At 45.2% G+C, this 268268-nt stretch overlaps 2 protein-coding genes, 3 long non-coding RNA genes, 1 pseudogene and 2 gene segments (V, D, J or C); 3 read left to right on the top strand and 5 right to left on the bottom strand.

Moving 5' to 3' along the window:
- LOC138920979 (ral guanine nucleotide dissociation stimulator-like) overlaps window positions 1-1522 on the top strand; it is a 6874-nt gene extending 5352 nt beyond the window's left edge. The window contains exons 9-11 of the mRNA XM_070252758.1: window positions 62-94; window positions 466-587; window positions 793-1522. Coding sequence (XP_070108859.1) covers window positions 62-94; window positions 466-587; window positions 793-994 — 357 coding nt within the window. The 3' untranslated portion in view covers window positions 995-1522. The remainder of the gene's footprint in view (window positions 1-61; window positions 95-465; window positions 588-792) is intronic.
- A 41368-nt stretch (window positions 1523-42890) lies between these two features.
- LOC138921115 (rho GTPase-activating protein 20-like) lies at window positions 42891-92077 on the bottom strand. Of its 2 annotated transcripts, XM_070253496.1 has the most exons (21): window positions 91878-92077; window positions 90770-90937; window positions 84016-84165; window positions 82994-83035; window positions 82273-82357; window positions 78207-78284; window positions 75877-75943; window positions 73291-73446; window positions 70394-70563; window positions 68858-69019; window positions 65980-66089; window positions 64414-64603; window positions 62907-63204; window positions 60566-62007; window positions 58736-58940; window positions 56494-56615; window positions 54484-54589; window positions 53494-53578; window positions 49897-49985; window positions 46947-47108; window positions 42891-43282 (listed from the first exon to the last, which is right to left on the bottom strand). In XM_070253496.1, the coding sequence occupies exons 1-14, from the start codon at window positions 91940-91942 to the stop codon at window positions 61859-61861; spliced, it is 1890 nt and encodes a 629-aa protein (XP_070109597.1). In that variant the 5' UTR covers window positions 91943-92077; the 3' UTR covers window positions 42891-43282; window positions 46947-47108; window positions 49897-49985; window positions 53494-53578; window positions 54484-54589; window positions 56494-56615; window positions 58736-58940; window positions 60566-61858. The 2 variants fall into 2 exon arrangements, with proteins under 2 accessions (XP_070109597.1, XP_070109596.1); XM_070253495.1 differs by lacking the exons at window positions 42891-43282; window positions 46947-47108; window positions 49897-49985; window positions 53494-53578; window positions 54484-54589 and adding an exon at window positions 55284-55629.
- LOC111774580 (uncharacterized) lies at window positions 92069-107813 on the top strand. The gene is made up of 5 exons (XR_002809579.2): window positions 92069-92245; window positions 92338-92413; window positions 96080-96198; window positions 105831-106026; window positions 107563-107813. It is a non-coding gene; the product is annotated as an uncharacterized lncRNA (long non-coding RNA).
- Window positions 107814-113899: 6086 nt separating this feature from the next.
- LOC138921116 (immunoglobulin lambda variable 1-40-like) lies at window positions 113900-117966 on the bottom strand. The segment is given in 3 exon segments: window positions 113900-114356; window positions 117428-117703; window positions 117812-117966. Coding segments are annotated over 3 exon segments (348 nt in total).
- Window positions 117967-127064: 9098 nt separating this feature from the next.
- On the bottom strand, window positions 127065-140246 carry LOC138921117 (uncharacterized). The gene is made up of 2 exons (XR_011433401.1): window positions 140022-140246; window positions 127065-127878 (listed from the first exon to the last, which is right to left on the bottom strand). It is a non-coding gene; the product is annotated as an uncharacterized lncRNA (long non-coding RNA).
- Window positions 140247-145399: 5153 nt separating this feature from the next.
- On the top strand, window positions 145400-151178 carry LOC138921114 (uncharacterized). 2 transcript variants are annotated; one of them, XR_011433399.1, is made up of 4 exons: window positions 145400-145602; window positions 146666-146774; window positions 147761-147976; window positions 149004-150358. It is a non-coding gene; the product is annotated as an uncharacterized lncRNA (long non-coding RNA). The 2 variants fall into 2 exon arrangements; XR_011433400.1 differs by having other exon boundaries at window positions 145433-145602; window positions 147765-147976; window positions 149004-151178.
- A 7623-nt stretch (window positions 151179-158801) lies between these two features.
- Window positions 158802-159346, bottom strand: LOC138920978 (immunoglobulin lambda variable 8-61-like). The segment is given in 2 exon segments: window positions 158802-159205; window positions 159301-159346. Coding segments are annotated over 2 exon segments (450 nt in total).
- A 15295-nt stretch (window positions 159347-174641) lies between these two features.
- On the bottom strand, window positions 174642-212835 carry LOC138921001 (cGMP-specific 3',5'-cyclic phosphodiesterase-like; annotated as a pseudogene).
- Window positions 212836-268268: the final 55433 nt, after the last annotated feature.

Raw genomic sequence — 268268 nt, 5'->3', positions numbered from 1 at the left:
ACGGGGGCTAGTGCTGGCCAAGGGGGCTGTTTCTGATGGACTGCGGCTGTCTGCTTTCCAGGGCAATGTGCTCAACTGTCGGAAATGGAATGAAGTAAGCGGCTGTGGCCTCCCGGTGGGGAGGGTGGGGGTTGGAAATCAGAGACACCCCGCAGTGGGCAGGACCCCCTCTGGCCCAATCCCCAGGGTGGAACATTTATTTGCACAGTTCGATATACAGAGCTAGGGATCCTATGGCATTGGTGGGTGGGGGAAGGGCTGGCATCAAAGACTCCTTCCTGGAGGAGGAGCTATTTTGAGCCAAGTGTGAGAGCAGGCAAGTCCTGACTGGAATCACAGGGAGGGAGGGTTCCCAAGTGGGCAAAGGCCCCAGACTGGCCCCTTGCCCCCTTCCTCACCCCTCCACGAGCCCTTCAGGGTCCCCCACTCAGGCCCTGTAGGCATCCTGTGCTTGCTCTGTCCTAGCAATTCAAACTGATGGAGGAGATCGAGCTGCTCCAGGAGGCTGCAAATCTGTACACCGTGCAGCCCGACGAGCACTTTGGGGCCTGGTTCCAGGCCGTGGAGCCCCTGAGCAAGGAGGAGAGGTGAGTCGGGTCAGGAGTTGGGGGAGGGCAGGGCAGACTCTCTCTGCTGACCAGCTCCAGAACCCATGGCCATGGCTCCATGGTCAGCCTCAGATCTGGTTGCATGGCGACCCCTGGGGCCCTTCGACTCCAGCTGCTGTCAGGCTCCAGGATGCACATGTGATGTGTGGCTCCTGAGAGCTCCCAGCTCTGCTCTGTCCCGTAGCTACAGCCTGTCCTGCCAGCTGGAGCCCCGATACCACTGGGTCAGAAAGATTCGACTCTTCTTCAAACACAAGAAGAACCGCTCAGGGCAGAATGAGTGTCTAGACCGGCAGTGGCTGAATCCACGGGCTCAGGAAACATTCAGGCTGAGTGTGGGCCTGGGGAGGCAGACAGCTGGCCCTGGGTTCCAGCTCCACTGCTGAGCAGTCCTGTCCTGGGCGGTTGCACTCACGTTCCTGGGATTGGTTTCCTCCTCTGTGAAATGGGTGACTCTAAATATCAGCCCCTGTGTCAGGGACAGATGGGGTGCTGTTGGCTGACTGAGCACTGAGCACAGGGCTGGAGCACAGAGAGCAGTGGGGGCCGGGATGGGGTGTGCACTGTGGTTCCAGGGCAGGCCACTCAGGAAATGCCTCTCTTTCTCCAGACACCAGACCCCCAACCAAGGGCCCAGTGGTGGTGGTCGATGACCCTCCTGAGACCAGCTGAGCTACAGCGGGGACACAGCATTGACACTCAGGGTGCACAGGGCCACCTCCCCTGATTCTGATGAGGAGAACTTTGTGATCCATTTCTTGGGGTCCCCTGTTGGCCACGAGGGAAGGCACCAACCCCTCTTCTCCCTCCCCCCTTTTGCCCAGCACCTATTTCCCTATTTGGCGGGGCCTTATTTTGTTGTCAATGGTAAATGCTCCGTTTGAGTATTATATTAAATTGTTGCTTCTTTCTAATCCTGGGAGTGGAGGTGTGAGTCTTTCGCTCGCAGCACTCATGGAAACCAGATCCAGAAACTCACATTCCTCCTCGAATTTAGAAATCTCCCAGAGTGAGCAGCTCAGTTTATGTGGAGAAGGGAGAAGTGCCAGTCCCCTCCCTGGCTACTGAAGGACATGCCCAAGTCCCCCTCCCGCTGAGGACAGGATCATTGCAGTGTGGTTCACCCTGTCCAGGAGCAGAGATGGCCCCTCCGACCTCTTGGGACTAAGCGGTTGGAGGCATTTTCTCAGCCAGAGCCACAAGCACTAAGCTGGGCGTGTCTGTCAAACTAGCACGTGCCTGTCCCTAGCACACGTCCTGCCCAGGACAGTGGCTGCCTTTCGACACCCTGCCGGAAGAGGGAACATTTTCCCGGTTTCTCTTGCACACAGATTAGGACCTTGTTTTCTGATTCAGTCTCCAGAATGGCTTCAGCTCTAAGTGGGGAAAATACCATCAAAAGCTCAAAACGTGCACATAGAGAGGACGAGGCCAGAGGAAGGTCCTGTGGACATGGACCATGGGCAGGCAGGACTCTGCCTTCTCGGGCCCACTAGGGGCTCCCTGGTCACCTCTGACCTAGACTGGATCCCCCTGGGCTTCTGGTCCCTGACGCCGAATACCATTTCCTGCTTGTTGTCTATCCAAGGGGAAAGCTGTGGGATGCAGCTTTTAGGGCCTCAGCCAGGTCTCCCTCCAGAAACCTAGTGCTCCCAACAATCTGTTCCAGAAAATATCACCAGAGTCAACACTTTCCAACTCATCTTATGAGGCCAGCAGTACCCTAAAAGCAAAACTAGAGTTTAAAAGTAGGGAAAACTTGAGAACAACAAGTCTCAGAAATGAGCAGTTACCGTTTTCTACGAAATATTAGAAAACTGAAGCCAACAATGTAAAACAATCATACACCAGGACAAAGAGGAAATTTTTTCAGGTATGCAAGGTTGTATCAGCATTCCAAAATTAAATCAATGTGATCCACCCTGTCATAGGCTAAAGGAGAAATTTATACATATATGTCAGTTGGTATGTGGGGGAAGTCATCAGATAGTACATATTAGATATGTCAGGTTCTTTCTCTATCAATTGCACCTCATTAAAGCTCTTACAAAAATGAACCTAGATATAGAATTTACACTTTCACAAACTTTTAGTAAATGGAACAGAGACCTAAATGTAATGCAAAACAATGCAACTTCTAAAAAGATTATGCAACAAACTCTAAGTGGACTCGAATCTGGAATTATGTTATTAAGATACAAACTGAAAATATAATCTATGAAAAAAAACTGATGTTAGACTTTATTTATTATTTTGGTAAGGAAGGTTGACCCTGATCTAACATCTGTGCCGATTTTCCTCTATTTGGCCTGTGGGATGCTGTCACGGCATGGCTTGACAAGCTGTGTGTAGGTCTACACCCAGGATCCGAACCTGTGAACCCCAGGCTGCCGAAGTGGAGTGCGTGAACTTCACCACTGTGCCAGTGGGCCGGCCCCAAGTTAGACTTTATTAAATTAAAAACTCCTGCTTTGTGGAAGGCAAAATCGATGAGTCAAAAGACAAATTACAGACTGGCAGACGATATTCGCAAAACAGATATATGATAAAGAAACTATGTCCAAGATATATGTAAAGAATTCTTAAAAGTCAACCATAACAAAAAAATAAACAACCTTATTGAAAAATGGGCAAAAGACCTGAATATATCCCTCACCAAAGAAGACATACAGATGGCAAACGAGCCTGAGGACAGATGACCACCGCCACAGGTCATTCGGGAATTTCATATAAAACCTCAATGAGATACTTCTACACACCTATTAGAACTGATAAATGCAGGAAACTGGAGCCCGGTTCCGGTGTATCTGACAGTTGGTTCCATGGTGTCTGGCAGGTGGTTCCTGTGTCTCTGGCATATGGTTCTGGTACATTCGAAAGGTGGTTCTGGCATGTCCAGCAGGTTGCAACAGTGTGTCTGGGACCTGATTCCATCCTGTCCGGTTGATGCTTTCAGAGTGTCCTGGCTTTGTTTCCGGCATGTCTTGCAATTAGTTCCTGCATGTCCAGTGGGTGATTCTGGCGTGTCTGGCAGATTTTCCAGCCTTTTCCAGAAATTGGTACTGGCGTATCCAGGACCTGGTTCCGGTGTATCCGGCAGGTGATTTTGGTGCGTCCGGCAGGTTGTTCTGGCGTGTTAGGATGGTGGTTCCAGCTTGTGTGGCAGGTGTTTGTGGCATGTCCAGCACCTGGTTCTGGCATATTTGGGAGGTGGTTTCAGTGTATCTGGTACTTGGTTCTGGGATATCCAACAGGTGGTTCCAAAGTGTGTGGCAGGTGGTTCCTGTGTGTCTGGCATGTGGTTCTGGTAGGTTCGGAAGATGGTTCCAGCCTGTCCGTTAGGTGCTTCCAGCATGTCTGGAAGTTGGTTCTGGCGTGTCAGACTCATGTTTCCAGTGTGTCCGGTGGGTGCTTACGGTGAGTCTGGTGGGTCATTATGGGATGTCTGTGTGGTGGTTCCAGAGTGTTCGGCGGGTGCTTTTGGCATGCCTGACGGGTTTTTCCAGCATCTAAGGTGCCTGGTTCGAGCATATCCAGCAGGTGAGTTCTTTCTCAGCTTCCTAAGGAGCTGGAAGCAAGACAGTTTGTGGCTTGTCTCCCCTTGAGGGATGGAGGCAGTGCTTTGTGCAGTCCACCTCTCGAGCAATATAGGGCATGGTTGAGAGCAAATGGGCCTTTCTGACATAGGGTCTTTCTGACACTCTCTCCACGAGTGCACAAGGGTGGTTGGTTAAAAGTCTCTTGTCTCTATCCTCCTAAGCTTGTGGAATCACAATCATATGGGCCTTGGCCCCATTGCTTAAGGGGAAGATGTAGCCATTACCCCTGAGCCGGGTTGGCAAGAGGGAAATGTGGCAGAAGCAGAAGTTCTAAAGTAGCGAGTTAAGGGCTGGGAGGAAATGGCGTTCAACTGCCTGTGTATGAGAGGTTCCCAGTATGCTGTAAGAGCACTGTGGAAAGCGACTTCTTTCTCAGCTTCCTAAAGAGCTGGAAGCAAGATGGTTCGTGTCTTGTCTCCCCTTGAGGGATGGAGGCAGTGCTTTGTGCATTCCACCTCTAGAGCAATGTAGGGCACGGCTGAGAGCAAAGGGGTTTTTCTTCCATAGGTGCTTTCTGAAACTCTCTCCTCCAGTGCACAAGGGCGGTTGGTTAAAAGCCTATTGTCTCTCTCCTCCTAAGCATGTGGAAGCACAATCATTCGGGACTCAGCCTCTTTGCTTAAGGAGAAGATGTAGGCATTTTGTCTGAGCCGGGTTGGCAAGATTGAAATGCCCCAAAAGCAGAAGTTCTAAAGCAATGAGTTAAGGGCTCCAAATAAACAGCATTTCAGGTGCCTTTGTATGAGATGTTCAAGGTACACTATAAGAACAGTGTGGAAAGTGAGTTCTTTCTCAGCTTCCTAAAGAGCTGGAAGCAAGATGGATTATTGCTCATCTCCCCTTGAGGGTTGGAGGCAGTGTTTTGTGCCTTGCAGTTTTAGGGCAATGTAGGACTCTGCTGAGCAAACTTGGCCTTTCTTCCATAGCTGATTTCTGAACACTCTCTCCACCCATGCACAAGGGCGGCATGAGAGGTTCCCGGTATGCTGTAAGAGCACTGTGGAAAGCGAGTTTTTTCTTAACTTCCAAAGAGTGGTTGGTTAAAATACTATTGTCTCTCTCCTCCTAAGCATGTGGAAGGACAATCATTCATGCCTCAGCCGAATGATTTGGGTAGGTCTCGTGTGACCCACCTGCCTTAAATGCTGGAACCAACTGCTGGACACTTCAGAAGCATCATCTGGAAACAGTGGAACCACCCACCGCAGATGTGAGAATCAGGTCCAAAATGTGCCAGAGCACCTGCAGGACACACCAGAACCACCTGACTCAAACGCCAAAATCACCTGCCAGATACACAAGAACCACTTGATGGACACTCCAGAATCACATGACGCGCATGAAAGAACCATCTCTCAGAGTGCCAGAACCATGTGCTGGAAACGCCAGAACCACATCACTGACAGACATGAACCACCTGCTGGACACGCCTGAACCATCTGCTTCACTCACCAGAATCACCTTCTGGACAAGCCAAAATCACCTGCTGGATACACTGGAACCAGGCCCCTTAGAAGCCGGAAAAAGCCAACAGACATGCCAGAAGCACCTGCCGCACACTCTGAAACCACGATACAGACATGCCTGAATGACCCACCATACACACCAGAAGCACCCACCAGACACGCCAGAACCACCTGGAACCACCCACCGGACACACTGTAACCATGACACTGACATGCCAGAACAACCTTGCAGACATGCCAGAAGCACCCAAAGGACATGCTGGAACCATATTCCGAACATACCAGAACCACATGCTAGACACACAGGAACCACCTGCCAGACACTTTGCAACCACCTGTTGGATATGCCGAGACAACGTACCAGATACACTGAAACCACCTCCCGAATACACCAGAACCAGGTGCTGGCCATGCCACAAACACCTGCCAGACAAGCCAGAACCACCAGCCTAACACGCCAGCACAACCTGCCGGACATGCCAAAATCACCTGCCAGATAAACTGGAACCAGGTCCTGGATATGCCAGAACTAATTTCCAGAAAAGGCCAGAACAACCTGCCAGGCAGCCTGGAATCCCCTGCCAGGCATGCGGGAACCAAATGTCAAACACGCCGGAACCAACACCTGGACACACTGAACGCACCAACCGCACACGAAGGATTCAGGGTCCGGACACACGGTAGCCACCAGCCGGACATGCCAGAACCACCTTCAGAACATACTGGAACCATATGCCAGACACACAGGAACTACCTGCCAGACACCACAGAACCAATGGTCAGATACGATGGAACCAGGCACCCAGTACGCTGAAGCCACCTGCTGAACACGCCCAAAAGCTGTGCTGGACATACCAGATCCATATGATGGATACACCAGAAACAGGTCCAGCACAGGCCAGAACCAGGTTCCAGAAACACCTGAAACAGCTGCCGGACACACCTGAACCAGCTGTTAGACCAGCCTGAACCACTAGATGGAGAATCCTGAACCACATGCCAGGCACACCGGAACCAGGTGCCCCACACGCCAGAACCACCTTCTGGACACGTCTGAACCACCTACAAGGCTTGTGAGAACCACCTGCCGGATACAGCAGATACAGGTGTCGCACACACCGAAACCTGGTGATGGACATGACTGACCACCTGCAAGACATGCCAGAACCAGGTGCCAGACACACTGGAACCACCTGCCAGACACCTCAAAATCCCCTGCTGGATATGACAGAACCTTGTGACACAAACGTCGGAATCATCTACCAGACATGCCAGGACCACCTCTTGGATATGCTGGAACCAGGTGCCTGATTCACTGAAAGTACCTGCCAGACACACCAGAACCAGGTGTCAGACACGCCTGGACAACCCCCAGGACACGTCAAAATCACCTGCATGATACCCTGGAACCATGTGCTAGACATAACGGAACCACCTGCCAGATACACCAGAAACAGGTGCAGTACATGCCGGAACCAGGTGCCCCACACGACTGATTCACCTCCCGGACAAGACTCAACCATCTGCCGGACATGCCGAAACCACCTTCTGGGTGCGCTGGAACAATCTGTGTGCAAGCCTGAACCACCCGCCGCACAAGTGTGACCCATGTGCCTGACATGCTGTAACCAACTGTTGGACATGTTGGAACCATCATCTGGACACTCTGTAACCACTCACCACAGTCGTGAGAATCAGGTCCAGAACGCGCCGGAAGCACCTGCAGGAGAGGCCAGAACCACCTGATCACACGCCAAAATCACCTGCCGAATATGCCAGAACCTCTTGACGGACACTTGGGAATCACATGCAGGGCATGCCAGAACCACCTCTCAGATATGCCAGAAACACGTGCCAGACATGATGGAACCACTTTCTGGACAGACCTGAACCACCTGCCGAACACACCAGAACCACCTGCTTGACTCACCAGAGCCACCTGCGAGACATGCCAAAATCACCTGCCAGATACACTAGAACCAGGCCCCTTAGACGCTGGAAAAACCCAACAGCCATGCTGGAACCAGCCTCTGCACACTCTTTAACCACCACACAGACATGCCAGAACGACCTGCCAGACACACCAGAAGCACCCACCAGACACACCTGGAAACACCTGCCGGACACACCGGAAACATGACTCTGACACACCAGAACCAACTCCCACACATGCCAGAAGCACCTAACGGACACATCAGAACCATCTTCCAAACGTACCAGAACCACATGCCAGACACACAGGAACCACCTGCCAGACACTTCGCAAACACCTGTTGGATATGCTGAGACCACGTGCCAGATACACTGAAACCAATGGCGAATACGCCAGAACCAGGTGCCGGACATGCCACAAAAACCTGTCAGACAAGCCAGAACCACCATCCTAACATGCTGGAAAAACCTGCCAGACATAAGAAAATCACCTGCCAGATACACCAGAACAAGCTCCTGGATACACCAGAACCAATTTCTGGAAAAGGCTGGAACAACCTACCAGACAGACTGGAATCCCCCACTGCACATGCGGGAACCGAATGCCAGACATGCCGGAATCAACACCTGGACACTGTGAGCGCACCAACCACACGCAACTGAATCAGGTCCTGGACACACTGTAGCCACCTGCCAGACACGCTGGAACCACCTTCAGAACATACCGGAACCACATGCCAGAAACACAGGAAACACCTGTCAGACACCATGGAACCAACTGTCAGATACGGAACCAGGTGCCCGGTACGCTGAAGCCACCTGCTGAATACGCCAGAACCATGTGCCACACACGCAGGAACCATGTTATGGATACGCCAGGAACAGGTCCAGCACAGGCCAGATCCAGGTGCCGGACACGCCTGAAACAGCTGCCAGACACCCTTGAATCACCTTCTAGACCAGCCTGAACCACTTGACAGAAAATCCATAACCTTGTTCCGGTGTGCCCAGAATGTGGTTACGGTATCCGGTACCTGATTCTGCCATATGTGAGAGGTGATTCCGGCATGTCTGACAGTTGGTTCCGGGATGTCAGGCTCATGCTTCCGCCGTGTTTCACGGGTGGATCAGTGCTGTCCAGCACGTGGATCAGTTGTGTCTGGTGGTGGGTTGCAGCATATCTAGGGGTCGTTGCAGTGTGTCCAGAAGGTCGTTCCATCGTGTCCAGCATGTGGTTCTGGCGAGTCAAGCAGGTGGTTCCAGCGTGTACTGCAGGTGGGTCAGGCATGTCTGTCAGCTGGTCGAGGTGCCTCTGCCAGATGGTCCAGGCATGGCTGTCCCCTGACCCAGGCATTTCTGAAATGTGGTTCTGACGTGTCCGAATGATGTTTGGGCATGTCCTGCATGTGATTCAGTCCTCTCAGGGAGGTGCTTTGGGGTTGTCCGGCAGGTGGTCCGGGTGTATCCAGGAAGTGGTTCGGCATAGCCGGCGTGTCCTTTGAGAATGTGTAGCCTGGGGTTCTGGCATATCCCACAGGTGGTTCCAGCGTGTCTTGCACCTGGATGTAGCATGCTCGGCTTCCAGCATGTCCACCAGATGGTTCCAGCTCATCCTAAAGGTGGTTACGACGAGTTCATCAGGTGGTTCAGGCTTGTCCATCACTTGGTTCAGTCGTGTCCAGGACCTGGTTCCAGGATGTGCGACACCTCTTTCTGGTGTATCCAGTAGGTGGCTCCAGGGTGTCCTGCAGGTGGTTCAGTTTTGTCTGGCACCTCATTTCAGTGTGTGCGACACCTTTTTCTAGCACATCTGGCAGGTGATTCTGGCATGTCTGGCAGGTGGTACTTGCATGTCTGGCAAGTGTTTTGGGCATGTCCAGCAGGTTTTTCTGGCCTTAGGGCACCAGATTCCGCCATGTCCAGCAACTGGTTCTGGCATATCCAACAGGTGTTTCCGGCATGTCTGGTAGGTGTTTGCAGTGTGTCTGGCAAGTGGTTCTGTTACATTGGTAAGGTGTTTCTGGCATGTCTGGTAGGTGTTTGCGGTGTGTCTGGCAAGTGGTTCTGTTACATTGGTAAGGTGTTTCCAGCATTTCCAGTGGGTGCCTCCAGGGTGTCCAGCAGTTGGTTCAGACGTGTGTGGCTGGTGCTTCTGGCGTGCCTGTGTGGTGGTTCTGAAGTGCCTGGCTGGTGCGTCTGGGGTGTCTGGCAGTTGATTCCCACGTGTCTGGCAGGTGATTCCAGCGTATCTGGCAGGTGGCTATGGTGTGTCCGGGACCTGATTTCGTCATGTCAGGTGGTGGTTTAGCATGTCTGGGTGGTGGTTCTGGCATGTCCATCAGTTGATTTTGACATTGAAGTTGGTTCTGGTGTATTCAGGACCTGGTTATGGCATATCCAGCAGGTGATTTCAGCTTGTCCTGCCTGTTGTCTGGCGTGTCTGGTGGGTGGTTCCAGCATGCCCGGCAGGTGGTTGTGATGTGTTTGGCATCTGCTTCTGGCATATCCTGCATGTGGTTTTACAGTGTCCGGCACCTGGTTCTGCCATGTCCGACAGGTGGCTCCAGTGTGTCAGGCAGGTGTTTCTGGGATGCCAGGCAGGTGGTTCTGGTGTGTCCGGCTCGTGGTTCAGCTATGTTTGGCAGGTGGATCAGTGCTGTCCAGCAGGTGGATCAGTCATGTCCGGTGGTTGGTGGCAGCATATCCAGGGGTGGTTCTAGCATGTCAAGAAGGTGGTTCCGTTGTGTCCAGCAGGTGGTTCTGGCATTTCCAGAAAGTGGGTCCACTGTGTGCAATGGGTGATTCTGCCGGTTCCTGCACGTGATTCCAGCATCTCCAGGACCTGATTCTGGCATCTCCAGTGCATGGTTCCAGACTGTCTGGGTGGTGGTTCCGAGGTGCCCAGCTGTTGGTTCCAGCATGTCAGGCAGGTAGTTCAGGTTTTTCCAGTGGATTGTTTCAGTATTTCCAGTGGGTAGTTCAGGTGTGTCTGGCAGGTTGTTCAAGCATGTCTGTCAGCTGGTCCAGTTGCATCTGGCACTTGGTCCTGGCATGGCCGTCCCATGTTCCAGGCATTTCTGAAACGTGGTTTTGATGTGTCCGAAATGTGGTTTTGCCTGTCTGGCATCTGATACATTCCTCTTCAGGAGATGTTTTGGGGGTGTCCGGCAGGTGGTCTGGGTGTTTCCAGGAAGTGGTTTGGCATGTCTGGCATGTCCTTCAATTATGTCTTGCCTGTGTTTCTGGCGTGTCCAGCAGGTGGTTACAGTGTCTCTGGTACCTGGCTCCTACGAGCGCAGCAGGGGCTTCTGGCATGTCTAGCAGGTGGAGCCACCTGCTGGAAATGCCAGAAACAGGCACAGCCGGACACACCAGAACCACCTTAAGAATGTACCAGAACCACATGCGAGTCACACAGGAACTACCTGCCAGACACCATGGAAGCAACTGTCAAATATGCCGGAACCAGGGGCCCGGTACGCTGAAGCCACCTGCTGAATACACCAGAACCATGTGCCGGACACGCTGGATCCATGTGATGGGTACACCAGAAATAGGGCCAGCACAGTCCAGAACCAGGTGCCGGACACACCTGAACCACCTTCTAGACCAGCCTGAACCACGTGATGGACAATCTAGAACCACATGCCGGGCACACCAGAACAAGTTGTCCAACATGCCAGAACCACCTGCTCGACACTCCTGAACCACCACTCTGTCTTGTGAGAACCACCTGCTGGATACACCAGAAACAGATGTTGCACATGCCAAAACGAGGTGCTGGACATGACTGAACCACCTGAAAGACATGCGAGAACCAGATGGCAGACATGCTGAAACCACCTGCAGGACACGTCAAAATCCCCTGCCGGATACAGGGAAACCATGTGCCGCACACGCCAGAATCACCTACCAGACATGCCAGGACCACCTGTTAGATATGCCAGAATCAGGTGCCTGATTCGTTGAAACTACCTGCCGGACATGCCAGAACCAGGTGTCAGACATGCCTGGACAACCCACATGACACGTTAAAATCACCTGCATGATACCCCGGAACCATGTGCCAGACATAATGGAACCACCAGCTGGACACACCAGAGCCACCTGCCGGATATGCCAGAAACAGGCACAGCACATGCAGGAACCAGGTGCCCCAGATGACTGATCCACCTGCCAGACAAGTCTGAACCATCTGCCGGACATGCTGAAACCACCTTCTGGATGTGCCTGAACCATCTGTGGCACACGCTGGAACCACCCACCGGACATGTGTGATGCACCTGCCTGACGAGCTGGAACCAGCTGTCAGACACATAAGGACCATCATCTGGGCACTCTAGAACCACCCACCACAGACATGAGAATCAAGTCCAGAATGCGCCAGAAGCAACTTCAAGACATGCCAGAACCTCCTGACTCATATGCCAAAATCACCTGCCAGATATGCCAGAACCACTTGACGGACACTCTGGAAGCACATGCCAGGCATGCCTGAACCACCTCTCAGATATGCCAGAGCCATGTGCTGGACATGCCAAACCACCTCCCAGACACACCTGAACCACCTGCTGGACATGCCTGAACCACCTGCCAGATATGCTGGGACCAGACCCCTTAGACGCTGGAAAAGCCTGACAGACATGCTGGAACCACCCACCGGACACACCAGAACCACCTGGAACCACCCACCAGACACACTGGAACCATGACTCTGACATGCCAGAACCAGCTCCCGGACATGCCAGAAGCACCCAACAGACATGCCATAACCATCTTCCAAACCTACCAGAACCACATGCCAGACACACAGGAACCACCTGCCAGACACCAGGGAACCAACTGTCAGATATGCCGGAACCAGGCGCCTGGTACCCTAGAGCCACATGCCAAATATGCCAGAACCATGTGCCGGACACGCCGGAACCATGTCATGGATACACCAGAAACAGGTCCAGCACAGGTCAGAACCAGGTGCCGGACATGCCTGAAACAGCTGCTGGACACACAAGAACCACCTGCTAGACCAGCCTGAACCACTTGACGGACAATCCAGAACCACATGCCAGGCACAACAGAACCAGGTGCCCAACATGCCAGAACCACCTGCTGGACATGCCTGAACTACCTGCCTGTCTAGTGAGAATCACCTGCCAGATACACCAGAAACAGGTGTCGCACACACCAAAACCAGGTGCCGGACATGACTGAACCACCTGCAAGACACGCCAGAACCAGCTGCCGCACACACTGGAACCACCTGCCGGACAATTCGAAATCACCTGCCGGATATGCCAGAACCATGTGCTACACATGCCGGAATCACCTACCAGACACGCCGAGATCACCTTTTACTATCCCGGAACCAGCTGCCTGATTCGCTGAAAGTACCTGCCAGACATACCAGAACCAGGTGTCCGATACGCCTGGAAAAACCACAGGAAGTGTGTAAGTCATCAGCATGATACCCTGTAACCATGTGCCAGACGTAAGGGAACCACCTGCCGTATATGCCAGAAACAGGCACAGCACACGCCGGAACCAGGTGCCCCACACGACTGATCCACCTGCCAGACGAGATTGAACCATCTGCCAGACACTCCGAAACCACCTTCTGGGTGTGCAGGAACCTGTGGCACACGCCGGAACCACCTGCTGAACTTGTGTGACCCCCCCCCACCTGAGATGCTGGAACCAACTGTCAGACACGTTGGAACCATCATCTGAATACTCAGGAACCACCCACCTCAGACGCGAGAATCAGGTCCAAAACTCACATGAAGCACCTGCAGGACACACCAGAATCACCTGCTTCACATGCCGAAATCACCTGCCTGATATGCCAGAACCACTTGACGGACACTCCGGAATCACATGCTGGGAATGACAGAACCACCTCTCAGATATGACAGCATCACGCGCCAGACATGCTGGAACCACCTCCCTGAAAGACATGAACCACCTGCTGGACACACCTCAACCACCTGCTGAACATACTGGAACCACCTGCTTGACTGGCCAGAACCACCTGCCAGACACACCAAAATCACCTGCCAGATACCCTGGAACCAGGCCCATTATACACCAGAAAAAAGTGACAGACATACCAGAACCACTTGCTGGACACTCTGGAACCACCACACAGACATGCCAGAACAACCAGCCAGACACACTGGAAACACCCACTGGACACGCCAGAATCACCTGGAACAACCAGCTGGAGACACTGGAACCATGACTCTGACACACCAGAACCAACTCCCGGAAATGCCAGAAGCACCAAAAGCACACACCAGAACCATCTTCCAAACATACCAGAACCACATGCCAGACACTTCGGAACCACCTGTTGGATATGCCGAAACCACGTGCCAAATACCCTGAAACCATCTACCGAATACACCATAACCAGGTGCCAGACAAGCCACAAACACCTGCCACACAAGCCGGAACCACTAGCCTAACACACTAGAACAACCTGCCGGACACTCCAAAATCAGCTGCCGGATACAGCAGAACCAGGTCCTGGATATGCCACAACCAATTTCCGGAAAAGGCTGGCATAACCTGCCAGACATATGTGGGAACCAACTACCAGACACGCCGGAACAAACACCTGGACACTCTGAAAGTACCAACAGCACACGACGGAATCAGGTCCCGGACACACGGTAGCCAGCTGCCGGACACGCGGGAACCACCTTCAGAACGTGCAGGAATCACCTTCAGAACATAGTGGAACCACATGCCAGACACACAGGAACCAACTGTCAGAAACACCAGAACCAGGTGCCCGGTACCCTTAAGCCACATGCTGAATATGCCAGATCCATGTGCCAGACACCCCAGAACCATGTGATGGGCACACCAGGAACAGGTCCAGCACAGGCCAGAACCAGGTGCCGGACACACCTGAAACACCTGCCGGACACACTTGAACCACCTGCTAGAACAGCTTGAAACACTTGATGGACAATCTGGAACCACATGCCCTGCACACTGGAACCATGTGCCCGACACGCCAGAACCAACTGCTGGACGTGCCTGAACCCCCTGCCATTCTAGTGAGAAGCACCTGATGGATACACCAGAAACAGTATTGCACACACCAAAACCAGGTGCCGGACACGACTGAATCACCTGCAAGACATGCCAGAACCAGGTGCTGGACACACTGGAACCACCTGCTGGACACTTTGAAATCCCCTGCTGGATACGCCAGAACCATGTGCTGCACACGCCAGAATCACCTACCAGACATACCGGGACCACCTAATGGATACGCCAGAACCAGGTGCCTGATTCCCTGAAACTACCTGCCTGACATGCCTGGACAACCCACAGGAAATGTCAAAATCACCTGGATGATACCCCGGAACCAGGTGCCAGACATAACTGCCTGACACGCCAGAGCCACCTGGCAGATACACCAGAAACAGGCGCAGCACACACCGGAACCAGGTGCCCCACACGACTGATCCACCTGCCATACAAGACTGAACCATCTGCCAGACATGCCGAAACCACCTTCCGGATGCGCCGGAACCATCTGTGGCACACGCCAGAACCAGCCGCCGGACATGTGTGACCCACCTGCCTGACACGCTGGAACCAACTGGCGGACAAGTTGTAACCATCATCTGGACACTCTGGACCACCCAACGCAGATGCGAGAATCAGGTCTAGAAAGTGCCAGAAGCACCTGCAGGACACGCCAGAACCACCTGACTCACATGCCAAAATCACCTGCTGGATATGCCAGAGCCAATTGACGGACACTTTGGAATCACATGCTGGACACGCCAGAACCACCTCTCAGACATGCCAGAACCACCTGCCGGACAAGCCAGAGACACCTGCCTGACACGCTGGAGCAATCTGCTGGACGTGCCCAAATGACCTGCCACATATGCCAGAAGCAGGTCCTGTAAAAACCTGCCGGACACGCTGGACCCACCAGACGGACACGCTGAAACCACCAACCCAATATTGGCGGTCCCGCATCTGGTTCCACCATGTCTGGCAGGTGCTTGCGGCGTGCCAGGACCTTATTCTACTGTCTCCTGTGGGTGGTTCCAGAGTGTCCTTGTGGTGGTTCTGATGTGTCTGGCAATTGGTCCCAGCATGTCAGGCAGGTGGTTCAGGCGTTTCCAGGAGGTGCTTTGGGGTGTCTGGCAGGTGGTCCGGGTGTGCGTGGCACCTGGCTCCGGCGTGTTCAGCAGGTGGTTGGGTCATGTTCACCAGATGTTTCTGGTGCATCCTGAAGGTGGTTATGGAATATCCGGCAGGTGGTTCAATCATGTCCAGCAGCTGGTTCAGTCTTGCTCAGCAGGTGGTTCAGTCGTGTCCAGCACCTGCTTCTGGCATGTTCAACACCTGTTTCTGGCATATCCGGCAGGTGGTTCTGGCATGTCTGGTAGGTAGTTCAGTCATGTCCAGCAGGTGGTTCAGGCTTGTCCGTCACTTTGTTCGGTCATGTGCAGCACATGGTTCCAGTGTGTGCGACAACTGTTTCTGGCATATCAGTTAGATGGCTCCAGCATGTCCGGCAGGTGGTTCACTCATGTCCAGCACCTGGTTTCTGCATGTGAGACACATTTTCTAGCCTATCTGGCAGGTGATTCTGGTGTGTCCGGCAGGTGGTTCACACAAGTCTGGCAGGTGGTTCCGGCCTGTCCAGCAGGTGGTCTGGCCTTAGGGCACCAGGTTCCACTGTATCCAACACCTGGTTCTGGCATATTCGTCAGGTGGTTTCAGTGTATCCGGCACCTGGTTCAAGCTTATCCAACAGGTGGTTCTGGCGTGCCTGGCAGTTGGCTAATGTGTGTCTGGCATGTGATTCTGGTACGTTCGGAAGGTGGTTCCGTCATTTCCAGTGGGTGCTTCTTGCGTGCCCAGCAGTTGTTTCTGGCAAGTGTGATGGGTGGTTCTGGCATGTGTGTGTGGTGATTCTGACATTCCAGATCGACATTCCAGGCATGCTGGAACCAGATCCCTGACACACAACTACCACCTGCTGGACACACCTGAACCACCTCACATCCTAGTGTGACCACCTGCTGGACATGCTGGAGCCACATGCTGGATATGCCTGAAACAGTTTTTGCACATGCTGAACCCAGGTGCCGGACACGACTGAAGACCTGCCAGACACGATGGAGCCACCTGCCTTATACACCAGAAACATGTGTTGTGCATGCCAGAACCAGGTGCTGGACACTACTGAAACACATGCTGGAAAAGCGTGAACCCCCTGACAGCCTTGCATGAACCACCTGCCAGACACGCTGGGACCACCTGCCTGATATGCCAAATACAGGTGTCAGACATGCCAGAACCAGGTGTTGAGCACGACTGAGCCACCTGCCTGACCAGCCTGAACCACCTGGTGGGCACGACAGGACCAACTGCCTGATGTACCAAAATCTAATTCAGCATGCACTGGAACCATCAGTTGGACATGCCGGAATCACCTGCACAGCACGCCAGAGCCAGGTACCGGACACTCCAGAACCACCTGCTGGACACACTGGAACCACAGGCCAGACATACTGGAACGACATGCCAGACATGCAGGAACCACATGCCAGACCAACCTGGACCACCTGCCTGACACCCGAATGCCCTGCCCAGAGAGGCCTGAATCACCTGCCAGACATGCCCAACGCACCTTTCGGACACATAAGAACCACGTTTCAGAAATATGTGGACCTCAGAAGGGCCATTCCTTGACCACGTGCTTGATGCACCTGGACCAGCTGACAGACATGCCTGAACAACCTGCCGGACATGCCAGAACTACCCACTGGACACACCGGAACCATCCAACAGAAACACGTGAACTGCCGGGGTCCAGCCCCAGCCGAACAGGGTCTCCTGAGGGATGGACGGCGTCGGCGAGGGAGCAGGCAGTGAGACAAGGAGTTTAGTGTCCAAGTCTAACTTTATTTTGTGTATGTATGATTTATATAGGGCTCAGGGTATGCAAGGATGATTTCATGAAACAGTCCCAGGACATATCTTTGGCTCACGTAAGCGGGTTTTTGCAAGGTAGACAATAGTCCTAAGAGTAATTGATTGTAAGGTAGACAATAGTCTTAAGAGCAATGGATTGTGTGCAGGCCTGAGGGGAGTCAAGCTTCTGTAATTCTGTACTTCAAGGAGGCTACCCCCAGCGGCCTCCTGACTCAATGGGCCGTGGCAACCACCGTCCTCCCAGAGAGATCTGTGGGGGCCACAGATTTCTTTGTTCCCTCTCCACTCCCATCGCTTCACCTGACCAAAGGACGGGTCAGAATGTTCTTTCCCTAGAAGATGTTTTTCCCCAGAACTTTCCCTAGAATATTGTATTGTATCATTCTCATTCCCAGGGCCAGGCTGAATTCCCCTGAAACACCACCAGGTGTAGAACAGAGTAAGCAGAAGCAGGAAAGTCAAAAGTACCAGGGAGACTTTTTGCAAGGGCAGTCTGGTAGATTCCCTTGAGGGTCGCCGTGAGTCCCCTCATCTCTCTCCTGGACCGTGTCACAAGGCAGAGGCTTAACTTGTAGGCTGATGGCTCCTGGCAGTGAACCATCTGCCTGACACGCTAGAACCAAATGCCAGACATGTTGGAACCACCACCCAGACACTCTGGAACCAGACATTGGAGACTCCAGAATCAGGTGTTGGACAGGCCGGAAGCACCTTCTGGACACTCTGGAATTACATACAGGAAGTGGAAAATCACCCACCGGACACAACGGAACCATCTTCTGGACACACCGGAACCAACTGACTGACAGGCTGGAACAACCCCCGGATATGCAGAAACCAACCGCCGGACACGACTGATCCACCTGCTGGATAGCACTGATCCACCCACCAAACACGGCTGAACCAGCAGCTGGACACACCGGAATCACCTGCCTGACACCCTGGATCCACCTGCCGGAATCTCTGGAACCACCTGTTGGATATGCCAGAACCAGGTGCCGGACACAGTAGATCCACCTGCCAGAAAAGCGAGAACCACCTGCCAGACATGCCGCAGCAGCCTGCTGGACACACTGAAATCACCGGCCAGATGTGCCAAGACCAGGTCCCAGATATGCCATAACCAAATTCCGGACAGACTGGAAATACCTGCCAGAAATGCTGGAACCACCACCTGGACATGCCGAAACTACCAACCCATCCCGATGCAATCAGGTCTCGGACACGCTGTAGCCACTTGCCGGACATGCCAGAATCACCCACTGGAAATGTAGGAATCCACTGCCAGACACCCCAGAAGCAAACACCGGACACGTTGGAACCACACGTTGGATATGCCAGGCCCAGGTGACGGAAACACCAGAACCACCTGCTGGACAAGCCTGAACAACCTGCCAGACTTGTGTGAATCACCTGCTGGTCATGCTGGTATCAAGTCTAGAATGCGCCAGAATCATCTTCCAGACAGGCCAGAAAAACCTGCCGGACATGCCAGAATCACCATCGGAAACATTGATACCACCAACCAGACATGACAGAATCAGCTCCTGGACACGCCAAATCACCCACCAGACATGCAGGAACTAACTGCCAGACACCCCGGAAGCACCCACTGGACACGTCAGAACCACCTTACAGACATACCGGCAACTCATGCCAGACACACAGGAACCCCCTGCTGGACTCACTGGAACCACATGAATGACACATCAGTACCATTGGCCAGACATGCCGGAGCCACCTGCCAGACAAAACTGAACCACCTGCCAGACAAGACAGAGCCACCTGCCGGATACGCCTGAAAAATTTGACAGACACTCTGGAACTACATGCTGGGCACACCGGAACCACCAGTCAGATATGCCAGAACTGGGTGCTGGACACGCCAGAACCACCTTCTGGACAGGCCTGAACCACCTGTCAGAGAAGAATGAAGCACTTGCCCGATACGCCTGAATCACTTGGTGGACAGTCCAGAACCACCTGCCGGGCACGCCAGCACTATCTGCCAGATAAGCCAGAACCAGGTGCTGGACATGACTCAACCACCTGCCAGGCAACCTGAACCACCTGCTGGAGAGACCTGAGCCATCTGCCGGACCCCCTACAACCACCATCCAAACGTGCTGGAACAATGTGGTGGACAAACTACAACCACCTGCCAGACACACAGGAACCAGTTCATGGGCATGCCAGAAACACCTGTTGAACAGGAAGTAAGAAGCCGACAGACAACCCTGATCCAGTCAACGGACACGCTGGAACCACAGGTCAGACAAAACAGAATCATGCTCCAGACATGACGGAACCATGTGACTGAAATGCCAGAACCACAAGCCGGACACGATGTAACCAAATTCTGGACACTCCTGAACAAATCATCATACATACCAGAACGAAATGCAGGACAACAGGGAATGACATTCCAGACACAGAAGAACCACCTGACTGACAGGCTGGAACCAACTTTTGGACACATCGGAACCATCATCTGGACACTCTGGAACCACCCACCACAGATGTGAGAATCAGGTCCAGAACGCGCCAGAAGCACCTGCAGGACATGCCAGAACCACCTGACTCACGCCGAAATCACCTGCCAGATATGCCAGAACCACTTGATGGACACTCTGCAATCACACGCAGGGCATGCCAGAACCACCTCTCACATATGCCAGAACCATGTGCCGGACACACCGGAACCACCTCCCGGACAGACCTGAACCACCTGCCGAACATGCCAAATCCACGTGCTTGACTCGCTGGAACCACCTGCCGGACACGACAAAATCACCTGCCGGATATGCTGGAACCAGGCCCCTTAGACGCCGGAAAAACCTGACAGACACGTGGGAACCACCCGCCGGACACTCTCGAACCACCACACAGACATGCCTGAATGACACTCCAGACACACCTGAAGCACCCACTGGACACGCCAGATCCACCTGGAACCACCCGCCGGACACACTGGAACCATGACTCTGACACTCCAGAACCAACTCCTGCACATGCCGGAAGCACCCAACGGACATGCTGGGACCATCTTCCTAACGTACCAGAACCACATGCCAGACACAAGGAACCACCTGCCAGACACTTCGGAACCACCTGTTGGATATGACGCAACAAGGTGCCAGATACACTGAAACCTCCTGCCGAAGATGCCAGAACCAGGTGCCGGACACCCCACAAACACCTGCCACACAAGCCGGAACCACCAGCCTAACATGTCGGAACAATCTGCCGCACACACCAAAATCACCTGCCAGATACACTGGAACCACGTCCTGGATATGCCAGAACTAATTTCCATAAAACGTGGGAAACACCTGCCGGACACGCCGGAATCACCCACCGGACATGTGGGAACCAACTGCCAGACACACCGGAACCAACACCCAGACACTCTGAAAGCACCAACCCGACACAATGGCATCGGGTCCCGTACACACAGCAGCGACCTGCCGGACATGCCGGTACCACCTTAAGAATGTACCAGAACCACCTGCCAGACACACAGGAACTACCTGCCAGATACCATGGAACCAACTGTCAGATACGCTGGAACCAGGCACCCGGTACGCTGAAGCCACCTGCCGAATATGCCAGAACCATGTGCCAGACATGATGGAACCATGTGAGGGATACACCAGTAACAGGTCCAGCACAGGCCAAAACCAAGTGGCGGACACGCATGAACCACCTGCTAAACCAGCCTGAACCACTTTATGGACAATCCAGAACCAGTTGCCCAACATGCCTGAACAACCTGCTGGACACTCTGGAACTACCCGCCGGACATACGCCCAGCGTCCACCAGAAACGCCTGAACCACCTCCCAGACACTCTGGAACCAACCGCTGTAAAAGTCGGAACCACTACCTGGACAATCTGCAAACACCTGCCGGAGACACCAAAATCAGGTCCCGGCAGGTGGTCCAGGTGTGTCTGGCACCTGGTTCCGGCGTGTTCGGCAGATGGTTCCGGCATGTCCACCAGATGGTTCTGGCGCATTCTGAAGGTGGTTACGGAACATCAGGCAGTTGGTTCAATCATGTCCAGCAGCTGGTTCAGTCTTGTTTGGGAGGTGCTTCAGTCATGTCCAGCACCTGCTTCTGGTATGTGCAACACCTGTTTCTGGCATATCCAGCAGCTGGTTCAGTCGTGTCCGGCACCTTGTTTCTGTGTGTGCAACACCTGTTTCTGGCGTATCCGGCAGGTGGTTCTGGCATGTCTGGCAGGTGTTTCCCTCAAGCCTGGCAGGTGGTCCAGGCATGTCCATCAGGTGGTTCCGGTGTGTCGGGCACCTGGTTCCAGCACGTCTGGCATGTGGTTCTGGAATGTCCATAAAGTGGTCCTCGCTGGTCCAGCAGGTTGTCCAGGCTGGTATGGCAGCTGCTTCAGGCTTGTCCAGCACCTGGTTCTGGCCTTCCCTGGACTTGTTTCTGGCGTAACCAGCAGATGGTTCCAGCGCATCCAAGAGGTGGCTTGGCTGTGTCCGGCAGATGGTTTCGGTGTATTCAGCAGGTGATTTGGACGTGGCCACCGGGTGTTTCCACCATGTCTGGCAACTGGTTCTGGCATATTCGGCAGGTGGTTTCAGGGTATCCGGTACCAGATTCTGCCATATGTGAGAGGTGATTCCGGCATGTCTGGCAGTTGGTTCTGGGGTGTCAGGCTGGTGATTCTGCCGTGTTTCACAGGTGGATCAGTGCTGTCCAGCAGGTGGATCAGTCATGTCGGGTGGTGGGTTGCAGCATACCCCGGGGTGGTTGCAGTGTGTCCAGAAGGTGGTTCTGTCGTGTCGGGCAGGTGGTTCTGGTGAGTCAAGCAGGTGGTTCTGGCATGTACGGCCGGTGGGTCAGGCGTGTCTGTCAGCTGGTCAAGGTGCATCCAGCAGATGGTCCAGGCATGGCCATTCCGTGGTCCAGGCATTTCTGAAACGTGGTTCTGACGTGTCTGAATGATGGTTTGGGAGTGTCTGGCATGTGATTCAATCCTCTCCGGGAGGTGCTTTGGGGTTGTCCAGCAGGTGGTCTGGGTGTATCCAGGAAGTGGTTTGGCATGGCCGGCATGTCCTTGGAGTATGTCTGGCCTGGGGTTCTGGCGTGTCCAGCAGGCGGTTCCAGTGTGTCTGGCACCTGGCTCCAGGGTGTTTGGCAGATGCTTCCAGCATGTCCACCAGATGGTTCTGGCGCATCCTAAAAGTGGTTACGATGAATTCATCAGGTGGTTCAGGCTTGTCTGTCACTTGGTTCAGTCGTGTCCAAGACCTGGTCCCAGCATGTGTGACACCTTTTTCTAGCGTATCTGGCAGGTGATTCCGGTATGTCCGGCTGGTGGTACACGCAAGTCTGGCAAGTGTTTCGGGCGTGTCCAGCAGGTGGTTCTGGCCTTAGGGCACCAGATTCCACCATGTCCAGCAACTGCTTCTGGCATATCCAATAGGTGGTTCCGGTGTGTCTGGCAGGTGTTTGTGGTATGTCTGGCAAGTGGTTCTTTTACATTAGTAAAGTGGTTCTAGCGTTTCCAGAGGGTGCTTCCAGGGTGTCCAGCAGTTGGTTCCAGCGTGTGTGGCTGGTGGTTCTGGCGTTTCTGTGTGGTGGTTCCAATGTGTCTGGTGGGTGCTTACAGGGTTTCCAGCAGTTGTTTCCCACATGTCCGGTGGGTGATTCCAGCGTGTCTGGCAGGTGGCTATGGCACGTCCGGGACCTGATTCCGTCATGTCGGGTGGTGGTTTAGGCATGTCTGTGTGGTGGTTCTGTCATGTCCGGCAGTTGATTTCGACATGTACGCCAGGTTTTTCCAGTCTGTGCAGAAGTTTCCTCTGGCGTATTCAGGACCTGGTTCTGGCATATCCAGCAGGTGATTTCAGTGTGTCCAGCAGGTTGTTTCGGCATGTCTGGCAGGTGGTTCTGGCATGTGAAGCAGGTTGTTGTGGTGTGTTCGGCATCTGCTTCTGGCGTATCCCACAGGTGGTTTTACAGTGTCCGGCACCTGGTTCTGCCATATCCTACAGGTGGTTCCGGCATGTCAGGCAGGTGTTTCCTGGGTGTCAGGCAGGTGGTTCTGGTGTGTCCGGTTGGTGGTTGAGCCGTGTTTGCCAGGTGGATCAGTGCTGTCCGGCAAGTGGATCAGTCATGTCCAGTGGTTGGTTGCAGCATATCCAGGGGTGGTTCCAGTGTGTCAAGAAGGTGGTTCCGTTGTGTCCAGCAGATGGTTCTGGCGTTTCCAGAAGGTGGTCCACCGTGTCCAGCAGCTGATTCTGCCAGTTCCTGCAGGTGGTACCAGCATGTCCAGGACCTGATTCTGGCATCTCCAGTGCATGGTTCCAGAGTGTCTGGGTGGTGGTTCCGACGTGCCCAGCAGTTGGTTCCAGCGTGTCAGGCAGGTAGTTCAGGTTTTTCTGGTGGATGGTACCAGTATGTCTGGTGGGTAGTTCCAGTGTGTCCGGCAGGTTGTTTAAGCATGTCTGTCAGGTGGTCCAGTTGCATCTGGCACTTGGTCCTGGCATGGCCATCCCGTGTTCCACACATTTCTGAAACATGGTTCTTATGTGTCCGAAATGTTGTTTGGGCATGTCTGGCATCTGATTCAGTCCTATTCAGGAGGTGCTTTGGGGGTGTCCGGCAGGTGGTCCGGGTGTTTCTGGCAAGTGGTTCGGCATGTCTGGTGTGTCCTTCAATTGTGTCTTGCCTGTGTTTCTGGCATGTCCAGTAGGCAGTTCCAGTGTGTCTAGCACCTGGTTCCAGCGTGCTCAGCAGGTGCTTCCGGCATGTTTAGCAGATGGTTCCAGTGCATCCTGAAGTTGGTTACAGTGTGTCGAGCGGGTGGTTCAGGCTGTTCCGTCACTTGGTTCAGTCGTGTGCAGCACCTGCTTTCAGCATGTGTGACACCTGTTTCTGGCATATCCGTCAGATGGCTCCAGCGTGTCTGGCATGTTGTTCACTCATGTCCGGTACCTGGTTTCGGCGTGTGTGACACCTTTTTCTAGCATATCTAGCAGGTGATTCCAGCATGTCCATCAGGTGGTTCGCACAAGTCTGGCAGGTGGTTCAGTTGTGTCCAGCAGGTGGCTCTGCACTTAGGGCACCAGGTTCCGCCATGTCCAGCACCTGTTTCTGGCATATTCGGCAGGTGGTTTCAGTGTACCTGGCACCTGGTTCAGGCATATCCAACAGGTGGTTCTGGCATGTCTGGCATGTGGTGCAGGGGTATCTGGCATATGGTTCTGTTATGTTCGGAAGGTGGTTCTGGCGTGTCCGGTGGGTGCTTCTGGCGTGTCTGGCAGTTAGCTCTGGCATGTCTGGTGGGTGGTTCTGGCGTGTCTGAGTGGTGGTACCAGTGTGTCCGACGGGTGGTTCTGGCATGTCTGTTGGGTTGTTCTGGCATCTAGGGGCCTGGTTCCAGCATATCTGACAGATAATTTTGGCCTATCTGGCTGATGGTTCCAGCGAGTCAAGCAGGTGGTTGCGGTGTGCCCAGCAGGTCGTTCATGCGTGTCCAGCAGGTGGGTTCAGGCCTGTCCAGAAGGTGGTTTCAGCACTTCCAGCACCAGGTTCTGGCATATCTGACATGTGGTTCCTGCATTCCCGGCATGTGGTTCCACATTGTCCATCAAGTGGTTCATGCGTATCTGGCAGGTGGTTCAGCTTGTTTGGCAGGTGGTTCTGGCATGTCCATCCAGTGGTACTGGCGTGTCACTCAGGTGGTTCCAGTGTGTCAGGCTTGGGGTTCCTGTGTGTCAGGCATGAGTTTCCGGTATTTTTGGAAGGTGGTTGTGATGTGTCAGGTGGGTGCTTCCAGGTTGTCCGGCTTTTGGTTCCTGCATGTCCGGAGGGTGATTCCAGTGTGTCCAGGACCTGATTCTGTATGTTGGGTAGTGGTTTTTGCATGTCTAGGTGGTGGTTCCGGAGTGTCCGGCAGGTGATTTCAGCATGTGCAGCAGGTTTTTCCAGACTCTGTGGAAGTTGCTTCTGGTGTATTCAGGACCTGGTTCTGGCGTATCCGGCAGGTGATTTTGGTGTGTCTGGCAGGTTGTTCTGGCCTGTCTGGCAGGTGGTTCTGGCGTGTCTGGCACCTAGTTCTGCCATCTCTGGCAAGTGGTTTCAGGGTGTCTGGCCATGGTTCTGCCATATCCGACAGGTTGTCCTGGTGTGTCTGGCAGGTGTTTGCGTGGTATCAGGCAGGTGACTACGGTGTGTTCAGGACCTGATTCCCTCATTTCAGGTGGTGGTTTTGGCATGTCTGGGAGGTGGTTCCTGTGTGTCTGGCTGGTGATTTAGGCATGTACCACAGGCTTTTCCGGCCTGTGTGGAAGTGTGTTCTGGTGTGTCAGGCAGCTTGTTCTGGCATGACCGGCATTTGGTTCTGGAATGTCCGTAAAGTGGTTCAGGGTGGTCTAGCAGATGGTTCAGGCTAGTCCTGCAGCAGTTGCAGGCTTGCCCGGCACCGGGGTCCGGCCTGTGCTGGACCTGTTTCTGGCGTATCTGGCAGATGGTTTCGGCATGTCCGGCACAGGGTTTCAGCTTAACCGACAGCTGATTTGTACTTTTCAGGCAGGTGTATCTGCCATGTCCGGCACCTGGTTCTGGTGTATTTGGCAGGTGGTTTCAGTGTATTTGCCACCTGGTTCCCGCATATAGAACAGGTGGTTCTGGCATGTCTGGCAGGTGTCTGGCATGTGATTCCGGTATGTTCAGAAGGTGGCTCCGGCGTGTCCAGTGGGTGCTTCTGGAGTGTCCAACAGTTGATTCTGGGATGTCTGTTGGGTTGTTCCGGCATATAATGGCATGCTTCTGGTGTATCCAGGAAGGGATTTCGGTGTGTCTGGCAGGTTGTTCCGGCAAGTCAACAGATGGTTGCGCATGTCCAGCAGGTGGTTCAGGCCTGTCCAGAAGGTGGTTCAGGCCTGTCGTGAAGGTGGTTTTGGGGCGTCCGGCACCTGGTACTGGCATATCTGACATGTGGTTCTTGCATGCCCAGCATGTGGTTCCAGATTATCTGTCAAGTGATTCAGGAATATCTGGGAGGTGGTTCAGTCTTGTCTGGCAGGTAGTTCATCTTTGTCCGGCAGGTGGTTCTGGCATGCCCTGCCAGTAGTACTGGCGTGTCATTCAGGTGGTGCCAGCATGTCAGGCAGGGGGTTCCTGAGTGTCTGGCATGAGTTTCCGGTATGTCTGGAAGGTGGTTCCAACGTGTCAGGTGAGTGCTTCCGGGGTGTCCAGCAGTTGGTGCCCACATGTCTGGCATGTGATTCCGGTGTGCCCTGAATCTGGCTATGTCGTGTCCAGGACCTGATTCCATCATGTCAGATGGTGGTTTTGGCATGTTTGGGTGATGATTCCAGCATGTGTGGCAGGTGAATTCAGCATGTCCAGCAGGTTGTTTTGACGTGTCTGGCAGGCGGTTCCAGATTGTTCGGCATGTGGTTCTGGTGTGTCCAGCACCTGGTTCTGGCATACCCAACAGGTGGTTTAGGCATGTCTGGCAGTTAGCTCTGGCATGTCTGGAGGGTGGTTCTTGTATGTCTGGCACCTGGTTCTGGCATATCTGGCAGGTGCATTTGCATTGTCTGGCACCTACTTCTGCTGTATCCGACCTGTGGTTCCAGCTTGTCAGGAAGGTGGTTCTGGGGTGTCAGGCAGGTGTTTCTGCTGTGTCCAGCTGCTGGTTCAGCCATGGTTGACAGGTGGATCAGTTCTGTCCAGCAGGTAGATCAGTCATCTCTGGCAGTTTGTTGCAGCATGTTCTAGGGTGGTTCCAGCATGTCCAAAATGTGATTCCATCGTGCCTGGCAGGTGGTTCCAGCGTGTCAGACAGGTTCTTCTGGCGTGTCAGGAAGGTGGTTCCATTGTGTTTGGTGGGTGATTCTGGCAGTTCATGCAGGTTGTCCCACCATGTCCGGCAGGTGCTTCCGGCATGTTCGGGACCTGATTCTTGCTTCTCTGGGGTTGGTTCCAGAGTTTGCAGGTGGTGGCTCCCATGTTTCCAGCAGTTGGTTCCAGCGTGTCAGGCAGGTGGTTCAGGCGTTTCTGGTGGATGGTTGCGGTATGGCCAGAGGGTAGTTTGGCAAGTCTGGCAAGATGTTCAGGCCTGTTAGTCAGCTGGTCCAGGTGCACCTGGCACATGGCATGGCACATGGCATGGCCGACCTCTCCAGGCATTTCTGAAATACGGTTCTGATGTGCCCAAAAGATGGTTTGGGTGTGCCAGACATCTGATTTGCTCCTCTCTGGGAAGTGCTTTGGGGGTGTCCAGCAGGTGGTCTGGGTGTTTCCAGCAAGTGGTTTGGCATATCCAATGTATCATTTAATTATATCTGGCCTAGGGTTATGTGCCGTAACCACCCACAAGACATGTTGGAATCACCTGCTGGACACATTGGAACCACCTTGTGGAGATGCCAGACCCACCCCTGGATAAGCTGCAACCAACAGCCAGACTCGACTGACGGCTGGAACCAAGCTCCTTATACGCCAGGAAAACTGACCACATGTGCCAGAACCACCTGCAGGACACACTGGAGGCACTACAGAGACACACGAGAACCACGCAAAACACACGTCGCAATCAGGTAGGGGACATGGTGCAACCTCCTGCTGAATGGTCCGGAACCACCTGCCAGAAATGCTGGAACCAGGTGTCCAACACGCCAGAACCACCTGCTGGACGTGCCTGAGCCACATGCCCGACTTGCAAGAACCACCTGCTGGGCACACTGGGACTGCCTGAAGTATAATCCAGAAACAGGTATTGCACACGCCAAAAACAGGTGCAGGTAATGAATGAAAAACCTGCAAAACATGACAGAACCAGGTGCCAGATATGCTGGAAACACCTGCTGGACGCGTTGAAATCCCCTGCCAGATACACCGCAACCATGTGCCGCACACACCAGAATCACCTACCAGACATGCCAGGACCACCTGTTGGATACGCTGGAACCAGGTGCCTGATTCGCTAAAACTACCTCCTGGACATGCCAGAACCAGGTGTTGGACACGCTGGGACAACCCACAGGATGCGTCAAAATCACCTGCATGATACCCGGGAACCATGTGCCAGACATAATGGAACCACCTGCCGGACACGCCAGCGCCACCTGCCAGATACGCCAGAAACAGGCGCAGCACACGCCAGAACCAGGTGTCCCACATGACTGATCTAACTGCCAGACAAGACTGAAGCATCTGCCGGACATGCAGGAACCACCTTTAGAATGTACCAGAAACACATGCCAGACCCCATGGAACCAACTGTCAGATACGCCGGAACCAGGCACGTGGTACGCTGAAGCCACCTGCCAAATAAGCCAGAACCATGTGCCAGACATGCCGGAACCACTTCCTGGACAGACCTAAACCACCTGCTGTGCACGCCTGAACCACCTGCCGAACACGCCAGAACCACCTGCTTGACTCACCGGAACCACCTGCCAGACACACCAAAATCACCTGCCGGATACACCAGAACCAGGTCCTGGATATGCCAGAACCAATTTCTGTCAAAGGCCAGAACAACCTGCCAGACACGCCAGAATCACCCACCGGACATGTGGGAACCAACTGCCAGACACGCCGGAACCAATACCAGGACACTCTGAAAGCACCAACTGGACACGCCGGAATCAGGTCCCGGATACACAGTAGCCACCAGCCAGACACGCAGGAACCACCTTAAGAATGTACTGGAAACACACACACAAGACACACGGGAACCAACTGCCAGACACCACGGAACCAACTGTCAGATACGCCAGAACCAGGCGCCCAGGATACTGAAGCCAACTGCTGAATATGCCAGAACCATGTGCTGGACACTCCTAAACCATGTGATGTATACACCAGAAACAGGTCTGGCACAGGCCAGAACCAGGTGCCGGACATGCCTGAAACAGCTGCCACACACACCTGAATCACCTGCTAGACCAGCCTGAACCACTTGATGGACAATCCGGAACCACATGCCAGGCACACTGGAACCAGGTGCCCGACATGCCAGGACCACCTGCTAGACCAGCCTGAACCACCTGCCAATCTTGTGAGAACCACCTCCTGGATACACCAGAAACAGGTGTCACACATGCCAAAACCAGGTCCTGGACACAACAGAGCACCGAAATCACCTGCCAGATACACCAGAACCACTTCACGGATACTCTGAAATCACATGCCTGGCATGCCGGAACCACCTCTCAGATATGCCAGAACCATGTGCTGGACACGCCGGAACTACAGGTGATTTTGGCGTGTCCAGCAGGTTGTTCTGGCATGTTAGGCTGGTGGTTCTGGCTTGTCTGGCAGGTGTCTGTGGCGTGTCCGGCACCTGGTTCTGGTGTATTCAGCAGGTGGTTTCAGTGTATCTGGCACCTGATTCCGGCATATCCAACAGGTGGTTCTGACGTGTCTGGCAGGTGGTTCCTGTGTGTCTGGCATGTGGTTCTTCTACGTTTGGAAGATGGTTCCGGCGTGTCAGTTGGGTGCTTCCGGCATGTCCAGGAGTTGGTTCTGGAGTGCCATAGTCATGGTTCCACCGTGTCCAGAAGGTGGTTCCTGCATGTCAGTCAGGTGCTTCCAGTGTGTCCTGTGGGTACTTCTGGCATGTCCTGGCCCTGATTCTCGAGTCTCTGGTGGGTGGTTCCAGAGTGTCCCATTGGTGGTTCCAAGATTCCAGCAGTTCGTTCCATCGTGGCAGGCAGCTGGTTCACCCATGTCCAGTGGGCGGTTCTGGCATCTGCAACAGACAGTCTGGAAAGTGGTTTCGGCATGTCTGGCAGGTGGTGCAGGCCTCTCTGGCAGATGGTTCAGTCTTGTCCCTCAGGTGATTCAGTCGTGTGGGGCACCTGGTTCTGGCGTGTCTTGCAAGTGGTTTAATCATGTCTGGCACCTGGTTTTGGCATGTGCGACACCTGTTTCTGGCGTATCTGGCAGGTGGTTCTGGTGCATCTGTCAGGTGGTTCTTACAAGACTGGCTGGTGGTTCAGGCGTGTCCAGCAGGTGGTTCTGGTGTGTTGGGCACCTGGTTCTGGTGTGCCCAGCATGTGGTTCCGGATTGTCTGTAAAGTGGTTTAGGCTGGTCTAGCAGGTGGTTCAGGTGTGTCCAGCAGGTGTTTCAGGCATGTCCTGCACCTGGTTCTGGCCTGTGCTGGACCTGTTTCTGGTGTATCCATCACATGCTTCCGGCGTGTCCGGCACATGGTCCTGGTGTATTCAGCAGGTGGTTTCAGCGTATCAGGTGCCTGGTTCCAGCGTATCTGACAGTTGGTTCCATGGTGTCTGGCAGGTGGTTCCTGTGTGTCTGGCACGTGGTTCCAGTATTTTCTTAAGGTGGTTCCGGTGTGTCCTACAGGTGATTCCTACATGTCCTGCAGTTGGTTGTGCTGTGTCCCGGGCCTGACTCTGGTATGTCTGGTGGGTGGTTCCGGTGTGTCTGAGTTGTGGTTCAGGCTGCCCGTCGGGTCATTCCAGCTTGTCCTGCATGTGGTTCCTGCATATAAGTGGCCTGGTTCTGGAGTATCCGTCAGGTGATTTCAGCACGTCCAGTAAGTTGTTCTGGCGAGTCAAGCACGTGGTTCTGGCATGTCTGGCAGGAGGTTCAGTCATGTCCGGTGGGTGATTCGGGCTGCTCCGGCAGGTTGTTCAGGCTTGTCCATCTGCCAGTTCTGGTGTTCCTGCCAGCTGGTTCTGCTGTAATGGCAGGGGGTTGTGGTGTGTCCCGCAGGAGGTTCTGGCATGACTGGCGGGTGATTCTGGTGTCTCAGTCAGTTAGTTCCTGCATGTCAGTCAGGTGGTTCTGGCATGCCCAGAAGGTGATTCCATCATGTCCAGTGGGTAGTTCCGGTGTGTCCAATGAGTGGTTCCAGCATGTCCGGAAGGTGGTTCCATCATGTCTGGCAGGTGATTCTGGTGTGTCCCGTGGGTGATTCAGCTGCGTTTGGTGGGTGGATCAGTTGTGTCCAGCTGGTGGATCATTATGTCCTGCATGTGGTTACTGTGTGTCCGGGGCATGGTTCCTGCTTGTCAGAAAAGTGGTTCCATCATCTCAGGGAAGTGGTTCTTGCATGTCCATCAGGTGGTTCTGGCATGTCTGGCAGATTGTTCAGGCATGCCCGTCAGGTGATGCAGGTGCTTCTGGCACCTGCTACAGGCGTGGCAGTCCCGTGGTCCAGGCATTTCTGAAACGTGTTTCTGACATGTCAGAATGGTGGTTTGGGTTTGTCTGGAGGCAGTTTGGAAGTGTTTAGTAGGTTCTTCAGGCGTGTGTGGCAGGTGGTCCAGGTAGGTATGGCAGGTGGCTTGCTGTGTCTAGCATGACCTTCCTGCATATCTGGTCTGTGGTTCCAGCATGTCTGGCTGGTGGTTAAGGGTTGTCCAGCAGGTGGTTCCAGCATGTCCGGGTGGTGGTTCCCTCCAGTCCAGCGGTTGGTTCCGGCGAGTCCAGCACCTGGTTCTGGCATATCTGGCAGGTGGATCCTGCGTGCCAGGCAGGTGGTTCCAGATTGTCCCTCCAGCAGTTAAGGCATATCCGGCAGGAGGTTCCATCTTGTCTGGCTGGTGGTTCCAGAGTGTCCAGCATGTGGCTGGGGCAAGACCGGAAGGTGGTTCTGTCATGTCTGCTGGGCAGTTCTGGCATTTCCAGTGGATCATTTCACTATGTCCGGCAGATAGTTCAGGCGTGTCCAGCAGGTTGTTGAGGCATGTCCGTCAGGTAAGCCAGGTGCACCTGGCACGTGTTCCAGACATGGCCATCCCGTGGTCCAGGTGTTTCTGAAATGTGGTTCTGACATGTCCAAAAGGTGGTCTGGCTGTGTCCAGCAGGTGGTTTGGGAGTGTCCAGCACCTGGTTTTGGCATATTCAGAAGGTGGGTTTAGCATATTTGGTACCTGGTTTCAGCATATCTGGCACCTGGTTCCGGCGTATCCAGCTTGTTGTTTCAGTGAACCAGGCACCTAGTTCCAGTGTATCCGACAGGTGGTTCCCATGTGACTGGAATTTGGTTCCTGCGTGTCCGGCAGGTGGTTCCGGTGGGTCCTGCAGTTGGTTCTGGCATGTCTATAGGGTGGATGAAGTGTGTCTGCCTGGTGATTGAGGCATGTCCAGCAGGTGGTTCAGGCTGGTCTGACAGATTTTTCAGGCTTGAGTGGCAGCTGGTTCTGGCATTCCTGCCACCTCATTCTGGTGTAACCAGCAGGTGGTGCCAGCTTGTCCCTCAGGTGGTTCCAGCATGTCCGTTGGGTGATGCCTGCATGTCAGTAAGGTGGCTCCAGTGTGTCAGGTGGTTCCGGCGTGTCTGGAAGGTGGTTCTGTCATGTCCGGTGGGTGGTTCTGGTGTGTCTGAGGAGTGGTTCTGGCATGTGCAGAATGTGGTTCTGTCATGTCCAGAAGGTGATGCTGTCATGTCTGGACTGTGGTTATGGCATGTCCGTTGGGTGGATCAGGGCTGTCTGTCAGCTTTTCCCTTCCTGTTCAGCAGGTGGTTCCGGCGTGCCCAGGACATGGTTCTGGCATGTCTGGCAGGTGGCTCAGACCTCTCCAGCAGGTGGTTCAAGTTGTCCGGCAGGTGGTTTAGTCGTGTCTGGCACCTGGTGCTGGCTTAGCTGGCAGGTGGTGCTGGCGTGCCTGGCAGGTGGTTCTGGACTGTCTCCCAAGGGATGCAGGTTATTGGGCCCCAGCCAGACACGATGGAGCCACCTTCTCGACATGCCAGAACCACCTTCTGAAAACGCTGGAACCATCCCCAGATATGCTGAAACCAACCACCAGACATGACTGATCCACCTGCTGGACAGCACTGATCCACCTGCCAAACACAGCTGAACCACCAGCCAGACACACCAGAACCACCTGCCTGAGACCCTGGAAACACCTGACAGTCACGCCGGAACCTCCTGTCAGATACAGCAGAACCAGGTGCTGGACACCATGAAACCACCCACCGGATACACAAGAACCAGGTGGTGGACATGCCAGAACCACCTGCCAGACAAGCCAGAACCACCTGCCAGACACACCAGAATAGCCTGCCAGACACGCCAAAATCAACTTCTGGATACCCCAAAACCAAGTCCTGAATACACCAGAACCAACTTCCACACAGGGTGGAAAAATCTGCCGTACAGGCTGAAATCACCTGCTGGACACGCCAGAACCACCACCCAAAGATGCCAAAGCCGCCATCCGACATGACAGAATCAGGTCCTGGACACGCTGTACCCACCTGCTGCACACGCTGGAATCACTCACTGGACATGCGGGCACCAACTGCCAGCCACCCCGGAAGCACCCTCCTGACACATCAGAACCACCTTCCAGACACACTGGAAACTCATACCAGACACTCAGGAAACCCCTGCCAGACATGCTGGAACCACCTGAATGACACGCCAGTACCACTGGCAGGACATGCCGGAACCACAAGCCAGAGAAAGCTGAACAACCCGCCAGACAAGACTGAACCACCAGTCGGATATTACTGAACCACTTTACAGACATCTGGAACCACATGCCGGGCACGCTGGAACCACATGTCAGATATGCCAGAACCAGGTGCCAGACGTGCAGAAACCACCTTCAGGACAGACCTGAACCACCTTTTGCACATGCCTGAACAACCTACTGGGACACACCGCAATCATCTGCTTGACTCGCCGGAACAACCTGCTGGACACGCCAAAATCACCTGCCAGATACGCCAGAACCTGGCCTCTTTTACGCCAGAACAACCCAACAGACATGCCAGATCTACCCACCGGACACACTGGAACCACCACTCAGACATCCAGAACCACCCTCCAGACATGCCGGAACCAACTGCCAGACACTCTGGATGCACCCACTGGACACCCCAGAACCACCTTACAGACGTACCAGAATCACATGCCAGAAACACCTGAATCACCTGCCTGACACACCGGAACCACCTGTTGGATATGCCGGAACGAGGTGCCAAATACACTGAAACCACCTGCCGAAATCACCAGAATCAGGTGCCAGACATGGCAGAAACAACTGCCAGACACGGCAGAAACACCTGCCAGACACGTCCAAATCACCTGTCAGATACACCAAAACCATGTGCAGGACATGCCAGAACCACCTGCTGGATACACCAGAAACAGGTCCAGCACAGGCCAGAACCAGGTGCCAGACAAGCCTGCTGCTGCTGCATGACTAGCCTCAACCATCTGCTAGACCACCCTGAACCACTTTACGGACATTCTGGAACCACATGCTGGGCAAGGTGGAACCAGCTGCCTGACATGCCAGAGCCACCTGCTGGACACTCTTGAATCACCTGCCAGACTTGCATGAAGCAACTGCTGGTCACACCAGAATCACCTGCCAGAAATGCCAGAAACAGGAGTCACACACGCTGGAACCAGGTGCTGGACACGACTGAACCAACTGCCGAACAAGCCTGAAGCACTTGCTGGACAGGACTGAAATACCTACTGGATATGCCGGAATGACCTTCAGGACACGTTGGGACCATGTGGTGGACATGCAGGAACCACCTACTGAAAAGCCAGGTGCTGGACACACTGGAATCGCCCACTGGACGTCCCAGAACCAAAGTCCAAACATTCTAGAAAGGCACACTGGACATGCCGGAATCAATGCTGGACACACCTGGACCGCCTGCCAGATACCACCAAAGCACCTCCTGGACAGTCCTGAATCAGATGCTGGACACACCCAAACCACCTTTTGGACACGTCAGAACCACGTTTCAGAAATGCCTGGACCACGGGATGGCCATGCCAGGACAATGTCCCAAATGCAACTGAACCTGCTGACAGACATGCCTGAACAACCTGCTGGACACACCTGAACTACCTGCTGGACATACCGGAACCATCCCCTGGAAACGCCTGAACCACCTGCCTGACATGCTGGAACCAACTGCTGGACACATCGGAACCACAACCCGGACACTCTGGAACCATGCACTGGAGATGCCAGAATCAGGTCTTGGACACGTTATAAGCCCCTGCCTGACACGCTGGAACTACCTGAATGACACGCCAGTACCCCTGGCAGGACATGCTGGAACCACCTGCCAGAAAAGACTGAAACACCTGCTGGATACGCCTGAAACACTTGATGATGGACAATCTGGAATCACATGCTGGGCACGCTGGAACGACATGTCAGATATGCCAGAACCAGGTGCTGGATGCGCTGAAACCACCTTCCGAACAGGCCTGAACCACCTACTGGACACACCTGAACCACCTGCCTGACACGCTGCAACCACCTACTTGACTCACTGGAACCACCTGCCAGACACGCCAAAATCACCTGCTGGACACGCAGGAACCACCACCCAAACATACCAAAACCACCACCCAACTTGATGGATTCAGATCCTGGACACGCCATAGCCACCTGCTGCATGTGGTGAAATTACCCTCTGGACATGTGGGAAGCAGCTGCCGGACACCCCAGAAGCACCCACCGGACACATCAGAACCAGCAAACAGACACGATGGAACCACCAGCCACACATGCTGGAACCAACTGCCAGACACACTGGAATCACCCACCAGACATGCCGGAAGCACCTTCCGAATGTAACAGAACCACTTCCCAGACACACCTGAACCACCTGCTAGACACACCGGAACCACCTGTTGGATATGCTGGAACCAGGGACCAGATACACTGAAACCACCTGCAGGATATGCCAGAACCAAGTGCTGGACACAGCGGAACCTGGTGCCCTAATGCCAGAACCGCCTGCTGGACACACCCAAAACACCTGCCAAACTAGCGTGAACCACCTGCTAGACATGCTGGAATCACCTGCCAGATACGCTAGAAAAAGTTGTTGCACACGCCATAACCAGGTGCAGGAGATGACTGAACCACCCACTGGACACGCTGGAGCCACCTGCCAGATATGCCAGAAACAGGTGACGCAAATGCTGGAACCAGGTGCTGGACACGACGGAACCAAGTGACGGACAAGCCTGAACCACCTGCTGGACACGCCATAACCACCTTCAGGATGCACCGGAACCATCTGGTGGACATGCCAGAACCACCTGCCAAGCATGCCGGAGCCAGGTGCCAGACACGCTGGATCTGCCTGCTATACAAACCAGAACCCCAGACCACACATACTCGAATGACGTGCCAGACATGCTGAACCACTGGCCGGAAACACCAGGACCACCTGTGGGACACCCCCAAAGCACCTCTTGGAGAGGACTGAATCAGATACCAGACACGCCCAAACCATCTTTCGGACATGTCAGAACCATGTTTCAGAAATGCCTGGACCACGGGACGGCCATGCCTGGACCATGTGCCAGATGCACCTGGACCAGCTGACAGACACGCCTGAACCACCTGCCAAACATGCCATAACCACCTGCTTGACTCACCAGAACCACCTGCCGAACACGACAGAACCACCTTCTGGACACGCCACAACCACTGCCAGATATGCTGCAACCCACTGCCAGAACGACTGATCCACCTGCTGGACAGCACTGATCCATCTGCAAAACATGGTGGAATCTCTGGTCTGACACCCCGGAACCACCTGCCAGACATGCTGGAACCAACTTTTGCATATGGGGGAACCAGGTGCCGGATACACTGAAACCACCTACCAAATGCACCAGAACCAGTTGCCAGACATGGAGGAAACACCTGCCGGCCACTTCCAAATCACCTGCTGAGTACACCAAAACCATCTGCCAGACACACCGGAACCACCTCTTAGACACACCGGCACCATCTGCCAGATACACCAGAAACAGGTCCAGGACAGGCCAGAACCAGGTGCCAGACAAGCCTGAAGCAGCTGCCATACTAGTCTGAACCACTGCTGGACCAGCCAGGACCACATTACAGACATTCCCAAATCACATGCTGGGCATGCTGGAACCAGGTGCCCAACACGCCAGAACCACCTGCTGGACACGCCTGAACCAACTGCCAGACTTGAGTGAAAAACCTGCTGGACATGCCAGAAATACCTGCCTGATATGCCAGAAACAGGTGTCGCACGCACAGAAACAAGGTGCTGGACACAACTGAAACACCTGCCGGACTCACTGGAGCCACCTGCCGGATATGCTAGAAACAGCTTTCTCACATGCCAGAAGCAGGTGCTGGACACGACTGAACCACCTGCCGGACTCACTGGAGCCACCTGCTGGATATGCTAGAAACAGCTTTCTCACATGCCAGAAGCAGGTGCTGGACACGACTGAACCACCTGCTGAACAAGACTGAACCACCTGCTGGACATGATTGAACCACCTGCCAGATATGCTATAACCACCTTCAGGATGAGCCAGAACCATCTGGTGGACTTGCCAGAACCACCTGCCAAACATGCCAGAACCAGGTGACGGACATGCCAGAACCACTGGCTGGACATGAGGAATTACAGGCCAGACATACTGGAAGGACACGCCGGACATGCTGGAACCACTTGCCAGACACACCCGGACCACTCACCAGACACCCCCAAAGCACCTCCCAGAAACGCCTGTACCACCTGCCTGAACCAACTGCTGGACACCACCACAAGGACACTCTGGAACCACCCACCGGAGATGGCAGAATCAGGTCCCAGCACACCAAAAGCACCTGCCAGACACGCTGGAACCACCTGCAGGAACTGCCAGAATCGGGTTGGTGGTTTCGGAGTGTGCAGGTGGTGGTTTCAGTGTGTCTGGCAGGTTTTTCCAGGACCTGGTTCTGGTGTATGAGGCAGGTGATTTCGGCGTGTCCGGCAGGTTGTTCCAGCATGTCAGGCAGGTGGTTCCGGCTTGTCCAGCAGGTGGGTCTCTCGTGTCTGGCACCTGGTTCTGGCATATCCGACAGGTGGTTTCATCATGTCCAGCACCTGGTTCCGCCGAATCTGACAAGTGGTTCTGGTGTGTCTGGAAGGTGGTTCCTTCGTATCCGGTGGGTGATTCCAGTGGTTCCAGAAGGTGGTTCCAGAGTGTCCGGCAGGTGCTTCCGGTGTGTCCAGGATCTGATTCTAGTGTCTCCAATGGGTGGTTGCAGATTGTCCGGGTGTTGTTTCCAACATTTCCGGCAGTTGGTTCCAACATATCAGGCAGGTGATTCAGGCGTTTCCAGTGGATGGTTCCGGTATGCCTGGCAGGTAGTTCTGGAGTGTCCAGCTGGTTGTTCAGGCATGTCTGTCAGCTGGTCCAGATGCATCCGGCACATGGTCCAGACATGGCCGTCCTGTGGTACAGGCATTTCTGAAACATGGTCCTGAAGTGTCCGAATGGTGGTTTGGGCATGTCCAGCAGCTGATTCAGGCCTCTCCAGGATGTGCTTTGGTGGTGTCCAGCAAGTGGTCCAGGTGTGTGCAGCAATTGGTTCCTGCATGTCCAGCATGTCCTTCCAGTATGTCTGGGCTGTGGTTCCGGGGTTTCCAGCAGGTGGTGCTGGCGTGTCTGGCACGTGGTTCCGGCATGTTAGTCAGGTGGTTCCGGCATGTTATTCAGGTGGTTCCAGCATGTCCACCAGATGGTTCCGGTGCATCCGGAAGGTGGTTGTGGTGTGTCCACCAGGTGGTTCAGGCGTGTCCAGTAGGTGGTTGAGGCCTGTACTGCAGGTGGTTCCAGCGTATCTGGCATGTGGTTCTGGAATGTCCGTCAAGTGGTTCAGGCATGTCCAGCAGGTGGCTCAGTCTTTTCTGGCAGGTGGTTCAGTTTTCTCTGGCAGGTGGTTATGGCATGTCTGGCCGATGGTACTGGCATGTCATTCAGGTGGTTCCGCCATGACAGGCAGGGGGTTCCTGTGTGTCTGGCATGAGTTTCTGGTATGTCAGGAAGGTGGTTCCGATGTGTCCGGTGGTTGATTCTAGCATGTCCAGCAGGTTGTTCTAGCATTTTATGGAAATTGGTTCTGGCATATCCAGGAACTCTTTCTGGCGTGTCTGGAAGGTGATTTCGGCATGTCCAGCAGTTTGTTCTGGCATGTTAGGCAGGTGGTTCCGGCTTGTCTGGCAGGTGTTTTTGTCGTGTCCGGCTCCTGGTTCTGACTTATTTGGCAGGTGGTTTCAGTGTATCTGGCACCTGGTTCTGGCATATCCAACAGGTGGTTCTGGTGTGTCCGGTATGTGGTTCTGGTACGTTTGGAAGATGGTTCTGGGGTGTCTGGTGGGTGCTTCTGCTGTGTCCGGAAGTTGGTTCGGTGTGTCTGGTTGGTGGTTCCAGCATGACTGAGTAGTGGTTCCAGTGTGTCCAGTGGGTGGTTCCAGGTGGTTCCGGCGTGTCTGGGGTGTGTTTCTGGCGGGTCTGGTGGGTGGTTCTGATATATCTGTGTGGTGGTTCCACTGTTTCTGGTGGGTGATTCTGGCATGTCTGGCTGGTTGTTCCGGCATATAAGGGGCCTGGTTCTAGGGTATCTGGCAGGTGATTTCAGCATATCCGGCAGGTGGTTCAGGTATGTCTGGAAGGTGGTTCCGGCGTGTCCGGCACCTGGTTCTGGCATACCTGACAGGTGGTTCTGGCGTGCTCGGCATGTGTTTCTGGAGTGTCTGTCAAGTGGTTCAGGGGTATCCGTCAGGTGGTTCAGTCTTGTCTGGCAGGTGGTTCAGTTTGGTCTGGCACGTGGTTCCAGCATGTCCGGCCAGTGGTACCAGTGTGTCATTCAGGTGGTTCCAACATGTCAGGCAGGGGGTTCCTGTTGTCTGGCATGAGTTTCCAGTATGTCCAGAAGGTGGTTCTGACGTGTCCAGTGGGTGCTTCTGGGGTGTCCGGTAGTTGGTTCCCCCATGTCTGGCAGGTGATTCCAGTGTGTCCAGCAGCTGGCTACGACATGTCCAGGACCTGATCCAGTCAAATTGGGGTGGTGGTTTCGGCGTATGTGACTGGTAGTTCCGATGTGACCGGCAGGTTTTTCCGGCCTCTCTGGTTGTCGGTTCTGGTGTAACCGGGACCTGGTTCTGGCATATCCGGCAGGTGATTTTGGTGTGTCCAGCAGGCAGTACTGGTGTGTCCAGCACCTGGCTCCGGCATGTTCGGCTGGTGCTTCTGGCGTGTCCACCAGATGGATCTGGTGTGTCCTGAAGTTGGTGATGGCGTGTCCTGCAAGTGGTTCAGTCACTTCCAGCAGGTGGTTGAGGCTTGTCCGGCAGGTGTTTCACTCGTGTTCAGCACCTGGTTCCGGGGTGTGCAACACATGTTTTTAGCATATCCAGCAAGTGGCTCCAGCATGTCTGGCAGGTGGTTCAGTCATGTCCGGCACCTTGTTTCAGCATGTGTGACACCTGTTTCTGGTGTATCTGGCAGGTGGTTCCCACGTGTCGGGCAGGTGGTTCAGGCGTGTTCAGCAGGTGGTTCTTACGTGTTGGGCAGCTGGTTACAGCGTGCCTGGCATGTGGTTCCAGAATGTCCGTAAAGTGGTTCAGGATGGTCCAGCAGGTGGTTCAGGCTCATCCAGGAGGTGGTTCAGGCTAGTCCAGCAGCTGCTTCGGGCTTATCTGGCACCTGGTTCCACCCTAGCTGTACCTGTTTCTGGCGTATCTGGCAGATCGTTCTGGCGTGTCCGGGAGGTGCTTTTGGTGTGACCAGCACATGGTTTTGGCATATCTGACAGGTGATTTGGACATGTCTGGCAGTTGGTTCCGCCATGTCTGGCACCTGGTTCTGGGGAATTTGGCAGGTGGTTTCAGTGTATGCAGCACCTGGTTCTGGCATATCCAACAGGTGTCCAGTAGGTGGTTCCAGGGAGTCAAGCAGGTGGTTGAAGCATGTCAGTCAGGTGGTTCAGGCATGTCCAGCAGGTGGTTCAGGCCTGTCCTGAAGGTGGTTTCGGCACCTCCGGAACCTGCTTCTGGCATATCGGACATGTGGTTCCGGCATGCTTGGAATGCGGTTCTGGAGTGTCTGTCAAGTGGTTCAGGTGTATCCAGCAGGTGGTTCAGTCTTGTCTGGCAGGTGTTTCAGTTTTGTCTTGCAGCTGGTTTTGGCATGTCCGACCAGTGGTACTGACATGTCATTAAGGTGGTTCCAGCTTGTCAGGCAGGGGTTCCTGTTGTCTGGCATGAGTTTCCAGTATGTCCAGAAGGTGGTTCTGACATGTGCGGTGGGTGCTTCCGGGGTGTCCAGCAGTTGGTTCCAGCATGCCCAGCAGTTGATTCCAGCGTGTCTGACATGTGGCTACAACATGTCCAGGACATGATCTCGTCATTTCACTTTCGTGGTTTTGGCCAGTCTGAGGGGTGGTTCCGGCGTGTCCGGCAGATTTTTCTGGCTTGCCTGGAAGTTGGTTCTGGCATATCTGGCAGGTGATTTCAGTGTGTCTGGCAGGCAGATATGGCGTGTCAAGCACCTGGCTCTGGCATGTTCGGCTGGTGCTTCCGGCATGTTCACTTGATGGTTCTGGCGTTTCCTGAAGGTGATGACAGCGTGTCCGGCAAGTGGGTCCCTTGTGTCTAGCAGGTGGTTGAAGCTTGTCCAGCAGGTGGTTCAGGTGTGTCCAGCACCTGGTTCCAGCATGTGCAACAGCTGTTTTTGGCATATCCGGCAGGTGGCTCCAACGTGTCTGGCAGGTGGTTCAGTCATGTTGGGAACCTGGTTTCAGCATGTGCGACACCTGTGTCTGGTGTATCTGGCAGGTGGTTCTGGCATGTCCGGCACCTGGTTCTGGTGTATCCGGCAGGTGGTTTCACAGTGACCGGTTCAGGTGTGCTCAGCAGTTGGTTCTGGCGTGTCAGTCACTCGGTTTTAGCGTGCTGGGCATGTGGTTCTGGAATGTCCATAAAGTGATTCAGGCTGGTCCAGCAAGTGGTTCAGGCTAGTCTGGAAGGGGCTTCACGCTTGTCTGGCACCTGGTTCCGTCCTGTGGTTTTCCTGTTCTGGAGTATCCAGCAGATGTGTCCACGAGGTGGTTCCAGCATGTGTGGCACATAGTTTTGGCGTATCTGACAGGTGATTTGGACATGTCTGGCAGGTGTTTCCACCATGTCCGGGACCTGATTCTGGCATATTTGGCAGGTGGTTTCAGCGTATCCAGCAGATGTTTCTGGCATATCCAACAGGTGGTTCCGGTGTGTCTAGCAGCGGCCCAAGATGTGTACAGGATAGTGGCAAAGAGTGTGGGCTTTGACTTGGGTTTTAATCTCTACCCTGCCACTGTTTTAAATCCAAAGGTTGAAGGCCATATATGGCCTTGGGCAAGAGACGTAATCCTTCACAAACCTCAGTTTGATAACAGTCTCTTCTCCATGGAGTTTTAAGATAAATTATATTACAGTACCTGGCAAATAGTAGATTTTCAATAAATGGTACTTTAAAATACTAATAATGACAACAACAATAATAACAATATCCTTGGATCTACCATTAGAAATTATGAGCATTTTTAGTTAAAGTATTGAGACATCAAGAGCAAGAGGTATTGGTATAAAAAATTAGTAAGAATGACAAAATTTAACATTAGTTGGCCACAAGTATAAACTGTGGAGTCTTTCTAGAAAACAAATATAGAGATGTTTCCCAATCAGTCTTACATGTTTAGAGGATGAATAGGCTCTCACTTAATCCGGAACACAGTCAGCCATTGCTTTGGATCAGCATTTTCCCCCTTAAGTGTCCATTTGGAGACTTAAAGAAAGTAGAACTCACTCAAACTTTTCTTTTCTCATCCACTTATTGCTGCTTTCTTCCAGCAATAATTAAAAGCTGTTGATGATTCTTCCCTCAGAAACTGTCTGAGAAAACATAGCAGAAATACAATAAATATGTTAATTGGCATTTTTATTATGTAGATGTTTTATATAAGGTGACAAATATTTTTCTTTTATGCTGCTTTAGAACTCATAAAATATGATTAAAAACACTGTTAAAAAATCTCTGTAAAATTTAAACACACATCTCCAAAATCATCTCTGAAAATGTATAAATACAGAGTTGACAGACTGCAATTATTTACAAGTCACACACACATACTGACAAAGCCTGGGAGGAGCTGGGTGATCTGACAAGATCGCGTGACCCTTTCTTGTGTTTTAATTTCCACCAGCATTGTAATAATGGTTTTTATACAAAAAAATCGTTTAAAAATTCCTGCAAATAGCTCAATCTAATTATGTCCCTGATGATCTAATTAAATGTTAAATTTTCAGTTATTAAAAACCCACATCATTCTTTAAAAGAAAATGTTTTAATTAATTGCTGTATATGTTTTATGTTTTACATATGCTATATATTACAAATTAATCACTCTCTTCGTATTAGCTATTTAAGCTATTTCTAATTTTCCTATTATACATAATCCTTCAATTAACATCTTTTAAAAGGTCAACTTTTGTTCAACTTCTCTTTTATGTCTCAACATTAGATTTTTATTTCCTTGGTCTTTACAATGGAAGACAGGAATGGCACTCTTAAAAACTGAAAGAAGTAAAGATGCCTGTCAAACAATGCAAAATTTATACATTTCCACCCCTTTCTGTCCTTCCCCACCACTGCCATCTCCACATAAGTGTGATCCCTTTCAGTGTGTCCAAGTTTCTGATAATTTCTTAGGATACAATCTGAGACAGGGCAGTTACTGAGTAAATTAGAAATTATAGAAACATTAAAGGAAATTATTGGTGGCAAAATAGAAAAATTCAAATCCTATATATATGGAAATAAGAAACATTTACATCAAAGAAAACAAAGATAAAAAGAAAGTCAATGGAATGGGGTAATGCTTGCCATTAGTATGTCAGAGGGAAGTCTGGTATCTAAAATATAGAGAACTGCTGATAAATATTTTTGGACAGTAACTAGGATCTAGTGGATGAATAAATATTGGCAGAGGAGAAAAACGAGAGCTGGAGGGAAAGGAACTTGCCCACCTTCTGAAGGAAAGTAGACTGTGAAGAGCGTGCTGAGTCTGTGTGCTTGATTGTGCCGTCTTGCACTCTCTCTTATTCAGGGTGATGAGTATTTTGTACACGAAGTTTAGATCTCATGAGTAAACATAAAGTGTGATGTGCACTGATAGAGAATAGATGCAGGAAATGGGATGGAATGGAGCAGGGTGCTGGAATATGTATATACAGTGTGATGTGCACTGATAGAGAATAGATGCAGGAAATGGGATGGAATGGAGCAGGGTGCTGGAATATGTATATACAGTGTGATGTGCACTGATAGAGAATATATACGGGAAATGGGATGGAATGGAGCAGGGTGCTGGAATATATCTTTAAAGTGGTTTTACTGTACCAGAGGACATGATTGTGTTTGCGACTCTGATAAAGAAATATTTTGAATGATTTCTTCTTTTGAAAGACAGCGTGCTCATTACCATTGCCTTGTCACTCTTGCTAATTTTTGTTGGTGTTTCCTTCTAGTCATTTCCCAAGTATTCCCGAGAAATGAAAAATCCACTTTGTGCCGGATTTTTTTTGCATCGCCTGCTGCATCTGACAGGCGAGCTCCGCGTGGAGATGGGGGCGAGGTGGGTGGGGTCGTGTGCAAACAGCAGGACGGGGGCCTCTCTGCAGGGTCGACAGCTGTCAATGCTGCCCAGGGACATGATGCCCCAGGGTCACATGGCCTGGGAATAAATACTGAGCCCCTGGAGAAAGGAAAATGGACAGGAAGCGGCTCAGGTTAATAGACCGACTTATAAAAATCAGATGCATCGAACGCCACAAGTGTCCACAGCTGCATAAATGGAGGAACAGCACACAGTCCGTTGTGGAGGGAATATTACGCAGCCGTGAAAAGGAAGGAGATTTTTGACATGGGCTCCTTTTCATGCCTGCATAATATTCCACTGCACAGATGGACCCTATTTTGCCCATTCGTTTTTGGTCTCATTTATTCCTCCTGCAAACAGCAGCTAGATCACCGTCCCAGGATGCAGGCATCTGTTTTTGTGCTTTCGGCACCGAGGATGGAGTGTCGGTTTTTGCACGGGGAAGGAGACAAGCAAATGTGGGGACCAACTGGGCCCTTTTGATGGTGGTTTTGAGGTTGGGAGGCAATGCTGTCTGGGAGTCGGTTTGTGATGGGTGATTTGGGTCAGTCACGTCCTGCGCTTCTGAAGGACGGTGGTCGGACCTCAGAGGTGGAAGGAGGCAGTGCCCACCATGCCCTGTGACCTCCCCACCACCAGGCTCATCAAAGGGGGAAGCGGCCTCTGACTCAAGACCCGAGTCATCCTTTGAATCAGAGATCAGTTTTTTCTGAGGAAGAGTGGCCCTGAACTCACATCCATGCCCGTTTTCCTGCATTTTGCATGCAAGATGCTGCCTCACATGGTTTGATGAGCAGAAGAGGCTGGAGGGACCCGACCCCATGACCCTTCACCCCAACCAGCTCCGAGTCCCTCCCAGAGCACCCCCCGCCCCCGCCTGCCTGGGTCAGTGTGCAAATGAGCCTCACCTGCTGCGTGGCCCGTGAGGCCCTTTGATGTGTGGCCGACACCGCGGGACGCTGCCCGGGAAACGACTCAGGAAACGGCAGGCGGCTTAATTGAGGTGAACATGAAAGCCACTGCTGTGTTAATTGGGGCTGCTTGGCCCCCAACCGAGTCAGGACTCACATCTTTCACTCAGCAAGCTGGGCATTAATCACCCCCGGACACAGAGCGCTCAGCCGGGGAGCCCTGGGGGGGGGCCGGGTGTCATCGGCCTAGATATAAAGGAATGGGGCGCGAGCCGAGGGCGTCTGCGTATCAGATGCCAGAGGGAAGATGGGGTTTAGGGGAATCGTTAGTGGGGGGCAGTTGCCTCCGGTCCCCCCACCCAGGTCGTCGGCCTGCCCTGTCAGGGCTGCCTGGGCCGCTCAGGGGCTGGGAGTCAGGCTGAGGGGTGGCCAAGTCTGCAAAGCGGGATTGGATGGGTGAGGCAGAGTGCAGGTCTGGAGAGTTCCAGGTGAAGGGCCGTTCAGGGGCTTGAACCCCAGGGATCCGTCCTACCCCATCCTGGAGCCCAGAGTCTGAGGTCAAGGGTTGCAGGGCTGTGCTCCCTCCGGAGGCTCCACGGGAGGGTCCCTCCAGCCTCTTCCAGTGTCTGGGGCTCCAGGGTCCCTGGGCTGGTGGCCGCCTCCCTCCCGTCTCTGCCTCCGTCCTCACGGGGCTGCTCCTCTGCATCTGTGCCTCCTCTTCTCATAAGGACCCCAGTCCCGTTGCATCAGGACCTCATTTCACCTCCTTAAAGAGCCATCTCCAAATCCTGACATGTGCCAAGGTCCTGTGGTCAGCGCTCCTGCCCTGTTCCAGCCTGCAGTGCCTGGTCCACTGGGATGGGGAGGAGATGTCCTAGTTAGGTGTCTCAGGGGAGCTGATGAAAATTCATTTCAAGGGCATTGTGGTTTAGAGCGAGTCCCATGAGCAACAGACATTTTCAATATCTCATAGTAGCAATAACTTACTTTGGTTTACCACTTTCAAAGGGGAAATCTGCCTGTCTTTCTTCCTTTCCCCAGATATTATCCAGCTTTGTAATGCAAACAATGGCTCCCCTGTTGTTCTCACTGAAGCGCGGGTTACAGTGGAAGGCGACATCATGCCCTCTCTTGAAATCTCAAGCAAGCCTGTTTTAAACCAAAGACCAGAGTTAGTAAAATGATTCAAGCTGTGCATTTGTATCAAGTGAAGAACATGCAATTTTCTAAAGAGCAAATCATTGTATAAATACCTGACAATTTTCTAAACAGAAATCACACTGACGGTACACTGGGCCAAGGACTGGATGTAATACATGAGCATCTGACAGGAAGCAAGACAACGTGCTGAGTTTTTTGCCTCGTTGTCTTGGTCATGTCATTCTAGTCAGCTGTCATTCCCCCTTTACCACCTCTACCCATGAAAGGTCTTCAAGGTTTTCTCACAGAGGTTTTCGGGTCACTTTGAGGGCACTTTATGCTTACTTTGCAGAGAATAACGGTTACCTCCTTCCTGCCCTGCCAGCCTGCTTTTAATCCCTATTAATGGCAAATAAGAGCTTTCAAATACTCGGCTTCCTCATAGTTAACCAAAAGCCAAGTCCTGACACAGCAAGAGCTAGACAACATCGTTAAAGTTCAGTATTCCGATGCTAAGTTGTAAAGTCGTGACAATAAATGTGGTAAACATTCCATGATGTCAAGTGGAACTAATGAAAGTGCTGCTTGGCTTTTTTTTTTTATTCAAAGATTTTATTTTTTCCTTTTTCTCCCCAAAGCCCCCCGGTACATAGCTGTATACTCTTAGCCGTGGGTCCCTCCAGTTGTGGCATGTGGGACACTGCCCCAGCATGGCTCGATGAGCAGTGCCATGTCCGCGCCCAGAACTCGCTCCAACGAAACACTGGGCCGCATGCAGCAGAGCGCCAGAACCTAACCCCTCGGCCACGGGGCCAACCCCACGAAAGTGCTGCTTGGCTTTTTGACCCCAGTTCCTGCACTTGGATGTCAAGGCAAACACAAGTCCTGGCTGTCGAATCACTAACTCTTTCCCTCAGTGTCTCAGCGAACCCCATAGAGCACTGACAGAATCAGCATGTGCTCTGGTTTTAAAGCAACGTCTGCACTCTAGACCTTTTAACAATGATTCTCTGTATGTTTTGATTCACCCAGTAATGAACACATACATCACACTGTGTCTTCCAATGATTAAATTCACAGGGAAAAGACCAAGATAGCCAATGGCAATAGAATTTGTATTTGACTGAAAATCCAATGCCTATATTTCCTCTGCAGTGAAAAGCAAGATACTGTCATCTCTACTGCCTTCAGTGTTCTTTTTTTCTTGTAATTCCTCACATAGAATTTGCAGGACCAAGCAATAATTTTTTCAGTTTAGACCACCTTAACCACTTCAACCAGAATTAGTTCTGAGTGGCCGCAGTGTCAGTCTGCATCTCTAGTGTTCCTGGAGCTAAAGTTTCCAGTGCAATAACCCTAAATAAAGCAAAGATATCTATATCAGTGTGGTCCTGCATGAGATGGGTCATACAGGGAGGAGAGCAGATATTAACAAATCATGAGTGCTGTGTGCACAGGGTAAGGTGTGCTGGGTCCTACCTTATGTTGGGAGGAAAGATGGACGAGGACATAGGCAGAGGGTATATATGTTTTGTACTTTGCTGTGAGGCAAGCTTTATTGTGAAGGGAAGAACTGTGCCATCAGAAGCTGTACAGGCTGTGTGGAAGTAGCAGTTGGCTTAGGGTGGTGACCTTCATGCGGAACCAGAGGAAGCTGGCTGGAGGTTGGAGTGAGTGGGCCATTTGGATGTAAAATGATCAGATCAGAGCTGAGTCTATCTCCTGCTAACAGAGGAGGTGGCTCCCTTTGACTCACCAGGAAAAAGGTGACAGACACTCATGGAGTCTGTTTGCAAATTATTGAATAAACCTGTGTGCACAGCTTGACTTTGTGCCTTTTGTGTCCTGGTCATAAGACCCAGAAACACAGATGAATTAATGGCTGCAGTAGCTTTAGTGGTACCACTGACCTCAGGGACGGGCGTACTGGACAGCTTCAGGATATCCTTAGCCTTCTTGTTTTACACGTAGGTATAACCAGTGGTGATCACCAGGCCCAGGCATCCCAGGGCAGCCATGGATCAGCACGGATTTACCTGTTAGCTCCAATCTTACCCCATCCTAGCTCACCTCAGTCAAACCAGTTCCAATGGCAAAGGTTGATTTATTTTGAGGAAGTCTTGTAACTTGAGGGATCTGTTCAAGTCTTCTAAGTATATAGAGTCTGCTCAGAAAACTGGGGTTCTCCATCCTTCCACTTGTCAGCTGTAGACCAGGCTAACACCATAGGAATCTGTGACCCTGCTGTTGCCCCCACTATGAAGATAGAAATGGCAGCTGAGCTCGCAAGGTCCGAGACTGCACTGTGACCTGCACAACTGCGGGGAGGTTTGTACGCACATCAGGACAGAGTGGCATCACTTTCAAGCGCTCAGACCAACTCGGAACAATGTCCAGTGGGGTCTTTTTGTTTTCACACCTTGTTTTTGATGGGCATGTAGACATAATGTGCATGCTTGGTTTTTTACACAATGTATGGCTCAGAGGTGGAGAGACAGCCAGGCATCACATTACAAAAGCTCCATGTTTCCTTGAGCTCTAAGGCTTTCACTGCCAGGAAACACCAACAGAATGGGTTTCCTGCTCTTCCTCTTTGTCCTCAGAAAGTAGGACTCTGTTTTATTCTTGATTCTTCTGGTTTAAGATTCAGTGAGGGAAACGTTGTCCCCGTATTGGGAATACATATTGATTTATAGGATAATCCCGTACTGTGGTATAGCCAAGATTCTAAATGTGTAGTTTTAAAAATTCTAAACCAATCAGCAAATACGACAGACTTGCTAATCTTGCTGTTCACCTGTTTGCATTGCGCTTCACTGTGCCCAGAATTGTTATCAGCATGCAAGGTGTGACTCCTCCAGGCAAAGGCAGGTCACAAAGCACAGTCTGGGAATAAAAAAATATACATGTGTTAAATATTCCATTTGCACTTTTGGTATCCTCTTAATATGTTGCCTCTATGAATCATTACTGTGTTGTTTTGGTAGCAAATTTTCATTATTTAAAAAAAAATTTAATTTATGTTTTTATTTTTTATCATTTTAGTTGCAGTAACATTGGATTATAACATTATATAGCTTTCAGATGTACATCGTGATATATTTCAAATTCTGTGTAGACTGCATCATGTTCAACGCACAAAAATGAATTATAGTCCACCCCCTCACATGTGAACCTAATCACCCCTTTTGCCCTGCTCCAGCCCCGATTCCCCTCTGGGAACCACCAATCCAATCTCTGTTGCTAGGTATTTGTTTGTCGTTATTTTTATCTTCTGAGTGAGATCATACGGTATTTGACTTTCTCCCTCCGACTAATTTCACTCAGCATAATACCCTCAAGGACCACCCATGTTGTCACAAATAGCCGGATTTCATCATTTCTTATGGCTGAGTAGTATTCCATTGTGTATACATACCACATCTTCTTTATCCATTTGTCCCTTGATGGGCACCTAGGTTGCTTCCATGTCTTGGCTATTGTGTATTATGCTGCAATGAACATAGCAGTGCATGTATCTTTATGCCGTTGTGCTTTCAAGTTCTTTGGATAAATACCCAGCAGTGGGATAGTTGGATCATATGGTAGATCTATGCTTAATTTTTGCAGGAGGCAGAGGAAATTCCAGGCCTCAAATGCAAGGGAAATGCATGCATTTCCCACACCAAGGGCCCCCCAACCTGTGCAGGGCTGGCTGCATCCCCAGATCCCTCCCCACGTTCCCTGCTTCTGGAGGACTCTTCCAAGAGAATGGGGGCCATGAACAGCAGCCAAAGCCTGATCAAGTCAGCGGGGACTGAAGGACAGTCTGGCAGCAGAAAAGCCATGCTGGCTTCCAGGAGATGGGCTGGGTGGGTGATGGGAGGAAGCCTGGTCTCTAGGGAAAGTTGCTTCTCTTCTCCAAAGCAGGTATGTGGAAAGTAAGATGCCTCACAGGCCAGGCCAGGGCCACATGGCACTGCTACCGCTCCGCACACTGTCACCACTGTGGCGGAGAGGGATGCTGGAGCTCATGCCCACAGAGACCCTGAGTGCCTGTGCACAAGGAAGGAGTGGAGGCACCAGGTTTTCTATGTCCCGGTGTGGCCAGGACAGCGGCACTGCTCAGGGATGTCAATGCTATAATGAAGTCTGTGCTATTTATCTGGCTACTCAGAAAGGGTTTTCAAAGCAAGAGGAAAGAGGAAATAGGGTAGGAAGGCAGGCCCGGGCCAAGCGGCCTCCGTCACCTCCATGGAACCTCTCTGGAAGGGGTTTCATCGACAGCCTTTCTTTCTACTTCCTGGGCACAGAAACTGAGCAGGAACCCAATGAGAAGGAGGGTTCTGGCCTGGAATGGGGTGTAGCAGCTCCCCATTGGTTTGATCTGAAACTCCCAGGCCATGGAGACAGAGGCCAGGTATGGGGTCTTGGGTTCTTGCCTTTACGGGGGCCCCAAAGGCTTTAGGCTTCCCCCTCAGCTTCCTCTGGTGCACTAGAATGACTCTGGCATCAGGCTGAGGAAGGGAGGCTTTCTCAGAGATCAGCAGCTCTCCTCTGGAAAGGCCCCACCTCACCCCATGAGACTGACTCACAGCAGCGTGGCCCTGATGAAAGTTGACAGCTTCCAGAAACCAGCAGCCTCAAGGTGATGCTCTGAGGAGCAAGGGGCAAAGGAAAAGAGACTCTGCCTGGTTGGCTTCTGCTGGGGCTTGGGAGGGGTTGAGTGGACGAGGCTGGGACCCCAGACCGCCCGGACTCTAACAGACCCTCAGGGAAGTGGGGGCTCTTCCCACCCTGTGATCACATGGCTCCTGCTACCAACAGAAAAGGTGAAGCTTGGCCAAGGCCAGCATTATTTGGGGGAGGGGACGTCACAGGAGAGGGAACGGCTAGGGAGCAGGAGCACCATCAAATTCCCTGGTCTGGGCCGAGCGTGTCTCCTGCACGTGCAGTTGCCTTATTTGGAGGCAGGAGGTCTGCTACGGCACTATTTCCAAGGTATTACTATGGAAACGCAGCGTAACCCTGAACGCTGTTATTCTGCCTGGGAGTTTTTTCTCTCAAACCAGCCAGCTTTGGGGGATTTGCATGTGTGTCTGCTGTTCCCCAGCAGGAAGCTGTTCAGTCTCCAGGAACAACTCCCATTTGATTTTGCCAGGGACACTACCTTCCAGAGGATGCTAGCCTAGGACTCCTTGGGGAGGGTAGACAGAGGGCAGACAATGACCATCAGCTGAGAGCAGGCCCAGAGCTGCACTCTACTAGTAGGAGGGTTTGTGCAGCAGCCCAGGGCAGGCAAATCCAGGGGAGACCCGGGGGGCATAGAGGAGAAGGGGGACCCAGTTCCACCCAGGCTGATCTCTGCCACTCAGTGAAGGAGAGAGCACCAGGAAGGACTGCTGAACCCTGGGGGTAGCCATGTTCTGCTATGCCTGGACCTCTGCCAGGCTCTGGGCCTTGCAAGATGCCCAAGGGACCCCCAATCTCCACTCTGCTCGTTCTCAGGGTTACTGTGAGGCTCGATCAGGCAAGAACACTTGGTAACAGTGAAGCCTGAGCGCAGAGGAAAGGAATAACATTTACTGAGCACCCACACTGGGCCCAAGACCTCCTTTCAAGCTCACAAATAATCCTATAACCGGATCAAAACAAGCCCATTTTGCAAATCAGTTCACTGAGGCTCAGAACCTTTCCTGGTGCCCTGAGCCCCTGGACACTGGCTGGGGAAGAGAAGGAAGAGGAGAGGGGTCTTTGGGGAAGGACTGGACCTGGTGGGACCACCCCAGCCACCTCCCACTCTGGTCACATGGGAGTCAGAGCAGGGGCACAAAAATCAAGACCAGCACCAATTTTTTCCATTTATGGTCAAGGCCCCAGAGCAAGAGTGGGGTCCCCGAATTGCCCTTCACTTGGCTCCCCTTTCTCAGCCTGCTCTCTGCAAGAGCATCTCTGTGTAGAAAGTGGAACCGAGCTGAGTCCTTCCTTGGACTGTGGCGCATGAGGAGTGTGTGCAGCCAGCAACCCCTCCTGGCATGCTCTTTGCCTCCCAGCAGCTGGAAGGACAGCCAGGAGAAGAGACACACGCTCTGCTACTGGTTCTCAGCACCTGCCCCCTGGCTGGAAGCCTCCTGGGGCAGCCCCAGACCACACAAGCAGGCCACCCTGTCCCTGTAGTGGGTCCTGCCCTGTGGCTTGAAGAGGAGCATGCAGATTGTAGCCCACAGACCACTGGAAGGGTGGAGACAACGTGCAGGGCTGGTGACCACCTCAGCCCTGACCTGACTCCTTCCCTCACCCCTAATTTTAGGCTGGGTCCTGAAGCCCTTGAATCTTCTGGGGTACTCTCGCTTTGCCCCAGCTCCTCATCTCTGAAACCACAAAGTGGACACCAACTGGCAAACCCACTGCCTACCTGTGGCGTGGGTGGCTCGACTTTCTGCTTCTTCTTCTGGTTCTGTTTGTTGGTCCTGGGATAGAACATGAGCATCTCCAGCCACCTGGGGAGAGAAGAGAGGACCGAATCAGACACCTGCTCTCAGGAACTAGGACCATTTCTTTTTGGGTGGTCCAGGCACCAGGCTCAACACTTCCGGACTGGAGGCACCCACCCAGTGGCCAGGCCTTTGGACACCCAAGCAGGGCAGAGCACTGCCCAGATTAGAGCCTGCCACTGCTGGGGCAGGAAGCGCCAGCAGCACAGCCTAGGACAAGCACTGTGCCAGGGTGGAAATTTTCACTCTCTTGATTGTGCTGATGTTTTCAAAGGGGTATAAATTGTCAAAAGGTATCAAATTATGCATTTCAAATATGGACCCTTTATTATATGTCCTGTCCGTATTAATTAGAAGAGCTATAAATAAAACAAATAAGGTGTTGGCTTGACTTCTGGCTTCTGGTCCATGATGTTAGGAGCCTGGAAGTCTCCACTCCATCCCCAAACACTAAACAGCTGAACAAACTGAAAAGGCTCCAGCTGTTCTTAGGTTCATAAGAGCAGTGAGGTCATAGGGCAAATTGCCGCCCCCAGATTGGGGAGACTCACAGGTGAACACAGAGAATCACAACTGAGCCCCCGAGGGGACCAGTGCTGGGGCAGGGAAGCCTAACCTGTAATGGACAATCTGCAGGAGGCCCAGTGTGGACAAGTGTGGACCCTCAGAGAGTTAAAACTCCAGGAGGACCTGGTCACAGGGGCCCAAACTTTTGTGAGTTTTGCCTCCAGCAGCTGGACCTGCTTCTTACAGTGAATGTCTGAGAAAAAATATTGTGCTTCTCACAGAGGAAAGAAAAAATGAACAATTTTGAAATATGCTAGAGCATTCTGTTCTTAAAAAGTCTGCTCTAAGGAGAAACTATTTTACTAGAACCTGACGTGCTAAGGTTTGACCAGGGACACACCTACCTGTGGGGACTCCAGCCCACTTCAGCCATCCCGCCCTGCCTACGTGGAGGACGCAGAGCACACGTGACGTTCTCTAAGCACATGGATGTGATCTCTTCTGATGCCTCTGGGAAGGAATTGGGTCCAAAGTTACCAGAAATGAAAGGAGAACGAACATTTATTGAGTATCCACTAAACGTCAAGTAGTTTATTAAAATGTCACCCCATCAGATCCTCTCAACGCTGCATTTATAAACACTGTACATCTTTTTCAGAGAATACATTTAGTGAGATATTAATTCTTTCAATGTCAAACAATTCTAGTTTTCATTTCTTCGAAATTATCTAATTTTGAAGTTTGATATTTCATGTACTACTCCTTCAGTTATATACTCTAAGCATTTTGTGATCACCAGAAATTGCCCAGTTTTTTTTTTTTTATTGTGGTAAGAACCCTTACCCTATGGTCGGCCCACTTAACCAAGTCATAAGCGCACACTGCAGTACCGGGAACTCTGGGCACAGAGCTGTGAGCAGCTCTCTAGAACTTACTCATCTTGCACGACTGAAACTTTGTGCCTGTCGGACAGCAGCTCCCTCTTTCCTCTTCCCCCAGCTCCTGGCAATCACCATTCTCCTCTGTTTCTGTGAGTTTGACATTTTTTTCTTCTTTTTTGGTTTGGGGGGGTATTTTTCCAGTTTTAATAGGGCATCACTGCCAAATAAACGTGTTATCTCTTTACAATGACACGATTTGATACATTGCAAAAGGATTCCCCTCATCAGGATAAATAATACATCAGTCACCACACAGGTTTCTCTTTTCTTCTCTTTCTTTTTCTTGGGAGCATATTTAAGTTCTCTCTTTGCAAATTTCAATGACACAATGCAGTGTTGTCAACTATAGTGAGTTGAACCGTTTCAGATAGCTCGCATAAGTGGAATCACACAATATTTGTCCTTCTGTGACTGGCTTATTTCACTCAGCACAATCCAGCGATCCCACTTTGGGGTATATATCCACCAGAATTGACATCAGAATCTCAAAGAGACATCTGCATTCTTGTGTTGACTGCAGCCTTGTTCACAAGAGCCAAGATATGGAAACAGCTTAGTGTCCATCGACAGATGAATAGATAACGATAATGCCAAGAAATATTACTCAGCCTGAAAAGAGAAGGGTATTTTGCATATGCAACAACATAAAGACATTTATTTGACAAGCGACTGCAGACTTCTGTTTGGGCCAAATGGTGTGAGCCCCATGCAGCCTCTCTCTCTCAGATGACAAATGAAACTCTGGCCAGAGAACAAATAATTGCCATCTGATTTTCTAAATTCACCAAGTGAACAACTCCCAGTAACTTGAATCCTGATACTGACCAGGTCTGAGACAGGTTCTGTTGGGGTTTTTACATAAAACAATATTTATATATTACAAATGCTTTAAAAATGTACGCAAAATAAATTTGAAAATATGCACCAAAATACGGGCAGAGCTTAATAAATGGTTATAAGGCAGTCCCCCTATTGACCACCACCAAGGTCATTCCTGTCCTCTGTCACATTTGTTCAGTCTTAGTTGTACAGGAGACTGCAAATTAGTACTTCCTGTGTCCCTATGTTACTGTCTCTCTAGGCATTTCATTGTGTGGAGTTCGTCAATGTCTCTGGAATGAATCATGAGAAGAATATTATTTATTGTATTATGTAAAGAATGACACTGAAATGAGTCTGACCGAGCTGGTGTGAACGTTATGCAGCATTTTAAATGCCCTTTTCCCTCAGCAGTGTTATCTGGGGCAGAAGGAACGGGCAGAGCAGCTGAGGGGATTTGGAATTAGAGAGGAGCAGGAGGAAGACAAAACTTCTCCAGTAATCTTTGCAATTTAACCACCACATTGGCGTTCTCACACCGTGAAATCAAATATGATTTTATGTTCATTCCAGGATTGCTAGCACATCGTTTCATAAAATGTGCAGGGTTATTGTTTCCTTTCCCGTCATCTGTATTTGAGAGCCCCAACTCACCTCAGACAAAGGTCCATACTGAATTATTCTGTGTCTTCTATTAAACAAAGGATTCTTTGATACAGTGCAGAAAAATATGTACTTTGATGAGCACGAAATTTGAAGAGAAGGAGCATCTAAAACTTAAGAGGAAAAGGAAGAATTAGAAAAAATAATTGAATTATCTGAAAAACACAAATAATATCAGCTTTCATAAGTCACTGTAAAATATAGAAATAAATGACTAATGACATACTACTTATAAATAGCTACTAAAATTAGGACATTTTTAGAGCTAACGCATTTATTATATATTCCATCACGAATAAGTTGGGAGGCCATAGTAATGAGCCAGGACCCCTGACCTCTGCAGGGAGCCCTCACCCAACCCCAGAAACTGTCTCAGACACTCTCAAGGCATCATGGGTCAGCATCATTCCTTCCTATAGGGAAGGTGTGGAGCCAGTGGTGAATGGAGGGATTGGGAAGCTGGATATGGGAGAAGAACCCGGGGCTCAGGGGCCCTTCACAGAGCAGGAAAGTGCAGGGAGGAGCTCCCCCTGGTGGCTGTTGGATGATGCTGCTTGACCCAGGTCAGAGCTTTCCCTGGGCTGTGCTGTTTACATCTGAAGGACCACGCTGATGCACACTGCCCACCATGGGCTAGAGGATCAATGAGTCCTGTTTCAGTGGGTCCAGTAACTTCATTTTCCTCTCCCGCAGTGTGTCAAGTCTCCACCGCTAGAAGCTCACAAGCTCTCTCTGCGCTTGGGGCGTCTGGCATGTGGCTCAGTGCGTCTTCATATCTGCTGTCCCCCAATTCTGTGTTCACCATCGCCCAGAGATTCCAGTCATCTAGTCTCAGCCCAGATGCCCCCTGGGGTCAAGGTGAATGTTTCTGCATATAACACGGATGGTACTTGCACCTATGCTCTGCTCAAGTGATACCGTTCCTGATGGTTTGGGTTTCATTATTTTCCTAGAATCAGAAAATGAAATTGCCCTACATCCTCTCTTCTTTTTCTCTCTCTCTATATGTAACATATAATATACAACATATATAAGATGCAACATGTAACACATAATATGCAATATGTAGCATTTCATACATTATAATGCATTTTACATACGAAGTTCTCTCCATATAATACATTACATATATTTATGTTTTTATATGTAATTTTATAATATGCATATTAGTTTAAAATAAATATAAATTCCTTACTTTATATGACTGTTTGATGTAGCTAATATATTTTTAATCAAGTTCTGTAGTTTTACTCAGTGTGAGGGCTGATAGAACAGGAACGTTACTACAATGGAACCTCCTTCCTATTTTAGGGCTCTTCTCCCATTGCTGTACTAAAAACTCTCATAGCCTGTGACTGTAATGTACTGGGCCCTAATCAAGATTTTTTTAAGAGCTCCATGGAATTATTGAGTGTTAGGTGTCTAGGATCTGAATCCAAAAGAAGAGATGTTTATCCAGAACTTTCCCAACCAAGGAACCACAGGGAAGAGCAGGAGACGTTGTGGATTGACCTGAGGGAGGTGAGCACTGAATGAGATGGCATTGAATGTGGAGATCGCTGTGGGTGGTATTGATGGATACCTGTGCAGTATTGTCATCCAGTCCGTGAACATGGCTGCCCTTTCACTTATTTAAATTCGTTTTTTTCAGTAATGTTTGTATTTTTCAGTTTACAGCCTTTACTATTTTATTATTTTTGATGATTTTGGAAATGGAACTGCTTTCTTAATATCCTCTTAATCTTGTTCTTTGTTGTTAATTAGAAAACCAACTGATTTTTGTAGAGTATTACTACCCTTAAGTCCCGTAGGAGATACCAGATAGAACCCATTAGGGGTTATGATAGGAGTTGGTTTTCCTATCTTGAAACAGTAGGATAACAAGTATTGAGGCAGGTGGGAATATGAAAATGAAGCACTGCCATCCATGAGCAGTACAATGAGTAACCCTGGATCCACCCCTAAAGGCATTGAGGAAAAGTAGGGATTTTCCTGAAGGTTTAGTGGAGGCCAGAGAATAGCTATCACAAAGTACACCTGAGAGCAAAGCTTCTTCAAAATCCCCTTCGAGTAGCTCTGTCTTCCTAGATTTCCATTCCTTTTGGCAGCTGCCCCAACTCTCTCTTCTCCCTCTCTGCTCATTTTCCCCAGTCAAGCTCATTTCTCTCTGCATCTTTCTTCTCCAAACCCCCTCAGCTTGCATATCCACCCAGTGATAAATACCAAGCCCCACCTCGTGGTCATCCACTCCTCTGCAGCTTCTCAAGGTTGCCCCAGGACTCTGAAGCACCAGCATTCTTTCCATCTAGCGTCACTTTGGAACGTGGTTAGTGACGTAACTCATCGGTGAACAACATGGGCTCTAAATTCTGACTTCATCTTCGCAAACCGGGTGACCCCAAACAAACGATATCCTTCCTCTGGAGCTGTTTTCCAATCTATAAAATAAGGATAATATAAGTACGTGGCCAGCATGATTGCCGTGAGTATTAAATGCGATGATGCCTGCAAAATACCGGTCTGTAGTGACTGTGCAGTAACTGTTAGCCATCAGTACTATTATTCATCTGCTGGAAAATTCTATGAGGTCAGTAGGGCAGTGGTTCCTGTTTTGATATGAACAAAGCAAGGACCCCAGTGGTGAATTGATTTGCTCAAGGTTGTACAAGACAGGCAGCAAAGCCAGAGGTCAAATCCCCTCCCTTGAGTCCAGAGCCTTTGGATTTCTGCCCAATTTCTTGAGGTCAAGACCTGACAAGCAAGTGCTGGTGAATGGGGTCCCCCACAGCTTGGATGCTGTTTAAGTATTCTGAGGAGAGGCGATACCCCTTCCTGGCTTCAGTTTTCAGTGCCAACATTAAATTATGATGATGTATGACATGAGATTGTGTCCCCTGCTGGCCCCTGAAAGTTGCATTTCTTCTGAGGGCAACTACAGAGGATCCATTTTGCTGTTCTCAGTATGTCTGGAGTGACCTACTCTAGTCCCTCTGCTTGGAACACAAAGCTCATTGCCCTCATGAGCCATTTCTCACAGCAGCCACTCAGGGACTTCCTACATACTTCTAGTTTGCCTGGATGGTGCCCCCCGTTGGGGTGTCATCACTTCATTAAAATACAGAATTAAAGTTTGTCACTGGACACCCAGCCAGCTGTCAGGATCCCCCCCTCCTCCTGCCAATGTCACACACTTGGTACTTCCCAGTATAGTGTGGTGTTTAGGGAATTCTGGAGTCAGACAGATATGAGTTCAAGGTCTAGGTGTGACACTAAATGTGGACTTGGTTCAATTTTTCAGCCTCTCTGAATCTCCATTTCTTCATCAGTAAAATGGGTATTTGGATAATGAAAAGCAGGCAGTTAATACTTCCTCGGACTCTGGTAGTTCATGAGACTGTGTCAGTGAGCTATGACTACACTAATGTCACATAACAGATAACCATAAACCTTAGGGGCACATGACAATCAGCAATCCACAGAAGAACAAATGTAGGTAGCCAACCCAAATGTGGACAGACTTCCCTGCATTAGTAAACAAAGCATGTCCAATTAAAGAAAACCCAAGATACCATTTTTCATCTATACTTAATGGGAACTCTTTAAAAGATAGACTTTACTTTTTAGAACAGTTTTGAGATTGATAGAAAATTTAAGAAAGACAGCACAGAGAGTTCCCATACACCTCTGTTCTGGTTTGCTATTACTAGCATCTTACCTCAATCGGGGATATTGGTTACAACAGATGAAATTATACAGGTTCATTGTTATTAACTAGATGTATGACTGTTGATGTTGACCTTGATCGCCTGGCTAAGGTAGTGCTTGTCCGTTTTCTCCACTGCAAAGTTACTGCCCCCTCTTTCCCTACTGTGCACTTTAGGAAGGAATTCCATGCACAGGTCTCTCCCTGGTTGATGCCCCCTCAGCTCTCAGGATCAGGGCAGAAAAAGGAAGATGTGCACAGCTGACTCTCTCCCAGTTCAGGCCTCATCCTGATGCAGTACCACGTGACCTATATAGTGAGGGGTATGTCTTCAATAGCAAATATTTACTGAATACCTACCTGGTGTTGAGTCTGGTGGTTGGCAGTGGAATGCCAGGCTGTACTAGACAGCCTCATCCCTGCTCAGGGAGCTTGCCCTGAAGTAGGAACATTAGGGTGGGAGGCAGACATGGGGCCATCCTTCCCCAACTTCACCACTGGAGACAGGGAGGCCAAAGAGGACACTGCTGCACTCATGGGTCTGTGATGGGATGAGCGTTGGTGGGATGATAGGAGAGCAGGGAATCAGAGGCAACACGAGAGCTGAGGGCACCTGGGAATGACGTGAAGAGTCCTCGGGTTTAGGTGGAGATGTAGAAAAGTCCATGAAATGATATAAACAGAGGAAGATGGAGATAAACAACATGACCTGGGAGAAGTGAACTACGAGGGAAATGAGATTAGAATTCAGGAATTACGAGACCCTGGCAGGGCAAGTGCCTTAGGAATCCCAGAAGATGTGCTTTGGTTTGTCAGGTGGAGGGGCTTGGTCATCGGTTGAATGTGATCTACTGAGGCTGCTGGAAAGGAAGACAGGGAGAGGCCACATGTCAGCAGGGTGAGAAGTGAAGGGTGGGTGAGAGAGTTGACAGAGGGAGGACAGATTCCCCTCCAGGAAACCTTGCATGGGAAGTGTAAGATGGAGGAGTCCAAATCTGGATGTCCTTCACTGTGTGTCATAAAAATAGAATAATGTTAATTTGTAGATTTTTGTCACAGGAGAAGATAAATTCAAAGCTTATAGATTGATTACCCTTTAAAACATTAACTGTTTATGTCCAACAAAGAAAATTTGCTTCTTTGGCCCCAGCTTGGTGCCATAAAAGTACTATACTCAAAAACATTCTTTACCACCTTACTGGTCTCCTCAGTAAGATGAGTTGAATAACATTTGGACTCAAGTTTAGACTCTAGTGTATGAGATTCATGTGTTTAACTTTGTGAAAATTGGTCTCTTACAAGTTGGGAGTGTATTTCCTGAGATGTCTGAGAGGATCCTTCCATCTAATCTACTGACCCTGTGGTGACTGAGGACTGGAATCTTCAAGCTCAGGAATTACTGTTCTTGAGTCCTGAGGTGATTCCCAGGAGCTACGAAAACTTTCCTTTTCTGACCCTGTATTTTTCTAGAAATTCACCACCCCCACACACTTTTTTGTTACAAGGGGCTGAAAATGATTTCGGGGGCATTAGCTGACTGGTGTTTACGTGATGAGAACATAACGGAGGTAGTAGAATTTTGGAGAAAGCGTTCTTGGTGGGATATTACAGGAAGGAAAGGAAAGGAAAGTGTCGAGTATGATTATGGAGACTCTAATCTTCAGTGACTGAAAGCATTGCAGACAGGGAGCTGGGTGGACCCACGCCACGTGGGGCCTCGGCGTCATTCTGCAGTTGTGCCTTTTTGTAAGTCACTATCACTCTCACTGGCTTGGATTCAACAGGTTGCTTGGTTGACACTCCTGAAATGAAAAACCAACGATTGTCTTAGTATAAGCATATTCTCAGATACTAGACTCATCTCATTGCGATGAAATGGATTTTCCTAAAGACTTCCTCAGAGCATTGAGGTAAATGTCTGAAACCAAGAAATGTCAAAAATAGGAAGGGGCTCATGATACAGGCCCCCAGGTTCTGAATCTAAACTCTACCTTCTAGAATGGACTCCTGCCCGTTAGCTGTGATTAGCGAGGCGCCAATAATACCAGCTCTAGCATCAGGGGCACTTCTACTAGCCTTCTTAAATACTTTTTCACAAATTTATTTTACATCCATTATCTTACTTAATCTTTACAACGCTCCTAAGATTTAAACATTATTACCCCCCACAGTTTAGAGATGAAGAAACTGAAAACGAGCTAGAATAATTGGACAAAGATCAAACAGCCAGGAAATGGTAGCACAGGAGTCTGCAGTACTCTGAAAGGTTGTCTGACATCAAGTCAGCTCCTTTTTTCTCAATGATGCTGCTCCTCTTAATCTGTTTCAACGAGCACTGGAATTCCTCGGTGCTTCAGGGACCACTGAGCAGCAGCGCCTCGGGGCCCTCACTCTGGTTTCAACCAGAGGACGTCTATTATACACATAATAGATTTGAAGTTTTGTTTGAAAATGTTCCCAGACACTCTATTATCCCATGATGTCTCCTAAAGCTGTTACGAGCTGCACCAGCAACTTCTTGAAGTCAGAGACCTCGACTTCTTCTTTCTTTGGTCTCACAACAGTGTGCAACCCTGCCTGAGCTGTGAGCCAGCCTGTGGAAGGAGGAGCAGATGGGAATCACTGCCCTTGGGATGTGCTCTGGGATCCCCCGTCTAGGTATCTCCCATGACCCCTGGCGGCCTCGCTGCCTGTTTCTCACCGAAGTCAGTCGAAGGATCTGCAGGCTTCTCGCTGCCATCACAATGCATGGAGCTCTCCCCCAGGAGGGAAGCAATGTCTTCTCCGAAGTCAGTCGAAGGATCTGCAGCCTTCTCGCTGCCATCACAATGCATGGAGCTCTCCCCCAGGAGGGAAGCAATGTCTTCTCCGAGGTCAGTCGAAGGATCTGCAGCCTTCTCGCTGCCATCACAATGCATGGAGCTCTCCCCCAGGAGGGAAGCAATGTCTTCTCCAAAGATCTGGAGGCAATTCTCAATCAAAAATTGCACAAGAGAAATCTGCAACACAAAAGGGTAAAAACGGGGTGTTCTTTTTCATATGGCATAGTTATAAATCACATTTCATACATGAATCTTGGCTCTAACAAAAATTGTGAAAGAATACTAAGAAAAATTCAGAGAACCAGTTTTCTCTAAGAACGAACTGTGATACTTTCGTGAGTACTTTGGGCACAGGTTTTAAAATACTTTTCATCAGTGGACTAAAGGCATAATTTGTGGTCTAGTTTGAAAGCTAACATTTTTATATCAATGGTTACATCTTGAAAACAAAGGCAATTTTCAAATGTAACCCACATAGGATGTTTGGGGGAAGATGTATAGTCTCTTATGAAATTTTATCTATTCATTTTCATTAAACATTTTTTCCAGTTTTGTTGAGATATAATAGACATATCGCATCTTAGGAAAATTTATAAAGCACCCAATAGACACGGATACGTGAAATTCATTTGTAAGTTTAGGTGCTGCTTAAACTTGGGCAGCAGAGATTTCTGTGGGTTTTTGTGAGGGAAGAAAGCAGCTGGAGAGACACCATTCAGTTTGTCTGGCTGCAGCCCCTCCTCTTGCATTGCCTGCCCCACCCTTACTTTCTGGGAAACTCTCTTGGGAAACAGCTATGATCTTCTTGGGCATGTTGTAGCTCTGATAGGATGTTCTGGAATCTTTTACTAGTTTCCTCACCCTATAGCAGAGGCAAAATAGTAGCCAAGTATTTTTCTGAATGAGCCAAAGCTGGCAGAGGAAGGCCAAAGTGTGTGGAGCCATGGGTGCTCATATTGCCCAAGCTGCCTAGGATGTGCCAGTAATGACCAAAGGAGCTGGGTGTTGTCGGCATCGTGTGATGAAGAAACCATGGCTTGGAAACTTTGCCCAGGGTTACACATCCCTCAGTGATTAGGCTGAGAGTTGAACCTTGGCTTGTCACACTCCAAAGCCCAGGTTCTTTTCTGTCATATCGGGCCACTCCTCTCTCTGCTGTTCAGTCCGTCCAGAGTTTAGTCTCATGGACAGGAAGGGAGGAGAGACTCAACTGCTCACAGTTCCCCCTTAACAACCCTCCTTCCCATCCCCACAGAGGAGGATAAATGACTCTGCCACTCAACGGATACACTTTCAAAAACTGGTCTGTCAGAGTTAACACCATCCATTTTGGGTTCCAAGTGGGGACTCTGACCCCTAGGGCACGCAAATGAGAGCTTTCATTACCTTTCTTGTGATGTCACTTTCTAATTCTGCGCTGCAGCCATTGGGCAAACAAAGAATGCTTGGGGCTATGCAGGTGGCTAAGTTGTAAGCTGTCATCTGATTGACGGACGAATGCTGCTGAATGTTGTGCAGCACTCCAAAAAGATAGCGCAGGAGCTCTGCATTGGCTCTGGGCAGCTCATCCAAAAGCCTAAAGACACAAAAATGGACCTTTAAAGACAGCACGTCATTTTGCTCAGGAAGTTGGAAATACAGAGAAAGGGAACAGAGGACTTCTTTGTAGAGCAGGCACAAAGCCCAGTGAACATGCACGAGAATGCAGAAATGGCCCTCCTAAACATGCTGCCTGAAATATTTTCCCTGAAACGCCTAGAACGTGTTCTCATTTGGGCACATCTTATTAACATCGAATTTAATGTAAATATATTTTAAAACTCTGAAACATTGCAGAAACTCTTCAATTAAAGTTCACAAAAGCCCATTGATTAAATTAAACAGCGATGAAATTTCAAAGGCTCCCTTTGTTTTGAAGGTAGCAATACAGGAACACTGTCTCAGGGTAAGATCCCAGCAAAGTTCCAGGCAAAAATGTCTCATTGAGTTCAGTTCCTGAACCAGATAAGAACTTCTCTGGCTAGTTAAGTGTTTGACAAAGGTAAGACCATATCCCTGGCAGATTGGTCCTTTAGCATCTCTCTTGGACCAAAGGATTTCATCTGCTCTCAGTTTCATATTGTCAAATAAAAATGGCAAGTAATAGGATATATTGGAATATATGAGGAAGCCATTTTGGTGTAAACCTAATTCGGACCTGACCTTGTCTTTCCAAAAGGGCCTGACCGAGGCCGTTGAGCATGCATTGTCTATCTGCTTTAGAGATTCCCTATGGCAAGAGCAAAAGGCCCTTGAGATAAAGGTGCAACTTCCCTCCCCCTGCCAACGTTGGTGTCTCCTTAAGGATTAAGCATCTTTCCTTAGGCTAGAAACTGATTGCTGCGCTCACCTGTGACCGCCCAGCTTGAGACAATAGACTTGCCTCCTGCTGTGCCCTTGGAGATAGCAGACCCACTACCTGCTGTGTCCATCAAGTGCTGTGCCGACAGGGCACTCTTGTGGCTATTGTGGGAGGGACATTTCAATCATGTGAAACACCCTCTTTGAGGGTATATAACCACCCTATGTACCCCCACTTCTTTGGAGTGCTCTGTTCCTTTGTGGAAAGACCTCCCGGGTTATAATCCTAAAATTTAAGCTCAGAATAAACTCACCCAAATGTTCATTTATTGATTGGTTATGGATTATTCTCATCGACAACATATTCAGAAGGTAGAAAATGGTCAAGGATTCCTTATTAACAAGACTAGGAGAAGAACAAGAACTCAATAAGAGCAGTAAGGCATGCCACTGTTTTTGAACTGGCCTCCGTGGGAGTGGTCAAATCAAACTCTTTGGCATTGGTCATTATTTTAGTGGACAAAGCTGTAAAGTATAAGCTAATATTTTCCTAAGAGTATGTTGATTGTACTTTGGAGGTGTGCCCCAGTAGAGTAATCATGGCATCGTTACCTCTGAGTGGCAGCGATTTTCTCCTCCTCGTTCTCTCCATCAGTTATACTGACCCATTTAGCATAGAGGTCAGATGTAAAGACGCTCCCTGGGATGTTTCGAAGAAAATCCTTACACACATCAAAAGAAGAGTATTATTCTTATGGCAAATACATATTGGACAAATTACAGGGAAAACATGGAGTTGAAAAGTTGAGTTTCTGTCCCCACTTCCTTCTCAGACTCTCCACACTGTGACCCACGCAGCGCTCAGCTCCACCTCTCCACTGACTTGCACACCCTGAAGTGGGTGCTTGGACTTCTAAAACTTAGAAGCACCAAAGCAGAGTGGGCCACAGTGGGAGCGAAGAGAAAGCCCCCTTCTATCACCTGGAACTTCCTCTTGGTGTCCATTTTAGTAAACTAGTAGAAACTGACAAGGTCCAGTGAGACGTCATCCTCAATCCTGCTAGTTTCTTGAGAAGAAATACCCATCCCTGTTTGAGACACAGTGCTTGCTCTTAACTCAAGCAAGAGAAGTTCTGAAACAAACCAAACGCGCACACCCTCGTGCTCTCGCACACATATTAAGAGAGAACTGAGCCTTCTGACTTGAGGTATGTGTGCTCCTTGGGAGAACACTGCGTCACAATAGCCTCGTTCATCCTGGTTTTAACTGTATGAACGTTCGATCCTGCAGACTGGGAAGCAGCAGACATTGGAAATATATTAAAATCCCCAATGGGTAACAATGTGTTACCCCTTACAGTCTGTGAGTGGGACATACAGATCCTTCCAAAAGAAGAAACTTACTAAAAACTTAGATACATTGCAACTTCAGGCCTCTGAGTATCAGGGCTACAGACGCACAAATGTCAGCTTCCTAAGTGGAGGCCTGGAACATCTGTCACTTTAGAGGGCTGAGGAACAAGTTTAACATCGTAGAATTGGGCCTATTAAAATTTACGAAGCTTTAATGTTTGTGCAAGACTGAGGGGAAGTTGTCACTTTGTCTTGCTAGCTTCCAAGCACACCTAGCTTCCATTGTTCTCACTCAGCAGCACATGCCTTCTCTTAGTGGTGGCTTGCTCGAGAAGTGCCTCAGGGCAACTATCCTAATTAGAATCTAATGATGGTTCACTCATGCTAATCCCTATTGAGCTGCTGTTAGTGCCAGGCACTATTGTGAGCACTGGGGACAGAGCAGAGAAGCCAATGGACAGAGTCCCAGTCCTCTCACTTTGACTATGTTGATTGGTGTGTGGTACCCATGGTATTGTAGCTAGCCATGGTAGTTAGTGCTTTTCACCGTGTTTCCTATGGAGTGCTTCCAATATATTTGGAGGGAGGAAGCAGTCCAACTCTGGCCGGCTCTTCAAGTCTGGGAGCGTGCAGGAGGGCCCTTGCCTCATGCGTACCACACTACATGCACTCGGAGCATGTGTCTCCTCTCTGTTTCCTGAACCCTGTTCTGTGGGAGCCCATTGGTGAGGCTGAGTGTGGTGAAGCCAGAACATGACCCGAGCAGAATATGCCAAGGGTATTCACTGCTGGACCTCTGTTTTTAGACAGCTCAATGGCAAACTCAATGTGGTCCTGATGATGTACTCATTTCTGGTTTAGGTCAACACCCCAGTTCATTGGGCATGGTATTATCAAAGCCAAGTTGCAAAGTCTGATTCCCCACCAAGATCAGTCAACTTTAGGAATGTCTAAGAACTATACCCACGAGTGGCCACCCCCTTGCTAGTCTGTACTTATAACAGAAAGATAGGCAAGACTCTGCTGATGGGCAACTCTAACTCTTGCTGGAAAATCAGTTCCAGGTGGGCACCTCACAGAAGGCAACACTCAACTTGCTATTTGTATGCCTAGAGTATATTTCTAATCATCCCAGTGTCACAGTGGTCGACTCTAAGCCACTTCTGAACTGTCCCTATTTATGACAGAGCTGAACAATCATGGGGAACAAGGAAAGACCAAATGGAATCTCGATTATAAGAGAATTTTAATAACCTATTGTAGTCATTTCTACTTATGACATTCCTCTTTACAGCTGTTAACAAATACCAAGATGGATTCAGTCAATTCTTTCCCTGTTCTATGATTCCCTTCATAGAAACATAACTGGATATTTGTGATTTAGTGGTATCATTTAAAAACCTTTTTTGTATAAATCTATTGAATTTTCAGAATTCCAAACAAATTTTCGTTGCTGCACCTACTTTAAAAGTCAGATTTATAAGAAGAAGCATGTGGTAGGAGCTTGTTACTGTGTGACCATAATCGTGGGTGGTGGGTTAAGCTTAACAAACATTAATAAAGGATGCCAAATTTGGTAAGGGTGAAAGAAGGCAAAAAATAGTGAAGTCACCCCTACACTACTTTTAAATTAAAAGAGGCAGGCGAAAGAAGGATGAGGAAGTGAACGGAGCTTTTGGTCACTCATTGAGCATTTTTTGATTCATTGAATGACAAATGTTGGCTTACTGACTACGGTCAACCTCTCTATCTATTTTCAAATGTTTCATACGAATTTTCTTTTGTAAACTTTGCTTTCATTAGGACAATGGTGAAGAAGTCATCAAAAACAGGATGTTTGTTCTGGTAAACGTTCTGTATATCTAAGTGTGTGTTTAGAATTTTTATTATTATTATTCTGGGATAATGTTCAGGAATGAAGAAGGAGAAGGTAGTGTGTGATGAAAAAGGAAAGTATATCTAACATTTGGGGCTTTTAACACCCAAACTAACGCCCTTAAATTTGGACTTCGTGAAGTGTTTTTCAGTTTCTCAATCTATTATGCCTATTATGGTTCCTGGGCAATCACGGTGAAGGAAATTGATCATGTACCTTCAGAGTTACGCTGTGTGTGGATAATGCTAGAAGTTTCCCTACCTTTAAGACACATGCAACCACAAGAACAGATTCACAGTTCAGGTTCACTTTGTCCCCAGCATTTAATGTCTCCTTTAGGGCTCTGCATAATTTCATATTGGCCGATTTTCTGAATATGCCCTCTGTGAGCGGCCCTTTTTGCTTAAGAAAGCAAAGCATATCCTATAGGGAAGAAGAGAAAGGAAAAATCAATGGCACCTTGTATCCAGGAGCCCAGAGCACCAGCTCCCCCCTTGTCTGTGCTGGGGTAAGCGAGGTGCAGTGCTGGGGGGGGGGGCATGCAAGCAAATGTAGAATTTTTTTTCTCAGTGTCTCTATTTTCTACCCAACCATCCCTTCTACATTCATATGCTGAAACATTTCAAACAGTTGTTAAGTCAGATTTTCCTTTTCAGTGAACTGACACTTTTGAATCAAACTTCCCTGCTTCCAGGCCTTTGTGGAATCACCCGCTCCTACTCCACCAATCTTTCCTCATCGTGCCCTAATATAGCTGCTCTTCCCCAGCTATGGAAATCTTCGTGCCATACCCGTGTCCCATTGTTCGTTCCCCTTTAAGGGGCTGCATACCCCATTTCTACTTTCTGGATTGCTTTCCCTCCTTTCAAATCGGGCTCTCCAAACCCCTCCTCCTCCTCCTCTAATTACATCCCCTTCTCATCACTCTTTCCTTTCCTTTTGCTGCATCTTCATGTCCTCTGCTTGTGGTGCAGAAAGGCTCTAGGTATTGGAGTCAGGTAATCCAAGGGACCCGAATCCTATGATGCTACATCTTGGCTGTGTGGCCTTGGGCACAGTGTACACTTTAGTGAGGTTACTTTTTTTCTCATTTGTGAAGTGGGAATGATGATAATCATAGCTACCCCCTAAATTTGCTGTGAAACTTGCAAGGACTGAGGTAGTAGGAGCATGGGACTGGCATGACACATTTCTTCATCGTTAGCCTAAAATTCCCTAGATCTGGTAGAGTGCTTGGAGAGATACTGGACACTCAATAAATGTTGAAACTGACAATTCCATACACCAACTTGAGTTAACACAGGCCAAATTCTGTGGCTGTCACTTGACACATTCTATTTGGATGAAAGGATCCACATATGCCAGAGGCTGAGTCTGTATGCTTCAGCACTGGAAATACAGGTCAAAATCACCTGAGAGATTCTGAGGAGTGAGATTGAGTAGACTCAGCTGAAGGAGGCTGAAGACTACTGTGGAGTTCAGAGAAGATGAGACAGGGTGGACTCTCAGAGACTCATCCACATAGAGCCCATTTGCATTGATCTGAGCAGGCATATGTGGGTCTTTGCTGAAACCTATGGAATGGACATGGGTATCTTTTCTTTGTCGTGTTTGCTTTATGACTCAGCAGTACCTAAATCAGATTTTATTCTTTGACGTAATATTAGCAAAGCTTTTCCCCCAAAGCCAGCGGCTGTCTAAAGATTTCTCCATTTAGGGATAGATTTAAACGAGACACTTGACCTCTCAGAGTTCTCCCTCCTCAGGAAAGCCACAGAAGACCAAAATGAGACCCACCAGAAGAGAAGGGGGCAGGCTGTCGCGTTCACACACATCCCCGAGGCTGACGCCGAAGAGCTGCCCTGGCTTTGGGGATGGTGGCGTCACGTGCAGAAGGTCCTGGCAGGTGCTGGAGCCACGCCGGAGGGCCCAGTTGCCCATAAAATTAATTCTCACTGACTTCTGGCCTGAATCCAAAGAAGAACTGAGATTATCAGTAGTAGTTAGTTTAATTTACTTACGGCACATTCATTGCGATGGCAAGAAGAAAGAGGAACTGAGTCAGCTTTTGCACAGAATTTCCCATGTTTGGAAATTGGCCAACTGCATCCTTGTGGTGTTAATCTGCTCTTCTTCCCCTCATCCTGCAAACCTAGAGGCTTGCTCAGACTCGGGGTCACTTCTTCCAGGGGAAATGCTTCCTAGGCAGTGCTCTCTCCTGCCTGTTGCATGAGACACTTCACTTGTACTTGTCCGTGTTTTCTGATGTTTAGTATGAACAGTGGATTCAGGTGACAGATCACATTTTGAAAGCTAACCAGGTTTGGTTTTCAAATCAAGCGGAGTTTGGCAATCATCTACTTTCATAGTAAGTCTCCTCCCACTCTTAGATTCCCTGTTTGCTTTCTGAACGCCCAACCATGGTCAACTTTCTTTCAGCAAAAGGATCTGCCTTTCAAGACACAACCTGCCTGAGCCCACTTCTCAGCCGGCCTCTGGCCTCTGCTCTGGGGTCCACAATGCTCAGGCAGCTCCATGATGACTATCAGCAGTCAGGGTCCTTGGGAAGTGGTCATTAAATGCTGGCTATGTGGTAAGATTCCAGGTGGCCGTGTTTCTTCGGACACCCCACAAAACTACCCAGAGATGATTATTAACTACCCAACAGCCCCTGTCAAAAGAATGCTTTTCAAAGGAAAGGTGATCAGCAAGGAAAAGCTGAGTTCCAAGTTTCTAATGCTCAGCTATGAATGTTTACCTAAGAAGGTACCTTAACATTTGTTTAAATCACATGTTTATACCGAATACTAAAAATGTCAACAGAGGAGCCAAGTTGTAGAAGGATAAACAGTGAAGCAACATTTCACCAAGTAGCCTTCAGCGTCCAACCACTCGGCCTTCCTGGGAAGGAGTGAGTGCATCTCCATGTCCACTCACGTGGATGCAGCGCTCCTGGGGCTGGACCAGAGAGAGCAGGATCTGAGAAACAGAAGGCTCCTGGTTCTGCCGCTTAGTCGGATAAGTTTACTGAAAACTCTTTGAGCTTTGGTTTGGTCAACTTTAATGTAAATGATGCTACCTACACCTCTTTGGACTAAATACTAGAAGGTCCCACTCAGCATAAGGCATGGCTCATAGCAGCCTTGATAAATCTCATCTCCCTCACTCAGAGGCCTAAGGAGGCCTAGACATCTGTCTCCTCCCCCCAAAGCAGACCCCACCCCCATTCTCCATTTGATTTCACTGCCTCCAGAAGGTAGCAGTCATGAAGGAATGCCACCACTCCCCTAACTAAGGCTTCTTCCTGCCTGGCATTTGATACCCCTACCATTTTAAAAAGAGAGAAGAAAGCCAATACATTCTTAACTCCAGGAGAAGATTTCTATATGTCTGCATGTACAAATGTTTGTCTCAGATACACGTTAAAATGTAGGTTGAGTTGTTGTATGCAACCTGGTTTTCCTACTCTTAACCTGATTTTATTATTTCTAAAACTATCCAAATGTATTCCATTATTCAGCTTAAACAAGAATGCTCTGAAGAAGTGTGCTCTATCCCTTGATACAAAGCTACACATTCAGCTACTCTATGAGCATAGACAGAAAGTATAGACAGTGAGCTAACATCTGTTGCCAATCTCCTTTCTGCTTGAGGAAGAGTGGCCCTGAGCTGACATCTGTGCCTATCTTCCTATATTTTGTATGTGGGTCGCCTCCACCACTTGGCTTGATAAGTGGTGTAGGTCAGCACCTGGGATCCAAACCCACAAACCCTGGGCCACCGAAGTGGAGCGCACTGAACTTAACCACTACACCACCGGGCTGGCCCCCAAAACCTAGCTAGTTTTAAACAGTCCTGGCAAGATTTAGTTTAGTGTTTCCTCATGCTCCAATTAGGGTGTGTGTATTAAAAAATAAATTTTTTGAAAATTTATCCTTCTAGAATAACAATCATAATAAAAATACTTTGAAGTAGAAATTCTATTCTGGCTCAAATACTTCCCAAATAAATAAAATGTCTTCTTCAGAGAAAGAAATATCAATGGGAAAATATTGGAGTGGTAGGGGAAAAAATGACAAGAAGGAAGATAAAAAAGCCCTGACCGTAAACATTCAGTCTAGTTTTGGTCTCGCCCTGGGTCTGAAGCAGACGTGGAAAGCGAGCTTGCTGTGGGAACAGACTTGAGAGTCCAGTTCTCTCTGGAATCCCAAGGCCACTTCAGCCGAAGCCCAGAAGAGAGTCCAGTTCAATTCCATAACTCTTCGCTCCACTGGAGTTTTTGATTCCAGGTGTGTCTAAGACATGTGGTCATTTGGTCCCCTCCCGTGACAGACCGAGATACTGGACAAATCCCTGAGATCGGGAAGGCACGTTCTCGGGTTGTAGAAGCACATGCTCTGAGAAGACACATGGATGTGCAGACACAGAACTATATGGCAACAGTGCTCTGGGGATACAGAAAAGGGAGCAACTGTCTACCTAGAAGAATTAAAAAAGAAAAAACACCTTCCTAGAGTTGAGCTGGGTCTTGATTTCAGACCTTTGGAGTTTCTCTAAGCTTGATTCTGGGCGGGTACTGGGTTCCTGTCCACACGGGCCCTCCACCCACACATGGAAAATCAGCTCCGTGTCACGCATTTGGGAAGTGGAGACATGAGCCAAGAGAAGGCGCTTGCCGGAGGGGAGGGGCTCACCTTTCCTCTGCTGGTTCCTGGCTGGGTGCCTTGGCTTCAGGATGAATTGGCCTTGCGTGTCTGGGGACTCCTGGAAGGTGGAGCCCTCTGGTCCCTGCGGCAGGAGCCCAGTGGCTGGACGATGGTTCATTTTAATTATGTAGGGATGCTCATGTCCTGTACAGAGAAAAATCTAACTATGCATCAGGATGATGGTGATGGATTAGGATCAAACCTCCTTACTGTGAGCGTGTGGGCCACACCAGTGTGTGCTGCCATTCTCCTGCAGCTTCTGGATGAAGAAGGCTGTGCTCCCGAGCGAGCGCCACGTGCACCCTCACGGGCGACACCTTGCAAAAAGCAGGTGCCCAAGCAAAAGAGTTTAAAATGGAAAGAGAAAAAGATTTTTAACCACGTTGCTTTCTTTGGAATGCATAGATCCGTAAGTGCATTGCACAATGTTGACTTTTGCTGTGTTTCCCTCCGAGAATATTTAATGCCTTCTAGTTTCTGCCTTGACACTAACTAGATCTGTACATCTGAGGCAAATTACTTGACCTCTCTGAGCCTGACATTCATCCTTTTAAATGCTTACCCTCACACAGACTTATAAGGATCAAGGAAAATATATTAATAAACATTGGTGGTCAATGGTTTTTAAAGAATTGGACCATATATGTTCAGAATTGCTGTGATCACTGTTGTCTCACTCGTAATGTCATTTTAACACAGATTTTTTGTTTCCTTTTGTCAGTTCTAAAGACAAGGGCTCCTCAAGAGCAGCAGGGCTCTGTGCCTTTAGCTGCCCTCCCACGGCTGCCCACCCTCCCAGGGCCCTGCCAGGCAGCCATCAGAGGGAAGGCTGCATGGTGTTGGAAACCCAGAAGCAAAGTGCAAAACAGTGTTTACAGAGTGGAAACCTGCCCCCAACATCACCGGGAGTTGCCTGCCATGTGATTTGTTTTGCTCTTCCATGCTTTAAATTGCTTCCTCTCCATAGAGTTCTCTGTGGAGAATTGCACTTTTCCCCAACAGTGTGGTGTGGATTTCATTCTTGAAGAATACAGGCATGCCTAGTTTTATTGTGCTTCCCTTAATTGCATTTCACAGATACTGTGCTTTTTACAAATTGAGAACTTCCGGCAACCCTATGTCAAGCAAATCGATCAGCACCGTGTTTCCAACGGTGTTTGCTCGCTTTATGTCGCTGTGTCATATTTTGATAGTTCTTGCAATATTCCAGTCTTTTTCATGATTATTATAGTTGTTATGGTGATCTGTGATCAGTGTCTTTGATGGTACTATTGTAATTGTTTTGGGGCACTATGAACACTGCCCATCTAAGATGAAGACCTTAATGGATAAATGTGTGTGTGTTCTGACCTCTCCACTGACCTGACATTCCCCTCTCTCTCCATATCCTCAGGCCTCCCTGTTCCCTGAGACATGACAATATGGAAATTAGGCCAGCTAGTAACCCTACAATGGCCTCTAAGTGTTCAATGAGAGGAAGAGTCACACACCTCTCACCTTAAATGAAAAGTGAGAAATGATTAAGCTCCCTGAGGAAGCCATGTCGAAAGCTGAGGCGGCTGAGAGCTAGTCCTCTGGCACCAGAGAGTTAGCCAAGTCATGAACGCAAAAGAAAAGTTCTTGAAGGAAATTCAAAGTGCTCCTGCAGTGAACACATGAATGAGAAGAAAGCAAAACAGCCTTATTGCCGACAGGGAGACAGTGTTAGTGGTCTGGATAGAAGATCAAACCAGCCACAACACTCCCTTCAGCCCAAGCTCATCCAGAGCAAGGTCCTCACTCTCTTCAATTCCGTGAAGGCTGAGAAGACATCCTGCCAGGTCTGCGACAGAGCCTGTCCCTTCCCTTGTCTTAGTCCCTCTATTTTCCACACTGAACAAATTTGCTGATCCAAGAATTATTATTATTCTTTTAGCTCACTTGCTCTAATAACGATTTTAGGAGAGGTGTAATCGATTTATCAATAACCTCAAGAACAATGCTAGAAAACTCGGCCTGAGAAACAGCAAAGTACCAGTGGTTTAGTCAGTGAAGATGTGAGGAGTTAACTGCGATTATCTCATCTTTCTTATGATGCTGAGAAAAGTTTTGGTCACAGAGCAAGTATTAAATAAATATTTGTACTTGGATTCAGAGGTATGGCTGGATTTTTTAAGATTCTCACAAAATAGAGGCTACTTAGTAGTTAGGAAATGGAACAGAGGAATTCAAGAGTGGACTATAAAAAAATAAATAGATGGGAAAAGAAATTCCGATCCAGGTTGCCATCATACCTGAGGAAGTAAGTATGTATAAGTTTTTCAAGACAGCTCTGCTTGTCAAGTAAAAAAGTAAAGAAGAAAAACTCACATTTCCCACAAACTAGACCATAAGCCATGGAATGAAGAGATGTTATCAGTGCCTGGGATAGAGTAAGTGCTTAGTAATTATTTAATAAATGTAGGAAGGAATATTGCATAAGATTTTCACTTTTAAGGGTCTTGGAGCTTGAGACTGAGCAACCGTTCCTTTGAGACTTCAGAGTTGCAGTTTTCCACCCAATCAGCCCCCTCTGAGATGTTCCCAGACACTTACCAGTGAGTGGGCATGGGGCCTCTTTCTTGCCGGAACTGACCCACAGCTGGTAATCTTTCTCAGAGCCCTTGGAAACAAAAAGAACTATGTGTCACACAAAATCTTTCACAGCAGGTACCAGTTCCTTAGCATTTCTGCTTCCAAAAAGAAAAAATTGGGGCCAGTATAAATGCTATTTGGTCAATGGGGGTGGCTACAGTTTTTCGGAGTCAATGGCGCCGATTTCAGTAACCCCTTATTCCTCTCACAGCCTCCAATAGACCCTCCCTGATTCTTGTCCCTGTTGATGAAGGCCAAGGATCTATGGAACCACAATGCAGTCAGCCCCTCAATTTGGGCGTGGCCGATAGCAAAAGAAATCACAGTTATGCCCCCTTTATTAAGGAGGAAAAGTCTAATCTTGAGAGTCCTGCCTTCTGCTATCTCCAAACTCCTTGGAGAATGTTGGCTTTTGCCTTCAAATGTCCCTGCCCAGACAAGCATGCTGTCCAGAGAGCCACACACCCTGCCATGACTGTTCCATGAAAGTAAAGCTTGAAAGGCCTCGATGGCTCAGCAACCCTGAGCTAAAGGAGGCGGAAGCCCAGGAGGCCTTGAGGAGATGGCCCAGCGAAGTCAGCGCACTGACTCTGGTGCAGACGCGGGAAAGAAGCCACAAGAACTGTAACCGAGAGAACAGGTCAGATGCAGAGCACAGCCACTCCCAGCAGAATCGTTGCCAGTAATGCTGTAAAGCCTACTCGGAACGAACAAGTCAAAATTATAAAGACAGCTGAATTATTTTAAAGAGGTCTCCAAGAGAGGATAAAGCAAAAGATGTTTGAAACGGAATTGTTGGTGATAGGTACCGTGCTTGCCCTTGACTCCCGATTAAAAATCAGTCTAGCCCTTCTGAAGGAGAGTCCCAGCTATGGCAGCCATCACACACACATACACAGGCACACACACACACAGGCACACACACGTGCCTGCACAGCTAAATCTGCTCAAAATTGTGTTGCAAATAGGAAATGAGAGCTAATAAAAACCTTTTCTTTTAAGGTAGGGATTGGAAACACTGTGTTGGAATCTCTTCAATCAGGCATACATATATAGCCAAATAGGCTCAACTCTTCGTTAGAATAGAAATTTTTTTGTCTAGTGAGATTGATCACTTTACGCTAAGGAAAATTAAAATCATGAAATAAAATGAGCTATATCATTAATCAATCTCCCTAACCTCATCCCTAAAAACACTCACTCTCTTCCAAGGTTTAATTGTTATTCAGAGTGTACATATCTTCTAGGTTAGAAATCAATGCAGAAGTGTGCTTTACTCATGCATATAAATTCCAATTCATTTAAAATGTATTATTATTAATTCTGTTTGTACAGAAATCATTGGCTCCTTATGGAAAATTCTGGTTGCGCTTAGCTTTTAAGAGGCTTTATTATACCATTGGGTTAGGCAAATTTTAAATACAAGTCTTGTAATTACGCCCTGTCACTGTAGCAGGGCATTTTTACATTTCCAGAGAATTTTATTTGAGGAGCCGTGCTTTACAAGTGCTTCCTTGTTTTCTGTCCATCTGCATGTTACTCTCCCTCTCTTTTCCCTGACACAACCTCGTCCTCAAACATATGTATCTCTCACCAAAAAGAATTTCAACAGCTCACACCAGCTCCATCAAAGTATCAAAGAGCAGACACTTAAAAGCAGAACAGGATGAAAGTGATGTGGACACAAACGCCCCCGGATTCGTGGTCTCATTCAGAACTTGTCTCCTCCTTTACCAATTCACAAAGGGCATCAGCCAACTCATCCTCAGGGTCTGCATCAATGGGGTGGAGCCTATAGCCAGATGGTCTTTATATCAAAGTTCACAAGAAAACATCTTATTTAGGGTTCATCATACTGAGATTGAGTCCTTGAATGACAACCAGGGCAAATGGCGATGGGAGGGGAGGAATCAGGAAAGATTATACAGAAGGAACAGTCCAGTGGAGGAGGAAATATTTAGAATCTTATGTGATTGTCCATGTATAAAATACATACAATAAAAATGCATGTTGCCATTAGCACTCTAAAATTATAGCCCAATTTCATTATGCTATTACTTTCCATTTGCACAAAATTTAAAATGGGAATACAAGAATAGCAACCATATATAGGTTAATAATATAGCTTTGCTGCCTTCAATTTCCAAATTTGAAGGGGGACAAAATATGACTTTGAAATCCATAATAATCAGTTGTCATGATGGGTGGTGCATTATGCAAACACACACACACACACAAATCTCAAAAATTAAAGTTGGTTTTTAAGTAAAAATAGTTTGCAGGTAACTTACAGTTATTCCAAGCATTGGTAGTGACATGTTGATAATGTTATTCACTGTATCCGAATTGGTCACTGTTACAGTTACAGACTGTAAAAAATAAATGCGAAAAAATGCTATAATTTAAATTTGAAAAATTTAAATAATTTCTGTCAAATTACTATCTGTATTCTAAAGGCAAGCTTGTTTTCAGGTAGTGACACAGCACAGCACATGCAGAGCACGAACCCCTAAATACCATTTACTTTCATTCCTTTGTATAACATGAGGCTATTAGGAAGCATTTCAGTAAATCAAACATTTCTCTGAAAGGATTTGTGGCACAAAAAACATAACAGCTTAAGCAAGAAGGAGAAAGACTGAGAATTCTGGGCAGGCCCATGGGCTGGTCCTCAGCACCTTGAGGCTATTTCTGTAATGGAGGGGGGGGGTGGTTTAAAAAGGAGGAGCTGAACCCTTTCTCTTCCTGAGTTGTGCTTTTGTAATATGGCTTTATTTCTTTGCAATTACATACTTGGTGTTGGTAAAATCAGAAGAACTGGCTATAAAAGGCATTTTTAAAAGCTATTCTTTAGTGAGTACTTTCTTTGTGTCTGGCATGATGGTCACTAAGCTTTCATTGTCAAGATATGTTGAGACAATTAACTGAAACCAATGAGTCCAGGAAATTAGACTGAAAATTTGAGAAACTCAAGTTCCATTCCAAACTCTGCCAGTGACTAGGGTATTCACAATAGCTCCCTGCCACACCTCACAGTGAGAAACTGCTCCATTAAAATAAGAAGACAGTTTACAGAAAAGTACCCGAAAGCAATTAATAGGATTCTGAGACATCTACTGAACTCTGAACTCCAAAAGACATTTTAAAAGAAGAAAAACGGTAACCAAGAACACTGACTGTGCACATAGTTTTGGAGTATTATCAGGCAGGAAGGCCCCTGTCCTAAATCAACGGTGCTTAAAGAAGACAGACAGCATAAGGGGACACTCAGAGGCTTGAAGATGACATTAAAAACAAAGGGAATCCTTTCGTAATTCATTCCTTGTCCTTTCATTGTATTTTTCTTCGTATGAATTCAATTGCTTGATATGACAGATGGCCCTGAAACTTGCTTATAATGGGACTTCTATCAATGAAAGCATTCATTGATTTCCAACTACTTGTAGCCCTAAGGATTATGAGAAAGTGCTTCAGAACCCAGTGGTAGAGTTCCGAGCGCCCAGACGCAGGCATGCTGGGAGCTTCCTGTGCTGACGTGTCTGGGGGCATTCAAACATGGGGTTTCCCTCGGGACCTAACCAGAAGTAAGGGTGCTGCTGTTTTTAAGATGTCTGAAGTCCCTTCAATACAATCAAAAACTCTCCCATGAAAGAGTTTTTAAAGTAAAAGAATCTCTTTTCAAATGCTAATCATCACTCCCTAATTTATCTGGTCTGTAAGATAACGGTTTTTCCTGGCATAAGGAACATATTATGTTCAAAATAGTCATTCCAGGGATGTGTGTATTTCTTCCTGCATGTTGTCTGTTCTCCAAAACAGATAAATTCCAGTAGACAGAGCTCTTTGCAAACAAACACCTTAAAAAAAAATAAACTATTTCATCAAATAATTTGAAAAAAATGGAAATGTGATTTTTTTTCATAAGAACTAAAGTGTTACTTGATATATGAAGAACCAGGAAAATGTGATCAATTCTCAAGAGTTGAGGACAACCCTGAGATGATCTAAACGTTCAAATTATTAGCCAAAGACAGCTATTACAATTATGCTCAATTATAGAAATGAAAATATGGTCATAATAAACAAAAATATAGGAATCTCAGCATAGAAATTAAAAATATTGAAAAATAGAAATTTTTTATCTGAAATCTGAAAAAAAATTGAAACTACACAGGCTAAATTGCATAATGAAGATGACAAATGGAAGAGGAAATGATTTTGAAAGTAGAGAATACAAATTATCCAATGTGAAGAGTAAAGGGGAAAAAAGAAGATTGAAAAAATTAACAGAACCTGAGGGGCCTGTGGACAACATCAAAGTGTCTGATATACGTGTAACTAGAATCTCAGAAAGAAAGAAGAGAAAAAACGGGGAAGAAAAAAAATGAGGAAATAATGACCAAAATTTCCCAAACTTTAGACATAATTTACATTCATAAAGACATAAATTTAAAAACTCAAGAAGTTTATAAAATGCCAAACAGGATTTTGTTTGGCAAAAAAACAGATTCAAGGAAAACCATGCTCTGATACTTACCCACACTGCTAAAAACCAAAAATCAGAAAAAATCTTGAAAGCAGCTGAAGAAAAATGACAGATCATATGCAGATGATTAATGTTTGAATGATCACAGACAACTCATCAGAAGCATAAAGACCAAAAGACAGTGGAACATCTTTAAAGCGCCGAAAGAAAAAAAATTGCAGGCAAAATTCTACATCCAGCAAACACATCTTTCAAGAGTGAAGGTGAAATAAAGACATTTTCAGATAAAAGAACTAAGAAAATCTGTTGGCACCAGATCTGCATAACAAGAAATGCTAAGGAAAGTTTCTCCAGGGTGAAATGAAATAGAATTAGAGGGAAATTTGGATCTTCAGGAATGAATGAAGAACATTAGAAATGTTTGTTTTGTGTAATGTTTATACAATTAAAGTTCATTTTCAAAAATTTAAAGGTGATTTTCCATGAAAATTCTGACTGCAACCCCTGCCCTAAGTGAAATGAGAGCAGGCAGTGTGCTTTCCTAGGGAACTCTGCAGTCTTATCTCCTCAAGCAGAGCATCTCTCCGATACTCAGAAACAGATCAGAATATTTGCACGGCTTTCCTACTGGCCAGGAAATAACTGTCTTAAACTGCCTCTTTTTCCACCTTCACATACTATCGTGTGTGATCGAGAGCTCCCGTAACAGATAACAGAACAAAGTGATATGAAAAACACCCAGAATATTTGCTCCTCAGGGTCAATGTCTTGGCTCCTGCACTACAGTTTCAGAGATCAAATTCTATAGAAACAACTGAGGTGAATGGTTTTTTTCCCCAGTGGCATCAACAAAATAAGGTAGAAATATACTGATCTCTTAAAAGTCTCAAACTTTTCAGTTCAATTAGTGCTGACATTCCTCAGAATGAAAGACTTTTCAAAACTTCTCCGCATTTTTAATACCTGACCCTCCAGTAGATTCTCTCCTAGAAGAGGGACATTACTGAGGCCAGCCGGCAAAATGGGAGCATGAATGGTAGCTTCAAGTATCACACCAATGTTCAATGTACTAAAGGCGCTAACTGTATGCTGTTATAGAAGGGAATACCCTTATGCTTAGGACATACCCAAGTGTTTAAGGATAAAGGACCATGACGTATGTGTGACCCTCAAAAATAGGTATCTTCATACACAATATGGAGAAGGAGAGAGAGACAACAAAATAAATGATAAAGCAAATGGAGTACAATGTTAACCAAATAGGTGAATCTAGCTAAAGGGTATATGGGTGTTCTTTATACCTTTTGTATTTTTGCAACTTTTCTGTAACTTTACAATTATTCTAAATAAAACATCCTAGGAAGAAAAAAACTGTGGAAACAACCCAGGCCACTCTGCATGTAGCAACAATTGGAAAAAATGTTTCATTCTAATAGGAAATACCTGGTTGTGAAAATCACTTTATTACAACAAGCCACTATAATTACCATTAGCAGGATCCAGAGAAACATTAGGAACGTTTACCATGCAATATTCTTTTCATGCTTAAGCACTGAAGCCATCATAGATTCCTCTTGCTTCATATCACCTGGGATTCACGTTTTATGTCACAGTATGGATACGGGAAAATACAGTTTTCCACTTGGTACCTTCTAAATTCTCTCTTTCTCTTCCCCTCTCTTCCTTTCTCCCTCCCTCCCCCTCATCTCCCCTTCCTGTTTTTCTTTCCTTCTCTCTCCCTTTCTCTCTCTCTCTCTCTCTCTCTGTTTCTACCTCCATCTCTCTCTGTCTATGTCTATGCCTTTCTCTTTCATTCTGCCCAAATAAAGAACTTGGAATTTAATTTAATTTTTGCTCTTAAAAATACTCACACAGACACAGTTCTTAATGTCCTCAGTGATGATTTTGAGGGGAATGCTCTCTGGCTGGTCCTTCTCTTTGGCTAGATTGATGCACCTAATCACATTCAATAATAACCCAAAATAGAGTAGGATGCATTAGCTATTAGCTTCTTTTCAAATAATCTATACTGCTAATATTTTCAGTCTACTTGGTTATTTTTGAAAGCATATAAATAGACTCGGCAAAACCAAATTATGAGTTGGAAGAATATGCAAAAATACTTCATGAAAGTAAGACATGACCCAGAAAATAACGGGTTGCCCCTGTCGTGTGAGATTTGGCAGTAGATCCAGTCCTCAGAGCTTTCCTGCCTGATTGGAGAGCCCAGCACCTTCCTGGGTTCAAGGGTGGGAAGTAGCAGCTGCTTTGAGAATCACTCAGTAGAGTAACCTGCACTTAGGGAAATTGAGCGTGTGTTTTGAGAGTAACGTTGGATGCAATCATTAGGTTGGAGAGAAGGGGAAGATGAGAGTGACAAGCAGAACTTCCTCAAAAATAAGCAAAACATGCATGTAAGTGAGAGGACATTTTTGCAGTAGCAGCCGGGTAAATCTAAACAAGGAGTTATTTGAGGATGCTCAGACAGCTTCTACTAGAGAGAGGGAGAATAGTTTGAGGGTGCTGCCATGAAGAGATCTGCAATCTTTTATTGTGGATCAAAGATTTAGAATATGTATACTGAAAAAATACCTTTGAAGGGAAGAGTGCCATTTTTCCTTTAGTTCTGAAGAACTGCAATTTAAAAAAAGGGAGAAAAATTAACTACATAAAATACTTATACTAAGATATTAGAACTGCCATTGCAGATGAAAATAGCAGCAGCCGTTTATCACTGACGTGGATGTGCGTGTCAGTTGTGCTCTCCTCATCGTTGGGCATTTGATGGGCCCTGCTGTTTTCCAAGCAGTGTTACAGCGATGGGAAATAGATCGTAAAGTGGGAGAGCAGTTGGTGTGGAATCTAAACACATAATTGCAACTATGTGAGGCAAGCTATGTGATCACGGGCAAATCAATTAACCACTCTGAGTTTCAGTTTCCAGAACAGGAAAAGGGTTAATTATACCTCAGAGCGTTCCTGCAGCTGGCAGTGCTATTCAAATATAAAAAAGAACCCCTGTGAACCCAGAATTGTAGACTCAGGATGTCCAGGGTCAGGGGGCCACATTCCCCATCCTCGTGCCAGTCTTAGAACATGCCTCGGAACACTAACTTGTACTCTTGGACCATACCTTTGTCTTGAATTGTCACCTCTCTATAGACACCAAATAAGACAATATGTACACAGCAATTCAGGCAACCCAGTATTTGATGACATGATTAATTTTATTTGTATAATTAAATACTATTTTTAAGGGAATGAATTTGAGAGTATAAAAGCAATTTTTCAAACTGACTTGGACTATTTAATACTACTTGCTCACGGAAGATATTCCAGTGATTTAAAAACACAGCTACTCACTGGGGATTAGGGGCAGGATGTTGAGAGGGGCCTTAAACCTTACTCCATGTACCCTGAACTTCCACCTCCCCAAGTAGCTCCTAGAGCCCATTTGAAAAAGCACTCATCCAAAAAGGAAAGGAAATTACTCCAATAGTTCCCATTTTTCATGATCAATTTGCACATAAAAACCTTTTGGGGGAAAGTACATACAAGTGTCATTATGAGAGGTAAGAAAAGGAGTCATTGAATACAAAAGCTGTAGGTCTTACCTGAAGGTGGCCACAAAGTTCACTGTGGGCCAGCCCAAGACAAAGGACCTCTTGGCAGAGGTGTCCACTTCTCCAAATTTGTCCAAACAGTTGGCAATCCATATGGTGTTCAGGGGTACTTTATTTTTTATTTTAAAGTGTTTTTTGTACCTAGAAAGATAACCAAACAAGACCTCTGTTAGTTTGTTTCTTAAATGTTATGGGAACAGCTGTGCTTATGGTAAGATGCCAATTCTCACTGCCCCAGGGTGCAACGTGCCTCCTTTAGCTCTGTGACCCTCTGTGCTCCACACAGTCAGGGGTTGGATGGGTCTTTACAAAGTGTGTGCTGAGTGATGCCTGGGCCAGGAAGGCCCTGAAAACACAATGGCAGCAAATAGCAATTTTTCTGCATGTTGAGGATTGAGTACGGACCATACTCTACATTTTAGAGCTTTTTTAGAGAACCATTAATTCATTTATTATTCATTTATTATTGTTATATTTGTTATTATATTCACATATATCATTTTATTTACTTAATGATTTATTACTATAATTAATTTATTATTTGTTCTTGTCTTGCTTACTTTAAAAAGCCTTTGAGTAGCTGAACAAAGATACATGATACATGATTTATAAAGATAATTATACAACTTTTTTCTTGAGAATCAGACTAAAACAGCAATAAGCTTGGATCAGAGGGATTTAAAATACATTTTCAGCCTTAATTTTTTAAAAGATTTTCTAGCGTTTAAGCATAGGTTATTTTAAATTTCCTTTATTAAGATTTCATTCATACCATTTTCTATCAGGTTCCGGATCAAACTGAAAAACTGTTAGCGCGCGGACTGAGCTCAAAATTCAACCAATCAATCGATTGGTCCCACATCAGTGCCCAGGAGGTCTTACATGTGAGTCATGGAGATATTTCCCATTTATCTCTGAGGAATCGGAAGGTGATCGGCTTTGTCAGCAATGAAATGGTTTTCCGACAGTTTCTGCCTAATCTCCTTTGACCTCTGACATGGAAACCACTATATCTCTCGGTTAACTCACAAATTTAACACTCAGGTGAGCCTGAGATTTAGACGGTACAAGTCCTCTGAAGGATGCCTAGGGAACACGGGCACGCCACTTTGGAATTGCCTCCTATTCAGAACCACATGTGGAAACGCTAAAGCTAAAATGAGATCCAAGACACCTCAGGTTCAAAAACCCCTAAGACTCTGCTGACTCATGGAACAGTTAAAGCAAAAAGGCTTTGATGGGATTTATGAAACGAAAATAATTCTGCAGGAAGCCTACCTGAAGGATGACCTAGATTCAAACGTTAGGGTACAGTGGATGCAAATACGCCTTGTGACACAGGTGGCTTCTTAGACATTTATTTCACATTTTTACCCTATGTTGATGTATTTGAATATTTGTGTGAAACACAATCAATTCTCAGATAAAATAATTGTTCTAGATCGTAACTCTAAAAGCATTACGAAGCTAAAAATAGTCTACTGCCGATAGGAAAGAGAGACACATGTCTACTTGTTTTTACAGATTTTAAAAGTTTTGTCATGTAGATGTCCATGTGTGGAGACACCTAAGGTACTGTGTGGAAAATTCCAAATATGTGCACCTGAAAGAGTCATTTCTTTAATTCTCTCCAAAGTTCCATGAAGTCCCAAGATTATCCACTTCCTTGAAACCAAACCACGGAGTTTCTGTTTGGTTTTCAGTCTCCTATAACATTTATTGAGCTCCCACCACATGCCAAGCACTATTCTACATATTTTACAAACATTGCTTCACTTAATCCTCAATCCACTATATCTATTAGCTCCGTTTTATAGATGAGGAAACTCACAGAGAGATTAAGAAAATTGCCAAAAGCAAGAGATGGGCTTTGAAGCCAGACAGCCTAAGTCATGAGCCTATGCTCACAACCACTCGGCCTCCATGAGTGCTGACCTGGACAGTTCCATGTAGTGCCCTCCTCATCGTTCCTACCTTCAGCCTCCTTTCTCCCCCCAGAGCCATCAGGCTTTCTGATGGCATTGTTCTCTCATTTGAGAGTGAGAGGATCAATCTCCTGACATTCTATCAACAAAGCTAAATGCTAGCCTCGAAATACTGAAAATGTATTACAACAAAGGCTTGTACTACAGTGGATTCTCCTGAGATCTCACCGCGTTTCTCTGCTCTCAGTGACTGACTCTTCAGATTACATCAGTAGAAATGAGAAGTGATGAACCTTACAAAACATGGCTCAAAGGGAGCAGGAGGAAAAAGGCAGTTTTTATTTCTAACACGTGGGTCCTCACTATCCATCTGCTAAGATGATGGTATCCCTCTCGCTTTCTTCTACCTCAACTTGGACACGGGAGCGTGATCCCCAGTGAACTGTGGAAAGTCACAGATTCTAGGGAGATTCCCCTCATTCTAAGGCACAGGTGTTCCCTTAGATGCTGGGAGTAGGGGTCATGGTATCTTCTGCAAGAATCTTTGTAATGCCACTGATAATAAGCTAATAGTCATCTTCATCTTTTGACCTAAACAAAATTGGATTTCGTTGTTTCTATATTCTTTAATAACTAAATATGAGGACAGAGATGTCTGAGGGGGGTGTGAGCTAAGTAAGTACAGTCTCTTCCTTTCTATACGTTCTCCATGGGCCTCTACGAGTATTAGTATCTTATGAAGTAGATGCTGTTTAAAAAAACAAGTCATAATTTCATTTGAAAAATAACCTCTTATTTAGCATTCTAATGAATATCAAAAATGTTAACAAAGTTCCCATCTGACTTTAATTCTTGAGAACCAAAGTTTCTAATGTAGTATGAAAAAAATGAAAAAAATATCCAAACAATTTCCACTGACTGTTATTAACATCCAGCACAACGGGAGAAATATAATTTCCTCATGAAGAAAGGACATATAAATCCCCTTTATTATTACCCACAAACTAAAGTTCATTTAGTCTGACTAATATATACGCAGCAGTCAGTCAACTATTTACTCCCTTTGTGTTGGTTTCTGTAGCATCAACCTGGAGAAGAAAGAGTTTCCAACTGAAGCCTCAAGACACACTGAGGAAAAACGGAACCTAAGTCACTCCACCCCCTTCCCTGAGTAGAAAAAGCAGGCACTAAACTCAGGTGATTAACTTGAACAGATCGATCCAGGACATAACACAATCCTCCATCTGAGAGCGAGGCATGACAGAAAGGAAATAAGCGGCTTGTTGCGGGTGGCTATTTCATTGAAGTTATTTCTTGGTAGGAAAAAAATAAATAAATTTTCTCATATGAACAGTAATCACGAATGTCCCCAAATGTTTACTATGGAAATGATCTAGTAGCCAGCTTTCTAAAAGCTGTGGTAAACTCTTGTACAAGGTGGCAGCATTGAGTACTGCTTGCTTCCTGCTATGGACTGAATTGTGTCCGAAACTCCCACCCCACTCCCCACCCTCCAATTCATACCTTGAAGCCCTAATAGCCAATATGTCAGTTTTGGGAGATAAAGCTTATAGGAGGTAATTAAGGTTAGATGAGGTCATAAGAGTGGGGTCCTAATCCAATAGGATTGGGAGGAAGAGAGAGAGCTCTTTCTCCACAGGCACACACTGAGGAGAGGCATGCGAGCCCATGGGGAGAAGGCAGCCATCTGCAAGCCGGGAGGGGAGCTCTCATGAGGACCCGACCCTGGTGACAGCCTCATCTCAGATTTCCAGTCTCCAGAACCATGACAAATTTCTGTAAATAAATAAATTTCTTTTCTGTGTGGTGAGGAAATGACTAACTCTCATCTGCTTGGTACCTGGTGAGAAATGGAACAGAATGCTCAGGGAACTGAAAAACAAATGAGAAGTCTAGCTATCAAAAAAAAAAATCAGAGGCCAAAATAAAGATAAGAAAATATACTTAAGATGAGTGAAATTGCTTCCAGGTGTAGCCTTGGAGATGGTGATGTCATAAAGAGGACAGAGAGAAAAAGACTCTGTCCAGGGCTTGGCATGAGGGCCACTTGAAGCGCTAATAATAAATAAATGAATCTCTGTAAATACATTTCTGTGGTTTAAGCCAAGCAGTCAATGATATTTGGTTTTGGCAGCCTGACCAGATGAAGACAGTTACCTTATCAAAAATCTCTGCTCTCTCTATATCAAGGTCTTCTGAAGCAAATCAAATGCCTTAGATCACCTACACTTTCCAACATTCCCAATGGATGTAGAAAGCATATAAAAGTAATCTTGCAGGAACTGAGTCTCATAAACAAGAATATTATTGAATAAATTGATAGAGATTGTGTCACATTATGAAACCCTTGAGCAGACACAGAGAGCTCTCTGAAAAGCAGTATGTGAAAGATGGTGGGCATCTTCTGTGATAATGGACCAACCAAAATAAAAATTCAGCTCTGAAATGGATGCAATTTGCTAGGAGAAAAGAACACTGTATCAATATAAAATGTTTTTGGCAGAGTACTGTAGGTTCTATCAGACTCATTCAGAGGTTAGCAGTATCTGAGACAAGTGGCTTCTGGTAGGAAAACAAAGGTCGCCTACTCTCCTAAATACTGTAATAATTACAAAGGTGAAAAGAAAAGTGAAGGAGAACGTATTCCCCTTACAAATTGAATGTGAGTGGTCTGCAAAGTCCTGACAAGCAGGAGATGAGTGTTGTGGTTGCTTGCTTTTGTGTGTCTCAGGTTGAGCACAGAGGAATACAACATGGTGTGACAGGAAGAGCATGGCCTTGGGATGAAGGCAGACCTGCAGTGCAGTCTCTCCCACCATTTTCCTGTGTATGACATCGGGCCAGTTCCTGAGCCTTCCTCAGTCTTTGTCTTCCTATCTGAAGCCTGGAGATGATGACAGTACCTGCCTTGGAGGGCTATTGGGGAAACTAAACAAGCCATCTGTGATGCTCCTCGTGTGGTCCCAAGAATGCATCCAAGAAATTTCAGTTTCCTATACTAACCTTGCTTAAATAAAGAGATTGGTAACTAGTCTACACTTTTTAAAATAATGCCTCATTCCCTCTATCAGGAGCAGAGTGCCTTGAATGGACCTCATGCCAAGCCCTGGACAGAATCTTTTTCTCTCTGTCCTCTTTATGACATCGTCATCTCCAAGCCTACATCTGGAGGCAATTTCACTCATCTTAAATATATTTTATCGTCTTTATTTTGGCCTCTGATTTTTTTTTGATAGCTAGACTTCTCATTTGTTTCTCAGTTCCATTTCTCACCAGGATGTGAGGTAACCATTTCCTCACCACAAAGGAAAGGTTGATTTCAAGGATGAGAGAGAAACTAGTTGATTGTGGTGTGTTCTGTGAAATCCAGACAAAAGAGAGAATAGAGGCAGCAGCACCACAGGTTGGGTAAGAGACTGTGTGCTGAAATTAACAGACCTAGTTTCAAACGTGGACTCCACTAATTGCTAAGGTGGTGACCTGGGGAAAGGCAGCAGACCTCCGGGCATCAAGGTCCTCCATAAGATAAGGAAAATGAGCCTATCTCACTGGGTAGTTGCAAGGGTCAGACAAGATTCGGTACATAAAGTCCTCCTCATAATTCCTGACAGAAAAAACTTCTGATAAATCATGCTTCTTATTATTAACGTCGCTCAGATTAAATATAGCATTTTGCAAAGTCGGTACTTGCGTGTCTTACCTATGACATGGCGTAACTAACTGAGAGCTAGCGGTGAGGGCAGCCAAGAAAAGAGTTTTCATTTTCTCTAGTAATGAAAAAGCTTCTTGATAGTTTGGTGAAATATTCTTTGTCTTTTATGGTGTTTCATAAATCATGAAAACAGAGATGAAGAAAGTAAACAGATGACCTTGCATCCACCTACCGTTAGATGTTAATTGAGCAATTACCATGTTTTAGGCTGGATATTGGTTACATTTGTGTCCAGGGTTGGGAAGAAAGTGCATCCATTTGGTTCTGTCTCCAACATATGTTCCAAATCTGTCTGCTGCCTCTTCTCACTGCCACTCCCAAGATGGAGTCCCTGTCATATTTCATCAGAACCACTGCCTCCCTAACTAGTCTCCCTGCGTCCACTCTTGCTTACCCACCAATCTGCTATCTAGCAATAGGCAGAACAATATGCTAAAAATATAAACCAGATATGGTCACTTGCTTAATTAAATACGCTTCAGCATAATATTTCAACCTTTTTTGTGGTCTGTGGAGACCCTGTGTGGCTGGACCCCTGACCACAGTATCTTACCTGATATTGTGCCCCACACTGCAGGCTCCAGTCACATCAGCCTTTCCTGAACCCCTCCCTCCAGAGGGCTGAGTTGCACCCACTGAGTCCTGCTGGTCCCTCACCCTAGAAGGCTCAGCCACCTAGTCTAGGAATGCGGCTGCTTCTCACCCCATAGGTTTGGTTTAAATGCTGCCACCTCGGAGAGACCTCCATAGACAGCCCCTCTCTAGGATGGTCCCATTTTCTTCTCCACATGGTACCCTCTTCTCTCTCTTATGAGAAGCACTAACTTCAATGTGTAATTTCCCTCCTCTTATTTTTATCATCCGTCCGGAAGCTCCAGGCAGGAGAGACCCTGCCTGTCACATTCTCAATTGTTTTCTCTACAGGGACACGGAACAGAACAAGACCTCTGTCGATACTTGTTGACTAAAGGGAGGATCAAAACATTTGCAAAAGCAAAAGAAGAAATCCACTTAACATTTTCCCACAGTAAGGGTTGGTGAAAATGCAATCTGATGGTAATCAGGATAGCCTGTAGTGTACACGTACTTGGTGTTAGTTATCAGCAACAGATCGCTGAGCAAGAAGAGGTGTCGCTTCTGCCTCCTCCAGCCTCTTTTGAGTTCCACGGGGCCGTGGATCAGCAGAGTGCGACCGGCACTCTCAGATGACGTAGCATTTTCACTGTGGGTGTCCACCTCAACAGAAGAGCTTTCCCTGCAAAGCAACAAATACCACAGGACAACCAGTCACCCATCAAATACCTGATAGAGTTTTGTGCCAAAGGTCAAGGTTAACACGACACTAAAAATTAGCCTCGATCCCCAAAACAGAACTCTATAGCTCAAATTCAAGTCTCCAAATTACAGAAAGCTATTAAAAAAGATGAGGGCACACAGGGAGTTGAGGTAGATGGAGAACGGTTTCCAGGACATGCCCCAGAGCATGCCAACTCTTAGAGGTGGGGAGAAGGGGGCAGCAGCAAAGCAAAGATGGCCACGAGCTGTTGGGAAGGGGAGAACCAAGAGGCCAAAGGTTGAGAATATTACAAGAAGGTAAAAAAAAAAAAAAACCCCAAAACCCAGGACAATTTGTGGCCTGAGACAGATAAAATAAAGTGACCTAGAGATTTGTGAAAAAGTAATTACAATTTAGTTTCATGTTAACATAAAAATTTAGATAACTGAAGATTCTGGAAAATTGACTCCAATCATAGCTAAATCAGTATTCAAGTTTTGGGGGGAAATTCTCAAAGATCAGCAAATAATACTGGAAACATCAATAAGTTTCTAAACACAACAGGGTCTTAGATATTATTTTGTTGAGCTATAACTAAGCTCTAAGCTATGACTCTTTGGTCATAAAAGGTAAAACAACTAAATTTCACAGGACACAAAAACTCTTTCATGAATAGGGAGATATTGTCATAGGTCTACAGAAAATTCTCCCTCATGGAGCCAAGAAAGAGTCTCCCTTGAGTATGTAAAGCCTGCTTTCTGTACTCAGCAGCACTGAACCTTGTGAACATGAGTAGCTTTTCATGAAAGCAGTGCTGAAGGTAAGAATCGGTTCCCATGTTTTAGGAGAAACAAAACAGAACACTTCCTGTGACTGCTAGTCCCTTTGGACGATCAAGAGTAGTATATTCAAAGACTACCTGCGGAGGTGAAGCCTTGAACGACCGCCTGAAAGCTGAAAGCGCTTTTTGATTGACGAAAACATCCCGTTTTCTTCAATTCTTGGCACTGACTATCGAGCACGTCTACAGCACTTGGCAGAGCACTGTAAACTAGGCACTGAAGCCTGAGGATTCTGGAGTTGTCAAGGTCACCGGCCGTTATGACGTTAGGGTTCTAAGGCGCATGCCATAACTGACAAACTGACATATCTGTTTCCCTGGTTTTGCCTGCATCTTTTGAGTTTTTAAAACTAATCTATTTACTTTGAGATAATTGTAGATTCACAGGAAGTTGTAAGAAACAACCCAGAGAAATTACATCAACCTTTTACCTGGTTCCCCGAATGGTACTATCTCTCTAAACTATAGTACAATACCATAATTAAGATAGTAGCATTGATACAGTCAAGATACAGGACATTTATTTCCATCACCACAGGATCCTTTCTCTGCCCGGTCTCCATGATTTCTTCTGGTACCAGCATATCCAGTAATCATCAACACTGAAGCGAGAGGTCAGTGTCCAGTAGAGTCTGGCTGTTTTTCCAGGAGATGCAGAGGGAGGGCAGCTGAGTCAGCACAGGCTGGGAGAGGGAACCTGCAGACACAGACAGGCATGGTTGCTGGGCAAGAATCATGGGAAATTTCTTAGAAGTCTAAGCAAGGGAGAAGTGATGTTGGGGGCTTCCCTCTGTCCCCAAAGCCTGTCCCCAACTGTGCAGTGAGAGAGGAGCGCAAGGAGGAGGGGAGACCAGGCCATGGTGCACACATCCCCATGGTCTCCACCCTGTGCCATAGTAGGGGCGGCCCATGAAAATGGGTTTCCATCCAGTGACTGCCCAGCCCCTCCCTGAGCCCTGGTGCTGGAGCTCAGCTCACACCACACACTGAGGAGGATGGAGGTTGGCCTCACCCCTTGGGAAAGCCCTGGGAGGAAGCACCTACCGAGACAACACAAAGGTCCCTGCTCAGGGGACTCTGCCAGGCCAGAGAGGACAGAGCTGCTCAGCCTCCTTCAGTAAGCACAGGGTCCAGCCCCCAGGCCCAGGCTCCTTTGAGTGAATGGTCCTTGCTGAGCAGCTTTGTAGGGACCAAAGGGCTGTCCTGCACTGCCCCCTCCTGGTCACAGGACACACCCCTCACCAGGGCCAAAGCCCTGAGAGCACAGCTGGTTTCTGCAGCTCACCAGGTCACTGTCTCTATTCACACATCCATGGTCTGATCATCTGTTAATGGCATTCACATACATTGGAGGCAATGACTCTTGTATCACTCTCTCATAAGGCAGTGCACATGGAAGGTGGAAAAATGTAGAGAAATTGGAATTTAAAGTGTTTTAACCATGAGACAAGATGTTGCAAACATCATATCCCTTCATTTTAATGTGGTTTAGGGAGCGCATCCATGTTCAGTGTTCCATCACTTGTGCATAAAGCAATGAATTCCAAATAATCTCACATAACCTTATCTGTGTTTTAAACTCCAATTTTTAGGTAATCTATTGCCTGTACTAGTGAGAAATCAAAGAAGCACAATGAATCCTAATATTTGAGCTGTGCAGCTCCCATCACGCCATCTTGTATTAGAGTAAAGTCCAACCTGGCAGAGAAAGTCTTAGACCCTCATTTGTTGGCTTCTGTCATCCATCTCTCCCTGTTCAGAATCATCTCTTCTATGGACACACAGCTTACCAACCCCATCATCCTCTCTTCACAGGTTTTCCCACTAGGGTCCTTCATAGGATTTTGGGTTAAAAAATTGAGTATTAAAATTTCATTGATCTTGTGCTGGATCATGAGCTCTATATTTAACATCTTGTTAACAAATGTCTATCATTAGGGGCCGGCTTCATGGCCGAGTGGTTAAGTTCACGTGCTCCACTGCAGCGGCCCAGTGTTCGGATCCTGGGTGCGCACAGCTAGTTGGGCCACGTTGAGGCGACGTCTCACATCCCACAACTAGAAGGACCTGCAACTAATATATACAACTGTGTTCAGGGGGGTTTGGGAAATAAGGCAGAAAAAAAAAAGATTGGCAACAGTTGTTAGCCCAGGTGCCAATCCTTAAAAAAAAAATGTCTATCATACATGTTCTTAAGTGGAATGATATTTGACTTCTATCAAGTTCACCCACACTCTGCAGTTTATTTGCTCGTGGAGCTTGTCTCCTGTGCTCACAGTTTGTTCCCCCTTCCGCCTGCTCCCCATGGTTTTTTCCTCAGTCCCTGTAGGCCCAGCGCATCCTTCTCTTTCTCTGCGTGAAGCCGTGGAACCCAGTCCATCTCCCTGGTCACTGTCCCCAGGGTCAAGGGGGAGTTTCTCTTCTGTCCTATAGACAATGAGATCACCATTATTACTTAACCTCTACTCTTAATTCGACTCAGAACTCCAGGCTCAAGCTGTCCAGAAAGCAGAAATCATTATCTTTGCCTCAGATCTGCTCTTCAACAAGGTTTGAAATTCAGGAGAATTCAAATACTCTTTCAGCAAACACTGGCTGAGTTTGTCCTTTGTGCCACAGTTTTCTGGGCTCTGTAGATACAGCAGTGACATAAGAGGGGAAAACTATTCACATGGAAGTTAGATCCCAGCAGGAGAAAGAGGCAGTGCATAGACTCGCATAATTCCTCTGGGCATCTGGAGCCTGCTCCTGCTGGCTGAGAGCCCCTCATCTCCCTCAGGACGTGGACACTGAGATTCTCTGTGCTCTGTCCCCAGCCTCCCCTCAGCTGCACATGGCTCTGCCCCATTCCAGGTGCCACGTGCAGGAGCCCAGCCCTGCTCCCCCAGCCTTGCAGAGTCCCTCAGTGTGGCCTCATCCCACAGTTTGCCCACTGTATTCCATTCTTCACTGTGTATTTAGAGCGATATTTCAAGTGCATGTATCTGATAAAGGCACCTCCCTGCTTAAACGTTTCACGCAATTTCTCTCACTGTCAAGATTATGTAAAGCTGTTGAGTGTCACATTCAAAGTCTCTGTATATGTGACCATCTTTATTTCTGACCTCTTGGCTCACCTCTCCCCTGGAGCCTATACAAAAGCACAAGTAGGGCCCCTTTGCTAAGAGGATGCTTAACCCTGAAACCCAGTGTCACCTTCTCCTTTTGGTACTTCTGGTCCTCCTTTCCCACCGCTGTCCCCTTCCATCAGGACCAGGCTCACACATCACCTGCTGGAGATACTGACCATGCTGAGATGAGCAAATACCTGTTTTTATTATAATAATTTACTAGGAAATTTCCACACTTACATCTGATCCCATTGTGCATATTCTCTTAGATAAAATTTAAGCATAGAAATACTGAACAAAGAATGCAGTTATGATTCTTATCATCATTTTGTTTTTCTGATTAGTTTACCCTGTTTACATTCCCTAAAGAAGTGGATGTATATTGTGTTATTACTTTTTATTTAAACATTTCATATTTCCAATTTGGTTGGTGGAGTATTATCCTTGGACTGAGTCAGACATCTAGGATAAAGGGTTGTAAGAAGAGATTTTATAGCATTTGAATTCCAGAACAACTTTAATATGACGATCTGTAAAAATGTGACCCATTAGAGAGCCTGGAGGACTATTCCTCATGATCATTTAATTTAAAAACTGTGACAGACAAGGACGTCCCTGCGTGTGGGGCAGCTCATAATCTAGAACGTCCTCTGCAGGACCAAGGATGCTGCTCTCATAGCAATTCTAACAGATCGCTTCTTCTGATGTGTGACGTTTGTTTTATCTCTGTTTTAAATAGAGAAATTCTAACATAAAGTGACTTAGAATAATGATTTTTGATGATTTATTTATTTTCCTGTCTTCCATCAGGGAATGGGACTTCCCTTTGATTCCAGTTTCCTGAGAGATTGTTTCAAAATCACAAACAAGTTCTGAAATTTTATCAAATTCTTTTATGTTGAAATAGTCACTGGCTTTTCTTTAATGGATCACAAGCCTGTGGTCTGGAAATAGTGACCACTGACCACTGACTCGTCCCATATGAAAAACTCAATCTGATTTGAATCATAGTCATCAATAGAAAAGTTAAAATCATAAGAGTTCTAGAAAAAATACAGTAACATCTTCATGTCCTGGCAATAGACAAATTCTTCCTAGGTTGAACACAAAAATGACTAACCATACGAGAACAAAATACATTACCTAAAATTTTTAAATATCACTTAACAGGCAAGTGACATCAGCAAGATGATGGAATAGGCGGTCCCCCACTCGTGTCCTCACTCAGCAACCATGATTTGGTGGCCATCAATGGAGAAAAGTGCCTTTGTGGGAGCTTCTGGATCCAGGTAGGAGACTGTGAAATCCTGGCAGAACCCAAGGCTGAGGAGTGGTGTTTGAGAAGGCAGGCCCATGCTCAGGGGGTCCTGACCACAGGCCCAGATCAGTGCCATACCCCTGTGAACATGGCACATCTTTTTTTTGTCTTCTTCTTGTCACCTGCACCATTTGTCAATGGACCCAGCAGGAGTCACTCCCGTCTGTGCCTCAGTTAGCAGGCCTGACAACCGTGTCCCTGGCTGTGAGCCCTGAAGCAGCCCGTGATCCAGTTCCAGCCCCTCTTAGCCACAGTCCAGGAGCAGTCCTGCCCATCTAGGAACTGCACAAGACAAATGCTCATCAGTGCCCCTGGAGGCAGGCCTGCTGACCTCAGTCTGAATGGGAATCTTGAGGCAGCCCTGTGCCCTGGCTCCAGCCCTGTGCAGAGTGGTCTGTGGGCAGGAAATGGGCTGGGGACAGGCCCATTTAAGCCCCAGGAAGCAGGCCTTCAGACTAATACCAGCTGTGGACCCTGAAGCAGACTTCTGTCTCAGCACAGCCCTTATCAGCTGTGACCCAGGGCCAACCCTGCCCAACAAGGAAACTGTCCAGTGCCCAGGGGGGAGCCACACCCATCCATCCACTATCTTCTCTTGATTTTGGGGTAAAGCATTGCCTAGATCCTCCTTCTCACTGCACTGAGGGGTTGTCTTTCTTGAAATGCATCCATCACACTTTGGTTTCTAGGAGAGTCCTCTTGATTTCTCCTACTAGACTCTGCTTGCCTGGGAAATGACACCATCCTAACGCCTGCTTCCAGGCACAGCCTTTCAGCCCCCACAGGGGATGACTGGGATCAGGATGTGTGGACCATCCTCCTGGACCCTGCCCAGTGGGAGAGCAGGCCCCCTCATATGAGGCCTGAGGTCCCATCTGGAGCCAAGTTTCAGCCCCTTCAGCCTCCTCCTGTCTTGTTGGCCAATTTTCTTCCTCAAGAAAATAAGAAGAGAAGCCAAGTAGGCATTATCAATCTTTTTTGCATAAAATAAACCTCTGGAAGCATTTTAACATGACCCCATTACAGAATCCCGCTCCTGAAGTTCAGATTAATTAATCTGGTAGAAAGGGTCATTTTCTGGCTTTTAAAAAGTGGAAAGTTTCTAATATGGGGGCAGCATTGAGAAGGAGGGGGCTGAGTTCATCCTTCGTGTTCTGTTCCTCTAACAAGATGCTGAAATTGAACAGGCACAGGTGAAGTTTTCATCAAATGTAAGAGGAGAGTAAACTAGAGATGCGCAGGCCTGGCCTTCCTAATGATTAGACACATTTGTCAGAGCTGATCATATCTCCTGAAAATGTGAGCTTCAAATAATCCTGTCTCAACTAGATGGAGCCATCATGTTGTCTCAATTGATTGAATCACCCCACACCCGCACTTTTCCCAAGAGCCCAGCCTCAGTTCCTCTTTTTCCCAACACCATCCTTCAATACTTCCTTCCTCCAAGACATGGGGAATCTGAACTTATTCCTCTATCCCACCTGCTCCACCGGTTAGCCAGACTCACAGTCTGACATTTGTGTTGTCCACAGTTCCTACCTAGTCCCTACCTACATCCAATCCTCCTCCTCCTTCATTTTCTATGCAGCACCTGGGCCTCATAAACAAATCACATACTGTTAATCCCCTGACAACCCCTCTAATGCTCCCATCTCCACCCCACCAAGCTCACCCCTCCTTACTCTCCCAAAACAGCTTTCCTGTACAGTATATTTTGCTTGTTTGTACTCTCTCTTCCCCTAGACAGTGTCACCACTCTGAGCATGTGAACCCTTCCTATCTTGTCCACCTACTATCCTGAGCCCCTACACCCAAGTCTGACCCAAATTAGGTGTTCAGTAAATGGTGTGGATGCACATAATATGGAGAGTCAACTAGCCTGAGTCAAACAGAGCTGGACTTTGTTTCCCTGATCCTGCCCTGACTCCCTGATATGGACTGAACTGTGTCCCTCAAAATCCTAGGTTGAGACCCTAACCCTGATGTGACTGTCCCTGGAGATAAGGCATTGAAGGAGGTAATTAAGGTAAATGAGGTCATGAGGGTGGTGCCCAAACAAGTGGGACTGGTGTGTTTATAAGAAGAAGAAGAGAAACCAGGGATGAGCACACAGAGAAAGGTCCCTGTGAGGACACAGTGAGAAGGCAGCCACGCACAAGCCAAGGAGAAACCAAACTGCCGTCACCTTGATCTTGGACTTCCAGCCTGCAGAAATGTGAGAAAACACATCTGTGGTTAATCCACCCCATCTGTGGTGTTATGTTATGGCAGCCCTGGCAGACTCACACACCCCTGGTGGACTCTGTCCCCAGGGCAGCCTGCCCCAGCATCCAGGAATGTCTGCTCGATTAGAGAAAAATAGACAATGGATTGAAACCAAGGACAAGCAGTGGTGGCAGTAATTGAAAGACACAGACTCTTTTCCTCTTATGTGATGTCTTCCTTGTTAGAGATTAAGCAGCGTGTCTCCAACACTCCAAATCTTTGCTTCAGAGGTCCTATTCCTGGTGGAATGGAAGTACTTTGATTTTTGCTACACTCTTCTCTTGGACCAATCCTTACCATTCACTGGTCTCCTCACTAATGTATGAGTTGAATAGAATATTTCACATGGCTCTATCTCTACTTGTATGAGTGAACCGTTCACTTTTCTGAGTCAGGCTAACTCTGATCCAAGCTCCAGGACACAGAAGAGGAACGTAACTGGGACAGAGGCCCTGAGACCTGGGCCCTGTGAGGGGGAGAATCTCAGAAATCAGCCCTCAGTGACCTGAGGAATCACTTGTTTGGGGGAACGTGACAGAAGGGCTCTGGACTGGAGTGTGTGTCTAGACATCCATGAGCTGGGCCTCTAGGACAGGTCCTCACCTGAGAGAGGAGGCACTTGCAGGGGAGGAGCCCAGTGATGGCAGGCAATGGCCACTAGTGTGGGGTCTTGAGATGTAATCGCTCTTCTCACTCCCTCTGGGAAGAGGACATCCTCATGAGGGAGTTTTGCCCCTTTCTCCCTCTCCAGAGAGTATTGAATTTCAGCCTGGGGCCTCCCTGATTGGAGTTGGTGTCATTTCACCTGAGACTGACCCTTTGCAGAACATTAGAAAGACCAGGACACCAGAAGCAGAGTCTTATGAGACAGGTGCCCCTGACCTGTGTTCCCTGCCCAGCTCCTAGTGTGCACAGTAGTTGACCCAACATGAACTAATGACGAGGGTGGAGAGCAGATGATGCACATGCTGGGACCACTGAGGGAAACCTTCTGTCCTTTCCTCTCCTCTCCGACCCCAAATCTCCCAGTCATGTGGTGAGCCTGTGATTTGCCCCAGATCCAGCTCCAGGGACAGGCCTTTCATTTTCCAAGCCAATCAGACAATCCCCTCCCTGCTCACCATGATGGAGTCAGGGGAGACAGTGTGAGGTATCTCTTCCGGTCCCATCCTCATGAAGTCTGAGATTCCTGTTCCATGGATCAGGGAGGGCAATCTCTCTCATTCAGGAGAGTTTATTGTGTGGGTGTGATGCCTGGGACTGCAGGGACATTTTTGACCCATGTGGGATATCAGCCTAGGGACATGTGAGATCATGGACATTGGACAACTCAGATAAATCTCAGAGAAGGAGGGAAGTCCATTGAGATGACGCACTTGACAACTACAACCTTCCTGTCACCACTGAACAAGGCAGGAAGGCTTTTGTCTGTATTTCCATCACAAGGATGAGCTCAGGACCTCAACCCCCAACGTGTGTCCATAGACCATCATTCAGGAGGTACAGCTCACTCACATCTCACCCAGTCCCCGAGAACCAGCCTCCAAACCTCTTCCTAAATCCCCTTCCTTCCCTCCAAAAAACATGCGGCGTCTGACCGAGGGAGAAGTGGGCTGGGTGGAGGCCCTGAGGCTCTGGGACCCTGGCATGGAGGTCACTGGACATGGGTCACAGACTCAGGTGGTGGCTGTTTTCCTAGCTGCCATCACCCCATGGAACCTCCAGCGACTGGCCCACAGCGCCTCCTGCTGCCCCAGCCCTTATTCCTCTCGGCCTGACATGAGGGGTTAGGAGCCCTTCAGACAGAGATGCCCTGCCTCCACCCCTGGCTCAGCTTCTGCCTCTCACTCCCCACAGGAAGGGGCCACACCCAGGCCTTGCTCAGGCTGCAGCCTCTTGGTCACATTCAGCTCAGAATTCACTGCTGTGGCCTTCTCGCTGAGGACCATCCACATCTGTCTCCACTGTCCCCATACTGATTCCACTGCTGGGCTGAGGTGGGGTGTCATAACCCATCCCCAGCGCAGGGAATAAAAACACAAAGGCACCACAGATCTGACCCTGTGCACTCACAGTTTGGGACCCAAGAAATTTGGTCTCTGTCTCTCTTTCACTCTGTTTTCTCTCCAGCCTCTCCTTCCTGTCAAGCTGAGCCTCAGTCCTCGCTCCCTATGGGCAGAGGCTCCAGAACGACATAAGCAAGGAAGTGCTGAAGGGAGGACGTCATTGTCCCCACAGTGGGTGCTGCTCCAGTGCGGCCCCTCAGATATCAGAGGGAGGGATGGGTTAGCAGCAAATGCCAGTTAGTGGGCAGCACACGGGGTCACTGTGCCTGGTCCATGTCAGGCTCTGCAGTGGTGGCATGTCACGTGCACCGTGACCTCTGCTTACGCTAACCCACACTTTCTCAAGGGGAAACACGTATGAATAAGTCACAACATAAATAATAAAGGTGCCCATGTAACCTGTCTACTCACTGCTGACATTTTTACTCTGTTTTCATGTAAGGAAACATTCCACCATTTGTTCAATTTTTTATTTTATTACGTGCTGAAATTTGTAATTGTTTTTCTACAGATATGGTCAAATTTTTAATTTTTTATACTGGAAACAGAATCATATACATTTTGAACTACATTTTAGATTACATACTTTTAACATGAGATACTATGTTTATTCATTGTGACTCAGATAATTTTTTCATTCATCCTAATTAATTTTCAGTACAATCTCTAGACTTCTAGGTACATACTTACAGCTTTCATAATTAAAATCTAATTCTTCATATTTAAATGTTTTCTCTTTTTTTCTATTCTTGACTTGACACAAATCTCAGGGTAAACCTTTCAGAAGAGCTGTGTCGGCAGTCATCACGTGCGGTCCAAGACCGAAATGGAACAATTCTAGTCTTCTCTGTTCTGGGATAATGCTTTTCTCTGGTTTAAAGATACACCATCCTTAAGCCATTGAGGAAGTAGTCCTTATTGCTTTATTTCTACATTTATTTTTACAAAGGCAGGCATGGAGATGAATTTAATTGTCATCTTCTTAAGCGTTTATTGAAAACGTCATCTGTGTTTTTCTACTTAAACCTTTGCAATGAGAAAGGAGCCAAAAAAGGATGGTTTTGAAACAAATCCACTCATTTCACTCTCACGATTGAGTCCCACTTCTGTCTCTCTTGGCTTATGGTAAACCTTTACATCCACTAATTCTGTGTTCGATTTCCAACACCAGCTGTGGAGTCTTCTTTTCCATTTCCAGAATCTTCCAGGGAACTGACAGACCTAAGGCCTGTGCCTTCATTGAGTGATAAATGATGAATAGTGGTCTCTTCTTTGCCTTGATAAACTCTCACCGATTTCTCCTGATCTGGCTAGAGAAACACACGTTTGCAGTCTTGACACAGTCCTGAGGTCAGGGACACAACGTCCCGAGGATGTGGACACACAGGCGTCAAGGTACCCTCTTTCCCTCCGCCCAAGTGGGTCCTGTGACTCTCGGAGCAGCCTTGTCCCTGGGTTCCTGTTCATGCAGGAAGGTCAGTCCTCACAAGGGAGCCTGGGGTCTGAGGGCAGGGAGCCCCCAGGGAGCAAGATGCACAGAGCTGAGGGTCAGGCCCAGGGGATCAGGATGGAAGTGACTGCTCCTGGCCTCAAGAGGACAGGAAGAGGGCCACCATCCTGGGATTGGGTAAAACAGGAAAATAGAGGCATATTTTGGGTTTCTGACAAAGATCTGGGATTGGATTACATGGGTTCCTTGTGGTCAGATACTGGCAGGTTCTTAACTCGGCTGGACACATTGGCATCACCCTTCTGTTGACTCTTCCATCAATTATCTAGAGAGAATTTGTGCCCTGAAAAGAAAGCTTCTGTCTGTGCAGCAGTGATGAGGGTGAGAACAGGCTGTCAGGAATGGCGCAGCCATCCTCAGAGCCGCAGCTCCCACAAAGTCTCCAGACATTCAGGGATGGCAGCAGATGAACGGCAGAGTCACCCGGATGTAGACTCAGATGAGGAAGTGACCAGAGAGTGACGGGCTCACAGGGGGAGGGGGAGGGGCTGCATCGTGATTCCTCACAGATCTGGACACTGTGTCAAGATCATCTCATGTCTGGTCCCAGTGGCCAACCCCGTCCTAGGACAGGATCTAAGAGACCCTCAGGAAGCCCTCCTGCCAGACCTGAAGCCAGAGGGTCTGTCTCAGATGCTGTGAGAAAAGAACACCTGGGTCCACGTTTCTAGGGCTTCTGCCTGGATGCTGTTGTTGCCAGGCCACACTGATCATCTCAAGGTGCTGCTTTCTCTGCTGTGGATGATCCTGTTCCTGAGACCTGACCCGACACCACAGATGGATGTGTGAGCACAGCTTGGAAGCAGGAGCCTGAAACACATAAAAGATGGAGAAGGGGAGGTTTGGGGTCCCTGCTCATGTTGTCCACAGCCTGACTCACTTAAGGATTCACAGCAGACGTTTGGGATTGCCAGAGAGGATGATAAGTGAGGGGGAAATTGCAAAGATAACGAAGTCACCCAGTATGGGAGCCACAAAACCTGAGCGTTGACTGAGAAGAAAGCTCTGGCTGTGGAGACTGTAAGGGGAGGAGCTCCCAACTCGTGTTTCATGTCTTCACTGATCAGGTGAGGAGACACTCTGCAAATTTAATAATAATGCTACAAAGTCAGCCCCTCGTTAGCACTGAAGGGGGGTTGACTCTTGCTGCCCAAGGAGTGTGACTCTCGGTCCCCAGCCCTCCCACACTGGAAGAGCACTTTGGCATCTGGGTTGTGCTGGTTAGTGATGATAAGCTTCATCCTCGACTTGGAAACCAGAGCTGTTGGCCGAGGGCCATGTGGAGACCGAGAAGAGAACTGAGGTTGTGAGAGTGTGGCTGTTCCGATGGGTCTGGAGCTTTAACTGGATATCCCAGGGGCTGATGTGTCAAAACCACTCCATTCTATCCAGCGCTTTTTTCTGGGGCAGCAGATCTTGGCTTTCCATCCGGGAATCCCAGTTCCCGCAGGAGGCCGGCTCAGCAGGGAGAGAAGCAGAGTCCTGTGCGCACAGGACAGGTCCACGCTGCAGGGAGCAGGGCAGCCCTGGGCAGTGTGCCTACACGTGTGTCAGGGAGCCATTAAAGGTGTGGTGTTCAAGGTCAGTGAGGAACAGGGGGACCCAAGGCATGGTGAGGACAACCTGAACCCTGCCCCTTAAGGCCCCAAAGCTAAGGCACAGCTACCTCACATCTCTCATCCTCCTCCACACCCAGAGGGAAGGGAGGGGCCTGTGGAGGTTCATGTTACTTGTCAGCTTACGTATGCCATGATATTCGGTCAGGACCCAGATATTTGGTGGTACATTACTCTAAGAGTTTCTGTGAATGCATGTTTTCAATGAGATTAATAATTAAATCAGTAAACATTGATTGAAATTGATTACTATCCATAATGTGGGTGGGCCTCATCCAATCAGTTGAAGGACTTGATAGAGAGAAGACTGACCTCCCCTAGGAAGAGGGAATTCCGCCAGCTGACTGCCTTCAGAACCCAACTGTAACTTCTACTCTTTCTTCCCTGGGTCTCTAGCCTGCCAGCCTTCTGCACATTTTGGACTTGCCAGTCTCTATAATCATGTGAAACAATTTCTTAAAATAAATTTCCATAGATAGATACACACATACATACACACATAGGTAGATGGATAGACGATAGTCAGATACATACATAGATACATGGATAAAGAGAGAGAGAGACACATCCTACTGATTCTGTGCTCAGGAGAACCATAAGTCATACACAGCCCTTCATCCAAATCTCTGCCTGCTCTTCGCTCGTTCTGGCCCTTTGCAGGATCCTGTCCTGTGGAACAATCTGTGATACGCGGTGGCACAAGGGCAGCCTGTGCTCTGGGCCCTACACAGACCTCAGGAGGTCGTGGTCACAGGGAAGCAGAGGTCCAGGAATATTCCTGGATGGTTGTGCACTGTACACAACCCCACGAGACCAGGCTGTCGGCGCCCCATTTGTTGAAGGACGGATTCACACTCTTTCTGTGACAGGCCAGGCAGCTATCACCAGTAATCCATGATTTTGTGAGAATGGCCTTTGGGTTTCCTGTCCAGGATTCATGGATGCAGGTTCCACTTCTGAGCCTTGGAAATGATGTCAGGGACCCTGGGAGCACCTTCTTCTTTAGAGCCACTGGGTCACAATCCTCATGCACAGGTGACAGATCAGAAGGTGCTCCTTGTGGTGAGGCGACAACAGGAAACCCATCACCCCCGGCGCACATGGTGGGTGCCAGCATGGGCTCAGGGCCCAGTGGCATCCAGCCCTGGCCTGCTGCACCCACCCTCTGCCCGTCAGCCCTCAAAGCAGGTTCCCCACCTGGCCTCTGACTCTTCTGGGACTAACGCTGCTCTCCTTGCCTCACCTTGATCATCGAAAACAACCTCTCTGTTCCTGGAGTTCAAAGATGATGCTCCACCCCTCCCTTCCCAGATGGATCGGCTCCCCAGGGAGAGAAGGAGCATCCCAGGGCTGTGTGCCATTTATGTCTGCTCTTAGCTTTTTCTTTCTTTGCTGAGATCATCTCCCTCATGGTTCATCGTGATTACATTTTACCTGAAGACCTTGCAGCGAGTCTTTGGATCATTTCGGGAAGAACTGTTATCTTAGTGACAGTCAGTTTTTTGACCCAGAAACTAGGAATATCTATTCATTCATTTATTTTTTAAATTTCTCTTGAAAGGTTTTGTAATTTTCAGTATACAAGATTTGCAATTTTTCTCAGATAGATCCACGTTTCATTAAATATTAGTAATGTTGTATGTTACTGTTTTTCTTTTAAAAATTGAAGGTTCATTACTGCTATATAGAATACAATTAATTTCTGCATCTTGGCATTTTATCACAAAATCCAAACTGAAACAGTCAGACCGGAAGCATATCGCAGTCACTCGACCCTGCGCTGGGCATGGGCAGACTCGATCTCTTTTGGCCTCCTCAAATGTCTCCACTGAGAGAATCTTCTCTCTCAACAAGCAATTTTTGTCTATGCAAACATGAGTTGGATAAGAATATATTAGCAATGATATTCTTCATGATATGAAGAAAAGGGTATGACTTTGTCAACTGTTCTGGTTCTAGGAAAATCAGGTCTTGTCTAAGATGTGACAGCAGAAGCCATCTCCTGAGCCACCAGAGGGGCGAGCGCACCAGGCCAGGAGAGTGGGGGCGGTGCGGTTTGTGTCTCACGTCCTCGGGGGTCTAGAGCACATGTGAGCATTAGTGATGCCGGGCCATGTGTTACAGTAATAGTGAACCTCGTCCTCAGGTCGCAGCCCGGGGACAAGCAGAACACCAGAGTTAGTTGTGTCATCTTTGGATCCAGAGATGTGGCTGGGGATCCTGGGCCCTGATGCTCATTTGAGTCTGTGTGGCAGAGCAAGAGATACCTGGGGGCTCCCTGGCTTTGGCTGGTCCAGAATATCCTGTATCCACCAACACTGATGTCACTGCTGGCAGTGCAGGTGAGTCTGGCATATGCTCCAGGTGATGCAGAGGCAAGGTGGCTGAGTCAGCACTGGCCGGGAGAGGGAACCTGCAGACACAGACACCCGTGGATGATGAGGCAGAGACTAAGGTTAAGCAGCTAGAGGGTCTCAGCCACAGGGGGCTGACACAGGCTCAGGAGCTGACTCTGGACACTGCAGACTGTCCCTACCTGTGCAGGGAGAGAGAGGCATGAGGAGGAGAGGAGTCCCGACCGTGGTGCCCACAGCCTGCTGGGGCCCCAGATCAGGGCTGGGTGGCCCCCAAATCTTTGATCTTCTCCATTGACCTGAAAGAGAAGGGGCTGCTCACACAAAATTATTCCCCCTAATGATGATCCCACTTTTATCCTGAGAACCAGCTGAGTCTGAGCTTGATTCCTTAGATGGAGGAGCTGATGGGTGAGTTCAGAGTTTGCCCCATCAGAGGGACCAGGGAGGAAGCAGCTGAGGGACCTTACTCAGACCTGTGAGCAGAGAGGACACAGCTACTGAGACCCCTCAGCAAACACAAGCACCAATGTCCCAGCCCTGGAGGATTTGAGGGATTACCCAGCAGGGGGCACCCAAGGTGCAACCTTGGGGAAGACCCACAGCGCCCCCTGCTGCTCACTGTTCTAACTTCAGTCTCAGGTTGGAAATAATGTCAGGGACACTGGCTTGACAGCCTGGTCACTGTGGGTCCACAAACATCCATGCGCCACAGCCCGTGCTCTGCCCCCACGTAAGTGATATTGATAAACAACCTGTTTAACTGTGGGCTTCCTGGACTGCTAGGAGGAAGAGATGTGGAAATCTGACCACAGGACAGTGAGACTGAGTCTGCAGTGAGTGAGGAGGCAGAGGGCTCTGGGAGCAAAGACCCGAGCAGCTCCTTCCACAGGGCCACATGAAGGAGCCACTGGAGCCCTGGGTCTGAATGGAGACCGGGGTTCTGCTGGTGGACAAACAAAGCAATAACTGTTCCTAGGAAATGTGCTTGATTCTTGGAAGATCGGCAGTGTTTGCAAATACTCAGGGACATTAAGTAGACTAGGTTGGTGGTTGGGTGGCAAACCATACAGGGGACCTTTGCAGTGGTCTACGGCACTGAAGCTGTGGCTCTGAGGAGAGCTGGAGCCCGATTCGAAAGAAATTTTTCTTTCACCAAGAAGGGATTGAGATGTATTTATGACAGCTTTAGTGAGGTTTAATTTTCAAATAATCAATTGCCATTTTAAAGTGTGTAATTTGGCAAGCTCTCATGAATATATGAACACACTGGTGAATCCATCACCACCGTCAAGGCAATGACTGTATCTGTCATTATGTTGACATCACCAGTTTGAAACCACTCCATCCCGCCATCCCCTCCCCAATCCCTAGGTGATTGCTGATCTGCTTTTGTCTGTATAAATTAATGTCCATTGTGTAGAATTTTATATAATTCAAATCTTTGTTCTGGTTTCCCAGCTTTACTTGTCTGGCTTCCTTCATTGAGCATATGTATTTTGACACCCATCCCTGTTTTCACAGTTATCCACAGGCCATTCCTGGGTGCACAGTATGGACGGGCCGCAGTCTGCTTCTCCATCCGCCTGTTCATGAGCGATTGGGTCTTTTACACTTTGGGCTATTTATACATAAAGCCGTTATTTATGTTAGAAGTAAATTTATTTCTTTGCATTTATTTAATATGTGAATTTCATATATTAAGTAGTTAAAATAAAATTTAATATGTAACTTTATGTTATAAATGAATAAACCTGCTGAGTATTTGTGTACAAGTCTTTGAATGAGTATGCACTTTACTTTTTCCTGGGTAAACAGAGCAGCTGGGTCTTAAGAAGCTATATATTTAACCCTTTTAGAAACTGCTCAACTGTTTTCCTAACTAGTTTGTCGATTCCGTGCTCCCACCAGCCGTGTGAGAGTAGCTTTGCCACCTCCTCTCAGTATTGTACTTTTGTCCCTTCTCATGTAGGTTTAGTGGCATATAATTTTCATTTTAATTTGCATTTCCATAATATATAATGATGTTGAAAAATTTTTCATGAGCTTATTTGCTATCATGTATCATCTTTGGTGCAGTGTCTGTTGAAATATCTTTCCTAATTTTAAATTGAACTCTCCTGTAATTATTGAATGGAAAGAACTCTGCAACATATTATCCACACAAGTCCTTTATTAGGTAAGTGATTTGCATGCATATTCTCCCAGTCGATGGCTGTCTTGTCCTTCTATTAGCAGTGACTTTCAAAGTGCAGGGTATTTCATTTTTGATGATTCCAAATTATCAATTTGTTTTTTTGGTTTTTCTGTTTTTGGTTGGAGCTTCTGGTGTTGCAACTAAAAGGTCTTTTCCAGCGTGAGCATTCTTACATATTTCCCTTTATGACATTGTTTTCTTTCTTTCTTTTTTGTTTTGCTTAAATATATAAAACTGGAAAAGCTGAGTCAAACTAAATGTTTAGATTTCAATTTATCAGAAATTGGCAAAAGTTTTCAAAGCATCTCACATTCCAAATGAGTAATATAGGTGAGTTCCTCTGGCCCCACATCCCTGTCAACATTTGGTTTGTTAGACTTTCTCATTCCATCAGTTTCTGTAGGTGCATAGTTTCTTTTTCTTTTCGTTTTTTTTTTTTTTTGAGGAAAATTGACCCTGAGCTAACATCTGCTGCCAATCCTCCTCTTGTTGCTGAGGAAGACTGGCCCTGAGCTAAGACCCGTGCCCATCTTCTGCTACTTTATCTGTGGGACCCCTGCCACAGCATGGCTTGCTGAGAGGTGCCATGTCCACACCCAGGATCCAAATCAGCGAACCCAGGGACGTCAAATTGGAAGGTGCAAATTCAACCACTGTGCCACCAGGCCGGCCCCAAGTAGGTGCATAATTTCTGTAGGTGCATATTCCTTCCTCTCCATTAAGCCGAGGCAGCTCTGATTGTGCTAATTGGCTCACTATGGGCCACCTTTTGGTCCAGGTCTCATTATAGTTGGAATTTCCCTTTTGCTGATGACTTATAAGGCCAAGCACTTTCTAAAATTTTTTATTTATTTTCCTTTGTGAATTGTTTGTTCAGATCTTTTGCCCATTTTAATGGATTGTTTCTCTTTTTATGTGAAAATAGCGATTATTAATGTACTTTTGATGTAGCCATTTTGGTCACACATGTGTCATATGACACCTGGGCAGTTAGTGTGGAAGGTGAGGAGAAGTGACCAGGCCATGGTGGACACACCCAGGCCTGTTGAGGACTCACAGTGCAGAGAGAGCTGTCCCAAGTCTGTGTGTCTTTTGTCACCCAAGCTGCAAGGGAACTAGGGCTCTCTCAGTCCCTTGGGCACCATCTGTCCCCAGGCCCCAGGGGCGGTAGGAAGTCACCCCCTGTGGGTCCCAGTGAGCACTGAGCCGGGCCGTGGATGAGTGAGGGGAGGAAAGGGCAGGCAGGATTCCGGCTGCACCGGCTGCCTCTGAGGCTGGAGTGCTTGCTTTTCAACAGGTCACAGAGTCCTGCCTTTCAGTCTCAGGGGTGTCAAGGTGGCCTTAATGCATCTTTCTCATTTCTCCCTCATTTTTCTGGATTAGCACCTCTTTTCTTCACTGTGATGGGGTCGGTCCCTCCTCCTTCTCTCTCACTCACCAAACCCACGTCCTGGACACCTGAGATAAAATGTCTCAAGATATAAGAAAGAGTCAAGTGCTTTTACTCCCACCATTCTTACTGTTCCTATGTCTCTCTGCCTCTGTCTCTTTCTCTCCTCCTTAAATTAGCATGTGCTTTTGAGTTTATTGCGAGAGTTCTAAAATCCTTGGTCCAGAAGATCAGTGAGTTACCTCTAAGGTGGTCACTCCAATGAACTCCAGTGAGGCAGGAGTGAGGGGCGTCATCCTGGGGTTTCCGCCTGGAGAGGAGAGTATTCCTGCTCCCCTAGGGAATGACACCGCATGAGACAGCAGGGTGCACCAGGTTTGCTTTCTACATTTGCACCATTACTGCAGGACCAGGTCATTCTGTAGCAGCTTTCCAGCTGCCTGCTGCCTGGGGAGCTCATGGTAGGAAGCTATATGCCTTGCTCTTCCCTGGAGAAACAAGAAGAAAAAATCCAACACTTTTGATGGTCAGGACACCAGACACTCTTTCTGGGAGCCATGTGACAGTGTCGGTAGCAGGTCAGAAGAAACAGGATCATCCCACTTCCCCATTCATCTGGATCACTGTTGCTTCAACAAATGACACAGCAATGCAGTGAGATGCTCCACAGACTGGCTGGTGGGGATGGTTGAGTAGCAGTCAGCCCCAGAGCTGGAGCCCCAGAAATGATCAGGAATTCCATCCCCCTTGCTGTGGCTTCCTTCACTCTTCAGGCACGTCACATCCTGCTGGGTCTTCCTAGGGTGCTGTTGACACCATCCAATGTAGAAGGTGCTCTGCTCACTGCTCAGGGTGCAGCTGAGCATGGTCATAGCTCCCAGGGAGGCAGACGCAGAGAGTAACTGAGTCACACAGGCTGACTGAGTCTGGAAACACAAACAGCCATTATGGTGGAGGGAGGGAAAGAGGGAGGGACATTTCTTCCATGTGGTTGGGAGGTAGTTTAGTGGGCTGGGGAATCAGGACCGTCCTGACCTGAGCAGTGCAGGAGGAAGGGGAGGAGAGTGGAATCCAGGCCGTAGTGCAGACGCCCCGGAGCTCTGCTGAGATGGAAATGCTGCAGGTCTTTCTCATCCTCCTCAATCCCCAGAGAATAGAGCCCTTCATACAAATTTGCTCCTCTTCTCCTGGCCAACCAAACACCTCCTCGGTTCATGTTTGCCTCTCCCACCACACACACAATGCCCTGAGATCATTATTTCTGGGAGGGGTAGACCTGGGCTGAGACTGGGCTGAGAATCACCAGGAACCCCGAGACATCCAGCTCCTGGGCCCAGGGGGCAGTGAGCAGAGACCAGGGGACAGGTGTCTGGTTTCCCAGCTCTCAAAGATCCCTTGGCAGCAAGCCTACAGCGCCCCTGCTGCCCCAGGCCCAGGTCCATCATATCTGTGACCAGAGGACAGGTGACCCTGCCAGAGGCTCCTGCCTCCCCCACTGCTTTGATCACTGCCATTCCCTGAGGGCAGAGCGAGGCCCTCCTCAGGGGCAGCCTCCCACCTCATTTCAGTCTGTCTTTGTCTGCTTGGGCCTCCTCAGCAGGAATCAGAGACAGAATTCACCCCCTTTGCAAGGAGTCCTCAGGGGAAGGGGCCTCATATGCAAACCCTACATGAAGGAAAACATTCATTAGCTGAGAACAGGGACAGGTCAGCCATGAAGTCACTTCCCAGGCTGCTCAGGAATCCAGGTCCCTTTCCTCCTGCCTGACCCCTCACTAGATGTGCACAGAGGACACACGGGGGTGAGAGTTTCGAGGATGAAGGCGCACACTGGGTAGCTCCCTGGGGAATGAGGAGAAGCCCAGGGAGGAGAAGGGGAAGGGACTCCTGTGGCTGGAAGAGTCAGGAAACTCGAGGGTCCTTAGGAACTAAGGGACTAGAGAGGTCGGGAAAGGAGAAGGGATGTGAGGAGCACTCCTGAGGAAAGATCTGGGAAAAAGTCCATGTCTTTTCTTCAGGAAGTCATCACAAATGACATTCTTTGAAGCATTTTCCTCAAACCTCTGAATCATTGTGAACAGAGCCTGGGCCCAGGGGAACGTGACATGTGTAGCTATTAGGATCAATCTTTCCTATTAGAGAGTTTTGAAAAGAATGTGGTTCATACTCAAGAACCAAAGCTCTGGGCAGGGGTGGGGAGGTTAAAAACGAGAACGATTTATATGCTTTTATCTGGCAAAATGTCCACTCTACATGATTTTGCCAGAAAGATCACCTCCAGCCAAAAATAAAACAAAAAAAAACAAAAACTTTTACCAAAATAAAATAAAACAAAATAAGCAGATAATAAGATCAAATAATAAGATTTCTATAGCCAGAAAACTTTGAGAATTCTATGCACCAGACTCTTAGCTCACTTGAGTCTGGGGAGTTGTTAGGGGCAGAGAGCACATCCTGGCCGTCAGTTCGGTGCGCTCTCTGTGTGTTACAGTGGGGTTGCGTTATCTTGAGATATTAATACACCAAAATGTTTAAATGGATTAGTGAAAATCTAAAGTCATTATTTAATCAAGAGTAGTCAATGAATTTTCCTGGGGGAAAAAAGCTCTATTTTAATTTTGCATTTACAATGATACCACCTCTTGAAATATCATTTTCTCTGTAAGTTTTGTTATTTTTAAACAATTTTGATTAAATCACACAACAGGGACTTTATGAAATTTTCTTCATTATTGAGCAGAAATTAATTTTTACAAAATATTTGCACCTTGAGTTTTTTTGGCACTGCTTCCTTTCTGATGATGCAGAAATGTTCATTGTGAACTTTATTTTGCTTTTCCTTCCACTTCAATAAACAAGGATTTGCAGGTCTGCCTAGTCTCTCACACACAGGATGAGGCTGCCTGTGTCACCTCTCCCCATGGATGCTCTCTCCCTGGTGGGGCCCCTCAGCTCTCAGGCTCAGGGCAGAGAGAGGAGCACGGGCACAGCTGACCCTCTCCCAGTTCAGGCCCGATCCTGATCCAGTACTACTCGGCCTGTGTAGTGAGGAGCATGTCTTCAATAGCAAATGTTTACTGAACACCGATCTGGTGTTGAGTCTGGGGGTTGGCAGTGGAATTCTAGGCTGTGCTAGACAGCCTCATCCCTGCTCATAGAGCTGAACCTGAAGAAGAAACACGGCGGTGGGAGGCATACAGGGGGTCTCCCTTCCTCACTTTCACCACTGGAGGCAGGAGACCAGAGCAGACACTGCTGCACTCATGGGTCTGTGGGGGATTGAAGGTTTGTGGGATCACAGGGGAGCAGGGAGTCAGAGACAACACAAGAGCTGAGAGGACATGGGCAGGACTTGAAGATTCCCTGGGTTTAGGTGAAGATGTAGAGAAGTCCAAAAAGTGGATACAAACAGAGGAAGACAGAGATAAATAACATGACCCCGGAGATATGGGCTACTAGGAAAAATCGGATTAGTTAGCAGGACAAGTGCCTTAGGAATCCCAGATGTGGTTTGGTTTATCAGGTGAAGGGTCTTGCTCACTAGTTGAGCATGACCTACTGGGAGTGCTGGAAAGGAAGACAGGGAGAGGCCATATGTCAGGAAGGTGAGAAGTGAAGAGTGGGTGAGAGAGTCAACAGAGAGAGGACAGATTCCCCTTTAGGAAAGATCGGACGGGAAGTGTAAGATGGAGGAATCTAAAGTCTAGCTGCCCTTCTCCATATGTTTCTTGTAAATGGAATCACGTTAATTTGTAGACTTTTACACAGAAGAGAAATCCAAAGCTCATAGATTTATTACCCTTGAAGACATTAACCAGTTTATTTCCAACGTAGAAAACTGGCTTCCTTGGCCCAGTCTTGGTAGAACAAATGTACTATATTTAGAAAATACTCTTTAAAATCTATTACTGTCTCACTAGTCTCCTCAATGAAATATAAGTTGAATAAATTTTTGACACGTGTTCTTACTCCATATGTTTAACTTTTGGAAAATTTTCCCTGACAATTTAGGTTACTTACTGAGATCTCTGAGAGGATCCTTCTATCTAATCTATTGACCCTGTGGTGACTGAGGACTGGAATCTTTAAGGTCAGGAATCGCTTCTCTCGAGTCCTGAAGTGATTCCCAGGAACAACTAAAACTTTGATTTTCTGATGCTATATTTTTCTAAAACTCCACCCCCGACACACATGTTTGTGACAATGGGCTGAAGATGCTTGGTTGGGGTCATTAGCTGACTGGTGGAAAGGAAATGAGAACATAAGAGAGATGGTAGAATTTGGGAAAAATCAATGATTCTAGGTCTGAGGACATTACATGATATGATTGGATAGACAAAGGACATTCCAGAAGGACCTTGACATGTAGAGTCCAGGTGGAGGAAAAACCAGGACAGTTCAACTGCGGCTCTTAATAGTTTTCTCTATGTCCTCGATGGGCAGAGTCACAGCAGAGGTAGCGTCAGGCTGAGTGCTCTCATTCCCTTGGAACTTTACTCTGTGACGTGGACACTCCCAGAAATGACACAGTGGTGGCCAAGGGAGCAGTTGCTGTGGTTTGGGAGCAAAAGGAACTTCCATGTGGAGCATATGGACAGAGGTATTGGTTCATGTGATGGTCCCTGAGTCTGGTCCACATTGGAGAGAGTGAAGGCGGGGAGAGGTGTCCGGTGAGCTTTGGAAGATGCCACCATGGAGGTTTCTTGAGCCTTCTTTACCTTCTTACTAAACCTGGGAAGAAGAGGTCATCAAGAGAAAGCTTTTTTTTTCTTCTTTCTTCCTCTCATGAGACTACCTAAATTTCAGATCAACACGTTGTGGATGGGAATGAATCTGTCTTGTCCCGGAATTGATCTCTTGTAGGAATATCGGAAAGGCCAGGGAGCCAAGCTGTGGCTTTATGATACGGGAACAGTCTGGCCTGTGTCCCCTTCCCTGATCCAAGTGTCCACAGTACATGCCCCAACCTGAACTGACGATGAGGGTGCAGGGAAGAGTGAGGAAATGTTAGAGACCTATTTGGTAAAACTTCTATCATTTTCTTCTCCTATTTGGACTCCAAGTCTCCCAGACATGCAGTTGGCCTAGGATTGACCACACGTGCTCCTGGATAGCCCTTGTGTTACCTAAACCAGTCAGACAATCCCCTCCCTGCTCACCATGGTGGAGATGGGTGATGGTGTAAGTGAGCTCGTCCAGCCCTCCTGAAAGCTGATTTCCTGATCAGTGGAACAGGGAGGGCAAGTCTCTCTGGTTATGGACTGATTGTTGTGTGGACATGATGCCTGGGACTGCAGAGGCAAGTTTGGTCCATGTGGGAAAACAGCCTGGAGACGCTCTATATACTCATGGAGGACGTAGAGACAATCACAGAGAATCCAGCAGCGTTCATCAGCCCTGCTTACAGTTGGTCCTTGTGAAATTTTGCCATTTGTCTTCCTGATACCACAATCCAAACTTTGTAGCCCACCCTGAATTTCTGGTTCTAAACAGACCGAAGTATCCCTCTGTCCCTCCTTCCTCGGAGAGAATTCTCCAGACCAAAGACTGTTAAGCAGCCAGGTTGAAAGCCCCTGCAAGATGAGGTTCTCTCCTACGTGACGGGGGTCCCTGTGCCTGGCTCAGGGCCACTTTAAACTCACTTTAGCTCATATGTGTTTAACAATTGAAGGGACTGATTGAACTTCTGGAAAATCATATCTTCTGAATGAATGGATTAACCTAGTGATAGCATGACATACATATCTTAGAAAAATCCTCTCACTATTTTCATTTGGTTCTAATGTAAAGCATTGCCTAAGTCCTGGCTCCCTCCTCATCCCTGCAGTGAAGGGCTGTCGTTCTCTAGGTGCATCCATCACATTTTGATTTCTAGTAGAGTTTTCTATATTTCTCCTACTAGACTGTGTTCATCCTGGGACCTAATGAGCCCATCCTAACACCTGCTTCCCAGCACATCCTTCCCCGTCCCCCAGGGGATGACTGGGATCAGGATGTGTGGACACGTCTGCCTTGACCCTGCCCAGTGGGAGAGCAGACCCCCTGCTCTGAGGCCTGGGGTTGTATCTGCAAATGAGTCGTCTCAGGGTCATCAGCCTGTCCATTCCTCTTGGCTCATTTTTCTCATCAACAGAATGACAGATGTAGCCAATTAGGGGTTATCTATTCATGATACATAAAAGAACTTTCTGGAAGCATGTAAACACAAACCTATTACAGAATCCCACTTATTGAGTTTAAAATTAAGTAATCTGGTGGAAATTGTGGTTTTCATCTTTTCCAAAGTGGAAGATTTCTAATATGGGGGCAGCACTGCGAACGAGGGGACTGAGTTCATCCTTCACATTCTATTCCTCCAACGACATGATAAAGTTTAACAGGCACAGGTGTAGTTTACATCAAATGTGAGATGAAAGTAAACCGGACTTCTTGTGAACAGCCCCCTTTGTCAGGAGCTGATCATGTCTCCTGAAAATATAAGGTTTAAATAATCCTGTCATAAATATATGGGGTCATCATGTTGTCTCAAGTAATCGACTCACTTACGTCCCGCACTGTTCCCAAGAGCCCAGCCTCGGTTCCTCTCTTTCCCATTTTCATTCTTCAGTCCCTCCTACCTTCAAGACATGGGGACCCTGACCTTTCTTCTCCATCCCACCTGCTCCTCCCCTCCTCCAGGGCTCCTAGTCTGACATCGTATCATCCACACCCCCACCTGGTCCCTGCCTTCACTCTCCCCTCCTCCTAGTTCACCTTCTATGCAGCACCTGGATTAAATACACTTAAATCACATTCTGCTGTTTCCTTGTTCACCGCCCTAATTCTCCCATCTCCACCAACCGCCACGCCTCTCCTCACTCTCCCAGGACATCTTTCTTTCAAAGCATGTTTTGTTTGTTTGTTCTCTCTCTTCCCCTGAGAGTGTCAGCTTCCTGAGCATGGGGACTTTCCCATATTTTCCACCTACTATCCTAAGCTCCTAACCAAAGTCTGACACATAATAGGTGTTCAATAAATTGTGTGGATGCACATCATCTGGACAGTCATCCTGAGTCAAACATAGCTGGACTCTGTGTCCTTGGTTCTTTTCTGACCCCTTGATATGGACTGAACTGTGTCCTTCAAAATCCTATGTTGAGACTCTAACCCCCAGTGTGACTGTCTTTGGGTATAAGGCATTAAAGGAGGTAATTAAGGTAAAAGAGTTCATTGGGGGGGTTCTCCTAAGCAAGTAGGGCTGGTGTCTTTCTAAAAAGAGGAAGATAAACCAGGGGTAAGTACACAGAGAAAAAGCCATGTGAAGAGACAGTAAGAATGTACACATCTGTGGGCCAAGGAGGGTGGCCTCAGGAAAAAACAAACCTGCCAGCACCTTGATCTTGGACTTCCAGCCTGCAGAACTGTGAGAAAATACCTTTCTTTGGGTTAAGCCAACTCATCTGTGTTTTTTCGCTGTGGCAGCCCTGCCGGACTAACACACTGCATGGATGCTGTGGCCAGCGCCGCCTGCCCCCACATCCAGGAATGTCTGCTCGATTTGAGAAAATCAATAATGTGTTCAAACCAGACACAGGCAGCGGGGGAAGAATGGGAGAGGACGAAGACACAGTCTCTAAACAAAGCACCCTGGATTGAGTCATAGAAAGTTTGGGGCCAAACAAACCAAGGAAGCAGCTGACGTGGCAGAGGAGTGGGGGCTGCGCAGGGAAGCCCCATGGCTGGGGGGGAAGCAGGTTTCTGTCTCACTTCCCCACAGGCCTGGAGCACTGTGTGAGCACTCAGGCTGTCATCATAGCACTCACAGTAATAATCAGCGTCGTCCTCAGACTTGAGCCCAGTGATGGTCAGGGTGGCCGAGTTGCCAGACTTGGAGCCAGAGAATCCTTCTGGGACCCCAGATGGCCGTTTGCTGTTATCATAGATGATGAGTTTGGGGGCCATTCCCGGGAGCTGTTGGTACCAGTGCACATCATAATCACCGATGTCGGAGGTGCTTCCAGTGCAGGAGATGGTGACCCTCTGGCCCAGGTTCCCAGACACTGAGGCCGGCTGAGTCAGCACAGACTGGGCCCAGGATCCTAGAAGAGGGAAAGACACAGAGATGGTGATGCTGGGGTCTAGAAACAAGATGAGAAAGCAGGGTGACATGTATCTTCCCAGGGCCCCTTGTCCCCATAACTAGTCACCTGTGCAGAGAACAATGAGGGTGAGGAGACGGGTCCAGGCCATGGTGGAGGTCATCACCGATTCCCACCGTCTGTGGCCCCACAGCTGAAGCAGAGCTTCTCCCAGATCTCTCCCTTCCCCTCTTCATACTCTAACAGAGGGAGGGCCCACACATGCAAATCAGACCCTCCCAGCTTTCTGATCTCTCACTGGGCCTTGGTTCAGGTCTCACTGCCTAAGGATGGCCAGGGAGTGGGGAGTTCACAGCTGTGATCCCTGAACAGAGGGCACCAGGCAGTGCCAGGGGGCTGGTCCCAGCTGTGAACAGCCACAAAAACCTCAGGAACGAGCACTGAGCACCCCCCGGTGTCCAGGCCATGATTCATCAGGTGTGACACAGTGACTAAAGCCAATTAGAAACAGCTCTGGGCCCCACTGCTCTGCCCACTCTCCCCTTGCCTTAGGGTCAGGCCAGGTGGCCCCTCATGTTGCCTCCCCACCACCCAAAGGCAGTCTTTATGCTCTGCTCAGCCTCCTCAGGGGTGAGCATGTTCGTGTCACCATTGGCTGTTCAGCGGTCAGGACTGAGGTGGTGTCTCTTATCAAACTCCTCTTAGATCAGGATCAAGAACAGAGCAGTGACCGGCCCCATGGAGGGAGGTCCCCTTCTGTGCAGGACCCAGATTCTTTCCTCGTATGTGATCCCTCCCTTGTTAGAGATTAAGCAGTGCATCTCCAACACTCAAAAACTTTGCTCCAAAGCTTCTATTCCTGCTGAAATATAAGGACTTTGATTTTTGCTATGCTCTGTGACCAATACTTACCATTTACTGGTCTCCTCACTAATGTATGAGTTGAATAAAATATTTTACACTGGTTCATTCTATACTTGTATGAGAGTCAGGTGTTTGCCTTTTTGATTCAGGGTCACTCTGATCCCAACGCCCGAACATAGAAGTGGTAGGTGACTGGGATAGAGCACCTGTCACCTGGACCCCATGAGGTGGAGAATCTCAGCAATGACCCCTCACTGACCTCGTGGAGCATGTGCTTGGGGATGGGGGTAGAAGGGGCCAGGAATGGAGCATGCATCCAGAGATTCAGGAGCTGACCCTCTGGGACTCGTCCTCACCTGAGGGACAGGGTAGATGGTGGGGAGGAGCGCATGTGATGATTGGCACCAGCCACTACTGTGGTTTCTTGAACCTTAATCATCCTCTCACTCCCTCTAGAGAGAGGATGTCCTCATGAGGGATTTTTCCTTCTTTCTACTTCTCCTGAGAATCTTGAATTTCAGATTGATGCCTCACTGATGGAAGTGGGTGTGATTTTACCTGAGATCGATCCTTTGCAGACCATTAGAAAGGTCGGGGAGCCAGAAGCAGAGTTGTGTGAGACAGGAACCTGTGGCCTGGGTCCCCGGTTCAGCTCCCAGTATCCACAGTGCTAGGATCAACATGAACTAATGATGGCAATGGAGGACAGAGTGATGTGCTTGGTGGGGACCACTTAGGCAAACATTTTGCCTTTTCTTGTCCTCTCTAGACCCCTAATTTCCTAACCATGTGGTGAGCATGTGAAAAACCCCCACTGCAGCTCCAGAAATAGGCCTTTAATTTCCCAAACTGATTAGAAAATCCCCTCCTGGGATGCCATGACGGAATCAGGGGAAATGGTCTAAGTGCTCTGGTCTGGACCTCATGACAACCAGGATTCCTGTTCAATGGATCAGGGAGGGAAGTCTCTCTCATTCAACAGGATTTGTTGTGTGGATGCGATACCTAGGACTGCAGGGACATTTTTGATCCATGTGATAAATCAGCCTGTGGACACAAGAGATAATGGAGAGAGAACATCTCAAGTGAATCTCAGAGAAGAAGGAGTGAAGCTTATTGAGATTCCACACTTGACAACTAAAGAGAAAACTTTCCTGTGTCACCACTGAACACGGCAGGAAGGTTGTTGTCAACATTTCCATCACTGGGATGAGCTCAGGACCTCAACCCCACATCATTGTCCATGAACCTTCAGCCAGGAGGTACAGCTCACTCAGGTCCCATCCTCTTTCCAAGAATCAGACTCCAAACCTCTTCCCCACATCCCATTCTTTACCTCTTGCCTCCAAAAATCGCACAGTAGCTGATGATCTTTCTTCACCTCTCCTGATCTACTCTTCATCCAGGATGCCAGTCTAATCTTTGTAGCAAATCCACAACCCCCAAAAGGTCTCTGCCTTCACTCTCACCACCTACCCACTCATCTTCCTTGTAGCATCAGGACTTCATAAACTTAATCAGATTTCATATATTCCATGTCAAATCCTCTAATGGTTCCTATTCCCCATCTAGCCCAGCCAATTGTTGGTGTTTCCTAAACGGCGTGGATGGATGTACCTATGAACATTCGGCTACCCTGCATCAAACACAGCTAGACTATGTGTCTCTGGTTTTTCCCTGACCCATCGTGGACTCTGGCCTCATGGCAGCCTGACCTTGACATTGAGGAATATCTGATGAATGTGAGATGATCAGATAACTTGTTGCTGCCAAGGATGGGCTTTGGGAGCATAAACTGAGAAGATGGGGCTACAAGCTGTACACCATGTTCCCTAGACTGGGTATGAGAACCTAGTTTTAGGCCAAACAAACAAAGGTATCAAAAAGCCACACTTCAATGAGAAAACTCAATGCCCAAGTCTGCAAGAGCCAGTAGAGCATTCTCTGTGCCTGCTTTTCCCAGAACACTGCCCTCTCAGGACCTGTCCAACAGCACCTCTGCTGGTCTCAGATCCAGGGGCCAGTGCCTCTGACTCCACTCAACTCTCCTGGAGGATGTCCTGATTTTGCTCACAGATCATTGTGATGTCACTACCCAGAAGAGCAAAACAAGTAGGTCGTTTCATGGGATTTGAGTCTGAGACATTAATTGCCTGTAGATAACCAATGACCTCCGGGTGGATAAATACGGGATGCATCGCACAGTCCTCACGGCGCCAGATATTTCAGGTTTACCCAACATTTTACTTTGCTTCTGCCATATGTCTGGAGCATCTTAAACCAAGTTCAAGGCCTAAGACTCTACAGTGTACTCTGTTGGTTCATACTGGTGAGAAATCTGTCTGGGATACCCTGACAGGCTGATTTATGTTGTTGTTGTCACCGTTATTGTTGCTGTTGTTGTTGTGAGGGATTCCTGTTAGACCCCCCAACCCCACTGCACAAGTGCTGGTCATGCCTTCTCTAGTGGCCACTGGAACACAGCGCTGTTGGAGAAAGGCGCCCTCCCTCCTGCTGATCACTCTGGGCTCATTTGCCCTTAATGGCTGTTCTGGAGATTTATTCTTTCTTCTTTTGAATCTGTGATATATTTATGGTAGTTTTTCCCATTTTAGTCAAGTTTTGTCAATGTTTTTAGTCTGAAGATTGATAAGTAAACCATTACTATGTGCATCTCTCTTTTTTGAGGTCCGTCCTCCCTCCTTGACTTAGTGGCATCCAAGATGTGTTACACAACTCACACTGGGCCCTGACCAGGTTTACTTGGTAGCTGCTCCATATGCTGATGTCATTAATGAACAAGGCTGTCTGTAAATTGTTTTGTAATATCAGGGCTCTCTGTGATAAGGAGGGTTGGGTCATAGGCTCTAGATCCCAATGACCTGAGATGCTTTCAAACATCTCCCCCTCCAAAATAAACACACACAAAATCTGTAGCTGTAAAACTGGCAAGATTTGTGGGATTAAACTGGGGAAAGAGAGGAGGTGATGGGTGTGAGAACTCAGGGCATGATCAGCAAAGCCTGGGCCAGGCTCATGGGACATGTAGGGGACTGAGCAGAGGAGGACCTGGGTCTCCTGGCTCTCGCTGGCTGACTTCTCTTCTCCATGCATGCAAGAGGCAGGGAGGTGCTTGTATAGGTTCTGGTGACAAAATGATTTACTTGCATTGGAAAAGGAGTAATAAAATGGGGTTTTTGTGTTTTTTTTGCATCCATACAGGTGGACTGACTAAAAAGCATCAGATCCTCTGGTTTTAGTAGCACAAGTGACAGCAGAAGCCAAAACCTGGGCTGGTGTTGCCTCCAGGCAGGGACAGAGGAGAGTTAGGTCAGACTGGGGAGTGGATCTCACTCCCCACGGACTAGGATTGGCATCGAGGTTGCATGCAGCTGTTTGACAGTGACAATCAGCCTCATCCTCTGGCTGGAGGCTGCAGTAGTCAAGGAGGTTATCTTTACAGACCTGGATCTGGAGATTGGTCTGGAACCCCTGCTGTCCTAGGACACACACTTAGGAGCTCTTTCTGGGAATCCTTGATGCTGATTTCCATTGTAACCTATGTTTCTGTTGATTCCCTTAAAGGAGACGGTTTGGGTCCTTCTAAAGAGCTTCCTGGGTTGGATTGACTTCATGCACATATCGGGGAGTTTCTGCTCGCTCATATTCCACTGTTCTTCTCTTACACTTTGTCTAATTGGAAAGGTCCACTGAGATACAAGAGGAGAGAAGAACTCAAGTGTGTACCTGTAGGCTCCAGATCACACACCGGAGGGAGTCCCATGTGCCCTGAGGGGGATCGGCGGTAGGAAAGTCACAACTGTGGGACATACTTCACCCAGCTTCCATGCTGCAGGCTCACCATTTTAGTCTCCCCTTCTTGCTGACATCACAACCGTACGTCCAGGCACCCAGCAAGTGTGTCAGGCCAGCTCTGTGCCTGGAATTCCTCCTGGGATGTTTCTCACAACATCTTACATCTTAATCTTTTGTGCTTGAACACAGTGAGCCTCAGCCAGATCTGAGCACAAGAGCCTGGGAGGGAGGGAAGGTCTCCGCTCTGACCCCTCACAGAGCAGAGTCCCTGCTGTGGAGGACTGTGTATCTGCTGGATGGACCCTGGGTTCCCACCAAGAAGAAATCTAGCAAAGGCTAATTTCCCATCTTTCAAGACAAACAGCCCAGCTACAAAGGCTCTCATTTTATCACACATGGGTCACCAGGCAAAGATTCAGTGTCATCATGAGATTTGTATTTTGTTTGGTTTAGTTTTCATTTTGGTGTTTGTTTACCTGAGATTGCAGGTATATTGACTGGAAAATTGGGAAGACAGCCGATGTGAACCAGAAACTACTTCCAGGCACAGCTACTGCATCTACAAGTTACTGTAAAATTGCAGAAGCGTCTATTCCAAGTGCCTGAGTGGGCTGAGGTATTTGTCCCAATTTCCCATCTGCCTGTGTCACTGTGAGAAGCCCTATTGTGCACAATCACACAGTAATAATCAGCCTCATCCTCTGGCTGCTGCCCAGAGATGAGCAGAATCCTTGCATTGGCCGAGGCATCTTTGGATCCAGAGAAGCAGCTGGGGACCTGGAGCCTGGTGCTTCTCTGAATCCGTGTGGTAGTAGAGGAGATGCTGGGAAGGGGACCTTGCATTCTGCTGGTACCCACGCTGCTTTGAGTAAAAATCCTCCCTGAGCCGCTGTGTAGGGACCACAGGGCAGTCCCACATCACCCCCTGCTGGTCATATGTGGAAAAATGAAAAATGCCAAAAACGCAAGAGATAATGTCTGTGAAAAATAGGTAAAATACGTGCTTTTCTAGGAAGGATCAAAATTGGCTCTACTGGAAATAAAACAAGTAAGCTTACCTATTTTAATACAGAAATACAAAATGTTATGGACCCACTCCACAGAATGACTGAACAGACAGATATTCTCACATGGAAGCTCTAAAAACATCAGAGACCAGAGGGTTCCAATCTACTTGCTCTATTTTTAAATAACACTTAAAAGGATGGAAAACTTACCAGTTCTTTTAGAGATCAGTTATTACAGTTATAATGCATGTTACAGTTAAATTACAGAAAAATAAAAATGGCAGACGAACATTAGCTATTACGCAAATGTTCTAAATAGAATATTAACGAAGAGATCTCAATACTAGATTAATGAATTGATGAATTATTACCAAGTGTCATTGATTCCAATGATGCAAGTTGTATGCAATAGTAAGAAATATTTTAATATAACACACAATATAAATATATATATATAGATATGATCATATGGTCTCAAATGATACTGGAAGGGATTTTGACCAAATTTAGCATCAATTCCTAATAAAAGCCACATAAAACTAAAACCCACAAACAGAAACATTTATAATACGGCCAGACACACTCTCTCACACACATATAATGAAATCCTAGTGGCAGCATCTTAGTCAATGGAGTGGTAAAGGGCAGCATTTCCAAAAAGATCAGCAATAGGCAAACGTGATTCCCTTTGCCCATGTACCTCCATTAATATTCCACAGTATTCTTCAAGAATGAGAAAATCCAATTAAAGTAATGATATCAATGGTTTGGACATAGAATTCATGGGAACAAAGAAGTAGACATTCTTAAAGATCCAAATGAACGTTGTGGCCTTAGATACTCTGGTCCCGGTGCAGAAGTGACAGCAGAGATCACCCCAGTGAGTGACTAGTCACTAACACTCACTAGTACTGGTAACAGATAGTGACAGAGGCATGTGAGTGGAACAGGGGGAGCAAAGGGGAGGTCTTGGTCCACCTGCCCAGCAGTGAAGAGCATCTTGTAAGATATTAGGCAGTCACCTGAGGTCTGTGGTAATCATCTGCATCCCACTCACACTGCATCCCAAGTAACATCAGTCATCACACTTATGGGGCTTCTGTCTCAGAGCCAGAATAAGCCACATGCAGACTTCCAGGGCAGAAAGTTTCTGCCCAAGTGACCAACACATTGAGACAGGCGTTGTGAGTCTGGTGTCACAGCACCTACTCCATGTGGAACCAAGGAGAAGGCAGGTCCTGTGCCTAAGATCTTGTAAAGGTCCCCTACCAGAAGCTGGAAGAACAAGACTTCTGGATTTGGTTGAGGCACCACTGAGCTCTGTCTCCTGAGGGTCCACTGTGTGGACTCCGCCCACAAGCTGTGTCTTGTCTTCTGCACAGTCTTCCCAGGAGCCCACTTCCTCCTTGGAAGTGCATTTGGGCTCCTAATGGTCTGTCAGCCCCACCTTGTTCAAGACTCCCTGAGGAAAAAGGAGGCAATGACCTACATTTGAAGCCATCAATTAGGAAGCCAAAACCAGGAGCTCACAGGGTCATGGGAAGCCTCATGGGTGAAGGCAAGTCCCACATCAGTGAGGACACAGGTCGCCCAACTGCCCTGGAGCCCAATGAGTGGTTGAACATCTGTCTGACCCAACACCTGCCTCTCCTAAGTCTGAGGACACTCCATTGCTGCCCCTGCTGGTGACTGCCCATCCCACAGCCGTTGTGACATCCCTAAGCACACCACGCAGAGTGTTCGATTTTACAGCAGTCTTCCCCAACGTTACTCCCAAGAGAGTGGAATGAGAAAGGCCTTCTAGGATTACATGGGGACAGTGATGCTCTCACACCTGCACTTCTATTTTCATGAAAAACTATAATTATTTTCAAACTGTCAGTCTCTGTCCATTCCACCCTAGAGCTCCAACCTTGCCTGCTGTGGCAGACACTGACCTCGGTGTGTGAGAGAACAGTGAAAGGGTGCAACAGGAACACACCTATGCTGACACGGCCCTGTGTGCATGTGGGTTGTGCACATGGCTCTGTGTTTTCTTGTGGGTTGTGCATATGGCTCTGTGTGCATGTGGGGTGTGCAGATGGCACATTGTGCATGTGGGGTGTGCCCTGGGATATTGGGACAAAGGAGCCTGGACGAAGCTGTGATATGTAAGCTGGGATCTGTGGGATGAGTCAAGTGATCACCCTGGGAAAGACTGGAAGAGCCTTCAAATCAGAGGTCAGGTCATGTACCGAGGTCAGGAAAAGAGGGTAGGCTGGTTGCTGGTGATGCTGGTGGATGGCCACTTGAGGTCGGAGAGATGGACCCTCTAAGCAGGTGAACCCAGCACCTCCAAATGGAATAGAAAAGAAAAATCTCGAAAAATTAATATTCTCTTACTTAAACCTTGAAATCCTTTATTACACATTTTTAAGGTGTATGAACGTGCATCTTCATATAGCCACAAATGCATTCACAATGATGTTGCCTATACATTTGTTAATCATGCAAATGAAGAAATTTTCACTTATTGTATTATTTTTAATACTCCTGAATAGGCCACACAATTGTCAGCTGGAACCCAGTCCCTGTCCTTTCCTTGTCAGTGAATGCTGCTCTGGGAGGTCCCCATGCACTGGGTGAGCCTGCGGAGCTCAGGGTTTGTGTCTCCTTCCCCACTTGCCTGGGGCCCCGCGTGCACACTGAGGCTGCTGTCCCACATGGAGCAGTAATAATCAGCCTCGTTCCAGGCTGGAGCCCAGAGATGCTCAGGGGGCCACACTGCCTCACCTGGAGCCAGAGAATCTCTCGGAGACCCCAGAGGCCCAGATGTTATTCCTGCTGGTCAGGAGTGTGGGGACATGGCCTTGGGGTTGCTGCTGCAGCCACGCTGCCCCCTCATGGCCGACATTTTTGCTCTTTCCAGTGCAGGTGAGTGTGGCCATCTGTCCTGGGGACTTGGTCACTGAGGGCGGCTGAGTCAGCCCTGCCTGGGCCACAGACACTGTAGGGCACAGAGATGAGTGTGAGGGCAGGATCCCAGCTCACTGTGAAGGAGGGTGGGGGCATGGGGCAGAGCTAGGGGTGGATCACCATCCCGAGGGTAAGTCACTCTCACCTGTGTGGGGAGTGAGGAGGTGAGGAGGAGAGGAGCCCAGGGCACGGGAGAGACCCAGACTCTGAGCCCTAGAGCTGTGCTGTGGAGACGGAGCTGCCCTAAGTCTCTCTGGATCTCCTGAAACTTTCATCGGGGGTGGAGTGGATACAGTCAAATCAGCCCTTGCTCTCTGTCTGCCCCTGGCCTCCCTGCCCTGGTCCTCACAGGGAGATGGAGGTAGAGGAGGGATGAGCTGCCCCAGGGGGTGGAGGCCCTGGCTCTTGATGACCCTGGGTCCTGGAGGTCAGCACAGCCCAGTGAGCACACTGATGGCTGAACCCCTGGAGCCCTGGGTGGCTTCCCAGCTGGGAGGGGCCATCTCAGGATTGTCCCACACTGTCCCACATGCCCTCAGACCCCACCCCACCTGGCCTCTCTGACACACCTGGGCCCTCCGGTTAGAGGAGGACTGTTGTCCCGATGCTCTTCATGAAGCTGCTCCTGGTGTCAGAGAGGGACCTGGGCAGCTGGGATTCTAGACACCGGGGGTGTGGGTTGAGGGATGTCCCCGTCACTACAAAGAGGCCACAGCAGCTTGCCTTTCAGCTGCATCAGCAGAGTATGCACAGAATTTTATTAGATCATCGATTATAAGTCCAAAAATGGAGAATATTTTCTCTTTCAGTTTTTCATGAGAATTAGACCCCAACAATTTAATACACTTATTTTCCTAACACTGTCATCACCAGGAGCTTGGGATCATGTGAGATCCGTGTCGGCTCCAGCGCAGTCTCTAGGTCCTTCTTGTTTCTGACATGACTGGAGTCAGCCTCCCTCTGTCCCCATCACTGTCTCTCTGGAGAGACCGGGTGCCCTGGAAAAGGAGCTCCTGCCTGTGTGGACATGAGCAGGCAGAGGGTGCATCGATGGGATTGGCTCAGTCTACAGGGGATCAGAGGAACGGACATGCTCAGATCGACAGACCCATGTAGGGGGCTCAGACCCTCAGATGCTGGTGACAGAGGTGACGTCAATCACAGAGGAGTGAAGGTGTGATCAGGGGCCCCAGGGGGGTGGTTTATGTCTCACTTCCTCGTGGGCACACAGCACTGAGTACACTGAGGTCTCTGTCATATGTGTGACAGTAACAATCACCTCGTCCTCAGGCTGGAGCCCACAGATGGTCAAAGAGACCACGTTGCCTGACTTGGAGACAGAGAATCATCTGGAATCTCTCAGGGCCTGGTACTTCCAAGAGTCAGAGTTTTGGTGCAGCACCACTGACAGCTGGAACCAACACACACTATGGGATCCAATGTTGCTGTTCCCGGAGCAGGAGATGGTGACCTCCTGGTCCAGGGTCCCTGACACCGAGGATGGCTGGGTCAGCAAAGACCGTGCCCAGGACCCTGAAATGAGGGACACAGAGTCACAGAGGTGGAGAGTCAGGGCCCTTCCCACACCCCAGGCTGGACACCAAGGGGAAGGAAACGTCCCTGTATCCTCCTAGGGACCCGACCTGACCCCAGAGTCCAGTCACCTGTGAGTGAGTGAGGAGGGTGAGGAGAGGGGTCTGGACCATGACAGAGATGCCCCAGAGCTCTCTCTCCCTCCCCCAGATGACACAGGGCTGCCCAATTATCTATCCCTCATCCCTTCCCTCACTCTGATGGGAGCAAGAGCCCTTCATCCAAATTGTTTCCCCTTCTCCTCCCCTCACCTCTCCCAGCCTGTCTGTGAACCAAGATTCAATCCCCTTTGCCTTGGAGTTTATCATTGGATGACATGGAACTGGTAACTTATGATATGGGCTCTTCTGGGACCTTGGGAGGAAGGATCTGCTGGGGCCCAGGGGTCACTGAGCAGAGGGCACCAGCTAAGCAGCCAGGTGCTTGGGTCACAGCTCTCTCTCATCACATGTGGTTCAGACACACGCCCACCGCGCCCCCTGCTGGCCCTGGTGCACTTTGCACCATGTCAGAATACACTGTCAGCATCCCAACTGCAGGAGGGCAGGGCCTCCCTAAGCATTGCCTTCTCCACAGTCCCCTCCTCACAAAGGGGGGGACCCTCACCCAGGCCTTCACTGGGCTGCAACCTCCTCCCCACACTGACCCCTCAGTTTCATAGAGAGGCCTCCTCACATGGTGGGCTCACTGATGCTCCTTCAGTTGTTACACAGTGGAGCGCAGGGCCCTGAGAACTGGCCCCAGAGGGACAATTTGTGCTGCTTTCTCACAGCAGAAGGACAAAGGCCCTGAGACCAGCTACGTCTCACTGTTTGGGAAAGTGGAGGCACTCCCCCTCTCTCTGACCCCACTTTCCACTGAGGCAGGTGCAGGCCCCTGGACCCTCCCCCTTCATGCTTCTCATGTCCCCCCTGGTGGAGATGGGGGTCCATCAACAGGAGCAAGGCAGGGAGGTATTGAGAAGAGGCTGTTCTTCATCCTCAGAAAGACAGAGGTCGGCTGCTCTGGGACCCACCTCTCAGCACAGCTGTCCAGGATGACGCTGGGGCTGCAGCCCTGGGACCTAAGGGGATGGGGCTCCACGAAGAGGGCAGCGTCCCCAGGGTGAAACTGAGACCCTTGTAGGAGGGAGAGACTGAGGAGTGAAGGGGGCTTAAGGGTTGAGACCCCAGGAGACAAGGAAAGCAGACTTTGAGTGACTGAGCCATGGCTGAGTGACAGAAGGGAAGTTTCACACCATCCTCTGGCCCACAGGGACCCTCACATCAGAAGATGACAATGAGCACACATTAGAGTGGATGGAGCTGAGGTGATGGGCTATTTTGAGCAGGGGTCATGCTAGAGGTCCGGGGGACCTGCACAGCTGCCTCTATTTATCCCCACCAGGCACCTTCTTAAGGAAACATTCAGAAAGGTGTATTTTGCCTACTCTTTTCCTTTTATTTCTTTCTCTCTCCCTTACACACACGCACACACACACACACACAAATATAGGTAGAAATGTGTCATGAATCAGCCATGATGGGCATTCGTACTAAAGAATTTCATACCATGAAAGAGACCAACTTTGCTTTAAACTTGGCTACTCTCTCACTTTTTTCCTAAAATTTTTACCTGTTCTGTGTATTTTGTGTATCATCACTTCTCTTCCTATGTATAGTTTTCGTGAAAAAATAATAAACGTGTGTGATTGAGCATCAATTTATTAACTAGAACACAGCTTTAATCTTACTCTTTTTTGTAACTAAAATACTCCATTTACAAAATAATTATGTAATTTTTTACCCAACCTGTTCACTCTAACAGAACTGTACTAGTGAAAATATTGTGATATTTCTTTACTAATTTCTCAGTGAATAATTTAGCCTTTCACAGTGACAATGAACACAAATTTCTCAGTGAATTCATAGAGATAGGAAGTTCACTAAATACATAGTCTCCGTTGCATAGAGAGAAAAAGTAGGTAATATATAGAGATGACTAGAGAAGAATTTACATAATTTGATAACTCAGATAAATATGGCTTTTCAAATGGAATTTCCAATGATTCTATTTCCAAATGTGTGGAGGTATAATTAACAAGTAAATATTGTATTATATTTAAGGTGTGAAATGTGATTTAATACACATATACACACACATTTTCAAATGATTACCACAATAAGTTAATTAACACATCCATCACCTTTTTGTATTTGGTGAGAATACTTAAGATCTACTCTCTTAACAAGTTTAAAGTTTTCAACAATGTATTATTAACTATAGTCACCATGCTATATATTAGAGCCTCAGAAATTATTCATCTTTTTTTTTTTGAGGAAGATTATCCCTGAGCTAACATCTGCCGCCAATCCTCCTCTTTTTGCAGAGGAAGATTGGCCCTGAGCTAACATCCGTGCCCATCTTCCTCTATTTTATATGTAGAAGGCCTGCCATAGCACAGCTTGACAAGTGATGCGTAGGTCTGTGCCTGGGATCCGAAACAGCAAACCCTGGGACACGGAAGCGGAGTGCACGAACTTAAATGCTGTGCCACAGGGCCAGCCCCAGCAATTATTCATATTAATACTGAAAATGTATACCATTTGCTACTTTTCATTTAAATAGGAACAAATTTTATGTTCTTTGTCCTAGAAATGTCAGGTGACATCTCAGAAATGGTAGAAATGGGTGGGTTGGTATTTCAAATAAAAAAAAATGTACTGTATTTATTTCCATCACGTCAGCTTTTAGGCCTCTCACTCTGAAATTTTCACTCTCCACTATAGTTGAGGTGCAGGTCTATTTCCTACATATAGCTCGTTTCCAGAAACAGAGAACAATTATTGTGACACTCTATTCAATTTTTCAAACAAACTATTTACTCTTCAATGATGCACTACAAGATATAAAAACACACTTATATAGAGAACACCAGGTGGGCGCCACAGTGTGGGGCATACGTTCACTCTGAAAATCCTATGATGACCCATCTCAGTGGTTCTGCGCTGATGGACACCTTGTCCTCCATTTTGTCACTCTGTCAGTGCTGAGGTCAGATTTGATGGCAGGTGAACAGTTCTTAGCTTTATACCAAGTGTCCTCCAAGATGGGAAACCAGCACTGCTGCTCTAGAAGTATGTTCACAAGGATTCTGTGAAGTGGTGACAACAAATGGGCTGTCTAACTCTTCTCAGAATATTTGACACTACTTTTCATGTCCCCTTCTCCAATACATTATGCAGAGTTATAAATGCGTCTTATAATTTTCTTTTATTCCTTAGTTTATATTTTTGAAACTTCATTCAAATTGGTTGTGTTAAATTGTGTATCCATTTAGAAAAATGTACAATTTCCTAATTCCAATCTTGAACACTCTCCTCCAGAGAATATAAACAGTGAGAACACACCCAGCCCAAAATAACTGAATTCAACACACAGAGGAGCTGGAGCCAAGAATCAGGTGCTGTATTTCCTGGGGAAGAGTGACAGGCAGGGTTCCCACTGTAGGGGAGGATGACAATTCCTCTACCCTCTACGTCCTTCTGGTTAGTCTAAGAATTACGTTGACATGAGACAGGATAACAGGAGAAAAATAAAAGTACAATAACATGTACACATGAAATAAACGCAGGAAAACCGAGTAACTCACCAAAATGGCCAAAGCCAGCACCTTAAATACCATCTTCAATGAAATAAGATATAGATAAAGAAAACACAAACCAATAAACAAAACAGCACAAAAATATCCTTAATAAATATTTACATAAAAGTCCAACCTCCCCCAAAAAAACATACCAGCAAACCAAATTCAACTGTACCTTAAAAAATTTATACATTATGAACAAGTAAGATATTTGCTAGAATGCAAGGATGGTTTAACATAAGAAAATCAATCAGTGTAATATAGTACATTAACAGTATGAAGGACAAAAAACACATGATCCTCTCAATTGATGTATAAGAAGCATTCAACAAGTTTCAACACTCTTTCATGATAAAAACAAGACCAAAAAATTCAACCAACTCAAAATAGAAGGGCCCTACCTCAAGATAATAAAGGTCATATATGGCAGAATCACAGCTAACATTGTACCCGATGATGAAAAGCAGAAAGTTTTTCCTCTAAGATCAGAAAGAACACAAGGATGCCCACTCTCACCACTTCTACTGACTATACCACTGGAAGTCCTGGCTAGAGCAATGAGGCAAGAAGAAGAAATAAAAGACATCCAAATCAGAAAGGAACAGTTAAAACTGTCTCTGCAGATGATAGGATATTAGATATAGACAACTCTAAAGACTCCACCAAAACCTGTTAGAATAAAGAAATTTAGAACATTTTCAGAATACAAAAACAAAATACAAAAGTCAGTTGTGCTTCCACACACTAACAACACACTACCTGCAAAAGAAATTTGGAAAACAATCCCATTTACAATGACATCAAAATGAATAAAACGCTTAGAAATAAATTTAACCAAGGAACTGAAACATCTGCACAGTGACAACTAAAGAACATTGATGAAATAAATTGAAAAAGACACAAATCAACAGAAAGATATCCAATGTCCATTGGAAAAATTAGTATTGGTAAAACATCTATACTACCTAAGGTGTTATATAGACTCAGTGCTATTACTTTCAAAATCCAAATGCTATCTGATACAGAAAGAAAAATATTTGACCCTAAACTTTACATGGAACCACGAAATACCTCAAACAGAAAAAAACAATGTTGAGAAAGAACAAAGCTGGAGGTCTCATAATTCCTGATTTCAAAACATATTGCAAAGCTACAATAGTCAATGAAGTATTACACTGGAAGAAAGACAGACATCTATACAAATGAAACAGAATAGAGAGCCCAGAAATAAAGTCACGCATAGATGGTCAACTGATCTTCAACAAGGTTGCCAAGAATACACAATGGAGAAACGATAGCTCTCCAAAAAAGGTTTGCAGAAAACTGAATATGCATATTCAAAAGAATAAAACTGAGGAGTCTGATCTAACACCATACACAGAAATGATTTCCAAGTGGATTAGAATTAAACATAATAGTGGAGACTGTAAAAGTGTTAGAAGAAAACAGAATAAAAGGATAATGACATTGGTGTTGGCAATGATTTCTTGGGCATGACATCAAATCACAGGACACAAAAACAAAAATTAGAAAAGGGAGGTCACAATTATCTGAAAATATACACAGCAAAGGAAACAGCAAGTGAAAAGACAACTTAAAGAATGGGAAAAGAATATTTGTAAGCTATATATCTGATATGAGGTTATTATAAAAAATACATAAAAGAACACCTATGACATAACAGAAAAAGTCAAATAACCTGATTGAAAAATGGGTAAATGTTTGATGTAAAGTGATGCAGCCACTGTGGAAAATAGTCCAGGGTTTCCTCAAAAACCAAAAGTACAACTACTATATGATGCCGCTCTCCCACATCTGGGTACTTATCTAAAAAATTGAAATCAGGATCACAAAGAGAAAATTTCACTCCTGTGTTCATTGCAGCATTACGCACAATATTCATGAGGTAGAAACAACGTAAATGTCCTCTGACAAATGAAACACTAAGGAAAAAATAATATATACATGCAATGGAATATAATTCAGTGAGGAACCAAAAAAACAAAAAGGAAATCCTGCCATATGCTACAACATGAATGAACCTCAAGGGGCATTATGCTAAGTGAAATATGCCAGACACAGAAGGACAAATACTGTAATACGGCACGGTTCCAGTTATACGAGATTTCTAAAATAGTCAAACTCATCCAAATGCTGCAGGAGCAGCAACGGTACTCATGTCTTAGCCCTTGCCCTTTCTCCAGCAGTGGCAAATGGCACCTGAGACCTGAGGCTTCAGGAGCCTCAGCAGAACCCATGACCCAGCCCCCAGTGGTTGCACTCCTGACACACACTCTACCAGTAGCAGGGAATGTCTACAAGACCCTGGTCACCCAGCAGTGACAGTGACACCTGTGAACCTACTGCTCCTGGCAGCAATGCTGCCATAAAACCTGGGAGCAGCAGCACAAGTGAAGCACAGGGCAGCCTCACCCAAGCCCATGGAGAGCCAGTGGGAAAATATGACACTCAGGAGACTCCAAATGCAGAGGAAGTGTTTGCAGGCTGGTCACCCTGATGGTGACACCTGAGAATGCAGGAACATCATAAACATGAAGGCACCAACAACCTTGGAATCACAAGCAGCACAGGGACGGTACTGACAATGCCTCTGCAGTGGCAGTGGATGGTGAAGTGTGCAGGCTCTCAAAAACATGCAGAAGCAGCCTAGAATCAAAGTACCCAAAGTCTTACCCAAATAAGAAAGGTGTTTACTGCCACAAATGCACTGGCAGAGGATCAACTCATCAAGCACCATGAAGAACTACAGTAACAAGGCAGAACAAAAAGGAAATGAGAAGTCTCTAGAAATCAAACTGGAAGTCATGGAAGACTGCCATCTGACTGACAGGGAACTCAAATAGCTGTCATGAAGACACTCAATGAGCTACAAGAAAACTCAGACAATTCAATGAGCTCAGAAATAAAATTAATGAAGAGAAGGAGTACATCATCAAAGAGACTGAAACTTTCAAGAAACAAACAAACAGAAATTCAGGAGAAGAACACGATAAATGAGATGAAAAATAAAGTAGAAAGCACTGGAAATACAGCAGCCCATATCAAAGAGAGAAGTAGCAAACTCAAAGATAGAGACGTAGAAATGATTCAGGTAGAAGAGGAGAGAGAACTAACATTTTTTAAAAAATAAAGAAATTCTATGAGGAATATATGAGTCAATTAGGAAAAGCAACATAAGGATAACAGGTATCCCAGAAGGAGAAGAGAATGAGAAAGGAGCAGAGAGCTTAGTCAAAGAAACAATAGCTGAGAATTTCCCAATCCTGAGGAAAGAACTGGATATACCAGTACATGAAAGAAATAGAACTCCTAATTATCTCAATGCAAAAAGACCTCTCCAAGGCATGTAACATTAAAACTGTCAAAAGTCAATGATGAGAAAGAATATTGAGGGTGGCCAGAGAGATGAAAATAATTTACAAAGGGAACCCCCATGAAGCTATCAACAAATTCTTCAGCAGAAACTCTACAGGCTAGGAGAGAGTGGAATGATATATTCAAAATATTGAAAGACAAACACTATCAGCCAAAAATACTCTATCCAGCAAAGTTCTCCTTCAGATATGAAGGAGAAACAAAGGCTTTCACAAACAAATCTGAGAGAGTTTATCACCAGTAGACCTCCCTTACAAGAAAAGTTCAAAGGAGCATCGTACCTGAAACTAAAAGGAAAAGGTTGACAAGATTTCAGCTTGGTGATAAAGACACAGACAGAATCAGAAAATTGCAACTCTATATCATACTAAGTAAACAGTTATACCATAAAGGCTAAATGGGAAAAAAACACATCAAAAATAACTATAACCACTTTAATATAACAAACTCACCACACATAAAGGATAATTTGTGACAATAAAAACATAGAACAGGATGAAGAAAAGGATAGTATCTTCATAGGCTAATGGAGATAAAGTGCTATCAGGAGAAAAAGGACCTCTCATCTAGGAGATCTTTTATACAAACCTTATGTTAACCACAAAACTGGAAAATCAGAGCAGAGTCATAAATCATAAATAAAAAGGAAAATGAGAAAAACATCACAAAAACCCAGCAGACTGAAACTGCAGACAGAATTACAAGGAAAAAGAAACAAGGAAACATAGAACAACCAGATAACAATAGATAAACCCTCGCATATCAATAATCACTCTAAATGGGAATAGATTGAATTCATCAATCAAAAGACACAGAGTGGCTGGATAGATTAAAAGACAAGACCCAATAATATGCTGCCTCCAAGAGAGCTAAGTCAGGTCTAAAGACACACAAAGGCTCAGAATGAATGGATGGAAGAGAATACTCCAAGCAAATAGCAACTGAAAGACAGTAGGTGTCACCACACTTATATTAGACGAAATAGACTTCAAGCCAAAAAAGATAGCAAGAGACAAAGGTGAGCATTCTATAATGATAAAAGGGACATTCCACCCAGAAGACATGACATATTCATATGTATGCATCAAACATAGGAGCACCAAACGATATAAAGGAACTATTAACAGAAGTAAAGAGAGAAATTGACAGCAACAGAATAATAGTAGGGAACTTTAACACCCTACTTACAATAATGGATAGATCATCCAGACAGAAAGTCAACAAGGAAACATTGGCATTAAAGCAAACACTAGACCAGATGGACTTTCTCTCTCTATATATATAATATTCTACTGTAAAGTACCAGCATAGATATTCTAAACATTCTTCTCAAGTGCACATGGAACATTCTCAAAGATAGACCATATGTTGGAAAACAAAATAAGCATCAATAAATTTAAGAAGACTGAAATCATATCAAGCATCTTTTCTGACCACAGTGGTGTGAAATTAGAAATCAACTAGGAGAAGAAAACTAGAAAACTCACAAATACATGGAGACTAAACTACATGCTACTGAACAACTATTGGATCAATGAAGAAATCAAAGGAGAAATCAAAAAAACACCCGGAGACAAATGAAACTGAAAACACAACATACGAAAACTTACAGGATGCAGTAAAAGCAGTATGGAGAAAAAACAGGAAAAATCTCAAATAAATAATCTAACTCTACCTAAAAGAAGTAGGAGAAAAAAGACAAATAAGCCCAAAGTCAGCAGAAGGAAGGGAATAATAAAAATCAGATCAGACATAAATGAAATATAGACTAAAAAAAGAAAAGAAAGGATCCACGAAAATAAGAGCTTCTTCTTCAAAAAGAAAAACAAAATTGACAAACCCTTAGCAAGACTCACAAATAAAAAAAGAATGTTCAAATAAAATGAGAAACGAAAGAAGAGAAATTACAACAGATACTACAGAAATAGAAAAGATTATTTGAAAATACTAAGAAAAGCCATATGCCAATATATTGAATAACCCAGAAGAATAAGATAAATTCTTAGAATCATATAACCTCCTGCAGCTGAATCAAGAAGAAATAAAGAGCCTGAATAGATCAGTCACTAGTAAGAAAGCTAAAACAGTAATACACACCTCCCAGAAAACAAAAGTCCAGGACCAAATGGCTTCTCTGGTGAATTCTACCAAACTTTCAAAGACTTAATATTTATCCTTATGAAATTCTTCCAAAAAGTTGAAGAGGATGGGACAATCCCTAACTCAGTTTATGAGGCCAACATTACTCTAAAACTAAAGCCAGATAAGGACAATGCGAAAAAGGAAAGTTACAGACTGATATTGCTGATGAACACAGACGCAAAAATCCCTAACAAAATATTAGCAAATCAAATACAACAATACATTAAAAGAATCGTACACCATGATGAATTGGGATTTATTCCAGGGATGCAGGGATGGTTCAACATCATCCACAAAACAATCAATGTGAGACACCACACTAACAAAATGAAGAATAAAAAACTCATGAACATCTCAATAGATGCAGAGAAAGCACTTGTCAAGATCCAATATCCAATTATGATAATGACTCTCAATAAAGTAGGAATAGAAGGAAAGTACCTGAATGTAAAAAAGGCCATATACCACAAACCCTCAGCCAACATCACACTCAATGGTGAAAAAGTGAAAGCTATTCCTCTAAAGACAGGAATGAGACAAGGATGTACACTCTCACCATTATATTCCACATAGTATTAGAAGTCCTAGCCACATAATTTAGGCAATAAAAAGAAATAAAAAGGATCTGAATTGGAAAGGAAGAAGTTAAACTGTCACTATTTTTGGATGGCATGATTTTCTATGTAGAAAACCCTAAAGAATTAACCAAAAACTACTAGAAATAATTAATGAATACAGTAAAGTTTCAGGGTACAAAATCAACATATGAAAATCAGTTATATTTCTATACACTAACAAGGAACTAGCAGAGAGAGAAATCGAAAATAAAAATCCATTTACAGTCTCAAAAAAGTGAATAAAATACCTACGAATAAATTTAACCAAGGAGGTCAAAGACCCATACACTGAAAAATATGACACTATTGAAAGAAATTGAAGAAGACATAAAGAAATGGAAAGCTATTCCACGTACATGTACTGGAAGAATAAACATAGTTCAAATGTCTTTATTACGTAAAGCAATCTGCAGAATCAATGCACTGTGAATGAGAATCTCAACAACATTTTTCATGGAAATACAATGATGAATCCTAAAATTTATACGGAACAACACAAAACTCTGAATAGCCAAAGGAATCCTGAGAGAAAAGAACAAAGCTGGAGGTATCACACTTCCTGAATTCAAAATAGACTACAAAGCTACAGTAATCAAAACAGCATGGTAGTGGCAGAAAAACAGACACTCAGATCAATGGAACAGAATTGAGAGCCCAGAAATAAACCACGCATCCATGGGCAGCTAATTTTCGACAAAGGAACCAAGAACGTACAAGAGAGAAAGGAAAGTCTTCAAAAAATGGTGCTGTGAAAATTGGACAGTCACATGGAAAAGAATGAAAGTAGACCATTATCTTACACCATACACAAAAATTAACTCAAAATGGATTAAAGACTTGAATGTAAGATCTGAAATCATAAAAGTCCTAGAAGAAAACACAAGCAATATACTCTTAAATGTCAGCTTTAGTATCTTTTTGAATATCATGCACCCTTAGGCAAGAGTAACAAAAGGAAAAATAAACACATGGGACTACATCAAACTAAAAAGCTTCTGCATAGCAAAGGAAACCATCAACAAAATGCAAAGACAAACTAACTTAGGAGAAGATGTTTGCATTAATATTTGGATTAGTATCCAAAATACATAAAGAATTCATACAACTCAACATCAACAGTAAAACCCAATTAAATAATGGGCAGAGGATCTGAACAGACATTTTTCCAAAGAAGATATACAGATGAACAACAGGCACTTGAAAAGATTAGGGAAATGCAAATCAAAGCTACAGTGAGATACCCCCTCACACCCAAGCAGAATGGCTATTCAAACAGACAAGAAATAGCAAGTGTGTTTTAGGACGTGGAGAAAGGAGAACCTCATATACTGCTGGTGGGATGTTAACTGTTGTAGCCACTTTGGAAAACAGGATGGAGATGCCTCAAAAACTAATACTTGAACTACCATATGAAAGAAAGAAAGATGGAATCCTTTCTCCCCCAATCCTAACTCCCTATGGCTTTTCACCCCAGATAGCCAATTTCTTTGCAAACTAATTAAGACTTAAAAGAAATTACACTTTAAATCTCCACGATAAACTTCCTGGGAGGCATAATGGATCTAGAAAGGAGATCTCTGCCCCAAATGATCGCAGCAAAGCGGGAAGGAGCATTTTGAGGACAAGCTGGCACAAAAAGCACGGCTCTCCACTCCTAATCATCTGTTTTCATTATGGTAAAATATGTATAACCCAAAATTTACCGTTCCGACCGTCTTTAAGTGTGCACGCAGCGGCATTAAGTCCATCCGCAATGCTGTGCAGCCATGACCACTACCCTTTTCCAGAACACTCCCCATCAGCTACAAACCCTGTTTCCATTGAACATGAACGCCCAGCCCCCCCCTCAGGCCCTGGGACGCTCCGGTCCGCTCTCTGACCTTTGATCCGCCTGCTCCAGCTTCTCACGTCAGTGACATCGGCCCTTCAGTTCCACCCTCTCAACCACCACATCTATGGTTTGTAGTTTTCTCTCAAAACTGCCCCAAATGACACCGACAGGAAATGCAACTGCAAAACAGTGATTTTCCGTGATCGCTATCACATCAATCGATGATAAAGCCGTTGACAAACTACTTTCTGCAGTTTTTGAAATTTCAATATTACCCAAAAGACCTAAATGACGAGGCTGTTTAGAGTTGAAATCCTGCACAACTCGCCCAATTTTACCCTCGTGCTTCCCAAAGCCTCAAGTTAAATGAGCCAAACCCACTGACTCCGGGCTCAGGAGCCACTCGGACGCCCTGAGCCCCGCCCTGTGCCCCCTCGGCCGGACCTGGAGCCCTCGGTCCCTGAGGACAAACCTGCACATCCTCCTCAGGGGGCACGCGGGGCGGCCACACCTTCCAGTCAGTCAGCGCGTTCAGGACGAGGAGCGCGAGCGGAGTCTGGTCCCTGCTCAGCCCCGCGACTGTCGCCTGCCACACACGACCGGGGTCGGCGCCCTCACCGGGGTCCAGGCTCTGAGGGGCCGCTGCCGCCAACGTCCCCGCTGCCAAGTCCGCTGACGCCCAACGGCCGCCGCCGCCGCCGCCGGCTCTGAGGGCCCTGGGGGAGGGGCTGGCCGCTGCGGCCCCGCCTCCAAGCGCCGACCACGCCCCTGACACGCCCACCGCGGACTTCCGGCCGGCGGGGGAATCCACTTCTCTCCTCAGGGCCAGTTCCTTTAGCGCCCTCTCTGGTCGCGGTGAGTAATGCAGGAGGGCTGTGCAGGGCTGCGTGATGGACATCCAAAATGCCGCCAACCACGCCTACCGTGTGCTCTTGATCTGCGTCTATCCTTCACCAAAACCATTCAGCTCTGAACGCTGTAACTTCGACTTGTACAAGCTTGTGGCCTTATTTCTCCCACTTTATTCTCTTATTTAAGTGTTTTAGCTATGCGTGCTCCTTAGCTTTTCCATACACATTTTGGCATAATTTTTTCTGTATCTACAAAATGTCTTGTTGAGATTTTGATGGGAATTATATTAAATACATATATCAATTTAAAAGAAAATTGACTTCTTTACAATACTAAATTTTGCGACTCACGAATGTACTGCATCTCTCCATATTTTTAGATCGACTTTTTTTGATTAATTTCATCTGCATTTGAAAGTTCTCAGAATCCAAGATCTGTACAAGACTTCTACAAATTTTTTGTGTATTTCTTAGAATTACACTTAAGTTTTTCATCTTTGAAGAATAGTAACTGATTATATACTTTAAATTTCTGCCAATGCTGTCATTGCTAGTATACTGAAATACAAATGATTTTTGTATACTAATTTTGTGGCCTCCAAATTTGGTGAAGCCACTTACTACTGATAGATATTTTCATTTGTAGATTCCGTGGAAATTTCTATGGAAACAGTCATGTCCTTTGCAAAAAAGGCATGGTTGCATTTCTTCTTTTTCTATATGTATGCCTTTTCTTTCCTTGTCTCATTGCACTCACTGGAACTTCCAGTATGATATTAAATAAGAGTAGTGAGGATGGGCCTCCTTGCCTTGTTCTCAGTGATAGCAGGAAAGTGTTAAATATTTCCTTCTTAGGGATACTGATAGCTGTAGGTTTTTGTGGATCAATTTTATCAGGGTGAGGCTGTTCTTTATGCCTAACATACTGAGATTTTTTTTAATCATGTGTTAAATTTTGTCAAATTGTTTTATATATTGATTGATATGATCATGTGATTTTTCTTCTTTAATCTTTTCATATGGTTAATTATGTTGATTGATTTTTCATATTGAGCTAGGCATGCATCCCTGCAGTAATACACCATTGGACATGCTATACAATTCATTTTATATATTGCGAAATATAATTTGATAATATATTAGGGAATTTTATGTCTATAATTGTGAGGGATATCGGTCTATATATTTTTGTGCATTTTAAATTAATGTGTCTTCTATGTTGTTGGATTTAGTGTCTATGAATGTTGCTTGGGTCTTATCAGTTCATCACATTGAGTTCCCTTATATTCTTGCTGACTTTCTGTTGAGTTTTTTATCAGATGTTAAGAAGGCTTTATTGAAGTCATAAGGTGTATTTGTGGATCTACTTCTCCTTTCACTGATATCAGTTTTGCTTCACATATTTTGCATCTCCTTGCTGAGACTTTCAATTATTCCATTTATTTCAAGTTTATTCATATGTGTTAATTTATTTTGCTAATAGTTGCTTTTAATCATTGTCAGATAGGTAATTCTAACATTTTTGTCATGTCTGTGTTGGCATCTATTGTTTGTCTTTCTTCACTGTTTTCCTGATTCTTAGTATGAAGAATTATTTTCAATTGAAAGCTGAACATTTTGGGGATTGTATTATGAGACTTTGGGTAGTATTTAAACTTTTTGTCTTAGCTGGCTTTCTGTTACATCACTCCAGCAGGGGAGAAGAGGTGAGCAACACTTCATTCCTTCCAGGTGTGGGGAAATGTTCAGACTCCCCATTGCAGGTGGACATCTTTTCCCTGCTGGGAGGGGGTAGGAGTGCAGACTTCCCACCAAGCCTCCACAGATACTCCCTGGATGGGAGAGGTAGGAGTGTCTCCTTATTGATGCAAATATGCCTACACTGACTCCAGGAGGGCAGGCCAGCTCATTACCACATGGTAGTGATAAAGGTCCCCACTCTGCTCTTGGCCTGCTCTGTGTCTACCTCTGTGGGTATGTGGAGGAGCACCCACCCCTTCACTGCTGGGTGGAGAGTGGAAATCCAGCACCCACAAGCTCTCTGCTGATGCCACAGGGAGAGGGCTGCGTTACCACCTGACATTCCTCCCATTGAAAGCTGGGGTCTAGGTACCTCCCTCTACCCAGAGCTGACTCTAGTGCTCCTTGTCACTGACCAATAGCTTGGAAATGACATTGTGTCATGCTTAAAGTTTTGTTTGAAATGACCATGAGACTCTGTCTGGTCACTCAGGTCACTCCCCTGTGGAACCCTCATCTGAATGCCCTAGGACTGCCCTGCTGCGAGGAAGCCCACATCACTTAGGGAGGTCTCATGTAGGTCCTCTAGCCAAATCCAGCATCAACTACACACATGGGAGTGAAGTCACCTCCCCTGGATTCCAACCCCTAGTTTTCCAGTCAGGCCCAGCCAGGGGGTCTTCTCTGCTGAGGCCCCAACATCATAGAGTAAAAAGAAGCCATCCCCACTATGTCTTGTCTGAATTCCTATCTTGTGTCCATGAGCAAAATTAAGTGGTGTTTTTATGCCAATATTTTGGGGAAATTTAAAAATTTTATCTTTGTTGATTTGTTTTGTACAGTAATAGCAATAAGAATATTGCTCTCATAGAAAACTCAAAATGTACAAAAGTGTGTGTATTAAAATCTGAGTTTCCTCCTTCCTTTCTGACAGCCTTCCAGCTTCTGCCACTAGAAGAAACATGGTTAAATTTCCAATTTACTTCTGGATTTATTAATTGAACAATCATTAGCACCGACTCTGTAACAGGCATTTTTCTAAGGACTTCACAACACTGCATTTTATAATGATTTCTTAGAGATGACACCAAATGCGCAGACAACAAAATATATTTGCAAACTGGATTCACGATGGTTTTGTAAAATGTGCATCAAAAGTCACTATCAACAGATTAAAAGGAAATCCACAAAATGTGAGAAAATATTTGCAAGTCATATACTTAATAAGGGATTATTATCCAGAAAATGTATGGAACCCTTAAAACTCAACAACAAAAAACACAGACAACCCAATTCAAAATTAGGCAAAGGATTTGAATACAAATTTCTCCAGTATAGATATTCAAATCACCACTCTCTTGCATGGATGGTTTAAAGAGCATTAGTCCTCAGCAGGGGTGGCTCCTAATCATGCTCTGTCCACTGTTAGTTGGCTGGTCATAGACAACCACAAAGTAAAACAAACACATGGCATAGAAAAGGAAGATTGTGAGGAAAATGTATGATTGATAGTGGTTGTTTTAAAATGTGTGTATTTCAGTATTTTCTAGTCTTCAATAATTGATTATTTTTATAACAAAAGATTAGTGAATACATAAAATTAAATGTTATGTCTGATATTGAATCCAGTTCCGTAATAATAGTTTGTGAATAGTCAAGGGCAAATTCCTAATCAGCACGTGATGAATGAAGTGGAAACGTATGTGGATCCTTGGAGACAGTCTTGGAAGACAATTCCGTTGGGCTTCAAAAAAGACAGAAAGGGACAGGACTCTGTCATGGATTCATAGCATGTATTTTAGTATTTACACGTTTGTAGATTGGTTATTTTATGTTGCTTTACTATGTCATCGCCTAGAGTACCAGGGGCTCTATTCTCATTTCTTTCTTGTACCTCTCCTTGCCCTTTCTTCTTCCGACAAGTAGATGGTACAACAGCGGCTCAATCCGTGCCTGTGAACCAACCACATCCATAAACACTGGTCCTTGGTCTATGTCAAGTTCCCTGAGTAATTGATGAGCAGCACCACCATTGAACTTAGTTATTCTGTGTCTTTCTTGCTCCCCAAAAAGATCTTGTGGAGAATGTTCATCAACCCAGGGCAGATGGGAGGTCCCATGCATTACCAAGCTAAGAGAGACTTTCTTTGCCTAAGGTAGAATTGTGATTTTCTTGGTTCCTTTCTTTTTCAATCAATTTCTGATATACACACCTAATCATATGCATTACACACTCCCTAATTTTGACTGCCTAAGAGTGTTTAGTCAAGGGGTTGAGGAGGAGGATCTTACAATTGACACCTGACTCAAGAATGGATGCAAAATTGGTGGGATCAGATTAAAACTGTACATTACTTAGCCTTTTCTACAGTAGGGATTTTTCCTCTTCAGATTAAGAATTTTGTAACTGTCAACCAAAATGGCCCTGACAGGTACATTCTCCAAGACAAACTCCTGCCTTTTCCACAGGTGTTGTCTCCTCTAGCTTTTGTGGGCCTTGACATGACCACACTTTCCTATCTCATTTTTCAGTCACCAAGGGAGCAAAAGATCTGTGCAAACAGTGCACAGAGTAATCTGTTTCTAAGACTGTTTACTTTTTTGTAATTGCAGGTGGCATCAAGAAAAAGACAAAATGGTATATATTGTAGATTCACTCTGATGAAAATGGTATATATTGTAGATTCACTGTCTGATGAAAAAATATAAGAATTGTGGCGCTTACATGCTGGCTTTTGTCTGGAGTGCCGCCCTGGCCCCAGCCACCTGTTGGGAATGATGCTCGCAGTTTTAGTCAAATAAGTTGATTTTCCAAGTAACAAAATTCCACCATGTTTCTACAATCCCTGGAGTATTCTTGTAGTGACAGAGGGATGGAGTGTCTGGGTGATCCTCTGTGACAGTCCTGGAGTGAGGGTCATAGGCTGTGGCTATGGAGGAGTTCCCAAGAGGAGATGGGACTTTCCTCTGCCACTGCAGGGTCTAGAGGAGGGTGAGGAGATTGTAGAGAGTTCATTGTAGAGATTTGTTGAGGAAGGAGCAAGCAGGGAAGGTGCACCCTCAGTGCTGGGGCAGCCACAGCTGATTCTCAGTCAGGCCTTTACACAGGCTGCACAGGGGCAGCTCAGGTTAATAGTCAGCGGGATATTGGGGTCACACACTTAATTCATTAATCCACCAAAGCAGCAGCTCAGACAGCCACTTTCCCAGTTAGTTTACGTTAACTGCTCATCCAGGGTTGGTCAGTTGACTGAAAGCTAGTTCTTGTCAGAACCGTCATGTGACAGTTGCCATGGAATGTCTGGGCTTCTGAGGCAGAGAGCCAAACAGATACTGGTCACTCAGGGTGGTCCCCTAACCATCAGGAAGGCTCACCAGGAGGCAGGTGACAGTGTAAGCATGCTGGGGAAGGTTGAACACAAGTTTCAACATCCCTTTTCCTTCTGAGGGGCTTTAATCCAGGTAAATTGCTTCATTTTTGGATAAGGGATTGAAATGTGGAGGCAAGAGGCTGGATCATGGATTTAGCCCCCACCAACTTTTCTTTTGGTTTGGATACATCATCCAGGGCATCAACTTTTTCCCCCAAAGAAACCTGTCATTAAGTTGTTTTCAGGAAGAGAATGATGGAGGATCTTGATTCAGGCATCTGGGGTCTGATCTACTGGTCTCAGGTTTTCCGATTTCTGTACCCAGGGAACCAACTACATTCCTGCCTCAGATCTCTCATTCATCAGTGTTGTGACTCCGGACAGGTCACTTAACCTCTCTAAATTTAATTGCCTTCAACTGCAAGAGGTGTGCTATGTCCCCTGTTCTGCACCCCGCATAGGGTTACAATGGGGATCACAGGAGATGAAAACAGACATTCTCCATGAACTGTGGGCATCCTTCCCATGTAAAGGTTGGAGAATAAGCTTCCATCCTCCCCTGTTCTGTAGCCATCCCCTCTCTGTAGCCAACCACCAGCAACATGTAGCTTATTCTTCAGACATTTAATAACTGAAGTCTTATTGAGCATTTGTGATGAATCAGTACTTGGTCTTAAAGCTTTACTTGTTTGTAATAATGATAGTCCTATAATATAATAGTAATAAATGGGCCCTTCAAGTTTTCATATGACAGCGCAGAGAACTGAGACACAGAGCAGTTATGTAACTTTCCCAGGGTCATGTGACATCTAACTGGGATTTGAACCCAGGTCATCAGGCACCTGCACCCATGCTCTCTGTCACTGTGCTCTGCTGCTTGTGTTGTCTCATCTAAATCAAAGTATTTTCCCACACAATCCAAGTGTTTTAAGTGAACACTAAACTGCGTGCTTTTCTGGAAGCACAACTTTAATGCAAGTAGTTCTGTTGGGCAGCCTGTGAATAATGGTATCAAAAGTTTGAACTGAGAATAACTTATTATTGACTTTCCTGTGGTCTTCTGCCAGCAGTATGTCAAAAGCTCTCTCTAGTGTGATTGCATATCCCAGGATCTAACCTTATGGATACAAAGAGAAAATTGTGCTTTGTTTAAGGAAAGATACAGCCCAATTCCAGCAGTGGGTAAGAACAGTGGGCATCTTGTCACATGCCAGGGTGCACCACACACAGGACTCCATTGAAGGTGCTGTGGAAATTCAATGTGTAAGTTAATTTAAGGATAATCATCATAATTTTTCCATGTCCCTTTTTCAAGACAATACTATAAAAATGCTAAGCCATGTCTTTCTTCATTTACATAGGAAAAGTTTAACTTACCAAGTCAATCAGTAGTGTTTCAACTACAGGAGTAAAGATGCATTTATTGTCCAAATTTGGCTCACATTTAACAGTAAACCATGTGTCAAACTAATATTTATATATCAGCTGCTCACTTAGCATTAGCCAAAATAGATCTCTCATGGAAATACTGCTGCCATATTATTCTTTAATTAGTAGACTTTACTATTTAAAACAGTTCTATATTAACAACAACAACAAAAATCGAGCAGATAAAGTTTTCATATCCTTCTGCCCACCTGCCAGTTCCTACTGTCATTAAAATCTTGCGTTAATGTGGAGCATGGAACAGTTAATGAACCAATATTTACACATTGCTGTTAACTCAATTCCTTAGTTTACATTAGGGTTTATTCTTTTGCTGTACATTTCTACATTCTACATTCAAATACATCCTGTCTTATGTCACCATTACACTGTCATGGAGGCTGATTTAACTATCCTAACAACACCCTGTGCTTCACCTATCTTCCATAATTGATTAGGACAAAGTATTAGCCAATAGTTACAATGGAATGTTTTACCTAGAATTGAATCCAGTCACCTAAGAAATTATTGCATGTAATCAAATGAAAAATCATATAGAAAAGAGGATAATTGCAGTGGTAAATATATGTACCTTTGGAGAGTGAAATTGTTTTGGGAGGTGACAAGAAGATAGCACCAGCTCAGCAGGATTTCACAATAGGTGAGAGGAGTAATGGAAATGTGTAACTGAATCATTGCATGTAGTTTAGGATCATTTGTGACTATTTCACATTGCGTTAGGCTGCTTTTTTTCTACAAAGCTAAATACTTTTTTTCTCATTTATTTTCTGCTGTTTTCATTTCTCTCTCCTTCTTCCACTAAGCAAGACTGGCCAATCTCAGTTCAGTCTATGCTTTTTAAAGAATCACATCCATACACTCCAGCCACTTCTCTAAATAAAGCAAAGCTCCAAGAGTATTTCATGAGCAACACCACCGCTGAAGGACTGTTACTCTGAGTCCTCCTAGCACCCCAAGACAACAAGTCGGAGGAGCTTCCTACTGGCAGGGCAGACAAACAGGCTCCATGAAGTGCCAAGGTAAGGTTGTGTCTCATAGAAATATTGTCTTCTTGAATTTTTAAAACTTAGTTTCAAATTTGAAAATATGACAATATACATTAATTATGCTAGAATACATATCTTGGGAGAATAGAGGGGTAGAAGATTATAAACTGAATATTTACATTCCCCCAAAAATCCATATGCCAAAGCCCTAAACTCGCATGTAAATGTATTAAGAGGTGAGTCTTTTGGAGGGAACCTTGGATGAGGTTATGAAGGTGGAGCCCTCATGCTGAGTTAGTATCCTCATAAGAAGAGCAAGAGAATAGAACTTCCCTTCTCCTTACTGTGTGAAAAAACAGATACAAGGGGGTGGTGTACAGGCCATGAAGAGGCCCTCCCCACACACCGAGTGCACGGGCACCTTGTTCTTTCCCATCCTCCTCTCCAGAACTATGAAGAATAAATGTCTGTTATTTAAGCCACCCCGTCCATGGTGTTTTGTTACAGCAGTCTGAACTGACTAACACAAACTCTTACACACAGATGCAGGATTCAAGGGGGCATTTAAAAATGGCTGCATCACTGAACCATCCCTTATTGCCTCGTGGTTAACGTTCCCTGCCCACCTCTTCAGCAGCCTGGGTTCTCTTCCTGGTCATGGAACCACACCACCTGTCTGCCAGTTGCCGTGCTTTGAGGGCGGTTCACATAGAAGAACTGGAATGACTTGCAACTATGATATACAACTATGAACTGGGGCTTTGGGGAGGAAGGAAAAGAAACGGCAGAATCAAGTTATAAACTGTGTGGAAGGGGGACTTATCCTTAGTAGCAATTTCTCTTTGGATTAAGAATTTTGTAATTGTAGACCAAAATGGACTTGAGAATTACAGCCCATAGGAAAAGGTAGTATTTTTCCATATGTCCCGTATGCTTCTGGTGCCCGTGGCTTGACTACTGCTTTCTCTCTGGTATTCTATACTCACTAAGAAGACACAAGATCTGATAAAACCTACACAGCATGATCTGACCCTCAGTGTTTTCTTTTCTGTAATTGTAGGTGACTTCAATGACACGTGAAAATGGTCTGCATTCTGGAACACTTACATGCTGAGGAAAAAATCCAAATGAACAGAAAGGTGGGGCTTTCTTGCTGGCCTTAGTCTAGAGAGCCTCCATGATTCCAGCTTCCTGCTGGGAATGAGGATGGGGAGTGTGATGTAAGAACTGTTTTCCCAGGTAAAGAACTCTGGCAACATTCTGCAGTCCCTGGAAAAGCTGTGTTCCCTTCAGGGGTGTGGATTTGTGTGCAGAGGGCCTTAGGGGTGCCTGTGTGTGAGTCTGTGGGATGTTGTTGTGAATGTGTCGGGAGTGCATATGACAGAGAATGTCAGTTCTCCATAGATACGTCCTAGTTACACAGCACAATTGTAAGTGCCACCATCCTCAAAGAAAACCCCATAGCCACTCTATGCTTTACATACATTGACTTGCTCATCACTCACCACAGCCATATCTGTGGGTGTGTTTGCTGTTCCCACTCCTCAGAAAATGAGGTGCAGTGATGAGTGACCCAAGCTCTTGAGCTCCTGTGCGAAAGAGTCTAAGTGTGTATGCAGGGCTGTGGCCCCAGTGTTGAGGCTCTGAACTACTTTATAGCCTTCATCACTCCACAATTGGATCATTAGTCCCAGTGCAAGGGTGTCCCAGCATCCATCCATGTTCCTGAATCACCTGGGCATACAGAGGTCTCAATCACTGTCCTTCATTATAAGGTAGCCTCTGTGGTCACATCACACAGATCATATATTGGTGCACATTACCACAAATGTTGGCATAGTAATTAGCAGAAAAAGCATGGAGAAAGCCCACATGCTTCTGGTCAGCCACAGATTCTGAGAGATCCAGACACCGTGTAGAACAACCTCACCAACTTTTGATGGTGTGGGGTCATTCCTCAGCATCTAGGCCAGAATAGATAAGAATATAGGTGATATTTCAATGGTATTTGATAAGATTATAAAAATATGGCTAAGAAGTGTTCAAATTCTGTGAGCTATCACCCCTGGGAAGATTGTCACATAAGAATAACAGTACTACTTGGTTATTACCCTGGTGCCCGTCACTCATTGTAACTCTCTTGTATAGCTCGGTCAGAGAGCATCACTGCTCACCCCAGCCCTCCTCTCTGTAATGAACTTGCCCACTCCTGGCTGGCTAGTGTGAACCTGGCCGGCTGCTGACCAATGTACACACACATATAGTTAGAGAAGCAAGACTGGAAGTGAAAATATCACGTGCGTAATAATGTTTAGTTGAAATGGTAGGACATCCGTATTTTCCAAATTTCTAAAATTGATTATCTTTATGGCAAATATTTAGTGAATAAATAAAAGAAAAATTTTCCTGGAATTAGATCAGTCTCCCAGTGTAAGGTTGCTTTTCATCAATTGGAAAATCTCATACAACCGAGGGGAAATGCAGCATACATGGCTCCATGGAGGCTGAGATGGTTTGAAGGAAGTCAAGAAGCCAGTGGCAGTTAGCTGGATTTAAACATGGGAAAGAAGAGTGATGGGAATTCGTTTAATCATAGCGTGTATTTAATTCCATTTGTAAGTGGAACACTGCACGTTGGTTTAAGCTGTCTTTAGCTCCAAAGCTGAGGATTCTGTGTCTCATTCTTCTCCTTTTCCTCTTCTCTTCTATGCTTCTTCTGCCAAAGAGGATGACCTAGCAGCAGCTTATTCTATGCTTGTTAATCAACCACATCCATACACTCTAGTTCTGTATCCATATCAAGCAGGGGTCCCTGAGTAATTCCTGAGCAACACCACCAATGACTGACAGTTAATCTGTGTCCTCCTCACTCCCCATGAGGGCCTTTTGGAGGAGCGTTCTCATGAGAGAGTGGAGACCCCATGTAATGCCAAGATAAGGCTGCCCATCTTTGTCTGAAAGAGATATGGTGGCTTGTTAGTTTATTTCTCTTTCAATTGAACTCTTGTATGAATATCTGACAATGTACATGATAGAAGATACACACAGTTTCGTTGTTGGGGGTGAGTTGTCAACTGTGACTCTTTTATCAACTGATGCCTGATTCAAGAGGACATTCACAAATAAGAGCATCAGCTGACAAACTGTGTGGTAGGGACTTGTCCTCAGCACAAATTTTCTTCCTGGGATTAAGAAATTTGCAATTGAAAACCAATAAATGGTAAATCATCCTGGAGAAGCCCATGCTTTTTTCACTGGTGTGTTCCACACCTGCTTTAGGATCTTTGACTAATGATGATTTCCCATCAGTTTTCTAAAGTCACCAAGAGGACAATTCCCATTGAGTGGAATCCTGGCATTGACCAGGTCAAAGAGAGAGTCCTGTTGGGGGTTTTTACATAAATTGATATTTATATATTGCAAATGCTTAAAAGTATTTTATATGAGGTAAAATAAATATATATAGAAGCACCAAAATATGAGAGAACTTAATAAATGATTATAAGGCAGTCACCTTAGTGACCACCACCAAGATCATTCCTTCTTCATCTAACGCTCAGTTAGTCTCAGCTGTACAAATCACTGCAAATTTACCACTGCATATGTCCCTGTGTTAATGTCCTTCTAGGCATTTCATCATGTGAATTTTATCAATTCCTCTGGAAGGAATCGTGAGAATAATATTATTTATTGTATAACATAAAGTATGACTTTGGAAGGTTATTGCTTGGTAAAGTATAACTTCATGTTTTTATTCATGCATCATTATCACTTTTATTACATTTAATATGTAATAATTAATTTAAAAGAATATGCTTTATATTCTTTTTAACTGAACACCCCCCTGGTTTCTTGTACAAGGGATACAAAGTTTTGATCTTGCACTGAACCTACAGAGTTTCTATTCAGCTGTGCAGATGTTTAAAAACTCCCCAGCCCTCCCAGATGACAGCGCCAGTGAGGGGACATTCAGAAAGAGGGGCCAGGAGAGGAAGCTTGTGTCAGCCTCACAGAGGCCTCAGAGTGACCTCAGCAACTGAGAGGGGCCAACCCCTGCTGTGACCTGACCTTGTGAGGGGTTCCTGTGAGGCTAATTCTGCCAAGTGCTACATGGGCCTGTGAACAGTGGGCACGCCATGCCGGGGCCCATCCAGCAGTGGGAGGACCCCCTGCCTGCACCAACTTCCCTCATTGTAGTTGTGGAACTTAGGATGGAGGGCAGGGGAGAGGTGGCAACTGCAGAATGTGGCATTTAAACTTGAAATGCCTGTGGAATCGAGCATTTGTAGATTAATCTGACCAGATCTTTAAAAATCTATTTCAAGCATGGATAAAAGATTGAAATAAAAATTAAATGGTGCTCATTCAAGTTGAAGAAAGTAATAATTTTGCATACTTAGTTTTGTGGCATATGCAGTCCACACCTAATACACCAGTGTTTCTAGTTGCTCTCCTTGCCACCATGGGGTCCTGTGGGAGGCAGGTCATGCCAGGCCAGTGGGGTGCCAGGGGACATTTTTTAAATAATATTTTAATTAAAAAAAGTTGTATCGTCTAGAAGGATGTAAAATGAACATTTAACTCTCCTCTACCCTACAGATATCTATATCTTCTGTAAACATTTACTTGGGCACTATTCCATAAATTCTCAATGTACCTTCAGGAATTTCTCTATACGTTGTTAAGAAATAACCCCCCTCAGTATTTTATGATAGAGTTGTTCCCATGGCTCTGTTCACTTAGCAAGGCATCTTGCACAGTTTCCCAAGTTCCTGCATTTGGGAGATTCTCGCTGGGGTGTTTACTTTTCAGTTGAGCCACAACTGGAAAAAAAATCCAAATGCCCATCAACTGATGAGAAAAATAACAAGATGCGGTCCATTCATACAGTGAAAAACTACTCCTCAAAGGAGAGGAGCTAAATATTGATAAATGCTGCAACATGGGTGAATCTCAAAAACATGGTTTGCAAAATGCCAGACACAAAAAACTACACAATGATGATTCAGTTTATATTAAATATCCTTAAAAGTCAAATTTACAGGAACAGAAATGAGTTAGTGGTTGCCTGGAGCTGGATGTGGGACATGAATTGACTGCAAACTGGTGCTGTCAAACTAGTTGGGCTGATGGAAATGTTCTAATATTGGATTATGGTGATATGTGATTTGTTAATCTATGAAAACTCAGCTAAAGTAAGTGAGATTTATATCATTAAAGTATACTTCAGGAAATAACTAGCAATGTGTGCAGGGTTGGGAAGTATGTGAAATAAATTTGGCAAAACATTGATTGAGTTGAAGATGGGTGATGGGTATGTAGATTCATTACTCAATTTCTCCTATTTAGTGTATATTTGAAATTTCCCATAATAATAATAAAAAGGCTCCACTGAGTGTGGTGTAGGATGAAGGAAATGCTGGGGTGTTGTGAGCTCTGAGTTTGTCCCTTGGGAGGAAGCACCTGCTGTAACTCTAACTCAGGCCTCTGAGCTTGGGTGTAGGGTCCATTAAACCTGAATTTGCTGCAGGCCTTGCTCACCTGGAACAGACCGACAGCGCCCCCTGGTGACATCCTCGAGAGAATATTAACAAAGATGGGAATTATTCAGAACAAAAGGTCCTGTTTCTTTCAGTACGTAAATATTTTAAAAATATTTTCATTATTCCACTTTATTTGGCACATAACACCATATTCATTGCTTGTCTGTCTTTGCTAATCCTTGTCGGTACTTTTTTCTCCAGTTGTACTAAATATCCTCCCCAATACCTGAAATTCAATCTAAGTGTCACCTGTTCCTGAGCCCATCTAGGGAGGTCTTTATTCATGTATTGCAATTTTAGTTCTGGAACTTCCCTTTGGTTTGTATTTATAACTTATGTTTAATTTCCAAGATTCTAGCCTTTTTCCTTTGTTTCTGCAGTGCCTATCATTGTCCCTCAAGGTGTTTTTTTTTTTTTTTTTTGAGGAAGATTAGCACTGAGCTAACTACTGCCAATCCTCCTCTTTTTGCCGAGGAAGAATGACCCTGAGCTAACATCCGTGCCCATCTTCCTTTACTTTATACGTGGGACGCCTAGCACAGCACGGCTTTTGCCAAGTGGTGCCATGTCCGCCCCCGGCATCCGAACCGGAACCCCGGGGCCGCCGAGAAGCAGAAGTGCACGCTTAACCACTCTGCCATCGGGCCGGACCCTGAGGAAGCGTTCTTAAGGGTACAGTCAGTCACCCCCTGGCCCCATCACACAATCGAGAACTGCCTTGATAACTGAGTGTGACAGGTGTGAGAAGAGCAGTTACAGGGGTCTGCATCCACCCAAAGGCAGTCACATGCTCTAGACTGTAATCCAAGGCTTCTTGGTTCCCAAGGGGCTGGAACCCTGGGTTCTGCTTGTCTGGAGTGGAAACTGTGCATTTCTACTCTGCTTGTGTGGGGTGCTGAGGCATGGGAGGTTGGGTCCTGGGGAGGGGAGGTGGCCAGCAGCAGGGGCAGACATCTCACCTGGGGCAGGAGTCAGGCCACCTCAGTACAGGCCAGCGCCTGGGGAATGACCATGAGTCTGACTGAGAGCCCAGGGATGAAGTCCCTCTTCATCCACTGCATGGAGTAGTCCGGCAGCCAGGCCAGGACGGGCAGCCTCCTCTCCACAGCCACAGCGGGGCAGCAGCGGCCTATGGGGCCATGCAGGCACCTGAGGGCCTGGCCTGACCCAGCACCTTCACAGAAGGAGGCAGCCTGGGGTGGGCGTGTGGGGACACAGACCAGCAGTCAAGGTCAGGACTCCAGAGACCCCAGCAATAGGCAGGGGTCCAGGGCATCAGGAGAGGCACAATCTGTCTCCCCTCCAGGGGTCTGAGCCTCCCCAACTTGCTGGTCTGAGAGGAAGCCAACAAGCTGTGCAGAGGGACCTCAGCAAAGGTGGAGCACCCCCACGCCCTGCTCACCGCGCTCCCTGAATCCCCCTGCCCAAAGGCGAGGTGCCTGCTCTGCCTCCATCAACGTCCACCAGGAAAAATATGAGCAAAGTTCTCAGTGAGAAGCCTAAGCACAAATCTGACTCAAGATTTCTCCCTGGAGAATTAGTTTTTTGTTTTTCTTTCCTTCCCCAGGAATTTAACCAGGAGCAGTGTAGAGAGAAGCAAGGGCAGGGGGCACCCTCTTCTGGTTGGCAGGGTGGGGATGGGGGACTGGAGGCGCTGAGGGTCCTGAGATTTTCCAAGAGCCCACCATGGCAGCCTCCACCCACAAAGGACACTGCAGCGCTGCACGAAGGGCGGTCACTCATCCTGAGGCCGCCGACCCCCACCTGCGGCCCTAGAGGGGCCCCAGGGTTCTATTTGGTCCGGGAGAACTTTAGAGGCTCCTTGATTAATTCAGGTGCACAGCATCCTCTAGGATCCCAGCTCCCTGTATTTAGAGCTGGCCCAGGACCACCCCTCACCCCAGACCCCTGCGACACTGCTCTGGGCAGAATCCTGCTCCCAGCCCGCTGAAGGCGCTTGACCTGAAGGCTGGGTGTCAGCAAGGCTGAGGGCAGCGGGGACCTGCTGGAGACATGGCGGGTGGGGAATGGAGGTCCAAGCGGGTGGCGTCCGCCCCGTGGGATGCCACACCGCACCCCGCGTCCCGCGCTGCCTGCCCCCCACCCCTGGGCCCCGCACGCCGACCCCTGGGCACTCACCTGGCGCCGTCTCAGCTGAGAGCCTCCGGACACGACCACAGCGAGTCCTCAGGCGTCTGAGAATCAGAGGAGCGAGGCGCGGGGTCTAGACTGCGGCGCTCAGGGACGGGGCCTGCGGGGCACGTGACCGCGGGGCGGGGCCGGGGCGGCCTGCCGGGCTCCGCCGCCTGTCCCATCCTGGGCTCCGCCGTCTGCCCTGGGCTCCGCCTGTCCTGGGCTCCGCCGTCTGTCCCATCCTGGGCTTCGCCTTCGTTCCACCCCTGGGTTCCACCGCCTGCCCTTGGCTCCGCCTGTCCTGGGCTCCGCCGTCTGTCCTGTCCTGGGCTCCGCCGTCTGTCCCGTCCTGGGCTCCGCCATCTGCCCTGGGCTCCGCCTGTCCTGGGCTCCGCCGTCTGTCCCATCCTGGGCTTCGCCTTCGTTCCACCCTTGGGCTCCGCCGTCTGTCCCATCCTGGGCTTCGCCTTCGTTCCACCCCTGGGTTCCACCGCCTGCACTTGGCTCCGCCTGTCCTGGGATCTCCTGCGCGCCCACAAACGTGCCGCTGAACCTCGGTGAGGGCGTCCTGCGGACCTGCTGCTGCCTTGGGCGCCGCCCTCCCTGGACGCCTGCTGTCGCCCCCGGAAGCCCCCACTCGCCCCTCCCCACCAGCGGTCAGCTCAGTGCTGACCCAGGAGGCCTTCAGCCCCCACTGCCCTTCCTCCCAGTCTCGCCTCTGCTGCCCCCAGATGCTTTCTGGCCGGCTCCTGGGAGAGGAGTGCAGGGGAAGGACATTCTCAAACCCTTTCTCCCTCATCATGGTTGGAAGGCTGGCCAAGGCCGCCGCAGGAGGGACATGTGATGGCTCCTGCCTCCTCAGTCAGCAGCATCTTGACTGGGTCTGGCTAGACCCTTCCACAGCACCTGCAGACTGTGATTGCTGGGTGACTATAACTCATGATTTATGAGGCCAGCCAGAAAGATTCAGTATAAGCACTCAGAAAATGCAATAAAACGTTTTGAATTTGTCCTGTCACTTACATTACATTGATTTACTTTCATTAGATATTTGTGAGAGGCAATTATGTTCTCGTTAAAATGGCCTTCGGCATCAACTACGGATTAGTCAAGACCTAGTTTTGTCACTACTGGTGGGATAACCCTGAGCACCTTGTTTCGTCTCTCTAGCCTAGATTTCCAGCTCAGTAAGTTGGAGGAAAAGGTAATTATTCTGACCACAAAGCTGGTAGTGAAGTTAGATGGTTAGACAGTCTGTCCGTTATTTAGGGCTGCTTTTTGCCCACAACAGGCCCTCAGTAAGGATTAGATGACATTTTCAGAGGAATTTATGAAAAATCAATAAATAAATTATAGTGGAAATCTGATTCAAGCTTCTACTTCTTCCTAACCACTGAGAAACTGGGAATCCCAAATGAAACCTTATTGATGTGCTTCCAGAATTTCCACTTCCCTCAAAAGTAAAATTCATGGTCCTTATGAAGCTGCCAGCCCTTCCAGCTCTAACGACCCCTCCGCTCCTCACACAGATCAGGGCTGGGCACCCGGGGCATTGAAGACACAGTGTGTGGAGGAGACAGTGCCTTTCCGTATCTCACAGATGGCGGGATCTGCTGACCTCCGTCTGTTTTTGCCCCCGACAGGATTCCTCTGGGAGACAGCGGGTGTGTGAGGCCTCATCAGTATCTGCACACATGCCCAAACTCCGCTCACCTCTCCTTTCAAAGAGGCTCCTTCAGTGCTGTCTCCACCGTGTCCAAGGCCCTGTGTGCAGCTGATAACAGGGAGCCCTGGTGTCTTCCTCAGCTTCCCCTCAGTCCACCCCTGACTCAGGCTGACGTGAGAGCTCAGTAGTGGTTCAGGGGACCTGGAGCTGGTGGCAGCACTGACCATTCTCGTTGCTGTTCTGTGCCCAGATCTGCATTTGCTGCTCTGGCTTCCTCATCCCGTGTCCTCTTCCTTACAGGTTGGGGGGGGCATGATGGCACCTGCCCAGGCAATGACAGTGGCACACAGAGCAATTCAGCAGCATGAGCATGATGCATAGCCTCTATCTGAAAGAGCCTGGTTTTCAATCCAGTTTTGTTTGTTTGTTTTTCCAAATCTCAGACAAGATCTTTTTCAACTCCCCTCCAGTGATGGGTGAGTTTTGGGAATTGGGGTAAGATGAGTGAGACTCAGAACTTGCCCCCAGGGAGGGACCAGGGAGGAAGCAGCTGCTGGGTCCTTTCTCAGCCCTGTGAGGAGACTCCGCCCAGCCCAGACAGGACACAGCTGCAGGGTCCCCATCAGCACAGGAGGCACCAATGTTCCAGCCCTGGGAAGTTTGGGGAATTACACAGCGGGGGCACCCACAGTGCAGACCCTGGGGAGAACCACAGCGCCCCCTTCTGCTCCCGAGTCAGACTTCAGCTCTGGTGGAGATAATGTCAGGGGCACTGGCCTGAGACCTGGTCACTGTCACCACAAACATCCATGGGCCATGCACCCTACTGTGAGCCAAGATACTGATATAAATTGACTGTTCAATTTCTCAGAAAGCAGAGCAAATACTTCCCCAAATTAGTAAATTATAAAAATCTACCATATAGTTTATATATCAAGGTTTTGATAAGTTTTAAATTACACTAATAAAAAGGTAAATGTCTGTCACAGTTAATTGAGTGATTCCCCAAATCACAGGAGGTGAAAAGTGTGAGAAATGGATATCAGGGGAGCATCAACTATCTCGCTGACATCCTTAAACCTGAACTTTCCCATATGCTTCTTTTCCTTCTTCATCTTCATTGTGTAATGACGATAAGCATCTGGCATATGGAGCAGAAGAACAATGTGCTATGGACCTAGCTTATGCATATTCATGAAGAAATGTTAAATATTAACTTGTTCTCCATCATCATTAGTGGATGAGAGTAGGCCTGTCAATGCTGTTTGAATAAAAAGAGTCTCAAAGCTCGTGGTGGCGTCTCCGAGTCTCACTGTCGGTTGATGTATTTTGGAGCTGAGCCTCCCCCCATCATCACAGGCAGAGAGGGAGAAAGGAATGAAAGTCTTGGAGGAGTCACCCTAGAGGGATGGACACAGCCTGGGAGAGGCTGGAGGAGGCACATGGAGATGAACCTTTGGATAGGAGGATGGGGCCATGGACCTCCCCCGATGGTGGTGTTACTGTCTCCACCCTCTCACTGGCTCTCCTGCCTCGAAGGGCTGAGCCGTTCTGAGCACAGGAGGAGGTGTTGGTTGCACTTCCCCATGGGTTTACAGCACTGTGTCAGTGTAATACCCATATACAGAGCACAGGAATAGTCGGCCTCATCCTCAGTCTGGGCACCCGTGATGGTGAGGGTGACTTTGTTCCCAGAAATGGACCCAGAGAAGCGATCAGGGATCCCAGAAGGGCGGTTCTTTGTGTTGTAGATAACTGTGCGGGGAGCCTGGCCCAGGATTTGCTGGTACCTGAAAGGATAGTTACTGGAAAAGACGGACCCAGAGCTAACGCCACAGGTGAGTGTCACCTTCCCTCCTGGAGACACTGAGAGTGATGGCTCCTGGACCACTACAGTCTGAGAATCCGCCCCTAAAACCACTGGGAGAGAGACAAGTGTTGTTATGAGAGACAAGGGTCAGCCTGAGACCAAGCTTTTATGTGTCCCCCAAGGATGCAATGTCCTTTCACCTTACCTGAGCTGTAAGCAAGGAGCCGGAGAAGAAGCACCGTCCAGGCCATGGTGGGGACACTCACAGGACGTCACCTCCTGTGCTCCTGGGCTGGAGTGTGGAGTGTGGTGTTGGTCCTGTGCCCAGAGAGATTCACAGGCCATGTTTCTTCATGCAAATTTGTTCCTGCTGTGTAATCGTGCATCTACACCTTCTTGAACATAAGCTCAGAACAATGTCTCCACGAGATGTAAAGAATGAAATATGAGACATGAATGGGTGTGTCAGAGCCAAGATCGAATGTGGCTCCTGGAGGCCCCAGGTGCAGGAAGTAAAACTTCAATGTGGACACTTGTTGCCAAAGTGTGAAAGACGCATTAGAGTATTTTCCTTGATGGCCCAGGGAAGAACCCTGTCCTCTCAGGAGCAGTCCAACAGCGTCCCCTGCTGGGCTCAGAGCCCATGTCCTATGACACCACCCAGCTGTCCTGGAAGGGGTTGCTGGCTTTTGCAGATGGGTTTTTTATGATGTCACTGCCCAGGGCAGTAGATTGAGTAAGTCTTCTCTGTGACGTTTGGGGTTGAGACATTGATTTGTCCATGTCACTCATGTCTCCTTTGGTTCTCCTCAATGAGGGGGAGAACTCCTGGAAATCAGGAGTCCCACAAAGTTCTGAAATCAGGTGAAAGTGAGAAGTACAGCTTCTTTAAGTTTTCAGAGCTCAGAGAATTATCCACTAACCCCTGGCTGGTACCAGGAGACATACACAGGACTAGGGTGAGATCACCTGGTTCTTCCAGGTCATAAACGCTGTACTTCAGCGCTTCTCATCCACAAACAGCCCCTGTGGAGGCTATTTTCTTTCTGGAAACAAAGTAATTCTGTTTGCATTGAGAGCTAAGTATCTCCAACTTCCCATGGAACGGGAGCTTTTTGTGGCATTGGGGTTGTATTTAGCTCTGTAACAGTGATAATCAGCCTCGTTCTCAGGCTGGAGCCCAGAGGTGGCCAAAGAGGTCCTAGTAATAATTGTGGATCTCGAGAATCAGTCTGGAAACCCTGGAAGGTACCCACTGCTGTCCTAGGTCACACAAGTAGGGGCTCTGCATGAGAGTCCTTGGTGCCATTGCCATGGTGACCCCCAATGTCTCTGCTGCTCCCTGTGCAGGAGAAGGTGACCTTGGATCTGGGCCCATCAGGAGCTTCACAGGAGGAGTCACACAAGCACACACTGGGGAGTCCCTGCGCCTGATGTTCACAGCCCCGCCCCACGCCCTGGGTTTTTGGAAAGCTCCAGTGAGGTATGAGAGGAGAGGTGGATACAAGTCATAGCTGTGGGCTCAGGGAAACCCAGTCATGGAAGGCTCCTTGGGTCCTGAGTGGTGTCAGCTGTAAGGTCTTATCCATGGACCTACTTCACCCAACTCCTCTGGAGCAGGCTCGGCATTTCCCAGCATTCTTTGAGCATCCCCCACCCTCTCATGACCCATAAAGAGGTTCCCTGGACACAAGTCCCAAACTGCCCCTTTGACTAATGCCCCTCTCCCTGACTTTACAACTGAAGGCTCCGGTGCCAAGTGAGGATTCCAGGCCAGCTCTGTGCCTGAAATTCCCCCCAAGCTCTTTCCTCACTCAGCACCTCACATTGCGGTGTGTCATCTCTGGGACACAGTGAGCCTCGCTGTCCCTGGGCACAGGAACCTGGGGGATGGGAAGGCTTCTGACCCCTCACAGAGCACAGTCCATTCTGTGTTGGTCTGTCCACCTGTCTTCAGGGTCCCTGGGCTCTGATGACGGTAAAAGCTAGGGAAGTCTCATTTTCCTTATTTCAAGAGAAAAAAAAAATCTCTGGTTTTATTCCATATGAATAACCAGGCAACATTTCAGCGTCATCATGAATTTTTTCTTTTTCTTTTTGTGTTTAGTTTTCCTGACACTTCAGAAACATGGAATGAAAAATTGGGAGTAGACGCTCTATGAAGCAGAAGCACTTCCGAATGTCATTTGTATATGTGCGAGTTACTTTAAAACTTAAAACTGTCATGGAACAAGACTCTGAGCAGGCCCAGGTTTTTGTCCCTAATTCCCCATCTCTGTGTGTCACTGTGAGAGACACTACTGTGCCAGATCTGATGGTAAGAGTCAGCCTCGTCCTCAGGCTGGAGCCCAGAGATAAGCAAAAAGCCTGCATTGGCCGAGGCATCTTTAGATCCAGACAAGCAACTGGGATCTGCTGATCCCAATCACATGCTTGAGTCTGAGTAGCAGCACAGACTGGGATAGCTGGCCACACTGACGCCCCTGCTCAGGGTGCAGGTGAGTCTGGCTGTTGTTCCTGGAGATGCAGAGAGGGAGGGCAGCTGGGTCAGCACAGGCTGGGAGAGGGAACCTGAAGACACAGACAAATATGGGTGCTGGGCAGGGACCAGGGTAAAGTTTCTCAGCATTCTAAGAAGGAACGGAGTGAAAATTGGGGATGTCTACTACTCGGAGTCCTGTCCGTACCTGTTCAGTGAGAGAGGACCACGAGGAGGAGAGGAGTCCAGGCCATGGTGCACACAGCCCCCTGGTCCCCACAGTGGGGCTAGGATGCCCCCGGCCTCCTTTTCTTCTCTACCCTCTGCCACAGGAGGGGCTGTCCATGCAAATGGGTTTCCATCCAGTGCAAGCCCAGCCCCTCCCTGAGCCCTGGTGCTGGAGCTCAGCTAACACCACACACTGAGGAGGATGGAGGCAGGCTTCACCCCTTAGGAGAGCCCTGGGAGGAAGCACCTGCTGAGGCAACATGAAGGTCCCTGCACAGGGGACTCTGCCAGGCCAGAGAGGGCACAGCTGCTGAGTCCCCATCAGTGAGCACAGGGCCCAGCTACCAGGTCCAGGTTCCTTTGAGTGAATGGTCCTCACTGAGCAGCTATGTAGGAACCACAAGGACTCCCACAGCTCCCCCTTCTGGTCTCAGGGCACACCGCTCACCATGCCCAAAAGCCCTGAGAGCCCAGCTGGTTTCTGCAGCTCACCAGGTCCCTGTCTCTGTTCACACACCCATGGTTAGATTCCTAGATACAGGTATTCTGACACATGTAGCATGATTACTGCAGTTTCTCAGTCCCAGAAGGAGTCCTGTTTGGACATGCTTGTATGTACATATATAACTACTTAGCGTTCATTCTAGAAAATGCCAGGTGGCCCAGATGTGCATCAGGTCAGGTGTCACAGATGAGGGGACAGATACGCTGGTTTGAAGAGCGTGTAGGGACTGTTTAGGGAAAGAACGTAGACGGGAGTTTTCCAGGGATAAAATCAGTGATCTATTCCAGCGAGGACAATTGAGCAATCATGCCGAAAGTCATGTAACGCATTTAAAGTCTTGATAGAGATTAGATTTGATTCAGCGACTGGGAAAAAAGCATGGCCTTGTTAGGCTTCACCTTTACCAGTGAATATGGAACGTACTTCTTTATTCTATGAAGTGAGTTGTATTTTCTTAACTTTGTGTTCTTCTGCATATCTATGTCATATATTTCTTTTCAGGATTCTGCCTTAGGTCTCATACAATTTGTTTATATCTTAAAGAAAACTTTCCTACCTATATTTCCTTACTCATCTTAGTTTGGTAGCAAGCTAAATGGGAGATTTTAAAGTTTTTGCCGATGTAGTGGATGGACAGTTAAATCCTATAACCATCACTTCTGCACTGTACCCCATAACCAGCGCTGCTGGATCTGTGCCCATGGTCCCCACATGTCTAGACTCACAGGGCCTCTTAGTAATGACCTGTGACCAGGACCTCTGCTCCCCTCAGACACTTTCTCCTCGAGGCCTTCAGAGGGACCCTTCCCACCCAGCTCAGGTGGATCAACCCCCTGCCTAACACCCTTCAGTAACTCCTCACTTCTGTTTGCATAAAACTCAACTCCTCAGCTCCCCTAAGGTGACTTCATGGTCTGGTCCCTGCCCCCTCCATGGGCCACCTCCCAGCCCCTCTGCTTATTCTCAGACCTCTAGCCTCCCTCACTTGCCTATAGTTTCAAAAGCGGGCATTCCTGTCCCTTTCATGGCTTCCAAGCCAACTTGTCTTCTGTCTATTGGGAATAGATGGGCTTAAACTTGAAATCATGGTGAAAACACACATTTTGGCAACTCTGAGTGTCTCTTAGCAGGACATACCCACAGTATCAGACAGGAGTAGAGAATTTAAAAACTATATTGTGGACAATTTTGAAGTTACACAAACTACAGAGAATGAGTCAAAGAACGACCTGCACCCATCACCCAACCTCAAGTGTCATCAATAGGACTCAACTTCTTTAATCTCCCACCCTTCTTTATGCCTCATCTTAATACCTAAATATAAAAACAAATTCCAAACACCGTACCGCATCATCGGTCCATGCTTCATCATGCACATGCATTTTTACTGTCCCAAAACCCTTGTCCATTAAAGCAATGCGTCATGACTACTCTCACATAAATGTATTTGCGTTGTCATCTCCTGAATGGTTAGCTTATTTGCTTGTTGTACTGACTGAGAAAGTGAAGGAAGAGCAAGGCATCCTGTGTTTTGGAGCCGTGAGGTTCATGGATGACACATTTGAGTAGAAGAAAGTCCAGACCAGCACGTCCATCCTCAGACAGTCTACTATGGGTCTCCATTCATACACTTCAAGAATCGTGTCTTTTTTGGACACTAAGATTTCAAACCCGTCATTCTTCTTTCATGAGTTTTCCCACCTGGTTCCACTGGCGGATTTGAGGCTAAGGTGTTGCATATTGAATTTCATTCAGCATATGGTGGATTTTGAACTGTGTATTTAGTATTGTGTGACAATCAATTGTCTCACGGGCTCTTAGTTCAGTGAAATGTGAGCAGACATTTAAACAACTAACGTGCTCCCGGCAGTTCCTCTCCTCCTGGAGGTTGTCTTCTATGCTCAGAATCGCTCCACCATCCACCTGCTGCTTCTGTCTGCTGTCTCGTACCCACACTAAGTGCAAACTCCAAGGGTATGTGACTCTGTCTGTTTTTATTAATCTTTGTATCCCATGCTTGAAAAACGCTCACTAAGAGAACAGATGAAGATGGATCTGTTACATTTTCATGTGCATTGTGTAAAGCTTTAAAATATTAATTGCACATCTATTCTGACTAAATGTGTGCTCCACACTCTGGTTGAGAGGAGATTCCATGTGATTGGCTCACAGGTTCTCTGGCCTCATTTGAGTCTGTGCACCTGTTTTGTATAACAGATGGGAAAGTGGAAGCACAGAGAGGTGACACATCCAGGCTTCTGTCCAGTTGAATGTCGGGAACAGGTCTCAACGTCAAAGGCCTCCTAAGAGCTGAGAATATGTTCTTCTAACCCAGAGGATCCCAAACTGGGGTGATTTGGCCCCCCTCCCTAGGGCATTTTGGGGAATGTCTGGAGGTGTTTTTGTGTGTCATGACTTGGAGAGTAGGGTGCTGTTATCTGATGTGCGGACCCCAAAGAATGTTTTTAAACATCCTGCAATATGCAGAACAGCCCCAGCACAGGGAATGACCCAGCCACATTGTCAGTAGTGCCGCGGTTCAGAAACCCTGTTTGAACCAAATCACCTCCATGAAATGATTGCAAAGGAAGTAGGAAATCATCCATCAAGACATGGGGGGAAATTTTGGAAAAAAAAATAGATTCATAAACATGCAATCTCAACATGGATATTCCAGCAGGAGACAAGAAAGAACAACCATCTCTGCTGGGGACAGATTGAGGGCAGACCCAGCATGGGGAGGCCCTGGGGAACTTCCATCTCACTGCCCCACGGGTCTGGAGCACTGTGCGCTTATAGCTGCTGTCATCAGACTGACCGGAGTAGTCGGCATCATCCTCAGGCTGCAGCTCAGAGACGGTCAGGCAGGTGGCATTAGGGGAGCTGGCTATGGAGTCAGAAAACTGATCAGGAACCCTGGAGGGTCCTTTGTCACTCTTGTAGATTTCGCTGATGGGGGCACTGCTGGTAGCAGTGCACATATCTGCTCCCAATGTAGCCACTGCTGTGGGTGCAGGAGATGGTGGCCTCCTGCCCCGGAGACTCCAACACAGAGCTGGTCTGAGTCAGCACAACCTCAGCCCAAGACCTTGCAAAGAGGGAGCAACACAGAGATCAGTAAGGACAGGACAGACTCCGTTGCCAGGAAAGAGAAAGAGGTCATCATGCCAGGAGACGTCCAGGTGACCTCCCAGAATTCCCTGGAGGCAGCCACCTGTGCAGTGAGCTATATGGGTGAGAGGAGCAGAGCCCAGGCCATGGTGGAGATGCCCCCAGACTCTGCTTCCTGAGTTCCACCACCAGGCCTGAGCCCACCAACCCTTCTTGTATGTTACCTGTATTCTCAGGGTGGGAGGTCTCCACTCGAATCTTCCCGTTTCTGGAGGCTGTGGGTGCCCCTCCTTCAACGTTAGCCTGGCCTGCATCTACTAAAAGGAGAGTGTAGGAGAGGAAAGGGCTTCTCTGCAAGGATTACACAGGAACACTTCCAAGACGCAGGGGAGAGAAGAGCTCAAAGCTGAGGACCTGGGGAGCACCAGCGCCCTCTGGTGGATGCAGGGGACTTGTGATCTGAACTGGAGCAGGCGATCAGGGTTCCCGCCCTCTCCATCCTGGACCCCTCGCAGATCCAGCCACTTCTGATTGGCTTCTTTCACATAAAAACATGCATGTCAGTTTCCTCCATGCCTTTTGGGGGCCAAATGATATGTATTTTTATCCTTGAATCACGTTCCACTGTATAGCCGCACCGGTGTTTCTTTATCCATTCACCTGTTGAAGGGCGTATTGGTTGCTTCCCAGTGTTGGCCATCATGAATAAAGCAGCTGGAAACACTTGTGAGCATATTGACGCCTCAGCTTGATCCTTCCGAGGCTTGCTGTAGACTGTAAGTGCTCTTCCACAACAGCATAGTCTCAGAATCATTTAGCCCCTCTGCTGTATTTTTCTGTGAACTCGACTAAGTGCCCCAAAGTGATGAACAAGGACCACAGCTGGCTGCTTGAAATGTGTACAATTCGCAGCCTGTGTGAGTCGTGGACACTGCTCATCCACCAGCTCCTGGTCACCCTGTGGACAGACCTTGTGTAGTTTCACACTATGCACATGGATTTTAGGGTTCAGCTAAGATGAGAGGAACCCCATGCTGATTTCTAGATGTTTTCTGTGAAGGGCGCTCCTCTCCAGAACTCATCCCCGCAGCTCCCAAGAGCCTCGGATCCCTGAGCTCAGGTCTCCGTCTGCTCCACTCGGTGAGAGCCTGTGCGCTGCCTCAGCTCCCCTCTCTGCTCCAGGGGCCAGGCTGTGCATCACACAAAAAAGATGGGCTGATGATACAACTTGTGCCATTTTTTTCCTCACAAAAATAATAATCTTGTTCTGCCTGCTGTCTAATGTTTGAAAGAACCTTTATACATGTATCGGTTTTTCCAGTTGTTTGCAATGGGCAGTTAAATCATTTTTCAGTTATTCCAACATGGTTGCAACTATTTGTGTTTTTAAAATTACATAAATGGTAGTTTCCAGAGATCTTATTCTGAATCTCACTTTTTTTATTAAGACATCTGTGTTTCCTGAAGATGCGTGGATCTGTTTGAGAACTGAGCTCACGATGTGACTGCTGCGTGGCACTTGGACAGCCCATCGTGAGCCCGCTGTGCGTGCGCACAGGCCTCCTCCTCGGCAGGTAATTGAGTTCCATTGATTTCTGTGTGGTTGGTTGTTCTGTTTCATTTCTGCAACCACCGCATACTCTTTAAATTATCTGTGTGTTCAAATAGATCTCGATATCTAATCATTTATATCCCAATTCCTTTTCATTTGTTCACAAAATGCTCTAGGCTATTCTTGGACTTAACTTTTCCCACATAAATATTAGAAAAAATGTCATGTTTCCTGAATATTCTGACTGATACTACACATAATTATTATATTTATACATTAAATAAGCATACATTTCATATTTTTGATATTAATCATTCTCAGCAACGTCTATTTTTACATTTATTCAGGTCGTGTTTGATCCCCCCGTTGGAATTTTTATCTTTTCCCAGAGTGTCCGTGTGCATTCTGTGTCAGATGGTCGCCTGCGGTCTCTGCGGTCCTTGTGGTTAATGAAGACGGCGCTGTGTGTGCAGGCAGAAGGGGCTGCACTCAAGCTCCATCCGAGCCTGGTTCCCAGCAGAGCGGCCTCTGCTGAGGTGTCAGAAGACACACGCTGGGCCTGGGGCTTTACTGAAGAGGTGACTGAGTGTGAGACATGTGCAGAAATGAGACTCTATAGACGGTCCTGGAAGAGTGTGAGCCCTGAGGCTTCAGTGTCTGTCACAGGCAGATTCCACAGGACATCCCGATCTTATGGTCCTCACGTGGGAAGGTGGCCTCATGCTGCCGGTTGCCTCTGAGAGGAATGTTGTTCCTGAAGAAAGATTTTCTGCTGAGTTGAGCTGAACAGGCTGAGTGTGTGATTTTGGCAACAGCTGAATCTAAAGTTTCTTAGTGTCAGTGATCTGTGGAAGGGCCTCAGAGCCTCTGCTGCTCATCACTTTTGAAAAACAACACAGCACATGAAAAGAGGCTCAACACCATGGGGCATAAGGGAAATACCCGTCAAAATGCACTGAGGTATCACTCCCCCCAGACTAGAAGGGCTATGATAACAATGAGAGACAATAACAATCGTTGGGGAAGATGTGTGGGAATCAGAACATGCAGATGGTGTTGGTGGAAATGTAAACCAGTGGGCCATATTGGAAAGATCTGACAGCTCCTCAGCACTGTAACGTAAAGCACCATACATCTCAGCAATCCCGCTCCTGGGTGCCTCTCCGGCAAATGAAGACACATATTCATCAAAACCAAAGCAAACAGGACTTGTACCTGAACGTTGCTAGCAGCATCATGCATACTAGTGAAAGATGACAAACAACTCAAATGCCCATCAACAGGTGAATGCATAAACAAATGGTGGTTTGCTCACACAATGGAGTATTATTTGGCAATTAAAAATGGACTACTTTGCCATGCCACAGCATAGATGGACATCAAAACTCTTATGCAAATGAAATAAGTGAAATAAGGTGGTCACAAAGGGCCACGTATTTTCCTGGTTCCAGCTACATGAAATGTCCAGAATAGGGGAATGTATGAAGACAGACAGTGGATGGGCGGTTCCCTAAGGTTGAGCAGAGAGTCAGGAAGAGTGATGTCAAATGGGTGGGGACGTTCTCTGAGGGAGGATGGAGATGATCTATAAGTAGATTACAGTGACAGTTACACAGCCCTGTAAATATGCTGAGCACTACTGTAGACATTACACTGGGGAGCTTTATGACGTGCAGACTACATCTCAATAAAATTATAAACAATGTGAGAGGGAGCTTCTGCCACTGACTCTTTAAAGTTGGTCTGTGTTCAGAGTCAGACCCTCAGATGTTGACACTCTAGGATGGGCCACAGTCAACCCTGTTTGTAAGAGGCAGTGTGGAGGTGATCACAGGGAATGGGGCATGTTTTGGTCTCGGTTCCCCATGGGTCCAGAGCACTGTGTTATTGCTGATGCTATCGTCCCATGCTGAACAGTAATAATCAGCCTCATCCTCAGCCTAGAGCCCAGAGATGGTCAGCTAGGCCGTGTTGCCGGACTTGGAGCCAGAGAACCGAGCTGGGGTCCCTGAGGGACGAGAACTTCTGAGCATCACAGTTTTGGGGGCACCGTGAGAAATTTGGTACCAGCCCACATCAAATATTCCAACGGTGTTGCTATTTCCAGCGCAGGAGAGGGTGACTTTCTGTCCCACAGACCCAGACACTGAGGCTTCCTGTGTCACCCAGACTGCGCCCAGGACCCTGGAACAGAGGAGGTAGAGACACGGAGAGTTGAGACGGGGGTTATTGCCCTCAGCATGTGCACAAAATTATGGTTAAAGAGCAGCCAAATTGTCCCCCATAATCACTTCTCCTGCTTTCCAAAGCCAGTCACCTGAGCAGTGAGTGAAGAGGGCGAGGAGGAGAGGGGTCCAGGCCGCGGTGGAGACACCCAGGCTCTGCTTCGGAGCCTCAGGAGTGAGGGAACTGCAGAGTCCTCTTATCTCTCCCCTCAGGAGAGCAGAGAGGGCCCCTTCATGCAAACCACCCCCCTCCCCTGGAGTGCCTGGGCCCACATTTGGTGGAAGTTGAGTATGGGTGGGGCTGGGGAGCCTCTCCTAGGGCCCTGGGAGCTCCCAGCTGCTGGGCCCCAGTGAGCACAGAGCAGATGCACAAGGCAGGGCTCCAGGCTCTGGGTTCCCAACTGAGATCACCCCACAGACCCTCCGGACAGGCCCACAGCGCCCCCTGCTGTCTCAGAGCCCAGATTCACCTGTGACTGGGATGGATACCCCAGGGCTGAGCAAGGAGAGAGAGAGACTCTGGACTCAGCCCTGCCTCGCACCCTACCCATCCCCACACAGGGGCCAGGGCTTCTCGTCCCCAGGGGGCTCCTTGCTGTGCTGCAGGTGTCACCGCATCTTTTCCTTACTTCAAAAATATGGCCTCTTCGTATAAAGTCACTCCTCTGCCCCTTCCACCATTAGTTAATTATGTGTTGGGGCCATGGGTGACTGACCCCTCAGAGAGACCGTGTCCTGCCGCCAGTGAGCAGAGGGCAGAGGGCAGAGGGCATTAACCCTCCTCCACACCCTCTCTGTGGGGGGCCTGAGGTGACCAGTTCCTCTCTCCCTCATCACAGGTCACTTCCAGCCACGGCAGGCCAGTCTCCATAACCTTCTTTACTTGTCCCCACCTTTACCCTCAGTGGGGCAGGGGTCCATTAATAACTACACACAAGGAATTCTTCCAGAAGAACCTTTATTATTTAGGAGAGAGACCTGCTTCTCCTGTTGCTCGTCCACCCTGGGGAAGATGATCAGGGACATCAGTCCCCCCAGGAAGCAGCCAGGAACCCACAGCCCTGAGGGTGGACAGCAGAGTGAATGGGTCTCCCACACACGATGCGGGCTGTGCATTAGGACAGGGCTGGACCTCCGGGGAAGTGCAGAGGGGCTGAACCTGCAAGCAAATGGGTGAGGAAGGTGGCACAGATGTCCCCAGATTTCTTGTCTAAATCCTCTACTCGCAGCCCATGCATCATTTCTTCCTACTCTACAGATCCTTCTGTGGCACTGCCATGTGTTAGATATTATCCTACATGCTTTATGAACATTAACAAAATTGTTTCTCCCAGTGACCAGATCCACAAGTGTAGTTACAATGGCTTTAATAAACTTCAGTCGATTACATACATATATTTCTAGCCAAGCACTTGCTTCTTGACCTCAGTCCTCTACACTCTATTCCTGTAAGTACTGACTGTGTCCAACTGACTGAGTCACAGAAAACATCTGCTCAACTTCTCTACCGCTGAGTCAGACTAAAAGCCAAAGGATGCCTGTGGCCTTAACAGTGTTGTTTCACTGCTGTGGCACTCAAACCCGGGAGAGTGCTGAGACTTAGTAGTAGCCAGTCCAAAAGTAATTTTGAATGAAAACATAAATGAGTCAACAAAAAAGACAAAAATGCCTCTCCCCTCTCCCACACAGGGTGAAGCATGGATAGAGACACTGTGCCGGAGCTGCTCTTTTATCTGTGCTCTAATCGACTGTCCACATCCCCAGCTGTGTACATGAGTCATCCTAGAGACATCCACGCACCTCTCTCACTCATCCCAGCAACCCCCCAGCCTGCGGATCCTTCAACACAAAGACCCCCAGGGGCAGGCCCCTAGCCGAGTGGTTAAGTTCTTGCCCACCGCTTCAGCAGCCCAGGGTTTTGTGGGTTCAGATCCTGGGCATGTACATGGTGCCGCTCATCAGGCAATGCTGAGGCAGCATCCTACATAGCACAACCAGAGGCACTCACAACTAGAATGTACAACAATGGACTGGGGGCACTTTGGTGAGAAGGAGAAAAAAAAAAGACAATATTGGCAACAGATGTTAGCTCAGGCGCCAATCTTTAAAACAACAACTCTAAATTCTGATGAATCTTCTTTGCCGGTGGAGGCAGCCTCTCTAACCCCTGTGGAAACAGCCTTGTGAGGAGTTCCCTGTGATCAGCTTGGGGAGCAGGAGAAGCCTCGGGCCAGATTTCCAGAGCAATCTGTGATACGCAGGTCCCACCCAAAGGTGCACAACAGCAGCCCTGTGCCCCTTTCTGGGGCATCCATGAAGGTCAGTGATGAGGGGAAATCTTTCCAGTGAGCAGGACTTCCAGCAGCGCTACTGGCTGCTCACTTTGCTTGGAATAAGAAACGTGATCCACGGGTGGGATCATGCACTGACACATGGGCTGTGGCCAACTGCTTGGCCTGATGGTCAGGTCCCTGGAAGCAATACCGTTGGAAAACTGCTGACCAAGAAAATGTAGACAGGTCTCTCTGAATGGGCAAAAAATGCGCAGAGATTTGTTTCAAATGTGAATGCTCCCCAAAGGGTGACCTCGGCACAGGAGGATTTTAATCAAATGGATGGCCTGTTTGTGGATACCAATCAGCCTCTTCCCCAGCAGCCCTGGCATCACCCAATGAGCTATGAGCAAAGGAGTCCTGGTGGCAGGGATGGATGCGGTGCCAGGGATGGACATTTTGCATGGGCTCAGCATCATGGACTTCCACTCACAGAGACTGATTTGGCTCCGGCCACTGCTGGGCGCCCACTCTGCTGACAGCGGAGACCCACACTGAGTGACTCGCACAGCAAGCATCGCCACAGCCATCAGTCAGCTGCCTGGGGTCAGAGTGATGACACTGGACTGCATCCAACATGGAAGAGGTAGTGTGCTGTTCTACCCGAACAGACACTCACTGTGAATATGGACTTGGCTTCCCTGAACACAATGTTTCTGCCCAAACTACCGTTAGTGAGCTCAGAATCTCTTTCCCACAGTTATGGTTTCCACATAGCCTTGCTTCTGATCAAGGAACTCAGTTCATAGCAGATGATGTGAGACAATGGGCCCATGCTCATGGAATTCACTTGGCTTATAATTTTTACCTGTCCATTCACTTGTCCATTCACTTGTCCGTCCTGAAGCAGCTGGCTTGACAGAATGGTGCAGTGGCCTTTTGAATTCCCAGTACAGTGTTGGCGAGGGGACAATCCCTTGTAGGGCTGGGGCATGGCTTTTCAGGAGGCTTTAAATGCACTGAATCGTTAATCGATATGTGATGCTCTCTCTCCCACATCCAGCATTCAGGGTTCCAGGAATCAAGGAGTGGAAATAGCAATGACATAACTATTACTCCTAGTGACCCACTAGCCAAGTGTTTAACCTCTGTCCCCTTGATCTTATGTTCTGTTAGCCTAAAGCTCTTAGTTCCAAAGGGATATATGCTGCCACCAGGAGACACAATGCCGATCTCATTGAACTGGAAGTTAAGACTGACAGCTAGGCACTGTGGGCTCCTCGTGCCTCTAAATCAACAGGATAAGAAGGAAATCACTGTGCTGGATGGGGTGACTTCTCCTGACTACCTCACCAAGGAGAAATTGGACCATTATTTCACAGTGGAGGTAAGGAAGAGGGTGTCTATAACACAGAAGACCCCTTAGGGTGTCTCCTACAACTACCATGCCCTGGGATTAATGTCACTGGAAAATGACAACAACTCAATTCAGGCAGGTCTACTGATTGTCCCTACCTTTCAGGAATGAAGGATTGGGCCATTGCAGTGACATCTAGGAGGTCACACTGTCTGACCTGGAGCCAGAGAATCTCTCAGAGACCCCTGACAGCCAGCTGTTACTCCTGTGGCTCAGGAGTCTGGGGACAAGGCACGGGAGCTGCTGCAGCCATGCTGCCCCCTGTTGGCCAACACTGTTGCTGTTTCCCGTGCAGGTGAGTGTGCCTGTCTGTCCCAGGGACTTGGTCACTGAGGGTGGCTGAGTCAGTCCCATCTGGACCCAGAATCAATAGCGGGAGACACAGGGAGAACAGTGAGCTGAGTGAGTGAGGGGGAAGCAGAGGTGAGCTGAAGCTCCCCAGAGTCTTCCACTCAGGAGAGGCCCCCCGCACCTGTGCAAAGTGAGGAGGCAGATGGGGAAATGGGCCCAACGCACCATGCAGGTGCTCAAGAGCTCCCCTCCCAAGACCCCTTCAGGGACACTGGGGTCCCCCATATCTCTTTCATTATCTACAAGACCCAACAGGGGAGGAGTTCCTACATTCAAATGTGTGCAGGTCCCTGACCCGCTGCAGCACCCCTCAGCTCTAGGCAAAGTCTCTGTTGCCTGGAGGAAGAGGAGGAGGAAGAGAATTGCACCCTCCCAGGCCCCAGGTGGTGAGAGAGCCTGGCCCTTCATGGCCCTGGGTCCCGGAGGTCCTGACCGCTGCAGTCTCATCACAGCACAGCTCAGTGAACTCACTGCTCACTTCCCTCTGGCCTGTGAGACTTTCCCAGGTGGCAGGGCCAGGCAGGCTCACCTCTGAGATAGCCCCACGGTGCCCCCTGCTGGCCACATGTCCTTGCAACCAGGCCACAGACCTGACACACCTGAGCGTCCTGCAGGTCTGCACTCGATGGTGCAGTTGCTTCGGGAAAATTCCTTGCAGGTATTCAAACAGTGACACCAAGAGTTACCATGTGACCCAGCAATTCCACTCCTGGGTACAGACCCAAAAGAAACGAAAGCAGGTGTCCACACAAAACCTTGTACGTGAATGCTCATAGCAGACAAATACATAATAGCCAAAAAGTAGACATAACCCAAATGTCCATCAGCTGAGGAATAAACAGACTGTGCTGCAGCTACATGATGGAATGCCATTCAGCATCGAAAAGAAATGGAGGGCTCACACATGTGGCAACACGGTGGACCCTGAAGCCGTCATGCTGAGTGAAAGAAGCCAGACTCAAAAGGTCACGCATCATATGAGTCCATTTATAGGGAATGTTCAAAATAGGCCAATCCATAGAAACAGAATATGAATTTCTGTCTGCCTAGGCCTGAGGGTTTAGGGGAAACAGGACTGTCTCCTAACGAGTAGAGTGTTTCTTCTGGAGCAGTGATGGAAAGCTTCCAAAATCGATTGTGGTGACGTTGCACAATTCTGTGAGTATACTAAAAACACTGATTTACACACCTTACAGTGTGACTCGTATTACATGTGAACTATATCTCACTGACGCTGTAATGATGACTAAAGACTGCACGGTGAATCAGCAACACAGAAGACATCCCCCAGAAGGGAGGACAGAGTCTCGTTCACTCACTTTAAAGGGTCCCAACCAGGGCAATGAAAACGCAGAGGAATTCCAGTAGCGAATGTTCTAGGTACTAAGACAACCTGAAACATCCATGAGGATTTCTATGTTTTAATTTTTTTTAAAAGGCACTTAAAGTTTAAAAAAACATATTCACAAGTGTCAGAAAAGAATCATCATAACCCGGGGGAGGGGAACACAGGGAGCCATCAAATAGAAAAGAAGTGGAAGAGTTCGGATCACGTGGATGTGCACGCTGAACATGAAAGTGGACCCACGTTTATTACTGCTCCACCCCAAAGAGACGTCAAAGTCAAACAGCCCAATTAATGAGATCTCTTTCAAAAGCATCAGTTTATGAAAAAACAAAATGTTAGGAAATAAATATTTTGCAATCATGAATTGAATCTTCCAGATTCCAAGATTTATAACTAAAAACTCCTGAAGGTTCCATTTCATAGGCATTGGAGTGACTCTCCTCCTTGTGGTTTGAGTGGATTCCAGAAGTGGCAGATGCCTTCAGGATCAATCTGAAAAGAGTCCAAGAGTATGTGTAAAAGGCTGTTCTCAATGCTTAGTCTGACCCTAAACTCTATATAAGATCAGAGACGTGAACGAGGAGCAGCACAACCAGCAGGTAGAGCGACAAGGAACTGTGGAAAACTCAGCTCTGTGTGCCGGGATATTTCAGGGCACGTGTCTATTAAAATTCATCAGGCTTTAATGCACCTTTCACGGTTAAACAAAAGCAAATACAAAGACATCCTGGATTTGTCCAGGCGTGTGCCTGTTCCTGATACCAGCCTTTGGTGTCCCTTCAGTTCACATGACTATCACCGACGACAGTATACACCCCTGAGCACAGACACCGCTCGCCAGGGCCAAGGTGATGGAGGCACTGGTGCCACGGAAGTCTGGGCTACTTAGCCAGGGGACACCTCCTACCTCCGCCTCCTCCACTTCTGTCCTGGGCAGTCAGGAGAACCCTACCCCACCCTAGGGGCTCTCAGATGGCTGTCATGACGTGGTCAAGGTTTTAATGACATTGCGGGTGTAGGGTTGCCAGGTAATGAATGAACAAAGAAGCTGCCCTCTACCCGTATTATGATCACATCAAGGAACATTACTGACACTAAAAAGGAAAGATATTGTTTCTAGAATAAAGGACAGACTATCCTAGGACAGACCATTTGCCAAGCTTCCCCTGATGTGTGTGTACATAATATATAAATCGCATTCACCCACCTTTTTAAGGGGTTTCCTCCTCTCTAAATGCAGATGATGATAAACCTCTGTCCCAGGGGTGTGAGGAGAAACGAGCACAGGGAAAGTGTGGATCCAGCCCCAGCACAGAGTGAGAGGGAAGACATGTCAGCTGCTGGATTCTCACACATGCCTCCTCCTGGTCTTGATCTGCTCACTGCCCACCATCAGGGAAGACTGCACAGGCCAGCCTGGAGAACCAGACCCAGGTGAGAACACCAGGTCACAAGGAAGAGGCCTGGCCCCGAGTCTGCCGCCAGGGGCCCCACAGCTTCATTTGTACAAGACAGTTCAGGTCCACTCTGCACACCCACCTGAGCGCTGACCTGCTTTATACCAAGCACAGCGCTGGGGGCCACGGTCGGGAGCAAGACAGCTCCTGCCCCCCAGGATCATCGAACCCAGGGAAAGGAGGACCAATGACGGCCTCGGGGAACCAGTGATCACTGATCTAGAGCTTCTCATGGAGGTTTAAACAGAAACATAAAGAAGCAAGCCATTTGAAAGACAGTCGACAGAAATTGGAAAAAAAATGAAATCATCTAGCTAAATGAGCATGGAGGTATAATCCGCTTGTCAAAATCTAGGCAGGATGCTCACGAGCTGTGCAGGCTGCTGGCTGAGTGGGTAGTAGAGGCAGCGGAACAAACTACCCTGTGTGGGAACCAAGCGCACTGGTGGGAAATCTCCACCAAGAGCGGGGTTGTCATCACCGCTCCCCGAGATTACCTGTTGCACAATCTGACCCTCACCCAACATCCCCCCTGAGGGTCATTTTCATTGATGGAGACTCACGCGAGCACCATGTGCTTCCAGCTCTGGAAAGCAAGGGGTCGACTGACCCACACATATCAGGACCTGGCCTTGGTCCTGCTACCCTGCAGGTGCCCCAGTGCCAACAGTGAGCCTACCTGGATCTGCCCGATGTCCACGGTGATGGTAGCAGCAGAGGTGAAACCTTTAATGATGGCACAGGAGACAAAGTCCAGCAGGAACCCTGGCAGCCAAGAGGGAATACTGTGTTGGTCAGAGCTCTGCCTGGTCCCAGAGGACATGGGTGAACATGGCTGGGAAAGGCAGTGTGGATGAGACTGAGGCTGAGGACTGGAATGACATGCCCTGTTTGGGCTGGTTGGAGAGCAGGAAAGGGAGGTTGGGGTCTGAGGCTCTGGGAGCTTCTCCAAGTGTCCTGGCCTCTCAGCAGAATAGGGGAGGGCTGAGCGGCGAGGGTCCCCCTGCCCCTACTACACGCACACAGGGATAGCCCTTGGAATGCAAAGAAGGAAATGCTGAGGGCAGGGCCATCCTCAGGAGACAGGGGCCTTGGTACTCTGGGAAGGGCAGAATCACACCTCCCCCACCATGGACTGAAGGCCTGAGAGTCTTACCCAAGCGCAGGGACCCCATGGCTAACTGCATGCAGCCCACAGGAAAGCCAGTAGCACAGCACAGGCGGGCTCAGGGTAACATGCCAGAAGGTGACCAGGAAGAACTACACGAAGCACCCATGAAGGCAGAGTAGAAGCCACACTGTTGGGGAGAGAGTGATGAGCACCCAGGAGGCACATGGCACACCCAGGGTGCCCCTGGTGTAGACATCTGAGCACAGGGGTCTGCGGTGTCCACTGTGTGCTTTGGGCACACCAGCGCACACAGGCAGGGTAACCACTCACCCTCAATCATCCATGAGTGTGACCTGCTGTGATGAGGGGACCTCTTTTCTACCCGCACCCAAGTGGGGCCACAGGTGCCACCTGCGGGAGCACAAAGACCTGCGTGTTTCTGTGTGAGTCTGCGAGTCTGAGAAATAATGCTTAAAGCTACAGTGAGTCATCCTGCTGGCCCCATCACACAACCCAGAACTGCCCTGATACCTGTGTGTGACAAGTGTGACAAGAGAAGTTATAAGGGCGCGCGTCTCCCCAAAGGCAGTCACATGCTCTAGACTGTAAACCAAGGCTTCTTGGTTCCCATGGGGCTGGAGCCCTGGGTGCCCCGCTGTCTGGAGAGGATACTGTGCATTTCTACTCTGCTTCTGGGCAGGTGATGAGGCCTAGTGTGGGGTCAGGGCGGGGATGTGGCCAGCAGCAGGGGCAGACATCTCACCTGGGGCAGGAGTCAGGTCACCTCAGCACAGGCCAGCGCGTGGGGAATGACCTTGAGCCCCACTGAAAGTCCAGTGATGAAGTCCATCTTCAGAGTCCAACAGCCAGGCCAGGATGGGCAGCCTCCTCTGCACGGCCGCAGGGGGGCAGCAGTGGTCTTGCAGGGCCATGCTGGAGCCTGAGGGCCTGGCCTCACTCAGCCTGGGGTGGAGCAGGGGCAACACAGACCAGCAGTCAGGGTCCAGGCCTCAGAGGACCCAGCAATAGGGCGGGGGTCCAGGGCATCAGGGGAGGCACAATCTGTCTCCCCTCCAGGGGGTCTGAGCTAGATGGCCTACATCCCACCCCCTTGCTGGTCTGAGACAGGAAGCCAGAAACCTGTGCAGAGGGGGCCTCCACGAAAGATGGAGTGTCCCCACACCCCTGCCCTGAATCCCAGAACCCCACTTGCCCAAACCCTAGCTGATGAACAGTTTCTCAATAAGAATCCTAAACACTCAGTTTTTCCTCCAAGGAAAATCTGCTTGCTTCTTTTTTTTTCCTCCCCAGGGAATTTAAGGAGGCACAGTGCAGAGAGAAGCAGGGTCCAGGGGGCTCCCTCCTCTGGCTGGTGTGGGTGGGAGGACTGGAGGCCCTGAGGGCCCGAGGCATTGCAATGGCCAGCCATGGAGACTTCCACCCACTAAGGGGACTGCAGCGCTGGAGGGGCTGTCTTCCACTGAGGCCTTGCCTTACCCCCGCCCCCACCTGTGGCATTGGCATCCTAGGGGGCCCCAGGGGTTCTAGTTGGTTCTGGGAAGTTCAAGGCCCCTTGATTAACTCAGAGTGCACAGCATCCATAGGATCCTGGCACCACTTGCACAGAGTTGGCCCCAGACTGCCCCTCATCCCCGCCCCTGCGAGGCTGCTCTGGGCACAACATGGACCCCACCCCGAAGCCACTTACGGCGAGTCTAAGGGTGGGACACCACGCTGCCTAAGAGTCTATGGCCTGCGGGCTCCACCAAGTTCTGGGGAGGCGGGAACCTGGGTTGGGACGCAGCGGGTGGGGAGCGGGGTCCACGTGGAAGGCGCCCGCATCCTCGGCCCCTGCGCCGGGCCGGCATCGGCCTCCCCCCGCGGCCCGGCTTTTCTCCCGGGAGCTCGCCTACCCTTCCCTGGGCCCAACGCCACCCACTGCCGCCGCGGACTCACCAGGAAGCGCAGCAGCTGAGGGTCTCCTGAGATCACCGCATCAGGGTCCACGGGAAGCGCAGTGGTTGAGCGAGGGGCGTGGCCAGGGCGCCTGGGGGCGGGGCCTGACGCGCACGTGTACTCGGGCGGGGCCAGAGCCCCGGGTGCCGGCCTGCGAGGCGCTGCCGGACCCTGAGCTCTGCCGTGCGCATCGGGCGCCTAGCTGGAAAGTGCTGCTGGTCCTTGGTGAGTGCGTCCCCCGCAGGCCCGATGACGTCCTGAGCGCTGCCTTCCATCGCCGCCTGTTGTTCCGCCAGAAGTGGCCACTCGTCCCTTTACACCAGCGGTTAGTGCTGACCCGAGCGTGCCCTGCAGCCCCACTGCCATTCCCTCCCCATCTCCCCTCTCTGCTTCTCGGATTTCGTGGTCGGCTCCTTGGAGAGGGAGGCAGGGGCGGCCTTGCCCACCGCGGGGTGTGCAGGGGTGGGCACCAGCATTCAGCCCCCAACTCCTGCCCTCCGCTCTGACCCTGCTCTCCCACAAGTGCCCAGAGCAACCAGAGCTAACCCTGCGGGCCCCCAGCTCAGAAGGTTGGGCGGCTTTCCACAACTCAGGGACCCACAGATCCTGAAGGAGATGCCATAGGAGGGGCTCGTGCCCCAGTCCCCAGAGACCAGCCGGGGTGCCCTGGGGCTCTCATCTGTTCCCCAGTCCTTTTTTCAGACTCCGGAGCGCTGTACTTCAGCTCTCCCTCTCCTGGCTGAAAGGTGCAGCCCCTGACAATGCATCCCCTGGCGGAAACCCCTGGGAGGTTTCCAGAGCCCTGCTGTTCAGGAGATTGGCTGCTGATGGGGATGTTTCCAGGGGCAGCAGGGCCCCAAGTGGTGGTGGTAGCAGAGGCGGCGGCAGGTTCAGCCTTAGGAGAAAGGAGGGCCACTGCACGGGGGTGTGCCAGGACCCGCGGTTGCAGGCTGGCTGGTCTGTCTGTCCCAGGAGCCTGTCCCCGTGGCATCTGCACAAATACAATTGTCCAGCCTGAATGCAAGGACACGAACTGCGGTACTCAGGCAGCAAACTCGATCAAGAAATTCCTGCAAAATAAAAGTGGATACTGGACATTGCAATAAATCATATCGGGGAGAATTGAAGAGTGTTAGAATTATTCAAAAGATTTAATATCTCTGGTTTCACAACTGCTGCAATGTTGCAAAGTAAATATCCACAAACAGAAATAGTAAAGAAAATTAAAAGATCATTGCAGTCAGCAGAAAACACTTTTTTCACATGAACCTTCAGAAGAACCACGTGTTAATAAGAAAGACAAGTATAAAATTAATATTCCATGTAACCAAAGACACAATGGTAGATGAATAAAAAGGCATTTTGAATTATATGCAAATGCAGAGCACACTTTTGGTTATCTCTACACCCTCCATAAGTTACGGGAAATGTCAGAGGAAACACTGAAATGCCAAAGTATAAATTTACATTTAAAATTAAATTCAGGTGGCATGAAATTGATTTGTTTGAAGGGTTAAATCTTCTTAGAAAAATTTTTCCACAAGGATCATCAGCTCTAGGTGTAATAAAATTTGTATTTTGAAATAATTTATCAGAAATCTCTCCAATGTTGTCATAGCCTATAAAACACTCTTCACGGCTCCACGAGTGTTTACCCCAACACAGACTCTTCTCCTCGGCATAAGTGAACGTGATCTGCAATCTTGCATCTGCCAAAAATAACAGACACCGCTTTCAACTGTATCAATTTAAAATAAAAGTTACTAACTTTATATATTTTCATGACATAATAAACGAATTTGCATAAGTGAGACAGAAAAATCTTATGATCTGTTTCAACATATTGAGAAAGTGTCATGTACTATATATGTTATATAAAGTAAGACTGATAAGATTGCCTTGTAATGTGTAAATTTATGTTATTCATGCCTTTTTCAGTCCTGTTATGTTTTATAAGTAATAAGATATTTTAAAGGAAAATGCTTCCTATTTTGGTACCTTTAACTGCGTATTTCCCCCTGCTTCCTGCATAAGGGGTTCTGAATGTTCATTTTTCTATGGGCCCCACAAAATATGCAGTCAGCCCTACAGCTGTGTGAAAGGTTTCCACCCCCCCCTGCAATGACAGCTCTAGTGAGGGGACAAGGCATGTAGCCAGCAGAGGGGTCTTGGGTCCAGCTACACACAGTGACACAGGTTGAGACTGTTCGCACTATTTAAAAGGACTTTAATCAGAGTAGGATTCAAACTGAGTCTCTTGGCCAGTACAAAGTTGTGTTTTGGGCCATGATTTTAAAGCATAAATAGTAACTAAAAGCTGAACATTGTCTTCTTAAGAGCACAGAATCATAGTCCTTGGTTTACAACTAGGGCTGCCTGATAAAATAGAAGACCTCTAAGCAAACTTAATTTCAGATGAACAACAAATAACTTTTTAGTATAACTAGGTCCTAAATGTTACATGGGATGTATTTTTTATTTCCTATATCTGGCAACCCAATTAATAGCACTATCATCATTAGTCCATACATTGCTTTAATTAACTTAATAATTAATCTGATATTCATGTTTTAGGTGCAGGAATTTTTAGTAACTATCCTCTTAAGAAACCTTGTGGCAACTCTAAGGCACTGAGAACTTATTTTAGATACTCAGAAGTGACTGATTCTGGATCCTGTTAATCAAATTGTGATTGACCCAGGGTATCAGCATCAACCTCGTGCTTGTTAGAAAAGAATCTCATGTCCCACCTAGACCTACTGAATTCAGAATCTGCATTTTAACAAACTCCCTATGTGATTCACATACACATTAATATTTTAGGAGCACTGATTTAGAAAGCTGTGTTTTAGGAAAATTCCCAGGGCATATGCAGGGTGGATTGAAGGGGAACTGACTGCAAGTATAGAAACCCCTTACAAGAATATTTTAAAAGTTCAGGCATTGCTTCAAGATCTGAATTCTGGTGCAGGCGGCAGGAATGAAAAGAAAGAAACTGAAATGAGAAACACTCTAATGGAAAAAAATCAATGGGACTGGGTAACAGACCAGATGGAGGAGAGAAAGGAAAGATGTCAGAATCCGAATGTAAATCAAGTAGAAGCATCAAAGTGTTTCTAGTCTTCTTGGCAGGGGTTCTCAACCTTAGCTGCACTGTGATCACGATGAGCTTTAAAATACTCATGCCTGGGTCCCAACCCCAGAGACTCTGATTTAAGGTGAAGCCTGGGCATTAGAATTTCAGACTACTTCCCATGTGATTCTACTGTGCAGCCAAGGTAAAGAAACACCAATATGGGCTCTTTCAATCTATTTGTTTTCACTTAGAGTAGTGATTTTCAACCCTTGCTACAGTTTACTTGGGGAGCCTTAAAAATATATCAGTATCCAGACGTTGCCCTTAGAGATTATGATTTAATTGGTAATATTTTAGAAGTTCTTCAGTCAATTGTAATGTGCAGCCAGGGTTGAGAACACTCAATTGAAAAATTCAGTTTAATTGGTAATTTATTAACCATTTTTTTAAAATAAGTATAAATGAAGAGGAAATCAGTGCTAACAGACTCCAAACCTTCTAGTTAGGCGAAATATAAACCAACCTATTTTCCTTTGCTTGTTATAACTTCACAATGAAATTTACTTGGAATTAGCTACAATTTCCATTTTTTCAAAACTTAATTTTGGATCCAAAAAGAATCGGCTTATGACCATGACCATTTATGAAATGAGCATTATTCAGACACTTATAATATGAAATAAATTGATTCCAACTGCAGCCACAATTATATATCTTAGGATAGAATAAGGTCCTGGGGGAGAAGGACAGGAAGGAAGCAAAATGTCTGAAGTTTATTCCTGAGTCAAAGTAAAGTATCCTTCAGGACTGAACCCTGTAACTAAGGTCCAAATAAAAAATATCGAGCAGAACATTTAAGCACTTCATAGTTAACTTAATCACTATGGGATTATTTCATAAATGTGCAAAGTAAAGTAAAAATTTTTTTCAAAAAGAGAAATGTTTCCAAATAACCTTTTATAAAATGGAAAATTGGCTTACCTCTTCCCTATGATTCTTTATTGGCATACAAAGAATATTTTGTGTCTTGTAGCCTGTAATTTGGTCCACTTCTGCATTGAATCGAGGATCCTAGTAGGGAAAAAGAAATTCAATTTAATGACTGACCTGTTCAAAGATTGATTTGATTTTTCCCATTTATAAGATTAGAGAAATCTAACCTTTGACTTACCTTGTTGCTCTGAATGACAATTTTATCATTGTAAAAGGCACTGCTGAATGTAAGTACGTATCATCTTTGACAAAGATAAATTTAAGTGATTTTTAGCAGCTAGTGTTTATGAGAACCAAAAAAATACAGACTCAAACATATAAAGGAAATATAAACAAAGAAATAAACTCAAAGAAATTAAGGAAATTCAAAATATTAACCAATTTGGATAGCCTTACTTAGATTCAGGAAGACTGGCAACTCTCCTCCCCGTAACACACTTTGCCTGTTCCCATCTCGCTACCTGATTCTTCCGTGCCATCCAACAGGAAAGCATCTCTGCTCTGAAACTTTTCCTATAAAACGAACCACCTCCAAAACAAACTTCCAGTATTGACTTTACTCCCTTGTAATGGTCGTTTATATAATTCCTCAGTATTCTGTTCTATCTCAGGTGTTCACAAGAATTTATATCTTTTTTCTTTTTTCTTTTTGTATATGTAAAAAAGCTGCATGGCCTCAATCAGACTGTAAACAACTCAATCTTTTGAATCTCTTTCCCCTTTTATAAAGTATATCATGCACATCCAGTAATTGCAAAGGACTCTGACACGCGTAAAAATTCTAAATGTGAGCTAAAGAAAGGTACAGGCTATTTTCTCTTAAACTCCAGATTGGGAAGACTGAAGTTACTTAGGCTGTAAACTCTGTGAGGGGCTTTTTTTGGGCTCATCACTGTATTCCCAATGTTAGCACAGGAACTCAACAGCATTTGGTAAATAAATGAAAGAATTCATCAACAAGTGATATCATAGTTATCAACTGTGATCATTTTTAGTTTATTATAGTTTAAATTAAATCTTGTAGGTAGGGGGAAAACATACTAAAGGAAATGGACAGATAACCACTATATGAGGAAAGATTAGAATGGAAAAAACAAACCAGAACATAAACATTTGAATGAGTGTTGTTCCTTCAAAGCAACAGCCTTGGGAAGTTACATGTTTAACCTAATGACAGCATCACTGCTCTCAAAACTCTGCTGTAGGAATTCCCTTCAGAGAATATGGAATCACTACACTGGAAAATCCTCATCTTTGAAGGTCATTTCTATTTTTTTTTTTAAATTAGTCTAAAGTCATGCAAAGCCAAAGCTGTGAATGAAGTAAATGACTATACTAGATTCCATCAACTGGGGTCAGAAATGAGGCCAATTTTCCCCTGAGAGGGCCAAACCCGACATTAAGGACAACTGCAAAAGAAAAATTATAAAATGGTGGAAAATCAGTTTAAATATTTTATATTATAAATAAACGCTACCGCATTTTTGCTTTTTCTGCAAACATACTCCAAGTTATATTGAGACACAGAGAAAACCTGGGCTGAATGTTTCTAAGAAATAGTTCCTAAATAACATCCTTTAGTATGCAAAGTATCAAAAGCAATTCTGATATTGATGAATTAAAGAAGTAGAAATTTATTAACTTATAGAGTAAATTATTCTACAAGCTAATAATCAAAATATGAATAAAAATGCACCTTCAGCAATTATTTTGTTAATGAATATTTGAATTACAAGACCAATTTATGAAGACGATTAAACCCAACTATCTAATCACAGCAATAGAGTTTGACAGACTGAAATTAGCAGGACTATCACAACATTTTTGTGCATAGTAGAAGTTTAAAATCAACAGCAGCCTGGATTGCTCTCTTCATTGAAGGAGGCGGGAGTAACATATGCTTCAAATTCACTTTAGGTGAATTTTGGCATCTCAAAATATTTTCCTTTAACAATGGACTCACTGCAGAGGCAATACTCAGAGAGAAGTTCTAACCCCATTAGGTCCAAGAAACACCTTAAAAAAAATGGAGCACTACTGTTATTGTGATTATTCCTTTTATTGTTTATGAGAACATGTCAGTGTAAAAAAAACACAAGCCTTGGATCTCCACTTGCCATGATAAAGCAACTGGTACCAGACTTGCCCTACTGCTTTACTAGACAGTGGAGAGCGGAAATGCACGATTGCCATGCAACACTCCGGCTTTCTTCCTGGAGGCATTTTCCTGCTGGGGAGAAGGCAGGCAGCATCCAAGTGGAACAACAGTTCCAAATGGAAGTGAAAGAAATTCGAGACTTCTAAAGGGGCTGGAATTTGAAAGCCAAAGTACCTGATAAGAGAGGCTGTCTTGGGGGGTTAGGGAAAGGGGTTTAAAGGAGGAGTGGCAGAAGACTGAGCAGCTACTCACTTCAGACACGTACATAGCAAGACTCTGCCCTTGCAAAAATGACCTGTTGAAGTCTGAAATCAGAACGGGGACACCAGTTTGGGAAATGTTTAGAGACACTGGACTTCCAGTCTAGCCAGAGGAGAGATCTTACTAAGCACCTCAGGCATTCAGTTGAGACACAGAACCATATCCTAGATTCAGGGGGCACTCCCTAAGATTAAATTCAAAAGTAAAATACATCCAGCCTAAAAAATAATAATACCAAGGCCAACAAGACCAAAGATCTCTCAACTGCAAGAACAAATGTCAGCCTTATTTTAAAGGAAGATGAAATGATCCAAAAGCCCTGCAATGAAACATCCACAATGTCCAGTATGAAATCAAAAATCAAGACACGTGAAGAAACAGGAAATTGCAACCCATAATGAAGAGAAAAAGTAGTCAATAAAAATGGACCCCAAGATGATTCAGATGTTGGCATTAACAGACAAAGATTTTAAAGCAGCTACTATAAATGTATTTAAGGACTTAGAAGAAAATATGGTAATAATGAACTGATAAGGAATCTCAGCAAAGAAAGAAAAAACTATAAAGAAAAATAAAGCCACATGGAAATTCTAGAATTGAAAAGTATAATGTCTAAAATGAAAAGTTCATTGAAGGGTCTGTGAACCTGACCATAGATCAACAGAAAGTATCTAATCAGAAGAACTCAGAGGGGAAAAAGAAAAAACCTATAAAAAGTTAACAGAGCCTCAGTGTTTTCTGGGACAATATCAAGTGATCTAACATATACGTAATTGAAGTCCCGAAAAGAAGAAAGAGAATGGAGCAGAAAATATTTAAAATTAAATATTTTATTTAAATAAATACAATTAAAAATAAAATATTTAAAATTAAACCAAAAATTTCTCAAAGTTGTTGAAAACCTTAAACTTATACACATGGTGTGAAAATGAAATACAGCACCACAGGAGGTGCAAACACAAAGTATAGCTGACTTCTCATGAGAAAAATGAAGACAGGAAAAATGTGGGAAAACTCTTTTAAAGTGTTGAAAGAAACTACTATTAACTAATATCTTTTAAGAATACAGGCAAAATAAAGGCATTTTCAGATAAACTAAAAATGAGAGAATTTGTCAGCATCAGACCCACACTACACAAAGTGCTAATGGAAGTTCTTCAGCCTAAAGGGAAAGATACTGGAACCTGCAGAAAGGAGTGAAGAGGTTAGAACTTGGCTTGAGCATATGCTTACAGAGTAAGGAAGCCTGGTTCTTCACTTTTGGAGAAGGAAACACCTAGCAGAGAAAAGAAGCAGAAAAAAAAAATGTACCTTGAGATGTGGATTGAAATTGGAGGTATCAGTAAGAATTCATTGTTTTTAATATAATAAGTAGATAGGTATAGAAATAAATAAAATATAGTATGTGTGTATATTTGTTTATTTTTTTCCTAGCTCTGTCTGCAAACATATTAGCAATGAGCACATATCAGAAGCAATGAGCTCACCTAGTGGCCAGACCTTGGTTTCTAAATACCATCCTTTCCTTGGAAGCAAGGCTGCTTGGAAAAAGGAAGCATTCTAGGGCTAGGGCAGGGAAGGTCTAAGAGAGCCTGGAACATCTTGTTAAGGCAGTAAGAACTTTCAGCCCTACCAGAAAGCAAGAAAATTGTAGTGATGGGGGCATATCAAAAATACATGGGAGTCTGCAAATCTGATATAATTTCAGAAGCCAAATAAATAAAGATAATAACAGATCATAACTCATAAACAAAATGAAAATCCATGAGTCCTCAGTGATATACATGAATGAATGAATGAATAAAAAAGACAAAACTCTTCCTCACATTAGAATGCCAACTAATAAATATAGAAGGTATGATGGCGTTAGAAAATCACTGGATGCCAAAACTGGTAAATGTAGGTTGATGAGGGATAGGATATTTACATAATATCAAAGTATCTCCCCATAAGATACTTCTAATTTGTTGTTTTTAGTGCCATCAAGTCTCTCCGACTCCTAGTCACCCTGTGTACAGCAGAGCGGAACCCTGCTGGGTCTTTTTGCTCCATCCTCTCACCTACCAGCACTGTATCAAACAATGCTGCACTGCTATTCACAGGGTTTTCGTGGCCATTTTTTTGGAAGTGGGTGGCCAGGTCCTTCTTCCTAGTCTGTGTTAGTCTGGAAGCTCCAGTGAAACCTGTCCACCATGGGTGACTGCTGGTATTTGAAATACCAGTGGCATAGCTTTCAGCATCACAGCAACATGCAGCTGCCACAGTATGACGATAGACAGATGGGTGGTATGGTTCCCTGACCAGGAAACGAACCTGGGCTACAGCGGTGAGAATGCTAAATTTTAACCACTAGACCACCAGGGCTGGCTACTTATTATTTACAATGAGAAATTGTACCCTTATAGTGGAGAAACCCGGTGGACACCACTGTAACCAAGTTATCAAATTTAACACCATCAATACTGGGATAAACTAATATCACATGCTTCCTGATAACATACACTGAGGAGGTCTGTGGTATGATAAAAAATGTATTTGGTCTTTATCCCTGGTTCCTGGCACAGAGCTTCTAAAACCCTTAAAATTTCCTGAGTTGATAGGAGAATATTTTGATATTCCTAACAAGCCCCTTTCAAGCACAACTTAGTTCATGCGAATGAGATGGTTCATGGGTAATTGAGCCCCAGATAGCTTCAAGATGGGGGCTGGCTGCCAGAAAAACCAACCAACTGACTGGAGGGTTAGAACTCTCAGACCCACCCCCGACCTCCAGAGAGGGAAGTGGGCACTGGCGACCAGGTTGGTGAAGATATCTATGTGCTGGGATGACGCCCCCCCGCAAAGGGCATGTAAGTTCTGTGTCCCCCACATCCCATTCCTCACCCTATGCATCTCTTCCATTTGGCTGTTCCCGAAGTGTTTCCTTTATAATAAAACTGTAATTGTAAATATAGCACTCTCTTGAATTCTGTGAGTGATTCTAGCAAATAACTGAACTTGAGGGGGGAACGCCTGAATTTTCAATCAGCTGGGCATAAGTGCAGGTAGCCTGGGGACTCCATTTGTGGCTGGTGTCTGAAGTGGGGGCAATCTTGTGGGACTGAGTCCTTAGCCCGTGGGGTCTGCGCTGACTCCAGGTAGTTACAGTTAGAACTGAACTGGATTGTAGGACCCCCAGCTGGTGTAAGAGGAAAGAATTGACTGTTGTTTGGAAAACCAAACAAGGTCTCAACATCAACACCTGTGGTATTCCTGCCCAAAGTGCCTAACTTGAATCTATTCAGGAAAGACAGTCTACTAAATAACTGGCCTGTATTCTTCCAAAATATATGTCAAGAGAAATAAACACTAACAAACTATTCTGGATTTAAAGGAGACTAAAGAGTCATGACAGGTATGTACAATATGTAATCCTGGGTTAGATCCTTGATCAGAGGGAAAAAATAACTATAAAGGACATTTATGGGACGATTGACAAAACCTGACTATGCATTGTTAGATAATAGTATTGGATCATAAAATTTCCTGATTTTGATAAATGTGTTACAATAGCGTAAAAGAATATTCTTGTTAGAAAACATACTCTGAAATATTTAGTGAAAACGTCTCCAACTTAGACGGTTGAGAAAAAAATAATATGCATTATTACTTATATGCAATATATATAGAAAAAGAAAATGATAAAGCAAATGGGGCAAAACATAAACAACTAGAGAATCTGGGTGAAGGGTACACAGAAGTGTCTTATACAGTCTTGCAACTCTTCTGTAAGTTCGAAATTATATAAAAATAAAAAAACAAAAAAAGGAAACAACAGAGTAGACTTGCCAAATTATACACAGGTTTTCTTCCAGAGTGGCATTTTTAAGACATTGCCCCAAGATTATTAGAACTTTGAACAAAGACAAATATTGCAGCTCCCAAACTGTGTTCCCTGGGGCACAATTATGCCATGACAGATTAGTAGATTTATCAAAATTAAAACAGTTGCTAGTGTTATTTCTTTCTTCTAAAATTCAATTTGCAAATAATTTTACTCATCAGAAATTCATTTGAGAGAGCTCATATTTCCTTAGAAAAATATCTTGATAAATCCTTGGAGTAGAGGTGAGACCCACAGGGTGAGAGATGGGGAAGATTCATTTATCTGGAGAAAGAATGACAAGGGAGGAATGATGGAAGGATGGAAGGAATTAGCAGCTACGTGGTGAAGGCCACACAAGTGGAATGTGACCCTTCCCTAAGCCCCTCCAAGTTTTCTTCCAGAAATCAGGGCATACATGGAGTGGTTGTCCTATGGAAACAGGAGAAGTGTCCAAGTTTTGTACTCCAGTTGACTTGGGAGAACGAGGGGTGTTTTGACAATGTAAATCCTTTGACATAGGAAATCTTAGCTAGGCTTAAGGTCACGGAATTAGGGGTTCAAGGCAATCTGTGATGGTTAATTTTCTATGTCAACTTGACTAGGCTAAGGGATGCGCAATTCGCTAGTGAAGCATTAGTTCTGGGTATGTCTGTGAGGATGTCTCTTCAAGAGATTAGCATTTCAATCAGTAGACTGAGTAAAGAAGATCTTCACCAATGTGAGCAGGCATCATCCAATCTGTTGAGGGCCTTAACAGAACAAAAAGGCAGAGGAAGGGCAAATTCGCTCTTTCTGTTTGAGCTAAGACATCCATCTTCTGCTGCCCACCTGCCTTCTCTCGGAGCTCCTGGCTCTTGGGCCTTCGGATTCAAACCTAGACCAGACTTACACCAGTGGCCCCTCGATTCTCAGGCCTTCAGACTCTGAATTACACCACCAGCTTTCCTGGTTCTCCAGCTTGCAGACAGCAGGAAGATCATGGAAGTTCTACCTAATTCCAACTGAGCTAATTCCTATAATAATCTCCTCTAATATATCTATATATATCCTGTTGGTTCTGTTTCTCTGAAGAACCCTTATACACAATCCAATCTAGATATTGGATGATATCTAGTTTTCATATACAGTCTTGCACCGCATAACAACATTTCAGTTAACAACAGACCACATATACGACGGCGGTCCCATAAGATTAGTACCACATGGCCTAGGTGTGTAATCTAAACCATCTAGGTTTGTGTAAGTGTACTCTATGATGTTCATGTAACAGAATCACCTAGTGCTGCATTTCTCAAAACGTATCCCTGTGGTTAAGCAACCCATGACTGTACAAAGAAAACACCAAAACACATTTATATAGTTGTTCTGATTATTATGTGTCAATATCTTATTATTCATAAATGCTGTGCCACATTCAAGAAAGCTGCATAAATGATGGGCTGATGCAGGACGAGATGGTGTGACTGAACATCAATATATAGGCAGCATTTACCAACTAACCCTATCATTGGTATTTGTGGTCTAATTGAGAATTACTGGTCTAAGTTGGGGAGCTTGTCTTAGATTTTAAATATATGAATGTGTAATTTTACTAGTAATAAAATGGTTGAATCCTCAAATTTAGGTCATTCTGTTACAAAGTTTTAAAGAGCGAATCAAATGTTGACCCCTTCTTACAATTAATTTGTCTGAGACTATTTTTTAATTCTTAGCTTCAGTCTGAGTACTACTATATTTCATGGCTACCTCATGGTCTTCTGCTACATTACAACTTTTAAAGTGTTCTGTGGTCAAATAAGCTTAAGAAATACTGTTGTACAGTGTCATTTTTACAGATGCATTTTTAAAGAGGGAGGACTCAGAAAACATTAGAATGTATTTTCATACTCTACTTTCACAAAGGCCACGAGACAGTATTTTGATTATTCAAATTATGGGTGGGGCTGAGAAATGAATTACTCATTAGCCACTGACTTCCACTGTTAATACCAATGTAAATTACATGTCACAGATCAACTCCACAGCTTCTATTGAAATTCCTGGGACACAAACAACTTCTGCAAGGCCACTGGAAACACAGATCAGGGTGCCAAGAGTGAAGTGGCAACATGAGGAACCCACATGCTAAGAGGCTTCACTCTGGGAGCGTCACAGATCAAGGGCATGGGGCCTCTTTTAGACAGCAGTACAAGAATTAAATCATTACTAACTGCAAAACAAAAATTACATTGTCAAAACTTTAAAGATGGTAAGCAGATGAAACAAAATGCTTATAAGGGAAAAAATTCTCCGGGCTGGAGAAACATAAGCATGTGGACAGATGAAAACTTTCTCAGCAAAGCTGAAGCATATTTATGGTCCTACTGTACTTGAGACTATAGTGCCCTTGAAAAGCGGAAACACAGCTGTCACCTAACACAGGAAGGGAATTCCGCAAATCTGGCAGCAGTCCTTCAGCTGTGTCCTTAATACCCCCCTCTTGGAGTCAGCTACCATGTGACGTTACTACAGAGCTCAAAGAGGACATGGAGAGAGCTCCATGAAGAATCCGAATTGAAGAAACTGCTTGTACAGAATGGATTCTGAAAAATATCTCAGGATTTAACCTTTCTGAGCTACGACATCTCTCCCCAAATCCCTGCCCTCAGTGTTCCTTACCAGTTACCATCATTTATTCACCCAACTTGAAACCTGAGTCACCTGTGACTCCTCTCTTCCTCCTCACTTCCATCTCCCATTAGCTGCCAAGTCCAGCAGATTCTGCTTCTTCATCTGAAGTCCATTCCCTCCTTTTGATCTTTAAGGCCAATGCCCTGGTTCAGGTCCTCACTTCTTCACACTATTACAATAATCTATCCTCCCAGCTTCCAGTATTTTTCCTTCTAATTCATTTTATGACCACTGTAAAATTCATCTTTCTAAAGCACAGTCAGAATCATACTAGTCCACTTTTCAAACCATCTTCAATTATTCCCCATGGCCCCGGACCACATACATACTCCTCAACCTGGTGAATTCAAGACCCCAGCAATCTCTGGGCTCTGCTCCAACAGCTCCTTAATGTCTATACTGACTATACCCCTACATTTCCATACAAGTGCCATGCGATCCAACTTCCCTGTCTCTTCTTCCAGCTTCTCTTTACATCTGGATCTCACCGTGCACACAACTCAATCTATTCAAATCTTATCTATTTTCCAGGATCCGTTATCAGCATTACTTCCTCAAAGAAACCTTTCTCCATTTCCCCAACTCAATGTCATCTCCTGCTTCCATGAACCTACCACATTTTCCTTGGCATCTATTATGCTCTGCTTTCTATTCTACTTATCTACCTTATCTACTATAAGTTTCACTGAATCAATACTTATTAAGACTCAACCATGCACCAGGCACTGTATTAGGCACCAGTGATACAGGGGTGAACAAAACAGCAGTGACCTCTCAAATTACATATAAGAATGTCGAGCTGGGATTATCCCGGAACCTTTATGGTGTACTATGTGGTAGGTAGCTAGAATAATTGTTCTTTCAAAGTGCTAGAAAGTATTTCATAAATATATCAAGTGTCATTCAATTAAGATGCTTTGTTTAAAACCCATAATTCTATCAATAAAAAGGATTATTTTAAATAGAAAGTTTGAAGAATCGTATAGTATAATCTTTAGGTCCTTAATTAAAGACTTATACATAACTATAGCACAATGTACAGCAACTATACATAACATACAACTACACGGAAGAAAGGATGGAAAGACAGAAAATCAAACTTTTTTGGTGTCAATGAGACTTTGAATGAGTGGATATGATTGAATGAATGAATGAATGAATTTTGAAAAGCCTATGAGTTTGGTTTCTTGACAGTTTTTGGACCTATCATGTTGGAATCTCAGTAAAATCCTCAGACATGGAAATAACAGATAGGAAAATGTATAGTGATGAGAGAATATAACTATGAGATGAGCTATGTTAAATTATCATTAAGGAGAAAAACAAGATAAGATTTTTCTCAGGTTCATATCCTTGACTCAACCACCAGTAAAAAAGATTTAAAAGATGGGAAAGTTACTACCATACATTCTAGTTTTAACTAAGTACACAAATTACTACCTCTCAGTTATCTTATTGCATACATCTCAGTTTTTAATAACACCCCCATTCACAGTAGTTGTCCAATGCCTACCCACGTTCCCCTCCCCAGCCCATCTCCAGGGTTCCAAAGGCTCCCTATTTACCTCATAAGCATCTTTGATGTTCAAAGGCTTACCAAGCGCTGCCACATGACCCACAATGCCTTTGTTCCATTCTAAGTGGATACAGTTATTGGAAGCTTCTTCCAGTGTTGAACCTTCTGCAACATCAAAGAGGTGGCTGATAAGAAACTTGTCGTTGGAGCTGTCCTCACAGACGAGGAACAGGGAATAGTGGTCAGCGGCAATGAGTCCATGGATGTGCAAGAAAATTTTGTGACACAAGGCTGTGACATCCAAAAGACTAGAAACATCTTTCACTAATTCCAAGTCTTGTGCACTGGTCCCCTTCATCATTATCAAACCTTGGAGGGGTTAGAGGCATCTGTTCCTTCTTTTCTGAGTCAGAGAGGAAGCTCACAGTTCCCTCAGAATCCTTGACAACAATGGGTCTAAGAGGCCGGTCAAATTCGGAGGCAGAGATTTTCCTGGTTTGTGTCCCAGGGGCGCTGCTATCTGCATGGGAAGTCTGCTGCAAGGGGGAAGAGCAGGATTCCGGGTGGCCTCTGGCGCCTTCCTTGCAGACAGGGATGGTGTGAACTCTGTCAGCAAACCATGAGTTGACCATCTCTCTGCAGAACAGAACACGTGACACATTAAATATTTCAGATGGAAAGGCGCTGCCTCTGACAGCTGCTAAAAATTCCCTCACGGTAAGCTGGTCAGATCATAATTCGATTTGTCATAGAAAATATAAACAAGATGGTTTGGTTAAGAAAGTTTTATTTTGAAAAACTGTAAGGGACGATTGCTTCAATGAATAATTTTAATAAAGTATGACTCCCATATATACATATTTTCAGATACCTGATTTACAACACATCAAGCATCAAGTCTGCTTTTCTCAAAACCAGTTTATATTAAAGTAAAAGACACTAAATTTGACAATAGTCTTAAGAAAACATAAATAGGGAAATTAATCTGCTGTTTAAAACATACAACTTGTTCTGAAGTTAAATATTTGAAAGTTAAAGATAAATATTTATCTAAATTTGGCTAGCAATATGCTTGATTTTAGATAGTTTTATCTATATTGCTATATATAGATTAGATTTAGAAGGGGAAATGGGAAATGCAAACAATTTTATCTGATAGAAAGACTAGACTTCTGTAAATATCCTAATAATGCTTGATGAATGGTAAAAATGATTTATTCTAGATTACCTACTCCTGGTATAAAGGAAGAAAGTTAAAAAGTAGGCAATACCTAATTTTAAAAATTCAATCCAAGAAAACTTAAATTATTTATGTTTTTAATGTACCCTCCTGTGGAAGAAACCTATTTGAGCTAAAGCCTTCACAGTGGGTGATTTTTTTAAACAAACATACCAGATCATACACATCCAAATGATTATTCATTTCAAATAATTCCCCTTGGAAAGCCATAGTCTTATACCAATTGATACTACCATTACTTTAGACATTTTTGGAACTCTTCTTTTGAAACTAACTTCTAAGAAAATTTATAAGCCAAATAAGATTAGTTTTATCTAAAAGTTAGATCTTGGTTTTCACTAAGCCGTCCTCTCAAAAAACAAAGACCCAAAAAAACCTAGACTAACAGCTAACTTACTATCTAGCTCATGCACAAGACTTGACTTTCCCCAAAACTCAAATTTACCTTCAAAAGATAAAAACTTGCTACTGCTGAGAATACTTAAAAGAATGTGCCCATAATAAGAACAACGCAATCTCTACCCTACAATAACATAGGGATTATTTCACCAAATGGCAAGACAAAAAAAGCTTGCCAATGCCCAGGGTATTTCCTGTAGTACTATTTGTTTTAGCGAAGGTGAGAAGAAACCTAATAACACCAATGGGAGGCTAGCTAAACGCATTTATCCTATGGACCACTAGGCAGACAGTGAAAGATGGTCATATGCACTGATACAAATAATCTCCAGATTTATTAAGTGAAAAAAGAAGAAAGCTGAGGGGAAAAGAAGAGGTTGTCTTATTTCTGAGTTTCCACTAAGTCTTTCATTTATGGGATGCTCCCTTAATTATTTTACTTTGAACAACACTGTATTGTTTGGTAAATATATATTATTCTGAAATGGTGCCAGTCTAGAATGAAATGGGCAAAAAAATAACACAGATATTATCCGGATGCCCTCATAATTTCAAGCATTGGATGCAGTTATAAAACCCCTTTAAAGCTCTCTTTTAAAAGTAACACAGTAGACAGGTCCATAGCACAGATCACAAGTATATACCCACCGCACAGAGTTTTTAAAAAATAACTGTCCTAATGCTTTATGAAGACATGCTGTGACTTAGGACAAACTTTCCAGTGACAGCAACATACACTGATTCAAATAATGCTGTATCTTAAAAACAGAGAGAAATGAGGGGGAGGTACTCTGGGAAATGCTTATATGGCAGCCGCAGTGCCAAAGGCAATTGATGTCACAAACACATGTGAAGCTGTCAAAAATGTATAGGAAGCTTTTAAATAAAATTGTTTTGTAAAATGTAAGATAGGAAAACAGTACGTGTAAATTCATGGAACTTACGAGATTTTTAAATATGTACATGTAACTTAAATTGCGAAATCAATATGAAAATAGGTATTTTAACTATTTCAGCTACAAACCCAAAACGTTGCCCTAACTTATTTCTTATCTTCTCATTGGAAAATGGTGATCAACCTTTTTATTTTTTAATCAAACCACATACGTAACAGCTCCATGTGGATATCTAAGCAGACAGGTGAAAACGGGGGAAACAATTCCTAATGCCCCTCCCAACATCATCTCGCTCCCACCTCACTCCCAGCCAGTCTCCCTCACAGTAAGAAATAGCACCATCACCTCCCAGTCACTCAAACCAGACACCTAGGAATTACTCTCAATCTCCGTTTCCTTCCATTCTCACGTCCAATCCAAGTTGCATCTACTTGACTCACAAAACCTTCTATCCCAACCTGTTCATTTCTATCTCCTGTCCTACCGCTCTGGTCCAAGCCCCACCATATCCTACCTGGACTATGGCCACAGCCCCAACTGCTCTCTCTCATATCATACATGCCCCTTTCAATCCATTCTCCAGACAGCAGCCAGAGTAATCTTTTAACAGAGTAAACCTTAAGAGCTTAACTACCCAACTTGGCTCCTCCATGAACTGAGAATAAAACCCAAACTCTTTGAAACCCCCACCGCGGCTGCTCTAGCCCATGCTGGCCTCCTTGGTGCTCCTCAAGCACACTAGCTCCAACTGCCCCCAGTCTGGAATGCTCTCCCCTCCCCTGCGCCGGCTGATCACAGCCTCCTCATCTCATTATTAGATACTTTTCTTGTTTATCCATCTGCTGGTTTGCCTGTCTTTCCTGACCAGATGTAAATTTCATCAGAGCTACTTGTCTCCCTTGTTCACTACTGCATTCCCTGTCACATAGAAAATGCCTGTTACACAGTATGTCCTCAGTAAATATTTCTTGAGTGAAGTGAGTGAATAAATAAATGAAGCCTCCTAAATTAACTGCATCAAAAGGGACAACTGTCTTTTGAATATCTGAATGCTAGTATATTCGTTACAGAAAATCAACATTGTGTTTTAGCTATTAACCATCTCTCTGACGTTAAGCACGTAACTGATCATGGCTAATTTATCCTCATATACGCTGCAGTGCCGACTACATGTCTCAGAGCCAGTGTTCAAAAATTCTTCATGGGGCTGGTCCCGTGGCTGAGTGGTTAAGTTCATGCGCTCCGCTGCTGCGGCCCAGGGTTCAGATCCTGGTGGCAGGCATGGCACTGCTCCTTAGGTCACGTTGAGGCGGTGTCCCACATGCCACAACTAGAAGGACCCACAACTAAGATATACAACTATGTACTATGTACTGGGGGGGAGGGTTGGGGAGATAAAGCAGGAAAAAAAAAGATTGGCAACAGCTGTTAGCCCAGGTGCCAATCTTTTAAAAAAATTCTTCACGTGTTGTCTATTACTATAGTTAATTGTCTCACAAGTGATTTACCTCTAGATATTTTCTTGGAGACATGAACTCAGTATTAAATGACACAGGTAAATGGATCTAGTATATTCAGTCATTCAATCAACAATTCTTATTAACTACCAGTCCTGGAGGGAAGGAGTTTCTCATGACCACATTGTTGATTATCTGAGCCCCTGCGGTTATATGCTTGAATGTGAAAACACATGTTATCAAAACCATCACTTATGAATCAACCACAGATCAAATTAAATCGTCCCTCACACCTCCCTCGTCAGGCCTCCCAGAAGTGTTGCAGTGCATGACCTACGTGGCTGGATGAAGTGGGCCCCTCCTCTTAAGACTAACTTCTATCCTCTTCCAATGAGTTTTTAATACTTCAGTCTCTATACAAGTACAAATCACCTGCAAACTGAAATTGAAATTCCTATACAAGATACAGAATTTCCAGAAGTAGACAAAAGTGATGCTGGAGAAGCATTCTAATATTACACAGAGCCACTGACGAACAAGAGCTATGCCCAATTAAAGACCAGCTAACAACTGAAGAAAGAATCAACCAGGATAATGAGATAACAGATACTTGAAAAGAGAATTCTGTTCAAATAATTACATTCTAGACTAAGAAAGGCCCTTGGAAAAACTGATGAAGTTTTCAAATATTAATTCAAAAAAACTATTTTTTGGGGGAAAAAAATCTCTTTATGATCCTGCTGCAAAAGTCAAACATGAGGTACACATGTATTTATATGATAAACATGTGCCATGGTTTATGGTATAGTTTTGTCAGAAAATCAATTGTTTATTGTAAAAATTAGCAAGGAGTTTTCATTATAATCTCAATTTTATGAAATCTAAAATAAGATAAATTTACTTTCATAATCTACGGTTCCATTTTTCAAGATAAAGTTCCAATTAAAACATTTTCACTGCTATTTTAATTGAATTCACTTTTAAGCGTCCTTTTTGTCTAGAATGAATTATTCTCATGAGGTAAAGATCGCTGAGCAGGGCTGGGCACCAGGGAAATGGTAATGAGCAACCTCAGATAAATTATTAACTGACCTCTCCTCCCCAAACTGAAGTTTATTTTGTGTTCAGAGGTTAATTTATATATATATTGGATCTTGCTGTCATATCAAATTAAATGTAAATGCACACAAATGAATAAAGATGGAAAAGGTGACTGTAAACATGTCAAATATAAGGGTAAAAAGTACCAGATGGGACTCAAGAAAGCTGCGTGGTGATTCTGACCGGGCAAATCACTCCTATGACCTTGCATACGATCTCTGTTTTCCCTTCTTGCTCTTCCTTGATTGTATGGGACGTTGAAAACTATTTACATCAGTGATACTGAGGGTAAAAAAGCACCTTTTATTTAAACCTAGTGAGGCAGGCATTAACAATCCTGCTTTGTCAATGATGAAGCTAAATTAAATGGTTGAACCAAACATACTCTGCTATTTGGTAGCAAAACCAGGTCTCCTGTTCCAAGTCTTACAACCTGGAAGAATACAAAAGTTCGGGAACCTCAGTGCTTGTCATGAAGAAGGCCTCCATAACCTCCCGCTGCATCAGAAAGGGTCAAAGTCAAATTCAGGCACACGAGGCCAGGGAGAGTAAGATCACTTCCAATAACAGTCTCTAACTTCTTTCCATCCAGATCACAAAAGGATGGCACACTCAACCACGGAGGTAAGAACTCTGCCTCAGAGGACTCAAGAGAACAAAGATTCTTAAGGTTAGTGTCCTTAAAAAAACCTGCCTGAATCCCACGTCTGTATTTCTCTGAAAACAGGTCACATTTAAGAAATCTAAGACAAGGCACTAAACAGAATGTATTATAAATGTGTTCGAGACAAGAGTCATTCTTAGGGTTGCTTGATTTAGCAAGTAAAAATACAGGACGTTCAGTTAAAATTGAGTTTCATATAAACAATGAATAATTTTTTAGTATAAGTAGTATCTGAAATTCACATTTAACTGGGTGTCCTGTACTTTAGCCGGCCACTCTAGTCATTCTATCTTCTGTTTTTCCCAACTGGAATTGTTGGCAGAAAGACCACAAAGAAAAGGTAAGGTCTATGCAGCATACTAATGAGTTCCAGGCTATCAAATCTCTAATACTAATTTTATCATCAAAAGAGCACAAAGGATCCTGTATACAACACTGTGCTCCTGTGTATGGATAAAGGAACCTTTTGAAAGCTCCTGGATTAATAATTTGTGGCATAAAATTCCTCCTTAAATCAAGCTTTCTCCTGTTACTCTCAAAACCATACTATATAATATATTTAATTGAGAAAAAACAAACTGCAGTCGACATATAAAAGACAGATTGACTAACTGCTAAAAATTTGGGGGACGACAAAGCATTAAGAAGCTGTGTTTTTTACCCATGAATCCTAAATTCTAATCTAGTCAGCATTTGCTACTAACAGGATGTGTAACCAGTGGCAGACTTCTCTTTCTGCATTTCAATTTCATCCTCTATAAACAGGGCAAATACCACCTATTCTGACTTCTTTTCGAAGTGCAAGGTGCTGACTTCAGCAGGGTATGAAGTCAAGAATACCAAACTGGCGGTCAGCAGATAATTCCAGTTCCAGCTACAAGACGACACATATGTGAGGGTGAACTAGTTACAATTTCTCTGGAGTTCAGGTTCTCCAGGTGTAAAAATGGGCAGCTGTATTAACAGGCCATGAAGACCCGACAACGGCTTACAGTATCAAAGGCCAGGCGGGCATCATTAGGTCAATCAACTTCCTTAGCCTCTTTTTGTCCCTCGGCTTCCTCATTTTTACATAGCCTTACTCCTTCACTCACCGCACAGGGCTGACATACGAGTCAGATAGGAAACGCGTGTGGAAGCATTTCAAAATCTCTCCCACGTATTTAACGTTTTGCTGTCTCACATGCTTTAGTACTCATCCCAATGGAGATGTAGGGCTGGGGTAAGGAGCAACGGCTGTTTATTTCCTCATAAAATTCTGCCAAGAGAACCAGGGAAAAGACAAGGGAAAAAAGGTGGTGTTCCTGGGTACAGGCCCACAGGCTGAGGGGGCTTCATGGGGCCTGGAAACAGGCTGACTACATGCACCCTGAGGACTCGAAGTCCTTGGCCAAAGCAGATACTTCAGAATGCCATTCTTTATAGACTCTCCCTAAGTTTTACCCCAAAAAAGAAGAGTTACATCCTAACTCTACATAAGTTACACCCTAGCCATCCGAGCAAAAAGAACGAAGGGGACATCTGTTCCACAAAGGTATTTCACCCTTTGCTACCAGCACTAGTTAACTCAGAGACTTGACTTCCATGTGCAAGCCTGTCCTTGCTCACTGCCCTGCAAACCTGGGAGCACTCACGAGCAGAGCGGTCGTCTTGAAGTCTTTGAGTTGATTTAACGTTTACAAGGCTCTTAATGAAAGACAACAGGCCCTAGACACTGGAAACAAAGCCATGCCCAAGGGAGAGGCGATGAAAACTGACGCCAAGGCTTTATAATCAATGACGAGATCCTCATGCTTAACATCCCATCCAAACCATTCCCTGTCCCCTCACCGCATGTTTCATTATCCTCCAGTCATTTATTTCCGTCCTCATCTTATTACACACAAAAGTTCTTACCTCATAAATGAGTTGTATTAAGTGGGTAAATTAGATTTAGTTTTGTTTTAGACTTTTTTCAATATGTCTTAAAATAACTGGAGAAATCTCAGAGGGGACCAAAAATCAATGTTGGGAGTTATTCTGCTCAGGTAACACAAATGCAAATCCTATCTGTGGCTTCAAACCTGTATTCTGCATACCACAGATGCTGCGCAGGATCGCTGAACGACCCTTTCCCACACTGAGCAAGTCAAGAACCCAAAACACTGATAGGAATTAGACAGTAGGAAATAAAACCAATGGAAGCTGCCAAAAACTTGCTATAAGTTTTCAAAAATGTAACTTGAATTTTAAATCTCAAATCTCTTTTGAACAATGAATGCAATCAATCCCCGTTTATTGTCCTAATATTCTATTTCAGAGAAGACTTTTGCAGCTCAAACTGCTCCTCCAATGACAATTTGATATAAAAATCAGTGTCATGAAGAATAACGCTCAACACATTTTGATTTCATGAGGCTTCTTTACAGCACTAACAGCACTGCGCCCTTCAAGACGGTGTTACAACGTGGGTGGAGCGCCCTGCAAAACTAAATTGAGTTCACACACTCACAAGGCCAGGCAGCCGGGGTCTAGCAGTGGCTGCAGGCAAAAGCTGAACTTGACATTTCCAGGGCCGGACATTTTGCTATGTCTTTACTAACACACAGAGGGATGAATACATTCATTCTTGAATGATAAAAAACATCAAAGGAATTCTAGGGGGGTAGGAAGCTTAGAAGGTGAACTGTCCTTTTTTTACAATGGTTGTAAAACAAGGCTTATTTCATCAAAATTACACACATGGCAGAGAGAAAGCGCTATATATTCCATTCTACACTTCCTATGTGCTCACATGTTTTAGGTAGATGAAAAGTGTATCATAGACTCAATTAAGTTATTGATTAAATTTCATGGTGTCAAGCGAATAATACCTTTTTTAGGGATATTTAAATAAGTTTTGTATATTGGGTACACTTGATCTCATACTTTCTAAAAATTTTATAGATCAGTAACATTCAGTTAAAAAATGAAAATATGGCACATCCTGTTAAGAATCAAAACTTTCCCCCTTTCCCAATTTCTCATTTTCACTCAAGATTATTATAAACCTATCACAGGAAAGAAAACTATAATTTATTTTGTGTTCTGGAAATTTACCACTAATCTAGACAAGTCACAGCTTCCTCCAAATGCCTACTATCTAGAAGTATTAAATAGGATATGCAAAACTTATCAACAGGAAGGAGGGACCCAAGCTCTTGCATGGCATTTCAAATATGATTAGCAAAAGGGACACACACACACACACACACTATTGCCTGTGTCCATAAGGGCTCCATGCAGCAATAACTTTACTTTCTACTAAACCTGAACTGCTTACTCATCTTACAAAAGAAATCTTCAAAAAGACAGAAATGTCTAAAAATTCATATTCAATATTCCAGATGTCTTGAAAGGGAAAAATAATTAAAATACGCTGCCTAGGTTTTATAGAATATTTCTTGGCATCTAGAAAAGTAAGGAAAAAGAAAAAATTATAACGTAAAGTAAAATTGTGATATAAACACAATAACTCTCATGAGTTAAAAATCTAATTAGGGACCACCCCATGGCCAAGTGGTTAAGTTCACGCACTCCGCTTCGGCGGCCCAGGGTTTCAAGGGTTCGGATCCTGGACATGGACATGGCACCGCTCATCAAGCCATGCTGAGGCGGCATCCCACATGGCACAACCAGAGGCACTCACAACTAGAATATACAACTAGGTACTGGGGGGCTTTGGTGGGGAGAAGAAAAAAAAAAAGAAGATTGGCAACAAATGTTAGCTCAGGTGCCAATCTTAAAAAAAAAAAATTGTAAAAAAAAAAGTAATTAGATTTTAGATGAAACCTACTTGTAGAGCAACTAGTTTAATGTATTTTGTACTCTTGCTTAAAATAATGTATCAAAGGATAAAAATTACTTTGAAAATATACTGTACTTAGGGTATTTCATGTTCTAATACTAAAAATATAATTGTAATGGCCTAGTACCTAAACTGTCAGCCACTGTATTTTAAAAAGTCATTTGAGAGTTCCCACTTTTTATACTCTCAAATTATATATGGAAACTAAACCCACTTGGGCAAGGTCTCTAGGCACATCATTTAGTAAGATGCTTGCACAGTAAGAGGCCCTAGGAGAAACTTCCACCTCTTCCTGAGTGAGAGTCACATGACATTAACTCTAGGAGCCTTGCTTTGCTTCCAGGAATGTGGACAGTGAATTCTAGCAGAGCATGGCGCTTAAGGGTCCCAGGTGGCAAAGACTTAGCCTTCAATCCCAGAACTACTACTAAGAGTGAGACCTTAGATACATTAATTACTCTCTCTCTAAAATGGAGATAATGGCAATAACCCTCATAGGGTTCTTAAGAAAAAGGAAATGATGCCCATAAAATGATAGCATGGAGTCTGGGACACAATGTTTTTAAAGATTTTATTTTTCCTTTTTCTCCCCAAACACCCCCGGTACATAGTTGTATATTTTTAGTTGTGGGTCCTTCTAGTTGTGGCATGTGGGATGCCACCTCAGCACGGCTTGAGGAGTGGTGCCATGTCCGTGCCCAGCATCCGAACCAACAAAACCCTGGGCCACTGAAGCAGAGTGCACAAACTTAACCACTCGGCCACCGGGCCAGCCCCCGGGACACAATGTTTAACACATGATAGCTACTGTTTTTAAGTTAACCAATTAAATTGAGTATACTTTCAAAAGTGATTTATTTTAATTTTTTTTGCTTGAGGAAGATTAGCCCTGATCTAACATCCATGCCAGTCTTCCTCTATTTTATATGTGGGATGCCGCCACAGCATGGCTGATGAGTGGTGTAAGTCCACGCCCAGGATCCCAACACAGGAACCCGGGCCGCTGAAGCAGAGTGCATCAAACTTAACCACTAAACCATGTGGCCAGCCTCAAAAGTGATTTTTTTTTGTAAAAATAAAAATAATTTATTCGATGGGCTTCTATAGAATAACTAGATGTTAGCCATTTGTTGCTCCTAGTTTAAAAGCACTAATTTCTCTACAGAAACACTCATAAGAAAAAGTTGTTTTAACGTTAGCATTTTCTCAAATTAGTACTGAAAAAACATAGAGTCCCTAGACCAATGACTACACTTACGTATGACATGATGTTCTGAGTAACACAGAAAGATTAAGAGCTGAACATTTAGTTGAGAAAAATAATTGCAAGAACGTAACTTGTTTTTCCATTACTACTTAGAAATTAATTTTTTTAAAAAAATAAGTTATAGATTTGGGGGATGATTTTTTTCCAAAATATCAAAGATAAAATAAAACCCTTTGACTGAGAAAATATACAACTAATTACGACGATGAAAACCATAGCAGTATTTCATAATAACTGTCAGTCTAAGTTGGAGAATGTTTTTAACACATGAGAAAACAATGCTTTAACACTCTGCGACAGCAGATTTGGGGATTAAAGTTGATCTGTTTTAGCTCCTACCCAAGGGGGCTCACTTGGGGAAATTCTGTAAGCAGGCTGATGCATGGGCCTCAAGGATGGCCATATAGCAGGTCCCTTGAGCAGTAACATTTGGGGAGACTTGTGGGGTGCCTTGAACAAAACAAGAGCAAAAAGTTGCACGCCCTCAATGATCCACAAAACACGAGTTCTCGTGTTTTTAAATCTACTATTAAAACATCATCCCTTTTTCTTTCTCTCCAGTGCTTTCTTCATCAGTCATGTGAATTAATCACTACAGCCAGAATTACAAAGAGTGTACTAATTTCCTGTCTGGAAAGGGATAGTTGATAACTCATATGGAAATCTACTAAAATTATCTGTAGGAAAAACATAAAAATAACTCACATTATAATGTTAGAAATTTTTCTGCTCTTGGATCCTAATTCTATACAGTTTTAGTTACATAGTTGGCATAATTTGAACTGGATCCACAACAGGTATTTGGAAAATACTTAAAGGAGGAAACTATTCAATCTGAGAAGTCGACACTCTGCTCTCCTGGTGAGAATCCAGAATGCTTAGAGCTGGATGAGATTTTTAAGCTCACTGATTAATCTGTCTGCCTTGATTCTCATTCCCTCTCACCTCCCATTTTAAAGTGGAGGTTTATTAACTTGCGGCAGTCACAAAGCTGGGGACAAACTCGGGAAGTCTGGTCTCCCATTCCAGTCACCTTTCCAGGACCTTACACAATCCACAAAGGTTCTGTTCAAACCATCAATAAAAATTCATCTAAAGAATGAGAAGGACACTTAAAGTCTATAAAACCCCTGTTCTGTTCTTCTAATTCCCATTTGCCAGAATAAGGGAATGACCATCACAGTTGGTGATTATATTTAAGGCATTGATGATTCTCAAGGTAAAATAGTAAACAACTGAAAATCACTCTAAAAAAGGTAAGGAAATAGGCGTTATTTCCTTTAAATTTCTCAAGAACTCTATGAAGTGAATGCTCTTATTTCCATTCAACAGAGAAAGCAAATAAAGTACCTAAGGGCATACTCTCAGAAAGAGGTAGTTCTGGGGGTGAAGTCTGAGTCTGTCCTACGTGGGGCCCTGGCCCACCATAAACAGGAATAAATCTTAAAGGGTTCTGTACAGTGGCTCCCAACTCAGTCATGGTGCCAGCCCTTAGGGCGCATTGTGACCGTGACATCACAATGATGGGGGTGCTCCTGGCATTTAGTGTCTGGGGCCCAGAGACGTTAAACAGCTGCAATGCGCTGAACAGTCTCTCACAACAAAAAAAAGTGTCTTATTAGTTAGAAAGCTTTTGGTCCACCAAGATGACAATAGCATGCCCTTTGGGAAGCATCGGTTTAGATGAATAAAAGATTAACATACTATAACAGTATTAAATGAAACAGGAGATTTGGGGCACCTCCAAGTGATATCCTCATATGGTTTTACATTCAAATTTGACCGAGAGTTGGAAGAGACCCGTTTTATAATTCTCCGCGCATTCATAATCACGTGTATGAAAAATGTTCCTTTAAGGAAAACCTACTTACATCTGAATGGAAAAACATCGTAACTGAAACCTATGCTGTGAATGTGTAAATTGACTTGCTTTGCAGCTTAGATATGGGAGAGACTGGTCTATTGGCGTTTCTCAATCTGAGGTCTGAGAAGTCCTGAGAATCAAAAACAAGTATGTTTTGAAGATCTGTACTTTTTCTGTGAAAATGTTTTTAATTTTGTGTTTTCACACTGATGACAAGTAAAACCAAAAAAAGGCAAAAGAAGTATACTTTAAATTAGTGGGATGACCACCTTATTACCAAGTACTGTCCTACAATTTTAGCAGTCAGGTTTATATTTGTGTTTACAATCACAGTGCAGCCGAGTGGTTGTAGGATAAAGAGAAAATAAAAGATGTAAATATAATATGCAAATATGCTTTCAAACCAAGTAAAACCCAAACACTGGTATGCTGTGCCATAGGAATAAAGTTTCATGACTGTTCACACAGAGACCCAGCGGGAGCAGTGAAGGATGCCTCCTAAGGCAGCCACAGCAAAGGTGAGCTGACCTCACCAGACCCTCCATCCGGCAGTCAGGGCCACGTTCGTTCACTTTGCAAGGGTGAGTTAACGAATGCTGTCAATTTGCATTTGGCTGGAGTTTTATCATTTTATTCATAATTAAATTATAAATTTATTTTGGTATTACAGTTGCATAAACGCTGTAACTGTGATTAAATTATATCTACTCTTAAGAATTCCATATTTAACTAATATTAAAATAAAAGGACGTCCACATCCAAAAGATGGATGGATGGATGGATGGATGGACTGAAGGAAAGACAGATAGACTAGCTAGATATACAGACAGACAGATAGAATTTGACAAGATTATTTGATCAGCTGAATTTCAGAGCCAAACCAATCCCCAGGTATCTGGAACTTCTGGGTGTGCCCTCATCACTTTCTTTTGGGAATTCCCTCTCCCCCAATGACATATCCAACTATGGGTTACCTGCCCCAACAAAGTAATCAGATAGCCCTATTCTTCTGGACACCGTGATTGGTACAGAGAAGGCATGGAACCCAAACATGGCCAGAGTAATTTTGAGAGGACTGATATAGATGAGAAGGTACTTCTCTAGAATCAGAAGTTTAAGACCCACATAAATCTGCCACGAAAAACCTTTTCTAGCACAGGAAGAAAGTATGCAGGAGAATAAACACAGCATAGGGGCAAAAAAGATGGATGGATGGATGGATGGATGGATGGATGGATGGATGGATACATGGACTGAAAGAAGGAAAGATAGATTAGCTAGATACACAGACAGACAGAATTTGACAAGATTATTTGATCAGCTGAAATTCAGAGCCAAACCAATCCCCAGGCACTTCAATTATGTGAGTCAATTTCATATGAGTTTAAGTTGGGTTTCTGTCACTTGTGACCAAAAGCTTTCTAACTAATATCCTGGAGCTCAAGAAGAAGATGTGTCTTTAACAGGGGAACATTACTTAAGTTTGAGAAACACTGGATTACATGATCCTCTCTAACTTGAAAGTTCAAAGATCCTGTATGTGTGTTTTAATTATTTCGCCAGCTTAAAAGATCAGGATCTTTTCTCTTCTTATGACCTCAGGATAGACATTCAACAGAGAGGAAATGATGATTCTTATTTTTTGTAGTTATCACTAGAAGTATAATATCAGGCGAGGATCTTTTCTCCCCCAAGTTTAAATACAATAAAATTATTCAGAGAAGATAATTTGCAAAAAGTTAATCTTACTTTACAAGTCAGAATCAAGGGAAAAATCTCAAAAAATCCAGACGCTAACAATGGCACAAGAACACTGTAAAAGCATGTTTCCTGTGAACTACAAACCAGAAGACCGAGGGAAAGATACATAGATCTCTTTAAAGGCTTTTGAAAAGCTTTTTAGAATGATTATCAAAATGATTCTGATGAACTTAACTCTGAGGTCGCTTTACCTGTCTTAAACATTTGGTTGGTAATAAGTATAAACTCATACCAATTAGAGAAAATGAATAAAGCACTTACATTGTGAAATATATATATAATTCAAAATAAAATGAGACTACTGAGTCAGTAAATAAGATTACAGAGTTAAATATCAAACAGATGACTCATGTGGAAAGACTTTCTTCGATTTTTTACTCCTAGGTATGTAGCTCACGGGCACTCTTCACTGAGAACCTGACATAACAGATATTGCCAAGGCCACGTCAATCCGCCGTAACACTGACCCACTGAGTGTCCATCTGTCCAGTTAAACTAATTTCACAGGAAGTCCTGCAAGTCAGCAGCTAGTCTGCATCCTACACTCAGAAATCAGTCATCGTTCAACCCTCCACTATCAACCAACTCAGGGATTTATTTAATCGCCCTGCAGTCTTTACGAAAGGCTTTTATCCCAGGAAGAGGTTTTTATCCTTCAATCAGCTCTGAGAACAGAGAACAAATCTAACTCGATACAACATAATAAATTTATACGGTTTAATAAATTATTAGTTGAAAAATGTTTGGGGGATAAACTAATAAATACTGAGCAGTTCCGATTAGCCTTTTCAATTATGAAAGAAATCTTTCCCAAGAATTATTAAAAGGCACTGGGAAGTTCAAACAAAGTTCTAAGTGAATTTGTGTTTTCAAATCCAGAGGAAGGGGAGCATCTCAGTAAGGCATGTTCTCTGTCATCAGATGAAAGGTGAAGACGAAGACTTTATCCATACAACTTGAAAGCAGTTTCAAATATTTTAAAAGAAAATGATATCAGAGACCAGAGTCAAATCATCTACTTAGGTGGAATTACTTAAAAAGGAAATTTTGTTACACGACATAATCAAAATGCTAAAAAGTGCTCATCTTGAGGTGCTGAAGACATGACCTTGTGAAAATACAGGCAGTTTCTAGAGACCTTCTGATCACAAACTGAAAAAAAAAAGCTACTGAATAGTACTACAGGCCTATTTAGATGATGTCATACTAAGCACACAGATATCTCCATCTATGACTAATGGCGACTGCATTAATTCTACCACATTTTAGGAATCATGATCTTGTATTTCAAGATCTGAATGGATCTGCATTTGAAACCTGGAGAACACTAGAGCTAGAAGGGCAATGAGAAATATCCTTTCAGGGGCTCCTACGGATTCTTCCAGAAAGGAAGAATTCAATCCACATGAGGACTTTTAGGTCACTAACGGCTGCTTAGAGCTGGCTGTATGGACCCCTGGTTATACACAATAAAAGCAAAAAAGGCCGTAATTGCACCATCAGAAAAATATTATAAATAACATTGAAGTCAGATTGAGTCCATGCCCACAGAGTTTTATCTTTAATACTAGTGACTGCTTAACAAACCATTTGTCTGAAAATTGTGAAAAGTTTCTATCCCTATGTAGTTATAGAAAGAGTCACTTTTAAGAGCACATAGCAATGTTTATTTTATATCCATCATCTGATTTTAATAAAAATATCTTGCAAACAAAGATGTTTCAGCTGTTAGAGATGAGAAAAAAATTACCAAAAAGAAAGGATCACAAACACAGGACCTGGAAGGTCAACTAATTCAGCACAGCCCTGCAGGGTCGAATGAAAAGTCTACAACAGAAAACTACACGGGGTGTGAAGGTTCTGGGCTCTGATCCAAACAGTCATAAAAACTTGTCCTCACTTAATATTTCCTATTTCCAGTATATACCAAATATTCTCAAGCTTTTGCCTAGTACAAAACAAAGCAATAAAAAGTCAATTATATTACCCCTACCACACTAAATGACCTAAAATATCACCCACTACCACAGAGCTGATTAGTAACTAATGAAAGGTAACATTATTTTAATATGCTGTCAAGAATAACAACAGCTGTTAAGCGGCGTTAGCAGGGGAAGGCTGTGTTGTGAATGCATGAGCCTTAAGAGCCCTTAATTAAGACAGGATCTCTGGCCTGGAGGACTGCAAAGTTGTCTATAATAGTGAGGGTGGAAGTTTTCCACATATTGCGGTTACTAGTTTCAAATGCATTTTTATGCCAGTAGATTATGACTTGTTCAACTGACTCTCTCAAATTCATATAAACAGGCTGTGATTACTAAAAAGCGTGTATTCTAGGCTCCAAGCTACAGATTTTAATGGGGTGCTTAGCTCCAGAGCTGAAGATAGTTACAAGAAACAGTGTAACAGAGCAGCACAACTGCATTCAAGGTCAACCAGAATTCACAGGTGTTTAAATGAGAATTTAGGAATGCCAGGAACTCCATTCTGTTCAATGACTGCTACTGAGTTCAGCTCATTCATGTCCGGGGACAGGATAGAGAAGCGTGCATGCATGAATGTCAAAGGACAACAATTAAATCAAATAACTAGAAATAGTTCCATCAACACGCCTGTTTACAGGCACAGATGGCCAATCTAAGTGAATCCAAATGTATTTCAAATCCTAAAACATGCCAAATGCCTGTACAGAACTATCCTGTTTCATGGGTTCCTGAATCGCATACGGTATTCATTTACACTTACAAAGTGTAATAAAAGGGAAAAAAGCAAAGCAATGTGAGCTTCTAGTTAAAAAATAAAATCTTAGCTGTAAAGTTAAAATGTCTGCGATAAGTTTGTACCAAAACCATGTGAATCTTACTGGATTTAGCTGTTTGGCATTTTTATAATCAACTAACGTCCAAACTCTCAGTCTCAAGTCTCCAGTTAATGCCACCAAATTTCAGCCCAAACTGGAATATTGTTTTGTGAAGAACCTCTGGGTGCACACAAGCTCTCAGATTATATTCTTTACACTGACAACTTTCAGCACTTTGCAACTCCTAAAATGAGGGCCTGTACTACTCAAATATTGGACACTTTCGCTTTCCAACTTATACGCAACATAAACTCTTCTCTTAAGACCATATGTACACACATATATATCATAGAAAGGGTTCAGCCTGTTGTCAACATCAACTATAATATAAAAACCTTAACTGAAAAACAGTATATAGTCTCAGACGATCTAAATTTTACACAGAGCAGTATAATTTTGAGAATTAGGGTTTTAATCCTATACTACTTGGGAGAAGTAATGCGAAAAGAAATGTAACAACTCTTTTCATTTATTTTCCAATAATATGTTACTTTCAATGTTTTGGCAGACTTTGAAAGTGAAGTGTATGACTAGTTAAAAACTACCACAAACAATCCCAAATTTATGCCATTGGGGGAGGGAGGTGAAGGACATTTATGCTGATTTATAAAACGACTTTTTTCTTTCAACTGTTAATAATCAGACTAAAGAACACCTCCAGCGAACAGCCACACACGCTGAAAAACTCAGCCCAGTTCTCTGCCCACTCCCCGTTCTGTGCGCTAGGATTCACGGGGGGGCAGAAGGTGGAAACGTAGGGGGAAAGGAAAGTGAGGACAGATGGCCTTGGGGTAGCAGGTGACATCTGAACACTGTCAACCGACAGCAATCAATAACTCCAGACCTGGATGGCCTTAGTGCCTCACCCCAAACTCACAGAAAAGTGCCCTTTGAGAAGAAACCACTTTCCTTTCCGGGTTTACTCTGGTCGCTCCAGATTTAGGATTTTGAAGGAAGAAAGAGAAAGAGGGAAAGAGGATTTAAAACGAAGGTGGAGTAATTAAACAAAACATAAGATTTGTCCCAAAGCCATCGCCTCTGTCCAAAAACCCCGAAAGTGATCAAATCGACAACTCGTTAGGAGAAAGGGTTAAAAAGAGCCACATCTAACACCCCAAAGTAATACATCCCCAAGAGACTAAAGGAAGACAAAAATGTCTTACAATCTATATTCAATGAAACATCGGCCCACCGGTGTGACTCGGCGCCACCACCCAGCACCCGGCCCCCCCCGCCGCACCCCAGGGGAAAGTGGGACAGGGGGGATGCTGAAGGAAGTACCTTGTTTTGTCTCCAAAGGGCAACATAGCAAACGTGGGAATTTCGAGGTGCAGATCCTGCGGCCCCGGCGGACCCTGGACTCCAGGAGGCGCCGGCGGTCCACGACGCGCCCAGGTGAGGCCCAGATTCGAAGCCGGGTCCCCTACCGTCCCCGCTGCCGCGCCGCCGCCCCGCGCTGCGCCGCCCCCTGGCGGGGAGCGCCCGGCAGAGCCGAGGCCGCGCGCCGGCGGGTGGGAGCCCAGCGCCCAGTCCCGGCCGGCTCCTCCACCATCACCGCCCCGTGCGCGCCTCGCGGGCGGCCGGGCCGGCCAGCGCGGGCTGCCCGATGGCCGCTGCCCAGAGCCGGCGGGGCGCGGTTCGGGACCCCTCTGCAAAGGCGTGGGTCCTCGAGTGGGCCCGAGTCCGCGCGCAGCAGCCTCGCCCGCGCCCCGGCTTCGCACCCACTCCTCGGGCTTCGGAGGACCCGCCCGCCGCGCGCTCTCCTCTCCACCCTCCTCGTCCCTCGGCTTCAGCCTCAGTTCCTCCCCAACTCTCAGGCAAGCGTTTCCCACGCGCGCCCCGACTGCCCGCTGCGCCGCCGCCTCCCAAAGGACAGGCTCCCTCCCCGCCCTCCGCCGCGGCCGCCCGGCGCTTGGCTCCTGACCAGGAGGAGCCGCCCTCATGGGGTCGGCTGGGGCCGCGCGAGACCCGCCAGCCCCCCGGGGTCCGCTGCCCGCCGCTCTCCCCCGCGCCCTTTGTGTGCGCGCCGCGATCCCCTCCGCGGAGCCCTTTTGGCGGCGCCGCCTTGGGCGCAAGAGCGAGTGAAAGGAGGCGCGCGGGACAATCGGGGGACTGGAAGGGGGCAAAAGGCACTCACTCTGGGAAGGTTCAGGCATGTTGCTGCCTTTGGACTTCCTCGTGGTCTCGCCCCTTCCCCGGCTTCCCCGCCCCGCCAGGGAGGGGGAGAAGCGGAGCCGCTGGGACCGAGTTGGAAATGGTGCTTGCGGAGCTGCAGGGAAGGGGCTCAAAAGCTGTTTTGGTTTAGCTAAGGATATTTAGGGGAACCAGGAGGCTAGAGAAGGGCTGGAGGAAGGCCCGGGAGCACGGCTGTATGAAAATAATCTTGCTCCCAGGGAATACCAGGGCGATCACGGTTGGGGGCGGGCGCGGGGGCGGAACGTACATTTTTGTATTTGAACTTTGTGAGCAAGTTGGATCGAATCCGACGCTTGGGTTTTTTGACTGTACTCGCCTTAAAGTCGAGGTCTCTACACCGTAACAGGACCAAGGACCTACTTCAAAAGCGAAGGGCCTGGGAACGGAGGGGGTTTAATGGTGAACGAAGGGGAAAATTCAAAAGAGGGGAGAGATCAGCCCCAGGTCACACTCCGCGCCCCGGTCGCGTCTTCCCTGGATGCTCTTCTTACCTGGTGGCTTTCCTAACAAAGTAAGAGGAGGTAAAGTCCCAGTGATCGTCCAGCCAGGCTTCCACTGTGTCCTGCTCCCGCTGCGGCGGCGGCGGCGCAGAGCCGAGGCCGGCCCGCTCCATGATGGGCGCAGCGCGTCTCTGCGGCTCGCGGGCGCTGCTCGGCCGCCCCAGCAGGGGTTCCTCCCTCGGAGGAGCAGGCTGCTGCCGCGAGACGCTCCCTCTTCGCCTTGCTCCAATCTGGCCGGCTTTCGGGGAAGCGGCTCCGGCACCGGGCCAGCCTTCTGCCGCGCCCCTCCTCTCCCAGTCCTCACGGCTCCCAGGTGTGCCGGGCGGGGCCCTGCGCCGCAGCCCCGCGCCCTCCTTGGGGTCCGGCCGAGCCTGGCTCTCACAGGCTCTCGAGTCCCAAGATTCCGAGGCAGCTGCGGCGGCGACTGGCAAGCTCTCCGGAAGCTAAGTGGTCACGGCTAGAAGGAGGCCACGCGGCCGCTGGGATGCGCTGTGTGCCATGCCGGCTCCCGGGGAGCGCGCAAAGGTGACTGTAGTGTGTTCTCGGAGTGGCCTACTCCAGGAAAGGGAAGGTCGCGATGTGGAGACCCATCCCGAGCCCAGAAAGCGGGAGCTCGGGGAAGTTTCGCCCGAACGTGAGAGGTGGTGCTACCTTGGGCGCTTTTCCTTGGGCCTGGGAGAACAATGACTGTCCCGTCTCGCTTTCCTCCAGCCTAGCGCTCCGGTCTGCGGAGAGTGGGGACCGATCTTCCTCGGAGCCCAGCCAGTGCGGTGGCTCCAATCGCCCAGCCACCGACCATGGCCGGGTAAGGAGAGGGGCGTGTGCCGCCAAGACAGATGTCCGGGTCTGGGTGGGTAACTTCCAGCAAAGCCATTCCCGTACTTCATGTTAATAAGAACAACAATAATCATTATAAGCTAAGTGCCTTTGCATCAGACAACCCCTTTTCGTGACTAGAAAAAGATTTTCCGGAAAAAGAAAAAGGTAAACTGAAATAATCAGGGATGGTTTGTGAATGAAGTCAGAAAACAAGGACATCTCTCTACAATTAGGGTAACTTGAGAGCACCGGTGCTAAGCCAGTACAGAGCAGAGCAGCCAGTTTCCCACTTGACATTAATTCGTCATTTATATTTAACTGGAATTAACATGGACACACACACACTCTGGAAAAAGAATCCCTATAAAAGGGATCAGCCTTCCTTCTCTGTTTTGTCCCATCCCTGTCATGTTTTACAAGAAGAAATTGGTGTCTTCCTCTGCTTTGTCCTCACCCCCATCTCCCTGTCCTGCATTTGCAATTTTAGTAAGGTATTTCGCAATGACCTAAATTTTGGGGCAGAATTAAATCTGGCGTTGTGTGTTTCACAACGTGTGAACGACCCCATTAGCAGCGATATACCAAAAGTGATTGAACTGACATACTTTTACAAACTCCTTCCAAAACATTCTTGGCAAGAACGTAAGACATTACTCACTACATAGAAACACATAATTAAATTGATAATATGAGAAGGTTAAAAAAGGTCTTCCATTTCTCCAGTGCAATGGTGTATCTTTCCCACATTAAAGAATTGTCCTTTTGTAACTTCAGTTTCTCGAAAACTTGACTGTGGTACGCAAGTAACCACAAGCCAATAAAAAGTAAGCAAAGCAGTAGTGTGTGAAGTAGTGCGTGATAAATTGTGTCCGATTTTAAAATGAGAGTTCTCTCTTCATGTGTTACTGTGATACTGGTGACAGTGCTCTTGAAGTAGAGACTTTCTCCTCACTGCTCAGTGTTTCCCTGTGGAAATCCATGTGTTTCTTCGAACAGGAAGTCAATTATAATTTAAAACTCCACTTACCTACTAAAGATGGAGTCAATTTTTGGCTTGAATTATTTGCTTTGGTTGGCTGCCTTGATTAAATAAACAGGCTCTATCCAAGTGTCCTTTTTTCTCTCCTAACCTTAAAGGGTTAAATTATCAGAAATTAGGAAGGTTTCTAAAAAACTCACTGCAAGAAAAGCAATCCATGGATTTTCCCGTCGGTGAGTCTCAATTCCCTGTGGTGTAGATGGTGGATTGGGGGTTCCCGCTTAAGTCTTTTACCTGAGGTGAGCATAATACAAGGGATATGCTCTAGAATGCTCTAGAAAGTTCAGGAAAAAATTGTAACAATACCTCTTGTAATTTTAAAGTACTTAAAGGTAAGTGTATTTTGAACAGACCTCACCCTGGCCTCTTGTTTTTTAGCTCCCTTTTATTCTATCCCAATTTGCTCAATTATTTTATGTTTTTAACTTATTGGTATGGATTGCTCTAAGCATCTCAAATTTTGTTTTAAAATGAGTTGAAGAATGAGTAAATAATAAACATTACCAGGAAATAACTTGAAAAATGCTGTTAATGCCATTTACAACAAACAAATGTGACTTGACAGAAAGCCCTCCAATGCATTCCCATTGTACTAGAATAAAACCCAAACTCTGTAACATGGCTTACGAAGTTCTACGTGAGTGACTTTTACCTACCTCTACTGTTAAAGGCTTTGGTCACACAACCAGAATAAACAAACAAAATGATGGATGATCAAGTTCCTTTTCCAAAAAAGAGAACACAAATTGTAAGAGTCATGACATCTTTCTTGCCTTGCCTTGTTATTTTTCCAAATGCCACACGATATCTTCTGCTCCCTTGCAGCAATCCTGTGTATTCTAGGCTCGATAAAATTGAGTAAATATATTTGCACATATAATGGTGTCTAGGTTTCTCACTGTTGAAGGAGTAAGACTAGAAGGTGCATTGTGGTGTTGAAATGGAATTGGAGGTTAAAAATAAAATGTATGTGTGTATGTGTGTCTGTCTGTGGGGAAATCCCACATAACAAGGAAACGCAGGCAGCTTCTAAGAGCTGTGGGCAGCCTCCAGTTGACAGCCTACAAGGAGCTCTGGCCAGCAAGAAAATGAATCCCTCAGTCTTCTAACTACAAGTAGGTAAAATCTGCCAACAACCTGAGTGAGCTCCGATATTTCCCCAGTTAAACCTCAGACGAGACCACAATCCCAGCCCATACATGGATTGCAGCCTTGTGAGATGCTAAGCAGAAGTCATCTTCATAATTATCTTAATAATATTGAGTCCTACAATCCATGAACATAGTATGTTTATTCATTTATTCCGGTCTTTTAAAATTTCTCCCAGCAATGTCTCGTAGTTTTTAATGTATATGTGTTGCATATATTTTGTTAAATTTATATATGTATGTATCTATCTATATATCTATCCATCTATCTAGCTATCTATATTCCAGCTGTGTCACTGAGAGGTACTAGAAGCAATGATCTTCTAGTAGCAATGAGTACCCTTAGTACCCAGATTTTGGTTTCTAAATACCATTCTCCACTTTAAAAGAAACTAAGAGCCTTTGGAGAAAATATTCCACATCTAGGACAGGGAAAGTGCAAGTGCCCAGAAATTTTGTTTTGCCAGAAAATAAAAAAGGCTTAAAAATGACGGCAATTATGTATCAGAAGGACAGAAGATATAACAGAAGGGGGTTTCCAATGGACAGATCTGGAGCACTTGGAATATCAAAATATATAGTAGTAGTAACAAATTATAAACCATTGACTAAAGAAACTGTGATTCTATACTGATATGAATAAATAACTAGATAAGTAAATAAATAGGAGAGAAGAGAATGTCCCTTACAGTAGAATGCCAAGTAATAAACATAAAAGGAATCATATAGTTAGAAAATCATTAACAGTTGCTGAAACTAATAGGTGAAAGTTTGGTGATGACTGCGATATTTACATCATCTTAAGGTATCTCCTCACAAGTTACATATTAGTTACCATGGAAAATAGTATCTGTACAACGAAGAGACCTTGTGGATACCTCTCTAACCAAGTGATCATTTAGATATCGCTTTATTGGAGAAACCAACCATATATACCTTTTAATAGGATATACTGAGAAGGCCTCAACATCACTTCTGTGTTAGTCCTGCCAAAAATCTGAATCTAATCATGAGGATTAGATTGAGGAATTTCCACATAAACACACCCATTTTGAAGGACTTTCTACAAAATAACTGGCCTGTATGCTTCAAAGATTCCCAGGTTGAGAAAGATGAAGACCAAAGAGGTGTCTATTAGTTATTTATTGCTATGTAACAATATTACCACAGTTTTAGTGGCTTAAAGCAACATACCTACATCATCTTCTAGTTTCTGTGAATAAGAAGTCAAGACTCAGCTGAACCAGCTCTTCTGCTCAGGGGGTTTCATGAGACAATCAATGTGTCAGTCAGAGCTGCAGTCTCGTCTGAGTTCACCTGGAGAAAGATCCAAGTTCACTCAGGCTGTTGACAGAATTCAGTTCCTTGCGATTGTAGAACTGAGGGATTCTTTTCCTTGCCAGCTTCTAGCTGGCTTCCAGCCCTCTCTGATTCTAGAAGCCACCTTTACTTCCTTGCCACATGGAATTCCCCAACATGGCTGCTTGGTTCCTCAAAGCCAGCAAGAGAGAGACTCCAGCAAGATAGGCACTGTAATCCTATGTAACATAATCATGCGATCACATACACATAATCACATACAGCCTATCACCTTCGCCTTATTGTGTTTGTTGGAAACAAGTCAAATCCTGCCCTCACACAAGAGGAGGGGATCACACCAGGATGTGAAAACCAGGAGGTGGGGATGGTGGAGGCCAGCACAGCAATCCGTCTGGAATAACACTGTGATAAAGCATGGTGACTGGGTCATAGCGTATGTTCAGCAGATCTTTGTTGGGTCAATTTAAGAAATGTGGGCTTTCTCTTAGAGTCCTTGGGCAGTATTTCTATATACATATTGTATGTAAATGATATCAGCAATTAATCTTTGATAAGAATAAATAATTCTTTACTTCTTTTAGTGGTCTTTGGAAGTCTTATCACACTTAATAAGATCACCTTTTACTCTTAGCAGCACTAGGCTTGTGTGAAACAGCAGATTTCTGAGGGTAGTGTTGGAGTACATGTTTCAAGTTGTTGCAAAGTACAGATCAGCCTAGTACTTGAAATCCATGAATTTAAATCAGATCATAATTCTCAATCTCAAAGACAGAGCCAACTCATGAATAATAAAACTGTGTTATAGTGCAATGATTCCAATCAGTACACAATATTTTCTTTCCCAAATCAAACATGAGGTTTTCTACCCAAGTCTCTTGTAGCAGCCAAGAATTTAGTTTGATACACAAAAGCTGATCCATGTAAAAAGACATTACACAGAGGATGGTGTGCAGCTGTTCTTCGTATCAATGAAGGTCACACAGAGAGGAAATGGCCTTACATTAAAACAGGAGGGATTTGGGACAGATACTAAACACACTTTCCTGACAGAGGGATGTAGTACAGATGGATTCATGATGAAAACCAACTGTGGAATTTTTCCCTAGAGGTTCTCACAAATGGGGTGGACACCCATCTGTTGATGATGCTTTGAGGTCCCTTCTAAGAAGCAGATCACTGCAGGAGCTCCTGAGGTTCCCCTCTGCCCTTTCACCTGCATATGGAGAGTGTGTTAAACAGAGGAATTATGTTGTTTTCATTGATAAATAATATGAACCACTCGTAGAAACATAAAATCACATAAAACGCTCATACCCAGAACAAATCTATACACTTCCCATCCACTTTCCTGTTAAAGAAGAGATTCCTTTCTCTAGAGAAAATATCCTGCAGTAGTCAGAATGACTAAAAATAAAATAATGAGTTTAGAGAGAGAGCGGCGAGTGAAACGCTGTGAAGCCAACTGCATCCAGGTGTGACACACTTAACTAAAAGCCAGTTTAAAAGTAGGTCATTGAAAATAGACTCTTTAAAGGCTGAAGGAACAAAAATGTGTGTTTTCAAAAGAAAATGAAGAGAAAAGAGATTTATTGATCTTGATTGCTAGTCTAGAGAATCACTTGTCTTTCCTATTTTAATAGATAAAAATTCTTTACTTGATGCTCAGAGTCTCAGATGGCTGCATAGACACCGTTGTGAAGCCTGCCTCCTCCCAAATTTGTAAGAAAAAGTAGGATTTAATTATCATGCCAGAGAAAAAGAAAGAACCTCATGACTGGAGAGAATTTTCATCTTTTAGGAGTAGCCTTTGGAGAAACTTCTTTGAATCAATTCTTTTAAAACAAAAATCAACATTTTACACTTTAATAAAATCAATGAAAACTCACGCAAGATTCCAAAATTAGGAATACTATAAAATGTGCAAAATTTTTCGCTCAAGTTTGATACATGACTTGAAAATACATTTTTGAATAAACAAAGGCTGTATGGCGATATAGATTAAGCTAGAAGTTCATTCTTTATAGATGCGGTCATAGTGACTCAATTTCCCTACTCCTTTCTTATAGGAAAATTAACAATATAGTGAAAGGGAATAACTTGCAGTCATACTAATCTATAAGTTCCAGGATAAAATTTCCAGCCGTGCTTACAGAGAATGTTGTCTTTAAGTGATAGCACTTCCAAGAAGAGTAATCAGTAAATCAATAGAAAGAAGGAACTACATCCTCATAACAGGCCCCAATTCCTTCAGTTCACTTATTTTCATTCTTCTCTGTGAGCTCACTGAGCTGGTGCATAAATTAGAAGCATTGCACAAACTATTCCAGCATGAGAGTAAGGCCTGCAAAATCTCTTTCATATTAGGGCTGGGAATCTGAAAAACGTTTTAATAATGTCTTAAAACTCCCTAATTGATCAATGCCAGTGATTTTCTCTTTGCAATAGTTGCCATGGAAGGCCATCTATTTTGATCCACTGTGTTGCCATTGCTGAAAACATCTCGGGAAATTCCTCTTTGGAACACTTTCAGAGTCTGCATTAGTCTTTTTGCATCTCTTCGTTAGTGACAATATTTTGGTTTACTTTATGCTGAGAGTGAATTTGTTTCTTTATATATTTTAAACAGCCAAAAGTCACTCTACCTATGGACTGGTGGGAAATGCAATTTTTTTTTTCTGTAAAATGAGAAATGGTTATAAAGTCATGGGACTGATTTTTGTTCTCTAGATTGGAAGTTTATATTCTCCTTTTCATATGCTGGCATTGTGTCCATGGGCAATTTAGTCCACTGCTCAATGCTTCAGTTTCCTTCTTTGTAACAGGAGTAAACAACAGCCCACATAGACTTGTTGTGACTATTAAGTGACATCATAAATGTACAGTAGTAATTAGAGTGCCCAGCACACAGTTAGAGCTCAATAATTCTTGCTCAGAGAATAACTACATGAAGGGACTTCCAGCCTCCTCCTTCCTATCAAACTCCTTTCTCCATCTATTCAAATCCAGCGCATCATCCAAAACTGACTCCGAATCCAGTCTCTGAAGTCACCTCTTTGGTGTAACTAATTCATTTTGCAATTCTCTCTTTCCAACCCATCTTGGAGTCTTGAAGATTGATCTTTCATCATGACTCTTAAATCCATCCCCTTTTCTCTATCCTACTTCTTGTCTTCAACCTGTGAATCCATGCACTCTCCATGTCGCAGGCAGAGTGCTCTCTAAAGCGTAAGCCTGGTGGAGTCGCTTTCCTCCTGAAACACTTTAGTGCTTCCCCATTGTCCTCTGGTAAAGGACAATCTTCTCAGTAGAACTATAAGGCCATGTGCCCTCTGAACCCGGTTTACTGCGGAGGCATCAGTGCCACAATTCCATAAATGTAGCATGTTCTCACTTTCCCAGGACTTTGCATGTGGCTAAAATATGCTCTCGTACTCTGGCTTCAGGCTAACTCCTACTGTTTCCTCTGGGTTTAATTTAGAGTTCAGATGCTCCCGGAAGCACACACTCCCAGGCCCACTTTGGGCCCCACCTCCCACACAAGTCTCATTTAGGTATCTCTCTTAAGTAATCTTACAGCACCCGCTCACTCATTGCACCGTATTGTAAAGCTCTATTTATTTGAAATTTATTTCCACATCGGAACATGAGCTTCTGGAGGGAAGGCACTGCGTCATGTTCATGCTGGTCCTAGTTGAGCCCCCCAGGACCTGGTGTTCATATATGTACCCCTAGAAACATAAAAGGGATCAGTAATCATTTATTACATGAATGAATGAACAAATAATGTTTCTGACACCTTATTTACTATTCTTGTGACTCATTAACAATTTTTATTGCTATTAGGATTATTTTTTAAATCTTGGAAATCCTTGGAAAAACCAATACCTTCTCCCAAATAGATGCATAGCTAATCCTCTCTCTTAATGTGGGTCTCTGCTCACCATCCATCTCAGAGAAGTTTCCTCAGATCACATAAGGAAATAAGACACACAATCACCGCACTGCCAAACACAGCTGTGTTTTTCCTGATAGCATTTATCTGTTCTGGAGATTATAGTCTATATTTATCATTTGTTTGTTTATTCCTGATCTCTGTAATCGCCGTAAGACTGAGTTTGTTTGATTTTTTACCAGTGGGTTCTCAGCTCCTACAATATTGCCTGGCACAGAGTGGATGCTTAATGTTAGTAAGGTATTGAATTCCAGATTATAAATTCCCTGAGAACAGTAAAATGCATATGCTGCACATCCTCTAACCTGAAATGTTAGAGTATATAATTGATAGGTATATATACATATATTAGTTGAAGTTGCCTTCAAAAAGCTGGTATCTACCTTTGTATCTTTTCAGAGAGGTTAATATTATGGATGAGTAACAGGGAGCCTCTTCAGACAGACAATCCTTGTGGGTAGGCATTGGGGGGGGGAATTAAAAATTAAGTGAGCATCTCCAACCTGTGGAAAAGGAGGCAAAAAGTTTCTTTGAATCAGATCTTTGTTCTGCTAAGAATCACTTGAAGTTTTGCCCTTATCTAAGTTTTGCCTACATTTATGTAAATGTAGGATAGGAAGGTTTCTCCTGTCTGAAGTGGAAGGAAGATCTTGAAACAAAAGGCTGCGGTTCTCTAAGACCCGTGAGCAAAGGAAGCCCCTGAGATAGAGTTAGATTAATTTGTACAAGAAGCTTCGAACTTCTGGAGGAGAGAAACTCAAACATGTGACTTTGTTCCCTGTGATTTGGCACGGGGGGGATGGGGGATCTGTCAAGTTGAATCAGGGTGTCCCTGACCTAGGCTCAGAGGCAGAGACGAGCAAGGGCTCCCCCAGGAAAACTCATCTGCAGAAAGGGTGGAGGTGGATTTACCCCAAAGCTAAGGAAGCTTTTAGGGTCCTTCGCTCACAGGGCCCCTTCTTCAGTCTCTGAGTGGGTCCCTAGCAATGTGTCCACATGGTTGTGTGTGTTTAACTGCTGCCTGATGAAGACAGCTGACTCTCGCCAGCCCAACCTTCCAATCTTGGACTTCTTCAGTAGCATCACTGGAGTGGCTGCAGCCATTTTGGGATCCAGCTAAGGGGAGGTTGAGGTAGAGATATGTTTAATTTAGTTTAGTTTAAAGGTGACGTCTTTAACTGGTTCAAAGTCAATTCTTTTTATTGTTAAGTTTTTGCTAGCTGCCCTAGTGCAGGAATGACTAACAAGAATATTCCTACCACCCACTCTTCAGAATCCCCTGGTCCCAGGACAAAAAGGGCCAGATTTCCTGTGGTGCCCTGTATCACCTGTCACTAGACGTATGTGGACTATTCAAGAGAAACAAGCTCTTTCTATTTGGGGAACCTGGAAAACTATGATGAGACTTAGTTTAAAATGAGACTACAAGATGTTTTAAAGTCACTGATTTGATGGTTAGCAAAAGATTCTGGAAGAAGTGGAATCTAAATGCCACTTTACCAGTGTTTGCTGAAGAAGGTGTTAACTGTTTGACTCCTAAGACAAAGCAAAGAGAAGAAGACGTAGAGTGTGATTTTTGAGGCTTTTGCCTGAGACTCTACCACTCCCTGCCCTCCACCAAAAAACTTGTCTGGAAAACTGAACCTCACGATGGAAGAAGACCCAGTGTCCAACGATGCTGGTAGGTCAAGCGCACTGCCTCCCAAGCCTCAGCACGCTGGCACGCACAGACTGACACGGTGCTCGCTGCTCTAGTGTAGGAATCACTTGTAAGAATATTCCATAGGCAGATTCCAACTGGAAGTAAGGTTATTTTTCCTGTAGGTGGAGAAATTGAGGTACCAGAAATGGAGAGTGTGCTTTGAGGATGAAACTCTATCCCAAATGAAAACTCTATATGAACACTGATTAAGACGGTAAGAGTAAAAGGGACCATAATGGGAAATACAAGTGTAGGTAATGGAGGGCTTATATGGCTCTCTCCTCATGGTCATCCTTATGTTCTTAAGAACACACCCCTGTATAACTCTGGCACAGTGCTTGAAAGACCTAAGACAAGCATTTGAGGATTAGGAGAGCCATTGGATGTGCTGGACATCTTCCGTTTGTCCCTCCAGGTCCTACTGTGTTCCCCAGAGGGCTGACCTGTAAGGACCGCCTCATTTAACTCCTTTGCCCTCTGGCTACTGGTTGCCTTGATAGGGAGCATCAGTATGAGATGGGGGGCAGGAGGAGAATGAGCTCAAAATCTTCGTTGACCTGATATAGTGGACTAAACATGGTGGGAAATTCTCTGCTATTTCTCCCAGTGAAAGATGGAGCCTAATTCCTCCCTCTCGATTAATCTGGACTGGCCTAAGTGGCTTGCTTGAATGACTGAATGCAGAGGGAGTGCCATTTTTGGACTTCTGAGGCAAAGTCATCACAAGAAGCCTTGCAGCCCCATCTACCCAAGTCTCTTGGAGCGCTCACTCTTGGAGCTCTGAGCTGTCATGTAAGAAGTTTGATTACCCTGTGACTGCCCTGCTGGAGGAAGCTACAGGGAAAGACTCCGTGGAAAGAGAGCAATGCTGGTCCCCCCTCAGCTATTCCGGCCTTCCCGGGCAGATATGTGAGTGAAGACACCATCTTGGAGGACATTCCAACCCCAGCAGATATATCATGGAGAAGAACCAAGAAACACAGCCAACAGCAGAACTGAGGCCCCAGATATATGACCCCCATTGAGCTGTCCCAGGCATCTCCAGCTGTTCAAACCAGCCCAGCTGAGGCTTGAGGCATTGTGAAGCAAAAATGATCCATTTCCTCTGTGTCCTGCCAGAATTCCTAGCCCACAAAATTGTGAGCATAATACATAATTATTGTTTTACCCTAGTTGGTTTGAGGGTGGTTCATTACACAGCAACCAATAACTAAGCACCTGGTAACCTCCCACTGGGTCATCCCTGGTGGGCTATGTGCCTCTGCCAAAGTCTCTTCAAGACAGCCTTCTCCACAGAGCTCTTCTTGCCATCCAGCTTGTGGGAGGTGATGGCTCCCTGCCATTACTAGCTGTACTATCCTTTGTTTTTGGCTTTCTTAAATCTTATCCACCTTTTAAAAATAGTTCCCTAATTAAACTCTCTTGAATTACCCAGTTTGAGAGTATCATCTGTTTCCTATTGGAATCTTGGCTCATCTACCAGACGTGATACACATCTCAAGACTTATTAAAGAGCAGAGGAGAAAGCTACAGTCTATGTAAGGAAGTTCAAAATTATGCTTCAGAAAGCCACAGAAAAATTTGCACTAGCTAAACAGTATGTCTGTGTACTTATATCAAGGACTTACATTGGGTAATTAGCATCTTACCCTTATTGAAATACTTTCGAAAAGACTAGGTTTTTAAGATTTTCCTTTAAGATTTTCTGGATTCAGTGAATCTTACCCATTTTGCTTTGTTTGGGAGGAAAATGGTCATTTTCTGGGACACTGCATTATTTTGTTTAACTAACAGTTATGTGACACTTTCTATCTTCCAGGCACTCTTCTAAGACCTTTGCAAATAATAACCCATTTAATTCTCCTAATAACCTTATCAGCCATGTGCTATTATTATTTTACAGATGAAAACACGGGGGCGTGTAAAGATCACATAGCTGGCCCGAGGGCTCACAGCTAGTAAGTGGCCGAGCTGGTGCTCGAAGCCACACGGTAGATGTAGAGTGTGCACCCTTTACCACTGTGTTGTGCTGTTAAATCTTGCAGGAAAGATTTAGAAAACCAGAGAAATGAGTCGCGCTGCTCTGCTGTATGGTTAGCCTCAGTGAGGGCAGAGCTGATGGAGAGTGAGAAAGAGAGAGAGGTTGGATGCTCCTCACAGGGCAGACACTAGAGAGGACAAGTGCAGTAGTTATCTGTCGCTGTGTTACAAATTGCTTCAAAATGCAGTGGCTGAAAGCAACAGTAAGTTTTTATGTCTCCTGGTTTCTGTGGATGGGGAATTCACATGGGCTACAGCAGGCCCTCCAATCCTATATGTCCCGAGTCTCAGGTGGAGGATGAGGAGGCTTGGGGTTGGAATCATCTGAAGACTCCTTCCCTCCTGGGCGGGTCTAGCTGGATGTGCAGCCTGCAATATCCCTCACAACCCTCCACCCTCTCTCTGGTTCCGGGGGTGCTTAGAGGAGATGCCACCCACAAAATGAAATGTGTGGGAGTTATTATTTTGGAGAACCTGGGTTAGGTGATTATTTAAATGTTTTCGTCAGGATTTCTGAAGAAAATACAGAGTAAGTTCAAACTAGGTAAAAGGATTATTTTTAAAAGCATGGGGAGAGTTTAAGAAAAACCAAAAATAAGCGATTATGTAGAACTCCAGAAGTAGCAAGGAGAGAGCCGTTACCTGTCCCAGGACTGATTGGACCCTGAGGCTATTTGAAGAGAATGTCTGTGGCCTTTAGGGAGGGAGGCAGATAACCAAGGATGAGCTGGGGGAGTAGGAGGAGGGTGACTAAACCCTCTCACCTCATTGTCCTCCTGCCCTCTGATCCCCATGTCTAATGCCCCTGAAGGCCATATGGCCAGACCAGTCTCCCAGGATCTGGAGTAGGGTGATGGTGAGATGGTGGAGAATGGGTCTGGACAGGCAAACAGAAGGTACCCAACACACCAAGATATCACCAGGGTCCGGATGGGGGAGGGAGGAGTATGTTTTGGCGAGTCACCAGTTGTCCCTTATAGAGCTTCAGGTGAATGCTGCTGGAGTCTGTGAGGCCTCCATTAACAGACTTTCTATTTTGTTTTATCTTAATAAATTACCATTTTTGTAGGTTAAAAAAACTGGAAAAGTAGGCAATTGCGTGTAGTTCAACTTAATATTCTGGGTACTTTCCAATAAAGCTGGTATTAGATAACTGTTCATATCAGATGACTAAAAATGTGGCTCCTCATTGTTTTATTGTTGAGTATTTTCTGTATTAGCATTGCCTAAAATACTTAAGTGGAATGGGTATTCTAATTGGCCCACAGTGAACATTTTTTCGTTGTTCAGGGATGAGGCAAGACAAAAACCTAAAGTCAGCAACACTTTTGAGGTCAGCATGTTGCTCACTACAGCTCGTGGCAGTGTGAACCTGGCGCCCCACTGAAATAGGCGAACCTACCTAGCAGTTAGCCTTTCGAAGGTGGACAGCCTTGAACCCAAGCAGAGAACTGTAAGGGGTGGCCCTGAGGCAGGGTTTCAGGGAGGCCCAGCAGGAAAGAGAGAAAGAGGAGACTCAGGATAGACCATAGGAAGGGGAAGTTGTGAATTCCATGTTCAAATCATGCCTTTGACCATCTTGTCCTCTAATCACATATTATTTAGTAACCTATTGGATAAAGACATCCTAGGCTTTTGAGTTTTTTTTCTCACTCTGCCATGCAGCTAGGAAGGTGTGAGGTAGACGCTGGTTAATGTGGATTTTAAGGGAATGTTCACTGAGGCATATATTTAAAAATCCTTGGGGCTGGCCTCGTGGCGCAGCAGTTAAGTTCACATGTTCTCCTTCAGTGCTCCAGGGTTCACCGGTTCAGATCCCAGCACGGATCTATGCACCACTTGGCAAACGCCATGCTGTGGTAGGTGTCCCAAATATAAAGTAGAGGAAGATGGACATGGATGTTAGCTCAGGGCCAGTCTTCCTCAGCAAAAAGAGGAGGATTGGCAGTAGTTAGCTCAGGGCTAATCTTCCTCAAAAAAAAAAAAAAAAATCCTGTTACCGTCCACTAAGCACAGGGTGGAAACAGAATGTGCCCCTGAAGCAGATTTCTGTTGTCTAAGCAATGGCTTGATTGCTATGGTATAATGAGTCCCCAAAGATGTGCATGTCCTAATCCCCAGGACCTGTTAAAATGTTACCTGACATGGTAAAAGGGACTTTGCAGATATCATTAAATTAAGCATTTTGAGATAGGGACATCATCCTGGATTATCCAAGTGGTTCCAATGTAATCATGAGGGTCCTATTAAGAGGGAGGTAGGAGTGTTAAAGTTAGGAGAAGATGACGTAAAAATGGAAGTACAGATTGGAGTGATGTGGCCACCAACCAAGGGATGCTGGCATCCTCTAGAAGATGGAAGAGGTAAGGAAGGGATTCTCTTCCAAAAGGAACTAGCTCTGCAGAAACATTCATTTTGTTCCTGTAAGATTTTATTCAGACCTCTGATCTCCAGAACCATAAAAGAATAAATTTGTATTGTTTTAAACCAAATTTGTGATAACTTATAACAGCAGCCATAGGAAACTAATAATTGTGGTTTCCCTAGTTATGTGAGTATAGAGTGAGGAGGTATGCATGAGGATAGAGTCCTTTCGACACTCACTCCATGTTGTTACTCCTTACAAACCCAGATGTGAAATTTGCATGAAGAGGATAGCAGACTCAGAAAGACTGGGACCAAGACACATACCCCAAAATTTGGAGTTAGAGTGAGCTGTCAGGGTAGACTCAGAGGGTTCCCATCAAGACACAGTAGCAGAGAGGGCCAATGGGATGCCTGGGGATACAGTGTCCTTAGAAAAGGGAGCAGGTCTTGGCCGATCCAGGCTCGACATAAGATCCCAAGTGTTGTTGGGGGGACGACTGATCTGACACAGCTGATGATGTATGTTACAAGACCCTCAGGACCCAGCTGCCTAGAGATGGTGTTTTTGGGGAATAATGGCTAAGCAAGACATTGTAGACAAATAATGAGAGCTCTACTCCAGGAATCCAAGCAGGAGGCGTCCCTGAAGCCAGAGCATGGGCTTGGACCAGCTCAGCAAGGGTTAACAAGGACCTGAGGAACTCTGGGGACCAGGTTTCCACAGTGGCACTGTGTGGCAGTGAGAAACACCGGTAGCAGTGGGCCGACTGGACTTCAGTCATCTCTCCACTCAGCCTCTCAGCAAGGATTGACCGAACTGGCACTGAGTGATCCCTGGAGGTTGCTGGTAAATGGTGATGGGGTGGGGTGGGAGGTGGGGAAGTGGAGGTAGTCACAGGGGTGGGGAGTGGGAGGAGAGGATAAGGTGGAGTTTAAGGTTTACTGGGCTACCTGCTTGTAGGTGTTGTTTTGACTGACGGGGTTAATTGGAACAAAATAAGAGATACGTGTAGCTGATTTTTTTTCCTCCGGGTTTATGGAGCAGACCATACTAGACACACATGTTTGTGTTCTGTTAGAAAAATTTAAAAAAATTTTTGGTTTCCTCTTTATAGATTTTTGGGAATCTGAACTTAAACTGTACTAATTTCTTTTTCTTCTTTTTTGAGGAAGATTAGCCCTGAGCTAACTACTGCCAGTCCTCCTCTTTTTTTGCTGAGGAAGCCTGGCCCTGAGCTAACATCCATACCCATCTTCCTCTACTTTATATGTGGGACATCTACCACAGCATGGTGTGCCAAGCGGTGCCAGGTCTGCATCTGGGATCCAAACCAGCGAACCCTGGGCTGCCGAGAAGCGGAACGTGTGAACTTAACCACTGTGCCACCCAGCCAGACACTGTACTAATTTCTATATTTTTTACTTTTGTCCTTCATTAAACAAACAATCTTGTAGGGGCTGGCTCAGTGGCCAAGTGGTTAAGTTCGCGCGCTCTGCTGCGGTGGCCCAGGGTTCGGATCCTGGGCGCAGACATGGCACCGCTCCTCAGGCCACGTTGAGGCGGCGTCCCACATCCCACAACTAGAAGGACTTGCAACTAAGATATACAACTGTGTACTGGGGGTTTGGGAAGATAAAGCAGAAAAAAAAAAAGAAGATTGGCAGGAGTTGTTAGCTCAGGTGCCAATCTTTGAAAAAAAAAAATCTTGTAATACTGCAAAATTACAGGATTTGCATGTACATGCCTCACGTCCTTTGAATGTTAGCTTCTCTAATTGGGAGACCCCATCAACAGACATTTTCCAGAAGTTGCTTAACCTTTACAGAGAGCCTGCTTTATGAGAGACATTGCTCTACAATTTTACCTAGCTCATCTCACTGGGATCTTCCCGCAATTCGGTGAGGTATCTTATAAAGGAGGAAATAGCTTCATAGGCTCAGGAGTTTCTTGTAGGTGGTTATAATAGATGGATCTCTAACCATATGATTGATTTTATAAGCATCAGTTAAGATCACACTTAAATCAAGTGTCCAGTGAAGCATGAATGTTAGTAGGATGTTTGAATACGTCTAGCAACTAAACTGAGATTTAACATAAATATAAAAGTAATATAACACTTTGCATATCTCTTATTTCTTACAATTAATCACTTCAAAGAAATCCTATTGTCAGATAGCCCAGCATATCCTCCTTAAACTCTACCTCCTCCACTGATTACGTGAACTCTACACATGCCAATAATGTGTGAAAGATGTGTGAAGGAGTGCTTAGCACCGTACTGTGAATACAGGAAGTCCTTGTTAAAGTTTGGTTAAAAAAAAGAAAAGGTAAAGTTTGGTTGCATAAAAAGTTAGCAAAAACATCGTCTGAAATGCACAGTAATGAATAGGGGAGGCAAAAAGGAAAAAATGTTGGATATTATTTCTAAAGTTACAGCCTGATTTAAAAAATAGCAGCTACAGAATGACTCGCCTGGTATATGACTCCTTTTTTGCAAAAAGTCGAAAACACACTATGAATTTGAAAGACAGGATTGCAAAAAGCCTCCTGACTCTCTATACTTCTAAAGCTACAAAATAAAAATTCTTTACATATAGAAGAGCATTGCTCTCTCAATGTTTTTATTTACCTTTGATTTTTGGAGGGCTTTATTTAATATATGATCACCAATCACCATTTGAAATAAACATTTCTTTTTTGTTTTCAAACTTTTTTTTTATTGCTTTTTCACCCCAGATTTCCCCAGCACATAGTTGTATATCCTAGTTGTGGGTCCTTCTGGTTGTGGCATGTGGGATGCCACCTCAGCATGGCCTGCTATGTCCACGCCCAGGATCCAAACTGGCAAAACCCTGGACCGCCGGAGGGGAGCGCGAGAACTTAACCACTCGGCCATCGGCCCAGCCCCTGAACTAGACATTTCTGCTGTCCACAAGCATTCGCTTCTCCGTTCCTTTGCAGACTTTATTCAAGTGTCTTCCCCTTCCTCACACCTCGAATGGACCTCAGGAGAAGCAGACCTCACTACCTGCTCCACGGGTGACTCTGGTGCATCCAAGGCTAACTCCATCCCTAATGCAAGTGACGGGAGAGGATGTGTGACCAAAATAATGTGAGGAGAGGTTTCCAAGGGGCATCTGAGAACGACTCATCATCCCAGTGAGAGATCCTCAGAGTAACCCTCTCTCCAGACGTTGCATGATTGTTCTGCAACTACTTTGCTATTACCCTGAAGATGAAGGTTCTATTTAGAGTGGGGCAAAGAACTCTAGCAGGTGACAGGACTGTCACCTCTAAGGCCCCTCCTCCTTCTCTTCTAATTAATTGAGCCAACAAATATCTGATTGTTTAAGCTAGTTTGAGTTGGGTTTTCTGCCATTTGCAGCTGAAAATATTCTAACCTATACACTACAAGATTTTATTGTGTAAATATAATTCTGGTGTAGAGTCAATAAAACGAATAAAAAAGACAGTCCTGCTCATGGTATCAAAATGATGAGACTCATGCAAACCCAGAAGTCTGTACTTAGGGGCCTGCCAAGCCAAATAAACACCCGGTACAGATTACTTTAGCTAAAAATCTTGCCAATTCAAGAATGCCCGTTCATCTGAAGTCATCAAGTTTCAGTTTCTGAACATTGTACATTGCATATTTTGTGAAATTACACATTTCCAGGGATAGCAAGAAGCCCAAGTGATAATTTACCTGGAAAGGACAGTGAAGAGGGAAGAGGGGTATATAATTTGTGTACGAACTGCTGTAGAACATTTGCCTGTTTTTAGCACCACATGAAATGATTAGAATTTAAAAAAATAAGATTTAAAAAATCCACCAAATTAAGAAAAGGCCATGAATTACTTTTTAGGCACATTTAAAGAGAATCACTCGAATCGGAGCCATTAAAATGTATTACAAGTTGTAAGGATACTTCTCACCTTAAAAAGAACATTTGATCAATGAGTAGATGGTATCAGTATACGTAATTTTTAGAAAGCATTCTGAATTTAAATGATCACAGAACTATCAATACGGGGTTTCAAATTGAACTATCTCAAGCAATTAACCTAAAATAATGTATCCATTTTGTTTAGAGCCCCAGCAGGGAAGAACAATTAGCAACTTATGAATTACCATTTGTCTTAAACTCCAGAAGTATGCTCGTGACTTGAATAAATATGCTCTCGAGTATAAAATAGGACCCAAATTTACTTTAAAAATTGAAATGGTTTTATTTGTTAAGTGATTTTTATGGTCTATAATCAAATGATTAACTGTCAAAAAAAACCCATTTACTTTTTATGTAAAGAAAGATTATTTCTTAAGTTTGCTTATTTTTCTTCCCAACTAGCATTTATGGCACACATTACTTTACGTAGGAGTAAAGGGGTAAAAAGCTGATCCAGCTCTCAAGTAAGGTAGTGTATTGATTTTTGGAGTCCGAGAGAGATTTCTACTTTGTATTTTGCATTTACTTTGTATTTATGTATTTTGCAAAAAAACATAATTCTATTTTTTTAATTGAGTAAGTTGCAGGGTATCTGTTCTGTTGGTCAGAGCTTGTTCATATCTAATCACTGTATTGTCCCCAGCTGATCTGAGAGTAAATATTTTCCAGTTCGTTCTCGGACTGATAGCTTATGATGTTAAATATTTACTACTTCATGTGAAATGGCTGCAATCTTTAAACCAAATTAATAATTATTTATTGAATATCACCATGTGCAAAGTGCCGTATTTAAATATTATTATTTTCCTTGCTGGACATAAAAATCCAGGTTGTTTAAGTCATATTGCCACCTCATAAGGTGGACACAGTTTCCCCACTGCCTTGTTTACAGTAGAGAAAACCTCATCACAAACTAAAGAATCTCGAGTTGCAAAACAAGTTAGTGAAAACATGAGTAGTGATAACCATATCCAACATTCACTTAGTGAATTTAGGAGATAAAATGTTTCCTAATGCTTTTTGAAATCTCTATCACCTTACCTGCCCAAGCCTTTTTCCAGTATCTTATAAAAATGTGACTCTAGTCAGATACATTTATCCCTTATATTATTTTTTCTACAAAAGTGACTTGATTTAGAGCTTATACTTTTTTGTGTGTGTGTGCTTTGCTTTAGGACCCAAACAGGCAGTGTTCTAGAAGGGGAGGTAACTCATGTATGAAAGGATAATTCAACCATTCCTAGGATCCAGAAAGCTCCTCAATGTTTCTTCAAGGTTTGTTCATCCATTCGTGTATTCATTGAGAAATGATTTTTGAGTTCCTCCTGTGTAAAATAAATTGCAATTATTTAAAAGTGTTTCGTGAAAATATACTATGACCAGGAAGACAGCTATTAGGCCATTTATTTTCTATTTTGCCGGGAATCGTACCCTCTGAGCTCGTTGGAATTGGACATGAATTTCTAAAGTGAATATTGCTCTTGGTGGCTTCCTGCTTAATGTCAGGCTAGTCAAGTGACTCTAGAAATCGTCCAGTTTTCTTAAAGCTTCCTTTACATGGACTCCAATGTAATTGCTTTCACGTTATTTGATATGTAAAAACCAACTACCTCCTATATTCAAACTTTTATAGCATTTTATTCTTACACTTCCTAAGAGACAAATTACTTTACGAAAATAATAGCATTATTTTTAAGTAATGATACTGTGTCCCATTTAGGCCAACATTTAGCATATGTCCCATTAATTTTTAGATAGAAATTAAATTAACTATCCTGGCTTCCTCGTTCTTGGGCAGTTACTTATTACTTTTCTTTTTTTCTTATCTGCAAAATTAAATTCCATCAATTCTATCAATGTTCCTGCATCCGGAGCCACATCTTCTGCTTTCCTGCTGGAGCCTGCCTCCCACCTGTCCACTTGTGTACCAGGTCCTCTTCCTCCTTAACTTCTATGAGGCTCTGTTGACCCCTTCTCTCTTCTGCATCGTCCTTTCTTTCTGCACTAAATTATTCCCATCAACATGAAAACATGTGGAATATATTCCACTTATTAAAAACAAGCCCTCTCTTGACTCCACATCCCACTCTAGCTCTGCCCCTTTTATGGTGGAGCTCCATACCTGTTTCTCTTCTCTTCACTTCCTCATTCTCTGCCTGGATCCTTTACTGGAACTCACTTACTTTGCCCCTCCACAGCACTTGCTCCTGAACCCATGGTATCCAGGCTTTCTCCCATTTCCACTTCACAGAAGAGCGCTTATTAAGGTCACAAACGACTTCACATTGCCATATCCAGGGTAAGATTCTCAGTCCTCATCTAACTTGCCTCAATCAGCAGCATTTGGTGCAGGTGACCATCCCTTCTCTATGTTCCTCACTTGGTTTCCAAGACAACACTCTGATCTCTCTTTCCCCCCATCCCACTGGCTGCCTGTCTCTCTGGTGGCTGAGTCTGCCTCCTCTTCCTGACTGGGACTCAGTCTTCAGCTCCCTTTTCTCTTCATACTCATTTCCTCAGCCATCTCGCCTCTGAGCTGAAAAATTCCAAAATTGTATGCCCAGCCAATGAAGAACAAGGCTGACTTTTATTTCTCATTGTGATACATAGACAGCTAGAGAAGAAGATTCTGTGGCATCCCTCTTTCTTGATTCCATTTTCGTCTCCTCATCCTACTTGCTATCCTAGGGAGCAAATGTGTTCACTTGTCTGTTTCTTTGACGAACACTCGTTGAGCGATATGTGCCAGGCTCTATGCTGTTGTATCCATAATCTAGGATTCTAATGGCTTCTGGTCTTTGCTCTCTTTTCTTTTTTCTATCAGTTCTTCTTGCTCAATCTTATCCATTCCCATTACTTCAGGTATGTTCTAATGACTCCTCAAACATACATCTCCAGCTCAGACTTTCTCTCCCAAGCTGCAAACTCAGAATCCTACTGACTAGATTTCTATACCTGCAATGAACACTTCAAATTCAACATTACGATTTAAATACAATTTTGTTAGAAATTCAACCAACACAAACACACCTTGACGCACTTCCTGCCTAAGTCAGAGATGAGTCATTCTCAGTTCCTCCTCTTCCCTCAGCTCACCAACTGCCCACCTGATCTCTATTCCTACTAATCTTGCTTCGTCATTGCCTTGCCTTAATCATTTATTCTCTATGCATCTCTTGGCCTCCAGCCATGTATTCCTGCGATCCTTGCCCCACAAAGCTGCCAGCATGATCTACCTAAATTGAAATCTGAATAGTTCACTTCCTCAAATAATATCTTTGATGGCTCTCCATCTCCTATGAAACAAAGCTCACAGTTTTATTCTTTGTAAAAACAAAACCTTTTGAGCCTCATCAGCTCTTCTGAAAAAACTCAAAAGTTCTGTCCCAATGGAATGACTGGCAGATCTGAGAAGCTGACATGCTGTTTCAGACCTCTTGGTGTGTGCGTGTTTCCATGCCCTGTGCGTCTGGTGAATATGCACTCGTCCTTCAAGACTCAGATCAATTTATACTTTCTCCGAAGCTCCTTGATGCCACCCGAAATTAGACCTTCTCTCCTCTGTGTTATACCTTGTATAGATCTCTTTATTTTTTCTATGTATTTTGTGTAATTTAATTGTCTGTATGTGTGTCTACTTTACTGCAGACTATGCAGGCAGAGAACAAGTATTATTAATCTTATTTCAGTCTTTTTACCTTTGTTTCATCTTTTCTAAAGAAGAGGGAACAGTTGATGTGCACTATCGTTTAAGTGAATTTTTTTAACTGCATAAGTTTAGATAAAAAGACATTTTTTTCCTAAAACATAATAGCTATTTTCCTAATATTAGTTAGTGTATGATTCATTAGTTTTCAGTATATTGACAGAGTTATGCAATCATCACCACTATATGTTTCCAGAACATTTCTTTTTATTTTTTTTAAAGAAGATTAGCCCTGAGCTAACATCAGCTGCCAATCCTCCTCTTTTTGCTGAGGAAGACTGGCCCTGAGCTAACATCTGTGCCCACCTCCCTCTAGTTTTATATGTGGGATGCCTATCACAGCATGGCTTGCCAAGTCGTGCCATGTCTACACCCAGGATCCGAACCAGCGAACTCCGGGCCGCTGAAGCAGAACGTGTGCACTTAACCACTGCACCACCGGGCCGGCCCTTCCAGAACATTTCTAATTCTAAAACATTTTCATTACCCCCAAAAGAAACTCTGACCTCATTAGCTGTCACTCTCCATCCTCATCCCCTCTCTACGCCAACTAATCTACTTTCTACCTCTATAGGTTTGCCTATTCTGGGCAATTTAATATAAATGAAATTACATAACATATGGCCTTTCACGTGTGGCTTCTTTCACTTAGCATAATATTTTCAAGGTTCTTCCATGTTGTAGCTTCTATCATTCCTTTTTATGAGTAAATAATATTCCATTGTATGGATATACTGCATTTTGTTTATTCATTCTTCAATTGATGGACATTCGGGTTTTTCCACTTTTGGGCTATTATGAATAATGCTTCTATCATTCATGTACAAGGTTTTGTGTGGACGTATATTCTCAATTCTCAGGTATATATAAGGAGTGGAATTGCTGAATCACATGATAGCTCTGTTTAACTTTGTAAGGAACTGCCAAATTGCCTTCCAAAGTGATTGCACAATTTTGCATTCCCACAATCTATGTAAGAGGGTTCTCGTTTCTCTATGTCCTTGTCAGCACTTGTTACTCTCCATCTTTCTGATTATAGCCTTCCTGGTGGATATCAAGTGGTATCTCATTGTGATTATACATGGTTTGATATCATCCTCCCATTAAAGGGTTATAAAGAGTTCCATTCTATGTAAAATCAGTAAACAAATCTTTTGTTTTATATTACTTGGAAATAAATGAGAGATAAGCCTCTCAGAAGACACAATAGTTATTTTTTCTTATACAAACATCTTTACTGTTTCACAGGACTTAGTATATTTTAAATTATTTCTTATTATTCCTAAGATTCTGCCAAGATTCTCTCCTGTTTCCCAGTTTGTTGGGGAATATAAGGCCCTCAAATGCAACACTCTTTATTAAGATTTGATTTATTAAGATTAACACTCTTTATTAATTATTATAATTATTAATAATTATTAATTATTATATAATTATATAATTATTAATAATTATTAATTTTGAGGGGAAAATACTTTCTCACTCCGATTGTCCTATCTATCTTACATGTAAGCATTGTGTGACGGTATAGGGCTAAGGTTAGGGACATCATGTTTAATTTGTCAGCCCTTGTGATTCTTTAGACTTTTTTAAATTATTTTTTCTTAGCCAGTCTTTCCTGGTTACTAGCTATTACCTTGTTTTTGTCTGCATTTAACCCACCCAACTTAGTATTATTTGAAAACTTTAATAAACATACTGTGGATTCCTTCCTGCTGCCCAGTATTGTATTCAGCATAGATGGTAGGTTTTAGACATTGGATGATTTACTTGAACATGTGGCAGGTAGAGTGACATTTGGTGTAGTGGCTGTTTGTACCTTTATGCACACATTCCATTGGATGATGAGTCTTTCCAATGAGGTGACTGTGACCGTGGCCAGCACTCTAGTCTCTAGTTGAAGAGAGGATTATTCTAGTTTACACAAAACCTGGTGACAATGATTTGCCCAGATGGATTTCCCAAGCTAATCAGATATGGCCGGATGCTACAGGCCATTTTCTGCAGTGTTCGGGCTTTTGAGAGACTTCCGTTGACATGTCCAAATAGACTTTGATGGGGCAGTTGCTCTGTTTTTTCGAGGCTTATGTAAATATTCATCCAGTGATCTCATGTTCATACACTTTAAGCATTTCTCATTTCGTTTGGAGGCTTTTAGTTTAGTCATTGACTAAATCCTTCATTCATTCATTCATTCACAATTTATTCACCCAGGATCCATAGTGGTGTGCCTGTGACTTTCATCATTATAATTATTATTAAACCCCATCTCCTCAAAGACCTCTCTGACTTTCCTTCAAATTACCATGTGTTTCTGTAGTTGTGTATAACCGAATCTACCCATTCCCTACACCCTTACCTTAGCTAGCCCAGCTTAAATATTATAACTCTCACCCTCATGCAAGCGCATAGCTGAACACTCAGCTTAACTAGTGTTTCTCCACCCTTGCAAATATGCACAAGTAAACATTAATCACTGTATAATTCATCTTACCAATCATACACAATTGTTTAATTCTGTCCCAGAAGCCAAAAGTAATAAGCATTCATATTTCTATCTCTTAATATACAGTGAGTAAAAAAGGAAGGAAAGCAAATTATGTATTCAGAAGAATAATTCACACACCGCGATAAATGCTGGAAGTTACGTTAGCTTGAATGTGTCTCTTCTGTGAGGAGTTGTCAGGGCTCAGTTTAACCCACTAATGCATTTTGATTATAAAACACTTTATTTTGTGTCTTGGAATTTCCTTGTTACACCGACTTTTCCTGAGAAGAGGGTTAACATTCTTAATTGATTGTCAACTTAAGACTGATCCTGGCAAGCAACTAACTTCCTCAGTTCATGTATATCTTTCTCATGAGTCAAATTTATTGTTTTTGTTATTTCTATCTCTAACAAAATTGCATTTAATTTGTGCCAGTGGCAGTGCTGATAATGGGCCATAAAAAATTGTTCTCTTTCCCTGCTCCCCCAAGGATATTTTGCTTATCCAACTAAAAATGTGAGGCAAATTATCTTCCCTCAAATATAGGAAGAAGAGGAATGGACAAAGCTACATGCTTTAGCGGCTGGAATCAAAAGAGGTGATGTCCACCTCATAACCGTTTATCGTACAGTTTATATCACGAGGGAATTTGTCACTGCTACCATTAGCATGTACATCCATAAAGTCAGGGACTTACAGCTGTGTCTGTAAATGGAAGCTCGTCCCCAGAGCTCCCACAGGAAACTCATCATTTGTTTCAGTTTGCATGTGCAATCAATCACGTGCTCACAGCCCGTGAACTGGAGCAGAGTGTAGCACTGGGCTTGGGTGACATGGCTTTATGGTTCCAGATGTTCTCTGATCTTTCAAAACTGCTTTGTACTAAAAGATCCACGGAACACACACTTTTAGAAAACTGCTTCTTTCAGTGCCAGCTGTATTCACTTTCTCTAAAGAAGAAGAGGCATCTTGACCCCCAAATAATGAATTCAATGAGTTCCACAGATCCTATTCTATATCTTACACCATCATATTCCTTTCAACAACTTTAGAAGTCAAGGACTTAAAGTTCCTCTCTCCCATCTTGCCGGCTTCATTGGTCAAATTCTTATTATTAGAATGATTTTAGAATCTTGATTTTAGTAGCAAGACTCTGTAGAACCAAGACTGGATGTCGCAGACTGCGTGCATGGCTGTGATCTTGGTCGAGTCACAGAGCCGTGTAAAGCCTAGGTTTCTGACATGTAACATGGAAAATAAACTAGGAGAGCCTTCTTACCTGAGCAGGGTTGATACTGGAAGAACCCCCCCCCAAAATGAATCCACTTCAAATGTCATACATTTTATAGCAAATTGTAAGAAGTTTACAAATTCATCTTTAAAGATTCAAGCTGGGGCAAGCCTGGTATCACAGAGGTTAACTTCACACATTCTGCTTTGGCGGCCCCAGGTTCCCCGGTTCGGATCCCAGGTGCAGACATGGCACTGCTTGGCAAGCCATGCTGTGGTAGGCGTCCCACATATAAAGTAGAGGAAGATGGGCATGGATGTTAGCTCAAGGCCTATCTTCCTCAGCTAAAAGAGGAGGATTGGCAGCAGATGTTAGCTCAGGGCTAATCTTCCTCAAAAAAAAAAATTCAAGCTAAAGTATGTGAAACTGAATTCTTTTTCTTTTCTTTCTTTCTTTTTTTTTTTTTTTTTGGTGAGGAAGATTGGCCCTGAGCTAACATCTGCTGCCAATCTGCTTTTTTTGCTTGTGGGACACCACCACAGCATGGCTTGATCAGTGATGTGTAGGTCTGCACCCAGGATCCAAGCCCGGGAACCCTGGGGCACCAAAGCAAAGTATTTGAACTTAAGCACTATGCCACCAGGCTGGCCCTGAAGCTGAATTCATTTTAATTCATAATTAACATTGCAAAGATACACTAATTCTTAGCATAAATAGAGAATGAATCAGGTATTAACTTTTGGCATAATTTTGGGGGGATAAAATTATATCATAGCATGATAGTCTTCACTTCAAATCTGGCTTTGAGAGCAGGATCAGAATCTTTTGATATTTAAGTCATTCATATGATATAAAGAACATAACCCATCAACAGCTTGCTGATTTTTCTTTTTCAGTTGTTAACTATTCTAAATTCTGCCAGATCCTTATTTAGTAATGTTTTGCCTGTGATTTGAGCAGTGTTCCAACATATTTTTCACCAACTTCATGAAATCGGCATCTGCTCCAGAATCTACAATTGCACTTTGCTGTTGATTTTCACTGTGTTGCTGGATGTTTGATACGATGAACAGGACACTGAGGGACACAAGCTTTGGCTCTTGTCCTTGGATGCTGGCATTAAATGGAAGTCATGTTTGTTTGAGTGGGAATTCATTCTATAAGTGGTCAAATTTATTAATGAATATTTTGTGACTTTTACTTTCCTCTTAACCACTGGGACTCAGTAAATGAATACTAATATGAGGTCTCCCTAAGTCATCTAATGATATTAATGAGAAAACTAAATGTGGGACTGTATCTAAGACACTTAGCATAGTCCTAGCACATATTAATCAAACCATATATATTAGTAGTTTTTACCACTATCATTATTTTATAAACATTCTCTAACAAAGTTAGTTAACCCTAAACAGTAAGTTTTGGGGGTACTCACTTAACAGAACGGCCTTAACCATCTAGCAATTCGCAGACTTTTGGGTTCACAGACCACTTCAGCAATCCCGCCCTCTCGTATCATTATTAAACTCACCGGAGCTTACTTCTACAAACCAACTGACAAAAAGTACTTTTTTTAGAGACTCTGTGGCCCAAGCCATTCATGCTGTTTTTCTCTTCAAAGGGAGAAAATTCTATGGAATTTTCTTCAATGGAAGGTACAGATAGAGGGTTTGGAACTCCAAGTCAGAGGTTGAAAAGAAAAATGGTTTTTGGCCGAATCAATGACCGAATGAGAGATCAGCGTGGGATGTCAGCTGCAGTTTCTTTTAAAGCCTTTGTCTCCTTCCTGTCCCCCATTTTCTTCTTCCTTCCTTTTGCCTGCAGTCCTCTTTGAGCTAAGATAGAAATCAAAAGGAAAAGTAAGCTACAATCATCGTGATTTTTATTTGAGACTGTGGAGAAAAGAGCCAAAAAATGAGGTTAAGTGGAAAGATAAATAACCCTGGCTGAAAGGACGCCATGCCCACTTCCCCAGCCACACAGGCAGAATGACCTTCTAACAAAGAAGTTGACCTTCAGAGAGGATGGTTGCCATTTCTTCAGTTTGACACCCCCTCTTTCTATCCTTTCTTCCACTCCTAGCTTTATTTTTAAAATGTGGATTATCAGATCAATAGATATTTTAATCTACTGTCTGGTCCAGTGCTTTTCAAAACGAGAGTGCATAACAATCCCCTGGGAATTCTGCTGAAATGCAGGCTCTGATTCAGCAGGTCTGGGGAAGGGCCTGAGAGGCTGCATTTCTAATGAGCTCCCAGGTGATACTGATGCTGCTGGTCTGGGGCCAAGGCCCAGTCTTTGAGGAGCAAGAATCCAGTGTATTAGCAGGAGCACTAGGTAGGATGAAATGAAAGGGCTTCCTAATGATTAAAGAGATTGAATCTACAGATTTCCCTTTTTCAATATTTGTTATATATCAGGAAAGGAAATTAAATTGGTCTTTCTAGAACTATTTGGGTCTGCAAAAGCATGCTAATTACTCTATTTCCGGCTCCTCAAGGACATTTCCCAATGACGGTGTTCTACTTTCTCCTTGGATAGCGACATTAAGCTGTCTAATTTTGCTTTGACCAAATTGTGAAAGTAGAGAGTCTCTGGTTTTGCAAGTTACCTCGTGACCTCTTGCTTTTTCACCCTCATTGGAGCCTCTAAATTTATCCTAATTAGAGTGTAAATAACTAATAATGATAGTGTAGGACAGACAGGAATGTAGCATTAAGCTCCTGCGATGCAACATATGCTGTTGTAAGTGCTGGAAACACAACCACGAACAAAACATATATGGTGTCTAATTGCCTCCTCCTTTTAACCCAGTGAGATGGGTGTGATTTTAATTGTGCGGGTGAGAAACACGGAGAGTTACATAATGCAGCAGGAAGAGCTGGGGAGCGGCAGAGCTGAAATACAAACCCAGTTCTTTTTGACTCCAAAACCCCTGCTAAAGCTCCTGAACTCACTCTAGATTTTGTATTCTGTGGTGTCTCAAAACAGTCACTCTGTTTCTCTTTCTTATACTTTCAGAATAAAGCTGCTGACTCTATAGTGACAGCTGCTGATATATTTTGTAAATGAGGAGCCCATCTTCAAGCACAAATAATCCAAACGTGTATAATATTTTAAGACGACTTTACAATTAAAATGTTTTTTTCATTTTAATGCTTCTTTCTATCTCTCGTCCTGGATAATTGACTAGAATTGGTATTTTTTCCAAAAGACACAGGAAACTTCTACCATACACAGAAATCCATTTGAAGTGATGTTGAAATCTAAATGTGGAAGATGAAATAATAAAGTTTACAGAGATGACCCGGGAGAATGCTTCATGAACTTGGAGTAGGGAAAGCCTTCTTAAACAGGAGACAGGAAACATTAATCATAAAGGAAAATACTGATAAATCATACTGTAAACTTCTGTTGATAAAAATGTAATACTAAGAAAGTAAAAAGGCAAGCCATAAAATAGAAGATATTTGCAAGGCATAAAACCAACAGGTTTAGAGTCAGAATACAAAAAAAAAAATTCCAATAAATCAGTAAGAGAAAGTAAAAAAGTAAGAAAACTGCTAAAGACTTATGCGGGCATTTCACAAAAAAGCGTATCCAATTGCTGGCAACATATGAAAATGTTCTCAATCTCGTTTTTCATCAGGGAAATACAAATTAAAACCAAAATAAGATACCACTCTACACCCTCTAGAATGTCTAAAATCAAAAAGATTGACAATACCAACTCAGGCAATGGTTTGGAGCACCTGGAACTCTCTCGCACTGCTGGTGGGAATGGAAATTGATACAGCGACTTTGGAAATCCTTTTGGCAGTAAATGTTAAAACTGACCAAATGCACAGACAATGGTTCAGCTATTCCACTCCTAGGTAGAAATGGAACAAATATGTGGACAACAGAAAGTCGTCTACGCAAATATGCATATTCTTAAGCATCATGATAGTCAAAACTGGAACAATCCAAAGAGCTATAAATATGGAATGGATAAATAAATTGTGTTTTATTCATTCGACCACATATTACTCAACAATGAGCATGAACAAGTGCTGCATACAGCAATATGAGTGAAATCTCACATAGTGTTCAGTAAAAGAACTCAGTCACAAAGAAGTACACATTACATGATTCTGCTTATGTGAACGGCAAAAACAGATAAATCTCAGTATTCTGGGTATTCCAAGTCCGGATAGATACTTTTGCAGGGGAGGGAGTAACAACTGGCAGGGGTGTGAGGAAGACCTCCAGAGTCCTGGAAATGTATTATTTCTGAATCTGAGTGGTGGTTACCTAGATGTGTTCACTTTATGGAAATTCACTGAAATGTATACTTGTGTATATGTAAGTGAATGCATATACTTTCCTATATGTATGTTATTTTTTTTCAGTAAAAAAATAAAATATATGAAGGAGTAAAATACTTTGGAGTCTCTGTCGGGTTTTTTTTTTTCTTTTGAGGAAGATTAGCCTTGAGCTAACATCTGCTGCCAATCCTCCTCTTTTTGCTGAGGAAGATTGGCCCTGAGCTAACATCCATGCCCATCTTCCTCTACTTTATATGTGGGACACCTACCACAGCTTGGCTTTTGCCACGCAGTGCAATGTCCACACCTGGGATCCCAACTGGTGAACCCTAGGCTGCCAAAGCGGAGCGTGTGAGCTTAACCACTGCGCCACCGGGCTGGCCCCCAGAGTATCTGTGTTTTTAATGTCATCTGTTACTAGTTTTTCTCCCTCAACAGCAAAGAAGCAAGAATTTTCTTGATTTCATCCCCTTGTCTTGCAAAACTAAAATCTGTTTTTTAAACAAATCGTTATGATGCTTGTAAAATACATCTGTATTCCTGCTTTTTCATCCCCTGGTTTTTTCCTTTTCTACATCAAATACATTCTGTATTCTTTTTTTGGAGTTCTGACCACTGCTTTTGGTCACTTTTCCATTTGCCTTTTACGTTTCAGCAGAGTTCTGGTAATAAGCCCATTTGACCTTAAGACAAATGTGTTATCAAACCTTAAACAAAGCCCAGTCCCGTGGGCCTGATTTGTGACCTCATTCCATCCAACGTGCAAGGAGACGACAGTCCTCTGGGAATGACGGGATGCCTGCTTCCTGAGGATGTCAGGTTTATGACTGAAGAGATGCTCTTTGAAAAAGAGCACAGATGATGGGAGTATGAAGGGAGTTGATCGCGTCAGAAGTGAAAGACCACTTTGGGAAAGTTCGGAAAAGACTTGGTTTCTGGGCTCATCAGATAGGGGTTCGAAGTCTCTGGCATTAACAATGTGCTCTTGGGCACGTGCTCAATCTCTCTGGATTTTAATGGACTTTTCTGTGAAAACGGAAATAAAATTATCTACCTCACAAAGCTGTTGCAAAGATTTCAACTACATAGATATATAAATGTCTCTAACATCATATTTAGCACATCTGGATGTTCCGAAGATGAAGCTCTCTTCTCTTTCTTTTTCCTTTTCAGGCAAATTTGGTCGTGGCAACTGTTTGCAATCATATTTGAGTTTTTGATTCCCAGCAATCTGGAGATGACAGGCTCTGGGATGTTTATTTCATGAAAACACATATTAGGTTCATATATCTTTCCACACAGTCTTTTTCTTTTTTCTTTTTGAATCTTCTAGATGAAATGTGTATCCTAAATAGGATAAGAAAATGACAGCAATATTTGTAAAATTCCTTTAATGGGAAAGAAGACATTTGACTATTTGATCTACTGTCTTAAAGGAATAGAGAGAAGTAAGGTAGATGAACTCTATTTTGTATTTTTAATTCCTATTTTAAAGTCTCACAAATTTGGACAGACCTCTGTTGAAGACCTGAACATAATTGCAGTGTTTTTTAAAAATGCACATTTAGCTACTTTTGATTATAACCAATTGAATCTGGCTTAAAAAAAATGTGTTAACGCGGCATCCTGGAGGCGTAGTGGTTAGATTTGCACATTCTGCTTCTGGGGCCCAGGGTTCACAGTTTCGGATCCCTGGCATGAACCTACACACTGCTCATCAAGTCATGCTGTGCTGGCATCCCATATACAAAATAGAGGAAGACGGGTACAGATGTTAGCTCAGCAACAATCTTCCTCAAGCAAAAAGAGGAAGATTGGTAACAGATGTTAGCTCAAGGCCAATCTTCCTCACCAAAAAAAAATAAAAGGCGTTGCCTAGGAAAGTTGTAAATGAAATAGCAGGAGGGGACTTTAGTATGGAGAAATCTCCTTGTTTTACATCTAAGAAACGTAAGAAGGTGAAGCAACTTGCCTAAGGAGGCCGTTGGAAGTTAGGAGTCAATGAACCACTCCTTTTCTTCTCTGAGTTCTAAGTGGTAGAAGGTAGGCACAAATAAGAGAAAAAGATCAAAGAGTCTGTGTGCTAATGGCTGGTAACACTGACTCAGCATATGCAGCTGGGACCCAAGGTTAAAACAGCAATGTTCTATACCTGTGTCTCAGAACGGAGCCCTTGGAGCCCCTCGGCAGGTGGAGCTGGCTCTGCAAGGCTGACTCCACGTGCACCTGCCCTGCCAGCCCCATGGAGGACATCAGGCCTGCCTGGCAGACGCAGACACTGTAAGAAGCAGGATGAGCCCCCATGACTTGTGTGCAATGAGCCGCCTCAGGCAAACCCCTGCCCCAAAGAATGCCCTGTCGATCAGCAGATGCTTTTAGCATCCGAGGAAATATTTATTTTGAATACTATTTGCTCTGTAATCTTACCTGGAGTATTAATCTGTTCAGCCTGTCTCTTCGAACTACTTACGTCCTATAGAGAAAATGTCAACCTAGAGCCCGCCCAAATGATCATGCTTCCAGATTATTATTATTATTAATCATTTTGGTTATCATTTTTCTTATTGTTTGGTAGATTTCCCCCTTAGCATGAAAGAAGTTAGTATAACACCTCACAAATGTGTCTCCTCCCTGGAGGATTGTACACAATGTTGTCCCTTTCGCTGACTCAAATTCATATGGGGTGACTTCCTCAGATTCTCCAGGCGCTATGTTATAGTTTCAGACTGTAAAACGGCAAAGTCTGAAGACAAAGAAAGAACAAAATTAGCCAAATAAAGTCTGAGGACTATTTACCACGTGGCAGTCAAGATAAAATTAGGTATCAGAGTGAGTTTCTGGGCACAAATAGCAGTTTATTCCCTAAAGTTAAGAATGTCATAGTCAAACGTGAGTAAGAAACTGTAACCACTACTTTAAGCCACTTTATTAGCAAATCAGTTTGATGTTAGTGCAGGAATAGACACAAGTAGCCTTTGAGGACATGTAATATGAATTCATTTCTTTATACCCCCATCATGCCCCAAAGGATTTGAAGCATCTGAGCCATTACTGAGCCATTACTGAGCAGACGACAACCTTTTTTCAGGAATTTGGCACCTAACGCCTTTGCATCTAGCAGTGTGGATACGGATGAAATACACAAAAGGAGTCCAGTGGATAATTCACATATGCGGTCTGTCTAATTTGTTCAACCCTCTGTGCATCTGGAAAACTCCAGCAACTGAAATAACTGAAAGGGTTGGGAGGGTTGCCGTTAAAAGGCACAGCATCAGATGTCTCCACGCAGAATCGACAACTCCCAGGGGAAACACACACCTCCATTTTAATTTATTACTTGGTAATACGTGTCTCAGCCTCTTTCATTTAATCTTTCTTGCTCGTTTACTCTTGCTCTCTCTCCAAATAACATCTTGCTTTTGAGAACACAGTACTCAGTAAATTAACTCAGTAAATTAACCTTCAGTCTCTGTGATCGTCTATCACAACATAAAGTGGTTAAAGATGTTTTGCATAGTTGTGACCATAAAACACAGGTTTAAAAGGGCATTCTTCTTTGTGTCGTACCAATGGAGTATGTGGCTGTGCTTGTAGCTCAGTGAGTGGCTTTCTCACAGTATTGCTTCTTTCTATTTCTATTAAGGCAAAGTGTAACCTGCACATGCTGTGAAACAGGCACTGCTCCATCTGCCTCCCTTCATCTCTGCGCTTAAATTTCCGTGTTCTCTTGAAGAGAGAATATAGCTCCCCATTACTGCGACTGTGGTGTCTTTTGGTGGCAGGAGAGTGACAACTTGGGACCTGTGTAGGGCTTGGTTTCTCAGGGTCATGATTATTCTCATAACTGTTTTATCACTATGACATTGCACTCACTTTACTCATTCCTTCCTCTCTTTTAAAGATTTGGAAGAGTCTGCTCAGAATATAGAATACCCCTTCGGAGTCCTTGCTGCTCTGTAGTTTATGAGCTGAAATTGATGGTTTGTCTATTTCAGGAGTTCTCAACCCAGGGTGCTAGAATAGAATTACCCGTGGGGCTTATAGAATATAGACGTGATGCTTTCCGAGTGGGGCGCAGACATCAGAATGTGTTTTTAACCTCCCCTCTCCCCCTTCCAAAGACGATGCTACTGGACCTTCAGGTTGAGAATCACAAAGCTGTGTCCTCAACTGTCTTCTGCTGTCTGGATCGATGATGCTGTGTAATGGTGTAATGGACCCCGTAAGCAGCCTGAGTGGTTTCAGATCCAGGCTGCCACTTTTTACCAGTGTGACTTTAGGCAAAGTACTTAGCCACTCTGACCCTCAGTCTCCTCATCTGTAAAATGGGGATGGTGGTAATAATAGGATATACATCATACATGTAAAACAAACAGAATAGTGTCTGGCACATAATATGTAGTCTAAAAGTGTATTAATAGATATTTAGTTCTCACATCCAGCATTCTTCTCGCTTTCAGATTTCTCCCAAATGTCAAGGAAAGCCTGTCTGTTTGTATGGGATTTACGCATTTTAAGTGGTTAACAAGTTGGGGTTCCTGAGAAATGTACGAGGATTTTCTACGATTCCCTTGTTTCATCGTCCCCATAATCACCCAGTGTGTGCTCAAGAAAATCCAACTAATGCTTATAGCATTTCAATAAAATTTTAGTTTTTATACCCTCATTTCATTCCAAAAGGATCTGGGGCAGGTATCTTACAAAGTATACATATATATATACACATAACAAGTTAAAAGAGCTAGGTAGTAAAATCAGAGAAAAAGATAAACAAGGGTAGGAAGATGAATTAGCCTTTTAAGTTTGGCTCCCAAGAAGGCGCCCTATAAGGTTCTGTAGTCTCCTAGCCCAGGCCCACGTCATCCTTCAGGGCTAATTCATGCCCAAGTGATATTTTACATTATCTGTGCAATAGCTTTCCCGCCAACACAGAAAATAGAAAGATGACTTTTATTATTGCTATTTTTATAAGCAGGAAAATTTAGGCTCTAACAATGAAGCAAATTTTTCTAGATGACTTTACAGGTCAGTGACAACGAAATGCCAGTATTCAGATGCTATTTACTTTACAGAAAAAGGGCTTAATTTATACAATATTATTAGATAACATATAAATCCTTTAAAAATACCTACTAGACATTACTGCCCCATAAAGACAACCGTTTATGTTCAATTGTCCAAAGAAATGAGCCTAAAATAGCTGCCAGATATGGCATTCGTTTCCATTTCCGTGATCCACTTTTATCAAAGCATGCAACTGCTTGTGGTTAGCTCTCAAGCCTATAAAAGGAGACTAATGAGAAGCCGAGAAGTCTGGCCTGGCATTCACCCACAATCGCCTCTGGACATCCTTCCCCGTGCTGTCAAACAGCTGGCGTTGGTTCAGCCAATCTGTAGGGTGTGCATCCTGGCCAGCTGCCTGCAGGCAGGTAGGTTGGTGTGGATTCCGGGAGCAGCCAGAGAACAGGCAGTGCTCTTGTGGACTAATCCACTAAGACAAGAGAAAGACAAAATAACTGTCAGGTCTAAATTTGTTAGAAAGCCATTGAGTGCTCCAACACTATCAGCTTCAAGCTTCATTGTGGCAGCATTTCATTCTCTGTGGCAGAAGAGGCAGGTTTGAGATGGGGACCATTTGTCACTGATGACGTTAAACTCTTTAGGATTATTTTGTTGGGCTCACATATTCCAACGCCAAAATTTTCCAAGGATCTTAAATGCAACAGTTACAAGGCTTCCCAGGAGAATTCGTGTGCATTGGTGTATATGTAAAATTCCCCCTCCCATAAAGCTAACACTTGTCTTAACACCAGTGAAAGCGATAGGCTGGCAGGAAAAGAGAGAATATGAGGTCCATGTCTCCTGGCTACTCTAGTTTTCATTTTGGTCTTAAGTTAGGTAGTGTCCTGTATTTCCAGCTGCTAGTTTTTAATTCTCTTATTCCTACCAATCCACTGTGAAGGGCAAAGGATGTTAGAGTGCAGAAACGCCATCTGTGTTTTTTATTCAGTATGTAGAGTCTTATAGCTTTTAATTTTTCTTTTTTTTTAAGAATTTTTTTTAAGATTTTATTTTTCCTTTTTCTCCCCAAAGCACCCTGGTACATAGTTGTATATTTTTAGTTGTGGGTCCTTCTAGTTGTGGCACATGGGACGTCGCCTCAGTGTGACCTCACAAGCGGTGCCACGTCCGTGCCCCAGATCCGAACCGGCAAAACCCCCGGCCACCAAAGTGGAGCGCGTGAACTTAACCACTCAGCCATGGGGCCTGCCTAACTTAATTTCTTTATTTGGTTTTAGGGTAAGTGATAGAATGTACTTAAGAATAAAATTATCCTTCTTTATATGCCACTTAGAGGAGAGCCGTGATCAGCAGAAGCACACCTCTGCAAGAGAAGGGCTTTGACAGGCACGCTGGGTAAAGGCCGTATTTTCAAATTTCATACAGTCCTCTTTCAGAGAAAAAACAATTTGTTTTCAGCATGACAAACCTCTTCTGCAATCACTCCACGTCAAATGCATATTCTTCAAGATAAAGTACGAAAAGTACAAAACAGTGTGCATTTTCCAATCTTGTACTTCAAGGAAAAAGATAAGTATATTAACATTCTATAAAAATGAAAATACTTGAAGGTTTTATCTACAAATTTAGATACCAGTGAGTAAAAATCTTCCAGTATGAAACTCTGGTTTAGTTTTGTGTGAGGACAGACCCTGCGTGACCTTCTATAAGAACACACAGACATTGGTAAGCTCCTCTCCTCAAGGATCTCCTGTAAGCAGGTGAAACAGGGTGTCAAATTTATTTAGTTTAACTTGCAATATATTTCCAATAATAATAACAATGATGAAGTTTTATTGCGCGCTCACCATGTGTCAGGGAATCCGTAAGCCACTTTCCGCGAATCTTTTCATGTAACTCTCACAATGACCCCATTAGGGGGCAGTTATTATTTCCCACTTTCCCAGTGAAGAGTAGAAGCACAGATAAGCTTAATGACTTGCTCAAGGTTATAGCTAGTGTGGGGGGAGCTGGGAGTCCAACAGTGTGGCAGTCCAGCTCCACAGCCCGTGCTCAATGTTCCTGGAAAGGTTAACAGATTAAGCCCCTTTCACTAAGTGCAAATCAATTCGCTATTTTATTGACAGTACATATTAGGTGTTAATACCTTACGCAGAAAATTAGAAAAAAGAAACTATTAGTATTTATCCTTATACTAGTATATATACTCACGGTTATTCTTATGGTTATATAAGTATAATTACACATAATTCTTATATGAGTAGTATAGTACCTATCTTAGTATATATTCTCTGTGGCAGAGGAGGCAGGTTATCTTAGTATTATATTAGTTTTATAGAATATAATTAGTATTCTATTAGTACATTACTACTACGTACTATATATAAAATTAAATCAAATTTTAAATACCGGGAAATTTTAAACTCGTTAACTAAATATGTGGTGAAAACCTTAAACTATTTCGTATATATTTATATATACTGTATGCTAATCTACTATACTAAAGAAACATAATCATATAAATAATAATTAGTATAAAGTACAATTAAATAAAATATTAAAAATGGCATCATTTTGTAGTAATCGGGGAAGAGTTCAGTATTATTTGTGTGAAAAATATGAAATACGAACTATATTAGATCATGCGCTGGTGAAATCTTTAAAAATAAAAGTGAGCTTTTTTTGAGGTTAAGTGGTTTAATGTCCTTACATATCTTTAAGGTGACAAATATATGAATATCTATTAAACTCTAATAAGTCAGAAATACATATTTAATCTCCAGGGTAAAATTGAGGTCCTTAAGGGTAAGTTTTTTAAAAAGTCTCCAGCACTAGTCTAGTGTCTGGCATACAATTTGAATAAGTGAATAAATATATAACTAATTATTAAAGAGTAGCATCAGGCAGAGTTCTCCAGAAAAACAGAACCAACAGGATATATATAGACATATGTAAGACGAGATTTATTATAGGAATTGGCTCATGTGGTTAAAGAGGCTGAGAAGTCCCACGTCTGTCATCTGCAAGCTGGAGAGACAGGAAAATTGGTCTAATTCAGGCCTCGTCTGAAGGCGTGAGACCTAGGGGAGCTGCTGGTGTTCCCAGAGCTGCTCTGAAGGTCCGAGAACAGAAGCTCTGATGTCCAAGGGCAGGAGAATGAGACGTCCCGCTCAAGAAGACAGCAAGAATCTGCCCTCCTTCACCTTTCTGCTCTATTCGGGCCCTTGCAGGATTGGGTGATGCCCGCCCACCCTGGTGAGGGCGATCTGCTTCACTGAGTCTGCAGATTTAACTGCTGACTTCTTCCACAAACACCCTCGCAGACACACCCAGAAATAGTGCTTCACCAGCTATCTGGGCATCCCTTAGCCCAGCCGGGTTGACATAAAATGAACCATTGAAAGAGTGTTTCCAAGTAAAGGTCCATTCAGACCAGCTTCAGATCAATGAATAATAAAAGTGCTTCATTGTCTAACAAGTCTACTCTCTATATTCATTAACAAATAGTTTTAATAGTTATAAACTACTTCTTGTAACTAGTGCCTGCCACTGTGTAAGTTAAACTTTTGATCTACAAAGTTTTTTGCTTTATTAATCTGATCATCGGCCATTTTCTTCGTAGTTCAAAAAGTTGCTGATAGACTAGTTCAATCCAAGTCGAATAATCCTGGTTTCTAAATTAGTGGATTTGGAGTTAATGAAATTACATTGTACAGCTGACTGTGATAACTAGAAAGGCATTTTCGAGAGCTGTGGCAACCCACACGGTAGCTATTAGCTACACGTGGCCATGTAAATTTAAATTTAAAATGATTAAAATGAAATACAATTAAAAATTCAGTTCCTCAGTTGCACTAGCGGCAACCCCGTGGAGCGGCTGCTGCGGAGGTTGGAATTCTTCCTTGATGCGTCCACACTTACAGGATTGGGATTCCTGGCTCTCGCTTCCTCTCAGCAATCAGCCCTTCCAGTGGTCTCCTGATGGCTAGGTTTCCAAGCACAGCCACTAGCTCGTCTCTAGATATTAACCTCCTACTTTGAATTTTTCCATCTGGTATTCCTTTCTCAAACCAGCCTAAAAAAATGACTGATTATATCCAAGCCAGTTTCCAAGGCAATGGCACCGTATCAGCTATTTACATGTTCCAGAAAAGTTCCTATTTCCATTACAAATACATTCATTCCTGGCCTCTTGCTGACCCAATTATGGTAAGTCACTGTAATGAGATCTCTTACTGTTACCATTTTCTTTTCTAAGCTGCATTTTACCTGTCTCTTTTTCAAACAAAATGTAGTGAATATTAGATTTCAAAAAGCCACAAAGACCAGCAAAAAGAAAAAGGTGTTTGCACATGGGTGTAGACATAATTCACTGCAGTGTTTAATCTTTGTCTTTTTAAAACAAACTCAGCTTTGAGAGCAATACTGCAGGAAATAGAAAAAGGAAACACTATCTCACATTCTTCTAAATGTAACTGAGACATTGTGAATCAAATATTTAGCCATTTAACCAAAACTTCCAATTTTCATCACCAAGCAATCCTGAGCTTTATGACTTACTATGAATTGTTCATACACAGCATTATGTAAGATGAATCAATTTCATCTTGAGTAGAATTAACGGAGTATTTTAGGAAGTCAGATCATTTGGGTGACTTATTTTGAACTAAGTAAAAAATAACTACTGAAAATTATAATTTCTGGGGCAGGGCCCATGGCGTAGTGGTTGGGTTTGGCAAGTTCTGCTTTGGTGGCCTGGGTTTGCTGGTTTGGATCACAGGTGTGGACCTACACTACTCATCAGCCATGCTGTGGCAGTGACCCAAATATAAAGTAGAGGAAGACTGGCACAGATGTTAGCTCAAGGCTGATCTTCCTCAAGCAAAAAAAAAAAAAAAAAAAAACCAACCAGGAAGACTGGCAACAGGTATTAGCTCAAGGCTAATCTTCCTCAGCAAGAAAAAAAAAATTATAATTTCTAATGGTATCTTCTTCGGCTACTGTCTCCAGTCACCTGCTGGTCATCCACCCAGCGTAAGACATGTGCAAGACATATTGGGTATACTCTGAAGAAGAACTTTGAGCCTCCTGGAGTTACTTAATTTCTGGTACATTTTTCTTTAATGGGAGAGCCACAATATTTACTAGAGGTAAAATTTACTGTGATGTTAAGCTTGAGAGTAGGATAATTTTTCCAGAAAGTATAGAAGTTACAGACTTGACTCAGAGCACTTTCATGGTTCAATATTTTTCCAGAAATGGAGGGACGGAGGAAGTAACAAAATCACTGATAAAGTGTGGTGGAAGTCCACATCTGGGGCTGAGTGACGCTTGCTGCTAGAGTTCAGACATTTGCTGGACGTGTCTGAAGATTCTTTGAAGTCTATTTGAATGAGAATTTAGGAACCTCCTTGGAAAGGCATCATGTTAAGGGAAAGAGGAATCGAGGTCTGGCGAATTTATTCATGTAATCCAACCTTTATGATTGGAGTGGAGTTTCAGTTTTGGGTGCAGACACTCTGGTCTGGCTGCAATCTTAGTCCTGTGGGGAAGGAGTGATGTGTTCTCTGCACCTCTTGTTTGTGTGTGTGTGCGGTTTTTTTTTTAATGTTGGAAGCCTTTGTGAGGCACTTTGGTGCTGGATTAAGGTGGTCTGTTGCTCCTTCAGTTGAGGCCCACAGGGTCAGTGTTGCACATGGTTAAGGAGCAGACAGACTGACACTTACATGCAGATCATCTTCCAGTTCCTTTTGTCTTTATGCTCGGTGACACCCTTCAATAAAATCAGACAATCAAAGCCCCTAATCTGTGCCTTCGGGATCCCGTGGATAACACGGCAGACAGTTTCGTCTTTGAGGACAGTCACAGTCTCACAGAGAAGGCAGATCTCAAAAATAAGTAGGACACTAATTATATAATTACAAGAGTGTTAAAACTTATGATGGGGGATCTAATCTAATGCAGGACGGGTAAGGAAAGCCTCTTAGGGTGAGATTTAAATGGACAGCTGCAGGACGGGTCAAGTTAATCTGGTAAATGGAGGATGGAGGAAGCATTACAAGTACTAAGAAGAGCATGTACAAAGACCCTGGGCCAGGAGCAAATCTACTGTGTCTGAAGAACCGAAAGATGCTAGTATGGTTGTTGCCAATAGATTGAAGAGGGGAACAGAGGAAGATAAAGTTGCAGAGGTAGGCAGGGACCCGATCATAGAAAGCTCCGTCAGCCATCATAAGGTTGTTAATTTTATCCTAAGACTAATGGGAAGTCATAAAAAGGTTTTGAGTAGGGAGTGACATGATTAGAATTGCCTTATTACAAGTCCACTTTGGCTGTTTGTTGGTGAACAGATTACAAGGTGGCCAGAATGGATGTGGGGAACCTATTGGAATAACCAAACCAAGAGACCTTTGTGACTTTAGACTACAGTAGTTGTTCTCAAAGTACACTAGGACAAGGTAAAAATTATTTTCGTGATAATGCTGATATTATTTGCCCTTTAAATTGTTTTGACATTTGCACTGATGGTGCAAAAGCAATAGTGGGTAAACGTCTGGAAATTTAGATCTAATTAAGGCTTACAGTCACGGAATTCTTCATGTCAACATATTCTCAGTGAAAAACTGCAAGTTTTATTTAAGAATTTCTGATGAAACAGATACATTCACTAGTTTTATTACAATTCATCCCTGAGTACACATCGTTTTCATATTGTGAGACAAGGTGGTGAAACATATTGCTGAAGTAGCTCAAAGTTATTGTATATAAAGCTTTTTATATACATATCCTCTATACATATATTTTATATTCTCTCAAATTCTTACCATAACCATCAATGTAAAAATCACTGTCTCAATTTACAGTTGCAGACCCTGGCAATGGATTCAAAGTATTTTAAGATTTTTAAGAGAAGGGAAGCAAACATTTTTAAAAAGTTACTCTGATTAAACAATAGAAAAACATTTCAGGGTACAAAAGTGAGCGTGAGGAAATGAGTTGTGGCTGACTGCGTTAGTCTCAGCAAGTCATGCTATCAGTCTAGACTAGAGACTATGAGAATGCTGAGAAGAAGAAAATAGAATCAATAGAAAGTTAGTGTATAGAACCAATGAGACTTAGTGATAAATTTGTCGTGGGAGGTGAGAGGAAAGAGAAGGAAGTGTCAAAGTTGACAACCAATTTTTCGCTGACAAGAACTGGCTGAGTGTTGGAGCCACTTGCTCAGATGAAAAGTCCTGACAAGAAGGTTTGGAAAGTGGGGGAGGACAGGGAGCAGAGGAAGGGTGTAGGGAGCGAGGGGATCATGAAGTGTTGACATGATACAGGCTTGTATCTTCCTTGATAGTTTTTAGGACTGGAGATCTGAGAATACATTTTCTATCAAATGCTCTCACCCTCTTCCCTCCCCTTATCCATGGGGCAATCCAAATGGTACTTGGGCCTTGGGTTTGAAATGCAGATGTTGCCATTTTCTAGGTAACTATAGAGGTTGACATTTAGCAACTCACTTGATCTAAGACCTTGTGATTTTCTTGGATTTAGCTAGATTTTAGGTGACTTGGGAGAAAGAATATTGTCATAGAAGAATTACTAGCGTAATAGGGATCTCGTCTCAACCTAAACTGGGATTTGGAATTTTGGTGTGTGTTTGATGAAAAGCTGCAGCTAAAAGCTCAAGGAGGCTATTTGGGTGAAGTAGGTTACATGGTAGGAAAGCGTCTCCAAAGAGCAGGGTGTCCGGAAACAGAGATGGTAAAGGACACGAGTGGACAGGATGCTCTCTCTTTTATTAATGGGTCCCATGGAGTGAATTTGAACCCTGATGGAGATGACGGCTGCAAGAAGAATCTGGGGGATCTGCTTTCACCAGCACAGAGGCATCTATCATGCGGCTTAGGGGCCAAGGTGATGAAGCAGGAATTGGTTAGGGAAGAGCATCATTTTCTCACAACACTTCAAATATTTTACTCCACTCTCTTCTTGTTTGCATGGTTTCTGGGAACTCAGATGTAATTCTTTTTTTCCCCCTTCTTCTCCCCAAATCCCCCCAGTACCTAGTTGTATGTTCCAGTTGTAAGTCTTTCTGGTTCTGCTATGTGGGACGCAGCTTCAGCATGGCCTCATGAGCAGTGGGTCCACACCCAGGATCTGAACTGGCAAAACCCAGGGCTGCCAAAGTGGGGCGTGCAAATGGGGGCTGCCCCTGTAATTTTTTCTTTTTTATTTAAAGATTTTATTTTTTTCCTTTTTCTCCTCAAAGCTCCCCAGTACATAGTGTATATTCTTAGTTGTGGGTCTTTCTAGTTGTGGCATGTGGGATGCCGCCTCAGCATAGCCTGATGAGCAGTGCCATGTCCGCGCCCAGGATTTGAACTGGTGAAACCCTGGGCGACTGCAGCGGAGCATGTGAACTTAACCTCTCGGCCACGGGGCCGGCCCCTGTAATTCTTATTTTTGTTCTTCTACAAGTGAGGTGTTTTTCCCCTCAATTTCTTTCAGGATTTTTTCCTTAATCTTTGATTTTCTGTAATTTGAAAATGATATTGTGAAGGTGTCGTTTTTCTGTCGTTTATCCTGCTTGGTGATCTCTGAGCCTCCTGAATTTGTTGTTTGGCATCTGACATTAATTTTGGGAAATTCTCAGCCATTTTCATTTCCAATATTTCTTCTATTCCTTTCTCTTTCTTCTTCTGGAATTCCCATTATGCAAATGTTACACCTTTTGTAGTTGTCCCACAGTTCTCGGATATTCTGTTCTATTTTAGTCAGTCTTTGTTCTTTTTACTTTTTGGTTTTTGAGGCTTCTGTTGGTATATCCTCAAGCTCAGAGATTCTTTCCTCAGCCATGTGCAGTCTACTAGTAAGCCTATCAAAGGCATTCTTCATTTCTCTTACAGTGTGTTTTACATCAAGCATTTCTCTTTGGTTCTTTCTTAGGAGTTCCATCTCTGCTCACATTGCCCATCTGTTCTTGCACGCTTTCTGCTTTATGCATTAGAGCTTTTAGCATATTAATCGTAGTTGTTTTAGATTCTCTAATAATTCCAATATCCCTGCCATGTCTGGTTTGGATGCTTGCTCTCTTTCTTCAAATTGTGTTCTTGCCTTTTGGTATGCCTTGTAATTTTTTCTTGATAGCTAGGCATGAGGTACTTGGTAACAGGAACTGCTGTAAATAGGTTTTAGCAATGTGGTGGTGAGGCATAGGGGGAAGGGGAAGCATTCTATATTCCTGCGATTAGGCCTCAGCATTTTAGTGAACCTGTGCTTTCCGGGCTGTGAAGGAGCATCATTTTCGCCACATCTAGGCATACCATAGCTTGGTTCTGAGATGACAAAGTCTGTTTGGGCTTGAGAGTTTGCTCTTTGGGAGAACCAGGATAGGGGTCCACTCTTGGAGCAGGGAGCCAGTGTTAAGTACCACTCTCAAGTGACTCTACTAGCCAGGAACGCAACAAGAAAAATCCAGGAGGAGTGCTTTCCAACCCTGTGCTATGCATTTGGGGGCTACAAAAATAGGTGGATGAGATCCTGCAATCAACATGGAGGTGGAGGACCATGAGATTTGAGCTATTGCTGTTATTGCGGTTTTGTAATCATAGAGTAGTAAGGCCTGGGGTAAGTGTGGATTACACTGGAAAAGTAGCCCTTCAGCTGAAGTGTGCTTCAGAATAACTGGTGGAACTTGCAAAAAAAGATCCATGCTCCTCTTCCACTTCGAGGGTTTTTGATTTAGAGAGTCTAGAGTGGCACCTTGGCAACTGTGTTATGAAAAATCTCCATCAAAAGTGCCAGGTTAAGAACCACAGAGAAAAAATTTATATTTTTGGAGTTATTTCCCTTTTTGACTTTATTATTTTATTTTCTCATCCCCTTCTCCCCAAATTTCCACATTCCCATTAAAACAGCTTCCTTTATTGGTTTTCTTAATTCCTCATTGAAATTTTCTCTGAAGAATTACTGGGAGAGCCAGCAAGTCTTAGACTCTTGGATTCTTCATTATTGGACTCAGATGAATAGAAAAATTAAGAGTGTAAACATCCTTTTTTCTTCCTTAGAAGAAAATGGCTCATGATCTTATTTTGTTTGATCCCCTTAACGTTAAAAAATTGTGTGAATATTTTCCTTGAAGCATCCTCTCTCTTTCGTTACTATTTCCACAGCTCACTCTACTGTTATTTTTGTTTAAAAGCTATCGATGGAATTTAGAGATCAAAGACTTTCAGCTTCATTTCTCCACTCAGGCTGTAAAACAACCTTCCAGAGTTATAAGCCACAAAAATGATCTCTCATCACGCATACTTTCATTCATTCTTGTGTAAGCTAGGAGAGAAGGTCATTCTTTGGTAGAATCTATGGTACCGAAAATAAACTAGGTTAGTAACCTAATTCCTGCTTAATGAGTCCTTTATTCCCCAATGTTACCCGTATTCAATCCAATGGAATTCTTGTCCTCTTGAAATAAAGCTAAAATATAGTCACCGTGTATCAATTTTTTTTTCAATGCAAGAATTTCAAATGTCTACTCTATCAATTCAGAAAATGGGAGTCAAAGTTACATCAGGAATTAAATGTATTTTTCCCTTTACTCTCTAGGAACTAAAGAAGAGAAAATAGATCATGCTTCAGTCTGAAAGAGCCATAATTCAGCTTTCTGTATCACTTTTCAGAGGAAGGAGCTTGAGTTTCTACAGAGACGAATGATGCATTAAGTGATGGGGAAAAAAGGAGAGTCTTCATTCTTGGGAATGCAATACCCTGGCGGTCAGCTGAGTGCCCTGAGGGGAAGTGACCCAATCGGCTGCTGGGAAAACTAATGGCACTGCTCTGCTGGAGGGAGAGACACTTTCTAATCAGACATGATCCACTATCCGGGAAGCTCTGGGTATCATGAGAAAAGGAAGTGCTGTTCCTTTCAACTGAGAAACTACAATGTCCCACCCACTTTTTTTTTAAAAGCTATCTCTTCTCTTTTTTATTAGTTTTGTGATAAATTTTTAATTTAAAAGTTGATTATACAAATCAGAAGTACTTCATAGTCATCTATTTAACATTGATAGATGACATTTATCTCTTTATTTTAAAAAATTGAAGGAAATATATCTAATTTAGAATTTAATGTTTGTTGCACACAAGATGAAATGGAAGCTGAAAGTCTTTATGGCTCATTTTTTGATTCCTTAACTTATTCAGTTGATGTGGATTTACTATTCACAACAGGAAAAGAAACTCTTTTTTCCCCCAAACTTTTGCCCTTTATTGAGTGACTTTAGACAATTAATTTGCCCTATCCAAACCTCAGTATGTTACTTGGACATTAAGAAAAATGTGAGTACCTAGTTATTATTATTACAGAATGGATTTCCTAATAAAAAACTAAGAATTTACTCCATCACATTCCTTGGAACGATTTCATCATAAAAACTAAAATAATATATGATTAAGTTAATATTACTGTTTCAATGAACTCATTTGGCAAGAGTTACTGGATGCAATTTGAAGAGTTTTATGGGCCAACTTTAGGGCTAGGCATGTACTTTCTACCCTGAAATTTCCGGTATCTTTGTATTACCCAGAATATGTACTGGGATCAGTGGATATGGCCTTGAAAAAATAGAAAAAAGAAAGAAAGAAAAGAAGCGCCTGCTATAAGCTATTGACTTGTGTCACAAAAAATCATTAAACTATATATAAACAAAGGAAAAATACCTTCTATTTCTCAATGCTTATTAATTCAAACTTTAGTTACGTTTTTCAGTAGAGAGATCATGTGGTTTAACACAGAAACATGCATTTATTTGAGTGTTCATTGTCCTGGAAGAAAATGAAAAGAATACTGTCAGTATTCCCTAAAGACCCAAAGCGTCATGCAAATAGAGTCCTTCTTAAAGGAAAAGAGACAGATGATTTTCTGGAAAACAGAAAGACTCAAATGGCTCTATAGTGTATACTTTATGGATGATGGGATGAATTCATATCATTGAAACAGCTTTTAGTCTATCATATTCTATATATGTGTGTTTTATAGGAAAGCTGTCCACGTATTGTAAACAAGGAAATGATAGGGATTATCTGCGGGGTTTTTTTTTTCACTCTTATGTTGACTTGGGCTTAATTTTTGAGGATTTCTGTCCACCACCTACTTCTAGACATCTACACCCTGCACATGTAGGGACTGAAGGAAAAGCGGAGTGCATTTGATAATTTCAAAGGCAGGAGAATAGGAGTAACTAAGGAATTAAGCCTGGAGAAATACTTATTATAATGTTTAAAAAGTTCTTTTATAGTTATTTGACAAGAACCCCAAGATTCTTCAGTTTCTGGGAACTCAAAGGAAGGTAAGGGCTGTAGCGGATGTTGAGTCTGACATATGTGTAAAATAAGGATGCAACTGACATTGAAATGGCAGTCTGAGATTTCCCCTGAGATATTGCTTTAGTTTCTGTTTCATCAAAAGCATATTAAGAAGTAACTATGGGTAAAACATTGCAGTTTGAGGATGGATGGAAGGCGGAATTAGACATGGCCCCTGCTTTCAAAGGAGAATTTAATCTGGTGAAGGTGACAGACTGAAGGGAGCACACAAATCAGATTTAGAGAGTGAACGAGATAGAGGTTGTGGGGAGAATGTTGAAGGTGAGCTGAGAAGGGAAGGCTGCAATAACAAAATGTTGTTGTTGGGGTGTCTTTTAATCCCCATCTGCACAGAGGCGCCAGTGTTGTATTTCCTGGGTTGAAGGGAGGACTTGTAAATAAATCCCACCTGAATCTGGAATCTGACAGCACTCATTAGTGCACCTAGATTATCTAGGATTTTTATAGTATCTATGACTTCAAGGGTTCTTAAGCTTTGGAACAGTGTGTATTCCTTAGGAAATATGAATAATCTATGAGTCTTCCTCATGGGGTAGGGGAGGAGAAGCACCTGAATAATTTCAGGGACTTCTTTCTTTTTTCCTTTTCTTTTTTTATTGTGATAACACTGGATTATAACTTGATATAAATTTCAGGTGTACATCAATATATTTCAGTTTCTTTGTAGATTACATCATGTTCACCACCCAAAGACTAGTTACAATCCATCACCACACACTTGTGCCTAATCACTCCTTTTGCCCTCCTCCCTCTCCCGTTCCCCTTTGGTACCCACCAACCTAATCTCTGTTTCTGTGTGACTGTTGTTGTTTTTATCTTCTGCTTATGAGTGAGATCATATGGTATTTGACTTTCTCGCTCTGCTTTATTTCGCTTAGCATAATACCCTCAAGCTCCACCCATGTAGTCACAAATGGCCAGATTTCATCATTTCTTATGACTGAGTAGTATTCCATTGTGTATATATACCACATCTTCTTTGTCCATTCATCCCATGATGGGCACCTAGGTTGCTTCCAAGTCTTGGCTATTGTGAATAATGTTGCAATGAACATAGAGGTCCATGCATCTTTACACATTCACGTTTTCATGTTCTTTGGATAAATACTCAGCAGTAGAATAGCTGGATCATATGGTAGATCTATTCTTAATTTTCTGAGGAATCTCCATACTGTTTTCCATAATGGCTGCACCAGTTTGCACTCCCACAGCAGTGTATGAGAGTTCCTGTCTCTCCACATCCTCTCCAAGACTTGTTGTTTCCTGTCTTATTTATTATAGTCATTCTGACGGAAATGAGGTGATGTCTCATTGTAGTTTTGTTTTGCATTTCCCTGATGTTGAACATCCTTTCATGTACCTGTTGGCCATCTGTATATCTTCGTTGGAGAAATGTCTGTTCAGATCTTTTGCCTATTTTTTAATTGGATTGTTAGTTTCGTTGTTGTTGAGATGTATGAGTTCTTTATATATTTTTGGATATTAACCCATTATCAGATATATGCTTTGCAAAAATCTTCTCCCAATTGTTAGGTTGTCTTTTCATTTTGTTGATGGTTTCCTTTGCCATGTGGAGGCTTCTTAGTTTGATGTAGTCCCATCTGTTTATTTTTTCTACTGTTTCCCTTGCCTGGTCAGACATGGTACTTGGAAATATGCTGCTAAGACCAATGTTGAACAGCATAGTGCCTATGTTTTCTTTGAGAAGTTTCAAGGTTTCAGGTCTTAGCTTCAATTCTTTAATCCATTTTGAGTTGATTTTTGTGTATGGTGTAAGGTAATGATCTACTTTCATTCTTTTGCATGTGGCTGTCCAGTTTTCCCAATACCATTTATGGAAGAGACTTTCCTTTCTCCATTGTATGTTCTTGGCTCCCTTGTTGAAAATTAGGTGTCCATAGATGCGTGGGAGTTTTATTCTGTTCCATTGCTCTGTGTGTCTGTTTTTGTGCCATCACCATGCTGTTTTGGTTACTATAGCTTTGTAGTATATTTTGAAATCAGGGAGTGTGATACCTCCAGCTTTGTTCTTTTTTCTCAGGGTTCCTTTGGCTATTTGGGTCTCTTGTTCTTCCATATAAATTTTAGGATTCTTTGTTCTATTTCTGTGAAAAATGTTTTTGGAACTTTGATAGGGATTGCATTGAATCTGTAGATTGCTTTAGGAAGTATGGACATTTTAATGATGTTAATTCTTCCAATCCAAGAGCACAGACTATCTTTCCATTTCTTTGTGTCTTCTTCAATTTCTTTCAACGTTTTATAGTTTTCAGTGTACAGATCTTTTGCCTCTTTGATTAAGTTTACTCCTAGGTATTTTATTCTTTTTGTTACAATTGTAAAATGTGATTGTATTCTTTTTTTATTTTTATTTTTTTAAAGATTTTATTTTTTTCCTTTTTCTCCCCAAAGCTCCCCGGTACACAGCTGTATATTCTTCGTTGTGGGTCCTTCTAGTTGTGGCATGTGGGATGCTGCCTCAGTGTGGTTTGATGAGCAGTGTCATGTCCTCGCCCAGGATTGGAACCAACAAAACACTGGGCCGCCTGCAGCAGAGCGTGTGAACGTAACCACTCGGCCACGGGGCCAGCCCCATGGGATTGTATTCTTAATTTCCTTTTATGCTACTTTGTTGTTAGTGTGTAGAAACACAACTGAACTTTGTATGTTGATTTTGTATCCTGCAACTTTATTGTATTCATTTACTATTTCTAAAAGTTTTCTGGTGGATTCTTTAGGGTTTTCTCTATATAAAATCATGTCATCTGCAAATAGTGACAGTTTCACCTCCTCCTTTCCAATTTTGATCCCTTTTATTTCTTTTTCTTGTCTGATTGCTCTGACTAGCACATCAAATACTATGTTAAACAAGAGTGGTGAAAGTGGGCATCCTTGTCTGTCTCTTGTTGTTAGAGTGATAGCTTTCAGTTTTTCTCCATTAAGAATGATATTAGCTGTGGGTTTGTCATATATGGCCTTTATTATGTTCAGGTACTTTCCTTCTATATGCATTTTATTTAGAGTTTTTATCATAAATGGATGCTGTATCTTGTCAAATGCTTTCTTGGCATCTGTTGAGATGATCACGTCACTTTTATTCTTCATTTTGTTAATGTGGTGTATCACGTTGATTGATTTGTGGATGTTGAACCATTCCCGCATCCCTGGAATAAATCCCACTTGATCGTGGTGTATGATCTTTTTAATGTATTGTTGTATTTGATTTGCTAGTATTTTGTTGAGGGCTTTTGCATTGATGTTCGTCAGTGATATTGGCCTGTAATTTTCTTTTTTTGTGTTGTCCTTGTCTGATTTTAGTATCAGGGTAATGTTGGCTTTTTGGAATGAGTTGTGAAGCTTCCTCTCCTCCTCAATGTTTTTGGAAGAATTTGAGAAGAATAGGTGTTAGGTCTTCTTTGAATGTTTCGTAGAATTCACCAGGGAAGCTGGTCAGGGACTTCTTTCTAAAGTCCTTGGGCAATCACCTAACCTCTCTGTGTCTCAGTTTCTCAATCTGTAAAACGGGAATGATGATGCTTACTCCACAAAGTGGTTGAGAGAATTAAATGAGATAATTATATAAAGTATCTAGCATGGATCCCAGAGCAAATGTTCAATAAATGACAATCATTTTATTCTTCCTTTCTTCTATGAGACTGTGTTCTTTCCCTCACTCTGACTGATGAGACAGTGATAAAGCTGTGGGATCCCATGAAGGACTGTTCACCAAGGAAGGTGGAGTAGATAAAGGGGATACATGAGTTTCATGCCCAAGCATAAAATATGATAGAATACGGAAATCAGGAACTTCATAGGAAGTTATCTGTGAAAATATCTAGGAGAATACTGTAAAGGTACTATGAAGATGCAGCTGTAGCTGTAAATGTTTTGTGGATTTAATATACTAATAGTCTTAATTTCAATAAAATGACAAATGCATATTTATGGAGAGCTTCCTATGTGCCAGGCATCACGCTTGGCTCAGCTGCCGCAGATCAACTCGTTTAATCCTCACAACAATGTGAAATAAAACAGTCTATAATGCCTCATCTCAAACTCTAAAATAAAAAAATCTCTGCAAACGAAAACTTGGAAATAATTGATTCAGCGGCAAAATCTGACCTGAACTGACACGAGGCTATTTTCAGTCTTTACTTATCTCACTTAAAGTGAATGTTCATGCATTTTGCAGTAGAAATCTTAATATTTGGTCATGGGGTGTTTCTCAGACCCCCTGGGGTAATGTTCCATATTGCCATTCTAAAAAGTCTCCAAATTCCAAAATTCACCTGATCTCTAGGATTTCAGACAAGGTAGGGGGGTGCTTTTGAAAAGAGCCAACATTTACTGAGAACTCGCTGTGTGCCAGGTTTGGGTCCAAGTCTCTACTTACATTGATTCCTTTATCCTCACAATAATCCGCAGAGGCAGATGCATTTGTCATCCTTCCTGCTTTATAGCTGAGGCGACTGAGGGTCAGAGGTCAGGGAGCCCAACGGTACCAGCTAGCAATTCCGAAACACAGAATTTGAAACCAGGCGGTCTGTACCTGGGACACTTTAGCTTAGCTACTACACACACTGCCTCATTTCTATTACTGTAATTGCTATCCTCATTCTGTAGCTGAAAATTCTAAGAATTGAAGGGTAAGTAATTTTCTCTAAGAAAAAGTGTCTGTGTGATCTCAGGGAAGGTACTTAAGCTCTTCGTGCCTCAGCCGCCCCTTCTGTAAAGTGGGGGTAATGAAAATACATACCACACAGGATTGTCACAGGAATTAAGTGAGTTTAAGCAGTTGGAGCAGCGCCTGACACACTGTATGAAATCACTACCTTTTAGCTCTTACTATTGTTACAATCAGGTCATGCAGATGCTAGTAGGGAGGAGGAGGATATGAGGAAAGTCAGTTCTCACACAAAGATTTACTATGGAGGAGGTAAAAAGGATAATATTTTTTATATAGTAAGTCAGTGTTTCCTTTATTTTTTGTTCCCTAGTCCCTAGTGTTTAGTGGCTGCCCTATCTGTTAAATCAATGGCATTTATTGCTTCAGAGTGAGAGCAGGTACAGAACAAAGAGGCCTTTTATTCCTCTTTGAGTCCTCAAGTTGACATGTTTTTATCCATTGCAAGACTTAAGTCTCATTTTTAAAGAACAAGAGTGTTTTATAAATTCCAAAAGCTTCATTTTACAATTAAAAGTCTGGGCTCAGTTCACTCAATTCCTATAGAGCTGTATTTACAAGATGCTATAGCGTAAAGAGAACAGAGACTACTGCAAGGGAAGTTTCCTTATGACAGGAAGGTGGTTCTCTTTCTCTAAGATGACTAGGATTTGGAAAATGGAGGAAGAGAAGTGAGAGAGTATAGATATGAGTGATCTACTCACTTCCTTGGGTGCCAGTGCCCTGGGGAGAGGAAAGAGGGAATGCTCTGAGCGCCTTAGCAAAGCCCTGCATTCAGCTTTGTGTTGGTTCATGTAGTCTCTTGGCAGAAGAGCCGTGTTTGAGGACGTGTTTGAAGGCTGCCTTGGAGAATTCTGCATCCTGGTGCATGGTGTGGAAAATCAGCTGACGGCTCTTGGGTCTCCCACGAGGGTCAAAGATTTGAGACAACCAGTAGAACAGACAAGAACCACTATGGGGACCTTAGGATGAGGGAACACAACAAGATCCAGCGGCATCAATAGCAGATGACACCGTGGAACAAGACCAGATCAGTCAGACCTCAGGACACACTGGTGGAGGCTATCCAGTGACGAGGGAGGGAAGGGAAAATTCCAGCAGAAGAGAGCATGTGGACCAAAGATCTCTCCTACACCACCGTGCTGGCCTGAACCCAGAAGCCAGCTGTAGAGGAAAGAGAGAGAAGTCTCTGTACAAGAGGAGAAACTGTTGTGACCAACTTAATTTTAAAATATTTTGGGAAAAAATAAGTCAATTAAAAAAGAAGGTGAGTTAATTTTATTTGGCCAATTTTATTTATTTTTTCCTGTTAGTAGAAGGAATTGGACTCCAAAGGACATGTGAGATTAAATAATAAAGGCAGCTACTTTTTCTTTCTTTCTTTCTTTCTTTCTTTTTTTTACAGCTTAAAGTAACTTTCAATTCTATTGTACTTCAAAAGATTAAATCTCAAGATTTTCTAAAACCAAACTCCATTCTAAGTTAAGTCAGAATTTGGCCACAAGAGGTAATAAGGATATGGAATTACCCTCTGTCCATAAACAACTAGAAAACTAGACACATTTTAGGAAACAACTATTTTAAGGTACTCGATGGTGGGCAGCACAGGGCTATAATCCTGGAGGAAAGAAAAACAAATGAGGTGAACCCTATCTTTGCCCAGGTTTTCTGCCTGGAAGTAATTTCTACTGAAAGTACAGGAAGGGGAATCCAAACAAAGCTTGGGTATGTCATTGAGTTGAGACAGAAATCATCATTTGGGGAAGCCGAGGCATCTAGAATTTGTGGTGCAGACTGCCTAAGAGAAGGGGGCTATGCAGAAGTGCCCCAGGTATCTTCACAGGAGTCCCATTGAGTCTTTGGCTGAATATCAATTTATAAGTACGTCCTTGGACAATTTCAGGGAAAACAACAATTGTTAGGGAGCTGCAACATGAACAATTCCTAGAGCTCACAGAGGTCTGAGAATCATTCAAGTTTCCACAAGCCAAAGTAAAGAGACCCTCATGAATAGATGATGCATTTAGTAGAAACCCCAGAAGAGCTTCGCCTTAAAAGTGGGGCTAAATGAGCACTAAAAGATCTCAAAAAGAGCTTTTCCTGTGTTGCTGCCCCGGCTACCGGTCCCTCCCTCGCGTGAGCCTCTGTTCCCTACGCAGCAAGCTGAGTCATCATCTCTCCCCCGGCCGCGGGGCTGGACGGCGTACACTGTTTGCTGACCTCTGTTCTCCTAGGACATGGGCTGTGGCGATATCAAGTCCTCCCGCCTCCTCTTCCTGTTCTCCCAAGGAGGGCTTCCCATGTCTCCTCAGCCTTTGTCCTTAGCCACGTTTCAGTGGACCACAGGTAGACAGACTCAGGGTTAAGAGGGGGAAGTCTGGTAGGGAGGCACGCAGAGGCTGTGAAAAGCCTTCCTTCTGCTGTCCCCCACTGATAGACGG

The sequence above is a fragment of the Equus caballus genome, chromosome 27 (genome assembly GCF_041296265.1).
Source record: "Equus caballus isolate H_3958 breed thoroughbred chromosome 27, TB-T2T, whole genome shotgun sequence".
NCBI classification, from domain to species: Eukaryota; Metazoa; Chordata; class Mammalia; order Perissodactyla; family Equidae; genus Equus; species Equus caballus.
This window is presented reverse-complemented; position numbering and strand designations above follow the sequence as displayed.

Bases quoted from the DNA above. Each gene is read 5' to 3' on its own strand.
- LOC138921115 (XM_070253496.1), bottom strand. From the start codon at position 91,942: ATGTTTTCGTCAATCAAAAAGCGCTTTCAGCTTTCAGGCGGTCGTTCA. The intron at 90,938-91,877 runs GTAGTCTTTGAA...GTTGCTTTGCAG, and splicing joins TCAAGGCTTCACCTCCGCAG to GGAAAGCTCTTCTGTTGAGG. The intron at 78,285-82,272 runs GTGAGTATTTTT...TATTTTTTACAG, and splicing joins ACATTAAGAACTGTGTCTGT to TCTGTAACTGTAACAGTGAC.